We start from the raw sequence: 228,275 nt of genomic DNA, 5'->3' as shown, positions 1-228,275 counted from the left end.
CATGAGTAAGTACAGCAGCAGCAGCACTCAATAAAACATGTCACCTTTAGCTGCTCCTGTATGTTCTAAAAAAGTTGGAGCACTGGTTGTTCAGTTTTTTGACTGATCAGGGCACAAGAAAGAGCTCAGTGCTTAAAAAAGTAAGTTGGATATGAAGAATAGGTAGCAAGAAAATGTATGGTGCTAGTAGGCTGAAACACTTTTTGTATTAATTGACAAAAGCTGATAAAACCCACCTTACCTTCATGCTGAAAGTCCTCAGCTAATGAATAGAGTGATTTGAGTGTCTCAGAAAGTTCAGTTCAGTGCAGAGAACTGACAGCAAGAGCTGAGTCCCACACATGGTAGCAGGGATCTGCCTCCCTTTGGAGTAGCACATCTGACAGGAATTGCTCCTACATACATCTCCATTACACTTTAACCCAGTATTTCCCAACAAAAACACAACTTACTTTTCAAAATAAGCCTCTGCCTTCCATACTGGTAGAAGGATTTTTATTTTGGTTGGTTGGGGGTTTACTTTTGCTGGGGGTTTACTTTTTTCTGGAGATGTTGTTTCCACTATTGATTCAAGATATGAGTTGGCTCTCAGATTTGAAAACACTCAGTAGAGCCCGATGTTAAAAGAGCACAACTCTCCTCCCCAGTAAAAAAAATTTACTCAAATGTAAAAAAAATTACTCAAATGTCGTCAACTTCCCTGCAGTTCTGAGGTCACGGCAGTGAAGGGACAGCTGCCAAAAGGTGGGACAACACCTGAATTTCCATACAAGTCCCAAGCCAGTTCTGCATCCTCATTAGATCTTGTGGAGAAATGAAGCTGCAGTTCACTCTCCCCTTTATCTGTTAGACAGACATAAAAATGAGTTACCAATGTCATTATTAGAAGATTACATGGCAGAGCTCCAAACCAAGGGCTCTTTTGTTGAAAACTATGTTAACTGTAGAGAAACTTACAAAATTGTCCTTTAAAGTTCTTTCTTGGTTGTTTTTTTTTAGTTTGTGATATAGAACAACTCAATTTTATTAAAAAAAAAAAAAGAGAAATTAAACAGAAAATAAAGAAAACCACAAAAAAATTTAATGGATTCTGCGCTCAAATAATATCATCACAACAAAAATATACAGAATGTACACAATACAAAAATATTTGGAAACATACAATAGCATCTTACCTTGCAAATATCATTTTGCTTTACTAGCCCTTCACAGGGAAAGTACCATTTGTTCAGTATTTTAAGGCAGAAAATTATGTAGTTTAGTGCTTTGTGTTTAACACTTGGATGTGTTGTTAGCATTAGTAGTGTAAGCAAAGGAAAAGCTGCATAAATCTGGCTTTATTTGCAAACTGAACAGACACTGTGGGAGTCAGGAGAGAGTCAGTGACAACGTGTCTATCAAGCTTGCTGAAAATAAGGTACTTTAGCTACTTGAATCATAGGGAATATTTTGTGCTTTGTGCTGTAAATACCCTGAAACATAAATTTTCTGTACTCCTACTGGCATATTAGAAAGCTTTTTCCAATTAAAAGCCAATGATTAATAGTGACATTAAAATACATGTGCCTTTAAGTAAGCTTGGTTTCTGTCTTAGGTGTGATTCTTTAATATGGAACTGCAAAATACACTGCACTCCTTTATAACCAGCTCTTGGCATCAGTGATCAGAGAAGGAATCTTTGAGTTCTACCACACAAAGCACTGCAGAGCAGCCACCACTGTAAGAGGAGCAGGGGAGCAGCAATATTCAGAGGTGCTGGCCTGGGCTCTCTAGTCCCAGCTTGCCCCCAGAGGTGGCTGGTGCTGAACTGCCATGTCCCCATTCTCCAGTTCCACTTGGGGCAAAGCCAATGGATGGGTGTTCCAAAGCAATTGGGCTGAGCTTGAATCTTTGTGAACAGACTTTGAGCTCTTTACTCACTGAAGGATGTGTGAAAGTCCTACCCACCATCTTGTGAGACTAAATATTGGCAGAGAACAGCAGCTGCCTGGTGAGGTCAGCTGTCATGTCAGTACCAGCTCTGAACATGTCAGATCCCATCCTCCAGAGCTCAGTTCAAACTGAAAGGGCCCAATCTGCTCCACAACACACGGGCAGTATAATCCATCAGAAGCAGCGAGGTGTTGGGATACACAATCCCTGAGCTTTATTTCTAGTAACAATTTCTCTAGATTCCCCCTTCCCTGTTGATAACATACTTCCCACTGCCAAAGGAGCAAGTAGTGAAAAAGCACAATATGCCACGTAAGTGCTAAGATTCCTCATCAACTGACAGGGAAACAGTGACACAAGATGTTGTTTTAAAAACTCAGCAAAAGTAAATTCATCAGCATTTTTATGACTACTACACCTCACTCATAGATTGTTTCTGGAAACCTCCTTTCCCACCACTGCATCACAACTCTCTCCCTCCTCAGGTCTGTGTTATTACCGCTGTGTGCAACACTAATCTTTACCTGTCTAGGAATAAAAGGTGCCATTGCAGTGCCCGTGCACTTTGATCTGCCTGCTCTCCTTCCTTCCTCCTTCCTCCTCCTCCTGCCCCCGGCTGCGGAGCCCCGTGTCCCGCCGGTGGCCGCTCCGGTGCTGCTGCCCGCGGCCGGCAGGTGTCCCTGGCAGCCCCGCCTGCAGCGCCGGCTGCTCCCCTGCCGCACTGCTCCTCATCCTCACGGACCGACCTCTGCTGCAATGAACTCACCGCACGGGAGATCCACCCCCACTTTTTTTTCTTTTCTCCCCCAGGTGTTGTGTCCTCGCTCAAGGACACAGCGTGAAATAACTTGCTCCGAGGTGCTCTGTTCAAACCTTTACCCTGGTGACAGTCCTTGCCTTCTGCTCCAGCACTGCACAGTCATAAGCTTCAATAGATTCATGTTTTATCTCACTGATAGAAAATCCTGGTAGTAGCTGAAGTAAAACCACAACAAATCACTGAAACCAGTCCCTCAGTGGATGCTCCTTCAGGAACATGCTGCTGACTGTGACAGGTTGGAAACACAAATGAGCAGGATGGAGAATATTACATCTCCAACATGAGCCAGCAGCTTCAAGGACATCTGGAGGTAACAGAAAAGCCTGGTTGCTGTTTGCTCTGTGGTGCTGCAGCACTGTGGCACTCCTGGGTGTGTTAGAAAAGAACATAACTGGAATTTACGGTACTCTGTAAAAACATAGCAAATTTTCACACTGTAATTTTAATGATTAAAAAAAAAAATTAAAAAGCTTAAGCACTTTGTGCTGCTTCTGGCTCCATGGGCTGATTGATTCTTAGCAGACAACAGGCTCTGTGCACAAACTGCTCCATGTATGGGAGGAGATTTCAGCTCTGATGAACAAGAATGTGAGAGGATTTCATTCCTTCACCTACCATAAATCTAACACTGCCTTGAAGCCTGGCCTTTCTGATCCCCAGGGTTGTTTGTAAACTTGCTCAGGCAGGGTATGGGAACACAAAATGAAGTCAGAAAGATGAACAACAGTTTAAAAGAGCAAGTCATAAGATCAAATTCAGAGCTGTTTTCAACCAGTTCATGTAAAATACACTCATCTATGGAAAAAGGACTAAGGAAGGCTGTCTGCATTACTCTGTTCAGCTCCTTCCCTCTCCTGAGCTGAGTAAGGACATTTTGGCCATGATCAACTGATCAAGAAACTGGTGATTCTTGAACTTTTATCTTGCTGCTTCACCTCAGAGCACACACTGGCAGCAGGAAAGGCATGGAAGCCTTTACTGGTAAGAAACTCATGGGCAATAAGTAGCTTTCAGCTGAGAAACCAAAAATAAAAGTCACTTGGTGCACATTGCACTCTGGTAAATTATAGGCAAAATAATCAGGGCTTTTTTGCAATTGAAATTTTCTACCAAAATTTTAAAAGCTTTCCTAAGATTTCAGGAGTACTCCCATTCCTGTTCACCTCTGTTTTCAAGGCATCTGTAATGAAAAAGGCTTAGCAATAGGTGAGGGAAGGAATGTCCTCCTTACTTGATAACCATGTGAGAACTCTCCTTGCTCCCACTCTCCTTCCTGCCTGCTCCCAGGGGGATCCACAGCTACAACACTCACTGGGCCAGCACCTGCAACAATCCACAGGAACCCTTGTGACTGCTGGGATCTGGACCCAAACTGCAGAGGTGAAATGGCTCAGGGAACCAATCCCTTCTCCAAAATGATCAGAGCTCTGGCCTTATCCCTTTCTCTTGGTCCTCAGTGAGGGGCCATGAGCAATGTACTGGCCATGCAGAACAAGAAAAGTGCAATTGCCCTCAGAAATCCCATTTCTGTGCACAAAGGTGGCAAAAATTATTAAGGATTATTCCAGGCTACAGATACACTTATTTTCTCTCCCCGCCTTCTGAGGCAACAGAAGTTTTATGAGTGCATCTGGTAGGAGAAGATTTCACCCCTCAACTCAGAGTTATTTTTCCATAACAGGCAAAGAAGGGGGCAGCTGATAAGCACTTGTGGATGTCCCCTCTAGAAGGACAGGCTCCTACTAGCTTGTGGTATCATCTGGCAGCATGGATAGCATAGCTGAGAGAATAAAGCCCACAACACAGAGACATTTTTCTACAGAGCAAACACAACTGCTGGGGTGCCCGTGGGATGTGCTGTGAAAGACTCTGGTGGCTGTGCCTGGGCACCAGCAGGAAATAGGAAAAAGGAAGAGAGGAGCTTGTCTGGAGATACTATTATGGCTGCTTTGTCCAGACCATTGGATAGGTGGGTAAAGGGCAGAGAAAAGGAGGGCACCCACACTCCTGGACTGTAATTTGGCAGCTCTCTGAAGTGACAAGCAAAACAAGCACCTAACAGAGAAGAGTACCTATAAGCTCTGCTTGTGCTACAGATGTCCCCATGTGGTCCCTAAGTCTGTGCAGGCAACTGTGTGAACTGTGCCACAGCCCACTCACAGATTGCCTGAACTGGGCTTGACCAACATTACAGAAAAGGCATCACTGCAACAAACTGTTGTGTGGGGCTCCTGAGCATCCATTGCCTCAGGAGGAGGCATCCTCAAAATTTTAGAAGTCATATTAAAACCAGTTTTATCCATTTCACAATGATCACTGTAGCAAATAACACCCTCTCCACTTCATTGGGAAACCAGTGCTACATACAAACTCATTTAACTCCACTGCCTTCAGTGGACTTGGCCCCAAATGGATTGTATGGCTGTAAAGACTGGTTCCCACCCTGGGCTGCTGGAGGTGATCATGGTCCCATGTTCCTAGTAAGAGCCTGCTGGAAGAGTTGAGATCCTTGCTAGGAGCTCACTGCAGGCCAGGTGTTAGGTCAGTGTGGTCGGAAAAATAATGAGAAGAAAACAGCACCTGATTGTCATCTGATAAAACCACAAATGAACATTTGCACTCCTTTTCTTCATCCCTCAAAAAAACCCCAAAAAAACCAACAATCCAGCCACACCCTCTAGCCACAGCAGGCTGGGGAAGGGGGAAAAATTAATTAAAATCAAGTGAAACATGCAGAGGAAAAGTCACTTCTGGCTGGGTATCCACAACACTCTAAGATTCCCAATGTTTATAGTGCAATTTCATTTGACCTGTGGTTGAAGATCAGTCTCCATCACTTTGTGTGATCAAGTTCTGCCGATTCCTTTGAAAGTTGTGCAAGACAAGTTTCAGCAGAGGCTAAAATACCTTAGGAACCATTCAAGTAATTAGACAGTGGCACTGGTATGGCTGAACAGTCAGATGTGTCCAAAGAAACCAGACTCAAGCTGCCTTGTGAGTACCATTTGTGTCTCTAATTAGTAAATGTCTGATCTTTTTCCCTTTTAGTGTTCAGTAACATAGAGGAAATTCACTGAACAATTGGCCATAATTCCGGCACTGACCTGGAAAATACAAATATCTCATAGAAAATATTGATGTGTGATAACAACCCAAGCAGTCAGTGCCCAGGTGCAGGGCAGAAACTGCAGGGCATGGCCAGCCAGAGTTACAGAACCTGCTGGATTTGTGAACAAACTGATCAGCCCATTCTTTCATGAGATCTTTAAGCACCTCCTCCAGCACACTCATGTGTTCAGAAGAATCATCCTCCCAAGTTAAATACAAAAATAGATCCTCCATCTTCATTCATTTAACACAGCTGACAGATGACTTCTGCCCTCCAGTTTTCTGTCCCATGTTTTCAAGGAGGGGGAGGTAGCTTTAGATCCAACAGACTGTAGGCAAAAATATTCCAGAAGATGGCAAACAAGACAAAAATGATGTAAATAGAAAGGAAGATCCACCACAAAGTCTGATCTTGGAGTCTCTGCTCATAGTTCCTCAGGATGATAACACCAAGGGTGATTCCAACCATCACCCCTCCCAGGTGAGCCATGAAGCTGGGGTGGGGGCAGGGGGGGTAAGCAGAGGGGTGGAATCGCAGCCACACGGCTCTTCCAAATTCAAAGCTCACTGGAACAAAGAATAAAAAATGAGTTAATTGTTTAGGTTTATCCTTCCTAAGTCCATGTTGTGAGCAGCACTGCATCCCTGAGGAGACAGAGAGGGACAAATTGCCTTGTATGGTGAGCACAGGGAAGCTGTGGCTATGTCAGGGTTGTGGCACACAGACATGAGGTCTCTCCAGTGGCTGGAAAGTGGTCTGGGTTTGTGAGTGTACATAGGTTGGGGAATATTCACCTTCTGAAATTTATACCAAAAGCATAACAAAAATGAGTTAGAATTTGAAGACAGTTGTCTGTGATGAACACACAGCTTAGTTTCCCATATTGTGCCCCCCTGAGGATAGGGCTGGAAGAGAATTCACCAGTGAGGGTATAATGCTGCTGCCATCCCAGACAGGACATGCTCTAGGAAACCCAAGCATTATCATTATGAAAGCATTGCATGTTTGAGACTGCAAAGAGAAGATGTTTAAGCTTCTTCACAAACACCACAAGCTACAGATGCTGGCTAATGACAAATCCTTGTTTACAAACGCTTGTGTTGAAAGCCAAAATCTGCAGTGGAGAGCAATGTGGTTCCTGCTGCCAGAAGGTCCAGCTGCAAGTTCCTACCAAAACTGCTGCAAAGTCAAAACCCTCTGAATCAGCATGAAGTATTATGACAAGGACAAACAAAACAGGACTGGCTGCACGTGTGCCAAGCACTGTATGGTACTTACTACAGATCAAGGCAACAGCCATGCGCAGCAGTTTGAATTGGCACTTCATTCCTGACCAGTTCTGGAAAAGAGACAAGGAAAACAAAGTAATGCTGCACACAGACCTGAAGGGATATTACAGTTAAATCTGTCACTTGTCAGGCAACTTCTCAGTGCATTCAAGCCCTACTGTGCTTTTTCAATGCTACTTTCTGTGCCTCAGGCTCCCTGAAATTCTGCAGCTCAGATCTTTGGCAGAGCATAGAGAAACAATAAAGACTTCAATAAAAGCATATCAAGGAAACAGTGCCATAAGAAAACCTGAACTTAGTCTCCTCTGTCTTCAGGCTTGGCTGTTAATCAATATAGTGGAATAAAAATCTCGGAATGATAATCAGAAATAATGGAGAAATATTAAAAGTCCTCCTTTTCCACTTGCATGTAATTTTAAAGCAGGAAAAGAGATCATGTTTTGAGAAATTTAGATGTATGACAACATTATTATTATTTTATTATTACTATTATGTGACTAAATGAAAATTTGCCTATTGAAGGCAGATTGAGATACCAAGATAATCATGTTTCTTGTTAAAAGCTCCCTCCCTATTTGTCACACTGAAGAAATAAAAAGAATGCTTGTAAACTCCTCAGAGTATCTCTAAGGGCACCTGGGATGGCAAAAAATGCAACCTCCACAAAATAAGTAACTGATTTTCTCTCTCCACAGAGAGATCTAACCCAGCCAGAAAGCTCTGAGCTCATGCTGATTAATACTGTGCTGCCTCCTTCACTTTTAATTTCCATGTAGCTGCTTTGAATCCCTCCCCTCACTCTTTTCCTTGGGGTGACATGCTTTATTGCTTCCCCCTGTTGGTTATTTTATGTATTTCATTCCAATAATATTTCTTTTTCCAAGCAGGAATGTTTCCATTTCCTTTGGTTGCCAGGAGGGAACAGAGGATTCCAGAGACCCTCCCTGCCACAGTGCCTGCTGTCCCCAGCTGTGCCAGACTGAGCTTTGCAGCAAACAGCCAGCAATGCCTTTCAGTGTGCAGGAGCATTGCATCTAGATAACAAGTGAGCACAGAGAGACAAGGCAGGGAAAGGAAAGCAAAAACATCCCTCCACCAGAACTGGAAAGGCAGCAAAAATAATTTCAAATGAGAAGAGAGGCAGTGGATAATGGAGAAATAAAGATGCTAAGGTAGCAGTCACTAAATAGATTTGGCAGAGGCCAATGAGAAGTGAAACAACAGGTCACTTTGTGATGTTCTAAGAACTCAGGGAAGGTGACTGCTGAAGACTCTCCACATGCCTCTGGAAGAGCCTGTTCCTCTAAAGCACACTAAAATTTCCTCCAATGTCCCCTTCTAACCCTGTGAATTGTGGTGTTAAAAACCCTGTGTCTGTGTTACCACCCTGAGAGACACAGGAAGCTCCCTCCTGCTTCCCTTGGCACAGTGCAGGGAACACAAATCACACTTTTCAGTTCTTTTCAGAACTGAATGTAGAGGTGCAATTCCCCAGCAGAAACCCTGTGCTAAAGGGGTAGCCTCTCTCCTCCTCTCCTGACCTCTCTGCCAGCCACTCAACTCTCTCATTTGGACAGCAGCCTCAGCTCATTCATGCTCTGAAAAGCTTGAAGAGGGTGAAGCAGACCAATTCTGCTCAGGATATCTCTCACTTCCCAGCTGTTACCAAGCTGTCTGGAGCAGCACCACTGTGGCTCACAGCTGGAGCCTGCTGACTTTACTGCACACAAGCATCAAGTAGAAGGTTTTCTTTTAGGCTTGGCTCCACCACCACCACACACACACATCTTCCAGCACCCATAGAACAGATCTGCTGTCTCTACTGCAGCCACCTCACATTATCTTCCCACTCAGACCCAGAGGAGGAGCATTATCCTCATTTTTATGGTTATTGTGCTCTGATATTTCTGGTACAGGACACACATGAATCTTCTATCAGCAAAGCCTTTTTTGCCCAGTGTCAGCTGAGGAGTTCCCAGGGCAGCTGTGCTGGGCTTTGCCACCACCCAGCTGAGGGATGGGGATAAACTCCTGTTTCCAGCCTTAGAAGAATGACAATGCTGGTATTTGCTCACCTTTGTAAAGTATTTCATGAGGTGAAACAGCAAAGAGATGCATCATTAGATCACCCAGGGATCATCTTCAGTCTGGGTTTTACAAATGGAGATAAGGAATATTCTGCACATGAATCCACTGAATGCTAAATTTCCTTAGATACTCACTAAAATTACATAGCACATCCAGACAGGAACAGGTCTGCCACTTCTGCAGAGCCAGTCTGCTTTTCAAACATTTGTCAGCCATTGCATGGAGAGTTGACAGCCTGGAGAACACTGATAAATCTTGGATTACCAACACCTTTAGGTTGTCCTGGCAAACTGTCAGCTATTAGGGTACCAAGCCACCAAGTGCAAGGTAATATTTCCATTCCAGAACCACACCACTGAGACAAGACTCTTAGCTGGGGCAAGCTCTGAATGACCAACAGTTGGGCCAGGCCTTACTTCCAGCCCCTTTGGGCCACCAGACGTGGCTCACTCTGAGGTCAGACAGTCACTCTGGTACTCACCATCACAATATTGGCCAGGTGAGCAGACACAAGAGCATACACACCTCCAGAGGAGCCCACCACCGGCGCCCTCATGTCAGCCACTGACACTGCCAGGGACCCTGGGGGAAACAACAAGGCTTTGTGACAATTGCCCACCAAATAAACACACCCTCTCCTACCCTACCTCCCTGCTATGGCCTGTTTGTGCTAATTGCTGCAGGTCAGGAATATAGAAAGAGGAGGAGGGGGAAACTGGTTGACTCAGGAAGCCAACTCAGTCCTGTCAAGGCAGTGACTGATTGATTCCTCTGCACCTACTTTAAAAGCAGCCAAGCAAGGCAGCAATGTGTCTTTAAACTTGTCCTGCAAAAAGGCATTTATTCCCTGATTGAAGGAACAAGGGAGCAGGAGACAGACAAATGTCTGTGTTTGTTTCTCACCTGAAGATAAAAAGAAGTAGCTCCCATGTCGGCAAGAAAAATATTAGCACAGGGAGAAGGAGCTAGGGACTTGTAACTTAGCACAGACCTCTGATCAAAGCACAGCCTATTACCTGTAAAACTTCAGAGTAAAACTAGTCAAAAATAACCTGGATGGAGGCAGTAGGCACATGACAGCAAAATGGCAGGTCAAGTACATAAAGGCACCACTAATAACAATACAGCCAAACACAGACATTGCTTCTTCTTATCCCACTTGGAGGCTTGGATCTGCTCAAAGCTCCTTTCATTGCTGACTTTAAAAATAATTTAAGTGATAGAGGGAAAGGCAGATTTGCTGTCACAAGGAAGGGATAATGAAGATCTTTGTGATGATTTGGAATGGGAAAAAGCATATTGGCAAATCTTGAGAGAGTCCTTGGTAGCACAGAGTCTAATGAACTTCTTTGCTAATTGCCCAACTGATTCCAGGTCAAGAAAGTGCTGAGCTTCTCCCAGCCAACTCTGCTGATAGCTCCCTCCTTCCTTGTATGGCCCTGAGACTTCTCAGCTCTTAAACACCACCATTAAGGAAAAAGTTAATGAGAAATAAAGGAAGGAGTAATAAGAACTTGCAGTTAAGTCCTCAGACACTGCACTGAGTGCCTCAATTTCCATTCTTAATGTGTCTTCTTAGTAAAGCCAGACAAATGAGAAAGAACCATAAAAGTTGTGGTCTAACTACATTTTACATTTTACTACATTTTACTACATTTTGTCTATCCCTGATCATTTAGCAGCTGAGTTATCTTTATATTGCCTCAGCGTGAATATACCCATTTTCCTCTCTCCTGGCACGTGACAAAGAATAAAGGATGTTTCATAGCTGGCTAAGATATCAGTGAAGCCCTGGGGTTTGGTAGGTGTTTCTGTGTAGAAAAGCTATGTCTGGGAAGTTGCATATTGGGCACCACTTTTGTTAGTGTTTGTTAAAATAACAGCCAGGGGACAGTGGAGCTGCTCTGCTAACTCCTTTCTCTGCATTAAATATCATTGATGTTTGTACCATGCCTCATCCTGTGTCCTAGTCCAATTATTCTTTCCACAGACTGTCTCCTGGAATGCAGGATTTATTAGTACCCAATGCAGCCTATTCTGCAAAGGGTTTATCTGCTTATTATGGAAAAAGTAATTATGTGGCTGGAAAAAAACCAAACAAACACTATAAATCTTGAACAAAGGCAGTCAATCACTGAGTTCCACTGTAAAGTTCTTGGTTGTTTTCACACTCTCCTTCTGCTTTAACTAGATTTTGATCTATTGACAGCTTCCATCACCTCCAAACTGCTGGAAATTCCAAACATAAATAAAAGCAATTCAGCACAAACTAAAAATCAATCAGACCCCATGGCTTAATGATGAAATGAATTTTCCAGATTTCTGTGCACTGCTCACAATCTACAACCAAATACTTCTTTGCTTACTTAGGCTGTAGAAAGGTGACAGACAGGATAAAAGGAGGAAGAACTGCCACAGGACCAGCATGACTCCATATTCAGGAAGATCATCTAAAGCAAGGCTATTTTAAAATAACAGGCAGTTGGTGCATTTTTAGCAGGTCTCCTAAACACAGAGTCTATGGCTACATAGAAATAGATGTCAAGCTGTACCATATTTTCTGTGTCCAGCCCTGCAAAGGATTTCAATGCACAGAAGATCAGTGAATGTTCCTCTCCTAATCCCAAATATCACAAAACATTTCTCCAACTCCAAAGCCAGCACAGACCATTTTCACTGCTCCTCCACCTGGGGCATGCAGAGGAGTCACCTACCTGCCACAACTCCTGCAACGTACACAAAACTGATCCTCGCAGCTCCGTGCACCATTTCCAGAGGAACCCCAACCAAGAGCTGAAGGACAACATTGAGCCCAAGGTGTTCTATCCTGCAGCAAGGAAAAAAAACAGTTGTCCTCTTTTCCAATTCTTCATCTCCTTTCTCTACCACTGAGACACAGATATTTCGGAAAGAAAGTCAAATAGCACCCAATTCACATAAGTAGACTAACACTGGGAAAAACAGTGATTCCAGAAAAAATCAGACCCAGAGTTGTAATGTTTCTTCCCTCCTTGCTGCTTTTATCTTTTCCATATCCACGCAGGTCCTTTCAGCTAAAAACCTCGTACAATGTTTGGTTCTTAGTCAGACTTTTTTTCCCTTTTCCTTTGCTTGAAAAAGTTAAATGACTTGTCAAAAAAAAAAAAGCAGCAAGATGGCAGCAGAGCCTGGAACAGATGCCAGAAATTTGACCTGCTCCTCTCTTCTCCCTTCCTAATGATTCCACTTTTCCCTGCACACACCACACTGCCATGATGGGGAATGGTTGTTAAGAATGAGGTGAATGTAGAAGTTCCAGGAGAACTGCCAATTCCTGGTGCTGTAATGCTGCTTTACAGCATGGGTGCCTCACCCTCACCCTTTTCTGCTGTGCCTACTTCAATGGTCAGAATGGGAAGCAGAGGGCATTTTGATCTCTGCTGAGGTGCCCAGGTATACTCACTGATGCTCTCTCTTCACCCACCCTTGTTCCCATTACAGCCAATAGCAAAACTCCAAAACTCCTGTTGAACACACAGGAAAAAGCTGGGCTGAGAGAACTCTTGCAGCAAGCCCCACTACCACACAGTGCAGGGCCACTTGCAGCCTGCAGGCAGAGTGACAGCTCAGATGTGTATATTGGGTAGAGACTCCAGTGCAGCAGATCTCCCCTGAGCTGAATCAACAGCTTCAATTCAAGTTCTCTGTTGCTTTAATCAATACTACTTAACAAACCTGACCTGCCACTTTTCAAAGCTCTGTACAGACATTCATCTGTAGGGTCTTCCAGTGAGATAACACCAGCACCAGGCCCTGAGCAGGATCCTCAACACTCTGCTAGTGTCTGAGATTTACCCTGGGCTCACAGGACTAGGACCTACTGAATGATGACATCCCACTGGAGCCAAGGGCATCCTGCTTTTTGTATGAAGAGAACCTGCTTACAGAACAGATGGACCTAAATGACACAGTGGTACCCTTGATGCAGGAGGCCAGCATCTTTTGGGGAAAAGAGAGCAAAGTACCTAATGTCTTGAAAATATACATCCTATTTTATACAAGAAAAGGGTTGCTCACAGGCAGGCACTAGCAAACTTTGGATTAAGTTATATGCATTTCCACTGTTTTGATCTTTTTTATGTTACCATAGCAATTTCCCATACACAGCAGAGAAAAACACTGATGGTGAGATTCAGTAATGACAGAACAGTCTCATAAATGAGAATTTAAAGTTGGACTGCAAAAAAAAGTGCTAGAAATGATACTGCAGAGAACAATCCTCTCCTGATATCTTAATAAGTTTATTTCCATTGAATTTCTCTCCAAAGATTAATTTCCCTCCTGCACAATACACTCAGGACTGCAATTTTTCATCATGGGAACCTGCTGCATGTAACTGAGTTCTTTCATTACCTTCCTCAAGCCCTTTGAAGCCACTGGGCATGGTTAGCACTCACTCTGATCCCACATGCTCACAGAATGCTGGGAATTAAATTAGGAACAACCAGCAAAGGTCAAAATGAGATCACTGAGATGAGTCCAAACATCCAAGTGCCCTTTCACAGAGGGGAGGGAAGAGGCTTTGGCTGGCACACAGTCAACATCATGAGGTGGCACCTGACATTTCCACACAAAGCACTGGGTCTTATTTTTCAAAGGAAGCTTTTGTAAGAGCTCAGCAAAGTTTATCCTGGACTCTGAAGTGACTGCTCTGATTCACAGCTGTTCTTAAAAGACTTCCCAGGAGCAATCCCATTCACTTCTCTTCCCCATCATGCTAAGAGCTTTGAAGGCTCCAGAGTCAATAAGTACCCATAAAATATAATTACCCTTTGCCAGTGCTGAATGTGTCATTCTTGAAATGACAATTTCATTGATTTATTAAGGACTTTCTCCTTCCCTGGGACCAAACAAATGGGACTGAGCATCAATGCAAGTCATTAGTTATGGCAGTGATACAAATGTGTGGGCTTCAGATTATCAACGTCTGCTTTCCATGAAAACAGAAGGGCAGAATTTACAACTTTGCCTTTTCAGCCCTTGACAAAGCTCCCTCCATCAGAACCAACACACAGCCTGTACATTTTTGGAATCTTTCTAGAGGCACAGCCAGCCAAGCCTTAGCAACTGCTGCCTTCTCAAACACCTTCGGCTGCCACTTGCTCTTCAAAAAAAGACTGCATGCACTAAATTAAGGAGCAGTCAACATTACCATTTAAAAGTCTCAGCTGGAAGCAGGGTAACAATAGACCCATGGCATTGTGTTATCCTCTCATTCGAAAATGAGAGGAGAATGATGGGCGTCCACTAAAAGACAATATTACCTTTCCAAGATTTATCTGTTTTCCTCACAAGAAAGGAGCTTAATGCAGAGAAGTTAGAAATAAAGGAACATTTAGCTTAACTCCAGATACTGCAGATAAATCACAAGGTTTATTGTTCCAGCGGGACTCTCCATTGTTTTAAAGGCTGTGGAGCTAAAGGAGTTGGAATCCATCATGACGAGTCCCCTGCTCACCACCTTCCACTGTTCCACTCTGAGTCAGCCAGAGGTGAAATGAACCTGTGGGATTTTTTGGCCAGTGAGTGTGAAGAATGCCAGGGAACTGCCTGCTACAAGGGTGACCTGGCACAGGTTAGGAAAGCATGCCACAGAAAGGCATTTAATGCTGGGAAATTGTCCTTGTGCAGGTGTTTCTCCTCCAATGTATCCTAGAGCAATCTGTAGTTATAGAAGCAATATGGTAAAACACCACCACCATCAAAAGAAAGCCCAAATACAAATTAACTAACATTAGTTAAAATCGAGTGTTTCTTTCTTTTACAAGCCCAGTTTTCCCCATATTTTCAGTGATGGAAATTTCCACTTCTCATTTCATGTAACCAGCCTCATGTCTAAGCCCAGCAGTCCCCACGTGCAGGATGAAGTCTATGTAATATGGGCTCTTTGGAGGGATTCAGCATGCAGAGGAGAGAGGCTGCCACATTCAGAAGTTTCTTCTAAAACCTTTTCCCTACTCTTCCCTTGGGTGGAGTCTGTTTTTATCCAGGGATCTGGGGCACATTTTGTGCTCCAGGGTAATAACACACCAAGGAAGTTATTCCATGGCAGGGAAGAGACATCAGCATGTCTTCCATCAGAGATGTGGAAAACAGGCACATCTCTTGATCTTTCTGGCCTTTCATAGAAGAACATTGACTGATGGAAATATAGGCTTTCTATTTAAGAACAAAGAGTCCTTATGCAGTTTCAAACTCTACACTACTGCTGAAAGGCTTGCTGCTGCTGTCATTTTTCAATGACAGAATTAAAGAAAATTGCAATTATCTGCCAGGAATGTGTGAAGATAATGATCTGAGAAACTGCTCAGAGGGGGTAGAATGTTTTGTACAGGGATGAACTTTCCAGTGACACTTGCTCATCACCATGGCATCACAAACATCACACAATTAAGTCTATTTAAATTTTGTGAGGACTAGCACAGCTGAGAAGAACAAAGTTAGAATCCCCACATCTTGTATATTCTTCCTAAGTCTGCTACACACCTCCCATGGGATGAAGGAGGATTCATTTTATTGTGCACCTTCATTTTTCATGGACACCATTCTGTGTCCATCTGGTCACTCAAGACTGTCAACTCTTCAGGAATACTCAGTTTGCCCAGTGTGTACAAAATGGGAGTTCAGGCTTGACACAGCCTTCTAGGCATTAGCTCAGTCCCTACAGAAGGGACTGAGTGATGACAGGGCACAGGCACAGGAATTTAACTGACTTTTCCAACATCCTGTATTTTTAAATACCAGTCCAGCATCTTTGCAGACTTGTCCTACCACCTGCACAGCTCCTTTAGTGGAACACTGGGCTTTGACCTGGTTTTAGGAAGTGCACAGTAAGAAGAAAGTGTGGTCCCAACACTGCTGGGGAGAAGAGCAGCATCTGCTAAGTTCCTTTTATTGCCTCGTCCCTTCAGAGAGCTGTGAAGGTTTGCACCTCATTGCCCACCAGTCCACAACATCTTCAGATTTTTACACACAATTTATAATTGAGCTTTTAAAATTTAATTCTGAGCTGATTCTGTCACTTCCTCTATCTCTCTGGGGAACCTGAACTGTTTGTAAGTACTCACCCTGCATGCATGAATATGTAGGTTAGGTACCTCCAAGCCTGGGCCCGAAGCTGGGGATGGTACAGTAATGCATTCTTCAGATACAAGGGGTGGCTGACTTGCAGCACAAATCTGTCTAAGACCACTCCATTGTAAAGAAAAAAGGCAACCTAGAAGAGCAAAGAGATTCATTGGTTACCAAATGCCTTTTCTCACCAACAAGTACCTTTTAGCTAAAATAATGGAGAAAAAGTAATATATAAAGAACTTTTCTCCCATTTGACAGCTTCACACAGCATGAAATTCCCTGTTTTGAGGAACCTGCAACACACTGATATAACTGTATTTGTAACACACCAGCCCCTGAGTCAGAGGAACCTGCTCCCAGTCAGCACCCTACTATCAGTGTCATATCCTACTCTGTATTTACTTGAGCACATTACTCAGCAAATGTGCAAAGATCTCATTTGGGCAACACATGAGCAGGTCAGAATATTTAACCCAGAGGTTCTCTCCCCTCCTTTTTCTCTCCACTCACAGAACAGAGGTAGCTGTACAGAAATTTCTAATTCCATTGACTTATCCATTTCTCTAGAACTGTCCTGTTTTCACACCTCAAACAGTTTTGCTCTCATTTCCCAAACTGTGTAGTCCCATATACAGATTGTTCCAGTGACAGGATCACAGTGTCCACCTAAACACACTCCAACAGGCAACCAAAATGCCACCAGCTTCATGTCTGTCCTTGTCTAGGTCTGAACAAGTCCCTCTCTGTGGTGGTGTTTGCAGGGGTCTTAGGATGAGGGAAGAGACGAAAATGTTGACTCCATGTTTCAGAAGGCTTGATTTATTATTTTATGATATATATTATACTAAAACTATATTAAAAGAATAGAAGAAAGGATTTCAGCAGAAGGCTAGCTAAGAATAGAAAAAGAATGATAACAAAGGCTTGTGACTGACCGAGACAGTCGGGACAGCTGGACTGTGATTGGCTATTAATTAGAAACAACCACATGAGACTAATTACTGATTTACTTGTTGTATTCTATAGCAGCAGATAATCGTTGTTTACATTTTATTCCTGAGGCCTCTCAGCTTCTCAGGAGAAAAAATCCTCAGGAAAGGATTTTTCAGAAAATATCATGGCTCCACCTGTCCAACCCTGACTGTGTCCCAGCAGAGCCTTTGGCAGTGTGGGGAGGCTCCCAGGGAGGTACTTGCCTCCACAATGGTGATGGTGATCATGAACCAGGGCGGGGGGCAGCAGGTGTAGCTGTCGTAGTACCACTTGCGGTCGATCTCCCGCGGGAGGGTCTCGTAGGCCACGTGCCGGATCAGCCTCTGCGAGAGGCTCAGCCCCGTCTCCTCCAGCAGGGCCTTGCTGCACAGCCTCCTGTTCCCCTGCAGGATGGCCTGGCGGAAACTGTTCGACCTTTTGTTGCTCATCTGGTAAAAGGGAACAGAAGAAACCGTGAGTACAAAGCAAGGCCTGGCACAGTCATCAGGGAGAATAGTGCCAGTTTGGCAGCACCAGATCCAGGCAGGCAGGAAAGCACCACCAGGCTGAGCTTTAGGAACCAAGTCTTGGGACAATGACAGGGTGCACTGAAAACTTGGGGTGCAAGGAAAATTAGTACCACAGTCTACCATTATGATGTCAACAAATGAGGTCAGGGCAGAAATCTGGCAAGGCAGAGTGGAGGCTGCTGATGCACCTGGCTGAGCTCTATGGCCCATTCTCCAGCCTTCCATGCACTTTCTTCACCATCAGTTATCACAATCCATATTCCTGTGCCCTCCTTTCCTCTGCTCCTCCTGCTCTATCAAACTTCCCTGCAGTCTCAGGCCAGGAAATTTCTCAAATGTAGCAGCAGGCATTTTCACAGCACATCTAACCCTTGGGGCAGGAGTTAACTCTGGGCAAAGAAAATGATCTCTTTGTGTAAAACAAAACTGCCTGAGCAACAGCAACAAACAACAAATTAATCGCCTGTACAAGCTGTCTTAGCTCCTGTAAGCCTGCAAGTCTTTACAAGGCTTCTTTTATAAGTTATCCTCAGTGGGGGCAGGCTCTGAGATGGCACAGGCTTACAGCTAATTTGTATATGCATTATCACCTTACATGCATAGATTTAGCTATCTTTCTGAGTATACACTTTACCAGTTTGGATGCATAATTAAAGCAATTGCATTTGCAAATTAGGCAGATGGAATCTTATGCTTAGCCTTCTGGGGGTGGAGGAACAAACCAGGTCTGAAAGAGCTTGCTCCAAGATTTGTATAATTGTTAATTAGCCCTGATGTCAAACAAACCTGCTGCATTAGAGCCACTGTCTGTACTGGCTGAATCTTTGGCAGGGAGCTCCAAAGGCTCACTGTGCACACAGGCTGCAGCAGGGGGACCTTCCACTGTAACAGGCAGCAAAGCAAACATGACAGCCTGGTCCTTCTTCTGACAGAGCTGCTAACTGCTCTCAAACCACCAGCACATCCAGCCTCCCAGAACCAAGGGAGAGAAGACACTCAGCAGCAGTTGTCTTGGATCATGCTGGTTTCAGCTCATATCCCAAAGCCAGCAAAGCCCAGAGCTTGTGTTCTCAGTGCCCAGGCAGTCAGGGAATTGCTCCAAGCTGGACCAAGCTGCTTAAATACAGTAATCACTGCAGGGAGCCACCTCCTGTTAATCACTGGAGGAAGGCAAGGGGCCATCTGAGGTGATGGCACTGCGACCTGCTCTGCCCATCCCTCCTTAGCATTCATTTGTAGCCTGTCCCTCCAACACAGAGGAGCACTGACCATCAGTTGATGTTCTTATACTTTTTTTAAACTGAGGAAAAATTTGTTGTTGTTGTTCTCTTTGAGTTGTTTCAGCGAGAAGATGTTTTACCCTAACAACTCTCCCCATTGTGGTATTTCTCCTTTGCTCTCTCTTTCCTTTGTTGATTTAGAAAACACTTTTAAAAAAAGAACGTTTCTTGTAAAAAAAAAGCAGAAAAACAAAGAAGAAAAAAAAATGTCCACAAGGTCTCTCTCTCAGTCTTCTCATGTCTATCATCCAAAGGCCTGTATCTAAAACTGGGGAAGATGAGGGGGGAAAAATTGTTGTGGTCCTCTGTTGCATTAAGAAAGCCTGTTCATACTGAAGGATAATATTTTCATAGAGAAACATCCAACAGGTACAAGGCTTTCCTTAGCATGTGTGAAATGCCTTTTGCTAGGTAAGAGATGTACCTCTGTTTCAAAGATACTTTTAGCCACTTAATGACCTCTCTGTGTCCACAGAAGAAAGCTTAATTCCAGGTTAGTTCAGAACAGCCTTTTAGAGATGTTCTGCATGTGCTCCCTTACAAAGTTCATTCTTTTCTCTCTGGCTTTGCCCCTCTTATGGACAGGAATAAATTCAGACTGAAACTATAAAATTGCCTGAAGACGCCAGACAGTTGACTGGAGCTGCTGATCTGTTTATTCCAATTACAGTGATAAATGGGATTTCCTGCCTACCACAAAACAGTCAGTGCTTTTCCCTGTTGCAGCACTTCAGTGGAAAAGATAATAATTTCCAGAGTCAAGGAAAATCATCATTTCAGCATCAAGAAGTGCTGGCCACCCTCAGCAGATGATCACCTCATCAGTGCAGAGATTGCCAAGGGAGATGGGCAGGAAACTCCAAAGGCTGCTCTGTCCATGGTTAGGATCATATCAAAGATTTCTTTGCATCTGTTGAGCAGAGGATCCTACGGAGGCACCCTGAACTCATCTGTTACCGTTACAAGGAACTGGCTCAGTTCAGTCATCTGAACTCAGCACAGCCCCATCAGTCCAGTGTCCTCTCTGCAATAATGCTTGTACTGCCCATGGAGCCCAGAAAACATCCAGGGCACTGCAAATTCATCACCATGACATTTCTGAAGATGTTCCTCAATATACTAAAAACAAAACAGGGAAAGGTCTTCTTAGTTTTACGAGCAAAATATTGCAGGATCACTGTAAGTCATAGTTCAAATGACCAAAGCCTCCACTGGCTCTCGTGAGGATGGGAAACTGGACTACTGTTCAGCAGAAAGCTCTGCCTTCCTTTTTCCAGAGACAAAGATAAATCACAGGACATTTCACAGCCCACACAGAAGCTAACATGGAAGGGACAGGAAAACATTTGCCAGACCCTCTTTAGAGCAAAGGATATGGAGAGAAGGTCCAGGTTCCCTCTACATGCTGCAGTCTTGGCATGGTTTTACACCCCAATAAGGCAGGGACACAGTGTCAGGAGTGTGTCAGATGTGCTGAAAAGCCCCCACAATCCCTCAAGATGTGGATGAGTGTATGTACTGAGCCCTTGTTAAAATCAGACCTCTCAGGAAGGAGGCATCCTGCTGGTCCCCACCTGCATGCATTGCCCACAGCACCAAGAGGAGATGATCTCCAAAGAGACAGCACAGCTGACTGCCAGGGCTCAAGCAAACACAGCAATCCTGGCCCTACTCACATGGTCTTTGGATCAAGCTAGGAGGAGATGGGCATGAGGAGAGACAGAGGATTAAATCAGTATTGCTGCTCTCACCAATTCTTGATGAGAAGTCTATTTTGTTCCTCAGACTGACTTTGGAAGACTCAAATCTTCCCAAACAGAATCTCACATATGGTCACAATTTGCTGACTGGATTTTGGAATTACATAATATTGGTATTTATGAGTCAAGTATTTAATCATCAGCTGAAAGAACACTAGGCCCATTGTTGGCCTGCACATAATCATGGCTCCAGGAGCCCAGGGCAGCTCACCCCACTTCTCTTCATGCAATTGATCTAGGACTTCTTTAATGAGTGTGATATTAAAGCTGCAAGCAGATGGGTACAACAAACAGTATGTGGAGAAAGAAGATAGCAGTGGGGAACAACACATTCCCTTAGTCCTTCCTGCCTGCAAAATGGTGTTCTGCAGAGAGAAAGAAATTTCCCTTGCAGAAGAGCCAGGCTGAGCTGACTGGTACCCAGGTGGTGCCATCTCTGCCCTTTGGCATCACCCTACCAAAACAAACCAAGGCTTAGGGCTGGAGCTCTGCTCAAGAGCTGGGTTTGATACCTCTATGCAAATGGAACATTTTTTCCTACTTAGATCTGAACCTGTCTTCAACACTGAAAATGTCAACATTTAGGATGGCAAGAGTAGAACAGTGACAAACTTTGATGAAGTACAAAGCCCTGCCTTTGTTTAGCACACATGGCACTTCAAAATTACTCTGGGATAATCTGCAGCTTGCAAAGGAAGTTGTCCATCCCCACTGGCAGACCAATTTCTCTGTCTTCCTTGGAAATCTGTAGTACTGTGGCTACCTCAGATAATCAATAGCCAAGTCATGTAGTATTTCCCCCATCTCCAATTTCAGGGCTTGTGTGGAGCACAGTACCCTTTTATGGTTTTATTCAGCCTCACTCAGAAGGTTTGGAAAACACGGATTTCTGCCGATTACCTATTGGCATCTTTGAGACTGGTCTCGAGCTATTTTTAACACAGGCAGCTCTGTGACAGGCAATGCATTCAGCTCTCCAGCTCTGATCCTCCAAGACACAGAACATTAAATCAGAAGTTAGCACAAGCTTTTTAAAAGCCTCTGCCAGCTCCAGTTTTATAACCCACTTTACTTACAAATGCAACCTCTCCAATCAATTTTGCTTTCAAGATTCACATTTATTTCCTTCCCTCTGCCCACACTTCTACAAAATGCTAATGTGGGTAGAGACAGCTTTCCCCAAAATGCATATCTCAGCATTAAGTTCATCTGTCACAGATGTTCACATCCTCTGAGCCAGCCTGGTAGCACTTTCCCAAACAGTATCAAAGGGAAAAAAACCTGAATACCAAATACCAACATTCTGATCTGGCTGACCGAGCAGTGGTTTACTCAAGGGATTCAAAGAAAGACACAGGAGAGACAAAATAAATTATCCCTGTTCAAGGTTTTGCCTGATTCCTATTAAATGTGCCAGGCTTAGGCCTTCCAGCACTTCCAATAGAAAAGGTAAAACACTTTCAAATTGCAAGATTACTTGAAAGAACATTGCTTGCAGGACAAGACTAACATTGTGGTCCAAATAGCATTGTTACACAGTGCTTCAAAGATGTGCGCTGTTCACACTAAAAATGAGGTAGAATTAGCCTGTCCCTAGAAGCCAGCAAGGCCAGGGAAAGCAAAGCAGGTAGTGATTCTTGATCTGGAAAATAAAGGATGTGCATTTAATGAGTTAATATATTTTGCTCATTACTGAGATATTACATCAACTTCAAGTTACTACAAAGCCACAGCTAAACATTTCTGTTGGAAGCAGCAGTGTTTTGTTTTTCCCAAGTCACATGAACTCTGTCTTAGAGCTTACTACTTACTGCAAAAGCTCTATTACAGCTCAAGCTCACAGGATATTATGTGAAGTAATCCAGGTCTGCCAACAGCAACTGCTGTTCAGCAAGAATCCCAGCAAATAATATCTCAAGTATAATTAACTCCTGGCTTGTCTCTTCTCTGAAAGTAGCAAAGTTAGTTAAACACCTTGGTTCACTATCTCCTTCTGTGGCCCATGCTATTCACAGCCAGAATTTTCTCTATGCATCTCTTTTCACAATGCTGCAAAGCAACCAGAGAGCAGAGATGCACAAGATGTCTCCACTTGTACAGGAAACACTTTTGTTACTCTGCACTGTCTCAGACACAGCATAAGAAATCCCATCTGAAACTGCTTTCTGCCATTACTACAAACCACAGTGCAGAAACAGAAATGGATATGATTGCAGCATTGTGTTTTACAACTACATGAGCTGAATTTCATACACACAGAGGAGAAGTAATTTCCAATGAGCTGCCTATCTTATCTTTTTGAGCCTTTTCTGTTTGCAGATCACACCAGGAGTTTTCATCTTCCTTGAATTTATTCATTTCTCAATTTATTTCCCGAGTGCTTTCTGGGGTCTAGTCTCATATTTTAAAACTTAGCAATTTCATAAATTTAAGTTGCTTTGCTGAGAGCAGGCATACGTGTGGATGTTGCTATTAAGGTGAGAAGTCCTATAATTACATTTTTGATGTATCTAGAAGTTCACAAAACATTTTGGACATCGGAGGATAACAAAGCTTTGCTCAATAGCAGTCCTTTAGCTGGGGATCACAGTGCCTGAGAGAGCAGGCAGAGATCTTGCTGCTCATAATGATGCTGGAGAAAAGGAAAACCATACATTACAGAGAGCCTTGCTTGTAAAGCTTCTGGTTTAGTAAAAGGTCAGCCTTTCCATCCCCACACCCAGCAACATCATTTTTGGCAGCAGATCAGTTCTTGCTAAGCTACTGAAACAGACAAATTAACCTGAGCATAAAGCAGAGAGGGCTAATGATCATCAAGCACAAACATGCACCTAAACACCACCACACCAAGGGTTGACAGCTAGGAGGTGAAGGAAATCCCTAATTTCACAGTGGTTCTGTATCAACTGTGCTGCTTCTTTCCATCAGGAAGTTCAAAAGAAAGTTCAGAAGGAGCCCTAAAAAAAAGTTTGGATGCTGGAAATCAATAGAAACTAGAGGAGAAGTGAGAAAAGAGATGTCATTTGTGAGTAGTTTAATGTTTTGGCATTTGCATTGCCTATTGATTAGAAAGTGCAAAAAATGCAGACGAGGATAGAGGGGCTGGTGACAGGAAAATCAATGGCTTCTTTATAGGAGTCATTCAATAGCAGTGAAAGAAATTTGCTGTTTTGCAAAAACCACATCACCTAGGTGTGAGCTGGCACAGCCACCTATTCCCAAAGGAGGAGAATGTCCAAGCATTTCAGCTCCCACCTACCTCTCATTAGTGTGTGCTGCTCCTGAGCCCTGTGGAGCAAGGAGAGAGAAAAAAGCCCAGTTCTATTCCTGAGCCTGTTGCCAATGTGTTGGCTGGCCCTAGGCCATCATTTCTGTAAAAGAAATTCGATGATGCCTCTTCCTGCTACCTAAGTGTTGTGCAGCCCAATTAGTGAATGCTTGCACAGTACTTTGAATATCCCCAACTGTGGAACAAGCAGCTGTTACTATAAATACTCTGCTGAGCACTGAGGACCACACTGTTTGTTATGCTGGAGCTGAGGAAAACCTCACACTGTGTAATCTGTTTAAGAGTTGCTGCATTTATTCTACTGTGCCCCTAGACATGGGCAAGGGGCTTACAAGACTGCCTGGTTAGATACAGCAGGTTTATGTCATTCCAATAAAGTCACTTCACCTTGACACTGCCCACAGCCTGATGGAGGTCATGACCTGGGTCCTTGATAGCTGGGCCATGTTATCATACTTCTCTGATAAATGTGAAAACAGGACATATGCAAGACTCTTTCTAAACCAAGAACATGTGCATGAGTGACCATGACAAATGAAGGGATCAAATCCCTCGTTGTCTGCAGAACACACAGAGATACAAATTACTGTGCTCAGCAACAAGGACACATCCAGCTTGCCACAGAAACCTCAGAGATGTCACCAACTTCCATTCCTCTTTGACTCTGTCACCCAGGCTTATATTAATAATGCACTAAATCTGGGATTCAGGTGTTCAATGACAGAGTAAGAACAAGGCAAAGCCTCTGAATGGCCAGTGTCCAAGATACATTGCAAACAACATTTCTAAGCCATCCTGGGCACCTGACAACACATGTCTGCAATTGTGTTGACTCAACAAACTGCCTTGACAAGAAACAGAGCAATCCCTTCACTAATTGACTCATTAGTAGAGATAGAGAGGCATCCAGATCATGACTCATGCACTCTGAGACACCTCACCTGGCATAAAATGAACATGACCTAGAAACAATTTATCCCTGTTGCTGTTGATGCCTACAGCAGTGCAATATGACTCCACCCAGCATGTCAACACGTTATCTACATATTTTTGTCTGGAAGTGGTGAAATCTCTAGATAAAACAGGAGACATCCAGACTGACAGACCTCTGCTTGCAAACAAATGGCTCATTATAGCAGCTAGCAAATGATACTGAGAGCAAAAACTTCCAAAGTAGCAGCAGCCATTCCTTCATGATATTACTACAGTTCCCACAGTTCCTTCCCATGCAAATTTGTTTCCCTGGAAAAATCAGAAGCAATTTGACTCTTGCTGAAGCACGTCCATGCAGAATATGATGCAGCAAACACTGGTGTTAATAAAGGGAGGGAAAGAGACACTGTGCCTCAACAGCCCATGTTTTAAGCAGAGCCAAGGACTGACAGGCCCTACCAGCCAGAGCACTCACCAGGTTGACGAAGTCCTGGTAGCAGATCCTCCCCTCAGAGTTGCTGTCTGCCAGGGCTAGCAGGACCTCCAGTTTGTGGGGGTCCAGCTCCGAGCCGTGCCTCTGGAGGAGGGAGCGGAACTTCTCCGTGCTGATGTAGCCAGTGTTGTCAGGATCAAACTGGGAGAGGAGAGGAGAGTGCCACAATTAACAACCCCACGTTACACACAGCTCTGTCCTCCTGTGCATTCATCACCCACTGCAAACCCACAGGGACCCAGGGGCTGCTCTAGGCTTTGGTGACACTGCCCTGCAATCACAAAAGAAGGACTGGAAAGCACCCTGCTGCAGAGAGGGGTGAGTCCAGGCATCATCATCCACCCAAGCTTCAGCTACATCAGCTCCCTTCACCTTCCTGCCCTCTGCATCATCATTTCTCTTGTCTATTTTTTATATCTCTTTCTATGTGGAACATCAAGCAAACCAGAGATGCAGTTTGTGAGATGAAATGCACTGAAAACAGTTTACCTCCACTATTTCCTAACACAATTGCACAACAGGAATATGCCACCCCTCCTCAAGCCCCTTCCATGCTCAGTGTTTCTGACAGTCACCTTTCCAGATCATCTCTACAGATGCCTTCACTATGGTAAGTCCTTTCACTGCTGAAGAGCTATTTTAAGACAGTTGGGAAAGAAAATCTTTGGACAGGAAGCAAAGCAGATGAACACCATGTCAAACAAAAAGTGACAAAGCAGCCACACACCATTTTGAGAATGTAAGCCAGAGTCATTAGAAGGAAAGTCCCAGGTGAGACCTGGAGTGAATCCCACTCTGACCAAAAACATCACTGTTTTCCCTGAGCCTAAGTGGGTAATCTAGACATGCCACTGATGAAAAGAGACACCTTTACAAGGCTGTCCAAACTAATGACTGCTCCAGTGGCCTCTAGGGCACTCTGTGAGGGGCTGCCAGCTCACAGGGCACAGCCTCAGCCCTGACAAAGGCAGTGCTGGCACCACGCCGAGCACCTTTCTGATGTGCTTGGAAAACGAGTGGCTGCAAGCTGCCAGACCAGTCTGCACTAGCCCTGGTGCAGTCTGATCTCTACCAGTTTTCTGTTGCTGGGAGATTTTGCCTTTGATTTCCCAAACTTGGCTGTGAGGACCCTGGTGCTTGCTGGCCTCCTTTTGTAGATAATGATATCAAGCTTGTTGGCTGGATTGAATGGCTGTCAGGGGGCAGGGTGGTCAGGAGGGAGTCTTTTCATGGAAACATTTGGGACATAATAGGCCTTGGCAGAGCCAAAAAGGTCCTATCAATCCTCACTCTTTCCTAATGGAGAACAAAAGTTGAACAGGCGCTGGGCCTTCGATCAGACACAGTGGAGGGAAGTGCCTTGGCAAGGGAGGGGTAGGAAGGAGGATGTGGCAGAGGATGCAGCCTGCCAGCAGCAGGGCTGGCACGGCTCTGCAGTGAGCAGAACAGCTATAAAACAGAGCAGCCTCAGGCATGGGCTGCTTGTTTAGAAGCTGCAGTGCCCATGTGTGAGGATCTGGCTCCATCTCCTTCTGGCCTGAGCACCTTTGTCCCACTGCTCTGCTCTCCCCAGCTGCTTGGCTGAGGAGGAGCTGTCTAACCTGAGGAGGGGAGGTCACAGCTCCTTGCTGGAGTAGGACTATCTCCCTTCGGTCAAAGCAGCAGCCCCTCTGTGAAGAAGCTGCTGGGGATTACACAAAACAAAATAAACCAAGTGACCTGTGGACAGTCAGAGCTGGGCACTCTCTCCTGCTCTCTGCCAAAGGTTGTCCTGCCCTTGTGAGGTGGCCTGGATGTACCTCCCTGACAGATGGCACCCAGAGCCAAAGGTGGATTTCATCAGCTGTTTACTGTTAAACAAAGGCTTAATATAAATCCCTGGAGAAGTTTAGCTCCTCTACTCTGGCCCACTCTGATGCTTTGAGTTAACACATCAAACTCTAAAACCAACCCCAAAAGTCAGGGCTTCTGCACTCAGGCTCAGCTCTGATGAGTTTTGGCTCTTGCTGTGACTCTCAGGCCAGCCTGTTTGTGGTGCACAATCCCAGACACACATACCCAGGAAATAAAGTATTATTAGCACAATACCTGGGGTGACCTTTCTCAAGGGGAATTTGTAGGAGCTGTGAGATGAGTCATTCAGTGAATGGATCTAAGACCTGCAGCCCCATAGATGCTGCTCTGTTCATCCCTGTTTCTCAAAAATATTTGACTTAACCAACATCTTACTTAACTGCACCACTTTAACTGTATCTTGATATTTAAAATGTCAGAACCTAGCTTGTCTAGGATAAAACCATTTGCTCCTTGAAGGCTTAAGTACCTCTCTACATCGAGGGCCAGGGTCAGCACCCAAGGTGTGGGACTCTCCCCATGCTGTGTGGGCACTGACTTTGCAGGAAGACCAAAGGCTGCAGCCCCAGGGAATATGGCTACTCCTTCAAAGGGCAGATGAGATACAGAGCTGCAGCACACAGGGCTCCAGAGAACAAAAGAGCTGCTGAGATCACAAACCACTTTTCCCAGATTTTGTTCTGCTTTCAAGCCTTCCAAAAAGAAGCATTTTGTAACCAAGAACAGAAATTACACAACGGCTTCAGAGCTTCAACCCAGCCCACAAGGACACATTAATGACTTCAGGCTCACAGTGCTGGAGCTGATACATCCAGTCACTCAGGATGTTGTTGTTACTGGCTGCTGCCTTCCAAAGGCACAGCTGAAGCTGTAGCTGTCTGCTGGCTACAAGTGAATCTGCTTCTTTCTCACACCAATAGGCACCAGCTCACTGAAGTCTTGCTGCTTGCTCCACAAAAGTCAAAGCAGTGGCAGAAGGTAGCTGGTGTTTTCTGTAGTGTAATTTGGCTATCGAGTCTCTTCTCCTCTTCCATGTTATTATATATAATTATTTTTGGCACCATGTTAATGATAATAATTAGAAATAAGTGTGAAGTAAAACAGTGGATCTGAGCAATGTGAGAGTAAGAGATGAACAATGAACAACTGACATCTGAACTCAAGTACCTCAGAGCAGGGCCAGAGCACAGGCTCCGCAATCTGGAGCAGAATGTTTTACTGTCAACCCCAGATGCAAAGAAGTCCTCTTATTTATGTTTAAACAAATTTTTAATTGTACAACATTTCGCTATAAAAAGCATGTAAAAATTTCATCTGTCACCACTCAAAATCCACACCAATACTTCAAACTGCTTCAAACCCTGTTTCTGATATCACAGCTATCCACAAAAATCAAGGGGTTGAGCAGGTCCTGCATATTCTGTGTCACTACACAAGGCAAATCATAGAATCACAGTATGTGCTGAGTTAGAATGGACCCATTAGGACCATCGAGTCCTCCATGCTCCATCCAGCTCCTGGCCCTATGCAGGACAGCCCAAGAATCCCATCATGTGCCCGGGAGTGTTGTCCAAATGTTTCTTGAACTCAGACAGGCTTGGTGCTGTGACCACAGCCCTGGGGAGCCTGTTCCAGTGCACAACCACCCTTAGATATTCAACCTAGACCTATCCCTGACTCAGCTCTAGCTGTCTCCTTGACTCCTGTTGCTGGTCATAAGAGCTGCCCCACATGTGGATGTTGAAGACCACAGTGAGGTCTCTCCCCAGTCTCCTCCAGGCCAAACAAACCAAGTGACCTCAGCCACTCCTCACACGGCTTCCCCTCAAGACCCTGCATCATCCTCATGGCCCCCTTTGGACACTTTTTAACAGTTTCATGTCTTTTTCATAATATCATGCCCAAAACTACACACAGCAGTCCAGGTGACGCTGCACCAGTGCAAAAACGTGTGACAGCAGACTCAAAACACTCAGCTCCATCAATTATACAAGAGAAAACTGACCTTTGCTAGGCGCTTCATGCATTTATCCATGGCGATCTCCTCCGGGGCCAATTGTCCCACAAGCCCAGCCGAGCATCAGGGTCTCACCCGGGGACAGGCAGTGCCTGCAGGCAGCAGCAGGGCCGTGCTGAGCCTGCTCCAGCCCCACGGGGAGCAAAGCTCCCACAGCACAGGCACCACAGAGCCTTCCCTCAGCACAGCTCCTTCTGCCTGTCCAGGGTCTCGGGCAGGCAAGTGATCAGGGACGAGGAAGCCGTTTGCCCCCCCTCGTGCCCCCAGACAATGGGACACTAACGGCAATTTCATGCAAGGTTTCATCCGCATTTCAATGACAATCACCCTTAACTCCCTTGATCCTCAACCAGGCTCTTAAGCAAAAATGTAAATATGTTAATGACCGTAGCAGCCATCTGACCCAGGATCTTAATTCCCTGGCCCAAAACAATCTGTTTTTCTCCTGTTTCTTCCTTATATTAGAGAAGATACACCACAAACTAAAGGTCCCCCAGCAAAACTACTAGATAAAAGTAAGGTGAGGGGACCTCACAAAATGTGATGAAAATAGAAAATTCAGTTGAGGAAGGAAAATGAAATCTCAAATTGTTCCTCTTCTTTAATTAAAGACACATCAGCCACGGTTGAGTGAGCAAGTAGGGTGGAGGCTGGTGCTGCAGACAGACAATGAGTATCTTGGGAAAGCTCAGACATTTCAGAGTGCAGCCAGCTGCTCCTCTCCCCATGGCTAACAGCCCTCAGGGGCATGGGGGCAGCTGGAGAGTCAACAGCTGAACTGGGCACAACAGCAGGATCCTTGGCTGCCTTTAGGATTGCAGGAACAGAGTTTGCTACCACCCATAGTTTCCTCATTGAAGGGCTTTGTCTCAACATCACCAAAGCCCCACTTGTCTTTCCAGTGGGCAAGGCTCCAAGCAACTTCATCTAATTTGGAAATTAGCCTTGAGTTGGACCAGTTCCTTGAAATCTGAGTCATTCTAAGGTCCGGTGGTATCTTCACTTTTTGGAGAGACTGGCCTGGCAGTGTCAGGCCTCCTCCCAGCTCTGCTCCAGACTAGGAGATTCTGCAAAGAAATTGCCCTGAGCTTCAGCTTCTCCTCCCTATTATATAGAAATGAAACTCCTGATTCATTTCCCACCAGAAAGAAGCTCTCAATAGTTGGCCTGTTTCTTATTTACATGTAGGTCCTTTTCCACTGGAAAGTGGAAATTGCATGCAACATCTTTTCATCTTCAAGGATTTCAGAAACCACTCTGAGCTTTGCTGGATGGAACTCAGGTGGCACAGTCTCTGCAGTCTAGGAATACTTAATGATCCCACTCTCTCTTCTAAAGGAGAGAAGTGCATGTGAAAAATCCTGATCCAACAGAGAGGAAGGCCAGTCAGAGGTAAATGTAAATCCATGAAATCCAGCTTCCCACCATTTAAAGTCACCTCATCTGAGTTGCCTGAGCACACATGGTAAACCATTAGTGCTGGCTCCAGTGACGCACGCCCGCCTCCCCTGTAAATAATGAATTTACTCACCACTGCCCAGACAATATAAAGTGATTAAGGGCTGTCCAGCAGTACTTTTAGGGCATGTTAGATTGCTTTGACCTGAGGTGAACCCGAGGGCTGGAAACATCACCCGGCTCTCAAAAGCCAGATTGCTTTTAAGCACAGAGGATAGTCCCTCACCAAGCAGTGTTCCCAGAAACACCTGCTCCTCAGGAAAGATGCAGTGAGAGCACAGAGCTGCCCAGCTCAGCTCTCACCTAGGCCAGGAGGCATCCCAGAGAAGAGGGCCTGTCACCTGGATTTGGGTGTCTGCATGTAGCACATGGCAAAGTGGAGATAGATGGGGCTGGTATAAGATTCTCTTTTCCCTGAACAGCAGAATAGCCTGAAAGACCAGGTTCATGAGGCAGTTGGCCAATCTATAGAGGCATTTCTGTTCTAATTTTTTTCTCCTACTGTCTTAGGCATAAAGACAAGGAAGGGACCTACATTACTACCATCTGTTGTTACCTTCTGCAGAAGCACTTCATCTAAACAGACAGTAGAAGCACAGATTCAACAAGAATGAGAGAATCAAAAGATTCTCTCAGGAGTGTGCCCCTACTCAGTTCTGAGGCAGACTGGAAAGAGGGCTTGGAGCCAGATTTGATTTTTGGTATTGCCAAGATTGCTGGAGTGAGCCCAAAGACTTGTGTGGTGTTGTGATCTCCCCATCTACAGGGCACAGACACCACACCTGTGTTCGTGTGATCCAGCACAGTGAGGGCTGGGCAGAACTCAGAGTGTGGCTGGATGGCAAAGGGCAATTGCCAACAGTGTCCCTGTGAGCAGAGATGGCCTCCTGGGGAGGTTTCAGGTGCAGAAAACTATCAGACTTCCCAAAGCCAGTGACAACTGGACACCACACTGAACTTCTTGACTCTACAGAGGTCTGCATAACCTGGTCCATAGCCACCATAGGTCAAGCAAATCCTACACTTGGAGACCCCAGTAATTTCTGACCCACAGCTTGCAGGGGAAACTTATCATGCTCAGCCACATACCCAAATTCATGTTTCTGACTCCATGCTCATTTTTAACACAACTCTCTTCCTTATCCATCCTCTGCCTGTGGGTTTCTTGCTGCAAGTCCTTGCTAAGACAGAGAGGACAGAGCTGAGAGGTGCACACAAGACCCACTGAGTGGGTTTTCAGTCCTCAGCCACCTCGACATCCCACCACTCTGAGCGATCCCTCTCCCTCTCTCCAAATCAGCCTCCTGGCAGAATACCTCCAGAAACAAGCCTCTAGTCTCAGCTGGGGAATTACAGACAGTGTTCAAGCCACCCAGAACTAAATTATTCAAAATATACCACTGTGCTGGCTTTGAAACCAGAGCCGCTCCCAGAAAGAAGCCAGGGTAAATAAAAGCTCCATTACAGCATCACTGACAGGGAAGGAGATGCAGCACTGAAAGTGAGGGAGATAATGACATGATTAATGAGACAGTATGGGTGGCAGGAGATGCCCTCCATTACGCCACAAGGCCTAATGCAAAGAGACATGTTTATAGACTGAGCCTTCTCCAGCTCTGCTTCTTCCTGTTTTATTATTTATGGCAGTGCATTAAGGCTACTGGAAAGAAGCTGAGGCACTCTAAAAAGTCACAGGTGAGGTTTTTTTTAGGTGAAAATATTCTTTTTAATCTTGATCCAGCACTGACCATGCTGCACATTCCTACATGGGCAGTTGTCTCAGCTGCAGTAACAGCCTGGGCAGGCTGTGACCCAGACAGGTGAGTCACGTATCCAACAGCACCAGCCCAAGCTCTGGTGCTATTCCTGTGATTGTGGACAAGATGAAGCCAACAAGAGACCACTTAGTGATTGGTGTGACCAAACTCACATGAACAGTTAAAATATTTTCTTAAATCCTGAGGCAAGGGGTTTATAACTTTGCAGAACTGCTTGTCAGCACTGGCCCCAACATTCTTAATGTACGAAGGCCCAATCTCTTGCTCTTCCTTTTGAATTCCTCCAGTTTTTAGGCCTCCACAATCTCCTGAAGCAATGAGTTCTGCAGTCTAGATAAAATAAACTCCACTTTTCATCCGGATGGTGTAAGGCATTAAATATCAAAAGCTGAAAACAGCAATATCCATAGTATCATAAGACACGTGATATTCTCATTCACCACCACATAATTACTGTTTAGGTGGTTTTAGACATATCTAACTGGAAAATCTCAAAATTCTCTATTAATATTAATTAAATCTCTCAGGGCTTCTACATGATGAGGGGATGTAATATGTAAGTTATTTCATTCAGATCCAAAATGCAACACACTCTGGGTGAGATGCTGCATTGATTTGCATTACATAACTCACCAGAAGACAAGCATGCACAGTCAATCTCACAACTGAGAGACAGACAGGCTCTAATCACTACTGCTACAAAAAAAGCTAAAAAAAACCAACCCAAAGCAAACCAGAAACTGACACACAACAGTGAGAAGAACTGTTCAGGGGAGGCTGTATTTCACACCAAGCTCCTGCAGTCGATCCCTGCTTACCCCTGGGTCAACTAATGATACATAAGATTTCTGTAAAATTCACAGCTATAGATAATGTCTCCTGTCACAGCAGCATCTATGCTAGTACAGTCTAGCATATGAGTCTGTGAGTCTTCTCATTCAAAACAGGTTTTTGGTCTGATATTATCTGGAAAAAGTTGCATAGGTGATATCAGTGTGAAAGAGTCAGGGGAGTTGAAATGTTGTTTTTTATGTGGACAAAAGCCCAATGAATTATCTCTATCACATGATGATGATGATGATGATGCACTTTCTGTTCCAGCAGTAACTCTGGAGAATGTTACACAGCAGCTGCTAAAGTTAGTTTTGAATCAGCAGGTCAAGGTAACTTTCATCCAAAAGGTTTTAAAAAGTCATTACAAATACTGATTTTCTGCAAGTCTGGGAACACTGGAAGAACATCAAGATCTGCTTGCTCCCGTTCTTCCAGTTTTGAATCAGCAGTACAGCCCTTCCAACCATGGCTCCCAAACTCCTGTGCAATCACAGTGACAGGCACACACCCTGCTCCCTAAACTGCCCAGCAAGAATTTAATGGGATACAGCAGGTCCTGATGGTCTAACAGCAACCCACAGCAAAGGAACAAATATTGAGTAATACACACTTGAAGGAGGACTGGTCTTATATCAGTCAGAACAGGCCATAGAAAACAGATTATGCCCAGCTGATATTATCTGGATGAGAACACAAACTGGGCACAGATCATAAGCCAAGGTCACTGGTATGACTGATTTCTGCAGGGCATCTGACATCACCAGGCAACCCTGAGTCTGAGGATTTACTGTGACACAAACTCAGGCATTCAACATGCTGAAATCTGACTATTTGACAGGTCTCAAAAAATAAATCTAAGCCAGAGAGCCACCATCATGTGGCAATGCCACTAATGGGGTCCCGTGAGAATTCATCTTCCTCCTACTGAATTCTCATTAGTGACTTTGGAGCAAATTGAGGAAAAGTCTGTTATCATGCTCTCAGATGAGTTAAAGCAGCAACTTACTAAGTGTGAGCAAGGTCTTTTGGTACTTGTAAACAATATATATTGCACTAAAAATAAACAGCAAGCCATCTGGACAGGAGCCACGAATGCCAGCCAGTGCACAGGGTGGGGAACGCCATCTTCAGCAGCAGCCATTCCCAGCAGGGGGAAAAAAAACCTTGCTTGTTATAGAGAGTGCTCTCAAGGTAACACTGCCTGCAAAAAAGGAAATGTGACCTGCAGGTTTGTAAATGAGGTGACATTACCTCTTTGGCACTTTTTACAGGTACAGTGTGACTGGCTGCACTGACAGGCTCAATTCATTACCTTATGAAAGGGAAGGTTAAACAATGACTTGATCACTGTCCACAGGAACAGATATTTAGCAGTACAGGAGTCTCCATCAAGACAAAGGTATAATCACATCTAGGGGCTAGAAGTCAAACTGGACAGCCTTAGATCAGCTTAAGTTGATTATTTTTACTATTAACAAAAGAAATGTCTCACTAACTTCACCAGAAGTTTTACAGTTAAATTGCAAGTTCTCCTAGGAGATGAGGTATGGCTGAGGTGAAGCAGAAGATCACTCAGAAAACCATCTTGCCTACATTAGGAGAGACTAGATGATCCCAACAGTTCTCTTCTGACCTGACAGCAAGTTCTGAGGGTTCAGAAAAGCTCAAGCTAAACAGATTAATTTAAAGCTCCAGCTAACAAGTGCCATAGCCCACATGTAGCCAAAATGACCCACCTGTACTGGAATCCAAACCACACTCCTGGTTACAGCAACAGCCATGGAGCAAAACTTCTGCTAAATGGACTGGGAAAGTTATTGAACTCCTGTTGGTATCACAACTGGCTTTGCTCAGTCATGGGGACTAGAAGCTATCAAAGAAACTCTGCTTTCCAAGTGAAACTGGAGCAGAAGTTTAAGTCAAGCCTTGTGAAGAGGAGACAGAGCTATCACATGATTCCTTGAAATGTCTTGTAGGCACTGGCATTACACTGCAACGACATAACCATCTCAAAGGTACTGCAGACAGGCTGGTTCCAAATGCAGCCTGGAGCTGGAACATTAATTATTCTCTAACTTCTACCATTTAAATGCTTGAGAGCAAGAAATCCTGACTTGCATCTTTCCAGGGTGATCACAGGAGTTACAGCTCCAGGAAGGAGCCAGACTGCTGGAAGTTGTGGTGGTTTGAATTGTTTCTTAGGTGATGTATCCAAATCATTCCTGGATGACACCCAGACTGCAGGTTCCCTGCATTGAACTGCAATAGTAATTTCTGCAGTGTTTGCACTTTACCAGTGTCTGCTATGTCAAATGTGCTTTGGTTTAAGGGTAGAAGAGATTTGTCCAAGTGCCAAAGTTGCAAAACCACAAATCAGAAAAATCAAGCTGCATTTTGGATTCCTATATGCTCTTACTGGATACAAGGGACAGTGTTTCCAGGGTTCTCTCCGTCACAAGTTTTCAAACAGAAAGAAAATGAGCCTGACATTTTAAAGCAAATCATGACTAAATAAACTCCACAACGGGAATGCAACTAACTTCACAGGGAGAAGTGCTGTTTGTGCCGGGCTCCCAGTCCAAGCTTTGCTGCCTGCAGGTGACAAGATGCAGGGCTGGCCTGGAGCTGGCCAGGGGTTGATGTGCCCTGCCAGGTTCAATGTCTCTGCAGGGCACAAACACTACAAACGGGGAATCTCTTTTACACACTCACCAGCCTGACAACAAAGCACAGCAGGGTTTGAAATCTCACTTTGAGACAGTTATCAGGGGAAGGGTCTTTCTCAGAGAATTGACAAGTCCTCCCAGAGCCTGGCCCTGCCAGGCTGGATCAGGGACTCCTTTTAGCCTCATGAGACAGCAGTGGATGGTCCTTTCACAGCCTCCCACACAAGAGAGAGCTCGTCCTGTCAAACCTGCAGACACTCACAAAGCCCCTCTCCTTGCCTGTCTCCACCTCATTTCTGTCTCCTTTACTGAGCTGATCAGATTTCCCACAGGCACAGGGAGCACACAAGCTTTCAGAGCACCTGCTTCCTCCAAGCCTATCCACTCTTCCCAGGCTCTAATATTCCCCTTTTATTTGACCAGACTGACTTGAATGCAGTTTAACCATTCAAAGCTGAAGCCCCCCACGGGCACCCACGGGCCAGCAGACCTCCCACTTTGTTTTCCTGCCACACTGCAGCAGAGATCTGCTCCTTCAATACCATGGGGTGATGTCTGCACACTGCTGGCACTGTGGGAGCTGCAGGGGACCAGGTGCTCAGCAAGCTGGGAAATCTTTGGCAGAGGCTGTGGTCCATATTTCCTGTGTCTGCATCACAAGCACAGGGTCGTGGCTGCATTGAGACCCAGAAACAACAAGGCCTGGCTAATACAATTCATAAGCTCTGTTTCCTGGGGAGCACTTAAAACACATATTGGAGAGCAGAGATGGCTTGACAAAACTGATACAGCCTCCAAGTAGATGATTTAAAAGAAGGAAGCAGAGAAGACACAAGCAACAACCATAATTACAGAGCCAGCATAATTAAGAAAATTCATGTTGCGTTCCTCGGGAATGAGGAAATTCAACCAACCTCCCAAGGAGTCACCTGAGAGCTGCAAACAAAGGGGAAACAAGCCAGGAGGGAGAGACAGAAAGACCAGACTGAACAGGAAGGTTAGGAAATTGTAATGCTCTTCCTGTTCATGCATCATGATGCATCTCCAGGAAGTGGAGGGAAAAGAAATCTTCTCACCTGTAGGGTAACTAGAGAGACAAATCCACCCACAACAGTCCCACCAGGCTTCCACTGAGGATTAATTTGCTCATCAGCTGGGGCCAACTTCTAGAAGAGCATCCTGACAGAGCACACTGCAGACTGCTGAGCTTTGGATAGCCACAGAGAAGGGAGTGCAAAGACACAAAAGGAGGACTGTGGAAGGGGCAGGAGGAGAGGGCAGCCCAGCCTGGGTGAGGGGAAGCCCAGATGAATGGGGAAAGGAAAGCAGGGAGGTGAATGAGCAAGAGGTGATGAATGGTAGGGAGGGCATGGAACTTTTACACAGGGCAGAGAGCAAAGACAGAGCTTGAATGGGGAAGACTGAAAGATGCCGCCTGAATGGAAGGGGAAAGAGGGAGGAGAAATGAGGCAAGAAGAGAGCTGAGCAGCACAAAGTGAAATAGTGCAGACAGAACAGCTTCCCACATGGACTTGACAAGGCCTTAGAGAGACAGACAAGCAGCACAGCATGAACTTTAATCCAGGAGCAGAAAAGCTGCCTCGAGCAGACAGTGCTACCATGGTCTGTCCCTGTATAATCCCTCCACCATTGGGCACCTCCTTTGCTCCCAGCCAACAAATTCTCATGAACCCAGAGCAAATCAAACAGCAGCCACCAAAGGTCAGACTGCCCCCATCAAAGGGAGCTGTAGCAAAACTGAGCCAGTGACATGGAAACGGCCGACAGGATAAAGCACCAGGATAATTACAAGCAGCAGCCCAAGAGATGCAAGTGTAACACTTCTCCAAGGGCAGGACAAGATGCAGTTTATATGCAGAATATAATGTTTATCAGCAGTGTTATTGCAGGCCTTGTCTACCACTTACAGGGCAAGGATAAAGTTTTTCCAAACAAAACTTTTCCAAGCAAAGAGATTTCCTGAGATTTCAGTCACGCCAAGACTTTCCTGAGAATTTGCCTTAAATTTGAATACTGATTGTTTGAATAATGATTGTTTAGAAGTTCCTTCAGATTCTAAAATTCCAAAGCACTGGACATTGCCATTTTCAAAATGTTTCCTTAAAAACTGTCATTTACATTCCTATTCAGAGTGCCCAGATGGTTCAGCTCAAATCAAATTAAATATTTTGCTTGAAAAGGAAAAAGCACTGTTTCCCTTGGCCTTTTGGTGAATTTCAAACAAAACTCTCTGTATTATTATTCATCCACCTCCTCCCTTTGCACAGCTGGGGAAAACAAAGCGTTTTAAAAGGGCACATCTTATTACTTGAACCTCACTGGCAGAGCTGAAAACTGGATGCCCTCCTCTCCTCTTTGGGTGGCCAGTGTCTCTGTTTTCCTCCTAGGTCCATCAGTCACCACTGTGTGAATATGTGCCAAAGTTATTTTCCCAATACAAAGCAAAAGACACAGTGACTCAGCTTAAAAGAGATAGTGTAAGTACCTAAATCACAGTATTTCACTTCATATTTGTTAGGAACAATGATTTAAAAGCTAATTCAGTCTGGAGCACGTGTTTTGCTTGCTTATAGATAGACCCCACTAACACATAAGCTAAAATGAGAGGCCATAGAAATGCAGTAGAAGGTAGGACACTCCCTGCAAAAACAAATACAACGGAAAGAACCCAAATTTAAATGTAAGACTTGACCTTACTTTGCCTTTTCAACACATCAGGGAAGTCAAACATACAAACTAGCTTTTAAAGGGTTGCTAGAGGAACCATGAGGGGCCCATCTGTGCCCCAACTTGAGACTCTGTTCTGCCCCTTTCTTTTTTGATGTTCCTTGCACCTAGCAAACATTACAATACCAATGTGGGTAATTTCAGGCAAAAAAATGTGAGTGTCCTGCAGTCAGAGCACAAGCAGCATCTCATCTGAGAAAACACATAAGGATTTCTTTCCCTGCTCCATGTCCTGCCAAAGAAAGAACAAAGGAATTCCTGAGAAATCTGGGCTGGATCACCAATCCCTCAGAGAGATCCAAAAATGTTAGGACAGAGACTTGGGATCTGGCTCTTAGCAATCAGGTCTCTAGGACATAGTACATTTTGAAATGATAATTTGTGCTCTTTACAATTCACAGTGGTATCACTTCACAAGGAGTTCCACTTTTGAACTGGGAAACAGGCAAAGTAATTTACCCAAGTAATTACCAAAGTAATTTGCAGAGACAAAGTAACTCACCCAAGGATGCAAGAGGCTTAAAATGCTACTGTAGCTGAGGAGAGGTGCCTGTGCTCCAGCCTCCTCCATGACACACTCCTGTATTGCCACCTAGTAACTAACTAATAAAAGTTTTTAATTGCCAAATGCTGGAGGGGGGACTTTGAAGGATGGGGTAAGACAGAGTAAAGCTGAAAGCATCTCCACGAAGCACACTAAGCTTGGTGATATCCACAAGCAACAAGGAAAGATGTCCAAGAGCAAGGCTCTCTCCTGGAAGCAGCAGGGAGATGAAGACCTGGATGTGGGTCTGTGCAGGCACACACACAGCAGGGCACAGGGACAGAAAAGCTGCTCTGCCAAAGCTCACAAGCTTGAACACGGCAGCTTCACAGGCCAATTGAGCCCATGAAGAACCATTACTGCAAACAGAAGAGTTTTGGGTTTCCATCTGCCAGCCTGGGAGGAAGGGAGAGAAAATATGATTCATTCTCAGTCCAATGAGAGGAGCGAGAGCTGTGCAGCTGCTGCAGTGCAAGCAAGTCCTACCAGCACTAGCTATTGCTTTGGGTCAAGAGATCATACCATTTCAGCCTGCTTCCTGACTTCTGCTCCATCCCAGCTGCTTTCCTCTTGCTTTAGTGCCTGCCTGCAGGAACAGCTACCTTTCTGGAAAAAATCCAAACACAAGCAGGAGAGGTTACATGTGCCTGAGGGAAGTGACAAACACAGCAGGCCACTGCTTAGTCTAGAAGCATTCGAGCAGGGTCAACACCTACTGACAAAAAATAGATAAATACACACATACACACTACACAGGGGAAGGATTTACTTGTATGGGACAGCCAGACACTCAGGCATGCTTGGGGTACCTGGAATCTGCATCTTTGGGAAGCTGGCAGCTCTTACATCTGAATCAGACACGGTCAGGGACTTGCAGTGCCTGAGATCTGACAAGTTATCCTGCCTCCAGGAAGGGCTGCTGTAGCACCCATGCTGCTAGGGACCAAAACAGGCCCCTCTCCCCATCCCACATCCAGCCTGGGAATTCCAGTTCTTTCCTGCTTCCCAAATGACAGTGTCCCATATCAGACAGCCAAGGCAGTGCCACTGCCACAGGCTGGTCGATCTTCTTATGCAAATGAAATTAGGGTAATTGGGACAGTTACAATGAGTCCCTGACAATGTTTGCCTTTGTGCACACCAGTAAATATAGACTGAGGTGCTTTCTAAGGATGAGGTGAGGGGAGAGCTGCACCCAGGGACAGCAGCTCAGCTTCTCACAGGGATGATGAGGAAGTAAGCACTGTTTATACACAAGAATGCTCTCAAAAATGTCAACCTGATAGCAAGGAAAGAGGCAGATGCTGCAAATAAAGTCACTGCCTGGAAGTCTCAGAAATACTCAGGGAAGCATAGCCACTGTAGCAGGTCTGTGGAGCTGTCCCCTGAATTCCAACCCTCATTCCACAGACAGAATGCTTGCAGAGCATTCATCCCACTAAGGATCTCAGCCCACAAGAGTCAGAGCTCCCACCAGAGCCACAACTGGACATGGCACAAACAGCCCAGCTGGAGCGATTGCTGGCAGTCTCCAGGTTGCAGGAGCACAGTGGCTGGTCAGGCTCAGTCACTCCTGCACTGAGAGCTTTGCCCCATGAATCTCATAATACAAGCTCTACCTTTGTTGTAGCCCTCCAGGGCCCATTGCAGCAGCACTGGAAGAAATCTAAACAAAAAGCAATGGCCCTCTGAAATCCTGTCATGCAAACAAGACTCTTCCCACCCATTGCCAAGAGGCCTGAATGGAAAAGGACTGAACAGCCCCCACCCAGCCCTGCCTGGTGGTCTCTTTGTCTCGTGACCTTCCCCACACAAACACAACCCCACAACAATCAGACAGGCAACATAATGTGCCAGCGCCGGCTTTCCCAGCCCTTCAAGGCAAGCTGGGGAGGGGAGGGGGAGCTGGGGAGAGCTGAAAGGAGCTGGGGATGACTAACAGATAGCATGGGCAAGGAAATACCAAGCAGTGCTTCAATTTCTACTTGTACAGTCTCATGAGCCAGGATAAAAATAGTTTTATAATGAAAGAAACAAAAGAAATTTTTCATCTCAAATGGCTTAAAAGGGACATGGGAATACCAACCAGTGAGATTTTCATAGAAAAATAAACAAATAAAACCAACAATGCTTCTAAACACTGTGAACATCTCTTAACAGCCCCTTCAAGAAACCAACAAAATTGAGCCCTTTGGTGCAAATTCTGCTGGTTTTACTTGGCTATCTTTATGATTTAGAGTCTGAGATGAATTAGAGATAAAGGTTTCCCTCTAGATTGGGAGAAGACATTTTTGCAGCTGCTCTAGTTGTAGAAAGCACCAACACACATGGAAACCCTTCCTGGTGTGATGGTTTCAAAGCACAGGAAGTTTCTGCCAGTCTGTCCTGAATATGAAGAAAGAGTCATCACCTGTGCTACTGACAGCCAGCAGCAACTGCAGCTGCAGGCCCCAGGCTGCCCTTGCAAGGTAACAGATAGCTTTTGCTTACTGCAGGACACCTTTGGGAAAGAGCAACAAGGGTTTCCAAGGACTTCCCAGGAGCAGACCAGGAGACCAGCCAGGTAAGGGGAAACTCCTAACCTCCTGAAATGCCATGGAATACTTCCATGCTCCCTGTGCAGACACAGGGAAGAATACAGACTCCACAGGAAAGCAAACCTGATAAAACAAAATGAAATATAATCTCTCAGAGCCTGGATTCAGTGAGGTTAGCAGGGCCCTCAGCTAGGCTTCAGGGCACTGGAAATGCATACCAAGTACCTTTACAGGGAAAGGAGGCCACGCTTTTGCCACAAGCTGAGATCTGTGCCCCTTGAAATGCTGGCAGCTGAGGCAGCAGCAGAAAGCAAAGCTATGGGAAAGCACTTGTGTGATTTACAGCCACATTAACCACCTGGGGACCATGACATGGTAAGAAATGACATCTCAACTCCCCCTGCCAGCACTCCCACTACTCTGTTAGCGTTATCACTGCCCTGATTAAAGCTCTGTGATCACACAGTGGTCTGCACCTGACCAGGGATGGTGCAGCTGATGTAAACAGACAGAAAGTCTCCTTGAAGGCCATGTGCAGCAGCTGGGTGCAGGAGGCCTCTCCCAAACCCAGACCAGATCATGTCTGACCTGATGTACTGGTCAGAGGTCATGGAGCTGCAACTGACCCTTGCCCATGTCCAGATATGAACTGGAGTAACTGGAAGAGCAGCAGCACCAAGCATGCACGCATCTGGCAAACTTCCCCCAGCAAGGATGCTGTCTCCTGCCAATCCACTCCAGCCTTAATCCTGCATGGAAAGATCCCATCAGCTCTATGCCAAGAGGCAATCTCTTCAGGCCAGGCATTAACAATTAATGATAGTGAAGATGACAAGGAAGGGACAGATGGAGAACAGAACAGGCTCTGCTCATCACACTGACTTGGAGGAGCTGGGCAGGAGATATAGACAGGATTTTTAGTTTTGGTTAGCCCTCAGTAAAGTACTACACATCAGCATGCCTGGGCCAGCTAGAAAGCAAGCCCATGGCCATCACCCTCTACTCTCAGCATTTCTTTGCTAGAAAATCCCACTGCATAGAAAAATGTTCATTGTAGCAGGTAAGGAAGTACAACAGACTGGTAACTTAGTTGAGATTAATTCCTGTCCTATTATATTGCATGAAAAAATTAATTATACTATACCTTAGTCTTATTATGTCAATTAAAATCGTATTGCCATTTTAATTGACCAGTATTCCTTGCTCCAGTTCTCAACTCTACAGAGTTTGGAGGCAGCTAAAAATTGTTTCAGAAACTGCTACCTGATGTCACCAGAAGAAGCAGGTCCTGGCGAGTAGCTTCTCCATTCACTCTTCCCTTCCCAGGCCTTGTGGCCCTGGTCTCAGACAAGCTGAAGTGAGAATCCCTCCTACACCAAGGAAAAGGAACATTCTAGATAACTTTAATCTGCGGTGGGGGGCTGATGGGGAAGGGAGCAAATTTCTTGAGGTCATTTTCAGCCCTCCACATTTCACTGTTCCTTCCCCCTTGAGCCTCATCAGCTGTATGCAGGGCTGTGAGCTCAGGCAGCACAAGCCAGAGCTCAGCTCAGTGACCCAGAGCTCAGTGACACCAGTGCTGGTGGTTACACTGACCTGTCCACAGTGCAATGCTGCCTTCTGCAGCCCCAGGGAGTGACTGGTACCCAAAGCTGCCAAATACCTTCAGCTGCCACTGAATTCATGGACTTGAGACAAATATGAAACTACTCATGAGAATCTTGTTTGGGAGACCAAGTCTCCAGAAGAAAAGCAGCTGAGGTTTGCCTGCATTTTTGCTGATGTCCTTCAAGGAAGCACAGCAGGTTTCTTACAAGTTGAAAGATGTGTTTACAGTAGCCCAGAGCAGGCTGCAGATCCCTGCAATCACAAGTAGCCAATTTCAGAGCCAAAACATCATAACCAGGCACCCCTGCTTGCCTCTGGGGGAGTTTTTTTCAAATGAGAAAAAGAAATGTCATGGAGGTGCCACCCACAGCCTCAGCCACTCCACACTGGTACTTCACCCTGGTTCTATTCCTGCTGCCCACACAGCAGATCTGCCTCATTCAATGGCCTTCTCAGAAACACAGCAAACCAGGGCCCTTTCCTCAGGCTGCAAAAGTGAGACACTGTTCAGTCTAACCCTGGCACACATCCCTTGAGAACAGACCAGGCAGAGGTGGATGCAGTCCCCACAGAGCAGCACATCATGACAGCAGTGACAGACTTTCCACAGCCAAACTCTGCTGTGCTGAAATCACCAGTATCTGGAGGGGTGGTGGCCAAGGAAGACACAAGTAAAAGATTTTTTGTCTGACATGAAAGATGCTGGCTGGTAGCAAGGCTTGGATCCAGCACTTCACCTTAGAAAATATTAAAATAAATCACAAAAGCCTCAGGGGAAGGGATCATTTGAGCCTGTATATTCCTTTCACCTTGGCACAACTTTATGGTGCATATCACAATATTCTCCTTGCATATTTGTTAATGTCCCTTCAGCCCAGGCTTGTGGAAGTGATGAAAAACTGAAGTATTTGCCTCACAGTGCTAAAGGGAAAAACAAGAAGCACCAATGTTTTCAGAGTGTAACTCTGCAATATCTGAGGGATCATCACCACCTCATGTGTTTGTAAAATGCAATTTATCACACAAATGCTCTGCCATGGAAGGGGCATACAGCTTCCTTTAATGAAACCCTCAGCAAAAGAAATTTAATATTTCAATGCCTGCATACTAAAAGAAACATTGTAAAATTAAAATCAGTGGAAGTCCTCACCCTTCTGAAACCAGCAATGAAATTAGCATGGGGCCCAAAGGAAGCAAGGGAGGCCCCTTCCAAGAGGCCAGGATTTAATTTTGTAGTTAAAACCCCACAGTGGCAGATCTGTACTTATTTTAATGATCCACTAAATCATTTAGTCCTCTGTATCCCTCAACAAAAGCCTAATAATGAAAAATTATCTACTAAAACTTGGCTTTTCCTGAAAAATAATATCTGAACAGATCTCCAAAGACAGCTATTTCTATGGACACCATGAATTTTACTGCAGTGTTTTGTTTTCAGATATCATTGCATTTCCCACTTTCACAACTTCCTTGGAATAATATTTGATACAGAAAAAGTTGAAGTGATACTCACAGACAACAGAACAGCCAGCCCTCAGAAACCACAGAGCCTCTCCATTTGTATTGCTTTTTGTAACAAATACAGCCAGAGCCACAGAATTTCAAGAGATCCTCAGGAGACTTAAAAATTCAAGCAAACCATTGCCATGCAACATTAAATGCATTCATTTTATGAGCATCAAATTCCACCCATTAACAGATCAGTCATCCTCTGCAGCTACCAATTCACATACCCAGCCTGTGAGCTGCTGAGGGGCCAGTGGACACAAAATACATGAATGCATTAAATCTGAGATAGGAAACTAATGTCCATTATAGCTCAACTTAATGATCATGTTTTCTTTAGGAGCAGCAGCAGAGCCCATGCCTGACAACCACACACCCTGCAAAGGCACCCCAGGTGCCAAGAAGCACTGAACCCTCTGCTGTGAGACTGTAACTGCACTGCAAGCAGTGCTCACAAATTAATTACATTCAAGCCCCGTACAAAGAGGGAATTCCTTGGAGCCACCTTCTTACCAAGTCACTAAAACCCTTGTTATTGTACATGGACTAAATTCAAAGGCCTGAACCTCCCTGTGGAAGATAGTTTATCTGAATATACATTAAAACCCTGGAACGCTCTGTCAGGCTTTTGCCAAGCCAGGCAGTATTACCAGCTTTAATGTAACAGCATTTTTGATCTTGAACCAGGCAGTTTGTTGCTGGTACATCTATTATTCCTCCTGGAACAGAAGTGTGGCCTGATACCACACCTACAATTCACTCTTTGTGCACAGCTATCAGGAAGAGATGTAAGAGAGAATGTCTCAGCAGCCTGTACCCCCTCCAACACCTCTCCAGCGCCCAACCCAGCACCAATTACAGCTGTGGCAGGGAGAAAGGCTCCTATTTTAAGCTTCTTGAAAAGGGAACTGGGTGCTGCAGGCAGAAGAATAGACAGAGGGGGGAAGACTCCCCTAAACTGGTTCTCCATTTTTTTCAATTGGGTGCCACACAGGTAGACAACACCTTGAGGAATTAGGGGCAATTCCACAATCAAATGAATTCAATTCCTTTTTCAGGTCTGTAGCAGGCAGTTCCCCACTGTAACAGAATATGATTACTGATTCTCCTCATTCCATTTTCCCATCTATGAAACTAAATGAACTGATACTGGAGAATGAGCTTTGAAGTCCTGGCAGAGGAAGGGCTATTGCAGTGCTGAATAAGGCCAATTCCCTACAACCCACAGCCACTGTGGTGATACATGCAAAAACCCTGAGGTGCAGAAGAATCAGGCTCTGAAGGAAACTAAAATGCTCAGACAAAAGATGAAAGAAACTGAACGTGGAAAGTTAATACTGCTTTGAACATTTGCTGAGCAGAAATCCTTCCCAAAAGTGAAAGAACTGTGGTTACCAATCAGGGACTCTGGGTTCAGGCTGTCAGGCAAAGCCCACACCTCCCAAGAGATCTGACTGCAGGGCTTACTCAAAGCCATCTCACAGGCATCAGCTACAGCAGTGCCTTAGAAAGGAAGGGCAGGAGCTGTTAGTTGAGCAGTGGGGAAGAAGCAAACACTGCTTATTTATTCACCGGTCTTGCTACTCAAACTTGTTGCTTCCATCAGATGTCACAGTGATAAGTACCTGTTTAAGAAAAAATCAGGAACAAGAGTAAAACCACCCCCCTGCAGCTAATCCAATTAAGACCCAGCATAAAGTTGTAGAGGTTAATCAGATCTGAGCCACTGGGTCTCTCTCTGCTGCTGTTTAGTGACATGTCTGGTGAGCAACACCAGCAAGAGGATGGCCAGGCAGAAACACCAATGACCCAGCCAGCCCCAGGAGACAACTGCTGCTCCTCCCTTTTCTGCTCCATCAGGCAGAAAAGAGTGGAGCACACTGCAGGGCAGCCCCGTGGGAGAGCTGCTGGCCTCAGAGCTTGGCTGTCCCCCTCAGCCTTATCAGGTGCCAGGATGCTGTGACCCATGGGCTGTGTCAGACACCCCTCGCAGCAAGGACCAGGGCTGTGCCTACCACGTGCTGCAAGGTGAAAACCAGGCTGGAAATGTACTCAGCAAGGAAAAGTTCTGCCCATACAAGTGCAAGGAGCTCCCCTTACCTTGTGTTTCATTAGCTGTGACTCTGTGTGTAAAAAGGCTGCAGCAGGGCGGGTGAGGGCTGTCCCAGTTCAAGGGGCACCAGCACAGAAACCACCTGGACTGTCACACACAGCCCCCTCAGCACTGGGAGCCAGGGAAAAGCTGAGCTGGGCTTTGCACTGAACCAGCCCCAGCAGTGTTGGGTCAGTGCTAACGTGGGAATGTTGCTCCTGTCACACCCGAGGTTTCTTGCCTACTGCCTGAAGTCCTGACCTAAAGCCACCTTGCAAAACTGGGCACTCTGCTTTTCCCCAGCTCCAGCCTTCCTGTACAGTCAGATCTGCTCTGCCTCTCTCCCTCTTCCTCCCTGTAGAGCACAAAGCCAGTGGCCTCAGCCCTTATTGCTGTGACCAGCACCTGCACCCTGGGAACAATTTGCTATCCCATCACCACAGCCCAGTGCAGGACACTCAGCATGGAAGGATGGACCTGCTCTGGAGGGTAACCTCCCCTCTGGCCCATCAGACAGGGCTCAGGCACATTCACTGGGGAAAGGAGGAAACATTTCTATATGCATTTCTTCTGGGCAGGGACTGCATTTGGACCAGAAATTCATCTTCTCTCCTGGACAATACATGCCAGCCTTTCAGGAAGACAGGTGGAGCAGGCACTCCAGTGGGATGACAGAACTGTAGTGACAGCTAGAAGGTGATGAAATGTTTGTAAGCACCATTCTGACAGTAATGCCAATCTCTCTGGTTGCCAGAAATATTGTTTCAGGCAAATGATTCCTAATCCAGTGACTGTCATCTTCCCCCCTGGAAGAGAACTGGATCTTTTGATACCACTCTGCCATACAAGACTTTTGTTTGTCTCCTCTGATTAATTGTTCCTCCTTCTTGGTAAAGTCTTTAATATGAGGACAGTGACTGCCACTGTTTTTCAGTTTCTAAAAGGAACTAAAACTTGTATCCCCCAAAATAATCAGAACTTCTGCCCTTCCTGAAGGAAATTTTATCCTTCCTTTATAGACATGAAGCTTTATACAATAATCCATGAGACCTGTCAGGAGAAAAACTACATTTTCATACTCTGGACTCAAAACACAGAACATTTCAGAATATTGCTTAAATGAAATAAAAATAAAAATAGCTTATATTAAAAATAGCTCTCCTTTTCACTGTCTGCCAGATCTGGGAGGAAGGTGAAAATACACAGGGGCTTGATTTGATGTGTGAAAAACAGAATTCTATAGCAGTGAGTATGCACACACATTTCTTTTAGGTTAATAATAGCTCTGCAATAATACTATGCTTTGTGGAGAAAACTAAAGCTGAGATAGACCCAGGCTGGCTGGTGCTCTGGTACTGAGTACCATGACAACTTGAGCACATCCATCAGAAAGAGAATAAATAATTCCTTTAAATCTTGTCACATCACAGTTTTCCTGCTTTTAGGATACTTTCTGTTTCAAATTCCAAATACCTGCTCCCATATCAGCAATCATGACAAATATCTTGGCTAAACTGGTAGATCTTAGGAAATGATAACAGGAATCAACAGCTTTGAGTCTAACAAGACAGAGTTAAACATCCAGTATTAGGGGCTACTGAGTAATGCAGGAGTGAGGAGACCGAAGGAGAGTTACCTTAGTAATTTGATTAAAGGAGAAGAAAAGGCAGTCATTGCCCCCCTCTGAACTGGTGTCAGATGACAGAGGCTGGATCACCTATACGGCTCTGGGCAGTGCCTTGGCACTGGCGAGGAACACAACACCAGGGCAGTCAGAAACATCTCTGCTCTGATGTCAACATCACAGCTGGCACACACAGAGCATCCCCACCACAGGACACAGGTCCTGAGCAGGGCTGACTCTTCGTCTGCTAACATCAGAAAAACACCTCGGTGTTCCCACTGAGAAAGAGCTCATTCACCTACATGTGAGGAGCAGAGAATGACCTCAGAAAGACTCCAGTACTCCCACTGCAGAGAGCAGCTCTCCTTGAATGAACTGCAGCAGCTCAGCGTAATTCAGGCTGCTTTAGACTACAAGACACCACCCAATGCAGCTCTGTGTCAAACCTCCACCTGCACATCAGCTCCATAATTAATAAGGATGAAAGAGAACTTTATCCCAAGCTGGTGTTCAGAGCCTCAGTGATCAGTAAAGCTTGTTATGCTCTGTTCAGCTTTGGAAGTCAGCAAAAGGAACATAGTTCACACATTGCACTGCATGCTTGGTCATTAAACACAGGCTTATAAAACCCATAAAGTCACTGTTGCTTGCAAGTGTGGAGTATTTTTGCATGATCTTGTTTGTTTTGCAGTAGGCACAAAAGTTAATTAGTTTTCACAGTTTTATTACTCCACATGGTCAGATTAGAGCCTGGAGCTTCCAGGCAGCTCGAACTGCGTAAGGCCCAGAAAATTCTTACTGTGCTTTTCAGGACTGTTCACTAGGGTTATAAATCAGCAGCTGGCAAAAGACCTTCTGGCTCTTCTTGGCCACCAGTACCAACACTAAAAGATCCCATAAATCAATGCAGCAATGGCAGCTCTCAGCTCATGGAGCACAGGGGGAATAAAGATGGAAAACACTGTTTCAGATACATTAAAACAATTATTTGGGAGGAATTTTGGTTATCACTACCCTGGAACAAGCCATCCAGAACACTGGTCTTGTTGAATTTGTTTCATTAAGCCCTAAAAGAGACAACACCAGAGTATTTAATATGTCAAAGGCACATCCTGCACACAGCACATATGCACAAGTCCTGGCCAAATAGTTCCCAGGGTTGGCAAGTCCAAGTGTAATAAAGCAAATACAGCTTAATAAAAATTCTTCAGACACTTTATTTAGGTTGGAAGGAAGTTATTCCTCCAGCCATGGTCTCCAAGCACAGCTCAGAGACCAAGGACAGCGGCAGCAGGACTATCTCCCATGCTCTCCAAAGCAGTCTCCCCCAAAAGGGCTGCCTAAATGCACAAATCCATGCAAAAATAAACATTTCCCCAAGACCTAGATAGGATTGTCAGAGGACATATGAAGGAAAATGTTTGTGCCTTCCCTGTTAACAGGGAGTAGAACGACCCAGAGACAGAAATCCAGGGATAGCAGGACTGTGTGCAAAAGCAACTTCTCTATCAGCAATTAAGAAGCAGCAGCTGAGGGAAGAGGCAGCAGTTCAAATGGAAGAAGGAACTACAATAAACACTTTGATTTTCCTCCCCAGGGCAAAAGACAAGGCTAAAACCCAACATCATTCCATGGAGGCCACTGCCAGAAGTGAGAAAAAATGCTCAAGTCCTATTTTCCATTATTTCTCAGTGTGAGGGCAAACGTGAGAGGAGCGGCAGAGCATCTGGCTCTGTCTTAGAGCCAAGGGGCAGAACTAAAAACCCACTTTGGTCTCTAAATTCCTTAGGGCACACCCCATTCTGATACCCACCCTGGCAAAACATAGTTTATGTCAGACACAGAAACAATCCAGGACATTTGTCACACTTGTTTTCAAGTGCTTTGCTAAACCAAGTCAGAGCATTCACGATCAGGTCCTCCAATAGTTTTTGTGACAGTTCCAGTTTTTCACCCTCTGTAATATTGATCCTTTCTCTGCCAAGAGGCAAACAAGGCTACATCTCAGTGGCTGCAGGCTGCCATCAACAAACCCTTCCACTACCACTGTACATCATAAACAAGTATGCTCCACAAACCAGGCACTCCTATTCATCACTGGTACCTATTTGTGAAGGCTCACTGAGGCAGAGATGTTTCCTCAGGGAACACTGCCCTGAAGAAAAGCATCAGACCAGAGGTTTGATGATAGTCACAAACAGCTCTGCCTCCAGCTGTCGCATTCATCTTTCCCTCATGAACTCAGGAGCTCCAGAGTATTTGCTCCTTAAAAAGTATGTCAAGTATCAAAGAACATGAAGAACAGTTCCTAGGGGTAAGATTGATCTTGCTTGTTTAACATCAGTTTCGTACATCATTACTCTTCTCACCAACAACACAGGGTCACTGCAGATACCTGTTCCTAAGCAACAGGAATGGACACTAAGAACTCATAAATTCTCTGTGTCTTGCTAGTGTGGGGTTTTACTTTTAAAGTTGAAAGAATTCAAGGTGCAAGTGAGACTCAGAGGGATCACAAACATTCAGGACTTTCACTACACTTTCCACCAAGAAATATTGTGTCTAGTGAACAGAATATTCCCTGTGTCACCCTGAGCAGCCAGATTGGGGTTGATGCCACCACTCAAGAGACTGGGAGAGGGAAAGAAGTGCTACAGCTTGAACAGGCAAACACAACAAGGTTTGAATCACACAAAAATCCAGGACATTCAGAAATCAGCTTTCCTCAGGAGCCTGTATGTACAGTGGTGCAGGAAAACAGCCCATCAGCTGAATCCCATCAACTTTGTCTCATGGTCTGCTGTTACTTAACTGATTTCAGACCAACATATAGTACAACACCTAGTGAGGAGGCAGAGAGAGATCACAGCTTTCTTGGCTGCTGTCAAACACTCCCACTGCCGCATTTAATTTGCAAACGTGCCCCAGTACTTTTGCACTGATTGCAAATACCAGAAAGCAATGGGAACATCATACTTCCTACTGTAGAGGAGAAGCATTTGTTTTGTCTGATAGAGAGTAACTTTAAAAGTCCTGTAAATGTTACAGGAATAAGTGATGATGGTGTAGAAAAGCACCTCCAAACTGTTTCCACTCGCTAAGCAGCTGGCTTGCTCCTCTGGAGATGAGATGATCTCTTCCCCTTCTCTATCATGACAGCACACAGCCACAGAGCACAATGCACCAGCTGATTTGCAAAACAGCATCAATCCACTCTGTGTTTATGGCTTTTTCTCCCTTTTCTTTCTAAACACGCAGGCTAAAACGTTTTTATTGCTTCAGTGATTTTCTATGTGCAAGACAGGATTTGAGAACAATGCATTAGCAAGGATCTATGTGCCTAAATCCCATCCCACACATCCAGCTGAAACAGCAGAGCAGAGATTCCAAAGCCCCTCACTGCAGCTGGGATCAGGAAGCAGCAGAGACACAAGGCTCTGGACACTGCACTCCAATGTGCAGGTTACTAGGCTCAGACGTGGAAGGTACACAAATGTGTAATGAGTAGGAAGCCTCCTGAGGCTTTTTACAAATCTAGAGACATCAAGCTGCCAGTAACTCATGAGCTGTGTAAGACTGACTCAGCCTCCATGTGTTTTTTGGTGTGTTTGTTATGACTCCTTGAAACATTTCAGGAGATGCCTGCTTTTACTGGCACAGGCTTAAGAGTGCTGTGTTTGCTATGCTGCCAATATCTGGTTCATACTGATGGCTTCCTCTCCCAACTTTTTGCACTAGTCAAAGTCAACAGTCAGTGTACAGGCTGGTGGGATTGGAGAGAGGAGTGCCCAAATAGCCAGGGAAAGGAGAAAGGGATAGCTGACCACAAACTTTTCAAGCTGTAGAGATCCACGTTCAGCGTAAGGGCTGGCTGGTGCTCCGTGTACAGAGATAGAAGATTAAGGAGGAGCCCGGGACATTTTCACTGTTCAACTTGCAAGGGGTGGGAAGATCATTAATGACCTCCATATGGCTTTTTCATGCCGAGCCATCACTCCAGGGTATTTTGGCTAAAAGTCAAATCTGGGTATAAGCCTGGAAGTGCTGGGAGATTGCCACCCACTGTAACAATACCGGGGATGGACAGAGGCTAATCCAGGCATGGTAAAAGACATTATCCTGCAGAGGGAATAGTCACTTGGACATATATTTGCTGCTTAATGCCCAAGTTTCCCTCCTTGACTGAGGGAAGGATAAATTCCCTTCCCCTTTCCCAGGCTGTATTCAAAAAAGCCTCTGGCTGAAGGCAGTGAGGAATTGATAATCTAGAGGGCAACAGCAAGCCTATCTCCTTCAGCAAAAACACATCTACCAGCCCCTTCTTCCCTTCAAGGCTATCCACAGGGCAATGAATTTGAAGGGATTCTTTTTTTTCCCCCAACCCCATAACCCAAAGTGGAGGAGTCAAAGGGTTAATGCTGTACGGCAAAGGTCAGCCCAGTTTGGGGAGGGAGGAGAAAGGGAAGCATTGTGGCCACAGACAGCTCGCTGGGACCACAACGCCACTTGAGAAATGCAAAGTGATGGTGTTGCTCAGAGAAAAGGCCTGAGAGCCCAGCCCAAATCCCAGGGCTTTATCACTCACAAAAGCCCAGCCCCTTGAGTCATTAATCGTGTGCTCCATGGCCGGGTGCCTCAAAGAGCAGCAGATGACACATGCCCAGCTGCTACTGCCGCCCCTCCTCAAGGTAGCGGGGCAGAGGCAGGTGCACTCCCAGTGCCCTCTGCTCCAGACTAATCTATTCTCCCTCCTTGTCCTCTGCCTTTCATCTCCTCCAGCAGCCCACGCTGACAACTGTAAATGAGATTAGACTTCAAGGCGTGGGGCAGATGCAGAACCCCCTCTGTGCATTGTAAAGAGACCCTTGTAGATTTTAAAACGTCTCTTCCCTTGACAATGCACAGCTTGGCAGAGGGGGAGAAGGGGACACATTTCCTGTCACACTCTCAGAAGCATCTGATATGGCAGACAAGGCAGATGCTGGTTTGGGGCCTGGATGCTAATCTCTTATCACCATGGACAGTCTTCCCACCAGCACCTCTGATGCCCCAGTCACCTTAGCAGATGAAGTGGAAAGTTGATGACTATTTCCTAACCACAGTTTCAATAGCCTCCTATCTGCAGCACCACTCCATTTAAATGGGGACAGATGTCCCAATGAACACTAAAGGCAGCAATACTCCAAAATTCAGGCAAGGACTTGAAGGCTACACAAAACCCTGGGCTCAACCCCCCTGGCTATACTGCTGCTATCACTGCCATAATTTCCTATTCTTTATATTACAGTTTGTGCTCCACCTGTTCCCAGTGATCCAACAAACCAGCAGTGAGGCACAAGTTGTTTGTTAGAGAAAGAGGTGAAATCTCAAGGCACAAACCACTGCCTACAGCTCAGTGAGACCTGCCTGGAGAGGTCTTGCAGCCACAGCTGGCAGGGGTTTGCCAGCAACAATAGGCAGGGGAATGTTTTGAAGTGAAGGGTCGCGTTTAGCTCAACAGTGCCCCAGTAAATAAACTGGAATTTCTTTTACAGCGTGGGAAATAGCTCTGCCTGCCTGCACTAAAGGCTACCCAGAAAAAAGGGACAGTTAACATAAAAGATCATTAAGTTCACAATAATTCCCTTCCCCGGCTACCACCAACAATGATAATAGCTGCCCCAATTTTATGGATTGCTCTGCAATTTCAATTGTGCAGGAACCAGCCCTGGATTTAAGTCAGCTGCAAAGTCAGCATCTCTTAAAGCATATTTTAATGTTTTATGAGACCATGGCGGAGCAGGTTCAGCTGCACCCACTGCTGGTAGTGTCAGCAACTGAACTCTTCCTGGCAAGTGCATGTCTTTCTCTACAGCCTTGTTTCTGTGCTCAAGTTTTCCATTAGCTGCCTACACAGACTGGGTAACTTGGCATCTCTCTGCATTCCCCATAAACTCTGTTCATCTGTTGCCATCACACCCACGTACAAGTCTCAGGGAGGAATCTAGGATTTCTAAAGCAGCTGCAACAACAACACAGCCTGGATTGACAAGCAATAGGATCAAGGTGTTGAGGCAGTAAGGAGGGTCTTTTTAGAGAGTTTTTTGTGTGTCTATTTAAAACAAGTTTGTTGTCATGACTACAAACCAGGGTATGGGTGAGAAGAAGTGAGAACTCCAAGATGAGGGCTGATAATGCTAATTCATCCTCAAAATCTCAACAGCCATGGGGATGGGGAAACAGAGAAGATGATACAAGCTCTTAGCATCTAACAAGGTTAAAAGCCACCTTCAGAAGGCAGGTCTGTCCCAAGAACACCGTTGTCCTAGATAGCCCTTTTCACCCAGCCCAGCCAAGGGCTGAATAACACCAACCAGCTGCAGTCATTGCCAAAGCAGGGGCACTGGGGACACGGTGGCAAAGAACTGCACCCGAGGCCCTAGGGAGGATGTGGCAAAGCAGGAACAGCTCCTCAGGACACTCATCTGCAGACTTACTCTCCAACCATCAGACAACTTGGCTTCAGCAAGGACTGGGAGATGTTCTCATGTCTGAGTGCAAGGCAATTAACAAATCTTATTAACACAGAGAAGCATGAAACTGTCAGCAGCTGCTCCTGGGATTGTCGCGTTTTCAACTTTACCAGAAGATTAACAAAAAAATGGGGCTTTGGCCACTGAAGAACAAATGAAGAAAACCCCAAGTGATTGCAGAGGGATGGAGAGAGCTTGCTCTGCTCAGAGCTCAGATTCTTCACAGAGACAGCACAGAGCACGCAGCGATGGTGCAGGCACTGCAGAAGGCAGCAGATGCAGAGCTAATGTGTGTGTGGGGGTGGAGGGTGTTTATGAGCACAATAAATAAATGTATGAATCCCTATAAAAGTTCCCATATAAAAGTGAGTTAGAGCTGCCCGAGGGCCATGGCCTTGTAATAAAAACCACATCTTGCAAGCACAGTATGAGGCAGCAGCTGAACTGTAACTGTCTGGCTGCAGCACTGAAGAGCTGTGAGTCTGCCTGTTCCCAAACTCTTGGGTGAAGTGCTGACCCCACTAAATCCAGGAGGAATTTTGCTACTTGCTTCAGTGTAGTCAGGATTTTGTCCTGGGAAGGGCTTCTTTGAACCTCAAACCATAGGAAGCAGTTCTGGGTCTGAGTTTTCGTAAAATTTAAGTTCCTTTACTTCTTAAAAAACTCAATTTGCAAGTGGCTGAAGATCTTGGCTTGAGATACTGACAGTTCCCGGTGTGACAGATTAGAGCTGGATCAAAACAAATGAAAAATTCCTACAGAAAACATGGTCAGTCACTTCTCTCTCCTAAAATAACCAAGCAAAAAGCACTGTTTTATGGCTGAGCAGCAGTTTTTCCATCAAGAAGTTCTGAATTTTTAATTTAAGCTGGGGAGGGGGAGATCATAAAAAAATCAAACCCCTTAAATTTTGTATGTTAAACAGAAAACTTGCTGCTTTTTTGGTCAGTAAACTTAAATGAAAGTTTTAAAAATACTTCACCAGAGGAAAAAAACCCCAAACAAACAACCATTAATAATAATTTCATTCCCTCTCAAAGGCTGGGTGTATGTGCACTGACCTCCCCTTCAGAGTTTTCTGGGATGACAGAGTATAACAGCAACAAGCCACTTGCAGACTACCAGCCTGTAAATTCCCAGCTACTCTTAACACTTTCTCCAGAGCCTTCTCTTGCTCTCTTGGCAGGTGGTGAGTGCAGAGGCACATGTGTCAAACAGAGAAGGTGGCTCTCAAACCTCAGTCCCAGCCCAGGAGTCACAAATGCTCGTGCACCCTGGGCCACCCATTGCCACTCCAAGTACACACCCAGTCAGGTCCTGACTCCCAGGGAGAGCTGCAACTGTTCCCAGTGTCAACACCAGGCTTTCTCTAGTTATTAAGACTGTCCTCATGTTTCACATGTATGCCAGTCAGAGCTAAACAAAGTGCTCCCCTCTCCTCCTAGCACATTGCTGCTGGGAATAGCAACCTTGTTCCATGACAAACAGCATCTTGCAATTCACTGCAGGACTAATTGCATTGCTTTGCTGATATAATGCTCCAGGAAGACGTCAGCTTTGCCCACAGGCAACAAGGACATCATTGATTTATTCAGGACTTATGTGTAATTGTCACAGGTTGCATTCTCTTTGATAATAAAGTCTTACAGACAAGGTTTAAAATTCAGCTGCAGCCCTAATTGAAACACAGCTAATTACTGAAGGTCTGTCTTTATAGCCTGTTCCATTGTTACTGGGCTAGTGTTCTGTACATCCAACAGTCAAACTCCCTCCCCTTAAAAAGAAAAAAAAAAAAAAAAAAAAAAGAAGGAAAAAATGCCATCTACTATTCATATAAGTCCAATGGGAAATTACAGATTCCTCTCTTTGAGCCTGAGGTAGCTACCAGCCAACAGCCCTATCCCACAAGGACTCAATGACTTCAAAGGATGCTTGTAGAATAAGACTCCAAATTAGGGCCAGTGTTGGAGACAGGAGAATTCAAAGCAGCTGAAACAAACATTCAGCCCAGACCACAGGCAATTTACTGTGCATCCACCTTTTCAGTGGCAGCACCCCCTATGTGCCCCAGCAGATTCAAACACACCACACAATTTAGGTGTGATCAACAATCATAGTACCCAGCTCCCAAGTGCCCGCTGACTGTAGCACAGCCAACTTGCTGCAGTCCAGACACGTGGATTAGCAGTTGGTCACGGCTAACCCTGTATAAATGAGCACTCATCAGAACAGGCAGCCCCAGTTAATAGCTGAATGATAACAGGACCCCCAGGGTACCAAGGACATCCTTGTGCAGGCTGCACCACAGCTTTGGCTTTGTAGTGCAGCCAGACACAGGGGCAAGATTATTGCTTCATAAAGCAGGGATGAAATCCCATCCGAACTTTATTGCCAGGATGATGCCAGCGTCAGAGGAAGCTCCCTCACAGAAGGTGACATTTATATGCACACACAACAGCACAAAAGTTTATGACATCAAGAGAGTGCTGCAGTCTAGAAGCAAATCAACCCTAGAAAAATCCCTGTTTATAGCTGCTACACATTTCAACCCAGCAGATGGAAGGGATACCACAAAGCAAACATGTCCGTTAAAGCAGCTAAAAACATAATTTACAAACTAGAACCCACAACCCAAAATCTCAGCAGCTATAGTCTGGAGCTCTTCAGAGCTGTGCTGACTTCAGCCAGCTACAGATCTGTCCCAAGGCATTTACCTGACACAACCAGAGTCTTTGGTACAGAAGCAGATTCTTTGCTAATCCTGTGCAAGTTTAAAGCAGCGGGTCCTGCCTGGATGATGTAACCCTGCAGAAGTGAGTTTAGCAGCTGGGGAGCCATTTCAAAGAACCCTGTGCTGGTTTTACAAGTCTTAGTCTGCCTGCCTGAAAGAGCAGAAGATCCTTTAATCCCCAAGCAAGGACAGCACAACTGGCAGGAAACAGAGCACCTGCTGCAGCACCTTGGCTCAGCCCCTGAGCCACCAGGGATGGGCTCAGTACTGTCCCTGGCTACTCTGAAGAGGAGCAGAGAGAAAGGCCCAAAGCAGCCGTGATAATTATGATTGCACACCAGCATCCTGGGAACTGGGAGCATGCAGCACATTTCTCCTAGGCTGTATTTTAAATGCAAGGGAAAGCCAGTACAGAGGAAATTAACCAGAGGTTAGGCTCTTTGCTCACAAGACAGAGAGAATATATCAGTTGTTCACATACCTGATCAAATAGGGCTTTCCAGTGCTGAGAGGCAGCATAAGGGAGGAAAAAGAGTAAAAAGAAGGTATAAGAGCAATGACATTAACATGCAGTAAACTGTAGAAGTATATTCTAACAAGAGAAATAACCAAATGATTTAATGCCATTTCCAACATCCTTCTTCATCCCAGAATCACCTATCCTTCCGGAGGAGGAGGAAGGGGAATCTACCAAACACAGGGAGAACAGTTTTCATTTACAAATCTAAATTAGGATGAACTCAAAACATTCATGTGTTAATTCTGTTTTCTCCCACTATGTCTATTTGCAGGCAAGCGAGGAAAAAAGGGGTTTTTACTCACAGAGATCAAGTAAGCTCTGTGTTTATTGAGGGAATAGATGAATTAGCAATGTTTTTCCAGATCACTTTCTGAGATCCTGTGGCCCAACACTGACCCATCAATTCCTTTGCTGGGTTGTCAGAGCCTTGTCTGCTGCCTGCTCCTGAGTCTGCCTTTCTGCAGGCTTTTGATAACCCATCAGTTCTCTGAGCCTCACATGCCCACATCTGAAAAACAGGTAATTCCTCTTGTGCAAGGTGGGAGGGTGGAAGGCTGGAGAGAGCCCACTGCAAGGATTTACCCCATATCTTTTGTTCTATCAGAACTGCCTTAAAAATGCTGTATAAGAGGAGGCTCCACTTTGATGCTCACAACCATGTGAACACTCCACAAGTTCTTGTCACTTAGAAACAGAAAAAAATAGCTGGAAACTGGCTCTGATTTCTGCTTTGTAGAGAGACTGATATCAACTCATCTCCATGACCCAGACTTGCTGCCTCACTGTCCCATGAAACAGAGGAAATTCCTACTGAATTGTTTAAGGCTCTCATCTATCCTGGATTTAGGGGCCAGTTGAGAAGACAGCAACTTCCATGGGGCAGCACTGGGGTAACTACTGGCTTAGGATCCCCAGAAACATTTGCACATTTCTAGGTCTGTTGTTTTCTCATTTACCTTCCCAGAAAAGAAACAAATTGAGTAAAACAACAAATATCAGACATTTATAAGCAAATCTCCTCACAGTGCTATTAGCAAAGCAGAAATCTGGTTAGAGTCCTATCTAGTCTTAGAAGAACATTTCCTTTCACATGGTAGGCAAATCTAAAGCAGAATTGACTGAAGAGACAGTGGGGTATCAGGTCACTGAATAACTTTTCATTAGTTAAGTTGTTGGCTCCTCTCCTCCCCATGTCTCTCTCCATTTATAAGCTCTCATTTATCATCATAAATCAGTCCAGCACTTTAAACAGAACATTTTGGGACTGTCTGAATCCTGGCTTTGTGGAATGCTGCTCTGAGAGCTACAATGACATCACAGCTGAGCTGTTCCACACTGTCAAGGCTGTGAGAGCAAAACCTCCACTGTGTTATATTTTTGTGGTTAATAACACATAAAGAACTGACCTTGTGTCAGTTCTTGCTGGCCAAGCCAGAGAGCTTCTGTCAGGCTTTCAGATGTAATAGCAACAACACAAAATCAACCCCCAGTTAGGTCTCAGGGGGCACAGAGTAGCACAGAGCAGTTGAACATTTCAGAGATGATGCTCTGTAGCCTGCTTGATTCAGCAGGGAATCTTGGCAGAGTAGAAGGAGGGCATTTACACCACTTCCTGCTTTTCTGACTTGCAGATGATACATGATACCTCAGGCTTCTGTCACATCATCTATTGCCAGGTCTCAGCAGCTTCCCATAACCAGTGCAGCTGCAGGCTTTAGTTTTGTTGATTATAGAAAACAAGGTACCAGAGTCAAATAACAATGCAAGTAATGGCAAGACACTGCAAGCTGGATCTGACCCAAGCTCTCCTACCTCAAGGTCAAGCAGGAAGGCAGCAGCAGAACGGGGATGAGAATCTAGACTTCATGAGGGACAGCTCCTGTCCCAGGAGCCCAATCCTGCCAGGCACTGAACATTTCAGCATCTCCTGGGCCCCCTGGCAGGATTGAATTGCTAATGGCTGCGTTTGTGTAGAGGCTGGAGCAACTCCAAGGGGCTCACATGTATCACAACAGGAAATCTTTCCTGTAGGACCATCCAGACAAGCACAAAATTTGTCAGAGAAGAAAAGGTCACAGTCTGACGTAAGCCAGCAATGGGATTTGGAAACCTGGACTGTAAAAGCTCCTGGAAATCCACCCTTTCCAAGTCAAAGTTACACACACCCCTGAGTCAGGCATCTCCTCTTAGGACTGTCTGACGGTGTTGTAGCAGAGGTCAACGTGCATCACACGCTCCCTCCTGACTGCACTGTGCTCAGGAATACAGCCTGGGGAATGCAGCTCTAGCAAGCAACTGCACTTCCTCCATTGCCCTCTGGGAGGAAAATCCAACAGCAACCGAATTCTCGGTGATTCAGAAGGGCTGGGGGGTGAAACACAGGCTCTGTCCCTAAGCATGCCTGGGCGGCTTCCTCCAGCAGCATCAAAAAGGTTGAGAGAGGGCCGAGGGGATGTGCCGCTGCTGGACGTTCAGCTCCAAGTGCCCCTTTTGCAGTGGTGCAAGACCCGAGCCAGAGCCCGCTTCAGGAAAGACATTTAATATCTCTGCTTTATGTCTGACAGGCTGGAACAGACCCTGCACTTACCGCTGCAGACTGAGCAGACACTTTTCAGTCCTCATCCCAGCCAAGTTTGCTGGGAATGAGAGCCGTGAGCAGTCCTGGGATGCACCAGGAATGCAGGAGCTCTCACGTTCACTCCCTCCCAGACAGGTGCACGGCGAGCTCCTGCCTCCGCGTCCGGCAGATGCAGAACAACTGCCCGAGCTCTGCAGGCACTGCCGCTCAGCACGGCAGGAGCAGATCTGGAGTGTGCAGGACCCCTTCGCGTCCTTCTGGGCTGGGTGAGCGGGGAGCCGGTGCTAAGTTATCCCACCCCCACGTGCCTTCAGAGCTCGGAGGGTGGAGAGAAGCCATCAGCCCTGTCGAGCCGAGGAGAAAACTTACTCGACTGTTTGTTGCTCGGGGGCTGGAAGAGGGAGCAGCTCCCGAGAGCGAGAGCGTTTCACATCTGTCACCCTCAGGGTAGCTGTGACTCTGGAGGAGCTCTCTGTCCCCCGGCAGCCCCTCGAGACAAGGCGTCAGCTCCTCCCCAGTCCGATGCCCCTGCCCGATCAGCCGCCACCCGCCGGCATCTCCCCACCGGACGCGGGCACCCAGCGAACCGGGAGCCTGTGCGGGCCGCCGGGGCTCGGAAGGACGGGAGCTGCGGCCCCGGGGACAGAGCCGGCCCGGCGGCTGCTGGAGCCCGCAGACACCCAGCGGCGGGAGGCGCGTAGGGCGGCGGGGACGGCGGCTTTCCCTGGTCCCGCAGGGTCACCGGCCCCGCTCCTGTGCCCATCCCGGGCTTCAGCTATGAATAGCTTGAGCCGATTATCCCTGCCCGGGGGAAAGGGGGGAAGACACCGAGCAAAGGAAACTTACATCCTCTGCGGCCATAGGTAGGACATCTTCGGAGTCCAGCACCTCGATTTCTTCCGCCTCCGAGCTGGCAGCCACAGCAGGGGAAGAGCTGGCGTGAGGCTCCGGCAGCCTGTCTCCCATGCTTGGAAACGGTCCCCCTCCAGCCCCCGCCCCCCTTCTCCCCAGATCCTTAAAGAAATTAAACCTAGCTGCCGGTTGGCAAACTTTCAAGCGCAGCCGAGCCTGCCTTCATGACTCCCGCAGCCGGGAGGGGAGGAAATCCTCCATCCACGGAACATCCAATTAGCGCGGGCAGCGCCGGCGGGCGGCATCCCCGCGGCCGAGCTCCGGCCGGGGCAGTGACCCCTCCCCGCCTCCCGCCCCTGCGGCCGGGCGGTGCCCCCGGCCCGGGCACGACCGGCGCCTCCCCCGAGCCATCGCCCGGGGACGGGGGTCCGCCCTTCCCGGTGCGGGGGGAGCCCCGGGGGCTCTCGGAGGCAGAGCCCGGAGCTGCGGCACGTCCGAGGATGCGGGCTGGGCGGCGGCGGGGGAGCAGCGCCGGGTGGCCCCTGCCCACGGCCGGCACCGCCTCCCACGGGGTGACCCGCGGAGGCTCGGCCGTGACCGGCACCGGGCAGCCCCTGCGGCGGGGCCCGGCCGGTTCCAGCCCTGCCCTCCTGCCCGCGGACGGGTGACCAGACGTGCCGGTTCACCGGGGTTCCCTGCAGGCGACTTCTCTGTCCTGGAGTCTCACCGTGAGAGGCTGGTGCGGGGTTTTACATCTTTTACCATAATTATTCCTTCCTATATGTCAGGATGGACAACTTAACCATCTGGAGCCTGGATTAGGAACTTGAGGAATGCCTTGACTGCCGGCAAAAATCCAGCAGTTTTAGCTTCTTGCAATCAAGTACAGAAATAGCAGGTTGGCAAGGGGGAAGGGCGAGCAGAGCCAGGCTGATCCACATGGTGCCAGTGCCTCTGCTTTCTGCTAAAAGCCAGACAGAGCACAGTCAGAGCAGAGTCCAGCACCACAGGCCACGTTTTCTTCATGAAAAGGTCCAGTACCAGATCAGACACACCTCAGCCACGAGTACAGAACCAAGCTGGAAGTCCCTCTTTTCTCTACAACCTGTTTAAAAATCAACCTACCACAAAAACAAAAAGTAAAACAAATCAGCTAGAATACCTCTGGAAAAGGAGCAGGATCTTCCATGCTGCAGTAGCAGAGCATACAGCAGAGAAGTAAAACCAGAGCTCTTGGACCTGAAGAGAACTTTCCAAGCTCAGGATTCAGGTAGGAAAAGGACAACAAAATAAAAGCTCTTCTGAGGTCCTGAGTACAGCTGATGAAGAGGAGGGATTCTGTCCCCTTAGTGACATCAGTGAAACAGAGCAGACCTTCTGCACATGCACATTTAAAGGCAATTCCTTGAGCCATTTCTCCCTGGTCTAGAGCCTGTCCAGCCTGCTCTCCTGAAGCATAAGAACAGGATACCAAAGCCAGCACTTCTGAGAAGCACTAACCCACTTCACTCACACCACTCCTGCCAAAATATTCCAGGCACTAAACAGTGATTATAGAAACAATCTCTTTTTGATTGAAAAACTAAACCTCATCAAAACTTCAAAACAGATGGATAAGCAAAAATATGCTATGCCAACAGAAAGAAACAGCAGTCATTTAAAGATGTCTGTAGGGAGGAGGGAAGTGAGTTTTTAGAGTAAAGAGAGAATACATGAGCTGAATTTCAGGGGTAACAGGTTCCACTCAGTTGGGGACTGTATCATCTCTGATTCCAGATGCTAGTGGGAAAATGCCAACTGTGAAGTCTAACATGAATGCAATCAACAACAGGGAGAACCCCCAGAACTCCTTACCTTAACACCAAACTCCCACTAAATTGAGAAATTGCTGCAAAATTACAAGTTCATTTTTCTTCTCTAAGCACTGTTTTTCACTAGTGCTAATGATAGGTTTTGGGTTGTTTTTTTTTTTCAGGGAAATATCTCTGCACATTGCACATATGAGCTAGTGCTGTGCTATAATTGCCACAGAAAGGAAATTAACAGTATTCTAATGAGGAGTTTTGTTACAGACAAATTATCATCTTGCAAGTGTGTGAGAGGCTCTTAATTTAGAATGTCATTTCTCCCCACTGCATACCCTGGTGACTCTACCTTGGAAGACAGTAATTGCTAGATAAACTGGGGGGGTTGTGGGCCACCCCAGAGCAGATGCAGACAGAAGGAGGGGCTTCAGAAGAAATGCAGGCAGAAAGGACTTGAGATAATAAACCCCAATCTGTTTTCACACTCAGTCATATAGGCAACTTTTATATTCCAAATACTGCAAACAAAATGTAGATGTACGTCCTCCCTGCATTGGGAGTGGCTCAAAAGGTCAGCTCATGAATATGCAATAACCCCCCTCAAAGTAGGGACCCAGCCAACATCTGTTAGCTAAGCCCTCTGGGGTGAACCTAAACACTTTGTTCACCAGTCCTCCTTCCACCCCCAAGGAGCCCCAAAGCTACAAAACTTCCCAGTTCTGAGAAGCAGCTTCTCAATTCTTCCCTTGTAGCTTTTACAAAACTTCCCAGTTCTGACAATTGGAACTGTGTGGAGAAAGCTACCCAGCTTGATTTCCATAGCAGAGCTCAGCCAGCTGGCCAGACTTGGGGGGCAACTTCTGAAGGAAAATGCAGCATTTTGGATCAAAACCCCAAAACGCTGCACACAAACACAACCTTAGGAGGGTATTAGATAGCACATACACAGCTGGGACTGGATCAGACCTCTCAGATTCGTTCACCTAAAAACCTCTAAGGACCACAGATGGTTTGAGACGGGCTTAAACTCAAGTCCAAAAGGTAACAGTGGTAAAGGACTCTGAGCATCACACTCCTTGTGCTGGGAGTTTACCTTTCAGAGTTTACCTTTCAGAGCCAATATGAATTAGACTATATGTACTACCATTTGGCTTCCCCCTGACTCATGGGTACTCTCCCTCCTGAAGTGAAGGAATAGTGGGAAAAAATAAAGTCCAATCTCCTCTGTGATTTCTAACTTGTGTTGAAAGACCATCCTCATGACCCTCCCTATTCCATGTTGTACTTAGAACTTTCCAAGTGCAGCACTGAAAAAGCATTAGTCTTTCCACCTGCAGTGCAGTCTTTCCACTCTTCTGCCACAGTAACTGTTATTGGTTGCAGCTGGTTCGAATTATCTTTTTGGTTATTGTTAGGGAAACAATTAAATCTGCCACTAAGCCTTTTTCGGGGCAGTTGTCTTAAAAGGGAGCTCTCCTATCAGGTCAGCCTTGTGGTATTTTAAAATGTCTGCTTGTTTTTACCTGTCACCTGCTGGGATCATAACACAGGTTCATTCCTAAACAAAATAATTGTTTAAAATGGAGACCAATTAGTAATTTAAGGTTAATTTCCAACATAAAATCAAGTCTTGCTTACTATTGATCCTGAACTGACAAGCTTTCAGACAAGAGGTCAAAGCTGAGGGATGAAGGATGTGTCTCCGAGGAAGATGAATCAAGGTCTTTGTCCTCTCAGTGACTTTACGCTATGGTCAGGCAATTCACACATCAGACTGAGCAGGAAGAAATTGAGTCTGGTTGTGAAAATACAACGAAAGAAGTTGTTAGAAAACTGACGGCACCAGAAGAAAGAAAACAAATCGCTGTTGAGAGTTAGTGGGCTAGGGTGCTGCTCCTTCTTCCCAGCACTTAATTGCAGTAGCTAAGTTTTGGACATTCTTCATTATATACTCCATGAGAAGAAGAATTTCCTCTCACGGTAACTCTAATCCTCACAGGATCCAGGAGGGCTTGGCTAGCGGCACCAGGGCTCCCTCACGGAACACCAGCGACCCGCCTGGATAAGGCCACAGCAGAGCTGGATAGCAGGACTTGTACGGTGTTCCCTAAGAAAATTCCGGTCCCCAAACCACTGGAGAAAGCCTGTTTTATATAAGCAGGCGGGGATCCGCTCCGTCCCTCACCTGCACTGCCCGCCTCGGGCCTGAGGGAGGGCAGGCAGCACCTCCGGGCAGGGGCGCTTCCCTCAGGGGGGCGGCAGAACCCGCTCCGGCCCGGCCGGGCTGACGGGGCCGTTCATTCCTCACGGGAACAGCCGCTCCCGCCGGGCCGGGCTGACGGGGCCGTTCATTCCCCACGGGAGCCGCCGCTCCGGCCCGGCCGGGCTGACGGGGCCGTTCATTCCTCACGGGAGCCGCCGCTCTCGCCGGGCCGGGCTGACGGGGCCGTTTCCCGCTCCCCCCGGGCCGGGCTGACGGGGCCGTTCCTTCCTCACGGGAACAGCCGCTCCCGCCGGGCCGGGCTGACGGGGCCGTTCATTCCTCACGGGAGCCGCCGCTCCGGCCCGGCCGGGCTGACGGGGCCGTTCTTTCCTCACGGGAGCCGCCGCTCCCCCCGGGCCGGGCTGACGGGGCCGTTTCCCGCCCCCCCCGGGCCGGGCTGACGGGGCCGTTCTTTCCTCACAGGAGCCGCCGCTCCCCCCGGGCCGGGCTGACGGGGCCGCTTTCCGCTCCCCCCGGGCCGGGCTGACGGGGCCGTTTCCCGCTCCCGCCGGTCCCAGCTCAGCGCGGCCCCGTGAGCTCGGCGGCAGCGCCCCCTGGCGGCCGGTCCCGGGCGGGCTGGGGTCCCTCGGGGGGATTCCCTCGGGAGCATCCCGGGACTCCCCACAGCTCCCCGGGAACGCCGCACTGCTGGAGCCTCTTTAATCAACACGAAAATATGAACCAATTCACTGCCCACAGCTTCCTACACACCACTGAACTACTTGGTCTTTTCTCCCAGTCTTTGTCCTTGACAGTAAATTCGAAGTTCATAGTTGACTATTTGCATTTCAGCTTCTAAGTATCATAGAAGGCACTTTGGTCTTCTGATATAAATCAGAACTAAACTTCTACAGGAGGCATGAGAAAAACTGCACTGCTGAGATATGTAACCTCCGACAAGTGAGGGCACCAGCAGCATCCATTTATGTAAAGGACAAAGTTTTGGTAAACTCCACCTTTCAGGGCACAGGAAGCTAAAGAAAAAGAAGACAAACAGACACAGTACACAGTTATTTTATTGAAATACTTGAAAAGGCCAGCAATGGAAAAATAGGTTTGTCATGAGGAATTTAATGTTTGGTTTACTTGATCGTTAAAAAAGCTGTGTCTATAGATAATTCTAGACCATTACAGAATGCACTGTGATCCATGCAACTAATATACTACAGTAGAATAGGCACTGTGTACTATTGTAGTTTTCTCTTATACACAGCTTTCAATGAGTATGACTGACAGATGTGAGAAATTAAACTGCAACATTTTCCAAATTATAACCGTTTAGAACATACAAAATTTGCTTGTCTGATTCATGAGGGTTATAAAACACAACGTAGTGAAAAATGAAAACCACGGGTTACACACAGTGTATGAAGTTGGTCTGGCAGTTTTCAAAGTTTTACCTTTTTCCTCTTAAAAGAGACCAGACTCTAAATATGTCACTGGTCATGTAAAATACAAAATCATAGGCCAGGACAGCAAAGGTGACTCTTTCCTGAAATACATGATTAGAGGGGCAAATTTGTTCATCAGTTAAAAATATGAACAAAAATCACAAATTCTGCCTGCTATAGCTTATAGTCCAAAAAGATGAAGTCACTTCAGATGAATGTGAAATAAATAAGCAATCCTTGAGGAAGTATGATCCTTGAGTTGAGTCTACTCTACTGAAAATGAATTTCACCTATACACTAGAATGTCACCATGGTGAACATCTAAGAACAGTATTTTGAATAGGTTTTTGGGAAGCAATGTCTTACTTGCTTTAATATGTACAGGTTATTTACAACAAATTCCCTTTTGGCCTTACAAGTTAAGCCATTTTAGCTGGCTGTTAAGATGCAATTCCTTTTTTCCACACATTATGCAATACTGTAATTGGAGCTATAATTTAAAATAATCTTAAGCATGAATTACAAATATTAATAAAGTAACTCTGCATATATAAATATTTCTAGCAGAATTTAAAGCATTCAGAATGTACATAAAAGTGGTTTTTTATTTATTTATTTGGTAGGGCCAGATGTGCTTCTTCTCAGATCATCGCTGCTTTAGTAGTGCTTTGTACATGGCAAAACCCAAAACTGCAAACACAGTAGCACCAAAACTTGCTCGGAGCCAGAACGTTGAGCTCTTGAGGTCCGCTTGTGTCACATGCCTGAAATTTAACACACATACAGAACCAGGTTAATTCCATGACAGGAACTCCAGACAGCTTGTGCTAAACTACTCTGCTTTTGGAAATTCATCACTACACTTGTCACAGGCAAACAGCTCACAATTCAGCCTTACAAGCACTTTACACTTATTTTGCTTTTCTTAAAGCTCCGGATTTGATCTGCAGCCCTGAGCACATCCGATCTCCCTGAAGTCAGAGCGCTCACACGGCTGAGGAGAAATGCAGGAGCAGATCATTACTCATGGATGTGGGGAGGGCAGTGTCTCCTTTGAGAGTACCAGCAAGCATTCAGGAAAGGAAAGCAAAAATAGCTACAAATAATTAGTAACTCATAGTGAGAACAACTCTGTCCAGCAAAATCCTTTTTTCTTTCTTTCTTTCTTTCTTTTCTAAATGTTGAGTTTAATATTTCTGCTTTTCCATTAAAAACTTCCCAGTCCTGTTGATTATCTACTTATTCTACCCCCAAAAAAGTTTACTGACAAGTAGCAAGTAATATCTTTCCAAAAGCTAGAATCAAACCATTTTAAAATCCCTTTCTTCCCAGTAGTCACAAGAACAGCAACAGTCATCCAACACCAAGCTGAAAGCTAAGAGAGAGTGCGAGTGAAACAAGCAGTGACGATGGCACCAACAGAAAAAGACAGTATGGAGTGACTGTATGACAGAAAAATCCACATCTCACATGACAGTGGAGACAGGCAATGACCCAACTCTCCCAAATATTGCAAGAAGTCTGTGAACATGCTCAGTTAAGCAAGGCTGGCCACCCTTAACAGCAGTCTGAAGTATGACAGCTTACCAGAAAGCAGGAGCTACCATTTAAAACAAGTTATCATAAATGCCATAATTCAAAGCACAGGAAGTTCCTAAACAATAGTAAAGTTGATTTTTTTTGTTTGTTTGCTTTAGAGATAGAACAGAACTTCACTAGCCTGCATGTTTTAGCCTGTGTTAATCGCCATGGGTTACTCAGTGAAGCTGCAGGAGGGTTAAGTAAAGGAGCACAGAGATCCTAAGCACACACAGGAGTTCATAGAGTGAGAACTGCAGGGCTGTAGCTCACAAGTGTTTAACAGAGCAGGAATTGCTACTTGCTATCAAAACACAAAAAACCAGTTTTGGATATGCTTTAGTAGACTTCTGCAGGAGCTGTAACAGCCAGATAGTTAATCAGAGTTCTGCCATACCACATGCTGAAGAACAGGCTCTTTGATGCACACACAGTTGCTCTTTAGTCTAAAAAATCCTGATCTTATTTAAGAACGCCTTGCTGGGTTATAGAACAGACCAAATCCAAGAATTCCTGCAAGCATTAGTTTTTCTACAGCTAGTTTTGACAAAGTCTCTGCAAACTGGATGTCAGGTGGCTTGCTGAGGGGAAGAAAGGGAAAAGGCAATGGCAAGGTCACCTGGGTTTGGCTGTTGTTACCTGTCTTCAAGCAAACGTGGACCAAGAGATGACTCCATGAAGATGGAATCTTCTACAGAGTGGACGGCGTGCACCTGCTGCATAATCCTGCTCTCCTCGTCTGCTAACAGCATGGCCCCCACCTCAGCTAGGGAGGCTCTTAACCTTTTCACACACATGCACAGTGCAGTTCATTGCATGGCTCAACAACAGCAACCCTCTCAAACCAAAAAGCCCAGAGAATTTCTGATTTATAGCCACCTAGCCCCTGATTCTTGTGCAGTTGTTAAAAACTTAGTCTTGGGGAAAAGCAGAAACAAATCAAGTTTGTGCTTTTAATAAGCAAAGTAAAATGTATGATTTCATGTAGCTAAATGCCATTGCTTTAAGGACAAAGAAACCTGTTTATGAAACTGGATTTCTCTTCCCACTCCATCTCCACAGCCTCAACTTCCACGTGTCCCACAGGACACTGCAATACCTCTGCACCATACGCACATCAGCCATAAAAATGAGATCCCACTACTACTGAGAACTCAAAGACTGTATTTTATCACTCCAGTGGTAGTTTGGGGTCATTTCTTAGTAAAAGGCTGGGAAATCCTTTTCTTCAGATAGGTAATTATAAAACTACTCTGTGTATGTAACATGAATCACTTGTAGGTAACATGATTTTACTAGATTACATGACAAGCTCTGTTGGATAGTACACAGTGCCTGTCCTACTGCTGGATGAGTATTTGTGTAACTAACAAGTCTCCAGTTTAATTTGGTTAATTCAAATGCCCAACTATTTGTACAATTTAAAACCCCATCCCTTTAAATATGCAAATCAATGTTTAAATTGCAAATTAATGCTTAAATTGCAAATTAATGCTTTTGCATTGCCTCATAAATCACTATCTCTCACATCTAGATTTTCTGATTCCTATCTATAATTTGCCTTGTTTTGCACATGCCCATATTTAATAATATGCAAGAAACTTGCTGAGCATGCTTCATCCTTCTAAAAACAATTAATATGTTCTCAGCCATGATAAAATCCTCTTGTAATGTCTAAAGGGAGACTAAATTGGCTTTGATCCCTTTTCTAAGCCTAACAATAGCAGATTCTTTCATTTAAATAAGGAACTAATTCGAGACAGGGACTCGTCTTACAACCTCAAGGCAATCTACTCTGAATGTCTCAGCCTGAAAATCCAAATTTCAAAATGCTTACTGAAATTCAGAACATTATAGATGTCTAACTGCTTTACAACTTCATAAACATCCAATTTTTCTTCTTTCAATGTTCCTTATGCTGTCATAAAATCCATTTTTACAACTTTAATCTCTAATATTGTTTTAGCTGCCATTAAAGGAACAAAAAAAATCTGAGATAATAAAAAAGGATCAATATTTGTTTCTAGTGCGGGTTCTTTGATACAAAGGTGGCTACAATGCACAAAACCCACTCTCAATACATACTGAAAAATTCTACCTTTTCAAAAAATAACATTCAAACTTAACTTCAGTCTAGCACTAAATTGTGCTTATGATACTAATTTTCATCAGTGGTGGAAATTACTACTGCCTTGTTAGTAAGAGAGTAACCCTGAATTAGAAAAAATATTCTCTCCAAGGGTAACACATCTAAATAGATGTGCACTTTTACACAGAGTAGTAGTGAGGACTCCATAAATGAAGCTGCATTTGAAACTCTTGCTTATTAAGAAGAATGATGTTTCAAACTTTCCAAACAGGCTGCTGTGTATAATTAATCATACAATTAGTTCCACAAATATATGAAAGTCTAGAAATTTTGCCTTTGGCACAAAATTCGGATTTTAATGCACATTTTGGAAAGAAAAAGGCATATTTTTATTGAACCTACTCTTAACAGTGAGTCAAGGACCTTGCCACTCGTTGACGAAGATCTCTGAAATCTGGACAGGTTTTTTTTCAAGAGACTTTAACAACTCACAGGAAGTTTGTCACATGCACTTGCTAAGAAGTTAACTGAGCATGCCTGCCACGGTACACACAGAAAACTGCTGAGTTACACACTGATGCTGACACTTTGCCCAAGGTCAGCAGCAGAATAATTCCCAGGTTTGGGAAGGTTTATCCTTAAATACAGGACTTCAAAAACATTCCTATAGCAACTTCCAAAGCATTTTAAAAGCACAATGCTGAGGCCAACAGGCTGCTCACATGGCTCCTCACAGCAGAACTCAAAGCAAGATCATGCAGCAGCCTGCTCTGACAAAGGCTCTTAGCATTAAATATAAGCAACTGAATTCCAAAAGCATCACATAACCTGCACGAGCTGCTGCAGCTTCCCTTCAGGCACATATTTTCCTAGGTTGCAAACTAAGTCCAGCAGTTAGAATTTTCCCCCATGCATTAGTAATCTAAAATGTGAAAAGCTCCAAATGCATCTTATTATCCATAAAACCTAAAAATGGATGTGGAATGCCAATTCATTACACTCTGTTTAGAAAGAAATCAAGGGACACAGCTTTGGAAATTTCTATGTGGTCTGGGGCATCAAACAGTTTAGAGAAGGAGGAAAATAAATTAGCAATTTCTAATGCCCTAATGTGATTTTGGGGATGTCACTTAGCAATGTCCTAATTTGGGGGACATCTAAGTGTAGAGACAGATTTCTGCAATTAGATTTAAAGGCAATATGCAAGTTTTGAAAAAAAACCTGTGTACACTGCACATAGTGAAAGGCAAATTCTGGGTTATACTCTTAAAACTTCACCATTATTACAGGAAAACACAATAATAATTTATTGTCTTAACTTTAATTTCACAGAAGGAAGGTTGTCACAGAAACCAAAACCTTACTATTAATTCCTGAAACAACCAGGTTTCATATGGAAGTAGAATTTCACTTCATTCCATGGTGTTTTAAAAAATTTAAAGAAAAACATCCTCCAAGAAGTCTCCTTGATGAACACAATTCTCATGCATTAGGATCATCTTATTTTGAAATGAACTTAGCTGACAGAAAAATGCCACTACTGTACAAGCAAAAGGCAACATGGATGATTTGAAACCAAGGGAAAAAAAAGCCAAAAATCCAAGCTCATCATTAAAGAAAGGGTTAGAATGACTGCTTTTGGTAAAACAATGTAGTAAAAAGAGATTAGGTGCCAGCCAGCCAAATTCAAGTGAACACCTAAAGGAAAAAACAAATTACAACTATAAAAATATTACAGGATATTAGCAAGTCTCATACATGCATGTCCAGTGCTTTGAATGCTGTGCCTCCTTCCTCAAGGAACCAATAAATTGTGACCCTGGGCAGTTCAAACCAACACAGAAACCTCCAGGCTGAACCTGCCTTTGTGACAGCCTGCAAGCCTCAGGGGAACTCCTGAAATTTGTTCACAGAGAGAAACTGAGGGGGGCATGAGCAGGTTTCTCAGTTGCACAGAGGCAATGTTCTTCCTTTAATTACTACAGTGGGAATATTCAAATGTGGTTTTTGTTGTGCCTTGGTAACAGTGTGTAGGGGTTACTTAGCAACAAAGGGCACAGGAAGGGGTCCCATGTGAAAAATTTCAGTTTACCTGAAAAGCTTCCACAGCCTAAGGGAATAGAAGGGGATCAGGAGGATTGAGTACTCACTAGAAACCTCCTTCTCCCATCAGTTATCTAACTTTTGCCCAACTAGCTGACTTAATGGTAAGCACTCGTGAAAGCAGAGTAAGAAAATTTATAGAAACTAACTGAATCAGAAAGTCCTTCTTGATCCAAATGCTTTCTCTAATTGCACATCATTGGATGTATGATTTTTATAAGACAAGAAATCCATCTCTACTCTCATATGCCTACAACTGGGAGCTATTTCCTCCTGTTTAGAGGTATCCCAGTTCTACCACATGTGCTGTTATGCAGCAGTTCATGTGTTGAATGGTAAATAACCTCAGCAAGGTGTTTGGTTAGGGACTTGGTGAGATGAAGTGAGCGTGCTGGAAACCTGGAACAAACTCTAGTGACTGAGAGACAAGGGGATTCTAGCAAATAATTCTTTCAGGAGGGAAGTGTCTGTGAGGAATTCTCCTCACCTTGAATTACAGACTTTTTAGGCAGTGGTGGATTCCTATGTTTGTTACAGACTCTCTAGTGATAAGGTGTGGAGTGACAGCATCTCAAACCTCAATAAAATATTTCAGTACCCTGAGACCCTGACAGCACTTCAGAGGAATGAAGTTCAATGTCTAATGCAAGACTCAAAAAACCCCATAAAACAGAGAAACAAATCACAACAGCAAATGGAGCAACCCATACCAGTTCCAAAAAATGAAGATGTGTTAGAGGAAATTTCAGCCTCAATAATGAAGAGCTGGGATTTTCTAGTAGTGACTGCTCAATGAAGTTTTAGAGTGACAATATGCAAAGAGATTGCTGTTTCAAGGTATTTCTGTCTATGGGATGAGTGCTGTAGAAGAGATGCAGCATGAAGAGCCTCACTCATTCAGTCTTTTCCTAAGCTAATGAGTTTTTCACCCTTCCCTGAATTCTCACTCTGTGGTTAACGCTTGTATCTTGGATTAAAGTGGTATTTGACAAGAAAAACGCTCAATCCTGTAGGTGGGTGTATTAGCAGACCTCCTACAAGTGTGTCATTTGCATTAATCTTACTTGGAGCAGCTACATCTGAAGCCTGTATGAAGTAGGAACATCCATGGACCAGCAGCATGTTAGGATACCTGAACCATGGCCTTCAAATAAACACATTTCCCATCTAAGCCTCCAAGAAGGCCATGGAGGGTGGAACCATTGCACTGCAACAATTGTTTGGTTTGAACTCCCATTTGCTGGGGTGTGATGACAAGTGCTGAGGTGTTAGTAAATCCTGTGTATCCAAAACTGCCTGCAGGACAAGCTATAGCACTGTTTTCAATGCTGAAAACCAGTTATCTCTCTTTACCAATTGTTTTTCCAAAAGTATCTGGAAATGCAAATGTTTAAGCACTTACCACTTACATTTGCATTTCATTCAGAGGGAACTGGATGTTTAAAGATCTGGATTATTTTTTAAGACAAAATGCCCACTCTTTGTGTAAACCAAGCATAACACACACACACAGAGAAATTCTATGAACTCCCAAATATCAAATTAGCAATTATAAACATGTCATATATTACATGATGCTGCTGTAGTCAAGCTGTGGCTTTATGAAAATATCTGTGTAACTGGATCTAAAAGGCACTACCTCTAATCAATACTAAACAAACCTGTAATGTCTCAAGTGAGAAACATTACACAGATTTGCAGACACTACTTAATGACTATTAGCAGTTCCCTAAAAACACAGTCCTAATTCCTGCACATTATTTCTGCAATCACAAAGAGCCTGAATCAACAACCAATCAGCAATGTTTCACAAAAATGCCTAAACTAAGCTCAAAAGAACCTCCAAGTTAAACCAAGTTTGATAATTCTATAACAATTATTAAAATATTGGCCTATTTAGTGGATATGGAGTGAAAAATCTGCAGTATATAAGGTTACCAATTGGTATTCCAAAGACACCCTTTATTTTAAAAGCACACCTGGTACCTAGTAAATAAAGTTAAGGACCTGTTAAGAACTGCAGTGAAGAGTTTGTTCTTTACAGATTGCAGCAAGTCTGAGTTGAGGAAGTTCTGACAGATGCAAAATGTACACCTGTTGCAGGCGCACATACAGCGTAACCGGGCATGGCTGCGAAAACACACAGAAGGACAGGAGTTGAAATCTTGCTCATCAAATCAGGTGCACATTAGGACTGTGCCACAACCAAGAGAGAGATTTAGGAATAAAAGGTACATTTGAATGAGTAGGGAGAGGAGGAAAAAAAAATACACTGGGGAAGAAAGGGTACAACTACAGCTGTGCAGAATTTAAAGGTTAGAGGTTCTACGTCTTGGACATTTGGCATCACCACCATATACAGATCTTAACAGCAAAGCACAGACATGAATGAAAATGTCTGATGAATTTATACAAGTTCCCATAAAAGGGAAGCATTTAAAGGCTTCTGAGTATGTCTGCACAGCAATAGATAACACCCCTTTTTCAAAGGAAAGGAAGCCACATTTTCTACCACTTCGAATGCACTCTTTACCGGGTGAGCATTGCCTCTGTTTTTCCCACCCTACCAAACACACATGCTTGAAAACTAAGGGAGAAGCAGGAATATTGATATGACAGACATTTGGTCAGTGCTACACTTTAGTGGTTTCCCAGTATTCCAGTGCTACAAAATGAACACAAGAGTAAACAAAAAAAAAACCAACAAACCCAAAACCAAAACTAAAGCTTTACAGATGTAATTCAGTAAATTCAGTTTCAAATAATTAGAAATACCCTATTATTTTGGGTGAAAGTGACATTAGTTCTATTTATTTTAAAGCAAATGTCAGCTGTCATACTAGACTCCATCTGCTGTAATATTTATGTCGTTCATCACCATATTAAAAGCTTCACCCACCAAAAAAAGAGATGCAAAGTGAGTTTAGCAACAGTGAGATGTGTAGTGAAGAAGAATCTGAGCTTAAGTATCTTGTACCCGAAGTCCAAAGACATTTATACAAAAATTCTATTAAAATTATAATATTATTAGATGAATGACCTGTAGCACATAGTAACAAACACCCTGAAAACAAAAAGTATTTTAAGCAGTGGACTGGGGGAACTGTTTGCACTAAGGGGCCACTGCAATCAGCTGTCGAGCTACCAACAAGGATTAGAGTACAACTTGATCTCAAAAATACCAAGATATGAAAACTTATATACTTTTTGTATTCCCAATATGGACCAAATAGAAAGAAGCCTGTTTGTTGGAATTTGCATCATGAGCTGCATGAACTAGGGTATTCTTCAACTTGGCAACAATATCTGAGACTGATTTCTGTGTTGGATCTATGCCTAGCTCCTCAATTTGAAATGGTTTAAAGATCCTACTGAGGCCAGTCGTGTCTCTCTGTTGCTAAAGCTCGGTGAGGCAGGTCCATCCTGTGGCTAACGATGGCATGCAGTGAGTGCTGCTGTGTGACCATGCACATGGAAAACAGAACAGCTCCAGTACTTACGGATACATTGCCATAGTTGTCAGTTTTACAAAGATATCCTTACTCGGCACATCAGCAGTATTACAAGTAAAGGCTTGGGGTGGAGGCATTTTGTGTTTTCTGCAGAATTCAGCAGGAGAAATACTATATTCCTGTCTAACTTCATGCAAGTCGGACTTGGCAGCTACCACTAAACATGGTATTCTGCTGTCCATGAAGTGCTGCTGCAAATTTAAAGAAAAAGAAGTGAAAGAAACAGTATATGAAAAATTCAACCTGGAACAGGCTGTATTACACTGGTTGCAGCAGCATTAAGATATATTCATGCCACTGAAGTCAGGCATTTCTAGAAGTAGAGTAGTTTACATAGAAAAGCAGATGTTTGCTTTGTATGAGTAACAGAAGTGCACCGCTGCCAAGGCATTCTGATAAATAACCAGCATTTAGAAATAAAATGTCTTTTAAGCACTAGAACCAGTGTTTAGGTCAGGTAACTGATACTGAATATTTAGTCAAAGAGAAGAAATACAAATGTAGAGGTTTGTAAATATAAACTCTACAAACCTTAAAAATCCTGGCACAGTACTCAAAGGATTTCGGATTACTGACATCATATACCAGGCAGACAGCATCGCATATGGTCTCAGCATCAGTTAAAAAGTCTGAGTCACTGACATCGTGTAGCTGGAAAAAAAGATGGTTGCACAGGGAGGAAAGCTTGTTATTATGCAGTAAAAGGAATTTTGAAACTTGTCTCATAATTTTTATGGTTTGTTTTTATGTATCCTTCAAACTAATGGACTAATAGGCAGAATCAATGAAAAAGAACAGCAGGAATTTACCATACAGCCAGCATATGTGAGCTGTTAACATCACATCTGCAGGCAATCACCACCTCAACATAAAAAGTGATATTTACTTTAAAACAAAGGTTTTAAAGTACAGAAATGGGCATTCACCCTACAGAGAAAAACCACAGAGCAGGACTAGATCTCAGAAAACAAAGAAAGAGAGATCATATTATCATAAAGGAGAACTAGAATGGAACAAGCCTTAAAGAACTGATTTCTCCCACTGAATACTAATTTTAGCCATTCTAATCACTCTGTGTGACAGATACTGAATAGGTAGACTGACTTCTGATCATTTATCACATGTTATAATTTGATACCCTGCAGTGTAACCATAAATGGACTAGGTTTTGTACAACTCATGTCAACGTTTCAAAAATAACAGGTCTGACCAGGTTCGGCTAAATTATCAACAAAAAACCCCAGAAGTTACTTGGGACAGAAAATATTTGAGAGGAATCCACATTAAGAAAAGAGAATTAAAACTAGTTTGTTGTAGAAGGCTCTGAATAATTTACAGAACTTTAACATTAACCAGTCTTAGAGGCAGCCTTTAAGACTGAGGCAGCCTTACCACAAGAATGAGGCAGCCTTACCAGCAAGTATTTTTCTTGTCCATATACATAGACTGTATTAATGGCATAGTAAGATTTGTGTTCTGCACGTATTTGCCTCTGTCTCTGAAAAAGCAGAATTTCATGTTAGACCACAGCAACTTTTCCCTTTAAGTTAGATTTGAACAGCTGGTTTACTCCATTTAATGAATTAAAATTATAGTTATCTTTGGAGTTTTTGCAAGGAAATGCATAGCTATAATCTATGATGTACAAGTCATTATTGCATGCAATAGCCACTGCCAAAATAGAACAAAACCAAAAAAACCCAAACTCCTCCAAGTAATTCTGCATTTCCTTGAAGAACTCAGCAAACTGAGTAATAACCATTCAAGCTCTAAGATCAATCACTTCTGCTGTCTAATCTTAACTCAAGAGCATATATAGGTGAATAGAGGCAGTATGTTTCTTACTATTAGATTTCTTCCAAGAAGAGCTTGAAGAACTCCACTTTTCCCACAGCCTTTCATTCCAACAACGTTGCATCGGAAGACATTTCGCTGAGTCTGTTTTTTCTGGAGGTCTATCTTTTTATCTCTTGTCACTTTTGGAAAAACACAAATATTTTTCACAAGATATAAATGCATGTGAAAACATGAAAATGCACACAAAACAATCTTCCAAGAATATTAAAGGTTTCACTTGAGCAGAAAGTAAAAGAGAGTAAATGAAAATAGATGAACCATCAAACAATTTACTCTCTAGTATATTTCTAAATTTAAATTTCTGTGTTGTATCAAATTTTTATTACCTGTAATTGCTGATGCTTGAGATTCTTGCTCTGCAAGTATGGAGTACCCTAAATAACCCAGGTACTCCAGGCAACGCTGCACATCCAGGTATGTGGTTAGTCTGGCAGAGGGGACAAAAAGAATTTTCAATTGTCACCATCTGGGCTTTGTCACCAATTCTTCACAGTACTGAAACAATCCTTATCTCCTATCTCCAGACTGACATGATAGAAACATTCCTGGCACTATGCAGTACTGAAGGACAAAAGTCTCTGAGAGTAAGGGGTGATAATCAGTCTTACTGGTCACCAGAACTCTACAAAGGCAGTACTTGCAGAGGCCTGTCAACCCACACTGTATTTTCTTATCTCCCCAAATAACATTTTTCTCATTTTCTGTATTTGAAATTGGGGAAAAAAAAAACCTTATTATTGAGCATCGTTTTTCAAATCATCTCTAAGGGGTAGAACAACAGCAGTAACATTTCAACAGGGATCATAGGGATTTCCACATTTTGAAGAGACACTTCTTCATTGTTAGCAGTAAATACTGGCCAAACCCTGAACAGGTTATAACAACAGCCTGAAGATCAGGCCACTGGATGGATACAAAAACTTGACTGCTTGAATCAATTTTCAACTATAAAACTTCTACTCTTTCCAATAGTTTTTAAGAGGAATCTACAAAGACATGATCATACCCAAAGTTCTCAACTAAAAATCTCCTGTATCACACTTACGTCCACTGCGAGAGAAACCCTTGGTACGTGATCCATCCTCTTTCATTTGTACAAACTGTGTTGTTCACATCAGGTCCCCATGGCATGTAAGGGAAGACTTTGAACAAGTCTTTCAATTCATCAGGAGATAAAGCACAATCTCTATCCTGAAACAAAATACAGTATCAGACATAATTGAATTAGTGCCTATTCTAAACTGGTATTTTCTTGCTGTACACTCGCAAGATTCAAGAAACCAAGCTTATTTCTTTTTAATCATTGTTCTTTCCTTGTTTTTTAATAAGATTAAATGTATAAGCTAATTAAAAACAATTTGGTACTACTGCTGTAACTGCCAACTCTCCTTGTAGACAATCGTAAGCTGCAGGTTAGTTCTGACTCTATAGGTTAACCTGAATAAAATGACATCATGATAAAAACACATTTTTGTTAGCAAAACTCCTGACAAACCCAGGCTTGTAAACATAAAGACACATACATACACACACACACTCAAATTAAATGCTTACCAAATCATGTTTATCAAAAATACTTTGAAGAAACAAGTATGCATGATGATTTAGTTCTGTTGTGCAGTCAGGGGGAATTTTTAGGCTGTTCATAGAAAACAAAAACAGATACAAGAAGCATTAATTGTTTATGAAATACAGAATATTAAAACTCAAAATATATACTTTATGAATTATAACATTTAGTATCTGACTTGGCACTTAACTTTAATAATTTATCTTCACATAGATCAAAGCACATACTTTTTATTAGGAATTCTAAAATGATGAGTGAATGCCTTTATATATAGCTCTTTATATATGCCTTTATATATAGCTCTACAGTAATCACATTTTTGTTGGTTTGCTTTGTTTTTGTACTTCAGGGTTTGGGTTTTTAAAAAAAAAATGATGCAATTACATTTTTTAATAGAAGCCACAGAATTGATCAATCTATTTTTAATTGGAGGATTTTCGATAGGTCTCAAATGCTATGAAAATATTGACAAGTCTTTTAGAATTTAATAATAATACAATTAATCACATACAATAATCAACTGCTGAAATTTATGTTCCAGTTTTATACTAAGAATCTCTTCTGCTGCCTTTCTGGGGAGGGGAGGGGAGGGGAGGGGAGGGGAGGGGAGGGGAGGGGAGGGGAGGGGAGGAGAGGAGAGGAGAGGAGAGGAGAGGAGAGGAGAGGAGAGGAGAGGAGAGGAGAGGAGAGGAGAGGAGAGGAGAGGAGAGGAGAGGAGAGGAGAGGAGAGGAGAGGAGAGGAGAGGAGAGGAGAGGAGAGGAGAGGAGAGGAGAGGAGAGGAGAGGAGAGGAGAGGAGAGGAGAGGAGAGGAGAGGAGAGGAGAGGGAGAGGGAGAGGGAGAGGAGAGGGAGAGGAGAGGAGATTTGGCACAAGGGAGTTCCTCCTTGGTGCTCAGCCACATGAAGGTTTTGGCTGGGTGGTCATGAAGCAAGGGAGGTACTTGATGTAACAATGTGTTAAATAAACACAGTGCTGGAATAGCCCTCTCCTCCTGCCCGAGCAGGAGCAGCAGAGCCTGACCTGAAGCTCAGGAGGCTGAAGTGGTACCTACGGAGGGAACAGGTACTCTGGTGTGAGCTCCAAGTCATCGTCGTAGCCAAAGCGACGCAAAACAGTCCAGGTTGTCTCGTGCCTTCCTCGCTGAATGAAAAGTGTGTGTAGAAAAAGAAAACCTAAAAATCAAAAATGGTGAAATCTTAAGGCTCTGAAGTGCTCTACCTGTGACAAGTGTTTTCAATAGAATCAGTATCAGGTACTCAAAATACACATTACAATTTTAAACCTCCTGGGTGATAGTACAGCATTATCTACAAGACTGAACATTCAGAAATCATGGTATTTGTAAAAGTATTCTCCAAGGAACCGTTTCCTTCAAACAATCCCTTGGTTTTCTGTTGTTTGCTTTTTCCAGTACCAGCATTTTAGAGCTGTATGAAGATAAACCCAGTATTTTCAATAGTTTAAACCAGAAAGCTTTAGCCTGGAGGAGCCTTGGAGGGCAGTTTGATGGAAGACTGCTTTGAGTTTTCTGGTATCAAAATAACTGGATAAGATTTTGTTTGGCACTTCCTAGGGCTTAAAGAACACCAAGACATCACTGTTTAGCAAGCTCAGCTCTAGCAGTCTGAAAATCAAGACAGAGATCATATTCCAAAAGACCACCTTTTTCACATAAGAGTGATTATCAATTGTATAATCTTTTAAGAATTAAATAAGACTCACCTTTTAATGTCAATCCATTATCTGCAACTCCATCACTTAGGTTTTTCCTGACTACATTCTTTACGTCTTCCAAAGCTTGAGGTGCCAGTGGTGTATTAAAACAAATTCTCTAACACAAAACCCAAAAAAAACCATGTTAGTACCACTGGCTACTGAGCTGGACAAACAGTATGTTCTGTATGAAATACAGCCTTAAAAATTCTGATAAGCTGGTTAAAGACAACAACACAATGTCTTAGTGGAAATAAAGGTATAAAAACTGCATTTTATTTTTAAGTACATTAATAGATTTTTTAAATTTCGATCTTGAACTCAAATTTGAACAATGGTTAGAAATAAAAATAATTTCATTTCTGTTTGTACAAATCCATTCTTCTATGCTGCACTTGAGACCTAGTATATAGGCCTGATTCCCTTACAGCTCACACTTTATTATTTATTCAATAACCAATCATTTGTTTTCTAGAATTATATAGCATATATATAGCATTACATAGCACCTTTAAGCATGGTGGAAAGATAAGCAAGAGAGGTACCTGAAAGAAGTTGAGCTCTGCATCATTGAGAGTACCATCATTATCTTGATCAGAAATCCTAAAAATGCGAGTCAGTGCTTTAATGCAGGCAGGTTTCATCTAAGGAATAAAAGGAAGTTCAGTATCTTTCTAGGCTTGAATATAGAAAGATTACACTGAATGACACCAGGCAGCTCAATCACATGGAAACACACACTAGTCTTCATTTACAGTTTCAGAACAGAGACATTCATTCACATGTACACAAAAGTAAAAAGCAAGAGGAAATAAAAAATTGATTTAGCAAATTTATATCCATAAATTTAAAACAATTATTCCACATTAAATGTTTTTCTATTCCATTATTAGAAAAATCTCAAGCTCTTCACAAGCCGAAGGTGGCACTACTGTTGTTAAAAAAAATAAAACTCAGTTCTCTAAATTCAGTCTTATTGCTATAGAAAACTTTGAGAAACAACTAAATAAATTGGTTTTTTTTTTCCCCCAAAACATTTTCTGGTGGGGAAAAAAAAAATCACCTTAAAGTCCCAGTGCTTTGCAAAACTAAATAGGTCTAGAACTACAGCCAGCTCACTTCAAACATCAAATACTGAAAACCTTCACAGGGCTCATTCATCTAAGGCAAAGCATCGAGCATATGGACTATCTCTAGGACAAAAGAACTGCTAGGATACCTTCCAAGTGAAGGACAACACACACTGGCAATGCTCTCCCAACAACTACCGTGATGATGGACTCTTCTCTTCACAGAGGTCACACAGATTGCATAGACATTGGTTTTGGAAAACCAAAAAGATTTCAGCACAACAACTTTATCACAACATTACTAACTCATATAGATGATTCTGATGGGAGAAATCAAAACAGGGTTATTCTCTGATTCTCTACTTAACAAAGTATTTACAGCTGAAGCAACTTTTCTACTTCCCAATACTAAATGGATACAAATGGAGATTCTATTTGTACTTGCCCAGAAAATTTTAAAAAATAAAATACTCCTTCATAATATCCTCAGCTAACCACCTGATCCCTAAAAACCACACTCATCACTTGTTTCTCATCCCTTTTGCCAAAGTTTCCCAAGATTCTCAGAAAAAAAGAATTCTCTTAGATCAGGCCAAGTCTAGAGTGTTTTCCCTGAAATAAATGGAGTTCCTGTGAAATGCACATCTAAAGGAGAACTGAATTGAAGACATAATTTGGGTCACATTACATTTGGCTCAAAGCCATGAGCAAAGCTTCTCATTTTACCCAGCAGTTCACACAAGCAACAAAAAACTGTCCTCACTGCTTTGAAGGAAGAGGAAAGACAGGTCAGGTTCATACAACACAGAACAGCCCCAGTGGTTCTGGGATGCAATGCCTGACATGTGGGGTGGGGTGCTGGTAACAGAACACACTAAGAGATGCAAAATCCACTGAAAAGGAACAAACAGGAAAGTGATTCACTCCCCCCAAATTATTTGCTCTGAGAATCTATGGATAAATACCTCTTTCTCCTCTGGGCAATAAAGAGGACCTGTAGGATGTAGAACAGCTTTCTGTGCATAATAAAATAGCTCAGATATATTCTTCAAGTTTTTGGCTGAACACTGAAAGAGAAATCCTCACATTGATGAGCTAGTTTCTTGACTATTTGGCGATTTCTTCTGAAATTTAAGTAAGCATCAAATTTTTAAAGACTTAATCCCCTCCTGTCGGTACAGGGCTGGTTTGGAAAAAAGACCAGCCCCCGTACCTGCTCAATTAATTAACAAATGAGGTTTCACTACAATCTGTTGTCATACCAAGAACAGAAATCAAAAAGCAGTATCTGCTTTGGAAAAAAAAAAAAAAAGAGAGACATATCCACACATTAAATCAATTCTGAATTCTTTGCAGACATCTGTCTGGCTTAATATTAAATAGAAAACCCTTGTTAAAGAGAAGTATGTGAGGAGGCTCTAAATATTAGAATTTGACAGTAACATTTGATTATACAACCATGTAATCTTCCCTAAAGAAAGTTAACATAACAACTCACTATTAAAATTACTCATGTTTGAAATATTTAGTTTGAAAAAAAAAAACAAAACATAATCCCTTTTTCTACTATAAAGTTACCATACATGCTAGGCAAGAATGTATTTTCTGTTACTTTCTTTAACTCCAGAAAGTCTTGCATACCTCTACACAAGTTTCTATTTCTGTATATTGATTCATAATGGGAAGGATAGTTTCCATACTGCTGTACTCCACTAGATCAGACTTGTTTCCAACTAATATAAGAGGCAGCCTAAAAACAAAAGAATATTAAGAGCTTTATAGACAGATGGACAAAAATATGTTTCTTTATAGACAGATGGACAAAAATATGTTTCTTTAGCATTTTATGTCCCACCAGAAAACAGTGTAATATTTTCATGATGTAATTAAATGCCACTGGAGGCAATGGGCAAAACTAAATGGCAGCAGTTCAAATAAAGTGTTTTGATATACACTTAGACAGAAATGTACTTCTTGTTGATTCTATAAAACCCACACATTTACATACAATGGTAACTAATCCCATTGTTATTACCCAAACCAGCAGCAGCAGAAAAGCTAGACAGACCCTAGAGCCAAAGCCAGTTATACCATAGCAAATATAAACACACCTGGTAAAAGGTGCCCATGAAATTCAAAGTAAATAACATTGCTGGCACATGTACCAGACCTACATACTTCAGATCTCTTGCTTCTTGGACTTCTTATATAAACTTTAAGTTTAGCATTTGATTGTCTTAAACAATTAACATCCTCAACACTGTTCATTGACACCCATCGATGTGCAGCCTAATTCACACTTCTCAGCTTTACTTAAGCACCTGCTATCTTTGTCTGTCCTTTCATTGATGAGAGGAATCCATCGACTCGTTACCTACAGTGGGATTAAAAACAGACATGAAAAATACATATTCAAATTAAGTGTGACTGAACTGTGCACAAGTTTCACTACAACTGCTACTGCTTCTTTCCCAAAAAGGCACATACTGACCCACAAAGAAGAAAACAAAAACTGGAGCTGATTAATGAGCAACTTTCTCAGATTGGTGAAATTACTGAAAACTCATGTGAAAATGGAGCAGAAGCAAACCCACATCTGTTCATTCTCTTAAAAACTGATCTCAAACTCCATCTCAGGCATTTCAAATGTCTAATCCAGATTTCAGCTTGACATCAGTTAACAGTGCACAAGTTACATCTCAACAATGGGATAAAATGTTACTGTACCTTATCAATAGAATTCTTGTTGTTAACAGCATAGACTATACAAATCACATTTGCCTGAAATGAAGAGAAAGGAAAGGCATGGAATTCCACTGCTCAGAACCCCTGAGCAACACAGATAATTAAAGACCATACATAACAACATCAGAGTAAACTCACTAGAGAACTCTGTTCCAGGCTTGTTTAAGCTACCTGGAGCCTGATCAACAAGATTAAAACAAAGAACTTATATGGTGAGAAGTGTCAAAAAGCCTTTCTTGCAGTGTGACAGTCACAGCTTGTGCCTGCAGAGACCTGTGCCACCAGGAAATCCAAACTGAGGAGTCATAATGTGCAGCCTCCACTGAAGCACCAAACTAAATGCCAGAAATGGAACACAACACCATGACAGACTGTGCAGAAAATGTGCAAAGGTGCTCAGAAAGAACTGAAAATAGGAATCAGAAGGGATGACAAAGTCACCAAGAAGCCTGTGCTATTCATAAATGCATTAGTACCATGTGACAGAAAGCAGCAAAATGGATCTTTTCAGGATAGAATTATTTATACAAAACTGGCTTGCTGATTAAAGGATATTTAGGTTCTGTCCTTTAACTTGGAAGGACAAAGCTTAAGCTCAATTCACCAACACAGTGCCAGTACCTACTTTCTTTAAGATTTCTTAGAGATACCTTTCTATAGCACAAGACACAAAACAAAATAGAAAATGCCAAGCGAGAAACGTTTTTTCCTTCAATTCAAACTGAAGCCCATCTAATGCAGAGAACTTCAAAGGAAAAGACTTTTTCCAAAACCAGTTTCTAGCAAACACTAAAATACACTTACCTGTGATATTTCATGATAAAGCTGCTCGTCACTTTGCTCTGCTTCTGCATTTGATAGAAGTTACTCGTTAATACTAAAATTTTTGCAAACAAAATTAAAAAAACACTTCTGAAACTTAACTTGAGTATTTCAGAATGCTCATGAGGCAGCTTTGTCAAAGCCTTGTTATTTAAACTTCTTTTTATAAAATACTCTAATGACTGCTCCTTCCAAAATAATTAAATTGGTCCATTAATTTGTAAGACAGAAACAGTCACACAATTTTTACAGCTATTTTGAAGAGGAATAATTACATTTGTAGAGAGGTTCTCTTTGGAACAAGTCATAGTTTGCATCCTTCTACATTTCTCAACAGCTTCTTCCGTCTATAATGTAAACTTTTACATCAGAATATGCCATATGTTGATTTTATTAAAGTGGTGATGATTTTTATAGTGATACCAACCTTTTGTTAACTGAATCTCTGAAAAATCCGTTCAACAGAAAGAAAAAAATCACTCAACGTAAATTTAAGATCAAGTCCAACAACAAAAATGGTTTCTTTTTCCAGGTGATTAAACACATCAGAGATCTTTGCTCAGCAGTGATGGGAGAGAGAAGACAGGAAGGTACCTGCTAACATGGCCTAACTCTGGGCTTGCACTGTAAATGGCAGAAGGGTTTCTGCAGCTGTGCAACACTTGCACAGATTTATGATGGCACATGAACCCTCACAGTGAATCTATTTATCTATTCAGTAATAAGATTAAAATACAAGAAAAAAAATACAAAAGAGTAAACTAACCCAAAATCATGAGGTGTCCTAACTTAGAAATTCAGAAAGTTTCTACTTTACTCCAGGCTTCTCCCACCTGTAGCTCTGGTCCCAGACCTGCCTGCCTGTGACAGGGGCTGTTGAGACAAACAATTCCACAACACATCAGTGAGGGCACTGAGCAGTCCCTACCTGAATAATCCACTATGTGGGTTGGCACTCTTTCAGGAGTGACATCAGCTGGAATGGTGATTTCTTCAGCTCGGGGTGGAACCTGGGGTTGAAAGGAACACCAAGAAAGAACCTTTCAAGATAATCCAGATGGTGAAAAAAGCCATTCACTATAATACAAATGCCATTTGGTCAGCTTTAAACAGTGCAACTACTATTAGTTGTTCAGGTATTCGAGTACTTTTGGGTTTTATTTGTTTGGTTTTCTTTTCTTAAAAGTACTGAAAGTCACTGCTACCTTCTCATTTTCTACCTGGCTAGTTACTGCACACAGAACTTGCTGCATGCTTTGCAGAAAAGCAGCTGTTAAGGATACATTCAATGAATACTTCTATAAAACTCCAGCCCACTCTATCCAACACCTAAACAAGCATGACAGACAAAATACAAATCTCAATTTTTACACAATTGTAACCTGACAACATCCCTGCTTCTGACAGTGCTAAGCATTGAATCCAGAAAATCCTGCAAAGCAAAACATGATGCTAGAAAAAGCTAATTCTGAAAAATGCTGTAAACTCTGATAGCCCTTTTTTCCAAAGAACACTAATCCATATTTGGGAACAATCAATTTAAACCTAATTTTAATGAAAACCTCCTGCATATCTATTTATTGCCTTTCACCTGTTGACACTGAACTCTCATGATACTTTGAGTAAAACAAGGGAAAAAGAAAAGTCAATCACCACAAGAATGTCTCTTTGTAAAGCTTCAGGCTCTGCTCAGATCTCCCTCAAGAGTGATTACTGATAACACCCTACATTAAAGACTATTTCCAAGCCTGAAGTGCCTGTTAGACCCCATAATGTTGCTCTGAGCTGCCTGACTAGCCTGAGGAACTGGGCAGGTCTCTTTCAGCAGCTTTTATAGGATGCAGTATTTTTACAAAAGTTTTTTCTGTAATTTCAGGAAGATCTCGTGTTATACATAAATTATGTTTTTTCTCTACACATAAATTTAATTGAATATTCTCGGTTATACTGCAGGAAGAAGTGAGAAGTGAACAGGGGACTACAACTCACTAAGAACAATAAGAAACAACTTGCCAAAGGAACTGGATCTCCTCTTTAACTGCAAGGTTAGGAACTAAATTCAAATATGTTAACAAAATTCAGTTATGTTTGCAATCCAGTCTTGACTCCTGAACTGTGGTAAGCTACTGATCTGCATTAAACTCCGAGCAGAGTAGATTCAAAGAGCAGCACATGATGTCTATTTTAAGACCTGTGATCAGAAGAAATAAACATTCATGTTTATATGTAAAAAGCTTAACTATTTGCAGCAGCTGTGGTTCTTTTTATGCTACAAAGAAAACTATGTGCTGCCTTTCAAAGGAATAATATGTAGAAGTAGCTTTTTCTGCAGGTTTTACTTCAAGAGTCAATAAAACATTCTTCAAAGACAGAAGTAAAGGCAATGTCTTGCTTAGTCACAAAAAATGGCACAGTTATAGAATGTGACTTCTAATTCCTCATTCTCTATCATTTTGCATTCTAATTGCTCTTTAAATGTGCAACACCCCCCCCAAAATAATGGATGGTCTTGTCTCTTTCAGCACCTTCCCATTTATGTGTCTCTCATATTGAAATATGCTGACAGTCTGGACCAATTACAGCTCCTTAAAAAACCTACCATTCATCACATATAAAACAATTTGTTTAATTAACAATGTGAAAAATAAGGAAGGAACTTAGATAAAACTTAAATTTCATGTCTTCATGCAGAGATAGATTTAAACTAACCTACATCACTCTTCCTGAAGTCATCTTTGCCATTTGAAATGTGATTTTGTTTTTAAACATTACTTGAGAGCAGAGTCTATTAACTTAGTATATGACAGGACAGAAATAAAACTTAGAAAACAAATAAAAGTGCTCTACCTCTTCTGGGAATTCCTCACTGACAAGGGACATAATTAGTGATGTCTTCCCAACTCTGGCTGCAAAGGCATTAAAAACAGATATTAGATATTTTGTTTTGTTACACTTAACATTGCACCCCATCTTAAAATGGGAAGATTTTAAAAACATTTTCCAATTCACTACATTAAAGTCTTTTAAGCTATTGTTTAATCATATTAAATATGGACAATCATATTAATTATGGACAACAGCAATTTTCTCATCATTCTTTTATTGCAAAAACTTGGGCTCCATCTCCCACTTCCGTATTTCCTCCAGCAGGGAAGTGAATTCTGCTCTGCTTTACACAGAAAAACTGCCAGGTTTTAACCTTAACACAGAACACTTAAACAAACAAATAATCAAAACAAACTAGAAATGCTTTAATACAACTTCAGAAATACAAAGAATGCAGTCAGAAAAGCATGCAGAAATTAACTGTTTTTATAGAATTCTTGAGATGATAATTGCACTTTAGTCCTAAAATCCCAAGGATGAGAGCTGGACAAGAGGACAGGAACCAAGTCTGCAGTACCTTGACAACTTTAAAAGTGCAAGAGCTTAATCCCTTTGATACCAATGAGCTGTCCCCCACTAAAAGTGAAAAATACCCCAAACCACCAACCCTTCTAAAGTCACAGCTTTCTCAGTCCAAGAGGATCATCTCAACTTCAGTACCCAACACCATTCAGTCAAATAAATTACTTTGTTTACCTGCAAAGTTCAGACTTGCGCTATCACAACTTGGTTGCTTTTTTTGACCAGCTCTAATGTGACCATTTAAAACCAAGAGTTGGTAACTTCTCTCCAGGTTCCACTCTCTCTAAACCTCCTGATCTATGAGCTTTCTGGCCCTCTAGAAGCCCTGTAGGACTATTACTGCTTTATTTAGTTTTGAGACATTTCTTAAAAACCAAAATGTTCATATTCAAATACCCTCTGGGACTGTCTATTTCCAACACCTCTCAATTCAAGCAAAACTCATTTCAGCCTGGATGCAGCAGCCCCCCTGCCAGCAGGAATGTGCAACCAGCCAAGGCACTGCTCCCCAGCACTCAGAGCCTGTGTCACTGCTCCCACTGAAACCCACAGAAAATGGCACCAGGGGACAGAAGGTGTGCAGCTGATATCACTGCATTTCTCTGTTTAACTCTATAGAATTCTGAATGTGGAAGATGAAGAGGTGTGATTTGTACCACTGGCTGATTTTGTGCAGGAATTGGTGTTACTGAACTGATGATCCAGTCAGAGTACACTCATCTTATCTAGGCCTATTTTTGGTACAGTAATATGTTCTGACATCCAGAAATAAAACCTTCTCTTTAACTGACCATGAGGAAGAGTAGTTGTAAAAGAATTATGAAAAGCAAAGAGAAGCTGTTCTAAGGAGGAAGATTCCTGTTTTCCTTACAGAGAACAGCTGCACACTTTTCCCCAGTGGTACTCCCTGCAGAGCAGCAGTTGCAGGTTTCCCAACAGCAGTGCAGTTGTGCTTCCATCAAAGATACTCCAAGGAGATAAAATCCTAACTTAAACTGCCAGGCATCCTCCTGCATCAACTCCACCTTAATTTTCATCCTGACAGAATCAAAAGAGCTTCAGAAGCTCTCCTACTTCCACAGGGAAAAAAGATGAGCACTTTCCTTATAGGTAAGTAAAGTTACTAATTAGTGAAAAGAGTGATGTGTGTTTTGCACCTGACCAAGACAGTTCTAACTTCAAATAGTGGCAAAACAGGTTTTGCAGATGTAGAAACCCAACTTCTCATGACTGAAAATAGATTATGTATTGCTGGTGAGTAAATGTTCAGTATTTAGAAGCTCTTGATACACTTTCTAGTGTCCTAGGTTTTATGAAAATCCATAGGTTCTGGTGTAGAGATCTGGGTTATTTTGTTCAAATCTAGGTCAACCCTCTGCCTTTTCCAATCTGTTCAGAGTCTTAGAAATAACAGCCTAAACAGTATCAGCTGACTGGGATGAAGGAAAGCAGCACAGCACTTTATGATAATTAATTTGTCCTTTTCCTCACATATAAGTCTTTTACATCATGCTGCATAACATGCTGGACATATTCTGAAAATTACTGGCTATTAAAAATTGATGTTTGCACCCAGCATATGAGGACTAAACCAACTTAAATCTAAACTGTGGACCACTGGGAATGGAAAAGGCTGAGTTTTGGAACAGGCTTACAATAAAGAGTTCTTGGCATATTTCAGATTCTGAACCTGTTCTGCTGTTACCATTAAAAAGTGTTATATGGTCTGGACTAACCTGTGGCTTCAGACTAATAAATACACGAGACACATACACAGAGCAGGACTGGCACTGTAACTGACAAGTTTCACCAATTTGTAAAACACATTTGTCCCTCCTCCTCACTAGAGTCAAACAGAAGTGTAACATAGCAATGCTCACAATCTCTGATGTGTGCCATGTAGTACACACTGCTGTATTTAAGAAACCCGTGTCTTTAAAATTCCCTTTGGACACACTGTGACCCTTGCTGCCAAACAAAGTACCTGTTACACCTGTGCTGAAACCACTGCACACAGCCAGCCCAAAACACAGCCTTGCCAAAGACAATGAGGTAAATCAGGCATGTATTCTAAAGAGGAATTAAACTGTGCATTCAAAGGCATCAATTCCCAAACACAGTCATGCAAAACTAACCAAATACAATCTTAATGAGTTAGCTCTTAAGAGCTCCCTCAAGACTCCTCCCTGTAAGTTACAGAGAGCCTTTCTATGCAGTACAGACAGAGCCAACCTGCACTATGAAACAACAGCAAAAACTGCACTATAAATATATATGGGGCATTCAGTCCTCAGGAAAGCTTTGTTAGCAGTACCACATTCTTAGTATAACTAGGTAATTTTACTAATAACCCTTGGTAATTACTCTGTATTCTTTCCCCTCGAGGAACTTAAGCTCTCTTTGCAAACTAACACAACCTCCTCTCTGCTATTTATACCGATAAGAAGCTGAGCCTCTGTGAGCCTTGTCAATTATTTGGGTACCTAAGCGTGAACTTCAGGACACAATTTTAAGAAGACATAAAAGAATCCAGACCCACAGTACCTCTGGCATGCACCTTCGTGTGCGCTGTTTATCCAAGGTCACACAGAAAGTTAAAAGCAAAAAAAGGGATACGGACTCTCTGGCCCTGTCCTGGCCACAAACCCACAACAGCCGACCTAGAACCACTGGGAGCACATCAGGCCACTGATTTCCAAAGTCAGTAAATGGGAAACGTGAAAGTGTGCTTTTCACATGGGCAAAAAAGAAAAATGAAAAAAAAAAAAAAAAAACAAGAAAGAAAGAAAGAAAAATAAAAGCAAATGTTTAAATCGGCCGTGGCCAAACACCAGGCAAGAATTTCACCTCGGTGTCATCTCCAGGGACGTCCAAGCTGCACAATTCCACCAAGGGCCGGCCGTGCTGGTGCCCGAAGCAGGAGCCGCGGGGCTCCAGGCCGCGCTCCGAGCGGTCACGGCGGGCCCGCCCCGACCCCCGCCTGCCCCGCGGGGCCGCCGCTGCCCCGGGCTCCCCGCCCGGGCCGGGCTGAGCCCCGCAGCACCGGGGCGGTGTGACAGCCGGCGGCCCCCATCCTTCCCCGGCCCTCCTGCCTCGGCACTCACGTTCTCCCACCAGCAGGATCCGCACGTCCTTCTTCATGGCCGCGCTCGCTGCCCCCGGCCCGGGGCCGCTCACATCGGGCGGGGCGGCGGCGGCGGCGCCGCTGCGGCCTGGGCTGCCCGGGCTCCCGTCACGGAACGCGGCGGGCGCGCTACGGCGGCTCGCGAGGGACCTGCCGCGAGCGGCGGCTGCGCGGCGGCTGCGCGGGGCGGCGGCCGCCCCTGAGGGCGCGGGCGGGAGGCGGCGGCTCCCCCGGGCCGGCCGCGACCGCAGCGAGCGCTGAGGGACGGCCCGGGGCACCCGGAGCACACCGGGATCACAGGATCAGTGAGGGTGCAAAAGATCTCCGAGATCATCCCGTCCAACCTATGGCCAACACCACCGTGTCACCCAGCCCGCGGCACCGAGATCCAAGCTCAGTCCTTCCCTACACCGCTAGGGAGGGTGGATCCAACCCGGGCAGCCCGTCCCAAAGTTTAATCACCTACTCAGGAAATTCTTCCCAATGTTCAAATAGTGACACAGAGGGTTCCCATATGCACTGTGTACTGTTAGGTGTGGTGTTGCTGTGATCCAAACCACAACAAATTGCTGTCCCTGGGCACTACGGTGCAACTGGTATGTGGGAAATTAGGGATGCCCAGCGCCTTCATGCTGTTGCTGTTTTTTTTCCAGATAAACCAGCAAAGGACACCTCAACACTACAAAGGCAGTGGCTTTGGCTATCCCAGGAAAGCCACCCCAGCCTTGGAGATGCTGAATGGCACACCCTGGGATCTTACAAATGTGCATTTAGGCCATCAGAGTGTTCCGTGGCAGCAGAGTAACTCTGATGGTGAGCAGCAGTTCTGTCAACTACTTTAAAAGACAAGGAGCTCCATTCCACTAAATGAAATAGTTGAATCCCACATGCTTTATTCACAATAAACTATTTATTTTGTCAATTCTGGAATGCCAGAGTCTTCCTGAAAAAGCTTTTGCTTCTTGGGAATGCTGTTTTCAGTGTGCCTGCATGAAGCAGCGGATCTCTCAGAAATCAAGTGGTCCATAGGTTTTGTGGGACCTCAGCTCTGGTTCCTTCTCCCCCCACAGGCAACTGAGAACCTCTTGCTTTGTCTCAGGCTCGCTGGCAAGACCAGATGGTCCTTCCCATGACAGAGTTCTGTTTGCAGGCCCTTTAAAAGGGCACTAAAGTGACCACAAGATTTATTAGCTGGTAAAAACACACCCCAACATCTGCTTCCATAAGCATGTCCATGGTCACACTACCACCAGGACTGATGACCCTTTGGCCAGGGCAAGACTAAAATATGGTTTTGGGGAGATGATGTTCTTCTGGACACCTCTCTAAAATGTCAGGTCCTCAAATCCAAAGCCTATTTCATAGTTACTGCCTACCCTAAAGGGAAAGATTTTCATACCCAAGATCAGTAACATTCTTACCCTCTGAGCATTCTTTAATCAATCAGATCTATCTAAAGAAAACTCACTTCCACAGAAAGTAACGGCATAATCTGTTCTTCTCTATTTTTTTATATCAATATAGGAAAATGAGGTCAATGAGAAAGGCTTATCCCCAACATTAGAGCTTCCATAGTCCATTCTTTACTAGGAATATCCTGGGACTACTTAAAGCTGCTTGAGAAACCCACCTGACTCCTACAGGGGTGGTTACTGCCTTTAGCATAGGCTGAAATTGCTTTTGAAGTTTGGCTAGGCCAGAGCACAGCATGAAGAGAAGCAGAGCAGACAGAAGTATCAGTGGCTGATTCCCAGGAAAGCCTGGGTAGTTATGCATTCATTCCTTGGTACACTCCTGTGCTAAACACTGAGGCTTCCATAGAAACTGCAGTCATGGCAAAATTGTCCCTGTTCCCAGTAGGCTTTATCTCCTGTTTGGCTGACTTATAGTTAAAGATCCATCTTTTTCTAGAGTGTACAGCCAGAAAGCAGAGTAGAGAGGATCTGAGGTACTGATTTCAAAGGTGTGCAAAAGCATTTCTTTGTCAGCAATGGAGTAAAATGACACAGTCTTCTTCTGCAGCTCCAAGAAAACTCCAACCTTCAGTGGTTTGTCCTTGTGCAATAATGTTTCTTGATTCTTATGCCATGCTGACAGCTGTTTTTTAGGACCCAGCCATTCTACACACCAAGAATGCTTAGTCCTTCCCAATTTGTCCATTTTACCAATCATTTCATGAGCAACTCCAACAGCCCATCCATCACTGTCCTTGGTAATTACTTCCCAGTAGTGGCACCCAGTAGAGAAACCCTGTGAACACATGACCTGGCTGATGCAGAATCTTTTGGGTGATGGTTTGTAACTGGTCAGGTGGCTGGAAACCATCACTCTCCTGTTCTGGGCTGGGAGTGCCAAGCACTCGTGTACTCTTGTGGGGTCAAAAGTCCCATCATCTGCCCCTGGAAGGCAGAAAGGAAAATATTCTCACATGCAGGCAACAAGGAAGCAGTGCATCCCTGCTCCAAAAGAGAAATGAAACCCAATGATCTACCCATAAACCTGAATCAAAGTTCAAAAATCCTCAACCAAGCACTATCAACTGTATCCTGGGCACACAGAAATATTTAACAGGCACAACTGTGTAAATATCCATGACAGACTCATATGCACTCCAGTGGAAAGGTGAAAGTACCTTGCACCCTACCAGATGGATTTTATTTCTAGCCACAATCTTTTTTTTTAAATATTACCTTTCTGTCAATAACAAATGGGATGCTTACCTTCATAAAGCTTACAGTCATCTGTTCACTGGGACAAGTTCTTACACATTTTATCAGCAAAAACATTTGTTTGCTGTGTTAAGCTACAGCTGTAGTAGAGTGTGTTGACTGCAAAAATGTTTCTGTCAAAATGTTGCAGAATTTAATTACAACTGCAATAACTACAGCTTAACAGCAAAGATCTGCCTGTACACCAGCTCAGACTCCACAGGCAGCACAAGCTACCACACATCCTACACAAAACACCTTTCTTATCTCTTTTTTATCCTACATCCGCAGTCAGGTACAATGCTACATTATGTGCCAGTAACTGATTCATTCATGGCAACTCCATTGTGTTTCCATGCTTCAGTAAACAGCAACTTTTCCTGCTGATGTTGGCAAGGACAGATTTCTTCTGCAAATCCAGTCTCAGGGTCACCTGGATGTGGTTAAGAATTCTGCTGGCTGGGATACTTACACTGAGAAAACTGGCTGGAAATGGTTGGTTCAGGACTTTCAGCTGCAGGCTCTGGAGATGATGAGCTGACACTTGGCTCCTGGTCTAAGTCCGGAGGATGCACTAAATACAAAAAAGTGAAGTGTTAAGGCATTTCTTCAAAATGTACATAGGAAGTATTTAAGCTTCTAAAGGAAAACACACCTTAAATAAACCCAGCTACTTGTTCAGGTGCAAAACAAGGAGCTGCATTTTTTGATTGCATAAATTACACAGAACATGTAGGCAAAATTTTAACCCAAAATTAACAAAACACTCTATGCTGGTGTGGTCAGAGGGGAACTGTCAGAAGAGTGAGATGGGTAAAGCAGTTGGATCATTCTATGAAGATAAAGCAGTTTCTGTCTTAAAAAGTTTTACAGTGTTCTTTAGTATTTGCTGAGTATTGTGTTTCTTGTTTTATTTGCACAAATTAATTTTTTACTCTATTTGCTAAATCCACTGCCTGTAAGAAAAAGATTTCAAAATAAGGGAAACTCACCTGGTGGGAGATGCTAAGCATAATTCTCCAAGAGTAAAATTTCCAACTTTCTCTTAAGATCTTTGTTAAAGATTTCAATGCAAGTTGTTTTCCATTACCATCTGTATGGCAGATTACCTTTGTCAAGAGGGCAGTTTGCTTTATCTCTCTCTTCCAGTGACCACATTCACACCTCCCTGGGAAGGGGACACTGCTGATAACAGCTATTGAATGTCACTCAATGACTGATAAGAACTAGAACATCCCATTGGGAGATGTAAGCCCAGAGGGAGGAGCCAAGCATTCCTACCCAGATATAATCCAGAGATTTTGAGACACCAGCACGGCTTCTCCACGGGATTCCCCAGAGAAACAGCAGCTGCCTCTCCTTCCACTGGATCTTCAGAGGAAGAACACATCCTTCTCTACAGATCCCTGTTGCTCCAACAGAACCAGCCCTGACACTGCACGAGGGCTGCACCATTTCCAATGGGACTGCCACCAACACCCCAAAGGGTGTCAGGTTGGGTTCTGACTCTGGCAGTGTTGTTCCAGTGTACTGCATTGTTTATTTTCTCTTTTTTTTTCTTTTCCCTATTAAAGAACTGTTATTTCCTGCTCCCATATTTTTGCCTGAGACCCCCTTAATTTAAAATTTATAGCAATTTGGAGGGGTGGGGAGGGTTTACATTCACCATTTCAGGGGAGGCTCCTGCCTTCCTTAGCAGACTCCTGTCTTTCCAAACCAAGACAATCTTCTACAGCACTTTTGACAACATTAAGCTTTTCATCAAGTGTAATTTTATTTATTGTCAAAAGTGAGCTTTCGTGCCTCTGCCTCTCACATAAGTCTCTCTAATAATGACAAAAGGATCAAGGGAAAGATGTAAACAGCAGTAGTTATTTAATCTCACAGATCAGATTATAATATAAAGCCCAAGTGGAAAAAGAGCAGTGATCTCTCCAAGAATCTTATTCTTTGTATCAAAAGTTTCCTTTATAGGACAGTTACCTGAGCAAACCAACCTGAAATCTCATAGAAAATAGTGAAGGATATTCTTATTAAAAAATAAAAAGACTGTGTTTTCTCCAAGAAAACCAAGAATGAAACTAATTTTTCTTTTATACATATATATCACAACTATGAATACACAAAGTTACTCTTTTTACTTCCTTCTTCTTCTTCTTCTTCTAGAACCAAAACCAAAAGTTTGAAAATGTATCAGTGTGAGGAAAGGGTAAACCTAGTTTGCCTAAATTTAGAAATTGTAGAAATCTACATCTGAAGTTGCTCTGTTAGTCTGTGTGTACAGTCTGTAGGAGGAAACAGCCTTTTGGAAGCTGGATTATCTCCTTTGCAGGAGGATATTTCAAGTAGGCCAGATAACACTGAAAGTACACATTTCTCTTCACTGCCTGTAATGGGACCCTGGATCAGGTGAATTCCAGTGTGGGCACCTGTGCCTGGGTCCTGAAGTCCAATTCTGTCTCGTGGCACTGCCCCACCCAGCCAGCCCCACTTCAAATTCCTGCTGGCTAACTTGCATCACTTGGCACTGCTGTTTTCAACATCAAACCCTGCTCTGCACAATCTGAAGTGCTTTAACTGCACCTTTTGAGGGCCCTTGATGTGTTTTCCACAAGAAAACTGTTACAAAATATTGAATAACTCTGCGAGTTTTTTTAACTTGAGTACCTGTGTGTAAATACAAATTCTGGAAAATAAAAAGATCATGAAAGATCTTGACTTTAGATTTGACTGAGGACTGGATTTCAGCCCTGCAGCTCCCACTTCATTCCAGCTCACCAATATCCTTGAAAAAAATCTAGTTCTGAATTCCATTCCCAGCCTGTGCCTCTCTCAGTAATTTTTTTCCTCTGAATTTCTTACTTTTCCTGCTGACAGCAAAGTCCATGGATTGGCACCATTGTCTCTATGAGAATGGTGCAGTGGGGACCTCAAAGGTGCTTTGTACATATTCAGCTATCCCAGACAGTGAGCTTGAGTTTCTACTCATATTCTGCCACTTCATTTCATCACTTACAGTTTGGGCTTTGATGTGTGTGAGCTGGTGAATAGTCTCTTCAATTTTCTGTTGAGCAGCTTTTTGCTGTTGTTCAATGAACATCAGTGTGTTTCTCTCCTGTCTTTCAACATATTCCTTCATGCAACAGAAATCTTTAATAATCTGGCTTTTGATCTGAGATGTATATTCCTGAAAGGCAGAAAATATGGAGATCATTGTGTGGTCAGGAAAGATGCACGGAATATGAGAATTACCGCCCCATCCAATGTGCTCTTTGACTGACCCCTGCAGACCAGAAAACTTTATTCAAAGGAATAAAATACATTTGACACTATCCTGCATTACATGCAATGAGATTTTGGGCATGGTAAGGATCATGAATATTTTATGGCCAGTGGAGTCTGCTTGACAACTCAGAAAGTTCAGTCTTTCCTCTTATGATTTATAATTTGCATCAAAGTGTATCAGAAACATTCAGGCTATTCCTGGGATAAGAAGAAAAATGCAACAAAGCACAATTCCAGTGGCCTTTGTGCCAGCCAAGACAAAAAGATAGTGCAGCTGATGCCATATATTCATTCTCATCAGTAAAAACAGAATTGTGACAGAAAAGAAGGAAACAAAAAGGCAGATTCCAGCTCTGAGCTGGAAGGCAACCCTGCAGTCAACCACATCACCAGCCCAGAACAATGGAAAGTTACTGTAGGTGATGATTGTACAATGTGTACCTTGTTTTATTGAGATCTTTCTTCAACAGGTGAATGGTCTCTGCAGCTATTTCTTGTTGCTTGGAGCTCTCCCATATCTCTTCCTCCTTTCAGGCGACACATTGGACTATTTATCTATATAAACCTCAGAGAAAGCATAACTAAGCTGCAGGATAATAAAAATTCCCTACATGACTGACATTAATTAAGCAATGGACTGTTTGAGGAGGTGCCTGAAAGACACAATTCTGAGTAGGAATAATCACAATGAAGTCAACATCAACAGTCACCAATTAATTAGATGCTCAACTATAATTGTGAGCTTTGATACGGTCTAAGCTTGACTGAAAAAGATATATATCTGCTAAAATAATGAAGGTCAACACATTTTTCTCATCTCCTCCTCTGGGAGTCGTTTTAAGCAAAGACCTAGATCATGAATCTGTCCCATTTTGTGCCAGGAAGGTGGGTGGAGCTGTAGCACTGTCTAATAATGTTATGTGTCCTTTCAGCAGCCTCCAATGCAATGCAATAAGTAACACCCAGCACAAAGAAGTCACTTACAACTTCTGTGCATCGGCAGAATATGTACAGGTAATAGTTCTTCTAATTGAGCTATGCAGCTCTCAATGTGTCAGCACCACTGAGCCCCAAACACTGTGAGCCGAACCCTTGTGCTCAGTGTGTTACTGCGCCGTGGGATGGGAACCGGGGCTGCCCCGAGCGCCGCTGGGCGCTGCCGCAGAATGCGACGGGCAGGACTCCCTGGGAGTCGGGGGATGCCGCTGGGGGGTGTCCCGTGGGAGTCGGGGGATGTCACCCCGGGATGTAATCCCGGAATGTCCCGGGGTGTCGCGGAGGAGCCCCAGGATGTCGGGGGTGAAGCTCCCGGCGTCGGGAGCCCCGCGCTGCCTCCGGCCGTACCTTCTAGCCACGTCCCCGCCCGCCGAGCTCAGGCCGTTGCAGGCAGCAGCTCCATGGGCTCCTCCTGTGTTTCCGACTCTTCCTCCAGCTCCCGCGGGATGAGGCTGAGCAGCGCGGCCAGCTCGTGCTGAGGCCCGCGCAGTACCGGAGGATGCAGCCCCGGCAGAAGCTGTGGCCGCAGCCCGGGAGCCTCACGGGCTCCGCGAAGAGCTGCAGGCAGCAGGCGCACGGCGGCTCCAGCCCCTCCAGCTCCGTGACGGCGGCCATGGCCCAGCCCGGGGCGGAGCGCGGCGGCCGCGCAGTTTCGGTTCTCCCGGGCCCCTCCTCCGGTGCCGAGAGCGGCCGGGGCGCGCCGGTTCTGCCCCGCTCTGCTGTGCCCCGCTCTGCTTTGCTTTGCTCTGCTCTATTTTCCTTTGCTCTTCTCACGTGCCTTGCTCGCACATTTTGGGCTGCCGGTGGAAATGGACTGTGACGCAAAACTCTCTAGAGCCTGGCCTTCACTTTCATTGACTGTCCGAAAAAGTCCCCGTTATCTGCACTATTTCATTTCCGCCGTGAATTTCCCGATTTTGCAATAGTGAGAGTTGCTGACATGGGCAGTCTGGTGACCCAGCCAGGAGAGCAGTGGCACAGCACAGCACAGTGCAGACCTTGTCTGACTGAAGTCCAGGCTACTGGAGGGACCAAACCCTTCTGAGGTCATCCCAAGCTACTCAGGTCATCTCAAAATAACAATTAACAATGAAGACTGGCATTGTCCCTTGTACAACTCAAAAGCTGCTCTCTGTTGATTTCAGGAGCTGCAAGATTAGGCTGTTTAATAGAATTGCTGAACCACCATGTGAGCTAGAACAAATGGGGTTGTGTGGGGACAGAGCCTGGAACACAGGGAAGTTCATGGGAGCATACCAATACATAAAACTGCTGCACATTACTCAGAGCTGGGCAATGAGCTGGCGGAGAAAGGCAGAAGGATGAACCAACTCAAACAATTTCTTTGCACTATTGGGTGAGTGGGGCTGAGGAGAAAGAATTAGTGTCACTAATTCCTGCAAATATTGGCACTTCTCATTTCTGTAAAAAAAGAACTATTTAGAGTATCTCAAGACCAGCTGGCAAGTGTCAGCAGAAGGTGGAAGCCTTACCAGAAACTTGGTCTGCAAGACTTCCTCTTGATTTGCAAAATAAGGCTATCTGTAAGGAAGAATTAAATGTGTGAATTACTTGCTGCTTGGTAGAACCAGATCTCAGACTTTGTTTTGAGGCATGGAACACTGAGTGCTCTGTGTCAGCCAGAGCAATCTCCACCAGCTCCTGCACACGGTGGTACCTGATGAGAAGGCTCCCCTCCAACACTGAACACCAGTCCTCATTCACGGAGTGTTTGCAAGCAAGTCACTGAAGAAAATACTTTTAAAACTTGCTTCTGCCTTTCAATGTTCAGTTTAATCAAGCTCATTAAGCTTCATCCGTTCCTGGGTGAGCCAGATCAATGTATGTTCATCCTTTACTCTCAACACATTCACTGGGACATCGTGTGGGGTTGTGCTTTGGAAAAAAATCACTGGATATAGGATTTGCCACTCACATAAAAGCCAAACGGTACAGACTGTTGAAAGCAAGGAGCTAGAAGAATCTGTGTGATTCCATTACAGGACTGGTTCCATTACAGTATCCTCCACAACTTAAACTTGGCTTGTTTTTTTTATTGTGCTAGAAATGTAGTGCTGTAAGAAACATTCATCCCACTCTGCTGAAAACAACCCTGTTCCTGTGTGGGCAGAAGCTGCAGCTAGGTGGAATGCAGCTGCCTGCCTGCTCCTCCCTGTGGACATCAGAGTTGGGTGATGATTCCACTCAAGGCATCCATCCACTCCCTCTGCTGCTTGTCATTGTCACAGATAAACACAAACTCTCTCACTGGTGTGACCAGAGTGATCACTGGCTTCTTCTTCTTCACCCAGACTTTCTGGGGCAAATCATCTCGTACTTCATATCCCTCATCCTTCCTTCCGATGAAAACCTGGCCCTGTGCAAATGCATCCTGGAAGAAGGAGGCAGAAGACAGCCATTAGCCAGCAGACAGTGGAGCTCCAGCAGACACTGCCTGTCCTTTGACATGGAACAGGATCTGGGGATGCACGCAGGGGATCCGATGACATGGACTGGTGACACCAGGAGGGAACACACAAAGGGGCATTTTGCACTCACAGGCATTCTAAGGAGGAGAAGGCAGGGTCCCACCCTCACAGAGCTGGTTGGTGGATGTTCAGAAGGGGCAGGGAAGGACATTCCCATGGCTAAAGCAGGACATTGGGGCTGTCAACTGGAATATTGCTCATCTTGGCTAAGGTTACAGGCACAGAGGCACTAGGGCTGGGGGAGATGGGGCATGAACCAGAGGCAGTAGCAGTTACTTTTAAAAGACCTTTCTCACAGCCACTGTACAGGCCAGAGTTCCCAACCAGCTCAGCTTCAGAGACATCCTTTGGCAAGGGAGATGGGCCCTTGGGGCTGGGCCTGCTCCAGTCTGGCAGAGCCACTGGAAAAGGTGGATGAGAACAGACCCTCCCTCCCCACCTGCTTCATGAAGGGGCTGTGGAACAAAGAACACTCCTCTTACCAGTGGATTTTTAAAGTATAGCAGGTTCCTTTCCTGAGAATCCAAGCAGAACCAGCGTACCTTAAAGGCCTCCTTCTGCTGCAAGGAAATGGTAGAAATTCTTTAAAGATCCAAGCCTCAAAGCAGACTTTGGTCTATTCAAATCCCAGGACCACTTAAATGACTGGAGCTGGAGTTCAGTTTCCTTCATCCCTGCAACTGATAACAGGACTGCTGTATGCAGCCCTCAGCTCTCTCTTCTCCCTGGGCTCAAAATACAGATTTACATTCAATGACAATCCTTTAGGCAGGGAAGTAATCAAATTAACAGGATTAAGGAAGTTGCGTGAAATGGATTGAAAGCACTGCAGAGAACAACCCCTGAGTGGTGATAGTGAAGAGAGTGAACAATCAATTTCAACAATCTGATCAAGGAGGTTGTCCCTGGAATTTTGGGTGTACAACACTAGTTGTTTTTTTTTAGGTGCTAATTCCATCAGCTACACTTACCTGACCATTCCTGAGCTATTAATTGCTCCAGGCTGAACTGAAGAGGCCTCTTCTAGGACTCAACTCAGTTTAAGCAGAATTTAGGCCTCAGGAGAAAAACACAAAATCTTTCATCCTCTGTGCAAATACCTGCAGAAGAGGTGTTGGAACACTGGCACCAAAGCTGGGCCAAAACCCAGCATATTCAGTATCAGCACTGCACTGCTGCACTTTATAATGGGACTTGGCTCATGGTTCACTCAGAGGAGAGCAAGGCAAGAAGTGGCTGTGTTCAAACAAGACCTCAGATCTTTATCTCCTCCTTAGCAGTGCCCAAAACCCTGCTCTTCTGTTCCAAGAGTACTGGTCCAAACATTTCCCACAATAAAACAAACCAAATTATTGGCTTCACTGTAGAGAAATTTGCTCAAATGACACTTTGCTGCTCTAAGTAGATGTGACTTAAGTGCAATGGACTCTTAAATGAAACAGAGAAGTAGGGGAGGTCAGCACATCATGTTCTGCTGTAGCAGGAGCTGCAGTTAGCAGACATAACAATCCATGGTGTTGTGTAATAGCATTTTGCATGACCATTGACAGCTAATCCACCCTGCTTACTCCTCAAGGATTCTTCTCCCCAATGTTATTTTCCACACAAAATAAAACAAGGTCCCAAAGAACATGACAGGTTTGAATATGGTGTCTTTTATCAACCCAGGAAGCAGAGAGTCACTGAGCAAATAATTTACAAGTCAGGATCATTGAACTACCAAATATTCTCTACCTGGAATGATCATGTTTGTGTAATGCCAAATATGCACTTACTTTTGGTCCTGTTTTCTCCATATATCCTTCTTTGACAAAACTTCTTGTGATCCTGGGTATGAGCTAGGAGAACACAAACACAAAAAAAGTCTGTGTCTGTCCCAACCAAAACTAGGGCAGGCTGTCTCATTCGAGATTGCATTTCTGCTCTGTTTTTGTGAAAGTTAATCACCATCAATTGTGGCTTTTGGGGTCTGGGATTTTTTTGGCTGCTTGGTAAAGGGAAGTCTGAAGTAAGAAGGAACATAACATTTTTGACAGATTACACTGTGTAAGAATCACATGGAGACTTTAAGGCCTTCAATGCTAACCAAGTTTTTGCATGTTATTCAGTGTGGCTTTTCCTTCTACCTCTTCTGTCCATTCCCTGGACCCAAATGCTGCTTTTTAAGCACCTGACTCTGTCAGAAGAAGTGAGAAAATGTCTTCCCATGCTATATTTGGCTAGACTGCTTCAAGCCCTGTTGAGTTCTCACCTCAAGCTCAGGGACATTTGGGAAGGTTGTTCTGAGATAATGGTAACGTGCTGCCCGAATAGCATTGAACCAGTCAACAATTTCCTGGGAAAACACCAAACACAGACACAAAGATCAACAAGAAGAGTAAGAGCCCTGCTTCTCCAGAATGCCTCTCTCCTTCCTTGTGACCTCTTTATAAAGAGGTACTTTCTCCCCAAGGGGCAGAGAGAGTCAGTGATTTGTCCCAGACACCTGAAAAACATTGACCCTTGAAAATAATTTAACAATGCCTCTCCTGGGAGGTCCAAGACATTGTCAGCATGGACAGTCACCCAAGTCTGTATACACAGGCTTTTTCAGTTGATTCAGCTATGGGTTGTTTAAAAACCTCTACCTGGAAAGACACAAGAACTCTGGTGAAGGAAGAAACAGAAGTCTAACAATATCTACAGATACTTTTCAAAATTATCATTGTTGGCTCGGAAATAATGTAGAACAAATTTCTCTATGCGTGCCAAGAATTTAACCATGAAATTGTGTAAAACCATGAGGCAGTTACCTTACAGAGATTTACATCCATGCACCACTTCAGACTATCCAAAGGGTGAGGTTGAATATATGCCCCAACAGAAAAGGAGCAGGATGCTACAGTTAGGAGTATCAAATTCTGCAACTTGCTATATTGTACAAGTCTTAGTGATGCCAACTAAAACCGGACGTAGCAGACACAGTAACTCTTCCAAAATAAAGATCCAACATCTAAGCACCTGCTTACTCCAGAATCTCCATTATATTCACCTTTCCACTTTCGTGATAGACAAAAAGGTTCCTTGTTTGACCATCTGTGATGTATGTGATCTGCAGCCCATGATTGTGTCCTATTTTCTCCACCTGGAACATTGCATTCAGAGTCTCAACGCTGATAACGGCTTTTGGAACTTTGGACTGTGAAATGAAAAGCATCACTGCATTAAAGTGTTCTCAGGGAATGTATTGCAGGACAGATCAGCTGTAGGAGACCTAGACACCTACTGAGAAGAAAGCAGATGTCCTAAAATATCTGAATATTGCATATACCTGAAACATAAAGCCTTAACTACATGCAACATAAAACCACTTAGAAAGATTTCTTCACAAATGCTGGATCACTACTGAAGAGGGCTGGGTGTGCATTGCAAGGGAAAGGTCTATCTCCAGCCTCCCAGTTAGAGAACAGTTAGCTCCAGTCTCTCACAGAAAGGAGTCATGAGAGAACCCTGCTGCAGGAGCTGATGAGAGGATATTTTGGTAATGTAAGAGCTAACAACTGCCAGCAGATCTCTTCTTTGTCTTGCCATTCAACTGCCAGTACCCATTTCCTTTGTTCACTAAGAAAGAGGAGGCTGCAAGGTTGAGATAAGGGAAGAGAAAAAGAACTAAATCCAAAATTGCCCAATATACCACATATGTTAAGAGAGAAACTTGTCCACTCCTCTAAGCACAGGCTGGCCACAAAACTAGAAACAAAGTTAATTGTGCTGGGTTTTGCCCACAAAGAGCAAGGTCTGAGGGTGGGTGTAGACCTGCTACCTATGGCCAGCTCTGGCTGAAGAACTCACTTCTTTGGTGTAGTACTTCATCACCCCTTCCTTTGCTGACAGGAGAAACTGCCTCTTCTGGAACTGTCTGCGTCCCTTCCCAAGCTTCCAGAGGCATCCTTCACGGCTGCCTGCAGAGCAGACAGAAAAGTGTCAGACAAGGGGGGCACAAGGGCAGGACTATTTAGCTAAGGGTGATGTGGCAGTTTCAAGTCTCTTCTCCATCTGAGAATTTTCCCCTCATGAAAAAATAAGTGGAAGAAATAGAGAACTGTAAGATCTGAATATACCCTTGCACTTGTGTAAGCGCCTCTTCTTAGGAGTTTCTTCTCAAAGCTAGACTCAAAGCAGTGACTGCACATCCATCAGTTCAAATGTGACAAGCCAACCTTAGAGATCTCCAAAGCTGCCAACAGAACACTGTGCTGTTGGCCTTGAGGCTGAGACCTCCCTGACAATCCTTTTACCTGCAGAACAGGGATCGGGGCAGACTCCAGTGTCAAGAAATTCCCCACGCTCATATTTAGCTCTAATCCACTGCTGTCTTAAAACCCTGAAAGAGGAAAACATGGATAAAGCTGATCTGTCTCTACTCTAGCTTCAGCAGCCAGCCAGGGAGACCTGAAAGGGAAGCAAATATAAAGGTCTACAGCAGTGAATACACCATCAACTTACATGCAGTCATGGGACTTGGGGATGTAATAGTATGGAGGGACCTTTGCCTCATATTTAGCTTTGGCCCAGAGATTTCCGTGATTCCTCATAAACTGAAATACAAAATAAATTACAGTTAGGTGTGCCACTGCAAATCAACACCATGTCATAAACATAGAATGAGACTTGTATCAAAGGGAGTGCTGCACTTTTTTCTGAGTCTTGCCATAACTCTCAGAGTGTATTTACATACATTTATCAATTCCCTTTGGCATTATAGTTTGCTGTTTTTAGGTGGATGCACCTTCTTCAGTATTTACAGTTCTGAACCATTTGTGAAGAAATACAAACTGTGGTTGTTGATGAACAAAAGAAAATTAGGAGAAAACTTATATATGATCTCCCCATTCCTTCATCTCCTCCCAGATATTAACTGTGATTGTATTTTTAACACAATTCAACTGAATGCTGAGAGGCTGAACCAAAATTTAAGAAGAGTATGTTGCTTTCTTAATTGAACATACTACCAGGAAATATCTGTGGGTTTCTAAGCCACAGGAAGAAGTTACTGTGTATACAAAAATACACACCACAGACTGTTAGGAACATGGTCACCTAGCAGTGACCTATCAGCGTAATTTGATCGAGCAGGTCATAAAAATCCCCCTAAAGTAACCCATGCAGTTAACATGGCTCTGTTGCACTGTGCATGGTGGATGGCACAGGAATCACATGGCAGAGAAGGTTATGAAATGTGGAGAATTACTACTTTTTCCTCTATACCTCTATTAAATTGCTCTCCCAGAAGTCAAGCCGAAGGGATTTGACTCTGCTGATTTCAGGAAGATTGCGATGAATTCCAGAGCAATTCAAACAAATGAATATTCCAAGTTTGTAAGAAGCCCACTCTGGATCTAGATAAAACCACAAACAATCAATTAATACACAGGAAAAGGCACATCCACTTGCAAGGATGAAGACCCACATCTGATGCACAGTCCAGGCTTCACACCTAGTAAATACCTCAAATACCTCAAATCCCACCCCACTGTTTATGGCTGTCACTTCACTGTGTTCAAGGGAACAATACCTGCTTTCCCCAGTGAACGATGTGGCCCCTGAGTTTGTACATTCTTTAACTGCCTATTTGCTTTAAAATTAAGGTGACTGTGCAGGCAGCTGAGTGGTGATGGAAAAGCTCAGCCAATTATTAGTTCTGCATGAAAAGCTGCTGTTGCTGAACTAACAGTGGCAGGAAGGTGCCGACAGTGCGCACTACGGAGAGTACAACGGAGTACAACCACCGACAGCGCGGGCTCCGTCCGTGTCCGCGAAGGCTCCTGCTCTTGCCTGCTGCCACATCCCCTGAGGCAGCTTTGACAGGTGCACGCCTACAGGCATTGAGTGTTCTGGCAGGACCATTTCCTTGGCTTGCGCCACCGCCCACTTCTCCCTATCACGCTAAACAGAAGCAACTTGACGCCTTCTTCAGCTCCCGCCTGACCCACCGGAACGGGCACCGGCGCCAGCGCGGCGCGGGGGCTCCACCGGGTTTTCCGTGCTTTTCCTGCCCCAACCCGTGCGCACAGACATTCCCCGAGCTGAAAATCACCCCACGCACCCTCCTCCTCCCGCAGCCTCGTGCCCTGTCCACAAATAACCGGGGAAGCGCCTGGTGCTGAGGTCGTTTCCCGCCCCTGCTGCGGTTCCCTGGCCCCGCGGGGCTCCCCGAGCGCCGTGTCCCGGAGCGGGCAGCGCCGCGGGGCCGGCCCGCAGCCGCCCTGCGGGACACGGACCGAGCACGGACCGAGCGGACCCAGCTGCGGACCGGGACGGCGGCGCCCACACGGCACCACGGCCCGAGCCCCTCGTCACGGCCGCTGTCCGAGGGGCGCTGCCCGGCCGAGCCGCCTCACCTGGGTCCCCGCAGTCGGCGCAGCGATCGTTACCGGTCCCGGCCGCCCTCTGCAGCTCCAGCAGCAGCGCCTTGTTGTGGTCGTAGTCCATCGCACCCGGTGCCCGGCGCGGAGTCTGCGGGTGGCTCGGCCCTGCCGGCAAATGAGGAACCGGAGCGGCCCGGGACGCCCCGTCCCCTCCCGTGTCCCCGGGCGCCTCCTCCTGCCGGCGGCTCGGGGTGCGCGGCCCCCCGGCCCGGCCCGCGCCCTGAGGGCACCCGCCCCTGTCCCTGTCCCTGTCCCGGCCCGGTCCCCAGCAGCTTTCCCGCAGAGTCGGAAGTTCTGCGCTGACAGTGCATTGCTAAGGGCCGGGTCCAGGAGGGCTCGCCCGCACCCTCCAGGTTTGCCTCAGCCCCAGCTCTCTATAAAAGTTTACAAAGCTTGCCGGGGAACAGAAGGGCAGCGCCGCCCCAGACATCGACCGAAAAAGCGCCGGTACCGCCGGGGCAGGCGAGTCCCGCTCTCCCAGCGCAGCCCTGCCCCACTGCGAGCGCTCAGCACAGGCTCTGAGGGAGCTCGGTGACACCAAGCAGGGCCAGAAAAACTCTGCCCACGCAGCTCAACACAGGGACAATACAGCATTTCAACCCTACTGAAAATGTTCCTCTCCCATGATAAAGCAAATGCCAAAAAGTCGTGCCTTAATATTCTGTTTATCTAAGACAAAATACAAATATTCTGTTTATCTATAAAGACAAAAGAGGAAAATTTGAGACAAAGATTTTCAAGAAGGTTAATTAATTCAGAAAAAGATTGAGATATTCAAATATTTTTCTAGTTTCGGGTTAAATTTAACTTGCATTGCTATGGTGCAGTAGTATACGCAATGCTTCTTTAGTAAAGTTTATCTACAATCTTGTAAAAACGCTGTAATTTTGTAGATGACTAAACACTACACTAGACATGTATTAACAGTTCCAAGTACTGAAACCTTTTTTCCATCTTCTAGGTACTAAATAGTATTAGTATTGTGTATATATAGTATTTGTAACTATTGTGAAGTTATGAAATACACAGCAGCAGAATATCTGAAAAAGTTGTTCAGCTACTTACATAGAATCTCTTTTCAGCATTCTCCCTCTAGGAACTATTGCATACTGGAATGTAAACATGGATTTAATTTCCCCCAGGTAATCTTGCAAGCCATACACCAAAGCTTTTGCTAGCTTAATTTTTGTAGTGTCCTTACAACTCCTGTGGAATAAAAGGAACATTTTGTATGACACTTGGGGAGTGGCTATTTATATATATATATTTCACAAAGACTTGAGATAGTCTTGCTCTGGAAGGGGTCCTTCCCTCCTCCAACTTCTATTCTGCAGTAGCATTAACACAGTCTAAGCCTTTGGCTCATTCTTCCAACCATAATTGCTTTTTTCTATATTATTCATGGGATAGTAGAATAATGTACCTAATTTACATTCTGGAAAGCAATATTGGAAGGACAGTAAAGAGAAAAAAAAGCTTGAAACTTGGTTGAGATTTCCCCAAGAAGAACAAGGTTGTTGGATTTGGTTTTAAGTTGCTGTATACCTACTAATAACTGCTGCTTGAATGGGAGAGAGTCATTGTGAGACTCCAGGGTTGTTTTTACTTCTGATTTCAAGACACACAAGTTAGCTGGAGGGGCAGTACATAAAGGACTAAGCAGGGCCCAAACTATTGCAGGAAAATATTTTGCATCAAAAGTAGCAAATTTCACAGTAGTGGAATGGAGCTTGTGAAGCATTTCCTTCTAAGCAGAGTTAGTCAAAACCAGCCCCAGGTCCCTCTTCCTCAAGCCCATCTCTCCTGGAAACTTGCTTTATTCTAGCATACAAAAGATGCTCATACCTGATGCATAAAAATCCAAAGGTGCTAATTTATCAGAACTCAAATTATCACACAGAGATTATCTTTCAATCAGAGTAGCATGAGGTGATTTCATGTGGTAAATACCTGATCAAGAAGGGAAATGCTTGAATTCCACCTTACCTTGTGGACACCAGCAGATTCTGTAAACAACTTCTTAAGGCAGTTATTAAAACCAGAGAGCAGACTTCAAAAGAAGGAAAATTGTCTCTCACTGCTTTCTAACTTGGGTCTTTCAAATTATCCCTGAATTTCCTAAAATACTACTGGCTTTATAGGAATTGTTTCTGGTTTGTGGAGGTCCTCACTATAAGCTAGTTAGACTGATAGTGCCCTTAGAAAGCAGTGAACAGATACACTTCTACTTTATTATTTAAAAAAAATTAAAAATGTTATTTATTTTTACAAAACATACAGGAGAAGCATAGACTGTTGGTACAAAAAATCAAGCCATGAAGATTTTAACAGCCACCACTGTTTTTTTGATAATTCTGGACAATGGAAAAAGTAAACTATAAAGATGATCTACAATACAGAAGCTTAAAACAAATTACTGTTTCCGTGAGTATTTCTAATTCCTGAACATCTTTAACACATGGAAAATGTAAGATGAGACCAGAATCAGGAAATGCCCTTCCTTATTTTTACAGAGACACTGAGGTAAGTGGAGCACCACTGCATGGCAGCAGTCTGACTCAGATTGAGGAACAGGAACAGTCCAACTACAAAGAAAAGGCAGGAAAGTACATGGCCGAACTAATTCCAGTTTTAAAATCCTTTAAAAAATATGTTTCAGGACTTTTACCTTTCATGCAACAGAAACATTGAGAGTGTAGCAAAGTCTCACAAATTTATTGTCATATAAAAACGGATTCAATCACAAATAACCAGGCTGAAGTCTTGTCAAATACAAAAAAAGAAGTTTAAGAATAGAACACAATATACAAGACTAGAAGTAGTTAAATATTCCTGTACCCAAAATAACGCTGGGATAATTGTTATTTACAAAATCTTGCCTAAATCTCTTGAGACCATGTTGAGCTACAGTAATAATTTCTCTACCTTTTTAGGAGATTAACATGCAGATCTGACAGCTGTAAACAATGAAAGGAATGTATACAAATATATGTACATTGAGGCATAGTGCTTTGTAAGGACTTTGTTCCCTCTGGTTGAAGTGAAGAGCTGCTTTCAGTCATTTGGACTTTGGAGGACTTGGTGCACCCTCTCTGTGCCCCCTCCCACCTGGAGTTATTTATCACTTGAACTGCAAATTCAGAAACAAACTTGTTTGAACAAAACAGTCTCCTCAGAAAACAGCAGCTTTGCTGTGGACAGTTGGTTGTTACAAAAGGACTTCTTGCTATGTGATCCACAAATTAGAGAGAAAGAGAGCAAGAAGTCCCCACTGAATAGTTTGTGCATTTAATATTATGAATGCCCTCACTGGACAAGCACCAAACAAACCCACATTTCAGCTGTGGAGAGCAGTATAATGACAATAGATATATACATTATTTTAAATAATTATAAAAATTTAATATACAAGTGGCTCTGAATATACAATAATGTGGTAATTAAAAAAACCCAATCTATGGTGAGAACACCACCATTAGGCACAAAGTATTTCTGGTGTTGGCAATCTTAAGGGAAGTCCAAAGACAGACCATTTATCGTTTCTCTGGGTATTTCAAGATGAATCCCTTCAAGATAATGCAAGAACCTATTAAAAAAGAGTAAAAAAGATTGTTAAAGGAACAAAGTTATTTCCAAATATAAGGCAACTCTTTTATTATTTTGAGAGACAAATGTCCACCTTCCTTGCCTAGAATTATTTGACAAAATATTTTATTAAAATCCTTAACAACCTTTTATAATGAAATGTAGCAAGATTTAGGAAAACCCAAACTTACCTTCTTTTAGTCTTCCCTTGCTCTTTAAGCTTCTCAGACCTACAGATACTGCGGAGAGTGGGGAGGTATTCAAGGGTACTGGCTTGCTTATTGCCCAGGTTTAAAGGACTTCTGGAAAATACAGTTTTGATGACAGCCAGCCTCTTCTGTGCTTTTTTGTGAGTGCTGAAACAGAGAATGAAGCTTTATTGTTTCTTATACAAGAATGTGCAGTGATGATTTCATTTCTTTAGGATCAAAGCCCCTGATTTAAAACTCCATTAAAATGATATCCAGAAGTGCATCCCAATGGATCAGATGTCTGCAGCTTCTAATTGTGTGCTGCTTACACAGCATCACAAAGCTGCACCTGGACAGAAACATCAGGGCCAGCAGTTTGTTTGGCCAAAGCTCTTGTCTTAGTCAGGAGTCTGATCTGGTGAGCTCTTCAGTCTAGAAATGGATGTGAAATTCAGTACAACCACAACTGAAAGCATCTGTGGTCTTCAAAAATAAAAAGCATGGAATTGGTATTTGCCAGAATATCAGTGTCAGGTCCAGTGTCTAAGCCATGACATGAACTTGGTCACAGGATGCATGGTCAGATCCATTCTGCCATTGCTCCTCTGGGTACTGATTTACAGAAGAAAGGCTCTAAGCCATTTTCCTGTTCAGACCCCTGAATGAGCTTTAAATACCCATTGTGCAAATTTTACCTATGATGACTTGCTTATGTTAAAAACAATGTTTCATGGACATACTTGATAGTATTCTTTGGGCTTTTACAATGTATTAAAGGTTATTCTTTGTTAGCATAAGTTACTACAAGGAATTTACTTTGGATTCTGTAAGGTCTTCACCAAGCAACACCTACCAACACACTTAACAGTTGTTCAGTATGAGCAGGCGACGAATTTGCATATTTGGTAGTTGCAGAATCCCATCTGTCTTGAAAAAGCCATTCCCTTAGGGTTCTGTTATTCTTTTGGGGGTGGTGGTGCTGTTTGTCCATTTTTAAAATAACTAGACTAAGGCCAGCATTCCTTAACAACGTTAGAGTCAGGCTGTTCAAGAAACATCACTTTTTGCAGATTGACAAGAAGTTCATTTAAGGTTGTAAAAGCACAATGAACAATATATTGCAGTGTTTTCAGGCACAGTGTCATAATGGTATGAATATGTATACATCAAATCTGAAACAGTCCTGCACCCTGGGAAATGCTCTTCTTGACAAATAACTGCATTACACTCCAGAAATATTAACAAAGTCTTACCTTGAATCAGCTGCCTGACTGAAGGATATGCAATTCCTTGTGTTTGAGACAGGCAGAGTAAGTCCCTTCAGCTGATCACTTTCAGGTGTTTTACTGGTAGTTGAAAAGGATTCCAAATTTTGTGAAATATTAACAGAACTTTTAGTGAAGCTGAGTGCTTCAATAGCTGCCTTTATTTCACTACAGCTCTGGGAGCTCCACCAATCAGTATTTTCTATACTGAACTCATCACAAAGACCATTTCTGATTTTGGCATTTGTCCAATGAAAATCTTCACTTTTAGAAAACTCCAGTGGTTCCCTGGTGTTCATGTTTACACAGCAGTCCAGGAAGGACATGTTTTCCACAAACTCAGTCAGTGAATTCAGACACTGAAAAACAACTGCAGACCTTCCTTCGTTTACCGAGGTTTTAGTTTTAACTTCTTTTTGTTCTTTATGCACCAACAATTTTGATTCCTTTTTACTCACTTCAACACATGATTTAGGACTGTCTGATGGCAAAGTTATGAATTCAGCTGAATAGTTCAGCTCAGAATCAAATAAGTCACTATCATCCAATATCTCAAGCCTTTTCTGAGCCTTTGTCTTTTTAGACCTTTTACCAGGGCTACTCTTCCTAGAGCAAGAACTGTTAGTAGATCTGTCTTTTGAGGAAACTACAGTAGTCCTTTCAAGTATAGACTTTGAGGCTTCAGACTGGTTTGACAGAACTTGCATTGGTAAGGGAAAAATAAGTTCAAGATTGCTATGTACAAAATCCACATGCTTCATCTGGAATTCTGTGAGAAGCTGCATCAATTTATTCCATTCCTCCATAGTTGTGATTTTGTGCTGTAAAATAATAATATGAAAGCTTTATCAGCATTTAAAATTAATTTCTTAAATTTATCAGCATATTAAAATTAATTTCTTAAAAATAAAAATGTTCTAGACAATCACACACTCCTGGCTTAGTGCTTATGAAGTGAGGGACTGTTTTGCCTGTAGGAGACCACCCCAGTTCAGACTGTACCTAACCACAGAATTCTCCAATTTCTACAACAAAGCTTTTCAGAGATTTGCTTCTGAGATGATGCCATTCCTGGTGATGTTTACACTCAATTGTCTGGCAATCATTCACAGTATTACCATGTCTGCTACAAAAATACCTTAAGAAATGTAAACAAATCTTCTGAAGGCAAGAGGATGTTCTTAAGGCCAAACAAAGTCTCTACACAGCCTGTATCACATTTTGGAAACTCCTGAAGATGTGAATCATCAGCTTGAGAAAAATCCACCTTGGAATCCTTAGATTTTGCAGGATGAATGACATTATCTGCCTTCCTTGTCTCTTCTTCTCCTGCACAGAGATAATAGGATTTACTTGAAAGGGAACAACTGCATCATTAAATTGATTTTCCACCTCTTTGCCTCAATTCCTGGCACAAAGGACGCTGTGTCACCTCTTGCTGTGGTGCTGGAGGAACAGAGCAGCTGAAATGAGACATCCCCATGCCCACATCACTGCTCTCAGTGTTACCAACCTGCTCTCCTGCTTCCCAAGTAACCTTTGAAGGAGGCTGTGTCTCACTTGTCTCTCCCTGTCACTCCCTCACAACCCTAAACTCCTCCTGAATCCTTTGGGGATCAGGTTCCTACCCCTGCCTGCTTGCCAGCTGTCCCAATTTTATCTCTTTTTCAGTTCTGCTTCTTCTAGATGAATTGTCTACTAGCTATATGGATAAAGAACTGCAAACTGAGGAAAATTACTACTGGTTCCCTTCTTTACCTAGTTGTGCTACTCACAACATGAAAGGGAGACAGTAAGCACCACAAGGACAGGCAATAAACCCCTCAAAATTAAGTTCCTTATGCATTAATTCAAGGTTCTGAAGTAGCTAAAAATACCAGAAGCATTCCCCTCCCCCAAATTTAGGAGTCTTACAAGAAGTTACCATCTATTCATACACATCTAAGAATGCTTCGATTTAGTCAAATTCATATGAAGAGATGGGTATTTTTTAAAGATTAAATTAATACAACATACCATGAGGTGCCAAATGCTTCTCTTTCAAGCATCCACCTCCACTTCTAACCCAGAACTGTAAGTACAGGAGACTTTGTCTGATATCACAGTTATTTGTGGTCAGGAGAGCAGCCAAGTCTTTCACATCAGTCCGTAGGTTCTCAGCCAGGCACAGAGCTTGGAGGTAGCTCACAGAGTTTATCTAAACAAGAGTCACACACAGACCACTGAAACAACTCCTGCCAATCACACTGCAGGAAGCCACACAAGAGCAAATTGTTCTATTTATGCTTGCAATACATTTTGCCTTTTAATACAGAAGGTTAATTTATTAAATTAGATTACAGTTAGATTAAAACCTGTAAGGAAAAGCAAGCTACCCAATCTATGTAGCCTATGTCGGAGAATTAAGTTCAATATAGAAATAATTAAAAACAAACACATAAACCTACTCTGCTTATGGTCCTGAGGCTACCTACACCTTGCTTCTTATCACCAGTGATCAGCTTTTACTGAACTATATTCACCTAGAAGTACAACAGGTTTTCTGTTTCCCATTAAGAAATTTCCCCTTCTCAATAATTAGGTCCTTCTGATTCTCATTTATTTAGGTTTTTCACCTAATACATAGCTGCAAATAAAACTATTTGCTACACAGAACACTAGTGTTTGTATTAAAGGAATAACCCATAATACTTCTAAAATAACTGGTATACTTTTTAATGAATGAACCAGTACTGGCATAATCAACCTTCAGACCAGGGCTATCAGATATTTATCTAAATACACTCTACAAACTAAATGAATTGATTAAGTGATGTTCTTATTGTAATTCTCAGTACCATTAAATTGTTTGCAAAATAAATCTTCCATTCCAGTAAAACAGCTCCTACATGTAAGGAGAAATACATATCCTTAACCTAAACCCCAGAGACATGTCTGTCTCTGATCAAACAAGTATCATCAGAAATATATAAACCTACCCCAACATTTAAATTTCAAACTGAAATCAGCTGATAATTGCCTCCATTTCCAGACACAGACTTACCAAGGAAGGGGTTTTAAAGTTGATCTCTTCAAAATAGCCATCAAACATTAAACTGAATGTTGGATCTATAAAGAGAGATCAGTGAACTGTCATGACATTATGTCAAACCTAGTTATTTTCTTTATCAATTAGAGCAGCCAGTACCTTTATTCAAACACTCAAATACTTGCTTTAAAGTCTCCACTCATTTAATTTTGCATTTAGGAGCAGTATTCAACCATCACCATTTACAGCCACCTCTAATTAGAAGTGGCTCTTCTGTCTGTAAAGCCTAATTGCTGTCACAAACACTGCTCACCATTGGTGGTAAGAATCACAGGCCTCTTTGCAGTTGCCATGAATGTCTTTATTGCACTTAGAAATCCTGCATCTTCATCAAATATTATATCCACCTACAGAAACAAACATAGCATCAATAGCTTGAGCAGCAGTTACAAGATGTGAACAGTTACAGTTCATTTCATGTGAATTTTACCTCTTCAAAAAGAATGAGGGATGTTGCACTTTTCCTATTGTGTTCTCCTTCTTCTTTGTTTATTGATGTAATTTGAGTATCTTTCTTTACTTCCAGTGAATTCTGAGTATTTCCTGCAGATGGATGAATAATTGAGCAGGAAGGAGGAGTGAAACCATTTAACACTTTCCAGGTGCTGGCTTCAAAAATCCCCCATGTATCAAATGCTTAAGAGAATCTGTGCTTTTGTCCACACAGCTCCATACATGCTACATACACCCACTGTGTAGCATTTCCACCTCCAAAGGTCATTAATTAAATATTAAAAAGGAATACCTACCTCCATTTTTCTCTTCAGATGTTGCTTCTCCATCACCACCTTTACGTTTGGTAGAAATTTTGAAGTAGTTTGCAAGTGTCTTAGAGGGCAAGCTTCGTTTTAATCCTGCTCCTTTGGGTGACAGTGGTGGTTTTCTTGGAGAAATAACTTTCTTTGGAGAATACATTTTTTCTGCAAGGTATGTTTTATATTAAACTTCATCTGGAGATATAATGTCAAACTGATATTTCTCAGACAAATTTAAAGTAAAACCCATTTTTTATCTATGGCAAATGACAGGTTTACTGCGCTGATTTTTTGCTTGTTTTTCTTTTCTCTTGTTATAGGAAAAGCTTTCTGTTCAACTTTCTATTCAAATGCCACAGCACTTGCTCCACCACTGCAGAAATAACGTAATCAAGAGTCAGTATTTTAATAAAGTCATAATTTCATTTGGTCTGTAGTAGTGTTAACCAACAGACCAGTTCTTACTATTATGGCCAGGTAAGCTAAATCTGCTATCTTTCTAAAAACAACTGATATCTAAAATTTGTTTTGGGAATTCAGTCTTTAACAACCTTCTCCCCTCTGTAAAACCCACCCCATAATTCAGACGAAATAAAGAACCCCAGATAAGAACCACAACACTTACTTGGTGACTTGGTAGTGCTACAACTGTTAAAAAAGCAAGGCTTGTGTGCATTCACACCTTTTTTGTCCACTTGATGAGACTGAGTAGCTTCTTTCAGCTGAGACAAAATCTGTCTCCCACTACGCTGGCAAGAGGCATTGACTTCAAATATCTGCAATGGTATTTAATTTACAAAAAAGAAAGAAAATTCAATTGTAGACATCTTGTATTACAGATGCTTTTGTATCATGAGCTATAAATAAGAAAAATGCACTGAGGAAAGAAGGAACTCCACAAACCTTAAAGCCAAGCTCCTGAGCACAAGCATACACTGCAGCAGTTTTCCCCACTCCTGGTGGGCCAGTTATCAGAACCGTATTGCAAAGGGTTGTCTCTTCCTCAATATCAGATTTACTATCTTTAAAGTCAAGGCTGCTTAAAGAATCTGTAGAATTATTAAAAAGAAAATAAAGGATTACTGTTATTTTTTGCCAACTTTCAACAAAAGAGAAGCTATGTTAATTCTATCAGTACCTTCTTGCTCTTTGTCCTCCTTTTCCATTTTCTGATTTCGTTTTTCTTCCAAATCAGCTCTCTTTTTCCATTCTTTTAACCAACTATAAAAGAAAGGAAGAAAACAAGAATAAAAATTGCTGGTGAATTAAATGAACCAAATTAAGGTGGAATGGAACAGAACATAAAACTAGAGGACATCAGCCACTTGTTACCTCACAGAAATCTATCACATCCTTTCAGATAAAAGCAAAAAAACGTTCAGGATTTGATTCTTTTGTAGAAAAGGTTTCCTTTTTCATTCTATATTCTGTTAGCTGACTGGTATAAAAACAAGTCATTTGGTGAACTACTTAATTCACTCATAATTCAGTGTTGTTTTGTCAGATGGATCTTTAAATTCTGTGTAAGAGCCACACCAGTAACTTAAGTACACACAGAAAATTTAACTGAAAGCACAATGTGTTAGGTGGAATTTAGAGCTAAATTCCTGTGTAAAACAGACAGTACAGCAAGGTCATGATCAGGATGTTTGCAGGGAAGTACAGACAAGTACTGCTCTCTCAGTACTTGAGCATTATCAAGTAACATGAGGTTCTGAGTTATTTTAGGAATGGATCCATGTTCCAACTTCTGACCTGTGTAGCCTTTCAATTTCTTTCTTGTTCCCAACAAGTTCACTGGAATCTTGAGGCTGATATTTTTCTGTCCAGAGCATGTCTTCCTTTTCCACACCTACAGAAAAAATATTGTCCATTTTTAAAGTTCTTCATGCAATAGACTTGATCACATCTAGCAGAGTATCAGGACTAGATTTGATTTTTGCATCACAGTGGAAAGCTGACATAGATCACACATAGCCTTCCTCAATAGAAAGATTAAAATGAGACAGGAGATGCAGTTACCTGAAAGTGCACTTGGATCTGATAAACAACCACTGCCTTCTGTCACACTATCTGGTTTCTGGAGCTTGTTTTTTCCCAAGTGCATGGCTTCTCCTGTCTCTGCTTGTTTTTCTCCAGATATGGGAGGAATAAGGCTCCTGGAAACTCTTGATTTCATCTTAGGCTCTGTACCGTCAAGTTGTTTTCTTCTTTTTGATTTGCGATCTTCTGTTTCTTTCCTTTTCCTCTTTGTTTCCTTCCAATTGTCAGGATGTTTCTCAATTACATCAAGATTTGCAGTGCCATCTCTGCTTTCTAAGAAAAAAAATTACATCCATTCAAAATTTCAGGCCAAGTCCATTACTACTGTACATTTGCTTAAACCACATTTGAAGAATTTGGTCAAAATAACCTAAAATGTGAGGATCAATGTAATTCCAACAACAGTATTCCTTCAGTAATATATTTTATTTTTAAATTCCCAGTTGTTTTTTAATGCCAAAGAGAGTGAGGGTGGTTTTCTTCCTAGACAGATTCCTAACCTTGTGTGCTATTTTCCAAAGCCAACCGCTGTGTTTGCTTTTTCAGGAACCTGGAGTAGTATTTTCTCACTGGAAACTGAGGATTAGAAGCCACAATCTCATCTAGCAAATCCTTCTTGAATGCATCAGGAAAAGCTGGTCTGTGGCCTGAAAGCTGGAATAGACACACAGAGAATTACTCAAAAACTTTACACAGAATGCTTTGCATGATTTACACTGGTAATAGCTTGTTAAATTCAGAGATTAACAGAAACTAATGAGAACTGTCTAATGGTAAGATGCAAAATGGGTAACTCACACACAGGGAAATTTTTAAAAACCCAAAAAATTACAGGACTGAAACAAGTTCAAACTACAGGATTTATTTAAAAACATAACTCCAAACAAATATCAAAACAGTTTGAATTTTAAAGTACTCACCACAGGTGCAGAACAATTTCCAGTTTGTTTTGAATTCACAGTGGAAAATTCACCAAGTGAGAGACTGATTTTTGTGCTGTTGGTGACTTCAGTACTCAGTTCCCTCAGTTTAGTTAATACAGGACATGATGGTGATTGCAATTTCCACATTGGAGAACCTACAAAAGAACCCCCACCAAAAACAAAACAAGAGTTAACTTCTATTCTAGGGAAAAGAAACAGGCTGGTCTTCTCTTTTTTGTGAAGTCTCTTGCATTTGTCAGAAGGAAATGGTTTCTGCCCAAATCAGTCCAACACAATCGTCATTCTCCAAACTGGAACTTAACAGACCAACTGTTTTGACTAAATATTAAGAATTTTGCATCCTTACTCATGCATGTATAGACTACTTTAGCATCAATTTAATTTGGTTTTTTTTGTATTCAAAAACATCTCAGTGGAAGCTTCAAGTTTTGTTCTCTTACTGAGACACAAAACAAGTGGAAACTCCCACCTATTCCAGTCCTAAGCTGTTCAAATTTTTTCTTTTCTGCACAGATTCCTCAGAAATTGTTATGTACAAATACCTAAAAACTTAACACAAGCTTACAGTCATCCTTCTGCTGTACATGGACAACAGTCTTAAAACAGGAACTTGCAAGGGAGTATGCTTCCATTGCTGCTGCCTTCTTTGCAATCTGCCTTTTCAGTGACTCTGGCAATCCACTCCTCAGGAATTCACGTTTTGCTCTGAATGGATCACCATCCTGAGAGTTTTCAGATGCATCTTGGCTTTAATGAAAACAGAAGAAAAAAAGAAAGAAGATAGAATTAATAGAACTTCCAGATATGCAAGGCTCAATTTAATTACATTCTCTTCCATATGAGTTGAAAAAAGTCTATCAGAACTGCTGAAATTAATTTTAATGTGGTTAGTTTGAAATTAATTCTGTGTTAAAAATTTTAATCTAAAAAAATTCTCTTTGGTTTTGTATTTTAAATGCAATTTGGGATTTCTTTTTAATCAGTCACCAACTACATTTCCAGACATCTAATATGGTTCTAAAATACTTGAAGAACTCTCCAAGAAACCCTAAAATTTTGCAAGCAGATTAAAATATTAATCAGTATAAAAGTAATGAATATTTATAGCACATTTCAGTAATGTATTTAAATCTGTAAAATGAGAGAATGTTAAAGTAACCTTGAAATGTATTTTGATTTTTAAGCAACTGCACTCTTGACAACTGACCTGCTTTCATCAAAGATCACAATTGGTTCACCTGCAGAGTTTGGAGCATTTTTGCCCAGGCAAGAAGGTGGACATCCCAGTTTCCCTTTAAAAAGGTAAAAAAACCCATTATTAGATTAGCACTGATACAAGATTCTAACCTTGCTTCTGTGTTCACTACCTGTATGTTCCATTTAACGTCATCAGGGAATCTCCTTTTCTTAAGGGAAAGTTGAGTATTTTAACAAAACTCATTATAGCTTTGTTTGTAATTATTTCCTCAGTATAGATGCTATTTTCTAACATTAGGAAAAAAAGGAGATGCAAAACATGGTATACGTTGACAATTTTTCAAATAAACAGTTTTCCCTGAATGAAGAAAAAGCAAAACAACACATATAAATAACCTCTGCACTATTAATTCATATAAAAAGGGAAGGTATATATTGGAATATTATACAAGATAAATCAGAAGAGAAGATTAATATACTGCAAAGGCAGCTTTATGAAATAAAGTTTCAGCAGTCAATAATAAAAACTGTTTCTGTAATAAAAAATAAACACATTCAGTGAAACCCAATTACCATTGGAGTTCTTTGCAACCTTCAAGTTTTTAGGCTTCTTCCCCAAAACATCATTTAAGCTCCGAAGTTTCTTTTCCTTCACACTCTGCTCTGTAGTAGTGACACTGTCCACGTTTGAACCCAGAATTATTTCTGAATCCTAGAGGGAAAGCAAATCAAGTAAGAAAGGAAACCCAACTTCTCCTCCTTTATTAACAATACACTGCAGATATCTACCTTAGCTTGCAAACATTTCTTGTAAAGAATCAAGTAGGAATCATTTGTGTTGCTTATATCAAGAACAAATATATAAAAATATTCTCCCTCCCCCCCAAAGTACAGCCTTACATCACTTTCTTCCAATTTCTTCTTCTCAGCAAGAGCTCGCTGTCGAGACGAGCGCCTCACAGGAGCTGCTGAGTCTTCACTCACTTTGGATCTGTTCTGCTGTATGGCCTTTGCTTTTTCAATCAGCTGCTTTGCTTTAGATCTGTTCTTAGAAGTGGAGTTTATCTGTTAACAAAGAACAAAAAAACTGAAATAGCAATTAATAGCACTCTCTTCACTAAGTACTTTTGCATGCAAATATAATTTTTCACTTTCATAGAAATAGGTAATTGTTGCAAACTTTCATTGGTATCAAGAAGAAAATGAAATAAGTGAAAGAACAAGCAAACCAAGATGATATCAACAGTTCTCCAAAGGGAGTGAAAGCCCTGCAAGGAGATCCCCAATTTTTTCATGGAACTGATATGGGCAGTGACATTCTTAAGTCTCAGCTGTTCTGCTGTGCCCAAACACTACCACAAATCACTGCATCATTTAGGTTGGAAAAGACCTCTGAGATCAAGTCCAACCTCTGGCCAGTCATTACCTTGTCAAATGAACCATGGCACTAAATGCCACATCCAGTCATTTCTGATCCCATCCTGAGAACCTGCAGCTCAGGAGTATGCTATTGTATGGAACTTTTCTGTTATGAAAGGTGGATTTTTACTAATAAAACATGTTTTAAGATCTAAGGTACAGAAAACTATCTCAAATCTCATCATAAATCAGAGTATATTCCCTTTCCCTAGGGCAGCTGGGAAGTGTCATATTATATTACACTAGATTATTACACAATACTGAATACACCACAGTTATACCCATATAGGAAATGACAAAATACTGACACCAATTGTTACATAAATTACCTTTGTGTTTTTGGAGTGAGACTCTTCATTTTTCACTGCTTCAGCTTTATTTGATTTTGTAGCTGCTTTGATACGTGTAAACCTCATTCTAATTAGGGAAAAAGGCATTATGAAATTATTACTGGTTAATAAAGGGAAATGTTACTCTCAATTTCATTTTCAAAAGCCTTTAAAAATTCAGTGCTGTAAACAGAAGCAATTTCCCAACTGGTGGATGAGGTTTTTCTCTGTTGTTTGGCTGGAGGTTTCTTTGATGTCTTTAGTACAAACACATTTATAGTCAGCTATTTTTACCCACTATGATCAGTATCCATGCAACTTTGATATACAGTCCATTAATATTTATGTCCTATTTTCAAATACTTGCATACAATTAATGGGCAAAAATGCAGAATATACTCTAAAAGGTTTACCTTATTGGGCTGTTTCCATCAAAGGGCACAGTAATCACCTCAGCTCTGTACATGTTGCTTTTCTTGCAGGATTGTCTGTGTGCTTTTGGGGTGGAAGTCTCTAATGGGCAGGCACTTAATTCATCTGCAGAACAGGCACTTCTGGCCTTGGGCTTTTTAGGTGTAACATTTGTTGATGTTTTGGTTTTCTGCTGCCTTAAACTCCTCCTTAACTCATTCACTTCTGGACTTGATAAAATTATGACATCTAAGGTGTTATCCACAGTAACAACATTAGCACCTGAATCCTCTTCTCCAGTATAATTGCTGGTGTTTGAGACATCAGTTTCCTTAGTTTCTGAAGCCTTCTTTCTTCTGTTTCCTTCTTTCTGAACCTTGCTAGATTTTCTGGGTTTAGTTCTATTGCTTTTAGGTTTAGAATGTGTACATTTGTCCACCAAATCTTCTGGTATCCTGCTTTCTAATCCTTTATTTGAAGGAACGACATCTTCAGATCCCTCTTTTTCTTTTGAGGACTTTGCAGCAGCTTGCTTTTGTTTTCCAGCTGCCTTTTTAACTCCACTTTTTGTTACATCTGCTGTTGGTTGTCTAAAAGCTTTCATGAACTGATGCTTTTCTTCCTGAGTACATTTTGGCCTCAGAGAATCTGCCCCTCCAGTCTCCAGTACAGCCAGCTCCAATTCTTCTTCCTCAATAACAACATTGGATTTCCTTTTCTGAGTCACCTGTTCAGTTTGCTCACTGTCCAAGAGGGCTGGGCTGCTTTCTCTTTCCCCTACACGCCCTTTCTGCTTCAAAAAAATGGAAGCTATTTTCCTAGAGCCTTTCTGCTCCTTATTTGAGGGAGGTAATCTGGGGGGAATGGAATGAACTTGTGCAAGGACAGTCACTGTTCTGAGTGGCAGCTGCTGGGATTCCTCACACTTCTCTGGGTCACTAACACTATCACTTTTGTCCATTTTATTTGCAGTACCAGAAGTGTCAATTGCTGGCTTTGTGTCTTCTTCAACATTATTTTCTCCCTGACTTCTCAAGAAGTCCTCAAATGACACTGTTATTATACAATTATTTACCTGGGATGTCCCATCATCCATATGAACCTCAAAACTGGAATCACCAATAGCAGCATCACCACACTCTGCTACTGTATTTGTCTTCTCCTCAGTTTCCTTTTTATATGTTTCATTAATCTGGTTTTCCAATGAAGAGCTTTCAGACAAATCAGTATTTACTTTGTGCTTCCTTTTCCTTGATTTTTTTATCCTATTTTTTGATCCATTTGTTTCACAACCAAAGTTTTTTGCATTTTTTCTGGAGGGGATAGTGTTTGGGATGTTCTCTCTTTGATCATTATCTTCTGCTAATTCTTCTGCACATTTTTTGTCCACAAGAGTACAAGAAGCAATCAAGTCATTATTGTCTTGTTGCAGTCCTGTAGTTACTCTGCTGTCATAACTACTAATTTCTATTTCAAGGTCATTCTCAGATTCTTTCATTTCTTTTGGCATATTACTTAAATTACCTTTCTTCCCTTTTCTCTTCCGCTTTAAAGATGGCTTGAAAGATAATTTACACTCCTTTTCATCAGTGTCCAACAGTGTTTTATTTTCTCCAGCTCCTACTGGGAATGCAGCATTCTCAGTTGCAGATGTCTTTTTAAAATAATCCAAGATATTGTTGGATTTTGGTGATGACAATGCTTTGTCCACTGGTTTTGCTAGTGGTGAAAAATACCTTGTGATTGTTTCTGCAGAAGCATCTTCCTCTCGCCGCTTCTTGCATGGCTGTAAAAGGTAGAACACAAATCTTAGTTTTAAAAAACTTAAGATGACTTACACAGAACTTTTTCAGAAGACAAAAATTAATGTTAATGTGCTCAGACTGGGCACGCATCAACTAAATCTCCATGTTTTCAAGGGCCATCTAAGCCTGAAATATTCTGCCCTTTCAGATAAATAAAAATCCTGCTCTGAAGCCTTGAGATAGTCAAAACTGAACAGGATCACAGGGTCTTCAGAACAGCTCTGCAGATATTTCACAATACTAGAAGTCTGAAAGTCTGGGTCAATTCCGATGATCGACCTTGAGATGTTCCCCGGAGCGTCTCTGGAGCATTTAAGAGGGAATTCCGACATCCCTTATAAAGGTCAGATCCTACCGTAAACATCTGACATAGCTTAGGACGACAGTGTACCTTTAAGAGTACTTAAAGAAAATGAACACAAGAGAATTCTTATCTCGTATAATGATTCAAACCATGAAAGAACATTTACTTCTACAGCTCCAAGAAAGACTTTGGCTCATAAAGACTTTTATAACTCCCGGTTTACTAGAAACTGAACGCCTCGGAAATGAAACCCTCTGAAGCAGAAAACGTCTCTTCCCAAAGCCCCTCGAATGCGTTTAATGACAGCCGGGCCCGCGGGGCTGTGCCGAGCGTCAGCAGCGCCTGGGAGCCCGGGCCGGGGGCGGGCGGCCCCTCACGGCTCCGGGCGGCCCCTCACAGCTCCCGGTACACCGGACGGGCCCTGCCAGGGCAGGACGGCAAAGGGGCGAACGCCAAAGGGGGCCAAAGCCAAAAGGGAGGTGAACGCCAAAGGGGCGCCCCTTGCCAGCCGCAACCCCTCTCTCCGCCCTCACAGCGCGACCCCGGCCCGCATCCCCACCTGAACGTCGCTGTCGTTCCCGGGGAGGACGGGGGAGGCGGCCGCCGCGGCCACGGCGACCCTGCCCACCATGCCCCGGCTGCTGCGGGCGCGGAGCCCTCCCGGCTCGCTCGGGGCGGGGGGAGCGCGGAGCCCTCGGCCCCGGGCTCTGCCTCAGGGGTGGGGGGCGCGCGCTGCCGCCATGGCCCCGATGGCGCCGCCTGACGGGCGCGCGCGCCGGGCGGGCGGTAAAAGCGCGCGCGGGACCAGATTCGGATCCTCCGCGCGGAAAACGGGGGGCGGGGCCTCCGGTCGCTCCCACGTGACCGGCGCCCGCTGACCAATAGCCGCCCGTTGTCCCAGTCACGTGACGCGGACGGACGGGCGCGCGGTCGCCCCGCCCCTTCTCTGCCGAGGCTACGCCCTCTTCTGCCCCCCTCTCCCGCCTTCGCCGCTGTCAGTCGGGTTTTCGCGCCTCGGCCGTGACGTCACGCAGCTAGCGCGTGCCCTGCCCGCCGCTGACGTCACGCTTCGCTGACGTCACCGGCCGCCGGTCCGTGCGCCGGGGCCGCCTCCCGGGGCCGCCTCCCGGGGCCGCCTCCCGCACCCGCCGCGCTTCCCGCCCCGCCCCGCCCCGCGGATGCGCGGCCCTTCCGGGGCCGAGGTTCGCCCGCCCCGCCCCGCCCGCTCCGCCCCGCCGCTGCCGCCGCCGCCTCGCTGCTGCCGCGGCTGCCCATGGAGGCCGCCGCCGCCGAGGCCGAGGTGCGGCTCCTCTTGCAGGAGGCTCGGGAGAGCATCGAGGCGGCGCGGAGCTACCGGCGGGAGCTGCAGCAGCGGCTGCGGGGGCTGCACCAGGCGCGGGAGCAGGTGAGGAAATGGGACGGGACGGGACCGGGTTCTCCGGAGCTGCCCCGGGAGGAGCGGCCGGAGCCCTGCCCGGGCTGTGCCTGCCCGGTGCCCGCAGGCGGCCCCCGCTGCGGGCGGCGGGCCCTGGCCGCTCCTCTCCCGGGGCGCGGCGTTTGTCCGTGGTTCCTGTCCGCCGGGAGAGCCGGGATGGGGCTCAGGTGTGGGCAGGGTGGAGGAGGGGGAGCCCCGGGGGTGATGAGAGCCCCGGGACCGGCGGGGGTGCCGGAGATGGAGCGTGTGGCAATGGCAAATGTGCGACGTGTCGGAGGAAAGGGATGCGAGCTGAAGTCTCTTACTGAGCTGAGCTTCGTTTTCTGGGAGCAGAGGGAGCTTTCCCAGCCACGAATAAATACCTTAAAGAACGACGCTTCCAAAGTAGCTGGGATTTAAGTCTGATTTAATGGGGTGTGTTATGCTCATTCTCACATGGGATGCCTGCCTGGGCAGCTGCTCCCTGGCCTGGATGCTGTGCTGAATGAAGGCTGCTTGCTGTCCCCATGCTCCGCAGGGCCCGGGTCACGTACCCGTGGGTCGGGCGGGAGGGCTGCCGGCATTCCCGGTTAGCCGGTTTGGCTGGAGCCGGGCAGGGCTCCCGTGGGGCTGTGAGCCACCCGCGGGAGATGCAGGAGCAGATAGGAGGGACAGAGAGCCGCAGTGCCGGGCTGGCTCCTCTGCCCAGGCAGCCTCTCAGCACATGGAGGTTTGCAGGCTGGAAGTGATGCCTTGCTGTCTTTGATTCAGCTCTGCGAGGGGTAAATAAAAACCCCAACAAAACCAAACTTAGGGAGTGTTTCCGTGGTGACCCGTTGGTTTTTCCGAAGTGGATCACGTTAGTGCAGAAACCTGCTGTGAATCTGCTGGGTGAGTGTCCTGTTCCCAGAGCATGTGGGTGATCATTGGACATTTAATTAGGCAGCACTGAAACCACAGACTGCTTAAGAAAATGAATTGTTCGTGGCTGTCTTTCATCCAAACCTTGTCATCTCAAAGTGTTGCTGGGCAGTGAGAGGCAGCCCTTTGTGCAGTGAGTGTGTAGTTAGCTCACCTTTCCTTTTGCTCTTGCGGGCAATTCCTTTGCTGTGTGCGTGTTTCTGTTTTCTCTCTTTCCATCCTCTTGCTGTTTTGTGCACATCCAAGAGTTCCCTGTGTTCCCAAGGTGCTGAGTGTGCAAGACTGGGGTTTGTATAGTGGCAGCTTTATTATTTGAGGGCTGGTTGGCTGATGATGGGACTGGATCACTCATGTTGCATCCTTTTCCTTTGGACCAATGGGATGTGATTTTCTGCAAACTTCACAGAGCTCTGCGTGTTCAGGGACTTGCATTTCCTCTTTTGTATGATGAGCAGTATCTAATTCTGTGGCTGAGCTGCTGAATTTGTATCTGCCTGTAATGGAGGTAAAATGCTTGGAGAAGTGAGTGTTCTGTCTTCCTTTGCCCCACCCCGTCACAAAGCTAAATACTTCCTTTTTTCCCTCAAGCATTGAACTTACAAAAAAAGGGAAACAGAGCTGTGTGGCAGCTGCAGACCTTCATGAGTATTTGGTGAAGAGGAAATTTATTTTACCTAACCAGAGAACTTCCTGTGTTGGTTGTCTGTACTTTTAAACATCTAGAAATTACGTGTAAGGCCATCAGCGCGCTGCAGCATTTCCTTGTGTGCGTGACTTAGAAATGTCGTTCACAGGGAGATGTTTACTTCTGATTTTTGCATCTTTAGCTCAGGGATGTTCAAGTGTGTTTTCTTCCCAAAAAAGCCAGATTCAGCAAGTGTGCAGACATTTTAATGAGCACTTGTAGAACCTTCTGTGGTCAGGTTCTTCCGGAATCAAAACAGACTTGCTGTTCACCCTGTCCGGTCCCCAAGGGTAGCTGTTTGAACAAAATTGAAAAGAAAGCAGTTTTATGAGGATTTTTAAAATCCAGTGAAGTGATAGCACTTAAAAAAGTGCTCCTAGATAGTTTTCTGAAAGTCTGATAGGTTTTTGTTTGCAAGGAGGATTACCAGAGGATGGCAGAGTGTTTTTAAGTAGGATTACAGCAGTGGGGTTTTTTGAGGGGCAGCAGGGAGGAGATCTACAGAGCATTTGGACTTTTCTGACAAGAAAAATTCCTTGATTGAAGCACCCATAACCCATGTTGTATTTTGCTTAGTTAATATGCTCTTCCCCTCATCCAGGCTGGTTTCTTTGCCTCCCTTCCTGCTGTACATGTACTAAAAATGACTTCACTAATTTGTTAACTGCCAGTGATGATTTTTTAAAGCAGACTCCACTTGCAGCTTTTCTCCAGCAAGTGTGGGTGAGATGCTTCAGAAAAATAAAAGATGTGCATGGCCTTTGCCTTTATCCTGAATCCTTCTTTCCTGTTACTTGAATTCAGATCAAAGATAGTGCTACATCCACCAGAGATGTGCTTGAGCAGCATTTCAGTGATTTGAAAGGGACCCTGAAGAAGCTGCTGGACGAGCGCCTGACGTCCCTGCTGCAGGAGGTGGATGTCATAGAGCAGGAGAGCATCAAGCCCCTGGATGAGTGCCAGAAGCTGATCGAGCACGGGGTCAGCACGGCCGATGATCTGCTCCGGGAAGGTGAGGCAGGACCTGGTGCTGAGTCTTAGCTCTGCCTTCCAGTGTGGCTCTGTCAAACGTCTGGAGTATTCCCATTATTATCACTGTGTTTGGCTCATTTTGGGCTTGCCTCAAACTACATGTTAAGAATTGGGTAGATGTAGTGAAGAGCTGATCATTATTATCTCCTACAAATCTGTATTTCAGCATTTCACTCCAGTCCTGGGGTGTACATGTGTCAGTGTAGCCTCTCCTGAAGGGCAGGAAGTACCTATTTGAGAATTATTTCACTGCAGAGACATTCTCTACCTCTCCAGGGTAGACAGAAAAATATGTCAGGCTACTTTGGAATAAAATACATTGTGGGTACCACTAGAGCAAAGTGTCTGTTTTGGTGAAGTAAATTATGTCTGTCTTGCTGAAATAGCTGAAATAAACACATTGTCCTGCTGAGTGTAATTATGTTATTGTTGGTGGGGAACATGAGGAATCAAATGGCCATTGTATGGGGAAAATTTCTCTAAGAAGTCTTAAGATGAGGCAGACAAAAATGGACATGTAGAATATTATTGTAAGGTCCAGACTATACCCTGCTGATGCTAAATACCTCGGCAGAAAGGAATGTCACTCTTGCCTGTTTTCCCCAGGCTGGAGAACCTACTGGGAGCATGTCTGAGCCATGAGTGTGTTGGCAGTTTCCTTGCATTGTTCTCATGTCTCAACTTTAACTTGCTTTCAGCATGAGCTCAGTTCTGGGAGCTGAGCTGTGTCCCAGGGGTGGGAAAGCTCCCAGTTCCTCCTCAGCCCTGAGCTTTGTGCTGGCTGGGGAGCTCAGTGCCTCCTGCTCACAGGAGCAGTGACCGTGTTTAGGGATTAATTTGCTGGGTTTTTTTCTACCACCACAGCTCTGGGACAGCTGGTGTTCACCTTGATTTTATTTTAAGTCTCAGGTTACCGAATCAGCGTGGTGGCAGAAGGTTTTTGTGTGAAATTCTGTGGGGTCTGATGAGGAGCTGACTCGCTGCAGTTCCCATTCCCCCGGGTGCTCTGAGCAGGAGCATCACCAGGGCTGTGGGCAGGACCAGCACAGGCTGCAGCTGAGGCACACAGGAGTTAAACCTCCATGGTTATTAAATCTCCTGCTGCCAATTATGACGTGTGCTTTCCTTCAGAGATTTGTAACGTGTGTAATCCTCCACTTGGAAAAGGACTGAGCTGGCTGAAGTTGTAAATTACCCTAAAGTCAGCAGACAGGAGACTGGAGCATATGTCTCTGTAAGATGAAGTGTGGGATGCTACTTTATATGGAAAGCTTAGGAAAATATTTGTCTTTATCTCCACACTCTATTGCATGGATTAGATTATTTCCTTCATTGTGACAACGATTGTGATTGTAACAAACAGAACAATGATTGACATTATCTCTTGCTTTTAAGTGCCTGCTTTTTTATTATCTGATCAGTGAATGTGCTTTGCTTTTTTCTTCATTTAAAGCTAGTGGAGAAAGGGATTAATAATCCTGGTTTTTTTTTTTGTCATCTGACCCCAGTTCTGCTTCTGTCTGAGACCTGAGGCAAATTATTACATCTGTTATGGGTGTGTCTACAGGTAGCTTTGAGAGCTTCAAAAGTTGCTAGATAGGCTTTATATTGTTACCTGTAATTGCATTTTCTAGCTAAGACTAGCAAAAGTGCTGAGAGTGCTTCACATTTAATTGGTTGTTCATGTCAGAACTGGTTATTCTTTGAAGCAAAGAATGCCTTCTGTGGATGTTGTCTCATTAGAAATATTTTTACTGTTTGGTTGCAGGAGAGAGTGCAGTCGATGGAGATGTGGGACAACAGAATGAGAAACTTTGCAACTTTACAAAAAAAGCTTTACATATTCAGCTAGATAGGTAAGACACCAACATTCTGAGGTGGTCTGAGGCAGTGGCACCTGTGCCCTTCTTTGTAGGGGATCTTTTCTCCTTTGAAACAAAAGCTTTCTGCTCCATTGCCTCAAAAAATTCATTTGAGGTGCTGCTGTCCTGCTTGTTTCACAGACTCTCTTTGGGGCTGGCACTCACAGAATGAAGGGGGTTTTCACCCTCCATATGTTCTGTGGGAATATAGGCTGTTTATTGGTAAAGGATGAAGCCACTCCCTGTAGAACAGCCTGTGTTTCAGAGTATTTGCTGACAAACAGTCTGGTTAGGGCTGAAACACAATGTTTGCTGAGTCTTTTAAGTTTGGAGTGCACGTGCCAATTTCTGCAGCTGTTCTCTCTTTGCAAATCTGCACAGATTCAAGTGTATGGATGAAATTTGAATTTGTGGAAGCCGGCCTCTCTCATTACAGCAAACTTTCCTTTCTCAGCTTACCAGAAGTGCCTTCCTTGGTTGACGTGCCTTGTTTATCTGCCCAGCTGGATGACTGCCTCCTTACTATATTGAAAAATCAAATATTCAGACATGGAACTGTGGCATCCCGCCCACCTGTACAGCTGGAGGAGTTTGTGGAAAAGCCTGGAGGTATTTTAGTCCGATGGTGTAAGGTAGGTAAAATATCCTGTGTGAAATTCCTTTAGACTTGGGTTTTTTCTAAAAAAAACCCAAACAATCCACTTTCTTTCTGAGCTCTCTACTGCCTTCCAAAGACTAGTCCACTCCAGTGTGGAGTTAAAAACCTTAAGTTGTTTTTATGGTAATGGTGTCATTTAAAGACAAGGCAGTGCAGTGATGGTGTGTGGCTGGTGCTGGGTTTGTGTCTGCCTGCAGTGACACTTGCTTTAGCAGACCCAGGAGGAAGCTGGACCTGCTCTGTTACACTTTTACCCCTAAACACCTTTGTGTTCTTAGGGAGATGCAGTGGGTAGAAAAAGAAAATATTATTATATTAGCTAGTCCAGTAGTCTTTCTCTTCAACATACAAAAACTATTTTTGAGTAAACCACTGCTGTGGTCTGATGTGGTTTAGTTGTTGTTGGACAGCTCTGTGCTCCTTGGCAGCATCAAACAAACCTTTGTTGTTCTAGCAACAGCCACTCATTGCTGGCCACCCTTCAGTTGTGAAGGATGTGGACTCAGGTTGTTAAACCATAGGCACTGCTCTCAGGTGGGGTCTGATTTTCTGTGCTGTACAGGAGTTCCCAGGATTTGGTTGTGCCTGGGGGATAATGGAGGGGTTTTTTTGAGGGGGTGTGTGTGTAAATATCTTTTGACTCAGAGATATCAAAGAACTGCAAATCACTCCCTGGAACGCTTTATGAAGGACAACGCTGATTTTCCCTTGCTGTTAAAAACTGGCACAGAATTTCTTCTGCAAAGTTGTTTTCAGCTTTTGGCTGAAGGATCTTTTTATACCTCTGCTAGAATGAGCAGCCTTCTGTTAAATGTTTCTTCTTCTGTAGATATTTTCTAACTGTAATAAAATAATTCTGATACATCTGTTGGTTCAGACACTGATGTTGGCTCAGACACTGATGTTACTTTCTACAAGGCACATTTTCTGCTCTGAAGTACCTTGTGAGTGATCACCTGCAGTGCTGTCCTGACACCGCCCCTGCAGAGGGGAGGGAGAGCCAGAGGGCTCCTTTGTGACGCAGTGACCGTTTCCGCAGGTGGATGAGGATTTCTCAGCCCAGGATTACCGGCTGCAGTTCCGCAAGAGCCCGGGCAGCCCCTTTGAGGACGTGTACGTGGGCTCAGAGCCCGAGTTCCTGGTGCTGCACATGGACCCCCACGTGGATTACCAGTTCCGGGTGTGCGCGCGCGGGGACGGGCGCCAGGAGTGGAGCCCCTGGAGCGTGGCCCAGACCGGCCGCACCACGCTGGTGCCCCACGGTACGTCGAGCCCCACGGACGTGGCATGAGCTGTCCCTCTGGCCTGCAATGCATTCTTGGCTTCCTTGGCTGAGGAACACTCAGTGAGCCTTTCCCAGGTGGCTCGCTGCTTCCTTAGCTTTGGAAAGCATGTGAGCCAGAAGAAAAGCATTATTTTTTCTTCTCCCTCACCACAACATAAGGATTCTTGATGACCTACAGTGTTGGGGAAGATGAAACAGGAAAGCCTTATAAATATGATTGTCTGGCAAAAGATTTTGAGAATATAGAAACTATAAGTGAGATTGAAATGAAAGCAAGCTTTGAGATCCCTTAGTTTCTGAACAACTGCAGAACAATGGTGTGGCCAGCTGAAGGTGATCCCCTTTTGATGAAACAAGACCCTCTGCGTGCAGGCAGGTCCAAGGGTCAGAGCAGACCCTGCCAGTTTGGCAGAAGGGGTCCAAAGAGGAGTTTTTAGGGTTTAAAATCTAACACAGTACGGTAATGTAGTGATTCTTATAGGCTGTATGTAAATGCTCTAGGATTTGTATCTTGTACTAGATTGGTTAGTGAGAATTAGAATATTCAACACAGAAGAAGATTTATTGTATTGTAACGGGAACCTCACTTTCTTACCTCTTGTCTCTTAGTTCTTCCCTCTTAGCTCTTACTTTTCTATGCTCTTACCCCTTTTACTCTCTTATGTTTTTACCCTCTTTCCCTCTCATCCTCTCTCCCCCTCTCTTCTCTGGGGCCTGCTCTGAGCTGTGGCTGGCAGCTCCCAGCAGGGCCCTGCACCCAGGCCCTTTGCAATGAACCCCAAGTTCCTGACCTGGCTGCAGAGATCTCTCGTCTCTGTCCGTCCCCACCATCCTACCCCCTGACGCTCCTACACTACAGCTCCTAACAAGCTCTTATCTTGGAGAGAGGAAAATTTAAATTTTCTCTTCACTTAGAAATTTCTAAGCACAGTGGGTAATGAAGGCTTTCCTTTTCTTACAATAAGACTTGGCAGGGATTGCAGCAAAGAGTGAACTCCTGGTGAACTCTGAGCTGGAAAATACTTTTTGTAATTGCAGTTTATTTGAAAAACAAATCTCTCCATAAGAAAAAGGCAAAACCAGCCCCTGTTTTTAACATAGCTTAAGCTGCATGAGGTGCACTGAGTAGACATTGGGACTGGCTTGATTTGGCACAGACAGGACCAAGTTGAGATTCACAATTTTCTTGCTTTTTTGTTTGTTTTCTTTGAAGAATGGACAGCTGGTCTGGAGGGTTACAGCTTGAGCAGCCGAAGAAACATAGCACTCCGGAATGATTCTCAGTCCTGTGGTGTGCTCTACTCCAAAGCTCCTACTTATTTCTGTGGGCAGACATTAACATTCAGGCAAGTCCTTTTTGGGTGGCTGGTGGCTGGTGCATCCCCTGTGAGCTGTCACATCTGAGTTGTGTGTAAACCTGAGGCACGTTTGAGTTGTAAATCAGCTCAGCTCCAGTCAAGGTAGTGCCTCTATGTGACATCTGACCTTCCTGTAGTTCTGCTTCCTGGCTTTGTAGGAAAACACCTGATGTTTTTGTAGGACCTGCACTTTCATAAAAGTGAGTGAACTCCTGAGGGATGGTAAAATATAGTTCATGCTGAGCAGATCTGTGGAATGTTGAACTTCCTGATGTTTTGTAGCAGCTGTTACTGGCTGAAGTCAATGGAGCTTTGCCTCTAGCTCCTTTTAACCTTGGGTCAGGGGTGCTTTCCTTCCCAGACTAATCACTGGCTCTGAAGACTTTGACATGAAAACACTGATGTGCTGTTGGGATGACAGTCTGGCAGCGATGCCTGTGACATGTGAGATAATTAGTGCTGGTCAGACTACTGCTTGAAACTGGCACTAGAAGATCCAGAGTGGAGAAGGGATCTTGTGAATTTCAAGCTTTCCATTTGACACAGAACATGATTAAAAACCTTGGCAGCTTTGCTGCCTGTCATCCTATCCCTGAGATGATGCTGTTTAACAGGGTATGAGGAAAGTCCTTGTGGATATGTCAGTTGTGATTACAGACCTCAGAGACTATGAAGCTTTGTTTAATCTTTTCCCTGGTTAAATAAAACTACTTGCTGTACAGCAGGCAGCCCCCACAGGCAATTGAAAAGGGCTGTTCATGATACTTTCATGACTTATTCCATGGTGTTTCATTTATCCCTTCCTGATAATGGATTATGTTAACTTTAGATGGTTGTAGTGTGAGGATGTATTCAGTTGCCCTGTCTGAGATGGATAAAAAGATCTAAAGCTTTCATTTGATATCTGTTGCTAGATTTAACTTCTCTTGGCTCAGCAATGCCTGTGAAATTAAAGGCAGAACCTTGAGGTTTCCCTTGGTTCTCTCTCAGTCCAGTGCTTTTTATTTTTTTTATTGGTAGCATATGAAAATGTTTTGCTTCACATTTTGGTTATGGACTTCTCTCCAAGTCCGTAACCATCCTGATTGTTTCAGGATGGCAGAGCTCAAACAAGCACATGTCCACAAGAACTATCGTGACACGAATCTTGAGGTTAGAGACAACCTCAAAATTTTGTTTTGTTCCTCTTCCAAGGTCCAAGAGTAGCTTCTTGTTTGGAAGTGTGAGAGATTTTCTTGGGCTGGGAGATGTAGTACTTGGTGCTTGACTTCCTCCAGCTGTTGGAACACAAGTTATTATTCTCAAGCAGCTCTGTGTTCTCTGTGTTCAGGACCCAGGCACAGCTTGTCAGTGAGCAGTGAAGTTGTGATAAACACAGTGCTTTGTGTCTACATTTTAAAGATAAACTGTGGCAGTTGTCCTGAGCTGAAGCATTTGGCCAAGCTGTAGGAAAACATCACTGCTTTAGGTCAAGTCTCCTCCTGTTGCCTTGCTCCAGGGAGCTGCCCTCAGGGAATGGAACATCTCTCCACAGCTCTCCATCTCCCTAAAGCTTTCTTTGCTGTGGGCAGGCACACAGTGATTTGGGCTCACCCTGCAGATGCCCTGTGGTGCTCACACTCTGTCAGGAACCCAGCACAGCTCTGCTGACAGCTGAGGCTGAGGCAGTGCCTGTGATGCCCATGGATGGACCGTGGATGGACCTCTCTGTGCTCTGAGGCAAATGGAAACTGGAGGGGGTTAACCAGGTGCAGTGTCTGGGCTGCAGTGGCAGAGACAAGGTTTTGTTGTGCAGCATTTTTGTTGTGCACCAAAAGGAAGTTGAAATCTCCTTTAGGGTTGCTTTGGGAAAAGATGGTGGATCGCTTCCAAAGTAAAAGCTTCTTGGAGATTCAAGTAATCGTTTTTCCTTTGCTTTACAGTGCAGGGCTATTGCTCTCTTAGTGCCATTCCCAGGGGACTGAAAACCTAATGGAGTGCAAAAGTAAAACATGGTTCCAATTTTATCTTTGCCTCTAAAGAGTTAACTCATTGTGTGCCAGTCCACTGTCCCCTTTAATTGCTGTTTCCTGAAAGTTCTGCTGAAGTTTTCCTTTGTTTGCCAACAACCAAAGATCAGTCTGTTCTTTCTCTCAAGCTGCAATGAAAATAACAACTGCTTTACTTTCTAGGAAAGACCTGAGTCACTCAGGCTCTCTGTAAAGTAGGATTTAGCACCTTTGAGAGGTGGCAGTACAAGAGAAGGGACTTAAGTCCAGAACAGCCCTTCAGTGTATGAACTGTGCAGCCTCACTCCTCTGCTGGGGCCCACAGGGAACTGAGTCCCTGGTCATTTGCACAACTTGTTTGCATTTTCTTCAGAGATTCTTTCCCCAGACTAAAACTCTAAATACAGCTGAGCAGAGGCCAGACATGTAAATGCTCTTCTAGGCATTGCTTGGTTTGCACCAGGCTGATTTATTACAAAAGCCCAAACCAAATACACCCCCAAAACAACACCCCATCCTCATCATCCCATTACAGCAGAATATGCCAGGGTCCAAAGAACCTATTTCAGTCATGCTTATGAAATCCCTGCTAAAGCTACAGCTGTCTTGACATAATACATGATGCTGACCAGTAGTGTGGTATAGCTGATGGTCCAGCTGAGCATATTGTATGCTTCAGACAACTGGAAATAATTTTGAAAGGTCATTTCTAAGCTGTGACAGTGGAGAATTGTATTAAATAGCACTGGAAGTTTGCAGGAAGCAAGGGTTTGCTTCATATTTTGTACAGATTAATAGAGTATTGCTCAGTGGAGCTCTTGGGAAAGCTGGCGGGAATTTTGTCATTCACCAGGGATCTCCCCAAAAGTTTGGGTGAAATGTTGAGAACCCTGGAGCACAGTACAGGAGTCTGGAGTGACTGTCTGGATTTCATTTAAATGTTTGGACTTTACCTTTTTCTTGTTAGGATTGAGACCGTGGGGCAGCCGGACCGGCGGGACAGCCTGGGCGTGTGCGCGGAGCAGCGCAACGGCGACGAGTCCCTGCAGCGGGACCAGGCCGTGTGCATCAGCACCAACGGTGAGTCTGAGCCACACAGCCACACAAACACCTCCTGGGGGGAGACTTTAGAGATCAGCGAGTCCAACCCATGCCCCAACACCTCAGCTAAACCCTGGCACCCAGTGCCACATCCAGTCCCCTTTTAAACACACCCAGGGATGGTGACTCCACCACCTCCCCAGGCAGAACATTCCAGAACTTTATCACCCTTTCTGTAAAAAACTTTTTCCTAATATCCAACCCATATTTCCCTTGGCACAGCTTGAGACTGTGTCCTCTGGTTCTGTCAGTGCTGCCTGGAGAAAGAGCCCAACACCCCACCTGAGCACAGGCACCTTCCTGGGAGTTGTAGAGAGTGATAAGGTCACCCCTGAGTCTCCTTTTTCTCCAGGCTGAGCACCCTCAGCTGCCTCAGTGGTTCCTCACAGGGTTTGTGTTCCCTCTCCAGCCTCATTGCTCTCCTCTGGATGTGTTTGAGCATCTCAACATCCTCCCCAAACTGAGGGGTCAGAACTGGACACAGCACTCGAGGTGTGCCCTCACCAGTGCCCAGTATAGGGGAAGGATGACCTCCCTGCTCCTGCTGGCCTCACTATTCCTGATCCAGGCAGGAATTTTCCTTCCCAAAACCCACAGCCCCTGGCTCTTTAGATCCCTACATGACACATGAGCAGCTTTCATGTATGTGCTGCTTGTGCAGTTAAAAATCCTTGGTGAGATCACAGATCTCTTCCTGCTAGCAGTTATTGCAGCCTGTTCCATGTGACAAGACAAATGTAGCAGGGTTACTTCCCTATTTGCCTGCAAAAAATAGAGAGATGTGTTCTTGCACGTTAGTATGTACAGAAAATGAGAAATACTGTTAGATCTGCTGACTCTTTCAGGGGCAGTATTTGTAAATGGAAAAGAGATGACAAACCAGCTGCCTGCTGTTACTTCTGGCTCCACTGTGACATTTGACATGGAAGTTGTGCAGTTTGGACCCTGTGGCAACGAGGGAGGAAACTTCAAGCTTCGAGTAACCATCAGCTCTAACAACAGAGAAGTGGTCTTTGACTGGGTACTTGATCAGTGCTGTGGCTCTTTGTATTTTGGATGTTCATTCTCATACCCAGGCTGGAAGGTTTTGGTCTTTTAGCAGTGAGTAAAGGGATTTTTTTGTTCTTGCTGTAAAGTTAAAAGCTGAGTTTCCAGCTGTTTGACAACAATCTGGTAACAAACCCCTGTCTTTATAGTACTTGAACTCCACTATATTGTACTTCATACTGGATTCATTTAAACAATAATTGTGAAACATTGGATTTGTTACTCCAGAAGAGCTAGAAACAAGCATTTGTGTAGGCAAATTAATTTAAGCAGTCCATCAGACCTTTCCCTTTTTTCCTCTAAACTTGATTTTTGTCAGTATTTCATTGTACTCGTCTCAGGGTACGCGCGTTGTGTAGAATTAACTTTGCTTAAAGCTGCTGCTCTGTGAAATTAGTGTTTTAGGGGTGGTAATGGACCAAAGTTGTATTTCTGCCACTCAGAGCACAGTATTTAGAGCAGTGAGGTCCTGCTGTGCTTCCTTGTGCACGATGCTGCCTTAGGGGTCTGTGTGGGCAGCGGGGCTGCCCGCGGCAGCCGCCCCCTCGCACATGGTACTGTTCATCCCTCTGCAGCAGGGAGCTCTGAGCCAGCCTGGGGCTCAGAGGGAGCCAGCCTGTTCCTGTCTCACTTAAGTGCCTTATTTCCATGCTTCTTGAGCTGCTTTCTGTGTTGTCACTTGGAATATGTTTTCTGTAGTAGCTGCGTGGGGATGCTTACGTTGACCATGCACAGTTGCCTCAAGCAGACCAAGCCAGAGCAGGATGTGATCCTGAGCCTCTCTGAATGTCTGCCCCGGTTACAATTCACACAGAGCCTGTGTCTGAGCAAGTCTCAGTGATTTGGTACCTGAGCTCACCCTGTGGATTGGCAGCTGTGATTCCTCAGAGCCCTTCTAAACTCAGAGACAGCCTTCTCTTACTGTGTGCCAACACAGGTGATGTTGTGATGTGCAGGATTCCCGGCAATCCCAAATTCTGCCTGGGGCCACGGGGCAGTCAGTGCAGGTCCATGGCCCAAGCACTGCAGACAGCTCCACCTGGAGTGAGGGAGATGGGCTTTGGGTGGGCTTCAGGCAGGCCCTGCCTGCATAGGTTTAACCTGGGGCAGTCAGAATTGAAGAGATGGTGGTAATTAAGCTGTCTCCTCCATCGAGTAGGATGGGATAAATAATAGTGTGAATTAAATTACTTGGAATTCAGAAGTTACGTAAAGTTACACACTTTTCCTCTAAGGACAACTAAGATGGATAGGCTCAGTCTCAAAGAGAGCCTATTCCTGGTCAAAAGATTGCAATGCTACTGGATTTAAGGAATATTTAAAAATAACATTCACTGATGGGCTTACCTCAAGTTCAATTGAAATTAAATATATTTTATCATGTTAGAGTAGCACTATTTTTATAAAGCCTAGACAATCATACATCATACTGCCTTTTCTTCAGTGGCAATGTGCTACATTAGCCCTCTATGCTACCATAATAAGCTTAAAGCATAAAGGCTTATTTTACAATTAATTAACATTGCCCATACTCACCACTGTCAGTACAAAAAGGTGAGCCATCCTGCCTGAATTTTTCCCCAAGAAGCTGTAGCAGGGCTACAAGAATTTCAGACAAGGAGAATGGCTGTTGGTATTTATACCAGTTACAGGAGAAAAAAATGTGTGCATTTAGATGAGTGCAAAGAACCTGCACAAGGCAGAGTTAGGGTGGAATGGGCAGGAAGACATGAAGTGAGAAAGACTGAGCTGCTGCAGGTCAGATCATCCACTGTTAGCCACAAAGGGCTTGCAGTACTCTCAGTTTTTCAAGCTTCACTAGTTCAGTGTTAGCAGAAAGAGAATACTGGCATATCCTGTGCTTTCAACGTTCTGTTCTCCTGTGAAGAGTGTTTTCAGTACTTTTACATAAAGGTTCAGTAGATGAAAGTGTCAGTCCTGCTCAGAGGGCTGGACAGGCACTCCAGACAGCAGCTGGCTTAAATCTTGCTCCATGTAGTAGTGCTGGCAGTTCTACTTACACACTTCAGGTATCAGGTACTAGTTGTAACTTAGTACTTCTACCATATGGAAAGTAAAATTGTGAATATCCACACTTGTGAGGTACCAATGGGTCAGGTACCTTTTCATCTGCTCTTGGAGGGGCTGGTCAGACTATAGATTCTTCAGGATATTTACTTACATATTAGAAAATAAAGCTTAAACCTTGAATTCAGGTACTTCCAGAGGTGGCAATGCCGTGTCAGGTTGTTCAGAATATCCACAGAAGCAGCTGAAGATGACTGTGAAGGGTCATGAGAGGCCCCTACTGCTGCCCTGGAGAGCTGGGGAGGAGGGCATGAGAAGTTTTTCTGCCTTCAGGCTTCAGCTGTGTGTTGAACAAGGGCAGTTTGCCAATGGTTCTTTTGTTGTTATTGTGGTGGTTTTGTTTTTTTATTTGAACTTGGCACAAGCCTCACTGTCCAAATTGCCAATGAGGTACTTTCAGCCACCTCTTGGAGCTGCACCTTGTGAACAGAGGAGGAGTGAAGAGTCTCAGGGCAAGAGACCCGAGGACTAAAGGAATAAAGGATGCAAAGAGGCGGAAGAGGCTTGAACTGAAAGGTGTAAATTCTGTTCTTCCGCAGCAGAGGTCAGCTGGATGGAAAACTTGACACTTCCTTTACAATTTGCACCTCTAGGTCTTGGAGCCCTGCAAGCAACAGAGTGTTAATGGCTTATGAAACCCAATCTTGAAAGTTGTTTTCCTAAGCTAGTACATTAACTTACCTCAACTAAGACTTATGTGTCAAGAGAAATTTGAATTTTTTTAAATAAAAGTTTTATCCCTCAACTGTGTATTGTCTAGAAAATTATTTATTGAGGCATAAAGCTGAGCACCACAGCATTCTAACAAGGTAAGAATATGTTTTCTAGAGCATTGCAGCCATCTTTAAGAGCTTCTCCCCATTTTTTTTCCCATTATTTAATCTTATGTCCTCAGAAGTCCCAATTTATTTCCAGGTTTCCCACCTGTGCACTTACCTTTATGTCCAAATTTTAACTGACATCTCTTGAAAAAATAATTTTCCCTTCTTTTAATAAAATTTGTTACAGCATCTATGAGCTACCTCCCTCAATATTCCATCCCAGCTGATTTGCCTGTCTCCATTTTACTGTTCCCATCTCTTACTGCTGCATTCTGTGGTGCAGCTCTTACACATCTGTAGTTTTTGGCCAGCAGCAGAGGTATTTAATCACCTTCAAATAAAGTCCCTGTTGGACTAACACACAGCTTTACTTCATTCCCTTAGTTCTGCTTTACCTGGAGCCTGTTCCAGTTCTTTGGTCTCTTTTAAAGGAAAAACAGCTTGTGAAACCAGTAAGTGAAGTTGCTGACTTGGCAGCTTTCTCTCATAAATACTCCATTCACATGAGCTTTCTTCATGACAAGATGCCAAGTGTTTCTCCTCCAGAGCTGCAGCTTCACTCTCAAATTGAACAGCCTAAAAGCTCCAGGTCAAAGTCAGGGAAGGACTTACCTACTGCAAAGCCTTTGTTTTCTTGGATGTGAAACCAGAGTCAGATTTGTAACAGGGAACAGCTCCACTCGTTGATGATGGCACCAGACTTCTGTGAATTAAGAAATATTTAACTTGGAACAACACTCTCAAAATTGCCCTCACAGAATGCCTCCTGTATTCCCAGAGGTAAAACCAAATTTCTGGTCTGGGGGATTGTATGGGTTGGGAGTTTTGTTTTGTTGATCAGATAAATAATCAGAACACTTCCAATCATGGGCAACTGCTTCGTTCCAGGCAGTGAATTTTTACCCCACCCCTCAAAATTCAAGGCCTACATTCAAGACACACTCCGAGCAATGTACACTGAAGGTTAACAATTCATCTACCACTTTTGAATATAGTGTTTAATGCACTGAATTAAAAATTCAAATCATATTAGGTTCCAAGTTGGGGTTCACAAACATGTTGTGATCACCAAGTACCAAACATCATTAAAACCTGCCATGAGCACACTGAAGGCCAGATCAGGAGAACCAGACAATATTCAAGACAAGAACACAAGAACACACTGCCCAACTGCAGCCTGAGGTCCAGTTTGCAGAGCCCAGCTGGCACAACCTGCATTTCAGGATCTGAATCCTAACGTGTAAAAAGGTTTCCAGTGTCTGCCATTCCAGTCAGTTCCTGACTTGTCTCACAGTACCTGGAGCATCCATCCTCTGCAGTCCCAGAGAAATGGGACTTAAACTGACACTTCTTTGAACTTTACTCCATTTAAGCCAAATACTCTGTAAAATTTCTGAAAAATTAACCACTTGCATGTAAAAACAACACAAATCTTCATTCTGAAACTGACAACACAAGCAATGTTTCATTTGCACTCTAAAAATTACAGTTCTGCACAGTAAAGCACAACTTAAACCCTTCTCAGGTATTCAAGTGAGAGAATGAAAGTTATTATAATCTGGCTAAAACCCTGGAAATTAATGGAGATACCTTAAATAGAACTGTAACAATCTGGCAAAGGAGAGCACATGCAAATTTTGAGCCATGCAGAAGAGAGTTCATAGAGGTGCTGCTTGAGGTGTCTGCACGTGGAATGACTGGACACCCATCATGGCAGATTTTGTATTACTGAACTTCTTGTACAAAAGCTGATTTCAAATAAAACATTTAATGAAAAACAATGGTTCATTTAAACAGCTGAACTTGTTTTGGGGTGTTTTTTTGGGGGGGTAGGGTATCTTTTCTTTTTACATCTACTGTACCGTTCAAATTCTTTTTAACCAGCTTACATGGCATCTCCAAAGGTACAAATAGAAAATGCATCTTTATAAATAGAAAACAAGGGGATTTTTTCAGCTTTTATTATAAATTGACATGACATACAAAGTTTACTGAACAGAAGTAATTTCATTACTATTTTTGGGGGGATCACCAACTTTTTGTGCAAACAATGCTAGCCTTCTTTTAAGCATTAAGAGCATAACTGCTTAAGAAATGACATAAGCAATAATTCTAGAACTACATCTCCCCTAAAATAATCTATTTTTTTACATATGTGCACAGCTTTAGCAAATTAAAGCCAGAGAGAAATGCATGATGTACTATCCAGAGGCATAATTAGAGTTCGCTAAAACTCAACAGAGCTGGCAATTCAAGGAGTTTGTAATGAAAAGCTGCAGTTTCCCTCTTTCCTATTTTGTACACAAAATCAGTGACTAAGAACTTAATACTGGATGACAAATCACATCCACACCATTAGTTAAATAGTCTCACAGTTAAACACATCTTAAGGACCATCAAAATCAGTATTTACATTTTATAAATTTCTGAAGACACCATTAGAAAGCTTATATACCCCTTCAACAAATAGGGAACTGCATTTCATGGTGATGGAATGAAATAAAAAACAAAAAATACCTGTATTTACAGCAGCATTGTTCCTTTATAAATAAAGAATATGAAAAATGAAATATTTTAAGGATAATAAAAAATTGAGGTGATGTCACTCAACCACAGTGCTTGCTGGAATAAAACCCTTCGGTGCTGATACTGTACCAGTAGTGAAACCACTTTCCATTGGAAAAAATCTGTAAACGTATGCATAAAATGTGTTAACAGCAGTGCAAAACTGCTCAAATATAGTTTAGTCAGCATCTTAGTATCTGTATTGAATACAATACATCACAGAATACTTACATAAGAAGTGCAACACATTTTCTGGTCCAATTTTACAGTGCATTTTTCCCTCAAGAGTGGCATCTCGAAAGCCAAAGCTAAACCCACGGCCTGGCCTTGCAGTCTGTGCTGAGGCGAGAACTTCGCGGGAAGTTGGCGACGCAGCGCCTGCAGACGGACACGAGGCTCCAGCCTTAGCATGGCACCCAGGATGGGCGACCCCAGGCACAGGGGGCCACACCCAAACCCTCTCTGTAGCTGTGTAGATGTGTAAGAAAAATATAAAGGAGCTAAATGTTCAAGTTTAAAATGGTACACTGGGTGATCAATACATCAGAATTATCCACGAAACCCAAACTGCTGGTTAAACCTCAAAAAGCCAAGGTGGTACTTCACTGTGTCTGGAACGTGAAAAGTCAAGATCTTTCCAAACAGGCACGAGACAAAGGAAGTGCTAAGTTTGCCAACTCTGATAATTTTTAGTGTAAAAAAAATTGATTTGTAATTTATGATCAATTGATAAATGATTTCAAATACAAGGATCAAGGTTAAACTGTAAATAGTCAGACGTTATTTTCACAAAAAGCTAACTGGAGAATTTCTAAATAAGAAAAGCAGAAACTGTATCCCAATCCCCTTTCCCTAATGTTTCACAAATTCATGGTAGGAAAAACAGCCAGATACAGATGCAAAAATCTTAATATAAAAAACGGTTTTACATATACTTAAATTATGTAAATTCCATAAAGTTCTTAAGACACTAATTACTAAAATTACAAAAAGATTTTTATATTGCTCTTCATGCTCAAACTCTTAGAATATTGTCATTACATCACCAAAACCAATATACATGTAGTACTTGCATAAGTAACTGAATAAAAACCCTGTTTAAACAATATCCTTGTTGAAATCATTTATTTCCATCCAGCAGTGCCTGTTTGGAATCTCTGTATTTCTGTGTGTAATTCTTTATAGAGCTCATGCACCCTAGAATGTCACTTCAATGCTTGTCCGTTGAATGACAATTGACTTTTGACTTCAGAGCTTCTGCTTCTTGCTCTGTTTCGTGACACCTGAGATGCTTTCCACTTCTGAAATCCTCTCTCTCATGGTATTTTCACTGTATCCATTTGCTGTCCCACTTTGTTCCTCGGAAGATTCCTCGTCCGTCGGGGACGCCGATTCTCCTTTCTCCAACTTCTGCTGCATCTCTCGGAGCCTGGCCACAGCTTTGTCTATGGACATGATGCTGATGAGGTTAAAGTCATGCATGCTGACCAGGTGGAGCATAAAGTTTCGACACAAGTTCTTCTTAATGATTTTTTGTCCATAATTTTCAACAAATAGCATACAGGCATGATTCATTTGATTGTCAGCAATAAACCTGTCAAATAAGAAAGCCATCATTATGCAAGCAGAACACTTTCAAAAACAAAAAGATACTCTACAACATGATTTATCAATATAACTGCAGAGAGAAGCTATTACACAGTCCAATAATTTTTCTTTTCAAAGCCCAAATGCTACTAGGCACAACTTCTTCAAAAGCTTAAACTCTCAAAAGCTTATTACAAATTATCCTTTAATGACCCCTTCCTAAACAGCTGAGCCAATTGAATTTTCAGTATTTAGTGAATTACAATGCAAAATGATCAACCAAATCTATACTATAATTTATTTATATCAAAACTAAGCACAGTAACATACCCGTGCTTCATAACATGAAGATTCCATAATTTCATCACTTCTTTCTCTCCTTCGTTAACATCAGAAAATTCTTCAATTTGCTGGAGATTGTGAGGAAGGATAGGAAAAGAAACAAACACATCCATCAGAACTGTGTATCTGCTGCCAAGCAGTGAAAGTATACCCAAAACTCAACTTACACACAAAAATATATATAGAAAATTCAGGCTTTGCAGTCAAATAAGTTAGCAAACTGTCATTTGATGTAGAGACTTTTGATGAAAAATAATATCCTTATTATATACAGCCCAAACCGTGTCCTCTTGATTACAGCATCTCCTCTTTGAAGGAGAAAAGCAGCCACAAACAATGAAAACTTGTTCAAAAACAAGGGGACTGAACTAATTCTGCAAACTGAATGCATACTTGAAAAAACAAACTTTGATTCCAGGAATTTCCATCAACAGTAGTTCAGCAAAATTTTCTGCTCCCAAAATGCAGGATTTTCACAACATACACCAAACCAACAGCAGATCATCTTTTAAAAACCCCAATCCCCTTGAAATAACTTTGTACGAATGGCATAATTACAGTAATGGTTTTCTCCCGAAGCCATTCTGGGTCCTTCTCATCCTCACTGTCCACCTCCATCTCCTGGGGGCGCAGGGGCAGGCAGGTGTCGCTGTGGAAGTAGAGGCGGTTGTGGCCGCTGCTGTACGTGCGCTGCTGCTCCACCTCCCCGTCCTCCGACTCCAGGAACTCCGACATGCTCGCTTTCGTGCGCTTGGGCCTGCCAAGGGAGAGTCACTGCTGTCACCAGCACATCACAGATGCGAGTACTGACAACTGCCACTGATAATACCAATTATTTTAAGGTCTAGATTGCAAAAATGTTGAGGGGGGGAAATCTCCAACAATTAAATAATCCCCATTAAAAACCAAAGAGCTCCTGATCCAACCCTCCAACTTCACCTTTTGGGGAAGAAAAGTTTTAGGGTAAGGCAGTTAAAGAGATCTATTCATTGTTATGAATAGATATCTCAATTGGAAAGATTAAAAAAAGTCATGGGTGATGTTATCCTCCTTCAGTTACATTTTATTTAGTCATAACAGTGAAATTTAGCACTGTGTATATGCACCTACAGATTGACAAATCCCTAGGTATCACAAATCTGATTTATAGGCCAAAAAATTCTTTACAGAAAGAGTGGTCAGGCATTGGATTGGGCTGCCCAGCAAAGTGGTGGAGTCACCAGACCTGGAGGTGTTTAAAAAAGACTGGATGTGGCACTCAGTGCCATGGATTAGTTGCTAAGGTGGTGTTAGGTCATAGGTTGGACTTGATTTCCAAGGTTTTTTCCAGCCCAGTTGATTCTGTGACCCACACAGAGCTGATTCTGTGACCCACACAGAGCTGGTTTGCCAGCTCCTACCTGCACACCAGGATGTGTGTGATGGGAGTTCTTTTGACGGGCCCGTTGCGGCTGAAGGCGAAGCCGGGCTGGCGATGGATGTCCTGGGGGTTCCCAGCGTAGGAGCCATCGTAGCACTCATTGATGGACACGTCTATCCGAGCACCTTTTGGATGATACTGCAGCACAGTTGCAAATACTCAGCAGACAGTAATGACAATGCATCAAGAGGTTTAAACAAGTAACCTTTAAATTCTGAATACCTTAAATATCACCTCTCAATAACCTGATAAGGCTCTAAGTTTCCTTTCACAACAACCAAATAATTTTTAACCTCTAGAAGCAAATTACACTAAAACTTCCTTGCTCTATACTATTTTACTGTTTTGTATAAAACCACTCAAAACTAATTATAAAATTAAGCAAAGTAGCAGCAAAAGACTGCTAGTAAGAACATTTCTAAATTTCCTAGAGCTTCAAGAGACTTCCAACCAAATACAATTACATTGCTTTCTACATCAAAGAACACATTGATGCAAAAACAGTAGCTACATTTAGAATTCAGCCTCCAGTGGTCAGCATTATTTAATATATATCGATTTAAACAAAGATAATATTTCCCCTCCATGTAACACACAAAATTCACAGAAAGCAGCTTTTAACCTGTAGATACAGCCCTACAGCTTACTAAGCTGGAAACAGAATCCCTGCCTTTGTAGCATCTGTGACAGACTGTACAGAGTTTCATAGTGCTGAGCTACAAAATGGTTACTTACAACATAATTAAAGATAAATCTGCTGTGGCAGAGTTTAAGATGTTTGAGTAAACTGTAGAGTTTCCGACAGTTCAGTGTGCACCAGGGGCAGTGCAAGTCATCGCGGGCCTCGGTCTGCTGCCTCGTGTTATTGTTGTAAAGGAACTGGTGCAAACAGGAACAGGCAGAGCAGAATTAGCACCAAATGGGTTTCATTCATTAACTTCCAACCCCCAAAACCAAGCTGGACGTCGTTACAGGAGACCTCCACAGCAAGAGTTAGATTTTGGGAACACTATATGAGCTCAGTGTACTGAAACACTGGTATTTCAAGAATTTTGTTTCCCATTGGAGACCCACCTGTCTCCCTCCAGAAGTCTAACAAGGAATGTTCTTTGTCTTTCAGAACATCATCATGTGCCCCCAAGATTAGTTTTCTAGAATACTTCCATAAAGAGGAGTCTGTGGAATGGCTTTCAGTCTGTGAATCTGAGACTCTTTAAGGCATCCACAAAAAGGGCAAATAGAAATTTCTACCCAGCTCCCAAGTAAACATTTTAATCCCACACAGTATTTAGATTCTAGTTTTTCCCTTTAATGATTATTTCCAATACCTGGTAAAATATTCGCAACTTCTGTCGAGGTTCATTTAAAACATCTCTCTCTTTTCTTGTCTGAAGGTCTGTAGGCAAAGATTCTTTCACAGCTGAAAAAAACCACATGCAGACACACGTTTCTTTGGTGCACAGGAACAGACAAACATTTTTTCTTACCCAACTATGGAAGTCCTGAGAAGGGCACTGCTGCTGAAGGAAACAGGATACTTGAATGTGCTTGGACATAAGTAGCTCCTACCAGCAACAAGGAAGTCTGGGTGCTCAGCTTCCTTCACAAACCTACAGGCAAACCCACTTCCAACACAAGATTATCTCAAGTGCTGAAGAATCATTCAGAGAACTTAAAAATGGTCAGGTAAAAAGCAACATTTTTCTTACTCCATTTCAGCAGAGAATTCTTTATGTATAGCTAAAAGCTGGGAAATAAAAGCCATCCCTGCTTTCAGATGGCTGCATTCAAACACACCACTTAAATTTGATTTCAGAAGTTCCACAAGTCTCCTAACAGGCAGCAGAAATGTAAGTAAACACACAAAATATTCAACTGAAACTTTAACCCTTGAACACTGTTTGTATGTGTAATGGCACTGCTTAGTTGCTTCTGAGTCTCTTCCATACACTTTAATCTATATCAGTATTTGATTTCATAGAGTTAACGAGAAACCCCACGTAACTGAGCAGGTTTATAAATCTGCCCTCAAGAGAAACCAAGCAATGACCCTACTTGCTTCTGAATGGTGATAAAGATGGGAAAACAAGGCTCAGCTCTACTGACCTAATTTTTAGAAGATGCACTTATTTTATATTTAATATTTTGGAGAAGAAAGGAAATTTTATTTTCTGTCTGTATGAAAAAGAGAGGAAGCCCAACACTTCAGCCTGCACCACATCAGAGAAATCCCAATTCCATGGCTCAGTTACTTTCAGAACTTTGTAATTACAGCAAAGTTTAAGCTGCCATATTTAGAAAGTCTTTGATGTCTTTATTCCACTGGTCTGCCTTGGGAAATATGCCAAAGTAAAATGACAACACCAAACTGATGTCCCATTGGGAAAGATGGACTGGATCTTTATCAGAATATCTGACAGAAGTTTTGTACAATTTTCACTCTCATGGTATTCAGACACTGCAAACAGCACAACCATAACAAATACCCTACAATGCTGTACATCACACTGCAATATATTTGTGTATAAGAGTTGGCTGTACTATTTGAGAAGGTTGCTCTGGCTGTAACTTTATCAATTTACTGGAATATTTAGCTTTTCTGATGTGTTTCTGGTTACATTGGCAATGCAGTCTTGCCATGTTCCTACTGCCTCTACATTTGTTACAGTAAACTAGCACACACCTTCTGGAGTTAGTCAACTCAACTCTCATTTCTTTTGCAAGTCTGAGCATAAAACCTGCCTAACAAATTACAATACAGGTCTCCAAGAACTCTAAAATACAAGGAAGCCTAGTACAAGGAAGTAAAGAGAAAGCAGAACAATTTCTACAGCAAAAGTTCAAGGACCTCCCAGGTTCTGCTGGAATTACTTCATGTTTGTGTGCACTGTCAGCCATTCATCCTAATGGAAGAAACTGAAGTGTCTGCAATCTTTAGCTCAGATAAAATACTCAATTCAGGGAACAGGTATCAGTCTTATTTAAATATTCTTCTACTCTTTCCAAAGAGAAAGATGCGTGTAAGGTTGGCTGAGGATGTTAGGGGTCATTCTAGACATTGGCTTCTGCACAGGTAGGGTGAAATTTCTTCATGATCTCACTTTTTAATCACACTAAAGCCCTAAACACAGCACAAAGAATCACCACTCTTAGAAAGTCTCACCATTAAGTTTCTCAGCATTTACTGTAACACAATTGCATAAAAACCACGTTTGGAAAAGCAGTGTTTTACTCATAATAGTAATTTCCTTGCTGTCACCACTCCATCTCCAAAACATCACCAAACTCAGACTGAAATGCCATTTTGGACAAGTTCTCCAAAGCACTGTCAACTCTTCACTAGCAGTGCCTCACTGCACACCCCAGAGACTAAGCCTGGGGACAGAACCACCAAAATAATCACTTCTACACTCCAAATAATCACTTCTACAACAGGGACCTAGAAGATTCCTTACTCTCAGAGTCCCAATTTAGTTACAAGCTTGGAAATGCTGATTACTCTGAAGTGAACTGCGTGCCAATCCAGAGTCAAGGTGTATTCACAGGTGTTGAAACAATAGGTGCAACCTGTTGTTCTCTGTACAACTTCAGTTTTCCAGATGTCCTTGAGCTTCACTTGCCTACACAAGGTTCTAGTACAATGTCACAAACAACTGGAAGTGAGACAAAATAAAGATGGCATCTAGGCCAATTTTCCTTTGAGTTTCTGTACTGACCATGAAGCCATTCATAGACTATTCCTCTGGCCAGTCTGGTTCAGCTGTGTCTCCTCCCAGCTCCTTGTGTCATCTGGCCTCTTTGATAGTGGGGTGGTGTGAGAAGCTGCAAAGTCCTTGACTTAGTCTAAACACTGCTTAGCAACAACTAAAGCATCAGTGTTATCAACATTATTCTCATCCTAAATCCAAAACACAGCACTAAAGCAGCCACTGAGAAGAAAATTAACTCTATTCCACCTGAAAGTAGGGCACCTATAAACCCAGAAACTTACAGAACACTAATTGGAGTAGGGCAAACCAGACAATCTCAGAAATCCTAGTGATGGATTTTCCCCAATGTATTTCACAGCAGGCTTTATGAGCATTGTATATAATCATTTCAATATTGTCCTGATGTATAGCTTTTAACCTTAAAAAAATTACAAAGTATGGGATACAACAAAGCCCACTCAGTTTTGCTTTTTCCTGCTGAGAATAACCTGAAGCAGCTGCACCAGTGAGCCCTAAGCACCAAAGGGTTAAGCAGATGATTATTCAGCAGCAAAACCAAAGTTTGCTTACCTATAGTCTGAGTAGGTTTAACAGAATTGGGCTTGTTTTCTTGAGGGAGGCTTTCAGAATTTCGTGTTGCAAGAGGCTTAGCTATAGGAGCTGTAGACTTATCATTTGTGTCTCCTGTCCAACGAAGAGTAAACTGAAGTGTAGGTCCCTGAGAAAATGTTTCAAATGGAGGCAATCTCTGCAGAGTGGGGGAAGTAAAAAAAACCCCAGCAGAATAAGTGTCTTCATAAAAACAATCATGAGAAAATATTCACAGAACATAAACTGATGTAATTTATTTTAATGCAAGTAGAGGCTGATCAGGATAGTTGAGCTTATAAGTGTACTTTTACTACATAATTTGGATCATCTCTGCTTTTTTCATAACTATATAATCATGTTGAGAAACAAATACTTTGCAACCATCTGGAATGTTCATGTTCTTGTTCTTCTCTCTGATCACTTACAACTCATACTCTCCAGGACATGTGAGCATGACTGTGTAAGCACAATCACTGCATCACTGAGTGTTGATTCACCTCAGTTAACAACTTCTCTGCTCAACCCTTCCTCCTACACTGATACACCCTCCTCTTTTCACCACCACATTTTATCAGCATTCTCTTAAGCTATGTACATAAGATCACACCTGTCTGGGTTCCTCTTTCTTCCCATTAAATATTCTGCAGTTTGCTCCTTTTTGATATGTCCAACTTGTTAGAACAGCATTTAAACTGCCTGATTTTCTAGGTCAGGAATTCAGAAGTCACTGAAAAGAGACAGCTGCCATACTTACAGTAGTTGACATCTGTTTGTATTAATGATTCAGTGTAGCCAAAGCTTTCTAAATTGAGAGCTAAATTAAAATGTATGTCCATACATTCCCAAAGAGAATTATTTCCTGGTTTCTTGGCCACTAAAACAATCCATACCTTCCCATCCAGAATCGTTTCCCATGTTGCTCTTTTCTTGCTAATGGGACACTCTTCCATTTCCTGCATGGCCACTTCATATTCCCCATCCAGAAGTTGCAAGCGTCTGTCAAGACAAAATATGCCTTATGTGTAAAAAGGCTCTTCTATTGTTTGTCTATTAAAATACACTATTTCACAATAATTAAATTTCCATGAATCTAAAAACATATTTTCAGGCAAATTTATTTGACTGGGTCTAAATCTTAGCCAAACATCATCCACAACAAAAAAAAATGTTAAAGACTAAACCAAAAATATATACATTTTTATGCATGATTTGGTTCTGCTGCAAATCAGTCTCATTTATACAACAGTATGCCTGAGAATGCCCTTGCTTATCATCACTACAAAACCCTCTAACAGTTCATATGTTGCTTAGCATATTGAAGTTATTCAGTGGAATTAAGTAATAGAAAAGGACAAAATACTGTCAAGACTTCTAAGATACAGATTAGAAAAGGACATTTCTTCAAAACTCTTCTCAAAATATGCTTCTAAAACCCTATTTGGATAAACAACCATTTTGTCAGAATTAGTCTGAGTTTTTCTTCAAGCTCCATTTTTGTAAATACCTACCTCTGCCTGGGACCTGCATTTTCCATGGAAAGAACTCTTATTTTCATGTACTGTATTTTGGCTGCTGGCACTATGATCCTTTGCAGCACAAACAACCAAAATGTCTACCCAGGAAATGGTCTGGTCCTTATCTTTTTAACTGGATCTAGAGTGCTCTAAGCTATTGACACGTGAGCTCACCACACTCCACCTTCCTTGAAATACATTAAGTAGTATCATGATAACAAATAATTAAACTACATGACAGAGTAGGCCTGTTATAATTTTTACTTGTTTGATTGTCCTGTAGTAATGGAGAACTGATGTCTTCTGTAGCTGTCAGCAGAATGAGACCTGTGACTACACCAGCAACACTCTGGGCATGGGAAAAATTATGGCACTCAACAGAGTGTAAGCAGCAAGGGTATTTCAGAGACCTTTTCTTTGTTTAACTTTTTAATTATGCTGTCACTGATCTTGAACAGAACCAGAGAAATGACATCGGTCAAAAACTGGCAAGGAACAGACAAACAGATGCAAATTACCAGGACAATATTCAAGTTCACAGATGGGAATTATTTACAGTAGTCACTGAATAGGTCTCAGTATAAAATGTGTTATGAAACCTGTAGGTTTTCTTTAAAAAAAAAACCATAAGCATAAGTTCTTATTGTAAATAACAACTAAAATGCAGTCAAAGACAATCTACACTGTAACAAAGAACATACTAAGCTTATTATCAAATTTCTAATATTATGATGATTAAAAATGATTAATACAATGATTAATATAAGCTATATTTGTTTTTAGAATATTACCTGTTTTTATCAAATACAGTCATTTGTGCTACAAATGTCTTTTCCCCATCTTCACGATTTGAAGAGTTTCTTTTTCTTCTAGCTGGAAGCTCCTCATTGACATCTGCACATAAGAATTATGATATTCAATCATTACAGAAGCACAGATTCAAAAGATCCAACAGTCTCTATGCACTCACAAATATAACTGGCTATTGATTGTGCCATACAATAGAGAAGGACAATGCAATAAAAGACCACTTAGCTTAACAGTAATCATATTTTAGGTGTGTTCTCGTGTATTTATAATTTCATTGTATTATTCTGTCAGCATAAGAATTTGGGATTTGATCTTCCTCCTCTTGTGGCTATAAAATAGTGAGAAATAAAGTTTTTCATTCTACATGTACTCTCCAAGCTGTAACATTTGTGTTGTAACACTTCTCAACAAGATAAAGAAAATAACTTTTAAAAATTTATTACTGAGGTATTTTTCTATTGGCTTGTCATTTAGTTTTGCTGAGAAACACTGACAGCACCCACAGTGAGTCAGCAGTGACCAGTGTTGGTGGAGGAATGAGGACAGTCTCAGTGACCACAGGGCCCTCTTGCACTGCTCATCTCCAGCAGTGCTGCCTCACACCTTCAGCATCATGTCAGTAACAAGTGGTGTTAAATTTACACAAAACCAGAGCACAATTTCTAGCTAGCAGCTGAATTTCAGCCCCATCTCAAAAGAGACTGCAAACAAATAAAAGCTCAATCACTCAGTTACTACTGGCCCTTGTGACAGTGTGACCACTGCTCATCCACATGTGCCCACAAGACAAACCCTGCAGATTTCAAAAGCAGATTTCAAGGCTGAAGTTACCAATGTTTTCATTCGTTTCGCCATTGATCAGTCCATTGAATTCTCTCCTTCCTGGGCGAGTGACTCTGAATAACAGTGAGTAGGACTTCACCATATGGCTGTTGCTTGGTTCAAACTCGTTACTGGAAACTGCAAGTGATGGGAAGTTGCCTGGTTTTATTTGGCTGAGGTCTGGGTTTAAAGGCACCTGCTTTTTACCTGTAGGAACCTGTCTTATTGGACAACTGACATCCTGCAGCAAAACAAGAAAGATAAGGTTCAGGTTTTTAGATTTCAAAGTAAAGACATGAAGTATTTAAATTGATGCCACTTCTAAACTGCATTTGTTCTGCCAACTTTTGAAAATAAGCCTTATAATAAGCCTTGTAACAGATATAAATAAAAAAATCTGGAACAATCCCAGATTTTAAATGCAAACCCAGATATTTTTAAATATAAATAAAACTGGCATTCTATAACCCTTTCTGGCAGCAGCCATCTTTCTCTATGTGAATAAAATAACACTAACATGAGGCACTTAAAAAGATTGTAGAACAGTCATTAATACCAATTTAATTCTGTTTACCTGAAGAAATTAAATGTTTTGGTTATATATATATTTTTTTCCCAAAGGCTTTCCATCTTCTCCTTGCAATATTTCAAAGTGTATTTTGTGCTATCTGTGAGATAAAGAACCACTTACCTAGGATTTATTATATTCAATTAGCTCTCAAAGAGATCATTGAACATTGTGTAGAATTGGGAAAACAAGACAAGATGGCCTAAATATAAAATTTGCAGCAAAACATTTGGAATAAGCATTAGTACCTCCTGATCTCACTACATTTATCCATACTACAATAATTAACAAAATTGGCTAGAAACAGTATTAATTCTTAACAACCTGTCAAATCAGCCTAGCATTAGGGAAGAACACACAGCTCTGACTGCAAATCTTTCCCTTTCTAGTTAAAACCTAAAGCATTACTGAGCTTCCCATATTCTTGCAGTTGGGGAAATAATTTGCCAACTGATGTGAAATGAGTACAGCTAAAACTGCAAGCAAATTCAAAGATGCTTTAAAAATAAATATAAAATTGTTTATGATTCATGGTAGCTAAAATTTGCAATAATTGAAATAACCAAAGTAAAAAACACAGGTACAGAAAAAGGAAAGAGAGGAGTTGGCAAATGACTGAGGAATTTGAAACAATTACAATTTGTTCCTTTTTACTCCTAAACTCTGAAAGGCACAGGCTACTTTATGATTTGGTGATTGCCTGGTTTCCTTAAGCCTCTGGACATCACAAGAGAATGAACACTTTAATGATGTGACACACAAAAACTGAGGTAAAACCAGAAGTGGCTGAAATACACGAGTGGATGTGATTTACAAGATGAATTCAATTTACAGAGCTGAATGTTTTTTGAAACTCATTTCTCATAAAGCAGTGCAAAATCCAATAGAAAACAACTTGAATACATTAGTTCTTAAATTTAAAGGCTAATTTCAACAGAGGCATCACTATAAGGCAGTGTTACTTAGATATTCTACAAGCAGCTAAACATTTTGCATTAATGTATATTAATAATTTGTCAGATCATTTTTACCTTTCGTTTCTTGTGGCAAACTTTCACCAGCAGTACTTCCAGAGTTACAGAATTTTGTTCATTCTCTGAGTTTTGTGATGGCTTATCTAAACAGAAAAGTATTTTAAGTTCTGAAAAAGTGAAAATCTATTCAATGATATAAATCCACCTGTAATTACTTTTTAACCACAGGCACATCCCAGGTCCAAAGACCTCTAAACCACATTCTAAGTTTCAACTCTCCCCAAACTTCCTACAAATTTCCACTTGAGAATATATCCTAATTATTCTCATATTGGCTGATTTAAAGGCATAGCTGATCTCTAAAGTTTAAAACAGCAAGCTTGTTACCTTTTTATAACAGAGAAAAATATGGGTAGATTTAAGGACAGTTAGAATATGCTAATTACAGATGAGTTGAATTATTTTTCCCAGGTTTTTTTCTTTACAGCTTGCAAACCTAAAATTTGGGCTTAAGCTCTAGATGCTATCATATAGGAAAACAAAACAAAATTACACCTCCACTCCCTCTTAAATATTATGCAAGGCTAAATAAATGCACAATATCTCTTAAAGGACTCTCAAACAAACTTGAAAAAAGTCTTAGAAAATAAGACTTTGTTTCAGAGACTGCACAATAAATTTCCTAGAGCCTGGAATCTTCAAGGCAGCTGCTGCCAGTGGTGTGATCAGCAATGGCAACCAAAAATCCAGAAATATCATTTTATTTTAATGGAAAAACAGTTTTTACTTTCAGAGCTCTGAATAGAATAAAATACAAGAGAGCTCTTCATTCTGGTCAAGAAAATCCAATATTCTGATATTGAGAGGCAAATCCTTATGTGCTTGAAAGACACTATGGAATGACTTCAAGTCACTAAAATATGATTTCCAAGGCTTTTATAATCGTTGACATGGCTTTCCTTCATTTCTAGACTCAACTTGACAACTTTTTTTCTTACACTTCTACTTTAAAATAGAAGCCACTGAATCTTCCAACTATTTGAGGGCTGTGGGGTTTTTTAAAGCTACTTCAAACACCAAAGACACACTCCCAGAAAAATCACATTCCTTGGGAAAGAATCACTTTCTTCAAGGTCTATTTCCGTTTGAATGGATGATGGCTTGAAGGATTTCTCAAAATCACTGTTTTGACTAAAACCCTGAAGGCTTATCTTCTTAACATCACAATTACACTACAGCATTTCTAAAGCACTACTGAATTAGAACTAATGAGACAGGCTGAACAAGTCAATTAAAACCTGCATCCAAACAGCAGAGAGTAAAAACATTCAAATATTCCCCTCACAGATCTCTACTAATTTCAAAGGTGTTATACAAATTAACAGTGGAATGAATGAATTGGCAAACATACCATTTTTATGGAAGAACCCAGTAAATGTAAGTTGCAAATGAGCAGACAAGCTAAACAGGAGGGGAAAAAAAAGGGAAATGTTAGAACAAATAAGTGTTTTCTTCTCACAGCAACCACTTCACTGATGTTCAGTACAGAGCTCTAATGATTCAGTCCATCCTCTTAACTTGGAAACTGCCTGGATACAGCAATTGCAGTTGATGCAGAACTGAACATCAGTTTTCTCTTTACAGACTTATTCTGTGTACTCCATGACTTGATACATTAAAAAAAAAAATTAAACACTACAGTAAGAAGAACATTGCCTGAAGACAGGAGATCTTGCCTTCACAGGGAGCCAAACACATCTGTTGGAAAGTCATCAGCAACAAAGCTCAGCTTTGGGGGAGATTTTCTAGAATTTCACCCTGAACCACAGGCTTGGTGTAAATTAAAAGAAAACCAAACCAACAAGTATTTCAGGCACAGTAATGAGAATCTTTACAAGGGGAACCTGCACCTTTAGAAATAAAGGCTATCAGTTTAATCAAGTCCAAATCACTCATAACATATGCAATCAAAACAATAACTGCATCTGTTTTGTTCCACAGCCTAGACTATTCTGCTGACCATAGACACATCTTAATTCAAATCATAACATTCAGGGCATATTTCTGTTGAAAATAGGTATTCATAAATCTAGATTTAAAAGGGTCCTCAAACCACTCATATTTCTGAAGGACACATTGAAAAAAAACATAATCTGTCCCACTACCCTACCAGACAAAACTTTGTGCACCTTCACTTCCCAGGCAGATACAACCTGACACTCCACACTTATTTTTAAACACAAAGATTCCCAAGAGCTCTGAGATGACCAGCAAAAATGCCCAACAGCTCAAGTATTCAAAGGACTCTATCTACACCAACTTGCATCATTCATCCATGTTACTTTTCCACATTAAAGAACATTTTTTACAGTTTTGAAAGCACAAAAACAACACACACAAATCAATACTCCATGTTGTTTCAACAAAGCAACTAAACACAATATATAGAGGAAAATATAATTAAGAAAAATAATATATAGTAAACCCATAAAACCTCTTAGAACACCAAATTTGTAAGTTTGTTTCAGACTATGTAGTCTGAAACACTGTATATAGCACAGCTGCCTCTGAAGTAATCTAAAGATTTGCAAACACTGTGGGAAAAGAACAGGTTAAAAATAGCAAGTATACAACAACATAAACTACAAGTAATAAAACTTCATATTTTCCCAAATTCACCTCCCTTTTACTTTTAATTCCAACACACACAGATTACTTATTGACACAACTGACACTCCTAAAAACAAAGTTAAGGCAAATACCTATTTGAGGTTTCTATACACATTCTAGGAGATGCCACAACAAATACTGAATATTCCCAATACTGCTTTTCTCCAAGTTAAGTGACCAGCATACATACACACATTTTAAGATTCTGGAAGCAACATTTCCAACAGCAACTACCTTGCTTCAAGTAATGACACTTTATCACTTGCACTTTATCAGTCAAAAGGACTTGTGATTCACAGCCCATGTATGTCCTCATTTGTACCCACACACACAAATATACAGCAGGACAGTACCTGTGAGATTCTTGTTCTCCCTTCATTTTCTCTACTTTTGATAACATCTCATCTACTTTGAATGTTTTCCTGTGAGGAAAAAGCAAAAAGAATAGTTTTACACAGCCACTGTACCCACAACTTACAGCAAGAAAATGTATTCAGCCTGAGCTTTCACTTGATTTTCCATGTAAACTGTCTATATATACCATTTTAGCCTTCTCTTCAGAAAACACCCTTTAGACACATATATACTTTTTTAGACCTAGTATCATGCCTGTGCTATAAGGGATACAACTGCTTCTCAAGCAGTATCAAAAATAATACAAGGAATTAAACCCAGACGTTGCAACAGTAATCCTACTGCTCTAAGAAGTTTCATTTAACAGCAACATATTGAAACCCTTACAAAGAACATGTTTAACCACATTTCAGCTTTGTCAAAGACAATCTTCCTGTTTTACTGACACTTACACATACCAGGAACTGACATGTCAGCCCCTCAGTCATTACTATTTCAATCTTGAGCATAATAATGAAAATCACTCAAAACCTTATAGGACAAAAGAGTTAAAAGCCTAATTAAAACCCTAAACCCTTATTTCTCCATACATTTCTATTAAATGAACACAATGCAAAGAGCAATGAATTTGGAAGCAACCTTTGGAACCCACTCACAGGAAACAGGGCACAATGACAACCAATGACAACAATGTCATAGAGAATAACCACTTCAAATCTTTCCTGTCTGTAATTCTGACATCAGTCTGCTCCTGCTCATATGTTCAGCCTGTTCTACCATACATACAATTTCATGTTCATTGCTAAATAAAGCTCACTCATGAGCAGAAGTTATTCAGCATGTTACAGAACAGTCTCTCCAGTTTTCATTAAAGGCAAGTTAACGCTTGGATCTAGATGCCCACAAAATTGCACTTAATTACAGTGACAACACAGGAGCGTGAGAGCACCTTTCCTTTACATTTATACCTTAGAAAAATGGAGTAAGAAGAACATAAGCCATTGCCAAACACTGGATTTCTTGCACAGGGAACAACACCGTGCTCTGGGGAAGTGGGAAGCATTTGTCTACAGAAATACCCTGACTGAAGAAACACTGATGTCACTCTGTCTGCAGTCAGCACGTAATGCTTGAGAATGATTGAGTTACACATCACATGGGGACTAAACAGCAACACTGGGCAACAAAAACTACAGGGCTGCACTCATAACCAGGAGAAAAACAATTATGATTTGTGTAGTAAACAATCACTGATTCAAAGCTCTACTCAGTCCAAGAGTCACACATGAGACTGAAGAACTGACTCACCTACACTAAAATGTGGGATTGTTAAAATGAACATTGCAGTGCTCAACTTTAAAGCAAGAGATGTTAGGAACAGAGCAATTTATTAAACGTTTCAGATTCTATGGTAAAAAATGTCTCTGGGTGCACTTTGCTCCAGCTCATCAAAATCAGCCACTGTTCTGCAGAACAGCAAGTTGAGAGGGCTTTCTCCAGACTGAGGAATTGCTTAAAACAGATTTTGACCAAAGTCATGTCATGAGCACAATACGAGCCAAAAACCAGCTAAGAGAAGAGCATAATCCCAGAAAGGGGGAAAGTTAACAATCTTTCATAAAATATACTAACATCTGACCCAACTTGAATTTAGTATGTGACCACTATTGATTCAAAAAGAACAGTGGCACAGCCTTTGCTAAATCCAGATTCAGGTTAGTCAAAACAAGAGAGCCCTCCTAAAAAAAAGAAATCTTTCCAAGAAACTAAAAATAGCAGCTAATAAAAAATTTTTGCCTTTGACGTTAACCTGTAAGAGCAGAAATTCCTTTAAAATTAATTACTATTTATGTTACCATGCTCCCATGCAAAACAGAAAAAATCAAGTTTTTATAATAACCATCCCTCACACTCAGGATTTTCAAGACAGCATTCACTTGTGTAACAAGTATGTGCATCTTGTGCATTCCTTTCTCCACCCACTCTTATTCCAGACAAGAAAAGTAATAATTAGCAAAGTACTAGAAGTCACATCATAGCATGTCATTATTTTGCCAATAAATAATTATTCCTTTATCCAAATACTGTACATGAAGCAATTTTATTAACAGTTACTAACTTCTTTCCAACTCCATAATTTGGCCTAATAATATACTAACACCTGAAGACAGAGCCAGAGACACAAAGTCTATTAGCTCACCCAAGCCCATCACCTCTCCAATAAGCAGCAATTTCAATACCTTTTTAGCCCAGGTTGACACATGCTCCCTATGACCATTTTCCTATGCTCTAAGCATTCTAGGTTTTCTAAACACTTTCTCAGTGTTAAACATGTGGAGCAATATCAATAGATAATTTCCTGGTAAAAATGCAGTTTTAGTTCCCTACCTCTAAGTGATAAATTTGTCTGGCATTTTTCTCAGACTATCATAGAGCTGGAGGTAAAAGATGTGGAGTCATAGTTACTATTCTTTAAGTAAGGTCTATTAAATTCAGAGATTAGTTCCTTATAGTTTACTTATGATACTGTTTACTGAAATGGCAATCAAAAGTATCAGGAATTTAACAATGGCAACATTTAGGAGTTCTAGGGGAATAAATTAATATACATGTATAGTTCACATAAGCAGGCTAATGGTGATGCAGTTTCAGAAAAGACTTCTTTGCAAAGAGAACTCTACTAACACTTTCACTGTAGTGACACCAAAATATGGATTTTTCTTAATATTAACCTCAGGATGATCTTCTCTAGTTCAGATATTTTCTCTCTTTAAAGTCCCCTTTTCACCAAAACAACAAGATCATAGACCTTAACTACTTGTGTTGAATGAAGGACAGTGATTCAGGTCTTGAGCATATCTGTAAGTATTTACCAGCACAGATCAGCAAACAAGGATCCTGCTAATCCCCTCAGGAAGCCCAGTTAAGACTCTTTCACCAATCCCTAAGTCAAAACTACCTTTAAATTACAACTTCTGTGGTTTTAAGTGGGCTGAAAGAGAAGGGCCACAGTACTGAGTGAGCATGGAAAAGGCAGAGGGAACCCAGGGGGAAACACACTTCACAATTACTTTCTGTCTTTTTCACTCTCAACTATGCTCGCTCACTTCTGTTGTATTATTGTGTTTTTATAAAGAAAACATTCTCACACCTTTTATTTAATCTTCTTAAAATTAATTACAAGCATGATTTCAATTAGCATTGACAGAACTATTGAAAGAAACAATCTGTTATTAGAACACCTCCCAGCTAAACTCACAGTTCTAAAACAAAGTGTTGAGGGAACTGATACAAATTAGTCTGTTTCCAACAGAAATCAAGCATTACCTGTGCAGCTGAATCAACTGAAATTTGGAACAGTGGCTAACAATGCACAGGCAAAGAATTGTCTCTTGCTTCCCAGCAAGTGTAGCAGATATCAAACAGAACATTTTCAGGTAACATACACATTTCAATCAATAATGAATTAATCTAAGTTATAAGCAAGAACTTCCTGTAGTACAATTCTAGTTAGAAAAACCAAAGAAAACTAAACCACAAAAAACAAAACAGCCTGAAAACAATTTCTTAGCATTTTGTTCTGATTCACTTTAAAATAAGCAAAAAATTTGTTTTGATAACTTTTTAAAGAAAAAGTAAGCTGCAACTTCAAGTTTAAAAAAATCAATAAATCTGATCATTACCTCTCCTAAGTACCTGAAGTTGTATGTTATGGATTCAGTTGTAAGAAAGTTATATTGTGGCATTAAAACTCATAGCAGGAACATTAAACAATAACCAAGAGATCAAATAATGCCATAAACAGTTCCTTTAATTAAAAATATGTAAATTCTATTGATCAACAGATCATGCAAATATTACCTCCCTTAGATATAAATATTAAGTCTAAATTAGAATTGTCTGCATAATCACATTTTGTTGCATATTTGTTGTACTTATGTCCCACAGCAACTGTTTCTAAGCAATAAGAACTTCGGTGCTAAAATATTTTAGACTAAATGTTCGGGTTACAAAAGAATTCTAAACTCTAACAAAGGATTTTCAGTGAAGGGGAAGTGGAAGGGCCTTGTGATTCTGCTAATAAATAATGTACACTGCACTTGTCCCTCTGCAGTGTTTCTGTGTTTTCAGTCCACTGACAGGCAGCTGCAGCACCTCACCCAACAGCAATGACTGTTTTGCAATATCAGAACTGAAGCCCATCTCTCAGGTGTATCCGGCTCAAAGCAACCTTGCCAAAGTATTTGCTGGAGTTTCTCTAAAATTCTATAAACAGACCTACTTTATTTTCCAGCTTTTAAAATAACTACAGAAATAATTACTGGATTCTTTCAAAACTAATTAACAAAGCCAATAGTTTTGTATTTGGGTTTTGATTTTTTTAAAAACAACTGGTTAGGTTACAGTTTAAAATACAATGTTTCATATGATTAGGATTAAGCACCATTGATTACAGGAGCTGGGATGTAACACAGTTTTGTTTGGGTTTTTTTTAATAAGTTGTCCTCCAAAATAGAAAACAAACATGGGAGAATTAGTTAAGATTCTGCAGATAGTTCTCCACATCTGAATACTCCCAATATCCACAGAAGTCAGATGGATAAAGCTACACATACACTTGACATTGCAAAAAGCCTCTTAGGTCTCAGAAATCAACTGTACACTGAAGTATGCATTTTAAAGTTCTTCAAAAAGAAAACAGGATGTTACCCTCCACTGCTTTTTGGACTTCTGCTACTTGGTGAACATTTTAGGATTACTTTACAAAAACAATTTTACCTTTTGATATTTGTTCGGGAGTTTCTGTGGGACATGTAAGTGAGAGTTCTGTGCAAAAATATTGGCTGCAGGGGGGAAAAAATAGAAAATGGTTATGCTTTAATTAAAATTTTCTACAAGTGCAAAGTAAAGGAGTGATAAAACCAATTACTCACTGCTATTAGATTCCGGGTACGTAGAAATCTGTATATCTGTGTTGGTTCTAAGAAAAAGGAACACAGGTTACCCAATGCAACTTAAAGCCCCAGAAAGACAGTCTTAGAATGACAAAAAGTATCTTAGTGTGGCAATTACTTTGAAACAATTATCACAAAAGCCATCAAGTTATCACATTCAAGGTTACTTCACCAACCCTACAACACAATGCAACTTCTTGTTTAAGGTGCCACAAATCAGGGGTCACAACTCAACTCTGACTGCTCTGCTTTCCACAAAATGGATTTCTTACAGACTTTGTATCATTAAGGGGCAGAAAAAACACCTCAATGTATCACAACTTATGGTCATATAGGAAAGTTTTCCTCATGAAGTCAATGAACACGTCTGCTATGATATCAAAAGAGCACAATAAATTTACACAGCCAGGTAATTTGGATTCTGATTGCTTTACACTTCTGGCAAGTACCAAGGTCACTTGCAGCACATACTGAAACAAGAACAGGGACTGTCAGTTGACTGTGATCCATTATGGATCATTCTAAGGTGGGAAATTAATGCTGTTTTTAGTAGAGTAACTAATGTTTTCAAGGGCAGAAGGAGAGGACATAATTCAGCTGTTCACAAAATGGACACTAAAGCACAGCATCATCTCAAACAGGTCTGAGAACCAACGTTCAAAGGATCAAGACTTGCCTACAGCCAAGACCAGGACCTTCAGTTTAGTTTTAACCAATTCAATCAGGACAAGAAGGGTTTTGTCCGGATCAGGTTATTTCTAACAAGAATTCCAAACTAAACTGAAATTTACTCCCTATCTGAACTGAAATAAAAGTCAACGTCACAAAGTAACATCAGCAAAAAGCTTATAAATTACTTAATACACATCAAGTGGAGAGAAAAAAGAAAATAGACAATGTATTGATGGCCATCTAAGGCTGGTAACTCTGCCTCCATCTCCCACATAAAGAAAACAAAGCTTATTTCTAAAGAAATATAAAATTTTCTTTTCATACGACTGCAAAACATTTACTTCAAATAGCTGGAAACCTTACTGGGTGGAATTCTTTAATTAGAAGTAGAAAAGGACAACTTTTTATATCTTTTTACTCCTTTTTAAAGATATGATTCAGCCTTATTTCTACAGTTACAAATGTAAGACCCCATAGAACACAGAATTAAAGAGATGTATTACTGTTAGAGAAGGAAATCTTAAAATGATCACAGTATTTCCTTTTAGAAGCCTGAAGAAAGCCAGTGAAAATCTGCTTAATGCAAATTATCACAATAAAATCCGTATTTTTCAAATCAAGATAAAAGAAAGTAATTAAGATATGTGCACTTTGCCACAAAGTGAAAATACAGAGTATTCACAACTTTGAAAAGGCATCCCATGTTTTTCAGTCTCAAAAAGCCCATGACATAATCATATTTTTTTAATGTATGAAAACATTAAGTCACATTCACAAGGGTGGAATTTAATTTAAAGGCAACACATTGCTGCTTCAACATTAATTTTCCCAAGTGGAAAAATTCTGAAACACACTCTTCAACCTGCAGAGAGACATATGTCTCACAAGTCTGTATTACTCAGCAAAAGCTTAAAATAAATCTTTTATCTTTTCCTAGCATATGACCTTGAAAAGGGACAAAAACAGTCAGGAAGAATGCAATTCAGTATTACACGTGTTAGGATTTCTTTGATCCAGTGTTTACTTGCTGCAGTTTTCCCATGATATTTGCAAACGGGGTTAACATATTATGTGTGTATATATATATATATGTATGTATGTATAGCTACACTGTAGCTTCCTCCTGATCCCCACCTGCTCAGCTCTGTGCTTCCCTTGTCTGACACACTGAGGCACGAGCAGAAGAATTTTTTCCACCTCGGGCACTGAGAAAAAGCTCTTAAAACTCAAGTCTGTGACTTGACCCATTTGCAGCACAGTATTTACTGAATACAGAGCGTCGTTAAAAGGACTGGGACTCAAACGGCCATGCTTTATTCCAGACGACACCAAAAACTCCAACACTGTCACCGTCTACAGCAAGTGTGAGCATTGACAGCACCAATCCCAAAACAGGATCGTGTCTTCAAGTAGGGCCTTAAAAATTCCCTTCAAATCCTGGCAGCTGCACAGAAATCTTTTAGTGCAATTTAAGTTTACTGGTCCACTGTGCTTTTAAACCAGATTTCCACAAACAACTTTCTAGCGAATTCAGGGGGACTCTCCACCCATGTGGAGCTTCCACAAGGGGAATGCCTGGGTCGCAAAGGTCGATTTCCAATGCGAAACCTCGACTAAGTGAAAATTATTGCCAAACAAAGAAAAACCAAGTACAGTGAACTCCGTATCGCGTCCTGCCCCTGAAAGGAGCTCGAACGGCAGAGGCCAGAGGGGAAAGGGCCCCCTCGCCCCTCAGTGCCCAGAGCCTCCAGGGGCTGCGGGAGGAGGGAAGGGAGCCAGCCGCCCCGAAAGCCTGATGGGAAGCGCTGCTGAGAACCAAGTTCATCGCTGGGTGCGGGCACACACACACACACACACAGACACACACCCTCGCCCTCCGCCCCGCGGGCCCCGGGCGCCTCTCACCGCCCTCCCGCACACCGGCCCCGCTCCCCGCGCTTCCGCCCGGGACCCGCCGGCCCCCGCCTCCCCCGGCCCCGCTCCCTCCCTCCATCCCCCGACCGTGTTTACCCCCGGAAGCCCCTGCTCCCCACAGCCCTCCCCTCCTCCTCCCGCCCTTTCCGCGGCGGCTCGGGCCGGTCCCTCCGGCTCGGCCCCCACTTCCTCCGGCGACCCGGTGCTCACTCTCAAAGGCCTGAAGAAAGAGGTCGTGGTCGGCCTGGATCTGCTCCATCTTCGGCTTCTTCACGGGGGGCAGCGCCGCTGCCGCCGCCGCCGCTGCCGAGGAGGCCGAGGAGCCGCCCGAGTACCCACTGCCTCCTCCGCCGCCGCCGCCCGCGGCACCGCCGGATTTACCACCGGGAGCCGCCGCCGCGGCGGAGCCCCCGAACCCGCCGCCTCCTCCGCCGCCACCTCCTCCTCCGGCGGCGCCGCCAGCGGAGCCCGAGCTGGGCCCCGCTCCTCCACCGTGCTTCTGAGGAGCCATAGGGGTGGCCCCGGGAGGGCCCCGGCGGGACGGAGACCGAGCGGGGCGGGCAGGGCCGGCCGGGGCGGGTGCGTGAGGCGGGGGGGGGGACGCGCCGCGCTCCAACTCCGCCAAGTCTCCTCCGCCCCGCTCCCCTCAGCGCCGCGGCCGCCGAGCCCGACCGCCGCCGCGTGCCCGCCCCCCGCGCGCGCCCATTGGCTGCGGGTATGGCGCCGCGCCGCCCCATTGGCCGGCGCCGGCCCCGCCCCCGCGTGACGCGCGGATGGTTCTGGAAGCGTTTGGTTGGTCCGCGCGCTCGGCGCGCGCCCCCCCCACCCCCCGCCTTTGAACTGAATTCGCGGGAAAGCGCCGCTCGCGCTCCGGCGCGGGGCATGATGGGTACGGGGGGGCTCCTGCCGGCCTGAGGGGCCGCTCGCCGCACCCCGCCCTCGCACCCCGCCTGCGGCGCTCCGCCCGAGCTGCCCCGAGCCCCGGCCCCCGCACTGCCCCGGCCCCCGCCTCGCCGTACCGCCCCCCCCGGCTCTGCGTGTACCCCCGGCCTCTCCATGCCACCACCTCCCGCTGCCCCCGCGGCCGCACAGGTGGCTGATGCCCCTCTTGCCTGAGGGACCGCTCCGCTGTCCGCAGAGCTCGGGAGCTAAATTTGTCAAAGTAGAAGCTCAGGTATAAATCGGTATCGGTTTTGTGGTGGAAGTAGCCATACTGTGTCGGCTGTGAGCTCCTGCTGCTATCTCTTTATTTAGCTTTAACCTTAGCTAACCGTGAGGTTTCCCTGGAGGAAGGCACAAGAAGTTGCCCATGGGCGCAGGGAAACTTGAATTCTGAGGTAAAATGTCTCCGGGTTCATCAGATCTTCCTCCGTCCCCGGGAACAGCCGCTGTGGCCGGAGCCCCGAGAGCCACGGCGGGGCCGGGCTCGGGCCGGGGCCGCTGTCAGGGCAGCGGCTCCGTGAGAAACGCCGGCTCCGCTCCGGCCGTGGGGAAATTCAACAGCGGCTCCATTTCATCACCTCCTTATCAGCAGTGGCAGCTCATACACAAAAGGCTTCGGCAGCCGTTCCGTTCTGTTTGCTTTCCTTTGCAAAACTTCTCCGGGGTAATTGTACAGGGTAGGGTAAGAATGGTCTATGTGTGAAATACAGCCTTGAATTCTGATACCAGATCCCACTGAGGTGCTGGCACCCCATCTTCTCCGTTTATCTTCTAATTTCTAGCATTAAGAAAAATGAACTTGGTGATAGATATTAAGAGGAAAACCATATATCAAAGTCAGTCATACTGTAAATATGCCTTACATTATTAATAAAGGGAGATTCTAAAGTGATGTCTCATCTGTCCCTTATTAACCTGGTTATGTTTAAAGAAAATATATGTATATATACCCCAAACGTTCAAATAAACAAGTCTTTGTTGATTACTATCCCTCTCTCTCTCTTTTTTTTCTGCTGTACCATTTATCTTTCAGTTTTGCTCCAGAAAGATCTTTTCTCCCCTTATCTTTTTTTCCCTCCTCCTTCCCTCATCAGGCATTGATGTTTTACTTGCAAGCTTTTCAGTCTTTTGCTTCAGCCTTAATTTTCTTACATTTTGATAAATTAATTGTTGTCACCACTTTATCTACTTTGTGTTTTCTTCCTGTAAACAATACTGTTAAATATTTTATCCTGCTTATAATTGTCTTTGCTTAGTATTCCAGCTTCTTTATCTTCTATTTCCTACTCAATTTCTCTACAGCCACTTGTTGTAACTGAGTATTTCATTTCATGCCAGTCTCACTCCTGGCAGCAGCACTGTTTGATGCACTGCACATTTTTGAGGACCTTATGTGGAATTTCTTTGCTCATAATACCTGGGACTTCCTGGTGATGCTTCTGATGTATGGTGTTTGGGAGGCTGCACTCAGAGGCTAGAGACCAGCAGTATCCCGAATTATGGGTATCTTTAGGTGATCAGAGGTTGAATTTGAGGCCGGTGACACCTGTTACAAGTGACACATTTTATCAATATTGAAGTATGTGTGAGAAAGGTTCCTCAATGTTGCACAACTGCAATTCAGTCCTTGGAAGTTGTTTATTGCCTAATTTATTCAACTGCTTCCAAGCCTCTGTTGCTTCTGGTGGGTCATCATTCTAAATTTCAGAACAGGAAGGAGACAGAGGGCAACTTTCCAAGCAGGACTAAATATAATTCAGCAATTAATCTCTGGCATTGAGTTGGATCTGCTTGTGTACAGAGGGACCAGGGCTGTGACTCCTGCCTTGAGTGAGACAACACAGGGCAGCACCACATCTGTGTGTGAGCCCTCTGGAAAGGTAGGACTGGCTGCCAAACAGGAGCACTTTGGTAGCTTGAGCCTGCTTTCCTTAGTTGGTAAAGAGTCTCTTCCTTTTTAAACTTGTTTAGATTTCCTGCTGTGGGCTGTTCATATGTCCTTAAGGAGCACAGAGTATTCATGAGGTACAGTCCTCAAAAACTCTGAAATGTCATTCCCCATCCCTGGAAGTGTTCAAGGCCAGGCTGGATGAGGCTTGGAGCAACCTGATCTAGTGGAAGGTGACCCTGCCCATGGCACAAGTTGAAAGGAGATGATCTTCAAGGTCCTTTCCAACCAAACCATTCTGTGCTTCTATGATTCATTCTATATTTGGAGCTTCACACAATGGATGGCTAGAAAGAGCACAGGTCAAGCATATTTACAAGTAATTTTTATTTATTTTGCACAATTAGAAGGAAGAAAAAGAAATAATTTCCTTTTAGAAAGATGAAAATCATAACAGTTTCTTCAGAAGAAATGAGCAGTGGTGTGAGACTCTTGTGTCCTTGACCTGCCTGGTAACATAGACCCCTATAGATTTTACAGATGCATTTATTAAAACCAAAAACATGAAAACATAATTCTTGGGTACATCTACATCAGATAACAGAAAGTTTGCCATATGTAGCAGATGACACTGAAAATGTATTTTCTAATAGTCTAAAAAAGATGCAGTGCAATAGAGTGTGCCTGACTGAAATGGACATAAACAGGTTAAATTAAAACAGTAGAAGATGATGATACTGTATCTTTGTGCCATAAAGATAAAAAGTACCCTAACAGAATGTAGGGGGGGAAGGCAGTTTAATAAGCTTAAGATGATAAATGGAACAAACAAACAATTGCAAACCAGGAGTGCTGTTGGAACAAAACCCTGAAACGAAAGCAGAAGTAGGTAGCAGAGGCGCTTTCATGCTGTGTCAGATTTTCAGTCTTGAGATGGTCAATCCATTCTTGTTTTCACATCCTGTTAGTGGGATTTACATTTGATATCCAAAAGATCAGATTTGTTTCCTGCAGATTGAAAGCATATGCTACTTGTAAATCTCTTTTTCCTATGGCTTCTTGCAGTCTGTGCATGCCCAGCATTCCTGTCGTCTTTAATGGAAGAACTGCTGTGGTTTTTGCCCCTTCAGGTATCTGTAAAAGAACATCTATATTTTATAGCACTTTATGGATTTTTTTTTTAAGAAGAAATAAATTCTTGTGTATTTGGAATTCAGTATAAATGAAGGTTCTGTCAGTATTTTTATACTGCTTTCCTCACATTTTTAAACATAGATCTGTCTATATAGATTGTTAGTACCTAACTAAATACTACTACAGATCAGTTTATCTTCTGGGAAATTATTATTGCATGTAACTTTGGAACAAAACTGTGCTTATGAGCTAAATATGTAAACTTTTGGTCAGTCTTCATTAAGGATTGGTTCCAGATTTGGGCCATCCTGAAAGGCAAGGTCAGTATTTATTGGGGAACATTGTTATTCCCCATGGGTAAGGTGCTGGAGTTGGGTGCTCAGGGTGTTGTTGAGAAAAAGAAATCCTCAGTGACTGTTCTGGGTACCTCTGTTTCTTAATTTTGGCCTTGAGCTAACAAGCAGAGTCAGCAGGATTCAAGGGCATCCACTATGGAAAAGACTTTAATACTCCACTTCTCTGGTTAAATCCAAACCTTGCTTCTTGTTGTTTTCATGCACCCAGGTTCTCCTTCTCACACCCTATCCCCAAACACAGGTTTTCCATGGGAGAAGCGAGGACACACAAATGCTCCAGAACCAAGACAAAGAAAACCACCTCATGCATAGATGGGAAGGTCCCATCTGTGTCACCATACTCCAAAACCAGACCCATTTCAGTGCACCCTTTCTTTCATTTACACAAATAAACTTCCCTTGGTGCTCAGTTAACTTCACCTGCAATAGTTATTAATTCATTTTTCAGTTCACATTTTTTATTTTCAGTCTGCTTTGATGTAGATCAACAGTAATTGGCCATGGAACTTGCTAAATAAGCTACTCTTCCCTACCTACTTGGAAAACAAAAGTCAACACCCACTAAGTGTTTTCCCAGACTGTTGTAAACAGAGGCTACGTAATATTGCACCTGGAGAAGGAGCAATTCCAGCTTTCTGGATAACAGCATGAGAGCAGTTCCAGCTTTCTGAGTAACAGCACAGGAGCAGTTCCAGTTCCTTGAGTAACAGCACAGGAGCAGTTCCAGTTCCTTGAGTAACAGCACAGGAGCAGTTCCAGTTCCTTGAGTAACAGCACAGGAGCAGTAACAGCACAGGAGCAGTTCCAACTTCCTGAGTAACAGCACAGGAGCAGTTCCAGCTCCTTGAGTAACAGCACAGGAGTTGGTGCAGCACTGGGTGTATTTGGGATGGCAGGATTATTCTGCTGTTGGGGTGGAAGTTCTCAGTTTCAGTCTGGTTTTTCTGCATATTAGTGTACAGTGCTGCCCTGCTTTAATAAGCAGGGAACTCAGCAAAGAGAAAATAAACTTTGCTGTAAGGGAAGCATTGTGGAGCACAGCAAAAGGGAAGAGTTGGGATCCCACACAGGAACCCAAGTGTAGCCATGAATGTCCTGTGTGTGCGAGAGGTTGACAGAGCAGCCACTTGTGATTCTCATTCATGTGTTTGGCTGGGAACTGCTTTTGTACAGAGCTGCTCAAATGTATTCCAGGAGCACAGCACTCAAGGAACTTGGCCCTCAGGGAATTTATTGCACCCACAATGCCCAGCTTTCAGCCAGGAGGTTGCTCGTGTGTCTTAAGTTATTGCAGGGAGTGAAAAGTGAATGCACAGGATGTTTTGCACCAGGGAGTCACCTGCCTTCTGCTTTCACATGGTGAACAATCAGTGATAATTAGTAGTCAGAATTGCTCAGGACTTGCTTCTTGAAGTTCTCTTAGTGATGTTTTGCTGTATTTTTCATGACTCTTCTACACTGAAATTTTTTTCCTGATTTTCAGTTAATGATTTCTTTTTGCCTGGTGGCTTTTTAGAAGTAGTGTTTGTCATTAGAATTGAGATAGTGAACTAAAACTACTTGTTTCAAAAGCATTGTGAAAAGCCTGGGCCCAATAAAATTATTTGCTCTGGAAAGGTAGGACATCTCTTAAGATGATTAAAATGTAAAACCAGAAATATACTAACTACACAGAAAAAATCCACGCCAAATCTTGAAATTTAAATAGTTAACATATGGAAATGAACTAGGAATCATTCTAGTTCATGCTGTAATGTTTCAGAGATGCAGTATGTGTAACACACAAAACTGTCAAAAAATGATTCTAAGTGAACTTTCAGTATTTGTGTTCTCTTAATTGAGTCCCGGAAACTGTGAAAGATATGGCAACTGAAACACTTCAGATGCAAACTTAATGATTAAACTCAGAAATGCAGAGATCAAAGAGAAACTGCTGGGAAGATCTGAGAATTAAGTCAGTTACAGATGTAAATAGAAGTTTCTGAACAAAAGGTCTGTTGACAGTGCAAGAATGAAATCTTCAATCACTCAAAAAGAAAAATATTGGAGGATCAAAGAACATGTCAATAGACAGTAAAACAAAACCTCAACTGAATTAGTTAGCTAATTAATTTCAGCTTTAAGTATAGGATAAGTTTTAACAGGGACCAATTCTTTCTTTTGTGGCTAAACCAAGTACAGATTAATAAAGTGAGAATTTGGAATTTTATCACCATCAGTTACTTAAAGGATAAGATCAGGGCAGAAACTGTGTTCCCAGTGTTTACCAGTTAGTACAGATACACAAAATTCACACATGGGAAAACTTATCTAAATGTTTCATAGGAGAGTTATCAGTGGTTTCATGTTATCTGGGGTTTCATATGCCAGAGGTTGCTTCACAACACTTTTACAAGAGTTTATCTTGTTTTTGGAATGCTGCTTGGGAGGATATGATTCTGCACACTATAATCTGAACTATCCATACTCCAGAAGCATGGAGTTTTACTGGTTGTTGTCATGAATGTGCTCCAAGTACTTTTACCATGCTAAAACAATCTCTATAGAAGGATGTGAGAAACACAGTAGGAGGCAAATTGTGACCAATCCTAATTCTAGTTTTTGGAAGGAGAAATAAATCTGTATGTGGTATAGTGTATGCTTTTTGTTGTACCAGTACAATTGATGCTGTCACCAACATGCTTGCATTTAAAAGATATGAAGATTTGCTCTGAGGAAGTTCTATTTTATCCAAAATTGCTACTTATGACATAGGTCACCCAAGGCCATGCCACAATTTCACCCACCCTTCGAAACCTTCAGACAGGTTAGTGAGGTAAATTAAGCTTAGCATGATTCTGCTCTCCAGACCTCTGGCAACAGACAAGAAATAAATTAAATTAAAGATAATTAAACAATATATTTTGTGGTGTTGACATTTTGGTGGTAGGTAGGGGAGATGACTGATACAGCTTCAAATTGTTGAAATGTGACTGGCATTCCACTGGGTTATGAACTGGCAACTAGGACATGATGACTGACTAGTTGTAACTGTCCTGCTGCACTCAGACAGACTGTCAGCTACTCACCAACCAGCCAAATGACAAAATCAAATTAAAAGGCACACTCAGAGCCACTACTGTGCAAGCCCCTGGAGACCCTGAATAAGCAGATGGATCCTATACTGAGTGCCAGATGTGAATTGGCAAGGAAACAATTCCAGAGGCATCATTCCCCTTCACTGGAAATTCCCAGTGTATAGATGTTCAGATCTTGGGGCAAAACAGAATGCCTCAAAATGAGTAGGAGGAAAAATCTGATTCATAAAAATTCAAGTTCAGAGCCAATGCAGAGAAGAAAGTAAAGGTTTTGCCTTTTAAAAGAGATGATATGCAAAGTATCAGATAACAGTTCTGCTAAGGCATTAAACAAAAGTATTTATACTTGTTGGTTTGAGGTTTTTTTACTACTTAGACCTGAAAAAAGAAAAAAGTGAGTGAATGAAATTCCTGGGGGGATTCAGATCTAAAGTAGCAGGATCAGTGCCAGCAAGCTGCAAGAGTAAAGCAATGCATTGACAAAGACCAGCATTTTTCTATCAGAATGGAAAAAATAACATCTGTCTAGGACATATACCAGGATTAATCCTGGTATGGAACAGTCCAACTGTCCAACTGCAAAGTCTTAAATCTAAACTTTTGGATGTCAGAGTGGAATTGCAGTGATGAAACCACTATTTATTCAGATTGACTGTTGGTTTTGGCAGGGGTGAAACCAAACCATCATGTAAATTATTTTAATTACAAAACTGAGGAAGTTAATGTAGTCCAAAATTTGGGTTAGTCTATTTTTGAGAGTAAATTCCAAACTCTTTTATTAACAGATGTGCTCATATATCTTTAAATCAAAGTCCCACATGCTCAGTAAATGCTTTGAGGGCTTTGTTAAAAAATATATCCCTAAGGGATGAACCACTGGCTCAACTGAAGTCAGTGGAAACTTCCCAATTACTTTCATGAGGTCACAACATTACTTTAATTGTTTAAAAGGCATTTTCATAAAGTACATGTTAATTGTAAAATACTGTACATCTGGGGGCATCTTCTAAAAAGCTGTAATTGTTTTTGCACTCAGGTGGTAAAATAGCAGAAATTTAAAAGATAGATATAAATCAATTTGTAATTTAAATATTTATCTTATGCACACTAACCATGAAATGTTTTAATATAGACAACACTTATAGGAAAACCACTGTGATTATTCCTAATTCACAACGTATCCATTGCTTGCTGACATGATCTATAAATATTAAGCTGTGACAGCTTGCCAGAACTTCTCCATAAGGACCTACTGATGGAGTTTTTCAAAAGAGATTTTATAAAAGCAGCAAACTGTGGGACCCTGCAGTTGGCAGCTGCAGCAGTTGTTTCTCCAGTTTTCCCAATAAGATTTGTTGAAACTCTCTGTATCGCAACGTCTTTATTGGTAATGGATCCCTCCTTAATTTGCACTGATGCATTTGGAATGTCAGCTTCCAAAACAAGGCACATGGGAGGCATTTAAAGTAGATTTTATGAAAGGGAAATGAACAAAGAGCATGTCAGGTTCCATTTTGATTTGCATGACAAATCCAGCATGCAGTGTTCTGGTGGGTCGGGCTGGGCTTGCCTGCCACTCACGGCGTTTGTCACTTTGGTATGAGCACTTTTGACAGTCTGTTATGTTAATTGTTCTAAGGATTGTTTTGCTGGGGGAAGAAAAGGAAAGGCATTTTTATTTTTGTACTTGTTCCATCTACAGGAAAGGATGGATATCTGAGGGAACAAAAAATGTTTTCAATTGGGTTTTGATCTAGTTTTTTTGTAAATAATCCTGCGAGGTCATCAACGAAGTTCAGTATTTTAAATCTTATTGTTACTCACTCTGTGGTTTTGAGCGGGAAGTACCAGGCCCCTAAACTAGAAACTTGGGGAGTCTATTGTTTTGGTGCACACCATTCTTTGATCCTTTGAGTCCCACAGTGATGGGTCCTGCAGAGTGGTTTGTGCTGTGCCTATGTGCTTCTATGGGATGATATTGTGGTGCTTTGACAAGTGCTAGCAAGAAATTTGATGCCCTCTGGGGCCTTGTTGGACACCCATTGTTATCAGTGTGTGGGGAACTCTCAGACCTGTTGGTAGATCTGTGCATGGGACTGAGTTCTCCTGGAGGGCACGTTCAAGGTGGAGGTTGCTGTGGCCCCTGAAGGTGCACACACTTCTCCATCACCTACATCAAAACAGTTATGGATGGTTTGGTGAGTTTCAAAGTTCCTGACCTACTTCAGGTGGCAGAACACTGGAGGTTGATCACAAAGCAGTATTTTCAGACTGACAGAACAATCAAACAAAGTTTCTGAAGACTCTGTTGTTTATGTTGGTGTCTCTCACCAAAATCAGTTACTGCTGATTTTCAGCCAAAGAAAAGCTGAATGGTTGAAGAGAGAGGAGAGCAAGAAGATAGAAATAGAATTTTCCAGAGGTTTTCAGGTAATGGCTGGCATTTCCCTTTTCAATTCATAACTCCTACACTGCATGTAGTGCTGTCATTTACATGTTGGGATCTACATGCACCATGACAGATTAGCTGTAAGTACAGAATGCTTTTTAGTATAAAATCATTCACTCAGATGCAAAAATACTCTAAAGAAGTGAAATAATCCACTAGTAATTCCAATCACACTTTTGCTCAGTAATTCAGTGTGCTAATGTTACTTTTCATGCCCAGTGCCATTTTCCTTTAGGGCTATTTTAGTAAAATCTGTGGACTTGCACAAGAATCAGCTTGAGCTGGTGCATCTCAAAATATCAAACCCAATATAATTAAGAAGTTACTGGTGATTATGAATAACACTCTTCCACCACCACTGAGGACTGCTGTGCTGCTTTACTGAAAACTGAACCCAGTGGGAGGTGAACTCACTCAGCTTTAGGTCCCAAGGGACTGAGGGCTTTGGCTCACCAGTGGGGATGGCTGTGCTGGGACAGCCGTGCCAATCCCCCTCCAGCTGTGGAGGACATTCAGTGTAGGGCACGGGAGTCTCCAAGGAGGACAGTCTCCATCAGGAATTGCCCTTGTCCTTGTGGGGTGGGTGAGGGGTCCCTTGGCACGAGGCAGCTGCAATCCAGAGCTGCCTGGGCCACCAACTTCTGAATGCAGCACCAGTCTGTACTGCTTGGTCTTGTGACTGGATGGTGCCTCTCCATTTCCTGGTAGCTTTTCTGTTTGGGTACTTCTGGGAAAATCATGTCACTATTTCCTGTCAGAATGAAAAGTTGCTAAACATGTCCCACTAAGAATTAGTTTAGTTTTTTTCTAATTGGTCCCAAAATTGAAAAAAGACACCACAAATCCAAGGCACAGCAGGTGAAAAAATTACTGCTGTTCTTGATAGATCTTATAAAGTGTTTAGTCTTACCTGTGTTTTTAACAAAAGTCGATTGCTCAGGTACTCACTCTGTACTTGGCAATACCTGTTAAAACCTTTGACTGTAATGGGAAAAATCACTCACTTTTTTTTTTTGCTGTTATGTACTAATTGTATGCCAGAAGACCTCTTTCCCTTAGTCTGCTGCCTCTTCTTGTACTTGTTTTTTCAGAGACAAACACCTGCCTTTTCCCTCAGGAGGGAGTTATGGCTGTGACAGGGTAGGTTTGGAGGTGGGCTGGTTCTGTGGCTGACCAGCTCAGTGACAGCAGTGACAAGTCAAAGTCAAGCAGCAGATACTGCTGTGGATAATATGCATTTAAGCAATTTTCACAATAAATTATCTCCCATCTCAATTTATATTTTCTGGAACATCCCTAATTTCAGAAACAAAAATTTACTGTTGCCTGGTTTTATTGTTAATTTTCTCGGACTCATAAACCCATGGAATGTTCTGGGTTGGAAGGGGCCTTAAAGATCATCTAGTTCTAACAATCTGCCATGGGCAGGGACACCGTCCACTACGCCCTAACCTGACCTTGAACACCTCCAGGAATGGGGAATCGACATGTTCTCTGGGCAACCTGTGCCAGTACCTCACCACCCTCACAGTAGATGATTTTTTCTTAAAGATTTGGAAAGTGGAAAGAATGAAGGTGCCATGTGAGAGACAAAGAGCCTTTTTTCCTGGAGGAATCCCACCAAGAAGCAAAGTGCTGGAGCAGTTCCAGGCTGATGTCCCACCACCGAGCCTGCCCAATGCCATCGTGTTTAGCTGCACGGCTGATGCCAAGAGGATGGGGCCACACTCTTTTCGGTGGTGTCCAGTGACAGGACGAGGAGCAACGGCCATAAACTAAAACACAAGAAGTTCTAGCTCAACACGAGGAAGAATTTCTTTCCGTGAAGTGTGGCAGGGCACTGGAGATAGCTGCCCAGGGAGACCGTGGGGTCTCCCTCTCTGGAGACATTCCAAAGCCACCTGCATGTCCCGTGCTGCAGGTGACGCTGCCTGGGCAGGGAGGTCGGGCTGGGCGATCCTCAGAGGTCCCTTCCAACCCGACCGAGTCCGCGGAGGCTCTGCGGTCCTGGCCCCGCCAGCCGGGCAGGGGGCGGCAGAGGGCGCAGCGGCCGCGGAAGCGGCGCGGACAGCGGGCGGAAGCCGCGCCGGGCTGGGCCGGGCTGAGCCGGGCCGTGCCGAGCCGGGCCGGACACACCGGAGCCCCGCGGCCATGGCAGAGCGCATCGAGCAGCGGCTGGAGGATCGCATCCCGGAGCTCGAGCAGCTGGAGCGGGTCGGGCTCTTCACGCACAAAGAGATCCGGTGAGCGGGGCCGGGGCCCGGGCGGGCGGGTGAGCGCACGTGGTGCGGCCGGGAGCGCTCCGGGCGCTGATCTCCCGTTCCCGCAGGGCTGTCCTGAGGAAAGCCTCGGCTCTGGAGTACAAAATCCAGCGGAGAGCGCTGCGGAAGGAGGATTTCATTAATTACATCCAGGTAGGCGAGCGGCAGAGCGGGGCAGACCCAGCTCAGTTAGACCCGGGTTTTGTAGTGACTCACGTTAGAAAAAGGGCAGAAAACGGAGAACCTGTCCTCAGCTGGTCCCTGGTGCTCCCCTGTGAGCGGCTCTTGGCACCAGGGTATGAAGCGTAGCCAGGAGTTGGTGCCCGAGTTTGGGGTCAGCCTTCTCCAGTGTTGTGACCTTTTCCTGTAGTTTCTTGTCTCTCCAGGGATGTAGAGCCCCCGGTCCCCTGATGTGCTGTGTAAAGGGGGAATGTGTTCCCTGATGTGTGTAGTTAAGGGGAATTAGTAAGTTCAGTAATAGGAAAGGGTTCCTGAAAGGGTGGTCGGGCACTGAACAGGCTGCACAGGGACTGGTCATGGCCTGGAGCCTGACAGAGCTCAGGGAGTGTTTGGGAAACGCTTTAAGGCGCAAGGTGGGATTGTTAGGCTGCCCTGTGCAGGATTAGAAGTCTTAGAAATGTAGTGATTCAGCCAAAAATTACTGCTTATGTTTTCCTGAATGTAATGTTTATTGTCCACCTGATCATCTATAACAAACTTGATATAGTTTTTTCTTGCCTTGCTGTTATGTGCCTCCACATTTGCTGTTAAATGTTTTTTTCTTCCTATTCTAGTATGAAGTTAATCTGCTGGAACTGATCAAGAAAAGAAGAGCAGTAAGTTTGTGAGCTGTTAAAGAGTGCAAAATACTTTATGCCAAATCTTCTATTGCAATGTAATCAGTATTTTTTTCCTCCTAGCGCATTGGATATTCGTTTAAGAAGGATGAAATTGAGCACTCTATTCTGCATAGAGTCCACAGCCTGTTCAACCGAGCTACAGGGAAATGGAAAGTAAGTTTATTTGTACTGAGATTTGGAATTCTTTTTTTTTCTGTATGCCAGGTCATTGTAGCAAGGGTGTGTTGTTGGTCAGTGTACAAGTGATTTTGTACATTGTGAGGTTGATTCTCTTCTTTTGATTTCCAACAGGATGATGTCCAGCTCTGGCTTTCCCATGTTGCATTTTGCAAGCAGTGGGTGAGTTTTCAAATCCTGATCTTACCCAGGTTGAGACTGGTGCTTATTCATGTATCTGAAACTTGATTTAAAGATAGGGGTACAAACTTTACTACTACATGCTGTAATACTGAAATAATTTTTATAGTATTGTTGGAGCTGCTTGGGATTTTCACTGATGTATGTAAGTGTAGAGTTTGTCTGACAGTGAATTGGTATGAAATTTGATGCTTGCAAGGGCAAAGGTGAGGCTGACTGCATTAAATCTGGAATACCAGTTGGTTTGTGAGAACCATAATATTGGTTATACCTTCTCTGGAGGGAGTGATTCACTTGTCTGTGAATTGTGATTTTGTTCCAAATATCTATTGTGGTGACTGCTGAAAAGCCTAATTCTCTCACTTCTGTACTTGATAAACTTATCTGTGCAAGGCTTCACATTATTACCAGCCTTCTAGTGTTGTCATTTCTGCACTGAAGAAGGTGACTTTTCATGGTGGTGAAGGTGGCCAAAGGAAAATAGAATCTCTCTCTCAGAGCAGGGCAGTGAAACCATAGGTTTGGGACTTGGGCAACATTTGTGTTGGCTGTGTGGTTCAGAGATTTGTGTAAGCCATGCTCTTCCAATGTGGTGACACTTAAATGCTGGTCACTGGTGAGTAAATATGAGAAGCTTTCTGCTGTAGGTAAAGTAGCAGAGAAGCATCTTTTTCTGAGCAATTGTACTACAGCTTGTGACCTTTCCTACTGAAACTCTGGTGCTGGGGGTTCAGTTCAGTGCCAGAGGGGGTGAAACAAAACTGCTTCTTTTACAGAATGCAAAACATCAGCTCAGTAAGGTGTTTTCTACCATGTTGGCCATTCATTCCAATAAACCAGGTAAATAACACAATGGTGAGTGCTGCATAAATGCCTCAGCATAGATTGTCTGGTGTTGGTTTAAGTTCTTGTAGACCTCAGTTCAAGCTGTTGGGCTGAAGTTCCTACTCTGTGTTCTTTGCCTTGCTGCTGCTGCTGCTGCTGCAGAGAAGGGCTCTGACAGGGCTAGTGCTGAGCAGTCATAAAGAGATGTGAAGAAGGTCAGAATGACCAATTCCCAGGTGGACTGGGGACTCAGGAGATGTAGAAGCAAGAGATGTCAATTGCTCATGACAGCCTTTTGGCTTTTGAAGGCATCATTAGATCTGTAGCTAAACCAGATTAAACTTCCTGGATCCGCCTGTCTGCTTTACAGTTTTACGTGGGAGATAATCAGTCTTATTCTGGGGCTGAGCTCATGTTGAGAGGTTAAATAACTTTATTTGTGTCACCTGTTGCAGCACTGTGGATTATGGCAGCAAAGTGGGAAATGGAGACACGACTGTCATCAGAAAGTGCCAGGCACTTGTTCCTTCGTGCTCTGCGCTTCCATCCTGAGTGCCCCAAACTTTATCAAGAAGTGAGTTCCTGTTTTTCTTCTATGATCACCTACTTGTTCAATCAGAGCAAGTCAATTCAGCATGTTTCCCAAATCTCTCTGGGACAGCTGGAAAAAATTGTTTTTCCATCAGCAGGAAATGTCAAAAATATTAAAAAAACCAACCCTGAAATTCCTTTCTAAGGTACTGTTAAGCTCTGCTAAGGTGTAGTTGTCAGGCTCAGTCTGGCATCCCCAGTCTTTGTTGAGGAACTTGGTTTTCTTTGGGGGCAAGTTGAGGTTTAAAGAAGGATAAAAAAGGATCATTGCTACCTGTTGGAAATTTCTGGGCAAATACACAGGGCAGATAGTGATGGGTGCACAAACCTTCAAAAACCAAGGCTCTGGGACATGTGTGGGATGTGTCAAAGTCCTGATTTGTATCTCCTCAGAGCTTGTTTTACCCTGTTTGTGGACTTAGATTTTTATGATTTATCCCCAGAGTAATTTCATTTTACTGTCACTCTTGCAGTATTTCAGAATGGAGCTTATGCATGCTGAAAAACAGAGGAAGGAAAAGAAGGAATTTGAACAAGCAAAGATGGACCTGGTAGGTCAGCTAAACTTACTTAAGAGATATTGTGTGCTTGTGTATTACATGTTGAAATTCACAGGTTTGGATTAATGGTTTATTTGACAATGGCTTAGAGAAAGTTTTTGTCCATGTCCTGCACCTGTGTGGAGCTTTTCAAGTATTTGCTGATGCTCAGCTCCAATACTTCATACGTTTATTTTTTCTTTGCATTTGTAGAATCTTTTATTGCATTCCCTAGTCTGAAAATTAACAGTAATTTCTGGAAAGTAATAGTCAAACTTCCTGCCTCATTTCTTTATAGTTGATTTGTACAAATTACCTAAAAATAATATTGCATGAAGAAAAACCTTAATATCTTCTGATTTTTCTTTCTCTGTTAGCAAAAATGTTAGCTGAGAAAGGACAATAATTTCTTCAATGATATGCTTGATATTTCAGGGGGAATTCAATTACTCTGAAGAAATTCTCAATGGGGAGATGGCTCGCATAGTCTACAGGGATGCTTCTCAGAAAATTAAAGGTGAATGAACATTTCTTGTACTTATTCATTAAGAAAATGGTAACCTTTAACCCAGTTCTGCAGTAGGCAATGCTGATAGACTTGGCTTCGATGAGATTCTTTTTTTCAAATACACCATTTTTTCAGTAGAACCTATTAAATGCCAGGTAGAAATTAATGGCAGTTCTGATTGCATGTCTTTGTCTTTCCTGCAGGCTGACATCTCTTCCAGCACAGCAGCTTTCAGGCTGAAGAGGCCTAGTGCTGGGTTACAGCCTCAAACTTGATTGTTTTAAAAAAGAAAACTGAAGGGCAATTCAGAGTTACACACTTTTTTTTTACTTTGCTGAACATTAGGTCACAACTAATCAGCTACCATGAGTGGCAAAAAAGTAAGAATTCAGACTAATAATAAACCAGGCTAAATTTGAAATTAAGCAGGCTTGGTAAAATAAGCCATTTTTATTGAGAGAATTGGGTAAAATAACTGCAAACTAGTAGCAGATATCTTTGCTCATGATAGATGGGGATATTTTGGAAGACTGGGCAAAATACAATAACAAACATTGAAAATCAGTGGGGAAAAAGGACATTAGAGGAAATTTCAGAAAGAGTTGGTTTAATTTAATTTTCTGTAGAAATACTGGAAAAAAATAGGCATATAAATGATTTGTAAGCACCTAAAAATAGTAAGGTGAGTAATGGCTGGTGGGCATTCACAATGATCTGATTATGTCCAGTCGTGTCACTTGGCATTTTCAAAGGTAAGTTGTGGAGATACAAGATGGACACAATTCATGGATATCTATTTTGTGCAGCTTTGGAGAGATCTGTCCTGAGTGTGGAGCATTTAGGGTTTTCATGGCAGGGTCAAGTGAGGGAGTAGAGGAGGTGCTGATTAAATTTGCATGTGGAACCAAGCTACAGAAATGCAAAGTGCAATTGATGTAATATCTTGAGGAATTCTTCAGCAAATACTCCACTTGATAGTTTTATCTTTTCTTGAAATGTAGGTGTTGAGTTCCAGCTGGCTGTGCTCTCTATTGCAAAGCTCTTTGATTTTACCCAAGATTTGCAAAAAGAAATCCTTGAAAGGTGAGTTGTGGCTTTGTGTTGTATTTTTATTTTAATTTGGTTTGGTTTTTTAGAAACACATTCTCATAAGTTATAACTCTAACTTATAGTGCATTGACTGGAGTTCCAGAAGTAAAGGCTGGTTCCTCTAGGGAGAAAGTGTTATGGCTTATGTGAAGTCCTTTAAGAAAAACAAAAGCATGATCTTTAGAAGGGGATATCTAATTTCAGAAAGGGCTTTAAAAAGCTGCTAGGAAAATTTAGGTAATATACAGTTGTCACTGAATAATTAGTGCACTCAGTTTCTGTAAATTCATTACAGGAACTGTGGATTTTCCTACTGTACTTTGGTGGGGTTTTTGCATCTTTTGTTTCTCTGGTTGTTCCTCTCAAAAGAAAGATCTCTCTTGACAGCTCCCTGTCCATTGCATGTTATTTATGAAGAATATCCATATTAAATAATATTTTTAAAAGCTGATATTTTGTCTTTCTCTTGTGGAAGGGAAAAATATTTTTCTTCTGGCGTTTGGTTACTTAGCAATTAACTACATTTCTATAGCAATATAAGAACCCTCTTAAGCATACCTGCAGGTAAGGGCTGGTGGCTGTGGGCCGTTACAAGCACGTTGTGTTCAGTTTGCAGGCCAGGTACGCTGATGATCCCCTGACATGGGACTACATGGCCCGCCGGGAGCTGGAGCTGGGCTCCCTGCAGCCCACAGACAACTCCACCAAGCAGAAGAAGGTCTCAGAAATGGCCCAGAGAGAAGAACGGTGCTGTGCAGTCTTTGATGAAGCTGTGGGAGCAGTCCCAACAGGTGAAATGTTCTGCCTGCATTTTAACATTTCCTTCTGGTACTTGAGCAGCCTGTAAAAGCCTTGAAGGTGATGGCAGGCTCTACCATACCTAGGAGAAGGCAAGCAGTTCTTCGATGCTTGGGATCTATTTTATGTATTATTTGGGTTATTTTCCAATGTATTTATGCTCTTGGAGGAGCTGCTTAACTGAAAATGTGTCTGCTGCTGGTCAGCTGTGAGTAAGAAATGGTTTTGAGTTGCCAGGGGAGTGGATATCCAGCTTCAGCCTCTGGTGTTGTTCATGTGAAGGAGGTTGTCAAGGGACTGTTTGTGGAGTGGTCTTAAACTTGCTGCTGTACAGCCTTTAAAGCCATAGAATAGCTGGGTTGGAAGGGATCTTTAAAAGTCTCAGTTGAACTAAGAGCTTGATGCTCTTTACCAAGAGTTACTGCCTGCAGCTTGGACTGGGGAGTAATTTTAAAGTGTAATGTTACAAATCTAGGGCTTCTCTTTATTTTAAAATACAACATTTTAAAATAAAGTTGGCATTAACACTTTGTATCACATTTTGTATCTTTATATTTCTTAAAGACAAATATTTGTTGTTATTCTTGTGATTCTGTGAAGTGTGATATTATATTATGCCTTTGCTTCTTCAGAGGACATGTGGAAATGCTACATCACTTTTTGCTTAGAGAGGTACAACAGAAAAACCAACAGTAAAGAATTAAAGCAAAAGGTAAAGTTTATTAGGAATTAATTCTAACAAATCATCCCTATTTTTATTGATTTTTGTAATAGCTCAGACAAGAAGCAAATGTATTTTGACGTTTTATCAAAAATACTTACCTGTGGCTATCATTAAAAATTACCTAATCTCCATCTGGGGGAATCACTTTTACTGCCAGGCTTACAGATGGCCTGCCTGGACATGATTAACCTGGACCTGATTAATCAGCCTTGTCAGTAAAGTACAATGACCTCTTTGGATAAAAGCTAAGACTGCAGACTTGTTAATTAAGGAATTGTGAAATTAGATGGGTTGAAGGGGATCCTAAAAATTCACTGACAGGTCCTTCAAACCTCTGCTTGCTCAAAGAAGAGGATGAATTAAAATGACTCTTGCAAATAAGTCTGAGCAAAGTTTGGTGCTGGAACATGGGTAATTTAATTATGCATCTCTGCTTAGGTATGACTCAGTGAATTAATTAATTCTCCTGTGTAACTTGGTTCCCTAGTATTACACTAAAAGAACACTGCAATGTTGTTCTTTGCTCCTTAAAGAAGAGAAGTAAATGCTCAGATTTCTACTTTGTCTTGGAATGTTTGCAGGTACCTAGAGCATTAGACACGTAATGTGTAATTAGATTTTCACTGACATCATACACAATCCAGTGGGCTTCTTGGAATGCTGGAATCTTGTATATATAGGAATAATGCTTATTTTCTTTTTATTCTTCTCTGTTGGTTCTAGAGGCTGGAGAGGACACTGAGTGTGTTCAGCAAAGCCCATGAGTCCAATTTGCTGTCAGAAGCTCTCTACAAGCAGTGGGTAAGAACTGACACAGAAGAAACAGATCCTGAAGCTTTCCTGCATTATTTGTGTGCCTGCCTTTGCCATTTTGAGTTGACACAAAGATGAACTATATTGGTTCAAAGCCCTGCTTTTTAACAAAGTTGTATCTGCTGGGTTTTAGCTGCAGCTCTTACTGGACTCCAGCCTCTCTGAGAAGGCTGTGGAGGTGGCAGAAGCTGCAACCAGGCACTTCAGCCAGTCCGTGGAAACGTGGCAGATGAGGCTGCGAGTGCTGATCCAGCTGAAGAGGGATGATGTGACCCAGTGTTTTGAAGAAGCCATTAAACATGTGAAATCTAAGGTCTGTGCTGGTTTAATGGACTTGCATGCATTAGTCTTGGGCCAGAAACCCCTGATGATTGGTTGTTTTGTGTTTTTTTTCTTTTTCTCCTTTTTTTTTTTTTTTATGTTTGTTGTTGCTTTTGTTTTGTTTTCAAGGCTTTTAAAGTCCCTAACCATTTTTAAGGTCAGAAGTAAGAACTTGACGTTTCACATGCTAATTACATTCCCAAGTATTAGGGAATTGTTAATTGACTTAAAATTCACATGTTTAAAATCTGAATGCTTACAGTTGACATTTTACATATTGTCCTAGCAGTGAGCTGGTGTTTGTGTCTTAATGGAAAAATGTGTTTCCCTTTCTTCACTGTCTGATACACCTGTGTGGTATTTCAGGACTTGACTTAGCTGTGTGCTCTCCTGCTCTGTTCCATTTCAAACCCTGAGCACAATGATTGAGGGAACAGAAAGGTTTCTTTCCTTTTTGTTCTTGGAAGTCACCTCTGTGTACTGCAGTGCTCAGTGGTGCAGAACTTGGTTCTCGTCCCTGGCAACACAGCTGTCCAGCTAAGGATGATTTATCCTGTAAGTGAGGAGGGAAATGAGAAGTGATTTCAGTGTGCAGTTCAAAGATGTCTTTCCAAGAGCTGTGTCCAAAGGGTATTTTTTATGGCAGGTAATACAGAACCTGATGGCTGTGTTGCTGTCTGTTTCTGTAAATAAGAGTCACTGTATTTCAGCCATTTGATTATTTACTGACCTTTTAGGGCACTTTGCCATTGTGGACCCTCTGGGTGGAATGGAGTGAGGGCACAAACAGCAAGGAGGACACACAAGCTCTCTACCAGGTACTTGGCTAATCAAAATCTACTTTTATGTCTGTGTCAATAAAATGGAACAATGTGTGTGGATGGAACATGCAACAAATGCTTTATACTGAAGTTCCTTCATGGATGTGTAGATATCAAAGAATTTCAAGCCAAACTATGTGCATTAAAAAAACCAGTCAGAGATAGATTTATAGGCACAAATGTCATTCCCATATTCTGAGGCATATGGATGTTTGTAAGGACAACTAATGATGGACTCCTACTTTGTGGTCTAGAATATTTGCTCTGTTTTCAGAGCTTATCTGAGCATGGAAAAGAGAATTTTTTAATTTGTGTGAAAACACCAGTCTTGTTACAGAAAAGTCAAGATCAGAATGAGGACTTTATTCTCACTATGGATTTCCTCAGTAGTTTTGGGCAAAACATTTTCTCTTTGCCTGTTGGGTTGTGGTTTTTTCCTCTCCATTTTGGCACATAAAACAGGTATTTCAGGTGGGAGCTTGAATTCAGCTGTTCGTAGAGTATTGTGAAAGCCTCTGCATGAAGGGGTTTAAGGAAATGCCAGTTCCAGCTCTATAGAATACTGGAGGAGAAATGTGTTTTAGACTTAGGAGATCTCCTTTGTGTCAGATGCCTAGCTAGGGAGAAGCACTAATTGAGGCATTTAATTGTAAGCTATATGATAGGTTTATTTTTTGTTTATTTTGTTGGTTTTTTTCCTTTTAAACTTGCAGAGATCCTTACATGCCACAACACCTGCTGAATCTGTGACTATGAAGGAAATGTATCTTGACTGGACCTACAGAAGTAGTGGTTATAAGAAAGCTAAAAGACTCTTTACCAGGTAGGAAAAAAAATACCTTCAAACCTGGTTATTCTAGGGTATATGTTAAAAGTCCTTAAGTCTAAAGTCACTTATTTTATTTCAGCCTGTGTGAAAATCGTCCATTTTCACTTGACTTCTTCAGGAAGATGATCCAAATAGAAAAGGAGCAAGTAAGTTGTTGACTATCCAATTAATGTTTTGTATTTGTAAAATACAGTTCTAACTTGGGATTTAAATAGGAAGCAGAGTAGTGGTGTTAGTCTGTGATCAGTTCATGTTTGTCCTCTGCAGCTGATTCACTGGATGTGATACAAACCCAAGTTCCATGGTAACTAATCTTCAGCAGTGTGTGTGTGTAATTGCCATGACTCTCTTTCTTTGTCAGAATCTAATCATGCTGCAGATTCACTTCTGTACAAAATAAGTGGCCTTTTAATACCTTCCTTTTTTAGGAATCCTGCAAAATGCTTTATCTGAGAGAATACTATGAACGTGCCTTGAGGGAGTTTGGTTCAACAAATACTGGTAAGGGGGATTCTGGTTTTTATTATTTATTCATTCATTCATTCACTGCTGCCTCTTTTATTTCCATCCATTTTAAAAGGTATCTGTTTGTTCTGCCCTTGTGCTTGCTGTCATGCAGAGTGGAGCTTATTTCTTCTGTGTCATTAAGAGCAGGACATTGCAGGGACCCTCCACTGTCAGCCCAGGGTCATTGGCACTGGGATGGCTTCAGCACAATTAGGAGCAAATCACTGGCTGGCATAAGAGATGTGGATCATTTTAATTTGGATTTATGAACAGTATGGAGCTGTATATTTATAATCAAGATTTCTGCAATATTTATTTGAAGAAAGTACACAGCTCAATTATTTTTGTGTTATTTCTACAGACGTTACTCTTTCAGCTGGGAATAGAACCCAGGGTGCTCCTCAAGGTGCAAAGGAGGTTTTAGTTTCACAAAGTAAACCCTTCTGCATTAATATTAAAGACACTTAGAAAAAGAGTTTCTAGTTAGGCTTGCTATGTTTGTTAAGTAATATCTAGTTGTAATCTAACCAGAACTTTCATTTTTCTTTTAAAGACCTTTGGCTGGATTATATCAAGGAGGAACTAAGTCATCCCCAAGGCAAACCAGAAAACTGTGGGAGCATTCACTGGCGAGCTATGAAGATGCTGCAGGGAGACCTGGTGGAAGATTTTGTTTCTAAATACACTTTATTGCAAACTGGACATTTATGAAAAACTATACATAGTGTGCATGTATAACATGACTGTGCATTTTTAAACTTCTTTGTACAAAGGTAAATATGTTCCTGGACTTTATTAAAGTTTACCTTTACATTTGATATGACAAAAAAGAATCATCTTCTCTGTGGCAGTCATTTCTCATGTTGATTCTGCCAGGGGCAGGTTCAAGTGCATAGTCAGAGGAAGCAAAACTCTGAGGGTATTTTCATCAAAACTTCTGAGAGCAAACTCTTGATCCTGCTTAAACATTCAGATAGTTCTAGTGCATCAGTTTTTACACTCTGGAAAGCTAATATTACAGCCCCTAAATGCAAAGAATCCAAACCAAACCCAGTGGAAACTACACCTGTAGGTAATCTTTTTATCTTATGAAGTTGAATCATGAAAAGTGAAACACTATTCATTAGGTAATCAGAAATCAGTAAAATTACAGTATTTATTGCTTCCTAGCCTTGAAATAATCTGTAATCCTCATGACAAAAAGAGAAACAGCCTCTGCAGCTACCTTGTATTGGTGTTTGCATCCTGGGAGTGATGAAGGGTAGAGGGGAGCTGAGATCTGTTAGCTATGTCCTTGAGGTGAGACTGCAAAGCTCTATCTACACTTCAACTTTCTGTCCACCATGCCTAAAAAACGTAATGTTTTCTGAAAGAGTGCTGTTCTTGGCTGTTTATAGAGCCACAAACCTGAGAAATCAACATAAATGCTATCCTTGGACCAACAGAGAAGTGTAGGGAAAGTACAAGAACAGGAAGCAAGTGTTCCTTTGTGCAATTTCCCGATGACTGAAGAGTGACATAATGACAATACAGGGAAATATTTCTTGATTTTGCACTCAAGTAGAAATTGCAGCTCCTCTCGAACAATGAATTCCAGTAACTTAACTAGCTGGGAATATAGTTTGGAGCAGCAGTCTGGTAAGATTCCTCCTTTTGTGACCAGATCTGAAGTACATCCTGCCTTTCTGTTTCCCAAGCTTTTAGCCAGGCCATCTCCTATATCCCCACTAGTTCTCTGCCACCTCATTGTCTGACATTGAGATTTCCTTACTGATAATCTCTTACACCCTCCCTGCCTCTTATGCTGTTACTGCCTCCTCTGAACCACTTCTTGCTTCATCAGTGCTCAACTAAAAGTTTTAAGTGCAAAGTTTGGAGTTTTTAAAGCCCAACAAAGCTGGTAACTCCATAATTTCAGAAAGTGGGCCCTTTTCCATCAGCTGTTCTGGTTCCTGAAAGAACTTTGCCGTTCTCCCCATGGATACACATTCCCTGCAAGCACATGTGCTTGACACCTGCACAGCTGTTCAGCCAAGGTGCTTCCTGTCTCTTCATGTTCTGAGCATGCTGCTACCACGAGGCCGGAAGGAAATTGTTATCTTTCGACAAGGCGAAAACTCCACCCAGCCATGAGAGGTATTGATACTTTATTTACAACTTCATGACTGAAAAGGTGCTTTCTCAGAGCTCTCTTGCCTATGTTTGTCTCGATTACGCGGTGATGTTGGTCATGGTTGCACTCGATGATCTCGGAGGTCTTTCCAGCCGAATTGCGTCTGTGATTCCGAAGCTGCGCACTGTGAGATCCGCAACCAGGGCGCTGTGGGCGGTGGCAGCGTTGCGGGCACCGAGGCCGGATCGGGAGCAGTCGCACCGTCCCTGCCGGCCTCATCCCGGAGCCGCTCCCTGCGCCTCGGGCACAGCCGCGGACCCGCCCGGCTGTCGCTGCCCAGGGGCGGCGAGGGGCGGCGAAGGGCGGGCGGGGCCGGGCGGTCGATGGTGCCCTTAGGCCGGGCCGCGGGCTCGGCTCCGAAGATTCGGGAGTCCCGGGGAGCGCGGGGCGGGCAGCGGAGGCGGCGGGGCTGCCGTGAGGGCTTGCCCGGAGTTCACGCCCCGCCCGTGGCCACCGGCGGCGGCCCCTGCGGGCCCCGGCTTCCCGCACCCACCGCCGGCTCCTCCTTGTTCCACTGGAAGTGTGAGGAGAACTCGCTGTCCCACTCGCTGTGCGCCCCTCAGAGCAGCTGAGGGTTTCCTCCTGCTCTCCACCCATCTTGGTCCAGCCCCTCAGGGCTGTTGGAGGGTCCTGCTCGGCGCGTGGGCTCCCACAGAGCGGTTGGTTCAGTGTTAATACTTTTACCAGTCCTTGTGTCTTAATTCCCTCTGGTGCTTCCACACTGCGCTCCGAAGGTTCGGGAGTCCCGGGGAGTGCGGGGCGGGAAGCGGAGGCGGCGGGGCCGCCGTGAGGGCTCGCCCGGAGTCCGCGCCCTGCCCTTGGCCCGGGCGGCCAACGCTCCCAAAGGGGCACGGTTTGGGTCGGGGTTGTGAGGGGATGGGATGTTCTGGGTTGGTGTTAGTGCTAGGGGTGACCGATCGCAGCAGCATAATTAGCTATAGCTCTGCAGATTTGCCTTCTGAAGTGAAAGCCTGTTTGTTGTTAAACCTCTGATTCATCAAGGGAACAAATGGAGACGCTCGGGAACACGTGGGGTAGCAGTTTCATGAGCACTCAAAGCTGCTACTGCATTCTTTAAAAATGTCTCGTAGGTGATGGCTGCTGCCTCTGAGGCTGCAAACTGTGAGGGGAAACAGCTTCCTAATAAGACAGAAACAATGATCTGGAAGCCCAGAAAAGGTAGGACAAAACAAAGTAGGTCGCAAATATTGAAACTTGTGCTCTACTTGAGGAATCTACTCAAGTAGATTTTTGGTATTGCATGGGAAATGCCTCTTTTACTTACTGCTCTAAATTATTTCCATGTAGATATTTGTGTATGCCTAGATACATGAGTAATTAATCAATATGACTTTTTTTTTTTAAACCAGAACTTCTTTTTTTTTAATACCTACAGGTGAATGTGGTGAAACAAGACTGCTGTGTCCTTTGCCCTAGTTTACAGAGTTATTTTCCAACAAGAAAATCCTGATTTGTGCTGGTGCTGTGGTACAAGGCTATGTCCACTCTTCCCAAGCATCTGAAATGTGAAGCAGCCCTGTAGTGATATTAAATATATAGGAAACTGCATGTATTACAATAATATTAGTAGTCACAAAGTGCATTTCTGTACCTCTCTGAATTACTATGTGCTGAACACTTAATTGTTCTTGTTTAATTTCTGAGTGTACCTGTTGGTGCTTTCTATTTGTTTTAGAATGTTTGCTGCAGAATATTCCAAATGTTCCTGATGGCACGTCTGAAGAAAGTGAATCTGCTTCTACCTCCCCCAATGAAGGTGATGTCAGTGGCTCTACTGATGAGGGCTGGTACAATATATATGCTGACCTGGATGTGTGGGATAATGAAGTTTCCAATGTACCTGAGTCTTCAGGGCAGCAAGATGCATCTGAGCATGAGGTGGAGGACTGGGATAAAGAATTGGAGGAGTCTGCATCTGGTCCTTATGGTGAGTACATTTGTGCTTCTTTTGAGTTTTGGATAGTTGGAGGTAGGTGCTTTGCAGGAGAATGTGTTTAAGTAACTCCATGTTCTATTTTGGGAAGCAATTTCTTGTTGTGTTGATCTCCTGGATGTGTAATGCAGAATTTTGTTGTCAAATACAGGATTTAAAGGTGATGTTGTTGAGTTCACATGAAACTCTTGCTTGATCAATTGAATTCTTAGCGAGTGGCATGGTAAAGAGGTGAATTCCACGTTTGTGTTGAGTTTCTCTGGTGAAGCAAGTTTTCAGTGGTGTATCTTTGTTATTCTGAAGCAGAAGAGAAAGGTACATGGTGTGCAAGAACTAACTTTTTTTGTGTAAAAATTCTTCAAGAAAATTCAAGACTGTTCATTATAATGTCTCTCTAGAGCATGGAGTTGTTTGGATTAGTGCTCAATCTCTGAGTATGGTTTGTTGTGTTTACTGTAGTTTTTTTGAGTGAGGATTTTGTTTGTTTGTTTGACTTTGGTTTTGTTGAAGCTTGTTCCTCCTAAGTGGTTGTGCATATGAGCAGTCCCATGGACAAAAGTGGCAACAAATAGGAGGAGTGCCACTCACACCTTTTGAGTTGAATTATACCTTCAGTTTGTAACTTGTTTTTATGGTGACTCACATGTTAAAAGAGTCTCAGCCTTCCATTGGCCAGGCTGGTTCTTAGCACAGGATGGATGGAGTTTAGCCAGGAATGACTGATAGCCTGCTGTGTCTTTGTTGATGTAGAGTAGTACCATTTCCATTTTCTTCTTATTAATGTGTATCTTTTTGTAATTAATATAATTTTCTTTGCTTAGGAAATATGTTCATTTTACTCTCATAATTAAAATAAACTTTTGTATTTAAATTCCATTGTTTGGTAACAGAAGAAAGTGAGAAAGTTTTTTCAGCCTTTCTGTTAAACCATTCTGATTTTAAAATGGAAATACAGTATTGGTTTTTCACAGTGGGTAATCTGAGAAAAAGACTGTTCTCTTTATGGAGGTTTTCCCTCACTTCCATTCTAGGCTTTCATTTTAATCTCTTATATGCTCAAATTTATGGAATGTTTTGAATTTTGTACTGGAACTGTTCTTCTTTCCCCCTTTATTTAACTTGTTCATCCCACCTGTAGCTCTTTAAATCCTCACAAACTAAGGCAGCTGTGATTATTGGATTCAGATCCTTCTGAAGGATACTGAGTACAAGTGTCTGAGTTGTTAACTGCTACAAATACAGAAATGTGCTTGATTGGTCACTTCATGGCTTTTTAAGTGTCTTAAGCTCTTGCTGTGATGGCTTGTTTGGCAGTGCTGCTGGAAGGCTGACACATGGGATATTGTGTTGGGTCTTCTGCTCCTCCATGCTCTGGGCTTTTTCTTTGCTCAGTGTCTGCTGGCTAGAAATCTTTATGCTTCTGTTAAAACAATTTGCCCTATTTTTGTGCTCGATTGGTTAAATACAGGCCCATTAGGCTTAATTCTAGCCTAGTGGCAATGTTGTTCCAAGACAGCTTTTCCAGGACCCAACTCTCCCATTCTGTCCAGTGATCCAGTTCTTAGAGAGCTGCAGGACTCCTCATTGGGATGGTGTTATGAAAGCAGCAGCAAGGGGGAAGGCAAATAAAAGTAATAGTTTCATGAGCCTTTTATTCCCAGGGAAGATGTGAAAGAACTGCCTGTCTTGTAAGAGCTGGTGCCAGACATTCTAAGTCCCAGGTACCTCAGTGAGCTTTCTGGAAAACTGTTTTATCTGTGTGGCATGCACCTTCCTTAAAATGAAGACATTGCCAAATTCAGTTTTCTGTTTGCCTTTTTTTAAGGTCTAATTAATGAGTGCTGGCAGATCAAATTGAAATAGTGAACTGGAAGATGCCCTAGATCTCCATAATAACCTGCTGCACTATTCCACTACTTTCCTGAGTATCTGCCATGGTTTAAACCTTTCATTTTGTCTTTAGATGCGGATGATCTCTCCGGCGGAAGCTTTGAGGAAAAGAATCTTTTCGGCTCACATGTCTGGAAGGAGGATTGGTTTTACAACCCAAGCTGTCACCACACACCTTGCCTTGTTTTTCCACCACGAGTTAGAACAGTTGAGAAGGGCCAGTTTGATGATGCTGATGAGTGAGGTTGAGTCTGGTCAGAAGTAAGTTTGGTTTCTGTGTTGGATTATGTTCTTCAGCAATTGAGCTGTGCCAAGTCCCTTGGCTCTTTTGCAGAGTTGGGCCTGAGGCCAGAAATGCAACACCATCTCCAGAGTTTTGCTTAGGCTGTTTCTGAGCTGTTCATAAACTGCCCACCCTTGCTCTGGATACAAGAGTGCAGGTGCTGGGTGTAAGGAGTCAGTGCATTTCTGGAGCTTTTGTTTGTATTACATAGATCTATGTTGCTAATTAATTGCTTGAGGAGAAGTATTTAATTTCTAAACTTCAGCCTGTTTGCCAGGCTTCTGTCAGTTTTGACATGCTGATCCCTGTGTTTTTGTGCCACTTTTAGTTTTGTTTTCTTTACATTTGATGCTGTCAGATTGGTTTGGATGGCTTTAAAAACTCTTCCTCCTTGTCTGTTGTATTTCCATATGGTTCTAAAGTCCATTTGTGATTCTTATGCTGGTGTTTAACAAATCAGCTGTGGTGAATACAGAACAAGTTTTGTGTTTATTTTTATGTATTTCAGCATAAAGGAATTACAAATACATGATAACATTTTGCAAATACATGTGTTGATATACAGGGAGAGCATACTCCATCCAGCTGGAATGCTGGGTGCTTAAGGCTGCCTCCCAACAAAGATTTCTCCAAAGGTCACAACATCAGACCTCCTTGTGTATGGGCATGTTACCCTAGAGTCCCACAGTTGTCTTTATTGCATTCTCATGCAACATCACATGTGCAATGACAAAGAGAGTGTCTCTGCTTTTATATATATATATTTCAGTATATCATCTCAGTGTCCTGCAGACAGTAGTGAATTAAGGTTCCTGATGCTGTTCTGCTGTTTGTGTTGTGGCAAATGAGGAGATGGGAACACAAAATACCTCCACAGAGTCTCTAAGAGAAGAGGTGGGACTAGAACCTTATCCTTCTCTCCTTTGCTCTGGAGTTAAAGGAGGTGCTCTCAAATGAAGTATATAAGGGGATTGAGTGGCTGGTCAACTGAGTAACAATAACTTTCAACATGCTCATGTTTCATTAAACACTTTTATATCAAAAACATTTTTATGGCTTTGTGTTTAGACACTGGCTGAACTGAAGCACTGTACAATGGGGGTTTTTTTTGTTTCCTTTTTCTTTTTTTTTTTTAAATCATCCAGTGTATGAGATCAAATTAGTTCATGTTTAGTTTAGAAGAAAGAAGTGAATGACACAGTGATATTTCCTTAATATTTTCCTAGAGAGTACAGAAGGACAAGAGCTTTTCTTTGGGTACCTTTCAATTCCTGGTTATGTTTTGGTACCTAACAGTCAAAGAAGAGTAAAACATAGTGTTGAGGTTGCAAAAAAGAGGGCCAGGTCTTTTATTCCCATGTGATGGAGTTATCTAGGGATTAATATTTCCATCAAAATTTCCTCAGTTATGCCAATAACTGGCTCATCATCTCAAGTGAAAAAATTGATTTGCAATTATAAGTGCAGTATTCATAACGATAAATTGAGTGCAGAATACAGTTGGAAGTAACAATACAGCAATAATTACTATAATTGTAAAAATTCCTCTGGAAACTCCCTGGTTCTTTTCTGAGCCTGTTTATCCTGTGCAGGCCTGGCTGTGGATGACAAGGCCCAAGGCTTCCCTGCAGAGGGCAGCAGAAAATTGTCTGCCCTGCTCGGTGTGCACTGAGCAGCGTGTGCTCCCCGGGCTGGATTTCTAGTGCTGATAGCAATTTAGATCAGAGTTCTGCATTGCCCTGTTGTTCCCCAGTGAGGCTGATTCATGGCCCTGATTAGTTTCTCATTTTTTTTATTTCACTCTGAAGTTATACTTACTGGACTGAAAAATTTCTCCCATGGCTGAGTGAAGAACATCACTTGACTTCAGGCTTAATATATTTTTATTTTTTACTATGCTTGTGGGAGATATCCCACCGTATTCAATAAAGATGAAACTAATAGAATTCTGTGGAAGCAAACCCATCTTTTGTAGAATTGTTTTATAAGGATAACCAAAAAGTCTTTATAACACTGATTAGGATGATTTTTCTTCCTGTACAGTTCCAAAATTCTATCATTCCTGAATCTTCAAGCCATTTTCCATGCACTTTATAAATCACAGTGGTTTTTTACTCTCTATCTTTAATTGCAATCAGTCTTGTCTTTCTCAAAGGTCTTATTATTTGAGGAGAAATTGTATTGAATGGCTGCCTTGCTAAGCTGTTTGTATTTTAAATGACTGTAAACTTTAAAGATTTGTTTTCAGATTCCATTTAAGGTTAAAACTGACACCACCCCCTCCAGCTCTGGAGAGCCAGGACTTGGCAGCAGAGGTGCACTGTTCTCTCCAGGGATATGTTGGCAAATACAACTTTGTTCAACTTAGCCCTGCTTGTTAGGGCAGGGGCTTGACATAAAGCCTGATCTGAACACTCTCAGACTTCAGGGGGATTAGAAAACCAGATGCAGGCTTCTCAGAAAGCATCTGCCTGGGAGGATTTGAAACCAAACTCATGGATTCCAATGTTCCTGCACTACAGAGTGTTCCAAATTCCATTGTGAGTCTTGCACCAAGCCTGTTTTGTGTTGACACAAGCATGTCATTCTAGGCAAGAATAGTTGCAATTAAAAACAACATAAGGTAACAGATGAGCCAACAGTTCACACCAACAGTCAACCCTTCAACCTGCTCAAATTATTAGAGGGAACAGAGTGCCTGTCACAGGACCAAGGTCATAAATCTTGGATGAACACAAGAAACACATTGGCAGTACATCAGTTGGAAAACTTGGAAGTGTCAAAGATTGCTCAGTTAAATGCTCATACATCTTTAACAAGATTTCCCCTTTGTATACCCACAGTGTAAGATACCATTGAAATAACTGAGTCTTTGCTCCAGGTTAATAGGTTTGCTGGGTTCATGGGGTGGGGGTGGCTTAGGAGTGTGGCATAATTCGGTGGCTCATGAGAACAGGGTACAACTTTGAAGCTGCCCTTGCTTTTCCTCTCATTACCTCACTGTGTAGGTAAAGATAATGACACCAGCCAGTAAAGTACTTCAAATTTGCTGAGGAAGAGATTTTGTCTAAACAGTGAGGTGCTAAGAAATGAAAACAAAACAGAGTTTTGCATTTTCTTTCAACAGCCAGCAAAGAAATGAAAACTTGTTTTGGGTGCATCTGTTGTTTCCTTTGAGACCTACAGGGAGTGATTTGCAGAAGGAAATAATTGTAGGAAATGTGTTCATATTTCCTGTTGATAAGGTAAAGCACTTAATTCATACATCAGATTGAGACAGTGTTTCTTGCTTTTATATAACCACAAAATCCAGCCCATTTCAGTATCTTTTAAAGACACTGCTGCTCCACTTGTTGTTTTGTCCCATCTTTTAAGTGGTCTGCTTTCACTTTTAAACTGAGAGAACGCTTCCACTGTTGGGGGGACTATGTGAATAATTTCACAGACTTAAAGGAAAAATGCTGATGGCAGCAGCTCATCCTGACCATCTGTTGCATCCAAGGACACCAGTGTAAATCCCTTTGTAACAAAGGTCATTTTGTGAAGCTGGGTAAGTCTTCATGGGCATGGAGAAGGAACTTGTGATACTTTACCCTCTGTGGTTCTGTGTTACAAACAGAGACATCAGAAGTTTGAGTATTAGAGGATAAATTAGTGGTGGAGTTGTTAGTCTTGTGTAGAAGAAGCTAACAGCAGGCCTGTTAGCTAAAAGAGCAAGAAGAAGCTGAGAAGTAAGAAGAAGCTGATAAAGAGCTCCCTCCAAGGCTGTAACCAAAGAGACCGAGAGGAGAAAGATAAGAGAACCTTGCAGCTAGATGAAGTATTTTTAAAAAGTTAATTAAAGTCACTATAACTTTTCACCAATAGTATTATGTTAACTTACTGTAACCAATAGTTAAAATAGAAGAAGCATAAACAATTAGAAAGTGTATAAAAGTCAGCCATGTTCAATAATAAGGAGTTGCCAACTGAGACTGCTTGTGGTCTCTGCCTCAACAGTGACAGTCTTGGAGTACCAGCTGCTCATAGCATAGCTTCCTAGCTTGGCAAGAGAAACTGGAACCTACTAAAAAAAGCAGCAAAGCACACAATCCCAATAATTGGATTTAGTGATGAAACCACTTCCTTTAAACAGTTGGAGTAGATCTTCAGCTGGTACAAACTTTGTCAGCTCGTTACCCAGGCAGAACCTCTCTCCCTGTATGTGCCCCTATGCAATGTCTGTGTCATCCCTCAATGAAAGCTCTTGTTGAGTGTTTCATTACTGCTGTGTTTCATTATTGCTTTGTTCTTAATATAGTGGGCTTGCTTTATGTTACTTTTAGCTCTGTTGATCTTTACTGAGAAAAACTCATGAATGTGGTTCAGTGGCTGCATTTATTTCTTAGCAGGTTGTATCAGGTGGGGTTTTATCCACATTGATGATAGCTAGTTTCAGGAGATGTAGATGAAATCTGCCTTAGAAAGTTTACTTCTATGATTCAGCAAGTCTTCATTCTTTGGCCTGAATTCTTTTAATCAAATGTTTTCTGATGTGCTTGTAAGCTTCTACATTTAAGACCTTGAAACTCTTATCATTGTAGGATGCAGGAATTTAAGAGTGAGTTGTATACATAAATTGTATGTATATGTGAGCCTGAGATCTCAGTGTATTGTTTTATTTCCCTCAAAGGGAAATAGTGCTCAGTCCTCTTGGAGCTATTGGTCCTTAGTAAGACTTATATTGAGCAACACATTTTCTGTGACATCTGGGGTAGCAGAGGATGCCAAGTTCTCATTGTGCTGCTTTGCAATTTTAATCAATGTAGCTACTGTGGACTCTTAGTCCAACATTAAACAAGTTATTTAGTATTTCTACATCTACCTCAGGAATTACTCCAAAACATTCCTTTTCTCACTGAGGAATTCCTTCATTTGCTTAACCCATTCTGGAAAATATGAAAATTATTTGACCTCAGATAAAGTAATATAATTTCACTTGTAATCTTCATCCAGACACCAGAGTAAATATGCCACATTGTAATATAGTTCTGGCTGGCTACAGTTGGTTGGGAATTGTGTAACTCCCTGTCCCATGTTACATGCCCAAATGTTTCTGAGGAAGTAAATAGATGTGACTGTGAGATTAAAAACAGGACCCATACCCCACAGCAGACAGTACAACCTTCTACTATTCAACTACAGATGTAGATAGCAAGAAAAGTCTTAGCTGAGCAGGTCTTCATAGTGCTGCTGACAATGGTATGGTGGAATTAGAATAGCAAGGCCAGAGGAGAAACTGACAGTTCCACCAGAAGCATGGGCAACAAATCAAAATAATTTGGTATAGGAATCTCAATTGATGCATTCTCCTTAGAGAAGAGCATGTAAGGGAAGTTTGCAAATTCTGTTTCAACTGTAGTTAACGCCTTAAATCACAAACTGAAGCAGGACAAGTAATCTGAAATGAATGCACCAAGGTAGAGTGTGCAAGTAGCCCCATGCTGAGTCAGCAATCATCATTGCCTTGTCTATTGTCCCTGCTGGATTTGCTGGAATACCAGACCCCCCTCTGTTCTCAGTGTTATTTTTATCAGTACCTTTAGTTTCATGTTCTTCAAACAGGTCATTATTTTCCAAGTCTGAAACACCTTTTACCTTCTGTTTTGTTTAGTTGAAGCTTATCTGCATCATTCAGGCTTGATTTGTTTGATTGGGCCTCCAGCTCTGCAGCTTGCCAGACGTCTGGTCTTTTTAGTGGGATTGGTCAGACAATATCAAGACAGATAAATATTTCTCAGGCTGAGACTGCCTGTCTGCTAGATAAGAACTACATTTAGTTCTATTATCTGCACTTGTGTTAGTAAGTGGATTAGGTTTAATTTGGTCCTTTGGAGAGAAGTGAGTGAACTGTTCTTCATCCAGATCTGGGCTTTGGTGCAAGGACAGGCTTTGTGATGTGGTCTGTAAAGTGCCTTGTAGCCCTGCAGGAATACTTTGTGTGGCTGGTTCCTGACAGCAATTTGGAATGCTAACTTTAATGACTGTGCTTCTAATTATGTACAGAGGTGAATTCTCAGATGAAAGAATGGGGAGTTTCATCATCTGTCCCATTAAGAGCAGCAGGGTTTCTGTTGTGCAGGGGAGTAAATGCCTAAAACTGGCACCTGATGGTTGCAGCAAGGGGAGGGTTTCTCAGGAAGGGTTTCTTAGGCTGCACAAGGCACCTTCCATCCCTCCACAGCATGCAAGTCTGATTAAATGATGTCTTGACTTCTTAAATGAGCCATGTCTTTGACATGGGTTACATTACTGTCATGTACCTTTAATGTCATTTTTCTCCCCCCCCAACAAGGGGGTAGATGTGAGCATTTGTCCAGCATGTGGCTGGGTGGCTGGTGAGTGTAGGAGGACTGGGGAAATTGGTAACACCCAGCCTTTGTCATCCTGACTGCCTCCAGACAGAAGGGCAAAGTTCAGTGTCCTGCTAATGGACTTAACTGTTCCATGATTGAGACTCCAGGTATTTGGGAAATGGCCTCGTTTGCTACATATCCTGTCAAGTTTGGGTTAGTTATTCCCATTCAGCTTACCTAGGTATTGGATATTGCTAAAGCTTTAATGCCAGCTTCCACCACAGTTCAGTGCTCCAGGTTTGGCAATAGGATTTCTCTAGTTTCAGGGCTTATCTCTATGGTTTGTGTTTCACTTTCTCCTTGAATTTTCCATTTTGGAAGGGTTCTTTCAAATTTTTTTATGCAGTTCTGTACTTACTGTCTGCTTCTGCCTGGAGTTAAATTTAGTTTTTGTTTCTGCCTGGAGTACAAAGACCCAGCAACTGGTGCCAGGTAAAGGAAAGAACAATGTTCTCTGTTATGGCAGCGTCCACCTTGTGTAACAACTCGAGGACTGTATCAGCAGTGAGTGTGGGAGGAGGCTGCAATGAGGCAAATATGGGAGAGCACAGAGGGTGCAGTAACTGTGCTCATTTGCACAATGGGAGTGTGCTTCAAGTTTCATTTGATTGCTTCCTCTTAAATTGAAGCCTTGCCTAATTGAGCTGAGAGCTTTCCTTTCTCTAGTTCAGAATGCTGTGTGTCCTTTTTTCTCTTTATTTGCTGTTTTGCCTTAGACATGACACTGATGTGAGAGGAATATTTATTTTTAGCTCTTCTTCCCATGATTAATCCGTGCAGGTTCTGCTTGACAGTTCAATGCTATTTTAATGATGTAGGCAACAGCTGTTTTCTCCATGTCTTATCAAATATCCTTCATGTTCTAACATAACATAATAACAAAGAATTTTCTTAATTTTTGTCTAGTCTGAATTTCCACCAGGGGATCTCATTGCATCTTTTCATGGGGACTGCAATCTAGGAATAGGTACTTGTGGCTGGGTAGGTAGGTTCTGCTTTAAACAAGTAAGTATGATTGAGGATTTAATATCCATTTTATATGGATTCTGTTTTTACACTTAGGATAGCAGGGCTAATATTTTTTAACAGCTCAGTAGTTTTAACTGTTGTCTTGTTGCTTTGGTAAAATAATGAGTATACCAATCTGCTTTGCCATCAGATGCTGTAGGGATTATTTAATTAGACTAATTCCTGTTTTCATTAACACTTCTATTAATTGTGTTTTAATGCTACTGTTTACAGATTCTTATTTTGGGACGTTTCTTCTACCTATTTTCTCTCATCCTTTTTGTTGCCTGTTTACTTTCTCAAAATCATTACTATAGCAATTGTCTACTTTTACAGGAGATCTCTCAGTGATATTATCTGACAAAATGTGGTACCTGCACTACTGGCAATGGTGTCCTCTCATCTCCATGGTCCCTCCCAAAGCAGGGTAGCCTGAACTAGAACTCTACTAGAAAACTAGGGCAGAATCCTGTGCAGTATGGCAGTGTTGGCATGTCTTGAGAGACCAGAACTGTGATAATGGCACGTATCCCAAATTCCTTATGACTTCATGTTTTCTGTGCTGATTTCAAGATCTGTCAGAGATACGGTTTTTGGTGGAGTCTGTCATGTTTAAGAGTTATCATAATTATCCTGAAAAAGTTCTGGGTTTGTGAAATAGTTGCTTGCTTTTAAGCTTTTTGCAGTCAGTAGTATACAACAGAGGAATGCAGTTTATTCTTAGGCCTGGAAACTTATTCTACTACCTAAGTGCTTAATCAAATTCACTCATAGTACATAGCATGTTTTTCTTGCTTAGCAGTCTTATCTTCAGCAGTGAATTTAGGAAAGCCTTTTGCAGGTGGATCTCATTCTGATATAACATTCTACCATAGCTCAGTGCCAGGTTTATTCATTAATTTTCTATCCATAGAGTTGCATACTTTTAAAGAAACTTGGATATTTAACAGGATTTGGATGACAAAGTATTTCAGCTACTCTTAACAACTTACGAGTTAGTCACTACAGAACATTGCCTGCTCTGTCTTCTAAAAAATTGAACATTGGCAAACATTTCAGCTGGTTTATTAAAAAAAAGAAATTGTCAAGGACAATGACAGTAGAAGTAGAAACCATGTAGCAATTTTTTTTTTGTCAAGGCTGATACAATAATTATATTTGGAAGAGAACGATGTTGTAAAGCATCTGAGAGGCCACTACTAGTAAATGTGAATAACTTCATGTACTGAAAAACATGGGTCTGCTGGAAAAATGGTTTAAATGCCAGTCTGCAATTTGATAAATTAAATATCTATGAAAATGTATATTGAAAATTACAGTGTTGCTATGGTTACTGAAGCTTTCTTGGTTCCAGGACTGCAGTGCATTTCACTTCAAAGAAGAATCCCTTTCTCCCCACTTCTTTAAGTATAATCAAATAGAACTTTCAGAAGTGCTTTTAATTTGTATGCATTAATTGGTGAAACTTGCTGCCTCAAAGAATCAAAACCCCAGAAATATAGCTGTCTCCAAAACATATACTTCTATTTCACAGCATCTTTGAATTAAATCTCATAAAATTGCATTCTTTGGTTCTGAACTGTAGAGCAGAAGTGACCATCCTTTGGCTAGGAGGACACTGGGACTCACAGCAACCCACTGAGTTTGCATAAAACTCTTAACAAATGCTATTTTGGGTGTCCTCTGTGTGTTTGTATGAGTGGCTGATGCCCAGTTGTTCTTCAAATTGGTTTTTCACTTTTGAATATTTTTGCTGTAACATGCTTCTTTGAGTAGTAAATGAGAAAGGTTAAGGAGGAATGACTTTTATGGTCAAGCTCTGCCATTATTGTTCCATTAAGGCTCATTTCCTCTGAAGCTGCAGGTGCTGCCACCATGTCATTGTGGCCAGTTCATGAGATTTTGGAAAACACAATCTGTTACTTGTAATGTGCAGAGATAAGCCCCATGGTGAGATCCTGTTAGACAATACCTGTGCAGCTTTTCTTGCAGAACTCAGAAAATGATATTATTAAATAATATTAGCAAGGTTGTAAAAACAATACAGAATAAAGTAGAGGAAATAAAATCAAGGAATTTTTGCTCTCTTGTCCTGGAATCTGCCCCTCACCAGCAGCACATCTGCCCAGCAACTGTGAAAGATCAAGTGTTTCTGACCCTGCTTACTTCTGCCAGGGATCGTTCCCTTTTTCTGGGGCATGAAGGAGCCTGTGTTCAGGTGTTTCCCATTGTGCCCTCTATGGTTATAATGTAAAGTTGACTCTCTTCCTGTGGCCATACATTTTCTGCATATTATCAAACAGTTTTTATCCCGTGTGGAGCTTCTGCTTATGGTACGTGTACATTAGTGTCTGTGTAAATAAGTAATGGAGGAGAGCTACATGCTGAATTAAGTCTCTTTGCTTTAGAGCTGTTTGTCCCTCAGGAAAAACAATCTGTCAGGAGACATGAAAGCATTCAGTTGTCTGCTGTGAGTGTGCACATCTGGCCAAGGCACGGCATTCCTGATGACACTATTTCCATTCCCTTCCCTGCTGTCCTCTCAGATGTGGCTGATCCAGCTGGAGGAAAGGGCAGTGATGCATTTCACCCTGCTGCATCCACTGAGGAGGAGGAGGGTGAGGGTCTCTACTGTAGCACTCATGGCCTGATGAATTGTTGACTTGAGCAGGCTCTAGGAGTGCCTGAAGTGAAGGTGAAAACCAAGAGATGAGGTAACACCAGCTGTGACTGCTGGTGCAGCTCTGACATGTACATAAAATCCTCCAGTACTTATATCCAAGTACTTGGTTCTGTCAGGGTGGTTACTGTACCAATCTTCCTGAGGTTTATTATACCTGGTTTAGGTCTTTGCTCTCCTTAGGTCCATCTGTTCTCTAAGAGTTGGAGTTGTGTGCTCTTGAGTTGGAGTAAGAAAAACACATATAATTTTGTACACAGAGAGGATAGGGATTAAATTTTGGAATTACCACAGTAGCCATATTCTCTTTTTCATATTAAAATGGGAACTGCTTATGTAAATTCTACAAACAATTTTGAAAATAGCTAAAAGTCCTCACAGATCTGCAACATGCACTCTAGACAGATTGTTTTGAAAAGAAAATGCTTCCCATAATATGCACCTTTACAAGTACATACTTGGGTATTTCAGGCATATTTCTGAAAGGGCTTGTTCACCAACGCCAGTGTGTTCAAAAGTTCAATTTTCTGGCACTTTTGAATCTGTTCCCCGAACACATTCTGAGGGTTGGAAACATCATGTGGTTTGTATAAATAAAAACACCAAATTGCCTGGGGTGCATCTGTGCTCCTTGCTGTGCAGGCTGGCTGGTTCTCTGCCATCAGCCTGACATTTTCAATCAAGTTTTTAATGGACTCCTGGGGCTCCCCCAGTTTCTGTTCAAGCAGAATCTGGCACCAGTCTCCCCAAGACCATAGCAATGAAAAGCTTTATTTTAGCTTTTGATTGTACAGAAATTTAGTGACAGTAGGAAAGAAATAAACTGGTTGGATGAGTGCCAGAATAGCAGGAAAAAGCTGTCTTTAGAAAAAAATTCATAACCTACGTTTTATTTTGTCAAATTAGGCAGTGCAAAGTATAGGGCAGCCATAGATCAGACTTCTAGGTAATCTTTTCCAGATTTTGACAGATTGACAGTTTTAATTAAGAGTGTTTTGTTTAATTCGTTTCGCCTTTACACCTGAGAGTGTACACAGGCCTGTGCAGGTTTGGACTGCAATTCTGCAGGGTTTTTTTAAAAATATAATTGTTGGTCATTAAAAAAGATTGAACTAAATGTTATGAAGGCTTTTAATTTTCATTCCTGTTCAGGAAGTTCCCAGATCCCCTCTTATGCTTACATAAGTTATTTTAAACAGATTTTTGTTTTTCAAAACTTCTTGTTGTAAAGGAAGAGTGAACCATAAAACCATAACTGTTGCCATTTTGCAGTAATTATGGGCACCTCAGTTCTCTGTGAAGGCAGCCATTGTGATGTCTCTCAGGTTTGTGACAGCAACTGTTGTAACTGGGAAAGGCTGAAGTGCTGTGATCTGTGTGGAATAGATGTTGGGATTTTATATTGAGAAAGGTATAAATTAATTTCCTCTGTATCCTTCTGAGAGTTACAATTATTATTCCTCCATACAGTAGGTGGAGACAAAGACCTCATGAATTTTATCATGTCTCCTCACACTGATTTTATTAGCTATGCTTGGGCTCTCCTGATTTTTGGGTTATTAAATCCCTTTACAAAAATAACAACTATCAAAAAATTTTGTTCTAAAGGTTGTTAATTTATGTTCATATTAATTCTGTAATTCTTTTTCTGGCTATTGTTGATATAATGGTTCTTTCAAATATGAGGGGTGATTTGGAGATTGATCTGTGAAACCTTTCTGTTCAAGTTCAGATCTGTCTTAGGCCCAAAAATTCAGAGGTCAAAGCACACCCAGGACAGACTTCAAGTTTGAACATATCTTGAAATTCCCAGTGGTGTGGGAGTTGGAATTCTGTGCAGACTGGAAGACTGAGGTGTGGTCTACCTCTGTTTATAAAGTGAATTTATATGTGTGTGTATGTTTATATAAACCCAGTGCCTGTTTATAGGTGGGTGTTTACATGCTTACAGCATGTGTGGCTGCACACACAATATGGCCCTGGCATCCTGCCTCTGCCTCAATTTACCTGAAAACTTAAAATGCACTTTGGAGTAGTGAGAACAAATGGGGTGTAATACATAAAGTAGAAGAGGTGGTTTTATTCACTTTTCAGAGGCATGATGGAGTCTGCAAATTTCTCAAATCAATTGGTTGACTATTTCAAGTCATCTGTAGACACATTTTTATTTTAATCTTTTCCTTAATATCATTTACACTAGGCTGTTGATCCTCTATAGCAGAGGAAGTCTCTGCCATATGCATCATGCTGTGTGTACTGAAGTTGACTGAAATAGCCATGCCAGAGAAGGATTTCCATTAGTATGACAGTTCAGGGTAGGTTTCCCATTATTTTGGATACCGGCAGGTTGCCTTAGGAGAGATGGTTTTGTCAATCTGTTCTTTGTGCTCAGCTAAGACTACAATACAACAAAGCCATGTGATTTCAGCAGATCATGGTATGAGTCCCTCTTTCATTGATCTCAGACTGGTCTGATCAAAGTTTCTGTGCTTCTAAAAACAGAGAACAACAGAGAGCAACCCAGTGAGGTGTGGTTGTGACATCGTAGATTCAATAATGAAAAGTGCAATTTTATCCGGTAAGGAGGATAGAAGAGAAGAGAGGAGCCAACATGTCAGGGTAAGATCAGACACCTGAACTCAGGAGACATTTAAGCAAACCTTTAAAAGGGAGTTTTTGCTGCCTCAAAAAATTTGAGAAGGGTGGTCATCAAGTTCTGTTCCTTGTCCACCAGTGAGGGGAGAAGGTTTGTCTTCTGAAAAGGAATACCTGGGATGAAGTTGAAACAGGAGAATGAGTTGTTGTCTGTTCACTTCCTTATTATGCCAAGTAGCTTTGTGTGTATGGGACAATAAATTTCACTGGAATCCTGACAAAATCTCCCTCTTTAATGGAAGAGTTGTGTACCTCTGATTTTTCACTCGTGGGCAGTGTATGCTACAGAAAGTCAAAATGGAGGTTATTATTAAATACAGTTCAAGTGAAGAGGCAAGGAGCAGAGAAGTTTTCCAAAATTAAGACAACACACAGTTTGGGGGTAACTGATAAAGATGTGCAGAGTCAGTGCCTGCCACAGTATCATGTCTCTTCTGGTGAGGTGGGTGTTTTGTAGGGCATCTCTTTGAATAAATCAAAATATCCTTCTGTAAACATCAGTGGGAAGCTGAGAATGACATACAGGTGGGTGTGTGGATCTTGCCTCTAGTGATGCACAGAGCCTGTCTTTCCAGTGTCTTTCAAGTATAGGCAGAAAGTCTAAACATCCTAACATTGCTTTAACTCTCAAGGACATTCAGCTCTTCAGATGCAACATGGTATTTTCCAGTTTTGACCTACTGAGCTAATTGCAAGGATTGAACAGAAGCACTGACTTGGAGTAGAAATGATGATAGTGAGGGAATGTGCAGTCAATGTTACTGCTTGGTGCAAGAGTTACTTCTGCTGGTCTCAGAGTTATGATTCATCAGAGTTTTTTCTGTGCTCCATTACTCTAAGAGTGTGATTTAATTTAAAATGTACAGATCTATATAATAAACTCATTAGATCATTAACAGACATAAACTATTATATTCCTGAGGTTTGTAGCACTGTTCACTGTAAATCCAGCACAATGCATCTTCAGCTAGGAGTGCTGCCAGGCCTGAGGGCTCAGGAGGAACTGTGCTTTTGATGTGTGCATCTGAACTTTGCTAGGCTGAGGAAATAAGATTTTGAGGAGCCCAGGGCCAGATGGGATGGTCAAACTAAGGGTTCATTCTCTGGCTGTATCCACCTCAATCTTCTCTTTGAGCAGCAGATGCTAATAAAAGATGAGCTCTCTAAGTGAGCTTGTGTAGGAGTGCCCAGGTCTGTGCTCCTCTGGGCTGGGGCAGTGCAGAGGATGTCCCATGGAGCAGGGATGTCTGTAGCTTTTGGACTGAACATGTGAGACCACAGCTTCCTCTCCTCCTCTGAGTACTCCATTGTTTGTTGAATCTTCCCTTCTGTCTTAACAGAATCACAACTAAGGAAATAATATTTGTGGAATTTAAATTACATTCTTATCTATGTTAGATATTCCACACAAAAATGTAGAAATGGATCAGTATAAATGCCATCCAATTTACTGGTTTTCTGTGGATGAGTTTCCTTTATTTTCCTCTACAAATGCCTGTAGATAATTTATACATGGTATTATTCATATTCTCTATCAATTGCAAGGATAATTGATGAGGAAGAAAAAAAACCCCAGCAAGTTAGTCTGTTTGGTTATCTCCACACTTGTTTAAAAATGCCCTTGGAAGTGGAAGGATAATGAATGTTGTGCTGTCTCTTAGTTTGATTTTTAAGGTGGTGGCATGTGGATAATCTATGGTGGGCTTGAAAAATGAAGCTGCCATAGCTGCAGATAGTCAGCACTAATGGTTGGGGCACAGAGATACGAAAAGTTCTAAACACAGAGGTAAGACACTGGCATGGACAGAGCTTTTCATTCCAGAGTATAGCTTAAGGTTTGTTTTGGCTTTGCTGTTCCTGTTGGCTTACATCTATAGGATGCAGACTGCTCTGTGGAAGGAAGAATGAAGTGTCAAAAGTGGCTGGAGGGAGATTTCTTTGAAAGTTAGTGAATTTGGGAGCCAGTAAGTAAGTGGGCAAATGCAGTGTTAACTTGGAAGGAAGTAAATTTCATTTGAGCATGTTGTTTTGTTCACAGAAGGCCAAATCCTGAGTTACTAAGGATTAAGTGTTTTTGATAAAATATTCTTTTGTAGATTCAACTTCAAGTTGCCATGGGTTCTCTTCTCCAGATATGTATAAGATTTGGCTCTGTCAGTGATAACTAGTTTTGCTCAAATTATTTATCAAACTGCTTTGTAATGTCTGACTCAAATGCACGTAACACTTGCCTAAAAAAATGTGTTTGGGGAATGAAAGACTTTGCTTGAGGTCTCTGCTATTAAATCTGTGCTGAGGGGCAGGGAGAGGCTGTGAGTTTTTGGCGAAGTTAATAAAATGTGTGGATTAGTGAAGTGCTGATTAGTGAGGTTCTATTGTCGACAGAAACATTCCTGCCTTAGCTGAAACCCAGATGGAAAGCTGCCCGCCTCAACTGCAGAAAATGGTTTATGTTGCTGCTTTACTGGAGTATGTTGCTGAGGTTGCAGCAGAGTGAATCTTACTGATGTCTTGAAGTGTAATTAACTCTGTTGTTCGATGTAAATATTTGAATACTGCTCATTCGGTCTCCACAGGGGCCTGTTTAAAACAATTTTTGCCAAAGAGCTCAAAGGCCAGTAGGAATGTGTGTGCATTAATAAACTTCTCTTTGTCCTGGACTTGATCCAGAGCTTATAGAGGGCACATAGGATGAGATCTTCCCATCTCATGTATTTACAGTAGAGCTCAGAGTGCTTGATCAAGGCTTCATTGTGCTGTCATTGTGCCCAGGGTTTAGTTTAGATGTGAAACTGCAGGACGTGGACACAACAGTCAAAGAGACTCAGGCTACTGGAAGGGCTGGGGAAGAAAAAAAGAATCGAATTTATGAGAAAAATAGTGAACTCTGTTAACCTTATATGTTACATAAAAATGATGGCTTTTTTAAGGTGTAGAACTTCCATTTTTGGTCCCAAGCATTAGCTTAAATGCTCAGAATGATGCTTAAAAGGTCAAAACAATACTTGCAGGGAAATACAGTTATATTTCCATGCAATCATTATCTTTTTGAGGGGTACAAAAATTTGCCTTCTGCAAAAAGTTTTGTCCGTTTTTTAAAAACAAATTACTTATTTTTGAGATCTGAAGTACTTCTTTCAGAAACAGAGTGTGCTTCCTTTGTGAAATGTCAAATTGCTTCCGAGGTATTACATGTTATATTCTCCATATCTGAACTCCCCAGAATACCTATTTTTGTGCTGTCTCCCATTTCTGAAGACTATGGTCCTGCAGTCTTAAGCAAGAAAAGCTGTGGCAGGGTAAGAATGCAGCCATTCAGCAGCAGATGCTCAGCTTCCATGGGCCCAGCCTACAACTCCCCTAAGATCCACAGTGTTTCCAAATGAAAATATCTCTACTGCCAAATGGGATTTTTTTGTTTGTTGGCATTTTGAATTTTCACCAGAAATGCCTTCCTGTTTATCTCTTATGAGCTGTGCTTCTGAGCAGCTCTCCTCAGTTTCTGCAACAGTGGAGACAAGCAGGATTCTGCAGTAATTGCACAGCAGGGAAAGCAGCATTGCTCAAACAGTGCTGGAAAATGAGGATCAAATTTTCATTTTATTCCTGCCTTGCTCTGGTGATGTTCTTGGTAATTCCGTTATCCTATGTTAATTACTACCCTGCTGTAAAATATGCTATAAAATTGACACTTATCTCCTATGGATGTTACCCATTTTATTTTCTCTAAAGTACTTTGAGATCCTTGGATCTTGAATCACTGATTGTTCCTGTTAATGGGATTGTCCAACTTGTTCTTCGGATCACTGTCAAAACTTCAGACAAAGATAAGCCACACTTAGGAGATGTTGCTTAGAAATTGCTTCTGAATTAACTTCTTGTTCTCTGAAGCTGTAAATAAACACCAGGATCAAAGAGGCGTGTTGGAGTGATGGCAACACATTTGCTGTAGCTCCTGGTCCTGAATCCCTGGCTTCTTCTGAAGTGAGATCCATAGGAAAGAGTTGCCTCAGCCTGGCTCCTGCTGTCTGTGTGGATGATGTTCAGTGTGAAGATGTGATTTTTTCTTTATTGCCCTGCAGAAGTCAAGGGAGCAGGACAAGCTGGGGGAGCTGGCAGGAGCTGCAGCAAAGCAGCAGTGCTCAGGTGTTGGTCAGTGCTGCACCTGCCTGGGAGCTTGCATGGGTGACATCTGGACATGGAAATGCCCCACTCAAAGCATATTAAAAAATAAAAGGCCAGAAATTGGAAAAGATGGCAGAGGGAGGCTTTGTTAAACGAGTGGTGGCTGTTTGGTGCAGTAACAAACATCTCTGCCATCTCATTCTAAGGTGGATGCCAGGTACACCATGTGCTCTTGAGTTGCATAACAATCCACCTCAACTCATTAATGATTTATTTTTGAAGCTATGCTCCTTCCCTCGTAACACCTCTGGTGTGAGACAGCTTGCTGCCAGAACTTTGAGGACAGATTTATTGAAGACTTGCAGACAGAGGCCTTAAACACACACCTGGGATGGTGCCTGTTTTCTTTAAACTTGTTTGTCTTGAGATTATGGAGGTGGGAGTGGATTTGGGTTTTACTTTGTTTGATTTTTTTTTTTACTTTAAGTAATATCTCCAGGGTTAGTTCTGTCCAGGATTAGAACTTCAGCTGGCGTAAATTGTTACAACCCATTGTGTACTATCACATTGTGCTGAAAAATCTGTTCAAGTTAAAATCTGAGCATGTACCTGGAATACTTCACAAGAAATAATTGGCTAATCTTCATTGCTGAAAATTATCATTGTACTTCCTGGGATCTGCATGAACACTTGGTATATCTATTTAAAAATCTCAGAGAGAGGAGCTGCTGAGTATAGTTTCTCTGGGGGTTATGAAGTCCCTGTGTGGATCTTACTTTTGAACAGAACTGCATCATTACATTTAGCATGTGTATATTACCCTGCTGCTTAGGGAACTGTAGGTAGAGAGCTGAGGCCCAGGGAAACCAGGTAATCTTTGTGAAGTTTATTTTATGTCTCATTTCAGAACATTTACACCAAAGCAGAGATCAACCAAAAATATTTTGCATATTAGGACAGAACAGTCTATCTGCCTTTCTTCGAACACAACCTTCAATCTACTGCTCTTGGTCTTCTCCTCATCTTGTACATTTTCCTTTTGCAAAGCCTAGGAAATGCAAGAATTTACCTGATGCTTTCAGTGCTACATGTTCCTTGTGATATTGATGTAAATGGGTTAGATTTTTCATAGAATTATTTTCTGTCAGCTTCCTGTGTCTTGTGTCTGTTTCCAGCTTTAGGGGAGGGAGCAATCACAGCTGCCTTTAGGTGATCTGGCTGGGAGGTGCTGTGTGATTGAGGAAGGCAGCTTCTGGCAAAGCTGGGGTGGTGGCAGCTGGCCAAGGTCACTTCTTAATGCAGTGCTGCTTTTAAACTTAAAATTCCTCCTGCTCTGGTGGCTGCACTGGCCACCAGGCTGACCCTGGAGGAAGCAGCCAGAACTCAGCAGTGCTGGGGGAAAGCCTGGAGTGCTGGCACATACTGGGGACACCTTCAGCCATTCACTGCACTTTCCTCTGGACTCTTATTCCAATCTTCCTTTCTTTTCTGTTTTTATGTCTGTTATGTGACCTGCAAACATTTGGAATTGATACACTCCTACAGCCTTTATAGAGAACCTTTCCTGTGACTGAAACTTGGGGATTAATTTATTGCCATTTAGGAGAAATAACACTGGAGTTTTGCAGGGGAGTGGTGGTGGGAGGGGTGATGGTGGAGCTGTTCAGACAAATATTGCTCCTTTCATCCCTGCGTTGCCTGATATGGGGCAACACAAAGCCCAACATTACCTTAATCCATCTACAGTTGTACTCTTGGGACAGTGGTCACTTTTTGACTGGAAATCTGTCCATTTTCTGCCCAGTCTGCACATTTTCTCCTGAAAATGAAATAACACAAAGATGTTGGTGAATGTGCAGCTGCATAGGTGGGGTCTGCACATCACTGTCTGAAGAGCTCAAGGAAATGCTGTTTGGTACTGAGTGTTGCTTTTCTATGTGCTAATAAAATAGAGTATTCAGGACACTCTGCAACTTGCAGTGTGATTTGATTCTGAATTGTGTGGAAGACTGTCCGTACCACCCCAGCAATCTGCCAGGATATTAAAGTAAATTTAAATTTAATGTATTTTTTAAGCTCCTTTGCTCAGCTAAATGATGCAAAGGGGCTGTTTTGAATTTTGCAGCTCTTATGAAGTGGTAATTTTTCCTTTTCTTATGAAATTGCATTTTCTGAATCTGCATGAAAAATGGCAGAGGAGCTGCACGCAGATCAGCTTGTGCTGGCAAACTATTTTTCCTCTCAAATGACATTTTCTAAGCTATTTCTGCAAGGATGTGAATCTTTTTTCAATCTTACTGGTCTGACAGCAGCTTCATCAGAGTTAAGTCTTAATCTGTGTTTTCGACTGGTGAAAACTTGCTCCTTGCTTTGATTAAAGGACTGTTGCCATTTTCTCTTTGACATGCACTTACTGTCATGTCAAGAAAATGGAAACCCACTGAAGGCTCTGCCCTGTGGTTAAGGGCTCTGCAGTAACGATTCACCCATTCATAAGCAGAGGACTCTGGGGAGGTTGTGGAGCCTCACGTGCTCCTGCTTGTGCTCAAGTGTGCTCTGACCCAGCTGGTGGTGGTGCAGAGCTGCCACAGATGGGTCTCAACCTCTGAGATGAGTTTTTTCATCCTGTATTTCTCACCTATAGTTTCAATACTTTGAGACATGCTTTGGAGAGAGATTTCTGAGGAATACTTAAGATGACCAGTTAGCTGATGTTCCTGTTTTCAGTCTGACCCTGCTTCACATAATGCAAATGGTACTCTCCATCTTCTCAGGGAGATGAAACATTTGTTTCAAATCACCTGAACTCATGTTCCAAGTTCTCTCTCTATTCAGGCTAAACTCCACCTTCTTACTTCCACCTCTTTCTAATTGATTTTGCAGTTACAACTGTGTATTGTTCACCCTCACATCCTGCTGTAAGCTGCTGTGAAACTCAACTTTGTAGGAGGCTGCAATTCAACTTTTCAGGTACTGCATTTTTTAAAATGCTTTGGCTTGGTGCAGCTGTGTAAACTAGGATTTTTGCCTCTGCATCTTAACAGAGTTTCTTTATTGCTAATTCTGGGGATGTTACTTAAATATACTCCTGCTTTTAGTGAGATGTGGACTGTGGATCTCAGATTGACATAGTTTTTTCTTCTGGCCCCTCAAAGTCCTGTAGTTTTGTAAACAACTCAATTTCAGTCTGAACTTCTTTGTAAAATGAAAATAAATGAAACCAGTTTCCCACCTGGTTTTGTTTATGATGTTTGTTGAAATTCCCAGGAGGTGGGAATAGCTGGTCAGAAATACACTATCAGGTGGTCCCAGCTTATCCATTAAAATGGATTTTTTTTTAAATTTTTACTTTGTTTTTCTTCTCCTTGGGGTCATGGGGGAAAAAGGAAAGCTGATGAGAGAGAGAAAGATTCACTGTGGTTGACAGGGAAGAGATTTACTTCTCTTCCATGACAGCTCACATTTTCCTCTGTGTTCTTCCAAGACTGTGTTCAAAGTTCTTCTATTTTGGACTAATCAAGATTTGGTAGCTGGAGCAGAGCTCACCCATCATGTAAGATGCCAAATGCTTTCAAATTCATTGATCTCAGTGGAACATGAGGGAGCTCAGCCATCAGCACGAGCCTTTCAGTTCTTAAACATTTTCAGGCTTTCAAATGGGCCGTTAATCTTGGCTCTGGCAGAGCATCCAAGGACGTCAGCAGTGTGTGATATGTCCCATAAAGTGCAACTTCTAGGAATCCTTTTATTTAATGTGTGGAGCACATCAGGGCTCAAGTTCTGTTTGCATTTAGTCTAAAAACGTCTCAAAATGTGTTATTTAGAGCACATTTCAAAAAAAAGGTTTTGTTAGCGTCCAGTCAGTGTCTGGGCTAATGTGATTACCTTAAACGAAAATACAGCTGGACTCTCAGATGTATAGGAATTCAGTACTCTTTATAGGGAATATTTGTTTTGAAATAAACAAAATGAAAGCTTAGAGCAAAATCTCCCTCTTTACAGTTTGTACTTTAATTTAGTCTGCTTTCATAGAAAAACTTGCAGTCCTTATCAGTCTACCTGAATTTTAAAAAGTTTCAGTACATTTGTGTGAGAAGGTAGCAGGGACTTGAGTGTCCTTCACTTGTCTATTAAACCTGAGCAACAACAGAGCTTATGGATCCTGGGCAGTATCTGACCCTGTAATAACAAAGGGGTGTGACAGGGCATGTCCACAGGGAGGTTGTTTTTCAAAGCAGCAGACTGCAATGTCCAACTTCTAAGGGTTAAAACGAGGTGATAACAATGAGAATTGTGTTTTTCAGTGCACTGCACGTTCGCAGTCCATGTGAAGCAAATTTGGCTGAAGCAAAATTGTCGTGATGTGCTGCTTACTAAGAAGTGTGGCTGCTCTGCAATTACTTATCTTCAGGCTTGTGCCAAGGATTAACCCATGGGTTAAGGCCAAAGGGCCCTGGTCTGTTGCCCATTAAAGTCAGCAGAGAGAGCCTTGCATCAGCTTTAGCAGCTCCTGGATCAGAGCTGAGATTCATGCTCTGAATGCAGCTCTTTGGCTGTCTTGGTTTTTCAGTGTGACCTGGAAGAATATCACTTTCTCTCACTTCACTTGACTTAGTGCAAAGCTGTTACTCTCTCTGTGCCTCACCAAAAGAAGGAGGCTTATAAAATCATTAGTATTTCAAAAGCACTCATCCTAGAGAGGGAGGGGGCTGTAGGAGCAGAGCAGTAAATCCTGCTCTATTGGAGCTGTCCAAATATTATTGTGTGTATTGAAAGAAAGCTCTTAACTGAAGGCTGGTGTTCAGGAGCCAGTCCATCCCAGGAGTCATCGCAGCATCACTGATCTTCTGCTGTAAACCTGGAATGTCAGTTCTCTTAGTGTGCTTTCACACCAGCACAAGTGTTGAACTTCTGGTTTCTAGTTTAACTCTTTGTGTTGCTGGAGAAACAGATTTGACTGTTTTATGGATTTTCTAATCCCTCTTTTTAAATGGTGCTGCATTTTTTTCAAGGTAGATCTAGAGTACAGAACTCTGGAAAGCTTTTTTGAGATGTAAAAAGAGATGCCTCATCCTAGTCCCTGTAAAACTCCACATTTATCAGGCCAAAGTGAAAACACATTTTTTTTGTGCAGTGATACAAAGCTATATGTATATAGATATCCTTAACTGGAGCCATTAAAATTTACATTGACTTGATTCAGAAAATGTTAAAGATGTGCAGATTTTTTTTTTTAATCACAGCCTACTGGTCTTTTGTTCATATCCTTCTCTGTTTAAGTCTTTTCAAGTTAATATTGTTCTATAGGAAGATCTTATTCACAATCATTGCAACATGGAGTTTTGTTTCAGTTTTGCGGCTGCAAATTCAAAGCAGAAATTAATTGAAAAATACAGTAGGATAATGTGAATTTCTTACAACAAAATATTTGTATGTTTTCATTTGAAGTCTGTGCAGAGCTGGATATCTTCTACAGAATGAAAGCAAAGTAGAAATCTTCAGGCTTTTTTGGCAGATTTTGGAATAATTTATTTCTTGTCACAGTTTGGCATTTTAGGCTTGGAGCAGCTGCATTTCTAGCAGCTTCCACTGGTTAAGCCTCTGACATATTTAAAATTTGTATTACTTTCAAAATCAGTGTTAAATGACCCAGTCCTGTTCTCCTCTAAATGATTTGAATCTACCTGTAAGAGAATATTCCAGAAGAGTTGTCTGTTTGGAGCAGCTTCATATCAGCATGCTTATGTAGGGAAAGGGAGAAAGACCCTCCTTCCCTTTGAAATTCTACAGGCTTATTTCTGCATTTGGCCTTGTGGCCAAATGCATGAGGAGAACATCTGTCAAGGCCAGGTTATTTACTGGGAGCCTTACTCCACAAAACAAGATCATTCAGTGCCAGAAAGGCTCTGTAGGCAACTGCTTCAGTTCCTGCAACAGCATCAAAGGGTCCCTAAACACCCTCTGGTGGCTTGTTTGCCACTAAACTGGCTGTGTGTGCCCATGGGCATCCTAACTAAAATGCTCTGGCACTCCTTTGAGCTTTTGCATCACCAAATCATAGAAATATGCTCAAGAGGGTCAAAATTCCTAAAAGAACCCCACCCAAACCCTCAAAAAACTCCACCAAAACAGCACTTCCAATGAAATCTCAAATGAGAGAAATATTTGGCCTGCTGGGTATGTAGAAACCAATTCTTACACAAGCATGAACAGGACAGGTTGGAGTACTGAGTGCTGCATTTTACCAGATGTTTGACCTGTGGTCTGTGCATGGAAACATTCAAGCATGTGAGTAAGTTATCATTTTGCACTGGGACCACTTAAACCTGAGATTTCCAATGACAAAGTGAAGAATACCTCTTTTGAGTTGCAGCACAGTAATGGGAGTTAGGATTTATAAGCCCTGCCAAATTCAATAAGCTTGTGTTATAGCCTTTTAAAATTGTTATATCGAACACAGCTTATAAAGAGCCATCTTCCTTCTATTGTTTCATAATTTATTCAGTGTTTTCTTAACTGGCCCATCAGCAGAACAGTAAAAATGCCACTGAGTAAACTTTGTTTAATGGTGACCAATTTTTGTCTATGTTACAATAATGTCTGTGGGAAGAAACAATTACCTGGTGATTTGCTGTCAAAGCGGTAAGTGCATTTTATTTCCAGTTCATTTAGAAGGGAACATCACTTTCAAGCTTTCCCTTGTTCGCTTTGTGGGGTTGTTTAATCTTGTGCACATTTGGGTTTTTTGCTATGCATACTAGGAAGTACTGGGTTAGTCCTGGATCCAGGATTGATAAACAGAGCCTCTGCTGTACCCTGGGCATCATCAGTACAGTTCAGACTCGTTGCTCAGATATTTACTGAAACCCCCCAAAACAGAACAACCCCCCAGTGTCAGCTGCTAATGCTATTTTTCATTTAGATTTGATGTATGAATCAACATCCATTGCTGTTTGTTTAGTTGCTCTTCCATTTTCAGTTGCAGCAGAGACCCAAAGACATGGTCTGTTTTCTTTTCATACCTGTCCAAGGTGTTAGGGATGGAAGTGTTTGTGAGTTTTTGGCTACTGCATATTGCATTTAGCATTATTATAACAATGTCAGAAGGCAGTTAGAAATGTTCTTTGTGACACTTCTCAAATGTGTCACAGTTCTTCCTTTTAGTGATTGCTAGTCAGTCCCCGGCCTGTTTGCTAGGATAGGAGTATTCCAAGGGACTCAGAATCACTAGTGTAATCTGAAGATCTTCTTCAGTTTGGAGAGAAGCAGCACATAGGGAGACTGCCCAGCACCACACACAGAGAAAGAAAAGAAAAGAAAAGAAAAGAAAAGAAAAAAGAAAAGAAAAGAAGGAAAGGAAGGAAGGAAAGAAAGAAAGAAAGAAAAGAAAGAAAGAAAGAGAAAGAAAAAGAAAGAAAGAAAGAGAGAAAGAAGCTGAAGATTCAAATACATTAACAGAAGACAGTTCTCAGAGCTTTTTAGGAGGGCTTGTGTCTGGGTTTGGGGCAGTACCCACGTGTCCCTAGGCTGTGGGTATCTGTAAACAACGTAAAGCTTCTTGATATGTATCCCTGGTCCAAGATGTGCTTCCTGTGATGTTTGCAGAGCTTTCATCCTCAGAAATACCTCCCAATTTCAATGCTTCTATTGTACATTGAAAGGATGAAAAGCTAAATTGACCCCAGGGATTCAAGGTGTTTCCAATCTGAAGATTAGGCTGCTAAACAGTCCTGGGTTATGAATAGCCTCAAATCTTTCCTTCAGGCTCGACAAGAAGAGTTGAGTTGTAATCAGCATCATCTGCTCCATATATCACATTACTGTTCTTGGAGGCCAGAATTCTGTTTGAAAAACCATATTTGGAATTTATAAATTGTCCTGTGCTCTTCTCCAGCACGCTGGCCATTAACCACCATAGGATTAAACAGCTACCATAAAGAATTGCTTCCGTAGAGGCCACCTGCTGCTTTCAGTACTTTGAAAGCATAGTAAGTTAAATCTCAAAATTTGTGTTTTGGTAGATGATGGAGATTCAAATATAAGGTTTAAAATTACCGGGCTTCAAATAGCTACCTAGAGAGGCAGTGTCTAGAATCTGGACTGTCACTGAATTACTCTGTGTCTTAGGTTGCCAATGCAAGATGTGGCTGGGGGTGTGTATTCTATTGCTATCTGTTAGAACCACTTGGGGCAGTTATCGTCTGTTAATGGGCCACCTGTTAAAACCAGGTGGAACAGTTTTCTTTATTTCTTCTACAACCCATCCTCCCTCTGGGGAAATAAATATCTTCTGTTAATGGCCGTTGAGTGTCACTGCATGACTGATAAAATTACATCATCCCATTGGGAGATGCTCTGCCCAGGGGGTGGAGCCAAGCATTCCTGCCTGGATATAATCTGACATTTGGGACACCAGGCCCATCTACACCACCACTGGACCTTCAGAAGAAACCTACACCCTTTCTACAGGAACATTATTTCAACAGAACCACACCTGTCACTGCAGGAGGGCTGCAGCCACCATTTAATGGGACTGCTGCCACTAGCCTGACCCACAGGGTGTCAGGTCATATTCTGACTCTGTCAGTGTTGTTTTGGATTAATGCATTTTTATTTTTCCTAATAAAAAACTGTTATTCCTCCTTAACTTCAAAATTATAATAATTTTGGCAAGGGGGTTTACATTTTCCATTTCAAGAGAAGCTCCTGCCTTCTGTAGCAGACACCTGTCTTTTCAAACCAAGACACTCTAGGTCACTTAATCAGCAAGGGAGCCCCTAAACTGAAAGGCTGGTGACACTAAATGGAAAGCAATGTAAGAAAGCTTTGTGAGCAACTCCCAGAGGAGTGTGATGAGTAAGGGAAAGAAAACCAAAGTTGCCTTGTAGTATAGAGAAGCAGTGTTTTTCCTCTTGGTTTTGTTTTTTGATGGGTTTATTTTCCATATACAGTTTTTGAATGCGCCAAGACCAGATCTTTTGGTGCTGTAAATCAGTGTAATTCTCTTGGTTTCGATAGGATTATGTTGATTTACTCCAGCTGAGGATCTGCTCTGTGAGTCTATTCTCCTGCTGCTGGAGCTAGCAAGTTCAAGCCCACATTTTGAGTACTTCATGCATGCACAAGAAATTAATCATAGCAATGATGTGTGCAAGTATGTGTGAACATTTTTCCACAGGCGGTTCTCAAAATCCCTGCCTCTGCTATCTCCATTTGATGCTGACCCTGTCTCTTCTCTCAGTTGTGCAGGTTTTACACTGGAGAAAGTCCACTGACTTCAATGGGTTTGCTCCTGGTTAACACTTGTCTGTGAAAGTAATGTTAAATCAGGACTCTAATGCTAAACCTTCTGTCTCCACGTAAAGTATCCCCAAGGGTCCTAGTTTTGGAATTTTCATCCCTCTCCATTTAATGTAGTAATGAGTGATGAGTGATAACTCTTGTCCAACACCTACTGAAGAAGAATGTTTCACAGTGTCTTCTGTGGATATTGGCTCAAGCTCAGATTTCTTCAGGAGTAGTTTAACATTGCCTGTTACTGACTTCATCTGTGTGTGGTGTCTTATCCATTGGCTGGGACACAATGGGCTTAGAGGGGAGAGGGGCTTGCTTAAACATTACTAATTCTTTTTTATGATGTCCTGAACCATCATGCTGACAAGGCACAGGGTGCTGTATCTAACAATTGGTACATGGAAAGCAAGGTGCCATCCATCCCTGCTGGCCTGAGGTCAGCTGTGACCATCTCAGCAGCATCAGGGACCTGAGGAATACCTGGCTGGGATTATCACACTGATCCCAGAGCACTGCACCTCAGTGTCAGTGCAAACTGGTTCTTAATTTTCTCCACCCCTCCCTATTTCTCTTTAATTCCCAGCATAGCAGTTGGCAGCTCTGGTCTGCTTTTCCACAACAGTGGCAGAGGTGTGAGGTGAGCAGTTTCCATTCCTTCCCACGGAGCATGTAGGTGGTTTCCCTGCAGCACTCAGAGCTACAGGTGCTTTCCTGCTGTAGTTTCTGTATTTCAGGAGGTGATAGGGTAACTCACTTGTGGTCACTTTAATTCTGTGTGCTCTTTTGCCCTCCTCAGTGCTCCATTGCTGCAGCTACTGAACAAGAATGTGCTCGGCCTGGAGACAGCCACTTTGTGCACCCATGTCCTCACCAGAGCATGCAGGATCACAGCTCCAGGTTTTCAGCACAGATGTTCTCAGTCATGAAGGCAAAACAGGGTGAGGACCAGTGAATGGCCATTATGTGGGTGTGTTAAGGAAAGGCAAAGAGCCTTTGGGAGCACAGTGGAGACTGGCCCTTCAAGGGGAGTGTGTGAGCAAAGGAGGGCTCTTCCTCCACCTGTCCTTGCATGACACAGGACAGGGACCTTCAGGAAGTCTGGAGATCCTTTTGTGTGCTGTATTTTACTTCTGCTTTCTCTGTAGCAAAGCCTGAGAAGGTTACCTCATCTCATTTGCCAGCCCTAGCTGTGTGAGGTGCTGATTCCTGGGCAGCAGGAGAAGAGAAATCTCTGTTCAGATAAAATGGACCCTTACGGCCTGGCAGGTTGTAAGTCCCAAAGAACGAAAACTGGAGCTGCCAAATAAATATTTTTCTTCCTTGAAATGCTCCATGTTGGAATATTAGGTGCAGTTCTGAAACCTGAGGTATTTTAAACTGACATGGCTTAATATAAACTTTCCTGCTGTGCATTTGCATGTGTGCATGGATTAGCAGAGCACGCAGTGCATGTTTGCACACACAACTGCTCTGGCCAGCTGTTTGGGCCTGCACACTGCCAGCTATATTGATTGATTTAATTCTTCTGTTGGCTGCTGAGTAGTGTGTGCCAAATGCAGAACTTGGATCTGCTCTATGAAAATAATATAAACAAATGTAACAGCCCTATAAAAAGGACATTCTTCTCTTTTGGCTGGAGGAAGATTCATGCTTTGTATTTGTGCACTGGCCTGCGTGGTGTCTTTCATTTTATTTTCTTGTCTGGGTTGGAATTGCTGGATCTGATAATGCGAATAAATAGGTTAAAATTTTTATTCCATGTGGAGTAAAAAATGGTAAAATTTTTAAGTCAAAAGAGATATGACATGTTATTTGTAAGGATGAGAAGCAGTGTACATATGGTTTGTAGTTTGAGTCCTCTCCATTCCATCAGTGACAGGAGTAATATGAGCTGAAATCACTGTGGTTACTGAGAACTCCATTTAGCCTCTGATTGCTTTAAAGTAGCAACATGCACACCTAATGAAGAATTAAAATAAATACTTCAGCTATGTTAGATCATTATTTTGAAGTTTTGTATATGCAAGTATTGATAGTTCCATCTTTATGCAGACAAGTATCAGTCACTTCGTTCCTATTAAAGCAAAGATAAATTGCATTTTCTGAAATCCTGTTTGCTGTGTATCATCTTAACTGGAGGAGCTCTGTACTTGTCCTTTCTTTTTACTAAAACCCTTATGATTGTGCTTAAGAAGAATCCTAACACCATTGTGTAAATAGTTTTTACTTCCTCTCCTGGGTAAATGCTTTTCCTGCCATCTCATTGCCACCTCAGTCATCTGGTTTTGGAATTTCCTAGTCCTGGCTATGGGACTGCAGCTGCAGTTTATAGAGCTCAATTGAATTCTCTTTTGCAGTTCTCCCCTAAGAACCACATTGTGTATTTGTTTCTCCAGCTGTCTGACATCTAAGTAAAGAGACAAGCTTTGTTTCCTCTGACCAAAGCTGTCTGAAGCTGTGTAAGGGGTATTTGATACTGAAGTTACAGACATTTTAGCATTATGTAAAAATGTGCTTGTGTCATACGAGTAAGGTGTGAGAGCAGCCCTGCCCTCCCGCGGCTGGAAGGAGAACTCAGCTCTGCTGATGCCGGGAATGTTTTCAGTCAAGAGTTTGCTTTATAGGGCAGGAGAATCTGAATCCTGGTTTTCTCTGATGTTGAACACTTCTTCACTAGAGCACAAAACCTCAGGACAACCCTGTGGTTTGCTGGAGCCTGTTCCTTTCCTGACTCTTGCTCCCGTTTTTTTTTCCCTTCCCTGTGTCCCCTGAGGGGGGACATGGTACCTGCTGCCACCCAGCCAGCCTTTCCTTCTGGGAAGCAGTTTCTCAGAGCTGGTGGCATACTGAACATTGTTTAGAAGTGATGTTGTAACCTGTGGATGTGTGTCTCTGTTCAGGCGTGCTGAATTTGCAGTGCTACGTACCAGTGTGTCAAAGCAGACTTGTGTGTGATCACAGCATATTATTAGGATTTGTTTTCAATTCTAATCAGCCACTAACCTGTCTCCCTCTGCCCTTGCTTTTCCTGGGGTGAGTTGGACTTGCTTTATTTCTTTACTTCTCTTCCATTCCTCACAACTTTTTGAGAGAGGTCAAGGAAACTTGGAATAAATCTTTTATTCCTGGGAGGAAAACCATGATTGAAATTAGCGTTAGATGATGTCCTAGCCGAGGTAAGTAGACCCATCCAACTTCACTGGTGCTGCTGCCGGTGTCCAAAGGGTGAGGAACAGAGGGGAGAATTCATTCAAAGAGGAGGGATGTATGATTTTTTTTCCATCATCCTGCCAAGCTTCCTCCAAAAGAGCCAAGACTGCTGACATGAGCAGAAGCTTGACCTGCAGGCAGCAGTGCCAAGTAATGCCGGCAATGTGTTTTACACAAGGGTGTGCTAACCTCGGCATTTTTCCCGAGCTAGATCATTCCCACAAAAACAACTCTCTCTCCTCTCAGATGTAGACTGCAGCAGAGAGCTTGGTTTGCAAGCTCTGATTTGATCAAACACGCCCAGCAGAAGAAAAAATGGAATTGCAGCTTTGCAGCTTTAAAACGTGTCCGTTTCCTTTGGAGCAGCATAAATCAGGAGCGCGGACTCTTCCTGCTCAGAGGTGCTCGAGCTGCATGTGATAAATTTTTCATGGCAGGAAGAACGCGCTGTGTCAGTGTGTCATTAGATTTGATAATTTGCAGATCAGACCCAGCAAAAATATTTATTGCCTGGATTTACTTGTCATGAAATTGCCTTAAAATATGGGTGGAAGAAACATCAAGTAAAGCAAAAAAATAAAAGGAAAATGCATTATTGGATTAACAGAATAAAAAGTCTTTAGGAATTGCTATTTTATAACCTTTATTTATGTAGGTAGATTCAATTTATTTTAAATGAGTTTATACATAAATCAATGATCTGTATACCTTGACCCAGAAGGATGCTCTCAGGAATTCCTTCTCAGTAACACTGGAAATGAATGACTTGGGTGAGGAGAAGATTGTTGGCAGTTTGAAGGAGGAATTGATGTTGGCAGTGTCTCTTCTCATTATGCTGGTGGCTTTTTGTGGGACTGTATTGAAATACAGGTTTTAACAGGGAATATATTTTTGAATTTGATAAGATTTTTAATAAACCCCCAATATGAATATGAGATTCTACAATAATTAGGATTAAAATTAGGAGAGCCATAAATCCTACTAATAAAAAATTTTTAGTGGCTTTTCTTTCTTTTTTGAATTGGGTATCTGTATTGTTATTTGTATTTAATTTAGAAAACTCCTATTATAGAAGTAACTGCCAAAACTTTATTCAGGATATTCCAAAAGACCCATTTATTTTTAGCCTTAAATTCAGCTCAGAAGGGGAGCTATATTAGAGATGCTGTACATGGGAAATATGGCAGGGCTGTTAATTTGATCACCTGAGTAAATATAAAAGTGTCTGTTAGGCTTAGGTAATAACTCCAGTGCTGTGTTATCTCCAAGGCACTCCTCTCAAGAACACTTTGTGTATTTTATTAAGTGCCTGTGTGACTTTGGTGCTCAAGTCCTTTCTAAATAGGAGCCTTGGCACGGGGAATCTGAGTTTGGGTTCTTGTTCTGTGTCACAACTCTCGTGTGACTGTAGGTGAGTCCTGAATCTTTCTGTGCCTCACATCTGTAACATGGGGTGGAGACATCTGTGTTTTGTAGCTCTGCAGTGCAAAGAAGCTGAAGAAACTGGAGAGCCACAGGTGCAGTGAGGAGTAATTTGAAGTATATTAGCAGAGTGGTGAACAGGAGCTTTTCTTGAGACTCATCTGAAGGCCACTTTTATTCAGCCAGCTCAATAATGTACTGGTGGAGGTTGATTTGTATCAGTGCTCAAACAAACAAGCAAAGAAATCTGGGATTTAACTCCCCTCCCTATTTTTTCTACTGAAATAAACGAATTCATAAAGTGCTTTTTTTAAGCTATTTTAATTTTTTTATTTTTATTTTCTTAAATTATTGCCCAGGAAAACAGTTAGCTATATTTCAATATATATTTATATTTCTAAGCAAAATGTTGACAACTTTTGAGAATTTAGTGAAACAAACACTTTTTCTTGTGTTCATCCAGTATTGTAGAAAAGTTTGGGTTTTTTTCTATTTTCTGATGTTGGCTGTAGAAGCCAACTAGCTTCTACTAGCTAAAGAAGTACCTCAGAGGAAGGGACAAACTCAGCAGGAACATGGAAGGGGTAGTGAAGATATGTCCAAATAAAGCCAGAAAAAGATGTTCCACAAATGACTGGATTGCCCCCAATGTGGGTGATTGGTGCACTCTCCATCATAGTGTGGCCTGACTGGAAAATGGCAGGTTACAAAAACCAAAACTGAAAATTTATTTCTCTCATCCCTTCCTTTGCTCTTTCCTTTTCTGCATGATCTCAGCATTATTTTCTATGATGGTTTCTATTCTATTTGCAGCTAAATGTAACCTGCACAGTAGTGTTAGCTCTCCTTTACTCTTTATTATTAATTTGACTCATTCAGTTGATTTAAAGAGAAACTGAATGGATATGAAATGCTAGTCTTCCTACTTTTTTTTTTTAAATAATAATAATGCCACTGCATTAAATCTGTGTTAAGTCCTACAGGATCCATAGGAAGGTTAGCACAGACTCACATGTTGAACGAGCCCCCAGTGCTGGATTCATACATGGGGAGGGTCCATTTGTAAGGAATGAATGACTCTACAGGAAGGTTTGCTCTTCATGTGACAGGGGAGGAGAACCCTTAAATCCCAGAGGAGACAGAGGGGACACTTCAAATCGACCCTGGGGGCAGGACAGCACCCCTGACAAAGCCATCCCTCCAGCAGAGCAGGGCAGGTGTGTGGTGCCAGCTGTGTTTGTCTCTGCTCTGCTTCCTTGGGGAGCCCCGGGGCAGTGCCAGGCTGGCAGGAGATCACCCCACCCAGGGCTCCAGCCTCTGCTGCAGAACTGCACATGCTGCATCTCCACAGGAAGCCTGGAGGACATTCCTGGTTCTCCCTGGCAGGGCAGAGAGCTTCAAGGTATTCCAGAATGAACCTGCTGCAGGCT

The 228,275-nt window shown here is 42.6% G+C and overlaps 8 protein-coding genes across 14 annotated transcripts; 2 read left to right on the top strand and 6 right to left on the bottom strand.

The window, feature by feature from the left end:
• Positions 1-1,059: 1,059 nt before the first annotated feature.
• RHBDL3 (rhomboid like 3) lies at positions 1,060-62,215 on the bottom strand. 3 transcript variants are annotated; one of them, XM_071451288.1, is made up of 10 exons: positions 62,062-62,215; positions 58,599-58,622; positions 40,030-40,113; positions 25,591-25,749; positions 17,548-17,772; positions 16,345-16,493; positions 11,953-12,065; positions 9,720-9,820; positions 7,140-7,200; positions 1,060-6,427 (listed from the first exon to the last, which is right to left on the bottom strand). In XM_071451288.1, the coding sequence occupies exons 1-10, from the start codon at positions 62,179-62,181 to the stop codon at positions 6,156-6,158; spliced, it is 1,308 nt and encodes a 435-aa protein (XP_071307389.1). In that variant the 5' UTR covers positions 62,182-62,215; the 3' UTR covers positions 1,060-6,155. The 3 variants fall into 3 exon arrangements, with proteins under 3 accessions (XP_071307389.1, XP_071307390.1, XP_071307391.1); XM_071451289.1 differs by lacking the exon at positions 40,030-40,113 and having other exon boundaries at positions 62,062-62,214; XM_071451290.1 differs by lacking the exons at positions 40,030-40,113; positions 58,599-58,622 and having other exon boundaries at positions 62,062-62,201.
• Positions 62,216-67,133: 4,918 nt separating this feature from the next.
• On the bottom strand, positions 67,134-93,276 carry RHOT1 (ras homolog family member T1). Of its 4 annotated transcripts, XM_071451310.1 has the most exons (21): positions 93,099-93,276; positions 89,434-89,492; positions 87,515-87,596; positions 86,569-86,612; positions 85,747-85,800; positions 85,341-85,393; positions 84,661-84,769; positions 83,985-84,086; positions 82,495-82,593; positions 81,959-82,067; positions 81,288-81,408; positions 80,220-80,304; positions 79,711-79,856; positions 78,992-79,092; positions 78,654-78,784; positions 78,223-78,306; positions 77,340-77,459; positions 76,797-76,999; positions 75,304-75,426; positions 69,744-69,887; positions 67,134-68,290 (listed from the first exon to the last, which is right to left on the bottom strand). In XM_071451310.1, exons 1-21 carry the CDS (start codon positions 93,133-93,135, stop codon positions 68,173-68,175), a joined length of 2,124 nt encoding a protein of 707 aa, XP_071307411.1. In that variant the 5' UTR covers positions 93,136-93,276; the 3' UTR covers positions 67,134-68,172. The 4 variants fall into 4 exon arrangements, with proteins under 4 accessions (XP_071307411.1, XP_071307410.1, XP_071307407.1 ...); XM_071451309.1 differs by lacking the exon at positions 69,744-69,887; XM_071451306.1 differs by lacking the exons at positions 69,744-69,887; positions 75,304-75,426 and having other exon boundaries at positions 93,099-93,273.
• Positions 93,277-93,973: 697 nt separating this feature from the next.
• Positions 93,974-102,017, bottom strand: RNF135 (ring finger protein 135). The gene is given in 10 exon segments (XM_071451330.1): positions 93,974-95,517; positions 96,299-96,400; positions 96,819-96,878; positions 97,550-97,652; positions 98,843-99,013; positions 99,079-99,109; positions 99,553-99,638; positions 100,464-100,510; positions 100,513-100,590; positions 100,593-102,017. Coding segments are annotated over 10 exon segments (1,344 nt in total). The 5' UTR covers positions 100,723-102,017; the 3' UTR covers positions 93,974-94,981.
• Positions 102,018-102,146: 129 nt separating this feature from the next.
• Positions 102,147-109,138, bottom strand: ADAP2 (ArfGAP with dual PH domains 2). Of its 2 annotated transcripts, none has more exons than XM_071451345.1 (10): positions 108,977-109,138; positions 107,844-107,974; positions 107,082-107,173; positions 106,874-106,959; positions 106,428-106,537; positions 105,628-105,774; positions 104,848-104,931; positions 104,372-104,434; positions 103,079-103,156; positions 102,147-102,499 (listed from the first exon to the last, which is right to left on the bottom strand). In XM_071451345.1, exons 1-10 carry the CDS (start codon positions 109,065-109,067, stop codon positions 102,290-102,292), a joined length of 1,092 nt encoding a protein of 363 aa, XP_071307446.1. In that variant the 5' UTR covers positions 109,068-109,138; the 3' UTR covers positions 102,147-102,289. The 2 variants fall into 2 exon arrangements, with proteins under 2 accessions (XP_071307446.1, XP_071307447.1); XM_071451346.1 differs by having other exon boundaries at positions 103,079-103,153.
• Positions 109,139-111,240: 2,102 nt separating this feature from the next.
• On the bottom strand, positions 111,241-127,154 carry ATAD5 (ATPase family AAA domain containing 5). The gene is made up of 23 exons (XM_071451389.1): positions 126,899-127,154; positions 124,233-126,016; positions 123,820-123,907; positions 122,972-123,136; positions 122,645-122,783; positions 122,082-122,166; positions 121,440-121,621; positions 120,851-121,008; positions 120,431-120,584; positions 119,910-120,203; positions 119,643-119,739; positions 119,026-119,108; positions 118,791-118,936; positions 118,513-118,663; positions 117,882-118,052; positions 117,563-117,675; positions 117,386-117,479; positions 117,088-117,152; positions 116,061-116,241; positions 115,183-115,373; positions 114,033-114,865; positions 112,780-112,944; positions 111,241-112,589 (listed from the first exon to the last, which is right to left on the bottom strand). Exons 1-23 carry the CDS (start codon positions 126,968-126,970, stop codon positions 112,511-112,513), a joined length of 5,490 nt encoding a protein of 1,829 aa, XP_071307490.1. The 5' UTR covers positions 126,971-127,154; the 3' UTR covers positions 111,241-112,510.
• Positions 127,155-127,465: 311 nt separating this feature from the next.
• CRLF3 (cytokine receptor like factor 3) lies at positions 127,466-142,523 on the top strand. Its single transcript, XM_071451541.1, has 8 exons — positions 127,466-127,744; positions 130,164-130,371; positions 132,160-132,247; positions 132,708-132,885; positions 133,951-134,173; positions 135,410-135,542; positions 138,510-138,622; positions 139,489-142,523. Exons 1-8 carry the CDS (start codon positions 127,613-127,615, stop codon positions 139,740-139,742), a joined length of 1,329 nt encoding a protein of 442 aa, XP_071307642.1. The 5' UTR covers positions 127,466-127,612; the 3' UTR covers positions 139,743-142,523.
• A 1,825-nt stretch (positions 142,524-144,348) lies between these two features.
• On the bottom strand, positions 144,349-168,749 carry SUZ12 (SUZ12 polycomb repressive complex 2 subunit). The gene is made up of 16 exons (XM_071451540.1): positions 168,278-168,749; positions 165,461-165,507; positions 165,306-165,370; positions 160,526-160,594; positions 158,914-158,963; positions 157,560-157,645; positions 155,970-156,201; positions 155,120-155,222; positions 153,705-153,810; positions 152,794-152,971; positions 149,842-149,933; positions 149,249-149,392; positions 148,494-148,651; positions 147,652-147,850; positions 147,082-147,161; positions 144,349-146,758 (listed from the first exon to the last, which is right to left on the bottom strand). Exons 1-16 carry the CDS (start codon positions 168,576-168,578, stop codon positions 146,413-146,415), a joined length of 2,256 nt encoding a protein of 751 aa, XP_071307641.1. The 5' UTR covers positions 168,579-168,749; the 3' UTR covers positions 144,349-146,412.
• Positions 168,750-179,974: 11,225 nt separating this feature from the next.
• On the top strand, positions 179,975-190,589 carry UTP6 (UTP6 small subunit processome component). Its single transcript, XM_071451359.1, has 19 exons — positions 179,975-180,156; positions 180,243-180,327; positions 180,969-181,010; positions 181,095-181,187; positions 181,326-181,373; positions 182,168-182,231; positions 182,672-182,790; positions 183,281-183,358; positions 183,782-183,863; positions 184,856-184,937; positions 185,553-185,734; positions 186,374-186,453; positions 187,189-187,266; positions 187,412-187,591; positions 188,337-188,417; positions 189,134-189,243; positions 189,329-189,395; positions 189,678-189,750; positions 190,310-190,589. The coding sequence occupies exons 1-19, from the start codon at positions 180,065-180,067 to the stop codon at positions 190,465-190,467; spliced, it is 1,794 nt and encodes a 597-aa protein (XP_071307460.1). The 5' UTR covers positions 179,975-180,064; the 3' UTR covers positions 190,468-190,589.
• Positions 190,590-228,275: the final 37,686 nt, after the last annotated feature.

The sequence above is a fragment of the Agelaius tricolor genome, unplaced genomic scaffold (genome assembly GCF_023055355.1).
Source record: "Agelaius tricolor isolate 1412-34295 unplaced genomic scaffold, bAgeTri1.0.p SCAF_32, whole genome shotgun sequence".
Lineage (NCBI taxonomy): Eukaryota > Metazoa > Chordata > Aves > Passeriformes > Icteridae > Agelaius > Agelaius tricolor.
The sequence above is the reverse complement of the archived record's forward strand: the minus strand, read 5'-3'. Positions and strand labels throughout refer to the sequence as shown.

Bases quoted from the DNA above. Each gene is read 5' to 3' on its own strand.
- UTP6 (XM_071451359.1), top strand. From the start codon at position 180,065: ATGGCAGAGCGCATCGAGCAGCGGCTGGAGGATCGCATCCCGGAGCTC. The intron at 182,791-183,280 runs GTGAGTTCCTGT...TCACTCTTGCAG, and splicing joins GCCCCAAACTTTATCAAGAA to TATTTCAGAATGGAGCTTAT. The intron at 187,592-188,336 runs GTCTGTGCTGGT...CTGACCTTTTAG, and splicing joins TTAAACATGTGAAATCTAAG to GGCACTTTGCCATTGTGGAC.
- RHBDL3 (XM_071451288.1), bottom strand. From the start codon at position 62,181: ATGGGAGACAGGCTGCCGGAGCCTCACGCCAGCTCTTCCCCTGCTGTG. The intron at 58,623-62,061 runs GTAAGTTTCCTT...GCTGCCTCTCAG, and splicing joins TACCTATGGCCGCAGAGGAT to CACTGGAAAGCCCTATTTGA. The intron at 9,821-11,952 runs GTAGGTGACTCC...TGTTTCCCCCAG, and splicing joins CGTTGCAGGAGTTGTGGCAG to GGTCCCTGGCAGTGTCAGTG.
- ADAP2 (XM_071451345.1), bottom strand. From the start codon at position 109,067: ATGGACTACGACCACAACAAGGCGCTGCTGCTGGAGCTGCAGAGGGCG. The intron at 104,932-105,627 runs GTGAATATAATG...GTGTTTTCCCAG, and splicing joins TCTATCACGAAAGTGGAAAG to GAAATTGTTGACTGGTTCAA. The intron at 102,500-103,078 runs GTAAGAGGAGTG...TCCTTCTTCCAG, and splicing joins TATACTTTAAAAATCCACTG to GATGCATTTGCACAGGGCCA.
- SUZ12 (XM_071451540.1), bottom strand. From the start codon at position 168,578: ATGGCTCCTCAGAAGCACGGTGGAGGAGCGGGGCCCAGCTCGGGCTCC. The intron at 156,202-157,559 runs GTAAAAATGATC...GTTTTGCTGCAG, and splicing joins TTTGCCACAAGAAACGAAAG to GATGTCAGTTGTCCAATAAG. The intron at 148,652-149,248 runs GTAAGTAACCAT...ACTGTGCTGCAG, and splicing joins GATTTATCTTTAATTATGTT to TATCATCCAAAAGGTGCTCG.
- RHOT1 (XM_071451310.1), bottom strand. From the start codon at position 93,135: ATGAAGAAGGACGTGCGGATCCTGCTGGTGGGAGAAC. The intron at 89,493-93,098 runs GTGAGTGCCGAG...ATGCCTTTGCAG, and splicing joins GATCCTGCTGGTGGGAGAAC to CCAGAGTTGGGAAGACATCA. The intron at 75,427-76,796 runs GTAAGTACTGGA...GTGTTTTCGCAG, and splicing joins ACAACTATGGCAATGTATCC to CCATGCCCGGTTACGCTGTA.
- ATAD5 (XM_071451389.1), bottom strand. From the start codon at position 126,970: ATGGTGGGCAGGGTCGCCGTGGCCGCGGCGGCCGCCTCCCCCGTCCTC. The intron at 126,017-126,898 runs GTGGGGATGCGG...TACCTTTTACAG, and splicing joins GGAACGACAGCGACGTTCAG to CCATGCAAGAAGCGGCGAGA. The intron at 117,676-117,881 runs GTAGGTATTCCT...ATCCATCTGCAG, and splicing joins ATCTGAAGAGAAAAATGGAG to GAAATACTCAGAATTCACTG.
- CRLF3 (XM_071451541.1), top strand. From the start codon at position 127,613: ATGGAGGCCGCCGCCGCCGAGGCCGAGGTGCGGCTCCTCTTGCAGGAG. The intron at 132,248-132,707 runs GTAAGACACCAA...TTCCTTTCTCAG, and splicing joins TTACATATTCAGCTAGATAG to CTTACCAGAAGTGCCTTCCT. The intron at 132,886-133,950 runs GTAGGTAAAATA...CCGTTTCCGCAG, and splicing joins TTTTAGTCCGATGGTGTAAG to GTGGATGAGGATTTCTCAGC.